The following is a 288,358-nucleotide window of genomic DNA, read 5'->3' as shown; positions in this document are numbered from 1 at the left end:
CAAACCCTGCCCCCACACTATCCCAAACAGCAATTATTTTTAAGGTTATGTTGCCAACATACCTTATTGTAGCCTACAATAGAGGGCTCCATGCACAACACGCCACAGCCCAAAAGCCAAAGCACTTACGGGGCAATTCCGGGTGCACAAGCGTGATGCGCGTGGGTCTCATAGTTATAGAGCGGCTGGGAAGGGTTGGGCGGAGCCAAAAAGTTGTGACTGTAGCTACGTAAAAAAAAAGAATGAGGCCAGTGAGTTGAATTCCCCGCAACTAACGTGACACAAGTAACACGAGAATAGGCGTAAGAAATTACTTAGTATGAAGCAGAAGGGAATGAATGAAGCAGGAGGGAGTCCAATGCCAACTTCAGCCAGTAGCGTTTCCACGGGCAGGGTGCTTCCTCTTGCCGACGCCGCTCTGACAGATGATTGCAATGCTGGATTTTGCTGGTGAAAGAGTCCAGGACAGCCCAACAGCCAAAGCACTTCCAGGGCACTTCCGGGTGCGCCTTTTCAATGGGAATATTTAGCAAGCAGCAGGGCAGCGCTGCTTTGCAATTTGCTTCTTTTGGTGCACACAAGAATACACACTGGCACCTTTCTTGGTGTGCTCCCTGTTCCAACTCACCCAATAGGTGTTTGTCAAGATGGTGCATTATTTTATTTTGCAGCTGCAAAACGCAGTTTTGATGCAGAGGTGCTCCAAGGAGCCAGCACAGCCATCTTGTTGTTAACTGCTGCAGCTTGATCATGGATGGGGATTCTGCTGATTAGGTCAATGTAGCCCACATTACTGAGCACCCCATAAAAATCGTGGCATATTTTCAATGGCAAAAGCTGCCACCGCCAAAGCCTGCTCACATGGGAGCTGACCTTGCATCACTGAGTCCAACATCCCACTATAATAGACTAATAGACTAAGGGCTGGTGACACATAGTACTTTTCTGTGCCAACACTGATGTCATCATTTGTACATTTGAGTGGGAAAACAAATAAAACTCCTGGGTGTAGTAGGGGGTTGCCAAAATGGGGGGCATTACTGATAACGTCTTAGAGCTCTTGGAAGACTGTGACCATCACCTTTGTCCATGTAATATGGCTTTTCACCTTTTGGGGCTCCTTTAGTCCTTGTAATAATGTCATTGTGTATGTGGTATAGTCAAAGATCCATGCTCTGCAGTAATTGCACAACCCCAGGAACCTTTGCATGTTTTTAACTGTAACTGGCTGTCAGGTGCTGCACACTGCAGCTGTACACTCAGGTGTCACTCTTTTACCTTTACCATCAACAGAAATAAGTTGTCCTAAAAATAGAACTTCCTGTTACCAGTACTGCATTTTTGGTCCTGTCCACCTTATACCCTTGGTCTGCTAACATTTTCAACAGTGTGAGGAGTCCTCTCTGCACTGCTGTTCTCTTGCACTGTCTACCAATAGATTGTCAACATATTGAATTGTGATACGGGGCGTAGAGGTATTGGGAATCAGGATGCAAGGGGATGGAGAAAAATGCATTCTTTAAATCAATGGGCCTCATTCCGAGGTTTGCCGAAACCCCCTAACACTGAATCCGGCGCCTGACTTCCCAGCACCACCGGGACATTACAAGTCTCGGCATCGCGGGAAGTCAGGCGCCGTATTTCATAGGTACCCATTCCCATAGAGTCCCAGAGTATGGGAGTGGGGAGATGGAAGCACCGGCACTGTTGCTTCCGTGAAGACTGCCTACCGGGGCGGATGTGCCCAGCAGGATCAGACCTGTTGGGTGAAAGCAGACTAGTAGTGTGGCAGTCCGGAAACAAGGGTGCTGGTAAGCCTTTTGGCACCTTTGTTTCCGGACCTCCACACTTGTAATGAGGCCCAATGACAGTGAAGTGAGTTGCTGTGGTAGGTATGTTACAAAGGATAGTTGATGGGTTCAGTACAACTAGGAATTCATCTTGAACCACGCTGTTTCAGGGGCGTAAGTCCTGAATCATCCTCTAACTAGACCCTTTGACTTCTCAACAGGGTATATAGCTGTTTTACAGGGGCACTCTGAGGGAACTATAATGCCCTTGTGCAGTAACCATATGTGTATTCTTACATTTCACAAATAAACCTTGCACTTTCTGTAACTAGTGCCCAGATGACACAGCGCTGTGTGCACTGAAATAAATGCATAAATAAATATGTAATGCTGTGATGGGGTCATATATTCCCTCAGCCTCTGCCTCCTTGGACAACAGGTACTGCTTTACTCGGGGTAATATTGCTCCTGGTTTGGCAGTAATGTGCACTGCTGCCACACTCTTTAACAGTCCTACATCATGAGGATTAGTCATCCATAGACTGTTTGGTACTTTGGCTAAGTGATCCTGGGCAAATGATGGCATGCTTCCAGCTTCCATAATGGGACATGGGACATTGCGATATTGGATCATTATTTCACATGGGACACATATTTCCAATATTACTTCCCCATCATTGTCAGTGTCCTCAAATAGTTGCCTGCCTGACACCCCCCTCAATGGTTTGGTTGGGTCAATGCACAGGACAGTACGCCACTCTCCTCCCTCTGAATCGGTCCTTACCAACACAATTGTGCCTACTATGACCACCACCCCTTCCAGATCTACTGTAAGGATCATCCCTGCTTCATGGTTTTGGGGCATAGCTGGTTAAAAGACAAATTCAGATGGTATCTTCCACAGTCTACTGGCCATGCCTGGCACTGCATTGAGCAAAACTGTAACCCTGTATGTGAACAGATCTGGATGTACAGGTATTCCCTGGTTTGCTCCCTGACTTCCTAATGTGTGCACAATGGCCATGGCCCTCAGACAACATATTCCCGGGCATGAACACACTACACCTTCCTCTGTGAATGATATTGTCATATTAAGTTTGCTTAGCACATACCTCCTCAACAAATTCACGGGGGACGAGGTTGAAAACAACAATGGGGCTCGTACTTCTCTGTTAACGACCTATAGGGGTAATTCATCTGAATGGAACTGATTTTATTGTCCCAGAGAACACTTGCATGTCCATTACTTCACCTGATTAGGAGAAATGCCTATTTTCTTCCAATTGCCATGCCCACCAATGATTCCTCTTCTGGGTTGGCAGTGACTGATAGGACTGGGCATGCTAAAGCTCTCTGTGGGCTCTCCTAATCTGCGTAGGTATTCATTCTGGGAAATGTAAATGGGTTCGCACCCACCACACTGGCCACCTGGTAATTAGTGACTATACCGTGGAGTAACGCACAGTTATTAGGCATGTGAGGGACCTGCAGTGGTGAGTGATGTATGGCATATAACTGACTGATGTATGGCATAAACGGCATAAACTGGCATACTGATGAGTGCTGGCATATCCATCTGCACGTACCAGGGCAGAGCATTAGGCGGGGGCGTGGGCGGTACACCATATGTAACATTTGTGGGCACTGTGGCATATGGCTTAGGATAAGGGGCTGGTCCTCCTTGTGTGTATGAGGGTATGTGTGGATCGTATGCAGCTGCTTGTCTGCTCCTAGATTCCAGAGCAAAGTGACCCATCCTTCTGCATGTCCAACACTGCCCTGCGCTCCCAAACCTTGGGCCCAATCCTCCAAATCCTCTTCTGAATCCCACAACTCCCTTTCCCCTGGGGTGCTCCCCCTTGGTTCCCTCCTTTGTATTGACCCAGATAAACAACATTCCAGTTGTACCGTCCTCCCCAAGTGGGGGCTGCTCATACCTCTCCCAATATAGCCCTCTGCTCTATCTGCCCACCTTGTGGCACAGTTACTGCTGCTCCATCCACCGTTAACTTCACTAACTACTTCTGTACAAGTTTTGCTTCTGCTTTCTGTGCTTTCTCTGCCACTTTCCTTTCCTTCTCCCTCACCCTTTTACAATGGTGTACAATGAATGACTGTATCTCCCCCCACCATTTTGCTTCCATCCCTTTCACCTTTTCTAAAGCTTTCTGTACCTCTTTGGGGAGTCCTTGCTTCACCATATAGTAAAAGAATGCTATGGACCGTTCCCATGGCTCACCCGTTTCTGCCCTCCACATCTCCTGGCCCTGCAATACATACTGCGGTGGGTCTTCATCATCCCGCGTAGTTAGTTTGCACCATTAAGGAATGGCGATCTGGAGTGTTGGGATATGCATGCCGTAGTACAGTCATTAAAATGGCCCCATCATGGCTGTCATCCCCTATCTGTACTCCAGGATACCCTGCCTTGTCCCAAATGTCATCTGCCTGGTGTCCTAATACTGCGGCAAACAAACGTTTCATATCACCCACATCTAGTGTAATGCCTGCAGTCTGTTTTTCAAAGGCATATATCCATTTACCCACACATGCAGTGAGGGATGGTAGAGTCTTAATCAAATTATTCCTGTCCATGTGTGGCCAGGGCACCTGTTGTGCTCTCCTGGGACCTCTGTGCTGTGCAATAACAAGAACTAGGCCCCTACCGGCCTCCCCCTCATCTTCTTCCCCCCTCTTTCCCTTTCACTACCACCCTCTGTCTGAACAGGGGCTCCCTTCGCATCTCATCTGTCCAACGTCAACCTAGCTAACTATTCTCCCGTCTTCCTTAAAGCCGCCTCTAAATCCTTCTGTGGTCTCTGCTCTGGTTTCCTGTGTGCTTCAGCTTGAGTGGCTGCAAATGCATTGGGGTTTGGGATATTCTCGTACTGTATGGGTGCTAGAGGAGCTGGGGCAGTGGCACATATAAAGGATATGTGTACCCTTCGGCTGCATGCGTGGAATAACACCCTACTGGAGGAAGCTCTGCTGTGTCCTGTGTCCTGTAATCAAAGGGACCGGACACCGCTGGATGCTTGATGTGACTGGAGTAGACAGGAGCATCTCTACTTTCACAGGGCTTTCGGGTGCATCTTACACATCTCACACCATCCTGCATAGTTCTAGAACTCCCTTTCTGTTCTTCAATTTCTTCCCTTTATACTTGGCTACCAAAAATGTCTACAGGTGCCCAAAACCTTTTTATTGTGTGCTCCCTGGTCTAGCCATGGCTTATACATGCCTCCTCTCATTCCGTCCACTCCTTATGGTACTTCATAATTTTCTCCCAATACAAAAGGAGAGCCGTGCACATATGCTCCAATGGAGTTGACAGCTCCATTTTGGTGGTCCCTACTGGATCGTAAATTCTTCAATCAACTCAGGCTCTGATCCAGTGGTGCCTTAACACCCTTCCCCACTTCTTTCCCGGTTCTTCCTCCCTTCCCCACTCATCACTCTTCATACCCACACCTCATTTTACCACACTACTATAGTCCACACACTCTCACACCAGCTATGCACTTGTTACAGTGCTTCCACAAAATTAAATATACAACAATGCTGCACCCCTCCCCACTACAATAAAACCACAAAAAAGCATGAGAAATGACTATTTGTCATCACACCCCCCTCTTACATTGGGAAGAGGGATCCCAGGCCCTCTCTTTATACTGGCCTCTAACTTATTCCTCTTTTCTTCTATATTTCTGCCTTTATTATATACCATAACGCTTATCCAACACCACACACACCCCTCAACACACACACATACCCCTTCCCCTTATTGTTTTCACCCACAAAGGAGCACTTACATCTACTGCTCTCCCAAGTTCTTCCATCATGGGGTAACATCAACAGCCCACACATTCCAGGAGCAGTGTCCGCTCCAAACAGCAGACAGGTATTCACGCAACACGGCTCCTGTAAATCACTCCAGTTTGTGCACAGGGGACTGGTCACAGCAGGTGGAGGCGGTCCCTCCGGATGTGTCACCAGGAATCCCTGGTCACCACGGAGGGCCTGGGATTACTTTGGGGTCACCAAATTTGTAAAACGAGACCTCCAGACAACCAGACAATAAAAACACCCCTCTAGGGAAAAAGGCTTGGTGCAACCCTTTGCAAGGAAAACAAGATTTATTTTGTATACAAAAAGAAAAGAAGGTGTCATAAAGTCCTGTAGAACCAAACTGACACGGCGCTCTCTGTTAGTTCAAAGCAAGTACAAGGTTTTTAAGGAAACAAATCATTACTCATGTAGTAAAGGATATAGTGTTATTCCCCCACCCTCATTGGCTACACCTTTATACATAATACAAATCCACTATAGTCCCTTGAACAATTGGCCACAACCTAATTTACCCTTGCCCTCTAACACATGGTTCCCCTATTCTGTCACCATGGTTCTAAGCTGCTGTATTTGTGAGTTATCTGGGATGTTACCTGCCCCATCTGCCTTGTCACATAGTGTGCACCTGGACGTTAGATTGTGCTCAGTGGACAACTCTGTTGTCAAATTGGCCTTTTGAAATAACAGTGCCCTTCTCTTGAAACTAGACACACAGGCACCCCAGCCATGCCTCTGGAAAAGATTTATTGGCATCACCTCTTGCTCCTCGTTTAACAAATCCCAGGAAGTTTGTCACCTCGCTCCCCTTATCAGCTGCCCACCCACGGTACACCACTTTGCTCTCTAGAGGACCACATTAATCGGGCCAATTTGAATGGATTCATGTGCTTTGTTTTCCAGCCGCCTGGCAGTTCAAATAGGACAGCCATTGACCCGGGGGCACTAGCGCCCTAAATCTAAACCGAGCATGTTGGCAGCTAGAGACCTCTAATCTGGTTCCCATAGATTTATCCTTCGGGAAAGGCACAGCCTTATCTTTGCGCTGCCGTTCACATCCACTCTTGTTTTGTTCCCCAGGCCTACAGCTAGATATCATTAAACAATGCCACTATTCTCAGCTTCACTCCTGGGGCTTGAGAAAGGGAAAATAATTCAAATTCTTCATTATGCCACGCTGCTCCACCTTCAACAGGGAATACAAAATGCTAGGCCTCACTTCCAATATGGCGATGCTTTAGTATTTCCCGCAACCCGGCCCTGTATCTACATCATCATCTTTACACATTATATTTCACTACTGCTACAGAATATCACCCATGTCCTCCTATACCTGGGCCTACCTAAGCTTCTATATCTACTTTAAAAATACATGTGTTGCTCCCAGCTGCGCTCCCCACCCCTCTGCATTCGTACACCTTCTCTTTCTCGTGTGCTAATAGATTTTTCTTAGCCTGAATAGTTTGGACGTGTATGGGAGCTGCACGTGCAGCTCAACACCAGCTCCTGACACAGTCTCTTGGCTGCACTCAAATGCAAAAGGATAATATCATGTGGACTGACTGTGCATGATTGCAGGGCCGCCTTGCTTCCCCCAAAGACGGGTGATGTGCACACCTTGTCAGATGCCAGCACATCAAAAGGTTGTCAACTCTTTGAATTGGAGGCTGGCGCCCAAGTGGAGTGAGAAATCAGATGGGTCACTTGGGACATGCAGGCCCGGTTGACGTGTGTTTGTCTATTTGGACCATCCTCTAAGGGCTGGCTCCAGACACCATGTGCCCTATTTAGAGAGTGTTTAATGTGGTTTTCCCATCGAAAAACTTTTGCAATTCAGGCAATGTGTCTTTGTTGTACATTGTATCAATGACATATGAAACGTGCTTCGTGTTGTCGGCTGGCTTTTGATTTCAAGCGCACGTGCGCTTGATGACCATGTCTGTAGAGGTATCTTGTAAGCATACCAAGTTTAACAACTCTGTATGTGAATCATTTCTTAACACATTTTTTATTCTGCAATGTTCATGCATGCACATCCTAATTGCTTCCATGCTCATTTTCGAAGTAATACATGAATAAATAACTAAACTGCCTATAACAAAAGAAGTGTTTAAATATTTTCAAAAATAAATACACTGGTTTAAAAAAGAAACGTTTAAATTGGCAAATTACATAGGAGGGAAAAGATTGGAAAAATGCTCTAGAAAAAAAGAAATTGTCAGCAACAGAAAGGGTGAACACTGACAGAAATGACATCTGTACAGGTACATTGGAGCCAACAACAAATTCACAAGTTTAAGTTCGGAGGTGAGAAGTCGCTACAGCAGAAACAACAACATTATACTACTGGTTCTAGAGAATTAAATGTTGGAGTAGTCGGAGATTACTAAAAATCATGACTGTGAAATAAATCAAAGAAACAATGAGAGACGCACGATAATAATACTGACATCAGAGAATGACTTGCTGATACATCTATAGCGCCTAGCACATTTCTAGCATGAACAGTATGTTTACAGACGTCATGTGCTAACGCCCCGACCCATGTCATTGCTTCGCAGATGAGGCAGATGAGGTCAGCAGCATAGTTGTGTTACATAATGTATTGCCTCCAGGGCTCTGGGCCCAAGCTTGATCACAATGGGCCTCATTACGACCCAGGCGGTAAGTTACCGCCTGGGCCGTGACTTTACCACCATGGCGTAAACTACGTTTACGCCATGGTGGTTGGCGGACTTACCGCCCCATTCCGACCTAGGCGGGGCGGTAAATCCCCAATCCCCATTTACCCTTCCCCATTCCCATTTTTGCCCCATAGGGCATAATGGGAGTGGGGAAGGCGTTAATTACGCCACCGTAAATTACGGTGGCGTAATTAACTCCATGGTCCCTTAGCGCCATGGATTTTAACACCTGCTAAAAGCAGGTGTTAAAAGCACCATGGCGCTACGGGACCTCGTAATTGGCGGTAAGGGGTCGGCGCAGCTAACGCTGGCGTTAACCCCTTACCGCCAGGGTCGTAATGAGGCCCAATGTATATTATATTATCACAAGATGATGGGTGCGAACTGGTGAGGTTCACTGATATACATGTTTAAAGAGTAAGTGATGTGTCGCAAAAAGAAAAGTTGAATACACTGGTGCGTGCTCTGCTAACTATGTCATCATGAATGGCAGGAATACACACTCGCGTAAACCATCCCTTGTGCATTGTAGTGCTGTTTACAAGAATCCTTGAAAGTCATTTCTATGCGTTGAGTTTCTCTTCCCTGATTTTCAGTAATTTTCTGATAATGAAATGCAGATAGTCCGGTTTCTTTTACTGCCATAAATGAAATGTTAGGCACACTCTTAGATTACCCCTTCTGGGGTATTTCTCTTCCTCACCCCCCACTCTGGGATCTTTCTCTTTCTCATTCCCAACTCTAGAATGTTTCTTCTTTCTCTTTAACCCCCTCCGTCTGCGGTTTAGCTGCCACATACCTGGTTGTCTTGAGCGGTACTCATCAGGTGGGCTTTGGGATCGGGTCTGCTCTCTTCTCGTCACGGATCCACTTAAGCGACGCTCCAACTGGCCTCTGTGGTGGGCGGTCACGGCTCGGCTTGCTTGTTCTCCTGGTCTTTCGACAGAGGTGCTTACACTTCTGTCTCACAGTCTTCCGTGGCTGCTTTGGTTGGCCATTGACTGTGCCCTGCTGCACCGTCCTGGTGCACATCCAGGGCTCCCACACTGACACTGGCATTCTCTCTTCCTTTCTGGCCACTCCTCCCCTGATCTCCCTCATGCAATTAAACTCTGCACAGACCTTTAAAAGGCTCTTTTGATTGGTTGCTCCAGAAGGCTCCTCCAGGGGGCTTTCCACATTTCCCTTTTGTCTTCTGAGGAGATTGGGCACAGGTAAGTTCAGAAGCCAGGTCAGCCATTAGGAAAGGGTGTATGAGATCATGATAAACACCAGTCACTTGATATCTGACAAAGTTGTTAGATATGGGTGGGGGGTAGTGACCTTTATCCCTATTGGGCTCTCTTTACTCTAAGGGGGAGTCAACTCCAGAGGATTAAACAAATAAATGAGGGGTAAAGTTGCTTAACAATAATTCTGCAAGGTTGCGCCCTAGCAATATTTTGTAACACAAAAGAGAAAGGGGAAATAAACCCTAATATTTAGTTGTTCAGCTGAGCATATATGATGCTCCTGAAAGTGTTCAGATGTCTCTGAAGTAAAGGAGGGCGCAAACAAAGCTGGATTTGTTCTGACTTTTCTCTTCGAGAAACAACTTAATTTATGTAGAGTTAACCCGGGGTACTGAAATGATTTTTTATGTAAATCTAGCAAACTATTTAGGACAGAAAGCAAAGAGGAAAGAAAAGGTTCTGTCTCTCCCTGCCTGTCTATAACATTATCCGTAGTCAGCGCTGGTGTGCCGCTTACCTAAAAGTGGATAGAGTAAGAAAAGAGAAGTATATACGTGATTATGTTCCAGACAGGAGAACCAGTATGAAACCTTACTTGTGTGCAATGTTAAAAAATGATTGTCAAAAGTATTATGGCAATGGTTACTTTATTGGCCAGTACTGTAAGATAAAATAAATCCCTATTAAAAAGAAAGTAATGTTTACTCTTAGTGACAATATAAAAGAAATGTTATTCTTTATGAACACTTATGCTAGGGGCATAAACAATCTGATTACTAGATGTTGCCCTGGTTTGTGCCGGGGAATGTGGCAGGAAATTTTCCGTTATCTTCCCGTGTCTGTTGACCGGTTTCAGTGGACTATCTAGTTCTTGCCACCTTCTTCAGGGCAGTCTTAGTATAGTGGCTGTAAGGATTATCTGCAGTTAGGTATGACTGTCTATCAATTGGTCAACCTAATTACGTTTCCAAAACCAACTGTCAATTTGGAACAATCTCACCTCTTTATGTTTGAAGAAACATTCAAACTGCCCCTGTGGAAATTGGAAGGGAACAGTATCACTACTAGTGTAGCTAGTAAGCATAATGTTGTAATTTCATTTATCAACGATTTTTAGAGCAAAAACAGATTTAGGGTAAAGATACTCACGGGTCACACTTGTGACTGTGGTCTGAAAAGCTTGTAGAGGTGCGTATGACTTGTAACATCTAGAGTTCACTCCATGAACTTCCTATAAAATATATATATTATGGGACATTGTAAGTCCCATAGGTTAGCAATGCATACTATCTTATTTTTGTGTCTCCAGAGGGATTCCACTTTCCCTGTACCCTAGTGGGTGTTAAGCATAGCAGGCTTACATCCATAGGGCCTCATTACACGGTAGGCGGTAAGGGTTTACCGGTACCGGTATTTTACCGGTACCGGTAAATCCTTACCACCTGACTACGAGGTCCCTTTGTGGGTTGGGGATTTTAACGCCTGCTTTTTGCAGGCGTTAAAAACCAACCCGCAAAGGGACCCAGGGAGCTAATTACGGTACCGCAGTTTGCGGTGACGTAATTAGCGCCTTCCCCATTCCCATTATGCCCTATGGTGGAAAAATGGGAATGGGGAAGGGCAATGCTGGAAGGGGGAATTACCGCCCCTCCAACCTTGGAATGGGGCGGTAATTCCCCTTTCCGCCAAGGCGGTGCCAGTATTTTACCGGCATGAACCATGGCGCTAATTGCACCATGGTTCACCGCCTACCGTGTAATGAGGCCCATAGTCTCAAAGTGGGTGGCTCCTCCTTGGGGAAAGGTGATGATCTTCCTGGATTCTTCAGTGTCCAGCGCTTTCTTGCAGAGAAAGATGAAGTCTGCATACTGCATAAATTCCAGGTTGACACCACTCCATATATTCGACATCAGGTCTGTAGCAGTGGAATTCCTATTTCCTTCTAACTCTTTTTAGATTTTGGCTAATGTGTATTGCTTCAGTGGCATGTAGAGAAGCAAGAACTAGTGGCAGAGTAGCGATAAGACAAAAATGTGTATGAATGCACAGAAATGTGGCTTAGTGGTGTGTCATTAATCACTCCTTTTGTAGTTTCTGCCATTCTGATTTGCTGAAATGTGAACATTTATGTGTGCCTCATTTGCAATTGGTTGGTTGGTTGCCTCTACGGTTAATTTAATGGAGAGGATCAGAGATATCTGTGGCTGTGGCTTGGCAAAACAGTGCTTAATTGCACTCATATTTTAGTTAAAGCTGTATATCCATTAATCTTTTGCTTTTAAAGCGTGCTGTCAGGTGAGCTTGCTGGAGCACTAGTTCCTCACTGTTTCTCCTTGTTCGCGAACCTTAATGAAATGTACATTTCAGATCCAGCTCCATCGTGAACATTTCCCTTTCTAACCACTGGTCTCTCTCACACACTCTGCTTGAAGGAAATTGGTGCATTCAGTAGTTCTGATGAGGCACCACTGTGTATCAATCATCCCCACATTTACCCTGCAGAGCAAAGCCTCGTTGTTTGTGAAAATGGGATAGGTGGAATGGAGCTGGCCCTCAAAACTAAAATTAATATTTGGGAAGTCAGCTTAATTGAACCCCTTAAAAAGGAAATGAAATGGGTCTCAAATCTTGGCTGTGCCACTTGATGAAATGATGAGATCTTGGGAAAATCACTTGATCACACTGTGTTTTATTTTCTTTATTTGCAAATATTAGGTCACCTTAAGTTACTCAGATACTGTGTTGTGGCATAAGTGTTAAAAAAGCCTTGCCCATTGTGGTGTACCAGAAGAAAAACCTGGACCACCTTTACCACAGGACTTTTATTTTACTAAAAGAAAAAGGCCTCAGTGGTGCTATTGCTATTAGGGAAGTTCCCTAACTAACAAACTAAAACTACGGGTGCTCGTCAATATTAGGTAAAATAATGAATCATTTCTTCTGTCCAAATCCTAACTTCTAAACTGGCCCTATCACTCAGAAAAAAACTTAAACTTAAAATGGAAAAGGGCAATAAAGGTTGCCCTAAGTGTTCTTTAATCTGCTATCTCTAAGTTTCTCCAGGAGCAGCAACTCCTAGTTTCAATTCTTGGTTTATTCAATAGGATACAGGTCTCCTGACCTTATCAGTCCATTTCTATCTTGTTAAAGTTCGAAATGAAGAAAAGGTTTTCCTCAGGTCAATAAATATCAACTCTCAAGTTTTAAAAAAATAACATTTTCTTAAGGACCCTAGGTGCACAGATATTTCCTTAACCTTTCTCCACCAACTACATGGGTCTCTCTCCAAAAGATTCAAGTCTTGTTTGATTCTAGATTCTAGGTTCGCCGTGGGATGATTTCTTACTGTTTTATAGGGCCTTCCTGGCTCCCTTTATTCTCTTGTTCCCACTGTCTCACTTGATTCGTAGGGGGATATTTCAGTGTGACTTTTAACCGTTTAGCTGGATCCAAGGTTTGGGTTTTCAGGGCTCCTGTAACCACACTCATTATTTATGTCTGTCTCTCTTTCTGGGCCTGGTTGCCCCACATTGGGATCTATTCTCTTTGTTCTTTCTCCTGTTCTCATGGTCTGGTCTCTGTGCCCTCGCTTTACTGCGAGCAACTCGCATACCTTCTCCTTGGCAGGTCCCACTCCATTAAGGTGGATTTGACCTAGTGACAATGGCATTCTCCAGCTCCTGAGTGTCCTCTCCAGAATGCAAGCAGGAAGGTTTCTATGGTCACAACTACATTATTCACTCTATGGTTCCGTGTAGAATGAGCGGAGGACTCATTTCCCTCTCGCTCGCCGGGTTCGGAGTTGTTTCATGGACTCCAGGTCCACCACATCCTCTGTATGGTCATGCCAATCCTCTGGGCCGGCACTGCTCAGCCTCGCCGACTTTACACAGCCGTGTGCCTCATCAGCCACGTTTTTCATTCTTTTTGGCTGCTTCTGCTTCTCTGCACCGCAAATGGCTCCTCTCTGCAGATACCAAGGGGTGAGAGCCCATCATTGCTTTGTGCTAACTGTTAAAATTCACATTCTTTATTGCTTGGAGTTTCACAGTTGAAAGTTAGATATGCTTCTGGCATTCCCATATACACAGACAATGGCTCAGTTGTAGGAAGTTCCATACCGGAAAGGGAGTCTCTGTCCCGGGGTTGGGAGTCACTTCAAGTGAGGTCCCGCTTTCCCAAACCCATAGGGAAGGGTTTGCTTTGCTGACTCGCCTCCCTAGCCTCAACGCAGTTGACTCCACCCACAGAAAAAGGGACAAACCTCCAGATTCATCACACCATATATAGTTTATCAGACATAAAAATTGATGGGAGTTATTTAGCTCTTGCTGCTTTCAGTCACTCTAGAAGAACCTGGTTAGCTTGACAACAACAGCTACACGTACTAGTCACTTCTTTTGATTCCTCAGTTCAACCAATACCATAAAAACAAACCTACATTACTGTTACGCTCACCTTAGCTCTGCGGCAACACCTGGAAACATCTTCCCTTCTGTATTCTGTGTCGGGACCCTCCGGGAGGAACTGGAACCCCATGTGTGACTCTGAAAGGGAGGTACAAGACAGTGTTAGTGGAAAAGTGTTGACAGGGCTCCAACCTCTGCCTCCCTGGTTCACCGCCTTCTGTGGGCTGTGCTCACCTTGTTTATAGAGATGAGAAGCACTCCATCCTGCTGTCTCTTTTGGCAGGGGCGCAGAGGTGTAGAACCATTTACGTCACTGGTTGTAGGTTCGGTATCACGCCCAGACCTGCTGCAGCGTGGATTAGTGTCCTTTAACGTGGTTTATTGTTCTTAACGTCTATGTGCGCACTTCACTGTGCACTGTTTTAGTCCGTTCTGTGGTCCGTTGTCTCGCATGCACTGCCCTTCCTTGTGAGTTTGCTTCTTTAGGGCAATGTTTGTGCACACTGCCACTTTCATGTGTGCTGTTTTCCTTGGTCTATGGCAGCCTCTGGGAGCGCGGCGAGATGCCTGTGTGCGTTGCTTTCTGATGTGGTGTTTCCGTTAGCTAGTGCACTGGCTGCTGCTGCATGCGTTGCTCTCAACGTCCATAAAAATGCTGCCTCCTTGGATGCGTTACGTTTGTGCTTTCTGAGCTGCTTTTAGCGCTGTTGTTTTCCTGCGCACGCTAATGCTTTCACTTACTAACTGTTTATCGTTTCTTTTTCCCAACAGGATCAAGGCAGGTGCGATGGCGGAATAGTCCACGGAGGGCTGCAGAGCTGGATTCAAACAGGTGATCACAAGGTAAGTGTCACAGGGATCGTGGGGTGGGTCCTTTGTGCTGTATTCAGTCTAACAGCAGTTTTCTACCTTGCAGGCTGCTGGAGCGATGCCGGTGAGTGTCACGCTGCATGGGCAGATTGACGCGAAGCAGAGATTTCCTGCCTGGGTGTAGTTTATATAGTCAGCCACACCCAGCCACACCCAAAAATGTCAATGCTGCTTGGACTAGCCCTCCTCCATGTTGGAGGAATGGAAGTGGTTGGGGTGATCTCATCCACCTGATGGGTGATGAATGTGGTGGCAGGCGTGCCATGCTTAGACCCAATTCCTCTTCTTGCTCTTCCCTAATTTGGCACAGGGACCCCCGTGGTGTTTCAGGGACCCATGTGGTTGGGGTGGCCCTGAGATGGGTGCATATGTGCATGCTGCTGAACCGGGGCAGGTCCAATGGGTAAGGCCAGTAGTCGTGACAATTACATCAACTTACATTTTTTTGAATTGGGAATGTGTAAAATGGGCAAAACAACAAGATATTTGAAGCATAACAAACACAATTGAAAGTATGTGTCCATTATATTTGTGACAAATCATTTACAAGCTTCCTAGTCCTTGGGGTTGTTACTCTGCTTACTGATTAATGCCTAATATCTAGAAGCTAGTTTTAGCTCATGCTCACCAAATCTTCAGAGACCGTAGTGTGGCCATTTATATTATGCAGCCTGCGGTAGCAGCCGTGTAGTTATGGTTAAATTGCTCAACTCATTGAAAGAGCAATTTTAGGGCGGCTTTTAACTTTGGCACCATTCGACAAATCTGCACTAAACCTTGCACCTTCAGAATGGTGCAGTCTTGTCAAGGGGAGCAAGGAACAGCTCTGGACCAATCAGAGTCTGGCGCGGTGTTCGCACACATCAACCACGCACACTGATTGGTCAATTAAAAATGTGAGGTGCGTTAACACTTTTGAAACAGGCGCCATGTTGAATTTGCGAACTGCGCCTGTTGTCCACGAACGTCGCAGTAAAAACATTAAAAACACAATATTACACTTGTCAAATTAATGAAACAATCTCTGGGGATCTGAGGGGTGGTGAGGATGAGATGAGATATGACCATAAAAAGCCAAACATTTTGTGTTTTTTCTTATCAGAAGTCCGCAAACATCTCAGATGTTCAGGGACATTTCTGGGATGTTCGCAAATGTGACAAAAGTTTGAGGTCATCCATGCATATTTCTGCATTTTTGATGGCTTATAACTATGGTGTCATTCAATGAAACTGCGTGGAATTTACGATATAATTTCAGACCAAACTTCGATTGCTTCTACAAAGTCTGGTCCTCATTTGCCAAGATGGGGCAAAATTAGAGGGGGGGACCCAAAATGATTGAACACTTTGTACATTTGGTGCCATTTGACGAAACTGCGCATTAGTGTGTAAAAAGATTTAACACCCAACATTTCATGTGTTTGCAAAGTATGGTGGAATTTTGTCAAGAGGGGGAAAAATTAGAAGGGGCAGGTCTCAACATTTTTAGAAGGCTTATAACATTGATGCCATTTGCTGACTCTGTGAATAGGTTTGCAAAAAGATTATAGACCCAACCTTGAATGTTTGTGCAAAGTTTGAATGGATTTTGTCAAGAAGATATCAGAAGTCCGCAAACATCTTGGATATTCAGGGACATTGCTGGGATGTTTGCAAATGTGACAAAAGTTTGAGGACATCAAGCATATTTCTGCATTTCTGATGGCTTATAACTATGGTGTCATTCAATGAAACTGCATGGAATTTACAATATAATTTCAGAACAAACTTCAATTGCTTCTGCTAATTCTGGTCCTCATTTGCCAAGATGGGGCAAAATTAGAGGGGGGGTCCCAAAATGATTGAACACTTTGTACATTTGGTGCCATTTGACGAAACTGCGCATTGGTGTGCAAAAAGATTTAACACCCAACATTTCATGTGTTTGCAAAGTATGGTGGGATTTTGTCAAGAGGGGGAAAAATTAGAGGGGTCGGGGCTCAACATTTTTAGAAGGCTTATAACATTGGTGCCATTTGCCGAGTCTGCACATATGTTTCCAAAAAGATTATAGACCCAACGTTGAATGTTTGTGCAAAGTTTGAATGGATTTTGTAAAGTGGGGGCTCAGTTATATCACCATGTTTTGTACATAAATGTTTACTCTTAAAAAAAAAATACGGACGAAATTGCAGCAAACTTGTGCAAAGAGCATTGGCAAGGACCCGAAGCATGGTTTCTCAAATGTGTCTGTACTTTTTATTTTTGAAAAGTGTCATAATACAGCTTTGCAAAATAGTGATATACCTTTGGTGACTGTGGTATAAACAGTGGTCATGGCCAGTGGCCAGATTCTCTGGGTCATGGCCGATGGCCACAACTGGGACAATCTGGACACTGGCCATGGCCACGAGGGACAGGTAATGGGGTTAAAGTGGGCATTGCAGCAATCTTGCACGAGGAGCGTCAGCAAGCACCTAAAAGCATGTTTTTGCAAATATGTGCCGTGTTTTATTTTTTCCATAGTGTTAAAATGTAAGTACAAAAATAGTGATATAACTTTGGTGCCTGGACAGTGAGCCTGCTCCTCGCCAAGGCCAAATGCCTACTCTGATTTGCTTATTCGGGCATGCGGCTTGGCCCGAAGCCCATGCCCCATGGACTTTGGAGACTGGCCATTGGTCACATTATGAGGATATAGTGGACACTGAACTAGGATGCAGGGTAGGTGTGGTGGATAACGAGGGTGGTTTGCAGGGGCTGGGGCCATGGTTGAGCCTCATGCCCTAGGCAATTCAACCATAACTTGCATCCCCAGCATGCACTGCTGATAACGACACACATCAGTATGCGTTGCAAAAATATGTTCATTAATTGAGGTTTATAGTTCTTTCATATATGTTAAAAGAGGAATGATTAATAACTTATAAACAGTCATGTAACATCATGAAACATTTTCACTAATAAAAACCTAGCAAATTCACTGAAAAAAAGTGTTGGCGTTATGGTTAAGTTACACTAATAAAAGCCTATGAAATTCAGTGAAAGAAACTTAGTTAAAGTGTGCTTTGGTTAAGTGTTCAGCAAAACAGTTTGGTAATGGGCTGTTCCGGATAAGTTGCACTAATAAAAAACCTATCAAATTCAGATTTGTTAAAGGGACATTATGGTTACAAGTAAAATCGAAAATCCCAAGAAATTCACCAGTTATGGTAAGCTATGCAACCAGAACATGTGCCACTGCCATGCACTGCTAAAAGTAACACCCAGGACATCAAAGAGGACTTCACAAAGGACATTGTCGATGACATCACATTATGATATTACTACTGTGTAACAATTCATATGGAAGGTCTTTACGAGGGGTACCGTTTACAGTGTCATTTACAACATAGCCTTGTAATAAACTACTCCATGAGACATAAAAGGTACTTATTGAAAAATAAACGTTTTACTGAAGTTTTGTGTGAATACAGCAATCAAATAATACATAAAGAGAAATAATGAATGCAGTATGGATCAAAGAACTAAAGTATTCTTAAACTGGTATGTTTAGGTAGTACAATGAAAAGTTGAAGGGTTTCACATTCTTTAGAAATGTATTATCTGAGTGGGAACTGCTTCTTGTTCTATGTATGTGCATTATGACCTCAGGGCAAACCCTAGGGAAAAGAACGTCAGCATATAGCTCTACATGCTCAGTACCTTCATAGTATGAGTATCATGGTTTCAATGTATTATAACCACACATAGGGCCTCATTACGACCCAGGCGGTAAAGGGTTTACGGCGGCGTAAACAGCGCCGACCCTTACCGCCTGATTCCGAGGTCCCTTAGCGCCATGGAGGATTTAACACCTGCTTTTAGCAGGTGTTAAAATCCATGGCGCTAAGGGACCATGTTGTTAATTACGCCACCGTAATTTACGGTGGCGTAATTAACGCCTTCCCCACTCCCATTATGCCCTAGGGGGCAAAAATGGGAATGGGGAAGGGTAAATGGGGATTGGGGACTTACCGCCCCGCCAACCTCGGAATGGGGCGGTAAGTCCGCCAACCACCATGGCGTAAACGTGGTAAAGGTACGACCCAGGCGGTAACTTACCGCCTGGGTCGTAATGAGGCCCATAGTCCTGAGTTTAAAATTAATACTGTCACAGTAACAAAAACAACCACCCCAAATATGTGATCTTATCAGTGATGTAATTTTTTATTTTTTTATTTTATTATTTAAAAGTTATTTCGAGTTTCTACATACATTTAAATCTTTTACAACATACATATATTTAAACAGTCAATTAAAAAGAATATACTTTCCATTTTGTTTACATCTTAGATTTCCATAAATTCCCCTTGAATATACTCTAAAACGTTTCTTCATTCAATGACCAATATTAATGTAGCGTGGTCCTCATATAAACATCGCAGATGCAAACTACAAAATACCTCCCACAATTTCCAATAATGTAAAACATTAATTACGCCAACATTTTCTTTCCCCATAATCAACCTAGGTTTTTTTACAATCCCAATTGTTTATTTTCATTGAGATTTCGAGAGGATACGTACTAATGCCATGATCAAAAGCATAGTGTTGCCATACATGTATCTTTCCCAATAAGAGCATCTTGATATTTCCATTTCCTGCGGTACATAAATTACCAATAATTTTCTTCTGTCCTCCTCAAAATAAACACAGTAATCTACCAGATGTTTCAAGGTTTCAGGCTGTGATACACATAAGCAAAAATGACAGCTTAGATTATCTCTGTCTATTAAGCTTTGGTGCCAGCTATGGATACTTTGTAATGTGTAAAACTGGATCAGTTTGAAACGCAAGTATACGTTTCTAACTTTGCGGCGCCCCAAAACATGCTACGCAGATCTGACCAACATAGTTGCAAAAGATAAAAACCCCTTACGAGGGTCTATGTTTTCACATATGTTCCTGCTCAAACACATTTTGTTTGTTTGCACCACTGTGTAAATATATGCAAGAAATTACACAGATATAATTCAACTTTTAATTAATAAATATCTTTGCGCTATGAAAAGAGTGCTGCTCCATCTCGTGCCGCGTGTGGGAAGACACACTAGCTAGTGCCCAGCGTTCAGACCACGAGCATCTAATACAGCTCATGATTCTACTCCAAATATAATGAAATCGTAGATGTGAAAGTGTCACACTTCATACATGCCGTTAAGAAGTGGAATTGCGCTCTAAACCGTGATGGGGTAATGTAACACCCCTTGCGGTATCACTGATGTGAGATTGATCTAGGAGAAGTCATTTGCGACACACTAGATAAAGCAGCCAAAGGCACAGAGCTGCCAAAGCGCTTCCTAAGACCTGCTGCCTCAGTGCGCTGAACGGCATTCTGCCTGTTAGCAGTCCCCAGGTTGAATGGCGGACACATGAACACCTAGACGTGTGACATCATATCATGCACCCCGTGCAGTTGTAAACCACACACTAGAGTGCGTTGTAGCATTGAGGTTGTTAAGAACAGTACAACTGAAAAATAAACGTAAAACTGAAGCTTGGCAATAATTCATCTTGTGATTGATGACGTGTTACTGAACAATCATAACTTAAACTACACATTAAATGACAGAATGCCATGCGGTAAATAGATAATAACGTGATTGTAAGCAGCTGTACTAATGCGCGCCACAGAACGGGCTTGGGTCAGAGCACATAAGCATATATCAATATGAGTGCCAATGTTAAGAGGCGATTCTGTTCAAAATATGGAACGTACCAGTTGAGTGGCCTAAAGTGAAAACGCCCAGCCATAAAGCACGCACTATGAGGAAGCATGTGAGAATTTGAACTGGCGTGATATTTACAGATGAGTGGAAAATATGGGCCATAAAAGGTCATTTAAAGTCTAAACTCAATACCAATGATACGTCACATATGTATCTCAAGTGAAATGTCTCCCAGATACGCCAATGGATCTTTATAATGGACTTAAATACCAAAATGTGTGATTAATGGGATGCCAAAAACTCAAATAATGATGCTCTACAAACAAATTATGTATGTCACCCCCACTTTCAAATTATTTATGTCACCTCTACTCACCGAACAAACATTATCCCGATTCCCACTCCTCCACTGCTGCCGGTCCGAGTTGAGCTCGGAGCTCCTCCAGTGCAGCCAGCATCCCGCAAGCAATCTATTCAATTGATTTTGCACGCACCTGAACTTTGCTATGCTGTCCTGCTCGCAGGTTCGCCTCACCATTGCCAATCGTCATTGTCAGAAGGGAACAACACTCAGCAGAGCAGCAGGCCAGTGAACTGAGTTCACGTTGCACTTGCCTGTGTGTAGCCCTGTTCCTGCACAAATGTGATAGCACACAGTAGCCTACTGCAAGGCATGTGCGGTTCACCTGGCAGTGCCCATGCCCCTCATGCGCAGGCGTGAGGTGAGCCCAGCCCGGCCACTGTCGTCAGCCCTGTGGGAAGGCTGGCTGGGTGATTGTTTTCGTTTGTTCCATGTATCCTTACGCTACCGCTACCCAAAGAGGTCCTATGCCCCGAAACCTACCGGAGAAAGTCCTGGTTTCTCGGTGGGGCAGTCCAGCCCTGATCTGGGGACCAAATTAGGTAATTAAAGAAAAGACATAAGGTTTGGGCCAAACACCAATACACCTAAATGCTTTTAGTATGTAGTCCCATTCATCCCGGTTAAAGCTCTCCTTGGAATCAATGGAGATTGCCGTCATGGCTAGTTTTAGCTTGCTGGTCTCATGTGGGATGTCACAGCAAAGCCTGATTTGATTGATGGCCCACAAGGCCCACTGGGTAAAGAGCAATTGCATCAGCTGATATTTTGTTGATTCTATTGCCCTGGAAATTTGGCTTAAAATTGGAACTCACAGATTACTTTTGTTATTGACTTTATATGTTTAAAGTAGAAGACATTGCAAAAGAGTGTGGTTTTAGCGCTTTGCAAACACAATCAGAAATATGGATAGACAAAAACAAGCTTGATTGTACCTGAGTGAAAGTACATTCTACAATACATTTCATTCATGGCATGTTCACAGCACAATTATACTGGTGACGGTTGGGCTACCAATGGGGATGCTCTGCCGACACTGCCATTAGTTTGCCCATTTGCTTAACTGAGTTGAGTAGCAATGTGCAATATATTTTTTCCAACAACTAACCTCAATGTTATGGGAGGCATGGTGCTATGATCCTGTTATTCTATGCCGAGCTATCAATGATGCCAAGTTCTTTTAAGGGCCCTGATTAAGTCTTTTGTCTTAAAATAAGTCAATCAACCATATATTAGGTGTTGAGGACAAACAAATGTTGGTTATTGCCTAGTTGTGCTGATCACTTTTATCCAGAACTCTTAAATCCGGCTACAGTACAAGCCCATGTCTATGAAAACCTCACAGTTGACTAAGTATACTGGCCTGTCATTTGGGAGGAATGTTACTGCATACTTAAGAAAAACATACCATTGGCGCCTAAATAAATGTCCTGCTCCTCTTCTATTAATACAGGAATTGTAAAGTTGTAGTTTTGGTGGGATACTACATCCGTAGCTCTAAAATATTTGGCAGACAAACATTCTAGTCTAGGGGATTTCCCTTTGGAAGATTTCTTTCAGATGTTTTGAGGTTGAGCATATTGGTTTGAAGGAACTGAGGCTGTTTCAGTTGACATAACATTGCTTCACATGAAGGGTGTGTGGTGTTACTAATGTCTAAACCTCCCCTGCCCCTTTAATTAATCAAACAATAACTAATTCTCTTTCATTTGCTCTCATTTTTCTCATGATGACAGAAAATACAGAAATTGCAACAGAGTTTGACTATTAACCTTTGAATTCTACAGATGTTTGTTCATTGTTGCAAACATTTCAATCTTGTTCGATGGACTCACTTTCTTATGATCGTTGCTTGTTTTTTCACATCTTCCTTAAGCAAATAATACTATTTGGGCCTCTCAAGATTTGGCTTACTTTGTACACATCTATATACCTTTCTTAAATATAGCAATTTTGCATTTCAGATAAAAATGTGTAATGGTGATTCCTTGTAACATTATTTGTGAGAAAAAGTCATGTTTTCAAACAGCATAAAGTCAATGATGGGAATGACAAAGTAAGGTACAAATAGTCCAAATTAACTATTTCATTAATAAAAACAAAATCCATCACACATCAGTTTTAAACGTTGGTCACAATACACTGACACTACAAACAAAAACTCACGCTAACTGTAGCGTGGGTAAGAGGCGCCTGATATTTGTAATGAGATGATATTTATTTGTCAGGGGATATAGTTCGTTTGGACAGGGGCCTTATTTTGATGGTGTTAGGAAAGTGGAGTAATTTTGCAAATGTATTTATTTATTTATTTACAGGTATTTACAATATAAACAGAATACCAAACAAATTCAAACATCAATTACAAAGTATTCATGTATTGAGAAGAAAAATAAACAAGAAAAAAAGCCTGTAAAAAGTTCATTAAATTTCCCCCATATTTTATCATAAAAAGTCAATTTGCATTTCAATTTATAAATCAATTTTTCAATCATTGAAGGCTTGTGCATTTCCTCTATCCAATCATCAAATGAAGGGGAAATCCTGCTTTTCCAGCCCCGAAGTATCAAGCGTTTGGCCACAATGGCACCCCTAAAAAGACATTTTTTGTGGGCAGAGCTGAGATCACAAATCCCAGAGTCATCTCCTAATATCATTGTCTTGAAATCTAAATTGGGATCCCTACCGGAAATTTGAATACAAGCATCACAAATTTCAGACCAGAAGCCAGAAACCCTGACACAACTCCACAAGATATGTTCCAAGGAACCAACTGCATGTATACAACCCCAACAGTCATCACTATCTATCATCTCTCTCATTTTTAGCTTTTCTGGACACCAATAAACACGATTAATAATTTTGAGTTGTCGCGTCCTTTCGCCCAAGTTCAAAGAACATAAGGAAACATTTCTACAAATATTTTGCCAACAATCAGGTGTGATTTCGGAGCCGATCTTCGTACGCCAAACATTCCGCAGTGCATCATTACTATGATAATTTGACACAATCAATTTGTACACTCTACTCGCTAAGCCACCTCCTTTGTTCTCAGATGGTGCAAGAAAAATATTCAAGTCCACGGTATTAGACCAATCAACGTTGCCTATTGACCTCTTCATACATCTATAAGCTGAGTCCGTCAGATTCCTTCTCCCTTAACTCATTTTCAGTCATCCATCGACCATCCCTCCCAAGATCACCAATCTGTTTAATGCCAGCAAGAAACAAATCAGGCCAAAAAATAGTTTGGTGTTGTCCCTGATCTTAGGATTCAGCCAAATAGAAGCTCGTAAACATGTGAAAGCATACTTACCCAAAAGTGCCAACAACTCACTCGAAGCAGTGCGCAAAGATGTCGTTACAAATAAAGCCTCCAGTCCAAGCAGACCAAAGGCATTAGATTCCGCCAAAGCCCAAAAGTCTGGATTTGCACTCAAAAAGGGAATGAATGTATGTGAAGAATAGGCCAAATGATAAGCTTTAATATATGGAACCCCCTGTCCACCTTCGTGAACTGGAAGTTGCAGTTTACAAATGCTAAGTCTTCACTGTTTCTTATCCCACAAAAATTCCTGAATGAGACGGTCTAAATCCTTCCAGTATCGATTACTGATTTTCAAAGGCAGCATACTCGTTACAAAATTAACCTTGGGAGACAAATTCATCTTAAGGGCGTTAACCTTACCCCTTAATGATAGATTAAGAAGTGACCACCTATCAAGATCCATTATGCATTCCCGAGTGGTTGCACACATATTCTCATCAACAATATTCAAAACTGAGGGCGTCAACCAGATGCCTAAATACCGCAGTCACACATCACACCATTCAAATCCCAGTCCAGTCACCAAAGTTTTATCACAACGAAAAGAAAGAGTCAAAACCTCAGCCTTTAACCAGTTCACCTTGTAACCAGAGGACGTGTAAAACTCCAGCAAAATTTGCATCAAAGAGGGGAGAGATTCATCCAAATTTCAAAGAACCAACAAAAGATCGTCCGCATGAAACCATGTTTTCTGTGTAATACCCCAGCAGCCCACTCCGCCCTAATCACGGTCATTGTTTAGAGAAATGGCCAATGGTTCAATCGCCAAAACAAACAAAAGCGGTGATAATGGGCATCCCTGACGAGTGCCTCTTTCCAAAACAAAGCTTTCCCACTTGATTCCATTTGTATTAATATCAGCCGTCGGATTGGAGTATAAAAGCGCAATCCATGAGATGAACTCTATCCCAAGTTTAATTTCCTTCAAAACTGAAAACAAATAATCCCAATTAAGCCTGTCAAACGCTTTTTCAGCGTTGAGGGAGAAGACAGCGGCATCACAATCAATCTCATTCGCTCTGTCCATAGTGTGAAACAATTGTCGAATATTACTGGACGTGCGTCTATTCCTCATAAAACCTGATTGTTCCACACCAATCAATTTGGATAGAAATGTTTCTAATTGCAAAGCCAAAACCTTAGCCAAAGTTTTATTATCAGTATTGATGAGACTGATAGGGTGGTAGTTTGCCGGATAGTTGCTGTCTTTTCCCTTCTTTAAAAACACAGAGATAGAGGCATGACTGGTGCTGTCAGGTAGCGCCCTAGCCGATTTACTAGCAATGAACATATCCCATAAAAGTTAGAGAGCAGAATCTGGAAGAATTTTATAAAATTCACATGGAAGTCTGTCAGGACCAGGAGATTTACCAATATTCAATTTAGAAATTGCAGTTTTCACTTCATTGACCGTTAGGTCTGCAGACAAAAAGTTGATATTCAACGTCCAAAATGTTGGAAAGCTCAAGGTTACCAAAAAAATCTTTCCCTACACCAGTAATAGCTGGCTCATTGCGATATAAATCCACATAGAAGTCACGGAAAACCAAACCAAAACTAAAAATGCGAGCCTCCTATCGCATTTCTCACCTTTTGCAAAGTAAGTACAATGAGAATAGAATGAACTACGTGCCGCCCACAACAATAAAATATCATTCATTTCTCTTTTAAGCTTCTTCAAGAGTGTCAACTTAACTGAATTTGATGGGTCAATCATCAAATCTCTGGATATTTCACAAATTTTCAGATCAAGTGCCAATCTAGATCTCTCCTCTTTTTTCTTTTTACCACTCGATAACCCTAAGCAAATCCCATGCATACAACACTTGAAAGCCTTGCATGTATTTCGTATACTAACCTCATCAGATCAGTTCTCCACAATAAAGTTAGCCTCAGATATAATCCTCTCCAAAATATCATCGTCCATCAAGTATTCAGTTTCAAAGAAAAGGATCTGTGAAAACGGTATTTGAGTTTCAAGTGCATTGTCACAGGGCCGTGATCACTCACTCACAAATGTACCCTATATCACAGGAAACAGAACTTTCTGTCACCGCCCCAATGGTCAATAGCATGTCTAAACGAGAATACATATTATGAGCACTAGAGAAAAAAGTATATTCACGTCTATCCGGATGTACAAGGAGCCAATTATGTTTTAAATTGTGCTCATCCAGTAATGACAAAAGAGCTTGATGATGGAAATCACTCCGATTCACTTTTCTGACATGACTCCTATCCATCAAAGGGTCAATAATAGTATTAAAATCTCCTCCAAGAAGGATGTTAGGAGAGTTCAAATCAAAGAGAGTCTGGGCTCTACCATTCTAAAAAGAGCCATTGTCTACTGTGGGAGCGGATATATTACAAAGAGTCATCTGCTCCGCCGACTATCAACAAATAATGCAATCATTCTTCCCTCCTTGTCAGCACATTCTCTCAAGATTTTAATAGGGAGCTTTTTGCGTATTAGAATGGCCATGTACTGCACTTTCCCCCCCACCTCCTCCCCCTGCACTTCCTCCTTTTCCCCTTACCTCTGCACTTGCGCGATCTGAATGACACCTGGCCTAGTAGGATCGTTTGTCTGTCTTCCCCTTGTTTCCCTCCCTCCCTGCCTCGTCGCGCCTTGAAACACTTGTGTATAGGCGCGTTACAAATACCATATCATATCATATCATATCATTCCCCTAGATCTCAACGAGAAAGAAGAGCCAAAGGTCAAACCAACCCACTCCTTCTCTAATTTTGAGAGCTCATCAGACAGAATATGAGTTTCTTGCATAAAGCAAATATCAGCTTTCATATCATTTAGAATTGCAAACACTTTCTTTCTCTTAAGAGAATTATTAACCCCATTGACATTCCAAGATACGACACAAAAGTCCTCATTAGAGTTGGTTTGAAGGCCATCATGTCACAATCAATGTTAAAAACAAAAACATAAAATAAAAAACAAAAAAGCAAAGTTAAAAAACCAATGACAGAACGGACAAAACTATAAAGCCTATTCAGCCTAGTGAATTTGGGAAAAAACATCAAAAGGGAAGTCTCTAGGACCTCTCCCAAATCCTGAATAAACTCAGAAATTGAAAAAACATAATAAAAACCCCTAAGCATAAAAATGACTAATAAATCCATAACTATGGTGAAATAACAGGTCAAAAACAGTAAGAAGTAACGTATGAACCCCAAATTTCCATATACCCCCATAAGTGAGAGTAACTATCCCCTTAACACCGCCGCAAAGTGAAAACATTCAAAAATCAAGAGCAAGTCCCAGCCAAGTGAGTTAAAGACTCCCTCTAACTAAGCACTCTGAGCATTCTGAAATCAGCATTAGTTTCGTGTCCCACATAACAAAATAAATGGAATGCTCAAATTACCCTAAAGAATATATAAATAGACTGTTCCAACAAAAGTTTTAAAAAAAACATGCGTCATATGCATCCTATAAGCGAATCATAACTCACTTAAAGAAACAGAAAGGTATTGACAAAAAGCGATGAAAATAAGAAAAAAGCAGGAAGTAAAGATGACAGATCAGAAAAAGAAATAATAGCAGAGTACAGAAAATACAGATATACATACAATCCTACACCTTGCCGCCGACACCCAGTCCATGTTCACCATTCATTTTGAACCTCAAGTTCCACGCATTCGTACAATATCAGAACATAGCAATTCCTATTAGCTGGAAAAGGGAATGTGCATGTCCGTCTTTCAGAAAGTTGATCAATTCATCCCAAATGAAAAGCAAAAACACTTGTATACAATCCAGGTCATCTAATTATCCATATGTTTCGATCCCCGCATCAACCTCATCGTTGTTCCGGTGTAATACATAATACGGAGGGAGAAAAATATAGGGGACCTCAGATCTGTCTGAGGAAGGCTGCAGCCTGCAAGGAGGTATGCCTAGCATTCACCAGGACCATTTTGCCTTCAGCTATCAAGGAGGAGAGTAGCAAAGTTGGTGACCAATGGCATAGAGTGCAGGTTGGAGAACAGGAGTCTGGAAGCAAACATCTGTACACAGAGTAGATCGAGACAGTATAGGCCTGTGAGACAGCACATGGATTGTGGCCGGGCTACTAGCAGCTCGAGTGCAGACATAGCAGGTATAGAATGCAAGCTTTCCATCTGTGGTTTTATAGGCTTAGGTATGGATGCAGGGCTGATGTCAGTGGCAGTGCCGGGTGAGTGAATGCACAGTCCAGGAATAATCAGTTTGCATGAAAAAAAAGGATCAAGTTCCACACCATCAAAACAATGGCGTTCCGATATGATACCTTCGCCGCATTTACCTTAATCTCTGTTAGGGCTCTTTCACTTGTTAAAAGCGACCTCCTTGTCAATCGATGTCAGCTGTTCCCTGTTGTTATCATCCGTTTCATTTTATCGCTGGAGGCGTTCCTTTCACCGCCGCAGCGGGTCCACTGTGTCTCCGTTTGCCTCACGTATCAACATAGTTCCGAATCAGCTGATCCAAGCCCTGAAGGTTCTTTAATCGAATGGGACCTCATAGTTCGCAAGTAATCCAAATAAAGATGATGTATAAACGTTCCTGTTTCAGAAATGACGCATGAGATTAACCGAAGACTGCGGGGAAGAGGTTCCAATGTGTACATTTGAAAGTTAACTGAATGTTTTCATCGGCTCCATTTTAAAACACATGAAGTATAATTAAAATATAAAAACGTCTTAAAAGGTGTAAAAGAAACAATTAAAATGGGGCTAAGGAGGGAGGCAAGGAAATCATGGATTGGAGGCAACAAGAGGTGAATCTTTCCTGTGTTGCTCCAGCCAGTGCATGGCTTGTGCAGGATCAGGAGTGTTCTTTTTCCCATCTGGCAGCACAATAGTGAAAACATTATTTTTTTTCAAAAAGGCCTTCAAGAGAAGTTGCCTGGCCAAATATTTAACACCCTGAAATGATTTCCTCAATAATAAGATCTCCCTGGAATAGTCTGGGTAAACAAAAACTGGTTTACCTTTAAAATTGGCTTTTCCTTTCAGTCTGGCAGCAGTCATCAAACTCTCCTTTGATTTCTGATTCAGAAAGGTCACAAGGATGTGTCTTGCCCTTACCAATTCTGTAGGCATTATCAATGTCCACAGGAGAGATCAAATCACACTTGAAGCTGTCCTTGAATACTTGAATGACCAAAGATGTTAAATCTTCATTACCAGCAGAGTCCTCCACACCAACCAGTCTGATGTTTTTAGCCCTCAGCCTCATTTCCAGCCACAAGCGCATTTCTCTCTCTTTCTGTAAATCTGTCTTCAAGTTATTGTAAGCTTGAAAGCTGCCCACAATTTCAGTGCTCATAAATGAGGATGATTTTTCTAAAGCAGTCACTCTACCATCAACCTGACCTGTTTTTGAATTGAGATCAGTCAAAGTAAGCTTGACTTCACAGACATCCTGGGCCACCTGGAGAAGGATTTTCTAGATATCCTGGATGCTTGGGGTATCATCCATTTCCCCAACCTGCTTAGGTTTCTTTGAGGCAGGGTTTTCAACCTCAGCAATCTTTTTTCTGGAATTCATAATGTCTTGTAAATGTCTTCAGAGAGAGGTCCAGGAGCAGTTGAACTATTGATTGTTAACTCTTATTTTGCTAAATACTAAAATTGGAGTTACATCAGATTTACTCCATTTTAGTTTCTCAGGGATGCACTTTTTTTTCCGGTGCCCGCGAATGGGCAATTACCGGGTCCGACGGGGCCACAATGACACAGTAATTGGCCATTCGCGGGTGCGGAAAAAATCACAAGTTTGGCGGCAGCCTGCCGGATTTACCAGCAAGGTTACCGGCAAACTTGTAATGCAGCGCATTTTTCTGTAGTTGAAAAACTGGAATAAACATCCAGTATGTGCCCTTAACAGAGGCCATTTCGAAAGACCGAGCAGTGCGCGTGGTAATGGCCGTGATGCACTGCATAATTTTCGACATGCAGGTACCCTCCTTTTCTGAAGTCAACCCAGACGTCATTGTAATCTTCAGCAGTCGTCTTGCTATATTACATTTTTTTATTCAGCTGTGCCATTCATTGACGGGCACGGTAGTTGGTTGGCAAAGGTGTCAGTATTTTGATAAGTTACAGACATGTTATGTACACTACACTCAAAGCAGCAATGCCACTAGTAGGAGTCATATAATTGAATCTATATATGTTCTTTTGCTAATCATTTATTACTGCTGGTGTTAAGGATTTCAATCGGGCGACACACCTTGGTCTAAGCCTAGGATGTAGCGCACAATTGGAATGCTTTCTCTTTATATTCTACAAATTCAATTTGAGATAGCACACAAACTGTCTCACACCCCCTTTTTCAAATACCCTGAGTCACAATGGACCATGAACCAGGCCGGTTGGTGAAAATACAATATTTATTTATTTTTAAAATTCAAAGATTATCATACACATTTTAATATTGGTCAACAATCACAAATGGGGTGATAATTACAATGTAAATTGAAGACATACACTTGGTTAACCTGTTACAATAACATATCTAAAACACAAATAAATAGGAACCCATTTTTCACTTTGTGTACATAGCACCTGAGTTAAGATTTCCCCCTGCAAAGCCCTCCCAAACCCATATGAATCGACTTGGGAATGGTCAGAAAGAAGCAGCAGGGAGTCAGGAATATTGTGCAGCAAACAGAATCAAAATCCAACATTCCCTCACAAAAGGCCCTTAGCATTGGCATAAAATGACGCTCGGAAATTGTCAAATAAATAATGAATGTTCGGTTAAATCTATGAGGCAAATATGATTTCTCACAATAGCAGAAATATATAAACACTGGCAATCACAAGGCAAGTTCTCAATAAAAGGCATAGGGCCCCATCACGAGTCTGGTGGTAACCCTTAAATGCGGTGGTAGCGCTATTACCGCCACATTTAAGGGTCCGCCTGATCATGGCTTTGGCGGATTTCCGCCCAGTTCTGAGCTGGGGGGAAATCCGTGGCAAAATTGCTGATTTTCGGTGCGATTACCGCCGGCAGGAAATCCGCCGGTGGTAATAGCATGAATTTTCCCCATTGGGCTCAATGGGGAATGAGGAATTCCCGAATGGGCCCAATGGGGAATGGGCAATAACCCTTTTGCCAAATATGTGATCCGGCGTTAATAGCTCCGGAGGGTTTGGCGGTAGGGCTATGAGCCGGCGCCGATAGCGCCAGCGTTACCGCCCAACTCGTGATGAGGCCCATAGAGTTCACAAACAAGTTAAAAAGTACGAACACGATGCAGCCGAATCACACATTGGAAAGTTGCATTTTTTCTCAATTGCCGTTTTAAATTACACAAACGGTTTCTATGAAAAACGGGTGAAATACTCAGATTTGGAATTTGGTTTTTGGACTGGGGGATAGATGCACATCAAAAGGACAATATCGGAATGAAAGGAGGGTTGTAGCTGAAGATTTGGATGAGATTTCCAAGATAAAAAGAGGTTCGATTTTGGTAAAATGAAGCCGTTAAAGAGAGAAATCGGTTTGGAAAGGAAAACAAGTTTTACTTAAGCGAGATTATCAAGGCTAGATAGCGCTGCCCATGAAACAGGGTAAATCGGCCGCATTAACCTGCTCCATGCCGTGTTTCTCTTACGTGGAAATTAATTAAATTATTCGGAATATTGCTAATGAGTTACAGGATCGGGTGAATGAAAGAATGGCGGTAACACTAGGAAATCATTGACAAACTGCACAGCGAATTCTGACAGCAGGATAAATTACCAAGGCATGGATAGGATTGCTTAAAGAGTGGAATAAAGACAAAAGGGTCAAGATGAGGTAGGCTATGTGTTTCTATGAGATGGGCAATACTCACAGTCTACGCTTAAATTTGGGATTTTGGAACAGTCAACCAGGTTCTGGTCACTGCACAGCATGGGTCACCAATTAGCAAACAGCTGGCAATTCTGGTCACTGGATAACAAGTACCGTTGGATGCTAGAGGTACAGCGGGCATGCAGCTAGTGGGCAACAAGCCGGTCTGGTCTCAGGATGCCCCCCCAAAAAAGGGTACCACAGTTTTTCCCCTTGTTAATGGGACTTTAGTGGAATTTTCTGAATCTAGGCCTTGCTGGGATGGGTCAGCTATGCTTGGTCTTGCAGTGGAATCTGGAATCTGGCAAGATGAATGTAGAAGATCAGGAACGCAGGCACTGGAAATTCAGGAGAGAGCGTGTCTAGCGTTCTGTCAGCCACCCTTTATATAAAGCCTGGTGACATCATAGAATTATATGGTAGGGCAGCCTTAGGCTGAGTACGCCCCTAAGCAACTGGATTGGTTAGGGGTGATTGTTACTGCCTTCCTGTCAATTGATTGGACCTTTAGAAACCTGACATCAGCTTTATGATGTGGATTTACTATGCATAGGATCATCCCAGAGTTACTTTAGCTACAATCATTCTTCACATAAATCACACATTTATGTAATTTTGGCATCTTTACAAATTACCTAGGCAGATTACATATTTCACGCTGAGCATGGCAGTCCAACTCTACAGTTTATCAGACTTTGTTTTGCCCTTCTACCAGTTTTTCTGCACTTTTTAGATAGAAATATATTACTTAAAATTCTATAACTTTAGGTGTGTGTACATATTATCATAGGGCATACCTCTGTTAAATTTTAACGTTCCATCTGTCCTTTCCCCATGATTCACATTTTTCTGGCGTTTGTGTCCCATACATGCTATTGAGAGCCAAGATATCTTATTTGAAAGCCACGATAAATCACATTTAAACTGTACAACTTTTACATTTCTGAGCTATCCTGTTGCAGAGATAAAAGTCTTAAAAGTGTATTCATCAAGTAGCTTTTTGAGACAAATGGGGCTGCCTTTGTTCTTCAACTGGGACCATTTTCTTTCAAGCTACCACCAACTGTCATTCCAGCCCAGGGTGGTTATGGGGGTTTCCCAGTTTGATTGAATGTTTATTGCCACTTCCTCACTTCACAGATTGGTGTCCCAGATCTATTGTCTCAGCCTGGAGCACAGACAAAAGGCTACTGAGACCAGGGTGTTTAGTGCTTTTGGGTCCATTCAAGTTTTCAAAGGTGGCGATTAGCATGCACGTGTCCTAGAAGTTTATAGTGGCATGTTTGTGGGGGAAGGACTCAGTTTGGCCAGCAGAAACATGTTCTGGTGCTAGCAAAATCCAGAAAATACATTTTAATTCTTTATTTTCTTTATTTTGTTCTGAATCAAAAACAAGCCTGTTGAATAAAACATTCCATATATGTTTCAGAACGCAAACCCCTTTACATTGCTAGATAAGGGCAGGGCTTTATCCAACATACACCTTTAAAGAGGTATTTTTCGTATTTACAAAAGTACATTTAATCATGTAGTGACTGCTAGCATTTTCCTTTCAAATTCGGTTTTTCTCTTCCATCTGATTTCCCACATTGTTCTGTAGCCATAGTTAGTTTCTTGTATGCAGCAATTTGTTTGAAACACAGATGCACTGAAATTGACATAGGCCCAGAGAGCTGAGGTTTCTTTGAAGCAGTAATCTTTTTTGACATTTTGTGACTCAAATGTCAAGGGTTTTCTGCGTTTTCTTTTGATTTTTTTCCAGATTTGGCTGGCACAGACTGTCCTTCCGGGATCATGCTTTCTTCTGCTGAAGCACAATGTTGCTATGGATGCGTGTGGCAGTGCTTTATGGATAAAAGCAATGTGATGTGGAATAGATGAAAATAGCGTCAGGTCAGCATCCTTTTCAGTTTAAAATATTCCCTTTTCGATGCTTTGATTAGCTTCTTTTGGGTGCACCCAAGAACACACTGGCACCTTTCTCGGTGTGCCCACTGTTCCAACTCGCCCAATGGTGTTTGGCAAGATGGGCAGCCATCCTTTTGTTACTGCAAAACGCAGTTTGGATGCAATGGTGCTCTCCAAGGAGCCTGCACAGCCATTTTGCTGTTGACTGCAGAAGCGCAGCTTGGTTATGAATGGGGATTCTGCTGAGTGGGTCAAAGTATTCCATACTGGTCATTGATAGGGCGCAATGTTGTTTTTGAAGGGTATGTCAGCGTATAAAATGAGAGCAAATAGAAACAGGTAACTCTACACAGAGAGAAGAACATGCAGTACTCATGCAGAAAAGCAAAATAGATACCTGGCTGTTAGTTGGAACATTTTGTAGATATACAGCATAGACAGCAATGAAGCGTACCAGTATTATCACAGTAATAGCACACTGATGATGGCTTTGGCCAAATGTGGCCAGCACTTGCCCCGGTTAGAACACACCTGTTTTGTGATGGCTTTGCTCACACATTGGCAGCATTTGCACGTGTAAGGAAATTCCTGTGATGGCTTTTCCCAAATATTACCAGCATTTGCCGCCAAAATGACAAACGTGTTGGTTTTGCTGAAAGATTGCTAGAATGTGCCCATATAAGGACACGCCTATGATTGCTTTGCGCAAACAAAAGCAGCATTTCCTTTGTAAGGACATGCCTATGCTGACTTTGCCCAAATATTACCAGCATTTGCCCCAGTAGGACTACACCTATAATGATGTTGCCCCAAATGAGTATCATGTTCCCCTTTAAGGACACACCGTTGTTGGCATTGTCTCAAGTATTACCCGAAAAATGAATAGGTGATGGCAAGAAGCTTTAGAATTAATCTTACCCTCTGGTAATTGCTCTGGGCAACCCTCCAGACCATCGTTCTTCACCTGCCAAGCCAGTACAGAAATGACAAAGACAAGGTAAATGGGCAGTCTAGCCTGGACTGCTTGGCCTAATCCCTTCTGCATGAGACCACAAGCATCCCCAAACATGTTTTGCGTCATCAATGAGTAATAGCTTGTGTCTCTAGGCCCAGCCGGCTCGGAACCCATGTCTAATGTAATGGCATGAAAACCCTTGCTTGCACAAATGTTTCAGCATTACACAGTGTTTACTGTGTACATGGGCTTTGTTTATGTATTTTTTTTATAAATTACAGCATGTTCCTGGGTGGTGATATTATGCAGTATTCAAAGGTATTTACTAGATATATGGCCTTTATTTACTCGCTTTATTTTGTCAAATTATGGCAGGTTCGTAGATGGTGATATCACTATCCCAAAACATGCTGTAATCAGTCAAAACATACTTGTATAGTACTCACATACCTACTAAATACATGTAAATGCTTAACGACGTGTGCAAGTTAAGATTTGAAGAATTACATTAAACATAGACATAATAAAACAACTCTGCTTTCTGCGATGATCGCAAGTCTTTTTACTATGTCTACTCAAGACAATAGTTTTTAAACACTAAAATGTACATGCCTTTCCTTACCCTCCCACCCCCCATAGACATTTACCTACCTCTAGATGCATGTCCAGTACACACAGAAGTTCCTACATCGGTCTAGCCAGCTGGGAACGTGTGCCCTCACAAATGGGATTCCTCTACCAATAGGATACAATGGGAAGTATGATTTTCACAGTGAATCCAATGCCTGGGAGCACTCCCAATCCACCAGAAGAATAGAGTGCGAACCAGAACATAAGGCTCAACAGCTTTGATGTTGGTGCATAATACTGGAGGGGACACTCATGATAGAGTAATACACTTTGAAAAATGAATACATTTGCCATTAAAAGCAGGCTCATACCGCCCTCTAGTGCCTGGAGCAGTACTGGGATCCTCACATCAAGCTACCTTAGGCAATGCCCAGTGCACATGCATGTTTCTGAAGCTCAGGACCTCCTCAGTATATAAGTGGCATTACAAAACTATAATTATGTGTGTTGCCATGTAGTAATGCAAGTCTTAGGCCAGTTGAATTAAACATCCAAATCAGCCAGAAATAACAACAGTAGTTTCTGACAATTTTGGTAAATGGCAACTACATCAGTATCAGACCCAGAGAGGATGTTTAGCACTAGGTGCTGCATGTGTTGTGTTTCTTGAGCGCATTGAAATGGTAAAACTTGCAGCTGACTTTATCCACCAACACTGCCAAGATGTGATCTCTCACTTTAACTTTTCATTTAATCGAGAAAGCATTGTGACTTCCCCCGAGTTAACCTATCTGTTCTTGTGATTCTGGAACTTGTCACTGCTGCGCACATATGTTGTAAATCAGGCAATGAAACGGATTAAACATGGACAGCATGTTTGGTAAAAATAGCCAGTTTTGAAATGTGTAACTGGTATATGTGGTACAATGTGATTTTTTATCCATTTCCTTATCAGGGACTCTGCACTTTAACTGTTGTGGTACAAGGGTTTTGTCATAACAGAATATGGCCTTAACATGGATCTATTTTAGAGTGATTTTAAAAGGGATATTTAGATATTTCTCCTGTAATAATGTGACACGTCTTTCAGTTTTTTATTCTGTTGTATGTATGCTTAATGTTCATACATTGGGTTTGATATATGATATGATGGGTTATTTATAACGGGCTTAATACCTGTGTCATCTTGCTTTCAAGGCGAGCACGTTGCCGACGAGCTATCCTCCCGGGACTATCGTATCGTATCGTGTTGATTGTTATAAATGCGTTTTCAAATTTTGTGTAAGGTTGACGGGCTTCAACCAGAACTACAAATAAGTAGATAAATAAATAAAATAGTCACATTCACCACACTTTTTTACCAAACATATTGCCAAGACTGAACCCATTTCATGCATTCATTAGTTAGAAACAGGCCTTTAGTTACTAAAACATAACAGTGATCCTAGGACTTCAATGCCATTATTAAAATAAGTTACACTCTGACTTTGTTGAAATGGTACAACTGTTTGGCAGATTCCAAACAAGCAGTTCACCTTTTTTTCTGACATCCAAATCAGGTCCTTAATGTGTGTACCTTGATAATTGGCATTGCAGTCTCAGAAGAGGCTGACGGTAGTTCCTCAGTGCGGCTTGAGACATTATGCTAATTGGGTATTGACAGCAGCTTCCTAGCATATTGGCGAGACAGCGTTCGAGATCCTCTATACAGAGGCGTAGCCAGGATGGTCTAACAAGTGGGGCCTAAAGCTAATGTAGTTGGGTCCACCGCAGTGACATTAACATCTGTACATTTCAACAGAGCACTGCTGAGTGGGCATTTACAGATTTTGGGTGGGCCTGGCCCGCTCGGGCACTACCCTGTCTACGTCTAAGCCTCTATAGTGATCACTTCATTGCCCTTGCCAGAGGCATCATTATCGCCATCGCTGACGCCCTCTGCGGACGTTGCCAGGATCATCCAGGCGGGGGCGGTCCAGCCTGGAATCTCGGTGCCGGGTCACAATGGAGGTGAAACAGTGAAAGCCGGTCCCTGGTACAGTGTCCCAGAGGCATGGAATTGACTCCCGTAAATCTGGCAGAAACATTTTTCTGCAGTAAGAGAGAGGAGCATGAATACTTCTTGTAGCTGCTGTGTCACCCAGAAACCACACTTTTCCATCGGTGCTCCGGAACTAGAAACATTCCTTGCAGAATGAGATCTGTCTGTTCTTAAAGTTTGTTTTATAGCAAAGTTTTAATTTAGTACATGCATTCTTAACATTGGGAATGTGATGTAGGTGAGGAAAATCATGATAGGACTTCACAGTTCAACATGGCTCTAATGGATGATAAGGGCTTGGAAAGGTCTATAGAATTGGAATCCACTCTGACACAAAGAAGATGTAGCACTCCTAATAGAACTTTTATGGTGTCTGATATTATCCAGTCTGCTTTGGGGGCATCTTCCATTTCAGCTCTCCATCTTGTCCTTAAATCATTGGTACAATTCTATGACAACATACATCTAGGAGTACAAGCAAACACAAAACTCTTGATGGCCATCATATCCAAGATGAATATCAAGAATAGAGACTGGTCAGTGCTTCATCAGAGTTATAACTCTGCTTCACTTGGGGTCCCAAATGGAGTCTTTGAGAAAAAACAAGTAGTACCATTCAGCAGGAATTTGATGAACACAGAGACCACTGATACGGTGGTGCTGAGCCAGGAACGATTGAGCATTTTGCCTCTACTGTTCACCAACATAAATGAAATGCCGGAAAAAAGAAACAAAACAAATGTCAAAGGACTCTGTTTCTGCCAAAAAGCAGCAAACCTAAGAATTGTAAGAATACAAATCTAAATGTGAATTGAACATCAAGAACGTTTCTTAGATCTCAATTGTTTTCTGACACCTCAGCAAAAGAAAACCTTATGGCCAGTGGCAAAAAAGCGCTAATGAAAGTCAGACATATGAAAAACATGAACAAAGAGGTGATGCTAAATGATATTTCAATGTTCTTCCAACCTGTAAAGCCTATTAGTGACCCTCCATCTAGCCCCATTTTAATTAAACAAGTCATGAGGTATGTTTGTTTGTTTGTTTATTAATTTGTATGGCCCGCCAAATCTGGAGGTAACAGGGCGCAACAGAGAGCAGAAAACATGCGTACTTAAAAGCTTAGTTACAAAGTAGGTCACAATATACATATGATACATTGAAGGTAATTGGCATGAGAAATCAGTTAAAGAATATACATATATACAAATTTGCGCGAGATCTAAAGGTGAGGTTAGGTCACAATTAGGCTTGGTAGGCATTGGAGTGTAGCTATGTGAGAATATTTCATCTGAAGCTATAGTAGGATTGGTCTGTTCTAATGTTCAGTGGGAGGGCGTTCCAGTACTGGGCTGCCTTAACTTGGAAGCTACTGCCGCCTGTTTTTTTCAGTCGGAATTTGGGTATCGGTAGGCAGTAGGATTTGGCACTTCTGGTGGGTCGGGTCGAGGTTTTTCAATTAGGAGGGGGCTGCGTTGTTCAGACATTTGGAGGTGAGTGATGCTGTTTTAAGTGAGATTCTGTTGCAGATTTGGAACCATTTGTGTTCTCTTCTTTTGTTCGAGATGTGTTCTCTAGAGGGTAGGTTGAGGGCAGTTCTAAGTGCATTATTTTGCAATGTTTGAATTTTGTCAATGATGTACTTGTTGGCTCCCAAATACAAGGCATTGCAATAGTCGAGTTTGGAGAATATTAGGGCGTTGGCAAGGATGATGCAGCTGGATTGGGTGAGGAAAGCTCTGCTCGCCCTAATGAGTTTGCACGTGTAGGCAGTAGAGGATGCTTAGGAATTCACTTGTTTATTCATAGTTAAGGCAGAGTCAAGGTGAAAACCTAATGTTTTCACAGCTTTGGCAACTGTGATTATATTGCTGTCCATGTTAAATTCTGAGTAGTTAGGGCTATGTTTTTTTAGGTTGGCGGTGGATCCGAGCAGTAGGATTTCGGTTTTATCATCATTCAGGCATAGGCCATGCGTGGCCATCCATGCCTGAATGATGAGATATATTTTGTTTACCAAGGCCATAGAGCCAAAATTGTCCAAAAGGGGAATGAGGATCTGGGTGTCATTTGCATAATTTGTGTAGGTGACACCCATTCTATCCAGTTTGTCAAATAGGGGATTGGTAAAGATATTGTACAGAGTTGGCGAGACGCAAGAGCCTTGGGGTACACCGCAAGCTATTTTAATAGCGTCTGCTGATGCCAATGTGGAAAAGACTCTCATAGTGCAGTTATCCAAAAATGATTGGATACAGGCTATGGCCTCGCTTGAGAAGTGGGCATCCGATGCCAGATGTTCGCACAGGACTGTGTGATCCACCATATCAAAGGCCACCGACAGATGAAGGAGGAGTAGCATGACGTTGTTTCCATTGTCATTAAGCTCATCAATCTGTACTTTGAGATCAATTAAGGCTGTCTCGGTGCCATGCTGCACCTAGGAGCTGATTAGATTCAAGATGGTGCAGGATTTGTAGGTATGCTGCCCTATCTATTATCTTAAGAAGGAAGGGTACCGTGGTGATGGGCCTGTAGTTGGTGGGAATGGCGGGGTCTAGGGTTTGCTTCTTGAGGAGAGGTAGAACCCAAGACTCTTTTAGGTTGCTTGGGATAGTGTTTGAGGTTAAGGATGCATTAATCAGTTTGGTTATGAAGGGGGCTAGGTCCCTTGCAGCATTCTTAATGAGCTGGGCTGGGCAGCTGTCACCCTTGCAGTTGGATGGTTTGAGGGATGCAATAATCCTTTCAGTTTCCAGAATGGAAATTTTGGCAAATTTAAATGGGTCAGTGCCTGGTGAGTTAGTTGTTGTTTGGCTGGTGATGAGTGGGGTCTCGTTAGGAGTTAAAGAGTCCTTTTTTAAGGAGATTTTAGTTTGAAGTGTTTTGATTTTATTTGTTAGCGCATTTTGTATGCTGGTGCACCATTGTTTGTCTTTAGTTATGTTGTCAGGTAGGGGTACAGGGGATTACAGCTCCCTTAGGATGCTGGAATCCTGATATGTGATATGGCATTTCAATAGTGCCTATTGGCATGGCCTCAAAATGCTGTGGGGATGAACATCAGAGATGTGAGAGGGGAAGAAAGGAATTCTAAAATGTGCGTGTACATTTTCATAGCCAGCAAGAGGTGGATAGGGAGTGGCTTGGTCCTGAGTGGCAACCATAGTTATCAGGAGAGAGAATGGGTGCTGTGATAAATTGTCAAAGGAGTGTGAGATTATGTGAACGTCTGGTCTGAATTGTGCATGGGTCTGAGCTGTATTCTGTTGGAGGTGGTGATGCATTTTTTGGATGCAAGTAATCAAGTAGTTTTTGTTGAGAGGTATGAAGGTAGGTGGGTGGTGCCCGTGCAGGATACGGTTTTGTTTTGTAGTGATGGCCTGCTTGACATTTAATTGACAAGAGACTGACACCTACACCTGGTAGGAAAAGATCTTGCAGAGCTTATCAAAAATGCTTGACTGAGATGCATTCAATGGTTGTGGAGATATGTCGCCCTGTGTCGACTCCTGAGGTGCCCACGCATTCTAGTCACAGGGTGAGTAATAATTCAACCAGGAGATGGGCTGAAACTGTCAGGCTGTCGAAGGGAAGAGACACTTTTTGAGAGCTTTCATGAAGGTGAGGTGATCTTCTATGATGGATGTTTAAAGGGATTGAGATCCAGATGGTGGATGCTTGGACTAAGAAAGAGGAGCCCCCTATTCTTGGTGATTTTGCCATGGAATAACGAGGAGGAATGCTGCACCTGATCTTAGGTTTCTGACATTCCTGTATCATGTACATTTATGCTGCAGGTATTTCGGTCCTCTGTTGTGTAGTGTTCGGTCGGTGATGCACATTGCCTTGAAGGAGGATTGTCACCCAATTGGAATCCAGTGAAACACACAGAGGGTGGGTGAGAGGTGTTCTCTATGGCCTAAATCTAGGAGGAGACTTACATCTGTGTTTTGTACCTGTTGGAGTTTTCTTAGCTGTGATGCGGTGGCTCCCATATATAGCGTCATAGCCATGATTGCGGATACTCTGTGTGGGAAGGTCAGGTGGGAAAAATGTTGTCAGAGAATGAGAATGTGTAGATAGCAGTTTTTTGTCCCAGCATTGATGTGATGTGATAGGGTCAGGTCCCCATCCATAATGCATTTGAGTTTTATTTTACTGTGTTGGAGGTGGTGGGCAGTGGGCCTAGAGAGAGTGGCCATGAGGTGGGTTGGAGGAAGAGGGAGGTCTTTCTGCAGAGCATGATATGAATTTCGCCTGGCTTGATTATGAGGGTGTTGACCCTTATCCAGTCCTCAATATCTGAGAGGCATGTTGCGAGATCGGGGGAGGTGGCGGAAGGGTCCTTTGGGATTTTGAAGGCAATTTGGGTCTTGTCTGCATAATTATAGCTGGATAAACTCTAGAGGAAGAGCCAAGTGCCTCTACCAGAAGTCCCGCCCCCATTTTGACTATATTTTGGAAACCAGAAAAGGCAAAATGCACAACGCCAATAATGGTGCCTATACCACGAAGAGTCCTTGAAACAAGGTATCCATTGAGAAAGCTCTATATGATGTACCCGCAGAGAAATTACAGTCTTTTAAAGGAGGTTCGGAAGAAGTGTGAAGATGAATGAAGGTGAAGACTGGTGTCGTCACATGAAGCAGAAATGATGCACCCAGAAGAGATGCCAATGAAGAGAGTATATAGACCTTATAGAATCTGATGGCAAAGTAAGGAATTGAGCAACATTTCATGAGCGGAATGAAGACTGAATGTGCGGAAAGCACTGAAGAAAATACTAAGTGGTTTTATAATTGTACAGATGCTGAAATGCAAGTAGACTAAGTAATAATAAGGCTGGCTATACATAGTGAATAGACTGCAGGCGGTGCTGCCATTCTATATATGTGTAAAGAATCTGGATGCTCCATGGCGCATTTTAGCAAACTAGGACCCCAAGAACAGAAGGGCTCAAAGTGTGGTGCAGTAGAAGAAAACAGCTGATGATGATGGAAGTTTCGAGAAAGGTTGTCTGGCCCAGTGTCAAGGGTTGGGGCAGCCAAGAAACTGGTTATCAATTCAGGAAGATACAATGAATGTGAGAAGCGAGGCGAGCTGCAATTGAGGTGTAATGGAAAAACACTAGAAGTATTCATTTAATAGTGTTAAATGCAAAGAAGGAGCTAAAAACACAGTCTCCTGTCACATGGTCAAGATGAAAATAGACTTTGAGCAAGCTACACCGAGACTGGAAGATAAGACTATGCTCACTCTTCCTTCTTTTCTCAGGCACAGTGATACTTTGCAAGGCTGAGTTCAAAGACTAATTGGATGGCAGACAGCAGTAGTGATGATGGATGTTGGGCTAATTGGGTGGGGAGGCATGGTCAGGTCCAACCCTCCAGCACCTGGGGTACCAGCTTGCGCGCTGCTAGCGAGTGGAATATTCCAGAAGGGTACAAGTATGCCAACTAATCATATATGGCCACGTAGTAAACAACCCTATAGTTTGAAAGCCAATGGAACTTTGTGTATTTCATGACAGCGAAGATGACTTGCAGTAGGGGTGGGCATAGCTGTCCACCTGACCTTAGAGATACAATCATAATCCTACCCCCCCATAAAAAGTATACTTAGATGTTCCCCATAGACAAGCCTTAATCTTACATAGGTTTTCTTATTTTGCCATGTAGTATGACGTTATGCATGACGAGTTTAGGCTATGAAAGTAATGTTTTTTATGAAATGCATTGAGACTTTTGCTGTGGGACGTCCATTGATGTTCGTTGTACTCCCGGATTTAGACAATTGAAATTAAAGTTTTGCCAACTTCCTGAGTCGGTCTTATTATTGGTGAAAGAGTAAAATCTGCATCCCCATCCATCCCATAGAGCGCTACCTCGCTTAAAGGGCCTACGGGTTCTAAGCCATGGGATTGATTGAGTGTGGGAAGGGGGCTCCGGTAGAGGTTAAAGAGCAGCGGGGAGTGAGACACGCCCTGCAGCACTCCATGGGCGACTGGGCTAGGGGGTCACAGAGAATGAAGTATAGAAACAAACATGACAAATCAAGTTCAAACAAATGTAGAAGATGGGGTAAATAATAGCCTGGGATATTCTTCAAATCATATACTGAACGAACGGTTTAATACTGGTATGGTGGCTATAACTTACACTCAGCAACACCATTTTAACACTGATGATACATTGATAGGTTTTGAGATGTTACTGAGAGATAACAATAACATACCACTTAATAAGTCTAAAATAGGAGCTCAGTTTGGAATTTCCCGTTGCATAAATGGAGGTGGTAAAGACAGGCCTAACACATAACACCTGTCTTAAGGCCTCCATTCACAATATTGGGAATTTTCATTGTTTTTGAAGGCGAAGGGTCAGGGCGTACAGGAGTTACTTTTCCGCCTCCTTTTTGCCCACTGATTTCACAAACTTGGTTTCACGCCAGCTTTAGATCTTCATGCTGGAGTGAAACCAAAGATTTCTTTAAAAACTGCCTGCTTTTTGCACCAGCAAAAGCAGATAATTTCCTTAGGAAATCATTGTAAACACCGCCTACGATGCTTGCATGTCAGGTGGTGTATCATTTACAAATAAACGCTATAATTTATTTGTAATTGTAAAAAATGTATTTGAAAATTGTATTTTTCATTGTAAACACTGCTTACCATACGGACATGGTAAGCAGTGTTCACAATTAACCTAGAATGCTGTCTGACATGCTAGCATGTCGGACAGAGTTTAACTATAAAGGCTTCCTGGCATTTAAGCATGCCAGTCAGAGTTTACTTCATTTGCACTGCGGAATGCAAATGTGAAGGGCAAAAGGCAGCATACATGCTTGTACTCCACCTTTTGCCCTTTACATTTGCACCCCGCAGTGCAAATGACTAAAGTTTGGTTACAGTGTCCTGGATACACCACATTCCAAACATACCATGTTCCCACCTCCAAATTACAACTAGGAGAAAAATAAGCTCCTTAGAATGTAATCAAATTGTCAAGCTTGAAGGTTAATAAACTCCAGAGACATAGATGTGGTCGAATTCCTTGAAGATAGGCTGGGCATGGTGATCTTGCACTTTCATTCAATAATAGTCTCTAAGCGACTCTGTGACCACATAGACATATTCTGCAAAATGGGTATCAATGTGTTTTCTTGCCCCCCAAAACTCAGCTTAGACCCTGAAATAAGTGGGAATAAAAAACAAGCTTTTCCCAGAGCTCTCCATCAAATTTCCTTACTTGAGTTAAGTAATGTTCAAAATGCGGGCTCCCCTGTGATAGAACTGTGAGAGGGGCAGGAGGAGAACCTGAAGGTTAGAACAAATTAATGGAAGACTGGTGATTGTTGCCAGTCATCCTCACTACTGGGAAGGAAAACTGCTCATCTTTAGCCCATATTTTGCAAAATGTAGGATTATTTCCACAAGTGGCTTCCTTTAATTTGATATTCCTGCAAGAAACTCAGCTTGTTATCCCAAAAATGATTTGATGTTTTTTCTACCTATGTAAGATTTGCCAATCAAGGTCCAAATACAGACACATCTCAGCTTAGCAATAATGATACATAATTGGCCGCTTTATATCAGATTTGGATATTTGGATACTGCAGGCTATTGGTCAGTAGAATCGGGTGGGAAGTGCCAGGGATACCTGAAGACATGTTGCTGATAAGCGTTTACGGGAATCTAGCAGTGCATTCCGAGCTCTTACTATTTAAAATACTTAATCATATTTTGACTTGCTGGCAGGCAGAGGGACATTGTGATAAAATAATCATTTCCAGTGAATTAAACAGCTACCGTTCATTGGCCAGCAAGATGCTGGATGGTCTCTTTTGCACTCTCGGCAAACAATAAATATAGTAAACTATTGATTTGGGGGCTTTGCTGGGAGTCCATGATGCAATCCAGATGATTAGTCGGACTGGAATCTGTGAACAATTCTCTGGGAAGCATTCAGCCTACATGGCGTTGAGTTGACAACTCTACATCTATAGACAGTGCCTACACTACCAAGGATTTTAGCACGCAATGCTCCCCATTGAACATAACTTTCACACAGACGACAACCATGAATGCCTTACCTGTACATTCCTTTCAAATGGGGGAAATTGGATCTCTTTGAGTCCTGTCCTATTGGATAAATTTACCAAACTGATGATTAGATTTTGTGACAATTTTACTGACTTTAACATGGATAATTGTTTCAAGAATGCAAATATTAGTAATAGAATGAAAGAGCTTTTAGACCTGATACCTAGGAAATGATCAGTTTACAAAGGGCATGTTCATGCAGATACTTATGATAAGTCAGTTGCTATGAGAAAGAGCGAGATGAGAACATCAATTAGAGGTCTCCAATCCTGTTATAGAAATGAGCTGAATTGCTTCCTTATGAAGCAGAGTAGGATAAAACAGAAATGAAAGAACTGTCTTTGCTTGTATAAGTATCAACTACATATTTCTGAAAATCTGTATGATCCAGTTTTCATATCTTCTTAGTTCCAAACCATATGTTAATGTAGGAAGAATTTTCAGATTGTAATATTTAATTAATGGGAGGAATGTGTATTTGGAATACTTGTCTCCAATTCTCTTCATTGGGGCAATAAAGGGCTTAACCTTGTCTCTGATTATAACCCCTAAGGTAATCTTAGAGTTGGCATTTGTAAAAGTAAACCCCAAATGACCTATAAACCAATTACATTTGTCAGCTACATTTCGTTTGGAAAAGGAAAGAATCTTAGATTGAGTTGGTTTTGTTGATAAATCACTATTATTGTCATACTCCACGCTGGAGGCCAATCATGTTGTCATTGTAGAAAATGAGATTGTTGCCATATGCAAGCCAATTCGAGTTCATGGGACGGGATCAAATAGGTTACCACACATTATGAAGAAGGCTTTATCATAGTCAGAGCATATGTTGGGAAATGTATCATCACATTATGAAGTAGTAGTTGGTTTTTACAAAAGATGTGTCCAAAGAAGTGTTCCCAAATTGGGTATAAAGTGCTGTTTTTTTACTTGTAGTATTCAACAAACTGGAACCTGGATTGACCAGGATTGTTTGAATGCCAAACATGAATAGAGTAGGTCAGGGGACTTAGATTTAATTGCTGCAACTAGTGCTGCATATATAGCACTATTAGGACCATGATACTGATCTCACAATATCCCATGGATTTATAGTTATATTGTGGGTCAATGAAGGCAAACATGTAGCAATCAACAGGTTAGCATGCAAAGCATAGTGATCACGTGTGACCCTAATAGATGCTTTCATATTTGCCGCTATGTCCCAATTAATTTAGTCAATCATAATATAATCAATAGTGGGTGGTTCATTACGCAAGCAGAAATGTAAAGTGAACTGGTGCTTCAGAAGCTGTTCTAACAATTAAGAAACGTAATCCATGCTGATTTATCAAATTCATTAAAATAGTATCCCATTACTTGACCTCGTTGATACAAAAGATGGTATCATAATACCCCAAAAATCAAGGTCATATGTCTCTACATATAAACTGCTTAAAATGTGGTTAAGTGAAATGTTAAAATCACCCACAATTAGTCTAATTGCTAGCACTTCAAAGAGTTAATCAAATAAACAACTTTTAAATGAAATTAAAAAAGTGCCTCTATAAGATCCCATAATTGTGTTATAAATATTCACTAAAATTGGAAATTTAAATCAGGTATTTCATACTCATGAATAGAGCTGTGTAACCTTGTTATAGATCCATATTTAGAGCCCCCCCCCTGAATCTACTGTTTATTGAATGATTTCTGTATTATAAAAGGTAGACTATCCAAATGTATAGGCTGTTAAACAGGTCGATGTTTGCTGGAAACAAATTCAGTTACAACACTCCACAAATATCTGCCAGCACACATGTTTCAAGGTACAATTGAGACCAGCAACAAATTAAAATTACATGATTTAGAATTATAATGTGTCCCAGGCAGAAAACATGTTGGAGTAATGTATCAATCTAATTAATCCAGTTACTGAACCAGATTATCTTCGTTTAAAATGAATTAACAATGTGTCTTCTTCTGTCCCTTCTATTAAGTGTGGAAGATATCCTTTATTATACTTGTGAACAGTAACCAGAACTATCAAGGTACCAGGCTTTGGTGTCAAAACTGGTATAATTAAATTTGCAACTAACGAATGGCTGACTTTCATAAATCTGAATTCTCTACACATGTTGTACGAGGTCATCAGAGCTCGTAAGGGGTTTCCTTACTTGCAAATACCGTTCTGTCAACAATTTGTTTTAGGTCTAATTTGAGCCAATATCAAGTCTACATTAGAATGTCTGCAGGGAAACAGTATTTGGAAGAAACTGACCAACCTTGCTTCCCAGTTGTAAAACTGCTTTCTACTAGAACAATAAATCACTATTTTTGTCCTTTTCTCTACTTTTAGCACAATTAATGCATCATGTTGTACATGCTTCCTTACAGTTTAGGCTTTTTTTCTGGCCCAATAACTGTACAATCCTTTTTTCAAAACCAACATTTATTTTAAGTGTATCTTTTCTCAAAATAATCAACAAGTCATACCACAGTTCAGTTGAAATAAACCTGTAACCCACAGCCAGTAGACTATACATTAAAGATTGGGAAAAAGGTAAATAACAAGGCAGTTTGATATCACATCATTTTTAACAGTGCATCAGTTAACAATACTTTAAACATGTTTTTGATACCATTGAATAACAATGATGGATATACCTAAAGTTGTATTACTTTTTAGGATGTTTAGTCTTTGAACACATTTTTAGGCAACAGACCAAGCTCAGTAAAAATAATGATCCTAGAAGAATTGAGTGGTACATCAGTGAGCTAACCATCTGTCAAATCTGAACCTATTTTAAATTTGGAAGTAGATGTAGACATGGGTTTATTCAAAACATTTGCATTGATATTGCCCATATAATGATGTGTCCTATTTATCACAGTGGGGTTGATTCTTATATTGCGGTGCACTTGTGAGGCCTTACTCCCATACTGTATTATATGTGTTACTCTTTCATTCAACATACACATGTCTTTAGAAAAATAGGTTAATAATGGCACCAACCTCCCACTTTTAACCAGATGGATCTAGTCAGTGGGATTCAAAACAACTATTTGCCTGTCTGCCCCCTCTTAGTTCACTTGCTCTGCGTTGCAATCCACTGAGGACCCAGATGCTGAAGAATCAAATTTATTTGCAACAGGGATGTTTTCATGCACAATGACCTCAGTATTGATTCAAGATGCAGAGAAGGTTAGAAATGTTTCAATTGTGTAAACACAAAATACATAATTTTGTTTGCTTTGTGTGTCTAGTTAAGAACTCAGAATCATAATTTGTTTGCTACTAATTTCGTGTTATTTGCATAGTTTTAGATGCACCAATTTGTAGTGATCTAGTTGCAGTGTGTCAAAGGGCATCTGCTTCTTCCTGCGACCATTAATTAGTTTTAATCAGTTTTCTTTGAGGCCATGGATTTTATGAGCAATAACTGGATCTTAAATATTATTCATTGTATAAAGATATTAGCTAAAAACACAGACAAAATCCAAACACAACCAAACAAGGTAAAACAGCTAAAAATGTCCATCTTCCCCCGAACTGAAGTAAAACTCCTTTGTGATCCGCCTCAACAATCAAATAAAGTAACTTCAGAGCCATTAATAAGGTCTGAAATATGTTCTGAGAACAGCGGTTAACAATAAAGACAATTTCTAGGCCGAAGGGACTCTCGAATAACAAAGGTATCTGCCTTCACCTGCACCGTCAATGAGTAGTTAGTCAGGCAATGTACAATCAGTACGCACAAAAAATTGAAGGATAATAGTCTCATATTGATGCATACGAGACATTAAGAAAAAACACATTAAATATCTACAACAAATCTTGGTAGCCTTTGATAGAAATAGGAATATGTAGCAATATAAAAAACATACAGTGACTTTATCCCAAACTCCTTGCATGAACTCATCATTTGCTGCAGAATTGAAACAGTAAAATGGAAACCCACAGCAGAGGCCAACATAAAAGTGATCCCAAACAGCCAGAAACAGCAGTGCCTTTCACAGTGGCAGGCTTTGCTGAAAGGGCTCGCTCAACGGTGGGGTGGTCTTTGAAGTGTTGCAAGGGTTAGATAGAAATACCTACTTTTTTTGGTGCCCCAGCTCCAGTGTCCCCAGCACCTTGGGAAATCCACATGTGGACCCCTTACTCACTGCACTTAGATAGGCCTTGCTTCACCTCACTGATGAGGCCCAACAAGGGCAAAACGCATGTCTGGGGCTGCTGTTGGTACTCTTGTTCAGAGGAGACTTGCCTAGCATTTCCTTGCAGGACTACCCAGGTGGGTGGGATCGGACTGATGTGAAAATTGATATTTCAACTCTGTGCAAGGTACAGTAAGCTAAAAACTAGTTGTAGACTCTCCTGACTATGAAACTACCCGCGGAAGAGGTTATTTGGCCATGCTTGTTATCGGTAGATGAACAACCATACCTTTTGCATATATGCTTCCAAGACTACCTTTGTATCCACCCATTTAGAGTAAAGGTCCATTAGCACATTTCATTTGTCCCCTTTCTCCACCTAAGTGTGACTTAACATTCTTTGCTACATATTTCCAATGTTTCCTTGGCAGTTTTAGTGGCCTTAAAGCAGTTGAACCTACCATGGTCACCTTGTCACTGTCTTTACTTTGTGGATAACTCCTCATCAGGGACTCAATGTCATTATCAACATGTACCACCAATAATCGTCCCTCAGTCTCTCCTTAATTTCCATCATACATAAATTGCACTTGTGGCACAACAACACAATCCTGTTTCTGACCCTAAGTGGGGGAATTAGATTTATGCCCATGAACAGAAACCTATTTATCACACTCTCTTCACATCTCAACCCTTTAGACAAACTACTATTCCCCATCCGTCCTGTACTTGTTCCATCACCTCCTTCAAGAGAGGCCCATTCTCTGTTTCCATAGTTCATTCTCTGCTGTCTCCAAAGGTCTCAGGCACAATAAATACTGCTTCATCCTCCAGTAACCAACCCTCATCCATACATTCCAAATTCTCTTATGCCACCTCACTGCCATATGCAAAAGCACATCAGTAATCCCATTCTCCTTAACACAAATGTGTTTCACCTCAATGCGTAGCTCCCCCATGTCCATCACCCACTGTGTCATCCTTCTTGAGGAGCCATATAACCTTTTGTCAGAAAAGTCACCACCCACAAGCTTCTGAGCAATTATAATAGTAAATCTCCAGCCCCACAGAAACATGTGTAATGTAGTAATTGCCAACATTCAGCTTTGTGCCTCCTTGTCCATAACATAATACCAATATTCAGCACACCTTAAGGTTTCTGAAGCAAAAACCACTAGTCTCTCAATCCCGTTCTGCACTTGATCCATCATAACGATGGTGAACCAACCTGTGTAAAACTAGTGCAGGGGCCTTCACTCTTGCTGCTTTGACATCCGAAAACCCAGCATCGCAATCCCTTCACCAATTGAACTCAAAACATTTTTGTACACAATGATGATAGTGTTGTTCCTAGAAGCGAAGTGTGGTACACATTTTGAATACAACTGCATACACACTTCATGGTGATTCTGTGGTTTCTCAATTTCCTTGACCACGCTCACCACGCTAGGGATTCTTTAGGTTTCATATCATCAGCACTCAGCTTGCGCCCTGAATACTCGACGGTGCTTTCCCTGAAGTGGCACTTCTTCAGGGTGAGACTGCCTGTCTGAAACTTTCCAAAACAACCTCTAAGCAACAATCAAGCTCCTACAGTGTCTCATCAAAACCAATATATATATGATCCTGAAAATATTGCACTCCTTTTGTGCCCCCAAAAATCTTTGCATTACTCTTTGAAACCAGGATCTGCTGAGACTTTGCCAAATGGCATCCTTTTGAAAAGATAAGTCCCATCCAGTATTTTAAAGGTGGTGATGTTGAAGGCAACAACCTCTAATACACGTGTCCCAATAATAAAATAATAATAATACACACCGTCAGGAAATACAACCAAGACAATAGTTTGCAAGGATAACAAAGTTTATATAGTAAAGAAAATGCCAGCAAGGAACTCTGCTGCCCGAGAGCGCTCTGCCAAAAATTACACACGCAGCATATTATAACAGACAAACACATCATCAATGACGATTTTAGTCTAAGGCAGAGGTCATCTTCCCGGTTGGTGGGGAACATATGGATGTGCCTGTTCCATAGGGAATGCCAGGAGTCTATTGGCCGTTCCATCCCAGTCGATCTTCGCATTGAAGGTCAGTACATGCAGGCATTAATTTATTTTAACTAATCTAAGCTAAACAACAGGAACTGAAAATGTATGAATAATGGCAAATACCTGAACATCACATGCAAAGGGGTGCTTTGAGAAGAGAAGATAATATATTGACATGCAAACTCCACGTTCAGGGCTCCATTGATACTGCAGTTCCCTCATCCAAGTGTCTCTCCCGGGGCATGATCTACTGCTTACCTTCCCTGGTGCCTCATGATACAGACAGACATGTGTTTTTATTGGAAGAATATATTGCTGCCCAGGATTAAGTCTGTGGTGGGTGTTCTGTAATGGTCAAGGCAAGGGCGTTAGATGTTTATCGGCATGAAAGGAATTGGAGGGTCGGGACTGGTCAGGACTGGTGGGCTCTGGCCTGGCGGGGTGAAGGGTGAGGGGGCATGAGCAGTTTAGTGGATATGGATGGGCTTTTGTGCTGTGGCCTGTTTCTGTCCCATGCACTCCGCAGAGCTCATTCTTTGAAAAACGATACTAGGTATTTGCAACATTGAGAGGACAGAGAATAGATGAGCTTCCATGGGAACAAGGCTCTTGCGGAGCTGGCCTGATGTGTTGATGGCCTGGCCCCTCTGTGTGAGAGGCCGGGGATGCGAGTGCTGTGGCCTCGCAGAATGGTGGTGTTTTGGGCCTAGTGTAGAAATGGCATCTGGCCTAATCCAAAATGGTGGCTTAGGGCTGAAACATAGGTGGTGTTATTCATCTAGTTCTCTACGTTATATGGTGCTATGGCTCACCGTGGAGGAGGGGGTTCCTCCCCCCTTAGCCTCACTGGGATCTATATACCTTGATCGTGTCCAAGAGTGTGTGGGCGGAAGACCACTTACTTACCAACATTCCCCACTTTCGTTACTCCTACAGTAACAAATACCCTCCCCCAGTATGTCTACATTCATTGGCCCTTCTTTCTGCCACCTCCCATGCAGGGCTACCCTTTATGGGCATTGATGCTCTGCACACACTTCTCAAGCTCTCCTCACATTGTGCATATTCTTCAGGGGTGCAATTCATATATACACCGCCATCCCCTGCCAGGTCCACCCACACTTCTTTGTAATTTTCAAGATCTTGTGGTTGTGCAATAGTTGTGCGATAGTAAGTGTCTACCTCATCCCCAGTGTGGTATATGGCTACCATGCGGTATTTGGGCTCATTGCTTTCTCCTGTTTGTATTTGTTCTTCCTGTGTATCTTGGGGCACCTTATTACTAGTTCTAGTCCCAATAGTCACCATCATCATTGCGCTACTAGGTACTGCCTTTGCACAGCATCAAAGACCCAAATGGCACACACAAATAATCAGCGAGATGAACACGATGATAAGAATCAGCATCTTCACAGTTGTCCCAAGCTATGAGGGTACCCAATCCGAAAGCTATGTTGAGCCAGTCATTTTCTTGGACTCCAGCTTCCTTCTTCATTTTGGCGCCAAGTTCGTGTACCACTCCTATCAGGTGTGATAATGTCCCGTTTTCAGCATCTTCAGAAGATACGAATGTGCAACATGAACTCCGATCTTTTTGTAAACCCCACCGTCCATGGCTGTGAGGAGGTCGAGGACATAGCGGTTTTGCATTGTCATTTGCCGGAGTGCTCTTAGTTCCACCTTGATAACGTTCAACTCCTCCTCAGTGTCATTCGCCAACTGGATCAGCTTGCTCTTGCTTGTATGCTGGGCACGAGGGACGCAAAGAATGTCTCTGCCGAATTGAAAAGTTTGTATTCATCTGCAATTCATCTGCAATCTGTTTAAGGAGGTCAGATGACTCTTGAGACAGGTAGTTCGAGGAGTGCTTTCTTCGGAAGAGGTGATCATGCCGTTCATTTTCCGATAGTATGCGAAAGATGGGGGCAGTGCTGTGGGTGGCGTCTTGGTTGGTCTGGGTGCCATTTGTCCATCTGCAGGCACAGCTCCCCCCTTTAGGTGCTCCACAGGTACCACCAACAGTGCTGGATGTAGTGTTGTGACTGCGCAATAGCCCCCTCCAGGATGATCGGAGATGCAAGTATGCCTTTATGCTGCAAACCCAGTAACAGTCCATTAGGGCTGCAGTACCTTTTCGAAGGTCTAGGATGATGTTGGTTCTGTTGTATTGTTTGTTAGAACCCATGGATACTTTTCCTTCGCTATAGAAACAAAGTTCATAATTTTCGTCTTGCTGTACCTTGATTGGTTTCTCAAGGGCTGTGACCCATGTTAGCTTTGTGATGTGGTCTGTCCATATGTGGGCACATGCCTTTTCCACAAAGTCCACATTTTCATCAGAGAGGCCACCAAGCCCTTAAGCCTTGCACATAAATGTTGACTCTTGCCACTTGTTCTCCGCAAAGTGTGTTCCATCTATAGCCAGAATGGTTCTTTGAAACAGTTAGTGTCTTTTGATACCTTTTGTATTTCCTCTTGTGGGAGAAGTCTCATTTTCTCTGTGTGTGCTTGAAAGGTGCCCTTTATCCTACATAGCGCAAGGTGGATGAGAAATTGTGACTCTACTAGGGGTACCACTTGAGGCACTAAAACCTTGGGCGCACCGGATTCATGCTGTATTAAGGAACACACGTAGCAACTCCCATTGGTAGTTCACCTTCCATTGGCACGCATATCAGAGTACAAACTATTAGATTGTCCAGGATGGCGAAGGTCCTCCACTTTATCTAACCCTAAGCCATGGTAGGCATCATATTTGTACTGGCCTGTTTGCCTTCTCTTTCTACTGTTCTGCAAGAGAGATTGTCATTTCCCTGCCAAGCTTCCACATAATCTGTCATTACTGCACAGTGACCTTTGCACCTTCGATGGTAGTAACTGCCCCTTTCTTTTATATGGGTCCCCCATAAAAAAATTCTCCCCCATACATTCCTAAACTAAACATTAATAACGTTAAAAGTATGGCAGAAAAATGCAATCCACATCGGTAGCTATATGCTCGAGGGACACTCATCCCTTCTCTATTGTTATCTATCTTTGTGGTGTCATTCAGTGGGATAATTCCAGCATTGTTGTACCTACAGAAAACGGTAGAACGGGGTGGGTATTAATCGGAGTTTAGATGGGACGAGAGTGAGAGAGAGAAAGAGAGAGAGAGTTGTATCATTTGCGTGAATTATCCGCTTTATAATCTACAGGCATTTTTAACATATTCACCCATGCTCAAATTCTAAGATACTTAGTATTTGTTTGGAGGTTAGTTTGAGTCTCTGGTGCTACACTATCGTGTGCTTTTCAGACATCTCAGAGATTAATCCAATTTGCAACCCTTTCAATTTAACAGCGAGCAGGGTTCAGTAAATCACTTTGTATTGACCATGGAACCTTGGAGAATTCCATTTCCGGACGAAGCTTCGCACGTAAACTGGCTCTCCTGTCATTAGAGTTTGTGCTGGGTTATCTTGTGTCTGTCTCACTTTCCGCAGAGAACAGGGGAGCAATTTGTTTTGCGATGCATCTTATTGCTCATGTGAGCTGTGTGAAATATTCCTTGAATTCGTCCCCCAGCACGCTGGCCGTTCTGTGTGCGTCAGATTCAGGGTCCCCAGCGCTTTTTGGTGATTTTGTGGAGTGGATTAACAAACAAAGTTGGTATTTGAAGTTTACCTCAACACAGTGTGACACAGAAATTAACTTTCTAGATGTCACAATCTGGGTGGATGCTGGGTCCAATACCCTGAAAGTGAAACCATTCCATAAATCCACCAATCGTAACTCTCTTCTTGTTTTTGGCAGTTTCCACCCACGCCATACAAGGGAAAACTTACCATTTGGCCAATTTCTGCGCCTAAAAAGGAATAGCTCTACCCGTGAGATCTTCCGCTCTGAGGCCCAAGTACTAGGCTCTAAATTAGAAGCCAGACAGTACCCTAAGAAAACAATTAAGTTTGCATATAAAAGATCCACGAACAACCGTGCTGCTCTCCTTGAATATTGTGACAGGACCATAGAGAAGAAAAATCTAGTGTTCGTCAGTACTTTTAACCCTTTAGCCAATCAAGTGGTTAGAATTATCAGGAAGAACTGGCACATCCTCTTAGGGGGTGAATGCCCTGTGGAGCAGCCAATGTGCGTGTTTAAAAGAGGACCCAACTTGAAAGATCTCCTCACTAAGAATGATATAACAAAAAGTTACTTCCAACAGAGGAGTATCACAGAGCTATGGGGCTTACCGAAATTAGTAGGTCATGCACCCTGCGGTCAATGTACAAATTGCCACTTAACTAGCAGATCGGTACAAGTGGATATAGGTCTGAATGTATTATGGTCCCAAAATAAATTTACCAATTGCAATACTGATAATGTAATCTATGCAATTTGGTGCCCTTGTAAGAAAATGTACATAGGTGTGACTAGCCGTAAGGTGAAGGTGAGAATTTCTGAGCACAAAAGCTGCATAAAGAACAAAGTGATAACAGCTCCTTGTAAATCATCACTAACTGGGGCTATTTAAGCCATCTAGTTTGAAAGCTGTGTTGCTTCAGTGACGAGCCTCGTGGTGCGAACAGATGCGATCGAGATGGCTTCCCCATTCTTAAGAAGTAAGTGGCAGCTCGAGTCCTTGTTAAGCTTCCCGGCGGCGAGTGGGGAATGCGCTTGTTGGGGGCAGTTTTTGAACCTAACGCAGTATTGTAGGAATACATTCTGTAAGCTTTTTTAAGGCATTTAAGGGCACACCTAGTAATCCGTGTTTGTGTTGTATAACGCAGGCTTTGATCTCCATGCAAAGCGCGGACATCGCTGTTGCTTTCCCCATTTAACTACAGCCGACTGTATGATTGTACAAGAAAGAGACACTGGAATTTACAGCGTGTCTGTGATTAACATCAGTGACTGCAGTTCACGACTCCACGAAGGGTAAGCCGGCTCTCTTTTTATGCTATAAGGGATACGGTTTATTATTTTGACTGGAACTTGAAGAAATAGCGAGCCGCCACATTTAGTTAGGCTCGAGAAAGTACGGGTAAAGGGGCGTTGTTGGTGTTGTTGCTGACTGTTAAGTCAGGGCAGTTACCAGCTTTGCATACATGCTTAAGTAGTGCGAAGCAGCACTTACGAATTCGGGTATGGAGTGGTGCATTACTATTCCGTTTGAAGAGAAAGTGACTGTCACACAAAAGAGAGAGTATTACATCAGCCATAAACCTTGGTACCTCATGTATAGTTTTCGAAGTAGTTTTGTTTAAATAAAATTTATTTTGGTATACTTAGCACAGGCTGGGTTGCTTGGCACATGTTTCCTCATCTGGTGTATTTTTCGTTTTGTTTTCAGAGCTGTTAGTGTCTACTATGAAGACCAGTTTATCCATCTGTCCATTAACATTAATTGAGAATGTGAATACGGTGAGCCAACAGCAGGACAGTTCTATTCCTGTTGATTTTGTGCTTTAAGTTAAAAATGTTCAGCTCATACTCATAGCTGTCTTTCCATGTTGTCCCTCCTTAGGTTGCATGAAGTTCACCACGAAGATAACACAATCTTGTTGACATATAGGCCCTCATTACGACCCTGGCGGAAATCGAAAAACGATGGCGGAAATGTAATACCGCCATCGAATACCGCTCGGTGCGATTATGACCCGTCAGCGTAAAGTACGATGCCATAAGCGACACCGTAGTGAACGCCAACGCTAACTGCACCAAGTACGCGCACGCGCGCCATGCAAAACCGTAATTACCACCATGGCGCAACGGTACGCGAATTCTGACCCTAGCGGACATTTACTTAACGCCATCAAGCATGGCGGAAAGTACCATTCCGTCATGGTGAGAATTACGGCATCGTGAACCAACCGTAAATGGCCCTACTGAGTGCCTGTACACCACTCCCTGCCCACATTGCACAACTCCTCGTAGGTGCAATGAAGTTACACAATGCAACCAGTGAAATGTACAAGTCACCCATGCATGCCAACGAACAAATGAATGTAGGGGCTCCAAGTGCCTTGTGAGTGGCCATCCATATTTGGCATGTCACCATTGCCGTACTGATGCAGCACAGGCATGTGAAGGTTCAAGTACAGCAATATGAACTGAAATAGGAGACAAAACAACAACAGGCCCCCATCTCTTGACACCAGTGTAAGGCAACATTCAAAGCAGTATCCTGAGGGAGACTGCACCAGCCCTGTACTCTTGCCAGTAAACAAACCAACCATCAGCATAAGCATGTACCACACAAGTTGGCAGAGTGACTGAGCAGCCAGGCTCATCTCAAGAGGGGCCAATGGGAGCTGCAGGGCACAGATGGCACGAATACAGAAGCTATTCCAATGGACATGACCTCAGTCTTCCTCCAAGAAATGCACGCAAACACAGGCACCTGTGACCAGCCATTTTCTGATAATCACATCATTCCACCAATCCACCTGGCTGACCGGCATCTGTTACACAAAAGCTAATCCCCCGCCCCTGAGCATGACATCATTAAAACAGTCATAATGGCAGCCCCTATCCCTGACCTTACTGGGCTTCGTAGGCAAACGCGGCCAGTACAGTACCACGCAACTATACTCAGAAGCCGGAACCCAATGCAGATCTTCTCACAATACAGCGCTCCACAAATAGGAATATGCTACATTACTTGCAAAGAATAACGCTACACGGTTAATATCAGAATAAAATTTTAATGCACATCAAATTCACCAAGCCCATACAGCTATTAGGTCATAAACTCCAAAATATTTTTCATTACTGTGGGCTGCATCCGCAATAAATGACCAGCTTCTTCTTGTGTGACGCCCTGTTCCTTCATGGTACACAGGGGCTACATTCACGTTCAAAAAGGCAACATGGAAGCGCCTAGAACCGCAGGGCCGTCCCATTAGGTAGGCACTAGTCCAGCTGAAAGGTTGATATGTTGCTCCTAGCCACTAGTACTGCGTAAGGGCATGTGGCCCATTGGCGATCGTCCCATAAGATCGTAATGGTGCTCCACTGATTAACTCGAAGCAGCAGGTGTCGGGAGTAAAAGCCATCTGCAGGAGTGGCATACAGATGGCAGCGACAAAAGGGGAGGAGATACCTGTCACCCAAATGAAATGAAAAAGAATAGTATGGGCATCAGAACTTCATTTGTATTACTCACTTCAATGATCACACTAAATCTACAGCCATATGCATGCTAGCCCACTCAAAAGGATTATTTCCACCCAAAAATCACTTGCGAATCATAACTATATAAATCGAGGTGAAAACACTATTACAAACGAGTGTTTGTGTGCATGCGTCTGTTAAAACAGAATCCATTAGATGGGATTAGTAACGTGCATAGACACAAGTGTTTGAAGGCGCGTCGAGACAGGGAGGGTTCAACAAGGGCAGATAGACGATGGTCCCACTATGGCAGCTCTGCATCACATAGCGCAGGGGAAGGAGATAGATTCCAAAAAGCCATGTACATGGCAAACTCTCAATTAAATCATCTGTCCATGCATCCATACATCATTCCCTCATCCCGGTATAAAAACGCCTGATTATTTACTCACATAACATTTGAAATTTCCATTGAGTCTGTGCGTAATGCAGTCTGCAAAATCCACTGTGCTCCAGCCCGGAATTCTAGTGTTGTGAAGTAACATGTATCTGGGAACGTCCTGCCTTATCGTCCACTACGCTATTGCGCATCCCATACTATTCATATCAATCATTGCATTCTCGCCATGGCCCCTGTCCCAAGGACATTAAACAATAGAACGTTATATTTGCAGTCAGACCTGTGGGCGTCTCCTCGCCGCTAGCTGAAAACCGAAAGCGCTGTCCTTCGAATTCCTCATTTGCAACATCACGTCGAAAAGGCATCTGTGACCGCTTGAAATCACAAATTCATCCATGTAGTGCGGCAGTGTGTGAAAATGGCAACTGGCTTCACTCACAAATGGGACGCCCCGCCCGTCGGTGAACCTCGGTACAGTGCTGCATGAGGGTCCACCGTTAATCGAGTACTACATTCCACTGACCCTTCACAAGTTTGTTCGCGACTGCAAAGATAGTATGTGAAACAATGGGACCATAGCAGAATGAACATATAAACCAATATTTCACTGCCATCGGGATTAAATACATGATTGTAATAGCAAGATGCCATGCGTCACATTGCAGCGTTGTGTGCGGGACGTGCTCGCCCAAAGGGGATTGCAGCTGGCACAGGTGGAATGAATCACCACAGGTGGAGGCTATACAGCCTGAAAACACATAAATTGCACACCCAACCCCCTCCCACAACCACACCCACTCCAAAATGCTACCGGCAGGACTAGCGATGTTGGCCCTGGGGGACCTGATAGCACTGCAAGTACTCCAACTTCAAGAAGAAGACGAACACCAACTACTACAACAACCGGCCGCACAGAGGAGACGCAGGAGGAGGAGGAGGGCAAGGCAGGGCCAGCAAGGCCCACCAGCACAGCCACTACCACCACGCAGGCAGCCCGCAATCCCACGCCTCCGAGCTCATCCGTTCAACCTCACTGCTGAGCAGATCCACACCCTCTACCGTTTGGACCGGGACACCATAACCGCCATTGTGAACATGACACACGCTGACTTTGTCAGCATGATAGATAGCCCAACCGCCATCCCACCCCTACTGAAGGTGGTGTCTGTACTCCACTTCCTGGCCACAGGCACCTACCAGCACACAGTCGGACAGTTGCATGGCATTTCACAGCCACTGTTGTCACGGACACTATTGCAAGTGCTCGATGCCCTCCTGAAGCACGCAGACGACTACATCTCTTTACCACGCTCGGAGCAGGAGATTACAAACACAAAAGTGGGATTCCATGCACTTGCCGGCATACCGGGTTGCATTGGTGCCATCGACTGCACCCATGTGGAATTGGTTGTCCCACATGCCATGGAGGTCCAGTACCGCAACCGGAAACAATATCAATCTCTTAATGTACAAATGGTGTGTGACTCCAACAGGATCTTTACACATTGTTGTGCCCGATTTCCTGGATCAACCCATGATTCTATGGTCTTGAGGAACTCTACAATACCACGCTACATGGAGCGACACGCAGGGAACAGATCCTGGCTACTCGGTGAGTCTCATTTCATGCATGATAATGTGGGGTATGTGATGCGGCAATGACCTGGCAGGAAGGGGGGGGGATGCGTACGTAGCAATGTCATTCCACAAACATCCTTTATTGTCCACATACAGGTGATGCCGGGTATCCACTGAAGAGATGGCTCCTTACACCACTCCGGAACCCACAGAACCAGCATGAGGAGGACTACAACCATGCCCACTCACGTACCCGTGTAGTCATAGAACAGGCATTCGGCCTACTGAAGGCTCGTTTCCGCTGCCTCAGCAGGTCTGGCGGGGCACTCCTGTACCGCCGTGAGAAGGTTGCAAAGATGGTCATGGCATGTGTCATGCTACACAACATGTGCGTACGTAGAAATGTGCCCATGCCCCCTGACGCAGAACTGCAAGCACCTGAAGATAGTCATGATGAGGGTGGGGATGTGGCAGCACCTCAAGGAGTCCGCGAGGCACAGGAGGCCCGTGAAATTCGTCAGAATATCATAGATTCATGCTTCTAGCACTCACGCCTGGTGGCTGATACATGGACACGGGACTTGTGGCACTGTGTGTGTCTGGAACATGCACAATGTGGACTGTACGCCTATAAAGGCCTCGTACACAAAGATCAATGTCCACACATCTCATTGGATGATTATGAAATGTTTATAGCATAATAATAATAATAATTTGGCATTTGTATAGCGCTACAAACCCTCAGGTATCTGAGCGCTGCTTATTATTACCCACGGTGTGTGGTGCTCATTTATCGACCTCGGAAGGATGAAAGGCTGAGTTTGGCCCCGCCGGGATTCGAACCTGCGTTAGCAGGCTCTGCACGGATGTCAAAGCGAGCGCTCTACTCGCTGTGCCACTTGACCGGCTATGTGAAATTATATTACACACCCCATTGACCCGCCACCCAAGAAAGCCCAACACCCCCCTCCACCCTCCTACCCCCCCCCCGAACACCAGTGTCCAAAGATGCTCATTGTCAGTGGGCAGACGCTATTGCAAGCCCCCTCTCCGGGTATCAGGGGCACCCCTGCCTGTGGAGCGCAGGTTCCTCCCAGATCTACGTTGGGGGCTGCCCTGGACGGAACTTGCAACGGATGATGTCTCTGCCTGCTCACGTCCATGCATGTCCCTAAGGGTTTGTGAGAGCTCAGTGAGCACACGGCGCACAGCGGCAAGTTCACCACATACGTCTTTGGACGTCGCATGCAGTTCCCCCCTCAGGCTCTCGGTGCTTCTCTCCATTTGTACCCTTAGTGTCTCTGTACTTCTCTCCATTTGTACCCTTAGTGTCTCTGTACTTCTCTCCATTTGTACCCTTAGTGTCTCTGTACTTCTCTCCATTTGTACCCTTAGTGTCTCTGTACTTCTCTCCATTTGTACCCTTAGTGTCTCTGTACTTCGCTCCATTTGTGCCCTAAGTGTCTCAGTAGATGTTTCTATGGCTGCCTTAGAACCCCCACATTCATCAGCATGCTCCTTGAGGAGCGTGGCCAGTTGCTGCTGTTGCACGATCACCTGGTCGAGGGACTGTTGCCTCTGCTGGGCCATGCCCATTTGCAGTGGAGTCACAGAGGGGCTGATCACCTCATGTTGCCTTGCCACAGGGCTTGTGGGGGATGGCCAGTCGTCGTCTTGTGGGTGCCCCTGCGTGGTATCCTCATGGTGTACGGGATGAAACAAACAGGGGGATTGAGACAGGTCATGGATGGGTCCTACATCGACAGCACCGTTTTCTGTGTCGGAGCATGCTGGCATTAATGCAGTGTCACCTATGGTGCTGCTGCCACCAGAAGCAGTGCCTTCTGTGGCATCCATTGGGGGGACCTGTGGTGCTGCTGTTGTGGGCATGCTGGCTGCTGGGGTGCCTGTTGAAGTCCCCTCCTGTGTGCTGCCGTGTCTTGATCCGTGCAGCTGAGGTGGAGGGTCTTTGGCCGTTGGTCTTGGCCCTCTTTGCAGGTGTGCTGGTAGGGGTGTCCTGAAGCTCGTCGTTTGAATCGGACCCTGTGGTGGAGTAAAGGAGGGCGAGCGTTATTTATGGGTCTGTGGAAATTGGAATGGCAATGTATCACATGCATTGGGGTGGTACCTGAGGGTGATTTGGGTCAGGCCCTTGGAGGTGGTTTCATTTTTGTGTGGATTGAGGATGCAGTTGTTTTGCACCCTGCAGTTAGGGTGTGCATGCTGCACGTGTAGAGGGTGTTTTTAGGATTTTTAATTATTTATGTATTTAATGTGACTTTTAAAGTGCGCTATCAGGCCAATGTATGTGGACGTTCTCCTAGACATGTGTTTCTGTTGCACTATGTGGACACATGGTACTTCACATGATTGGACATTGTGGATTTAGCATTGTTTTATTTGGCCCACCTACCTGATTCTTCGGATGTCTGCACTCCTTTCTCCATCCCTCCGACTCCCTCTATACTCTCCATTCCAATGGTGGAGGCACAGATTTCTTCCCAGGGGGTCAACTTGATGGGTGATTCCGATCCTCCCCCGGTAGCTGTGGCAATGTTACGGTTGGCTGATAGTATGCTCCGTACGCGTATCCGCAAGTCGTCCCATCGCTTTCTGCATTGCTGTGGGTTGCGGGGTGCGGTCCCCACCGCACTTACCCGCTGTGCCACCAGGGCCCATATGGCCTTCTTGTTCGCAAGTGCCGTCCTGGTCATTTGCGTCGAGAAGACGACGGCAGCATTCTCCTGGAGGGTCTCTGTGAGCACGGTGAGTTCCTCATGGGAGAAGTGGACCTGCCGCTTGCGGTCGCACGCTTTTTTAGCAACTTTTCCCATTTTGATTGTTTTAACTAGGGTGGCTAACGGGTTGGGATGTGTCTCAGGGTCGGATTTTTAATGGTTGTGTTGGGATTCTGATTTTATAGGTGTACGGCGTGCTGTTTCCCGTTCCGGCCCCATGTTTTTACTTCCGTTTCCGTATATTTACGGTCACCGTATTTTGCGATTACCGCTCATTACGGTGACCGCTATGATGGGTGGCGGAATTGCACCTAGGGCGCCGTACGACGGCGGTGAGGGGCGTTTTAGGGACATTTCCGCCATCGCGGACTTTGCACTTCCGCCATGGCGTAATGCTCGTGCCCGATGGGTCAGAATTAGCCGCACTTTACTCCATCGTGCAATGGCGGAAACGCTATTTACGCTATGGCGGTCAGGTCAGTTACTTTCCGCCAGGGTCGTAATGAGGGCCATAGTGTTTTAAGGAGCTAAAACCTATGTTTGTTTGATAAATCGCCATTTTCCACCCCTGAAGAAGTTCTCACATTGTACCAACTAGTGTTAGAGAACGAAACATGTCAGTTTATTTGTATGTTGTACTTTAACCATCACTTAATAATGAAGAATTGAAAAATTGAGAACCGCATACCAGTATAGATGAGGATTCACAGAATAAGGACATAAAGGGGCCTCATTACACGTTTTGCGGTAACCATGGCGCTATTAGCGCCATGGTTGCCGCCGGTATTTTAACGTGTCCGCCTTGGTGGATGGCGGAATTACCGGCCTACTCCAAGGTGAGCGGGGCCGGTAATTCCCCATTCACCAAGGCCCTTCCCCATTCCCATTTTTGCCCCCATACGGCATAATGGGAATGGGGAAGGTGGTATTTACGGTACCGCAAATTGCGGTACCGTAATTAGCACCGAGGTCCCTTTGCGGCACCCTACTTTAACGGCTGGTAAAACCAGCCGTTAAGGTCGGGTCCCGCAAAGGGAACTCGTAGTAAGGCGGTAAGGGTTTACCGGTACCGGTGCCCTTACTGGTACCGGTAAATTCTTACCGCCTACCGTGTAATGAGGCCCAAGGTGTTGAAAGAAAGTACCCCCTAATATAGGGACTATCTTTGGTATTTATTGGGAGTGTTTATCACTTCACAGGGTCTTCTTATTTTGTACAAACAACCAGTCATTTATGATAAATGTTTGTGATATAGGGTTTTTAGAGTGTTTTGATTTATGGTTTAATTGCACTTTGTAATTTATATAATTGAAATGAAATATGTGTTTTTAATAGTTCAGTGCTTTTCACTGCATTTTATAATCATATGAATATGTTCATACAAATGTCAATTTAATAAACTATTAAAATATATGTATTACCCAATGGCATAATTGGTTTGTTTGCTAAGGTGGTCATCAATTTGGTGAACTTCATGGTTAAGGAGGGCCCACATGGGAGCCACGAGATTCTCTTGTTCGGAAACAGTCGTAAGCCTCACTAAGGGGACGAATCTCGGGGCCATCTGAATTCCCTAGAGTCTTTCATTTGTTATATGTAGCTTTTTCTTGTTTACCTTGTACCCTTTTTGTGCACGGAGTTGGAGAATGGCGTCTCTCCGGCAGCTTTCTTCACTGTCGCTACACACTGATAAGATATCTACATATTGAGTGATGGTGCTCGGAACTTTAATGTTGCCAAGATCTTCGTGCGATATTCTATTGAATATGCTTGGCCTTTTGGAATACCCCTGGGGCAAACCACGGTGTTCATAACTCCTTCCAACCAGGGTAAAAGCTGTGAGATATTGTGAGTCAGATTCAAGGGGCACTGAGAAGAAGGCGTTCTTCAAATCCACCACAATGAAGTGGGTGGCCTGGTTTGGGATGCTGCACAAAATGGAGGCAGGATTTGGGACGAGAGGGAACTCTTTTCGGACCATTTTGTTGAGGGGACCAAGGTCCTGATCATACACTTCTCCCCCTGTCGGTTTCTTAATGGGGTACACAGACGTTTTGCATGTGGAATTTGAGGGGACAATTACTCCTTGCTCTAGGAACGCATGCAGTGTCTCTTGGATCCCTTCTTCAGCCTCTCGACATAGGGGGTATTGTTTCACTCTGGGTAATATGGCTACTGGCTTGAGTGTTATCCTTACAGGGGTCACTTCTCGTAACAATCCCACACCATGGGGGTTAGTGGTCCACAGGTTGGACGGGACTTGCTGCATGTCTATGTCACAAAAGGGCAGTGGTCCACTGACAACAGCCATGAGGGGGCGTGATACCTTTCTGTATTGCACCATAATGTCACAAGGAATATTCATTTCTAATGCAATTTCCCCATAGTTGTTGTCGTCAGTGAACAAATCTTCATCAGTCAATTCACACAATGGTATATTGGGGTCAATGCACAGCACTGTGCGCCACTCGCATCCATGAATGTCAGTTCCAATTACAATTCTTTTAGCAGACAGGTGCACCCTTTGCAAATCTAAGGACAGGTTTGTACCAGCAACCATCTCTGGGGTAGCTACGGGGCAGAAGACAAAATCTGATGGCACTCTCCATTCCTTTCTAATAAGATCAGGTACTACTTTTGCTAGCACTCGAATCCCATAAATAAACATGTCGGTATTCACTGGTATCCCTCTCACCTTAATTTTATTGGCCACGGCATGTATTATAAACATTGCTCTAAGGGAACACATGCCTGGGGTGGAGCAGACAATCCCTCTTTCAGTAAATGATATGGTCAATTTAACTTGCTGAGCAAATCTCTTCCCAGTAAATCAACAGGTGAACCTTTACTTTTCGTAATACAGTAAGGGGGTTCGTACTACCTTCCCTCCTATATTAACATTCAAATCTTCTGTGTAAGGAAAAGTGACCACCACCCCAGAGAATCCTTGTGTATCAAGAGTTTGGCCAGATAACAGAAAATGACCATCACAAATGCATGACTTCTTCCGCCCCTGAGTCCACCATGAAGATGAACTGTTTGTTTCCTATCTCTGCCCCACCACTAGCTCCTCTTATGGATGCAAGGTAGTGGATAGTAATGGACACCCAAGTGCTCTCTGTGGACTGTCCTAGTTCAGATAGATGTCTGTCCCCGGGCAGGAGAAGGGGTCTCCTCCGAGCATGCATGCTCCTTGATAGGTTGCTTGTGCGTCATTTGGGGTGGTGGCGAAAGGGTTATTATTGCATGTTTCCTGTTGATTGGGGTGATTTTGGGGTGCCTGCATCGTCACTTGAGGGGGGGTGATGGTTGGTGCTGGGACCAGGCATCTTAGGTGGTAATTGGAGGTATGGTAGGAGTATCTCATACACTCCATGTGCTGGCCCCTGTGGGCTTCCAGGGAGGGGGTTCCCATAGTTTTGTTGGCTATAATAGGGCTGGTAGTATTTGTAGTTCTCTTCCTGTCTGCTGCGGCATTCCCGCAAGAAATGCCCCCACCTCCTGCACGACGAGCACTGCCCTTGGTTCCGTTCTCTGGGGCCCTGTCCTCCAAATCCTTCTCCCCTCTATCCCTGGGATCCACCTCGTCCTCTCACTGGTCTTCCTTGCCACTGGGGTCCCATTTATTGTTGCTCTCCTCCCCACTGTTCTTGCCCGTTGTCTGCCCACACCACTGCCATTCTCGCCTGTTTGGCCACTCAGACACCCCCCTCCTCTCCCATCTGCTCTGTGGGTGGCGCTGCTGTTAACACTGCGACCTTCACAAATTTAGTCTGTACAAGTTTCGCTTCCTCAGCTAACCTCCTCTGAATAGTTTCCTTTTCTCTTTCTTTGATCATCCTACAATGGTGCACTATGATGCTTTGAATCTCAGGTCATCCTTTTGCTTCTTCTATCCCTACTATCTTGTCAAGTGCCTGCTGTACTTTCTTTGGTAACCCTCGCTTTATTGTGAAGAACGCATCTCCGCGGGCCACATCTCTTGGATCCAAGAATGAACTGTGCAGCATCTTCCTCATCCCCTATGGTGCATTGTATTATGGAGTGCAAGTTAGGGGTATCAGGGAAATCCTCTGCAGTGCATCCCACACTTGTGCTTCAACATTATTGAATGATGCCCCGTTATGGGTATCGTTACCTATAGTTACACCCGGATAACCTGCTCTCATCCACACTGATTCTGCTTGATCACCTACTGCGGATACCAAAAGGCTTTTAATATCTCCTATGGCGAGGGGCACCCCTGCAGTGTTTTTCTCAAAGGAATAGATACATTTTTCCGCGCCCACCGTGAGTGTGGGGAGGGACTTGAGGAGGTTGTTTTTATCCATCTGTGCCAAGGGGACATAATGGGGCTGCCCAGCTCCCTTGTGGATTAGGGGCATTTGTAGTTTCGATTTCACCTTTTCTCCTTTTATTCCTGTTCCTCTCTTTTTTGCTCAGGCCATCCTCGCAAGCCTGTTTCTCAATCTCCCTTCCCATGTATCTTCCACTCTACGAGTGGCCCATTGTACTTGAGGTATCCTTCTTACCGCACCCTCCTCCACCTCATCAAAATCACTCCAGTACTTTTCGTCCCTTACCGACCCTACGTTCTCATATCCCAAGCTATCTGTTTCCCCTTCTCGTTCTACACGCACGGCCCGTATAGGCGTGCTGTCAATCCTGAATAAGAAATCTCCTGACTTCCATTCATCATCTGGCAGGGGTGGGGTTTTACTTGGGGGTCGGGAGCCACCTCCGTCCCTCTCGTTGCCTCACATACTGTTTCGTAATCGAGCCAATTCTTTGCAGGTGGAGATTAATGACACCTCAAGGTCTCGGGTGCTTACTCCAGTGTGGGCAGGGGTGGTGGTCGATGGGTTGTAAGGTAGTGGTGGGGCTGTGATCGGCATGGTAGGCGCACTTCCCCCTGACACAAATTGGATTTGAGTAACCTTCTGCTAGCCTTGTGCGCAATGTATATATTTTCTTGGGCTTCTCATCCCCTTTCTCTTTTTCTCCCGCATTGCCTCCCGCCACTGTTAATGTTTTCAACCCCTTCTCTCTTTTACCTGTGGTGGGAGTATCTTCGAAAATCTGCCACAGATCTAATATCTCTCTTCAGTTTTGTAACAGTTTCCCCTTATATTTGGATGTCAGGTACATGGACAGGTGATCTAACGTTCCTTTATCAAAAGACCCATCTTCCAGCTAGGCTTGTGATAGTCCTTCCCCCTTTGTTTCTGTCACCCACTGGATGTGGTATTTTTTAATTCTCTCACTATACAGGGGGAGGTGCTTGCAAATGTGGAATAGTGGGGTGTCTATCCCCATGTCTAGTTACTTTTGTCCCAGGTGGAAGTTCCCCCCACAAATCGTATGGACCCTTTCTCCTTTTCTTTCCCTCTATACCTTGGGGCTTTGTTGCTAAGAAGTCAATAAATGACTGTCACATGTGTCTCGATCATGTGTGTCAAATGGTCAAAGATACATGAACATGAGAAAAGTTTTTAACCAAAAAAACAAAAACATGTAAAACAAAACATACATATAATACGCCCTCCCTTTTCCCCTTAGAGAAATACCTTTTTTCTCGTCCACTCACTCATCATTCACATCACACCTGCCCCTCCTGGGCCTTCCTCCACACATATAAAAAAAGGCTGAAAATGAAAAGTTAAAATAACAAGTTAAAATAATAATCACTACTTATTCCCGAGCCCTCTAACTATTTGGGGCTCCTAATTATATCTCTGTATTAATTCTCCGCACTGGTCGAGACAGTTCAATGTGGCTGCAACCTTCTAGCCCCTTTTGGGGTAGGATCCCGTATCTCCTCTTTATAGTCTCCTCATTTCTCTAAAATAAGAATAATAGATGGCCACATGAAACAAAAAAGTGCATTACTCCAAATAACCACCCAATTCACTCACATTCAACCACTGCATATTCTCTTCAATCACACTGCTCTATATCTTTAAAACGCCACTGTTTGTTTCTCCTTGCCATTTAGCAATTTATACTCACATGCCCATGTTCTTGCAAATGCCTCCTTTCTTGGTTAATCCACATCTCCTCGGCCTCTCCCTGGGGCCGCACCCGGCTCCAACGAGCAGGGGGGTATTTGCAAAGCCGGAACCCACAAGAACCACTTCTTCTGCATACATGTTTTTTGGAGGACTGGTCAGATGTAGGTGGGCACAGCCTTTTCCGGAGAGGCCCTGGATCTCACCGCAGGTACAGGGGGCTAAGGAAATCATGCTAAGGGGTCACCAAATGAAGTCAACGACCTCTAATACACGTGCCCCAATAATAACATAATAATAGTAATACACCCTGTAAGGGAATAAGACCAAGAGGATAGTTTGCAAGGAGAACAAAGTTTATATAGTATAGCAAAGAACTCTGCTGGCCGAGAGCGCTCTCCCTCAAATTACACCGGCAGCTTATTATAATAGACAAATGCATCATCAATGACAATTTTAGTCTAAGGCAGAGGTTGTGTTCCTGGTTGGTCGGGAACATATGGATGCACCTGCTACATAGGGGATGCCAGGCACCTATTGGCCGTTGCTTCCCAGTTGTTCTTGGTGCACATGGGTCAGCAGGGATCATCTTCATGGTGAAGGTCAGTTCATGCAGGCGTTACATTTCTAACTAATCTAAGCTAAACAACAGGAACTGAAAATGTGTGAATAATGGCAAATACCTGAACATCATGACATGCCGACCTCCACATTCAGGGCTTCATTGATACCGCAGTTCCCTCACCCAAGTGTCTCTCCCGGGGGAATGATCTACCGCTTACCTTCCCTGGTGCCTCATGATAGAGACAGACGTGTGCTGTTATGGGAAGAATATATTGCTGCCCAGGATTAAGTCTGCGGTGGGTGTTCTGGAATGGTCAAGGCGAGAGGTTTATACGTTTATCGGCATGAAAGGAATTGGGGGTCGGGACCGGTGGGCTCTGGCCTGATTGGGTGAGGGTGAGGGGGCACTGGCAGTTTAGTGTAGATGGATGGGAATTTGTACAGTGGCCTGTCTCTGTCCCACACTCTACGCAGAGCGCATTTTTTGAAAAATGGTAGTAGGTATTTGCAACATTAAGAGGACAGAGAATGGATGAGCTTCGGTGGGAACAAGGCTCGTGCAGAGCTGGTCTCCTGTGTTGATGGCTTGACCGTTTTGTGTGAGAGGCCGGGATGCACGCGCTGAGACCTCACAGAGTGGTGGTGTTTGGGCCTAGTGAAAAAATTGTGTCTGGCCTAATCCAAAATGGTGGCATAGGGCTAAGACATAGGTGATGTTATTTATCTATTTCTCTAGGTTATATGGTACTATCGCTCACCATGGAGGAGGGGGTTCCTCCCCCCTTAGCCTCCGTGGGATCTATATACCTTGATTGTGTCTTGGGGGCGTGGGGGAAGACCACTTCTTTTCCAACAATGTCGCTACAATGGGGATGAAATGTTATCTGGCGTTAAGCTAACAATATATTAACGAACTGAAGAATCTAACTTGGTTAGTGAGAGTCGCTATTGAGCCAATGTTCAGTAGGGGAAATCAGTTGTTAATTGCTGACTGGGGTTCCATGTATTGTTGCTCCCAGAGATCAACACACAGCCCAATCTTTCCTGTTGGCAGACTCACTATCAGAACTGGTGAGACATACTCTGATGACTCCACAGGCTTGATGATATCCTAGGCTAATACACTCCTCATGTCCTCTGTTAGATCTGCCCTTAAACTAATGGGAATGCTACAAACCTTTCCCACTACTGGATGGCACTCTATTGTAGTCTGATGCAATGTTGCAACCCCTTCAGACGCCTTAGTTTTTATTCAAAGATATCAGCAAAACGGGCCTCACACTCTTATTTTGCCACCAAGGTCACTCCCCAGGTACTCCTGGGTTCAGCACAATCCACAATCACTCTGCTGGGACTATCCCAACAAAATCCTTCCTTACTTGGACGCATTTACTTAAACTTGGATACATTTTCATTAATACTCTAGCTCCCTGTTGACTACAACTATTATGTCCATGGAAGAGCTCCCATAGGCGTTGAGGTGTGTATCTGCATTCCAGTGTAAGGTCTGAGACGGAAAAGGTGGTTTCCCAAACATTCTTACACAAGATTTTATAATCTGACCCTGAGTCAATCAACATGTTCATTGGCCTTTCATTCTCACTAATTATTGCACCAGACTTGGACTGCTTTGATCATATCACCACTACTTTGCATCTAAATGCATGAACTTCTAGCCCTCCTTTTCATACTCATCAGGCTTCTGCAAGGCATGACATGTGCTATACATTTTCCTGATGTTCCCTCTAGAATACTTTCTGAAACACTGGGTGATGTGCCCCTTCTTTCCACAATTCCTGCATTCCACATTCCATCCTGCACAGTCTCTGGAGTTGTCGAAGTCGGCCCTACTCCTGCACTAAAGCACTTGCATGTACAGTGCTCTTCTGCAAGTTGCTGTCCCGTGCCCAGTCTCAGGGCCTCATTATGACTTTTGCGGAAAGGGTTAACGGGTTCCGCTAATGGAGGCGGACCTGTTAAACCCATTCCGCAAAATTACGAGGTCCCCTCGCGGGACCCGGTAAGGACGCCTGGTCCTTACCGGGTCCAGGGAGGGGACCAGGGAGCTAACAACGGCCCGTTGTTAACTCCCTGCACCCATTCCCATTGAGCCCTATGGGGGCTCCAATGTGAATGGGGAAGGTCCGGGCCCGGGTTCCGTGAGGGAGGAATTACCGGGCCCTCCAAACTCGAAATGGCCCGGTAATTCCCCATTCAGGGAACCCGGACCCGGTTTTGGAGGCAGCTACCGCCAAAGCCGTAATGAGGCCCTCAGTCTCATCTCATCTCTCACACAAGCCTGGATTCTCACACAACTGCATATCTCATACATTCTCTCATCACCACAGAATGTTCTTCACCCTTTACTACCAACACCATTCTCTTTTCCTTACTGTCACACGTGTCAAGCTCCTTCAAACACACAAACATCTGTTCCATTGTTTTGGAAAGTGCTAAGACCTCTTCTAATGAGCTGCAATTATTAATAAACTGATCGCTGACATTTTCTTCTTAGCAGTGTGAAAGGTAACATGTACTAGCGTGTTATCTTACTCCTATTATAAATTATTTACTAATAACAGATTTACCTAACTTTGCTCCCGAATACCAAAGTAATATTGTTCCAGAATGACATTTCCTCTTTTCTCATGATGTAAAACATTTTTTTTTTATTATGATCTATATGTACCAAAAATAGTGGCGTACATATGGCCATTTGTCTAACCATTTGTCTAACCATAGGCGATATTTTTGGGGGGGATAATTTGTGGGAGCGGGGGTTGTGGGGGTGTCCCCCGCACATTTTTTTAAATAATGCAGAGGGGTTGGTGGGGTGTCCCCAGCAGGGTCCATGGGTCAATATCATCGCAAAAACATGGCGATATTTTTGTATCGCAATATTTTTGCGGGGATATTAACACATGGAACCGCGCGGCATTTACCTGTTCCTGGTGCTCTCACCACATTCCTTACTTATGTTGTGAGTGTTCCTGAGTAAAAGAGAGATGTGTGGATCAGATGTGGAAGTGACTAGGACCTGTGGCAAAAAATAACTTGCACAACTTCAAAGTATAAGCAAAGAAAGACCCGGCCAGGTATTGTCAGACATGAAGATGAATATGTTGACAATGAAAAAGAGGAACTACAAAAATGAGCACCCATGCAGTAGCTATTAAAAAACTTTAATGAGCAAAGTGTATTATTCTGAAGTAAGAAAGTAACACCGTAAGAGAGTAAAGTAATGAATGGCACAAAAAGATGACAAATATATTGCTTAGATTAACATGTAGAGGCAGGATAGGAAAATAGAGGTCCAGAAGACTTCCGGGCTCGTAACTGACTGTACGCATGTAACATAATAGGGCACAGACTAACATCACAGCCACACAGCTGTACAGGCGTGCTAGTTTCTGTGCACCTGTCACGTTATCGCGTGGATCCTGCCAAACCATATTCCTAGTTATGGCTGTGGTGCTGCCCTGTCCATAACATGGGCATGGTCATCGCTTTTGGGAAAATATAAAACACTATCAAGTTCAACAGTTCCCATATTTTGTGCTTTCTGGCACAACCTCATTCATATTTTATTTGCCTTTAAATCCCATTTTTCTTTTTTATTATAGTGTTTTATTTGATTAAATATAACCTTAAAACACTTTATACAGTTTTTCCATTTTGGATTTATTGTGATTTGTTATAGATGACAAGACAAGACACAGCTTACCAAACAAGCCAGCTTTTCTGACCATTGCCAAAAGGGAGACTGTTTCAGTAACATACAGTGACTGGAAATGTGTCATTGACAGGCTAGGTAACAGAGGTTATTTGTTGTGAAGTGATGGTCTGGAATGCATACCTCTGAATATTTGACAATTAAATCCCTTGTATAATTGGTATTATTTTGCTAGTAAAAAAGGATGGTAGATCTTCACAACTAGTCAGCGATGGTGTGATGTTCATTTGGACTAGGGATTAGTTGCATAGCTCTTTAAAGTTTGAATAGTTTGAAGGTCCATTGTGACAACAATGCTCAGTTGGCGAATAGATGTTGACTGTGCAGGCCCTAAACTGTTGCTGCTCTGTCTATTGAGGGGGAATCATGTGCCATCCATTTCCTGTGGTTCTCTTTATTTTTCAGAATTCTAATGAGAGCTGATGGGGGTAGGGGAGGTCCTCAATTGCCTAAGGAGGGTGGCGTATTTGTCTTATATTTTGGAACATAGAATTTGAAACTATTAGTGCAGGGAGAACCCTCAACTGGCAAACAAACCTGAAACTGCACGCCATGACTAAGCAGTGTTTTCAAAATGGCTTGAAAGTTATGCCAGAGCATTTCAAGTCATATAAACACATATAAAAGGCGTACAACCTGGCGTCCCCACCATACCCCTTCCATTAGCCTCCTGCTGACAGGTCCCGTTTCACATTCTCACAATGCCACTGACAGACCTCGCCTCTTTTCTTGCTCTGTCTCGTCCTCTCTCTTTCTCTGTCATATAGACACACTTTACCTTATGTGCCATCAGGTTTTAGCACAATTGAGAGATGCAGGAGGGGGCCAGTCTGGAGTCTACATCCATTATTATGGGCTAGGTTCTTAGCGTTATGGAAGGCAATAATTTACGTTTGGGAGAAACAGCGTCATGAAATATTAAGACCCCAGGAAGACCCTTTCTACTACCTTAGTGTGTAGGTTGGAGGCTGAGAACCATCAACATGTTCATTCTAAGTTGCTCAGGTACTTTGCTCAGTGGCCATTGTGAACCTTTTCCCATCAATTGGGTTGTGTGGTAGTGTCTTATTGTGGAGTGGTGGCAGAGTGGCAGCAGAATGGTATGTTGTGTAGTGGTGGTGTGGGGTGATGATGTGGAAGAAGAGCTGGCGTGCCAGTGTGAAAAGGTGGTGTATAGAGATGGAGTGGTCATGTGGTGTGGTTTCATGGAGTGGTGGTGGTATGGAGGGATGGTGTGTTGGTGTTTGAGTGGTGGTGTGTGGTAAGGTGGTGGAGTGAGGGTGTGGAGCAGAGGTGGGTGGAGAGGTGGAGTGATGGTCGAGTGATGTGGAGTTTGATGGAGAGGTTATGTTATGTTATTTTGCATTTATATAGCACCTTATATACCATTGGTATGGTCTGAAGGCGCTGGTGGGTTGAACGCCCTTGGGAACCGAAGTTCTGGTCAGTAGAGAGAGTAGAGAGTCAAAAGGTGCATGTGCGCACCAGGTATGTGTGCAGCTGGTGCAGAATTCGTGTAATAGCTGCTTCTTAGCGGTAGGTGTGGTGGTTGAGAGATCAGGAGTATGTGTTCGTTATGGCAGGGTTTATCCAGACCGAGTGTGGCTGCGTTAGGCCTGAGGAGAACGCCTGGCTGGGGGGTGTGTAACCAGCAGTGTTTACTTAGAGTGATGTGGAGTGAGCGGGAGATGTTGATATGAGAACAGTTATACCGAATGGTGTCATAGTATCTCTGTGCTCCAGTTGAGTGGTGGTGTAAAGAAGAGTAAGCGTGGGGCGGGTAATTATGGGATATATGCTTTTTCAAATGTTCCTTGCAATTCAAAACATACTATGTACGTCACGCAATTCTATGGGATCAAGTCCGTTCTATGCATTTTTATTCATTTCATGCGTCCCAGATTGTCCTACACACTCCGGTCTGCTCGACACACTCACTCCAGTCCGCCTTGCGTGCTCTAGTCCATCCCTCGCTCCAGTGTGCTTCACGCATGCACTCCTGTATTCCCGCGCATGCGCTCTTGTCTTCCCCACGCATGCACTCCTGTCTGCCCCGCGCATGTACTCCTGTTTGCCCTGCGCATGCACTCCTTTCCGCCATACACGCTCCATTCCGTCATACGCACTCCTGTCCCCACTGCCCACTTGTCCCCACCGCGCACTCGTTCCCACTCGGCGCTAGTCTCCTCTACACGCTTGTCTCTTCCAGGCGCCTGTCCCTTCTAGGCGCTTGTCCCCTCTACGCACTTTTCTTTTCGTATGCACTTGTTCGGTCATATGCACTCGTCAGTTCTATATATTTGTCGGCTCTGCCAGTAGTCTGTTCTATGCAGTCCTCCACTCTACATTTTTCTGCCCAGCTCATCATTCTCGCTCTGCTTATCCATCCGTTCCCGCACTCGTCCGTTCTATGCATTCATTAGGTCTGAATGCATTCCGTACTCATCCGTTCTTCCTACTTATCCACTCTACACACTCACCCGGTATATGTAACTCATCCGCCTTATGTTTTGTCTGCCTTATGTCCTCGGAGTGGAGAGTGCTGGTGGTGGTGTGGGGGGAGAGGCGGTGTGGGGGAGAGGTGGTGTGGGGAGAGGTGGTGTGGAGTGGTGGTGGGTGGTGAGATAGCCAACAGGGACTCAATTGAAAAAAGCAAGGTGGAACATGTGCCTCTGCTGGCCCAGACCGCACTTCAGCATGCCTAGAATGTGGGGTGGGGAAGGAGCGGGCTTGAGGTTTTGTCTGGGCTTTGTGCTTTGCAAAAAAATAATCACATAACATTTTGGGACCATAAGAATTGCCACATAACTGTATTTTATTGAAATATGTCTGTGATTGTGATTCAAGCATCAAACCCTAATGAGCAAGTAATGCACACTGTTAAATCACATGGCATATATACTCATTTGGACATCTGGGGCTGTTCTGGATACCTAATGTCCTTGCATGTTTTACAGAGCTCGTGCAATCACTCAGTCCCCTCGATTACAGCACATCTCCTGAAAGGAAATGTGAGTCTCCAGAAGTCCCCCTGCATATGAGACAATTACTAGAAAAGTCAACAGTGTTGGCTTTTGTACAGGAATTTTCCAAGCAGTGACATCTTATGCCTAGGCATATACACCATGTCCCACCTGTTGTCAACTCCTGATCAAGTTAATCATGTATGGCGCACTGTATAAACTTAATGTAATACAAGCATTAGGAAATCTGGAATGGTATTTTAATCCCACAGTCAACCTTTTCAGCGCAGTCACAACTGACAATATAGGGCCTGATTCAGAGAGCGTTTTCCTATGGGGTTGTGGCATTATAAAACGGTTCTGTGAATCAGGCCCATAGTATCCGAGACATCCTGGTGGGTGCAACGTTGTCTTCCAAAAGAATCTGTTTGAATTTAAGATTCCTTCCCTTATCTGCCTGTAGTTTATTTTAAAGTCTGACTACACATCCGACAACTGAATGAAATGCTGTCAATGTTGTTATTCCCTGGAAACATTTCTGGGGATTACTCGATTGGCCTTTTAGATGTGAAAAAACGTGTGTGTGTGTGCATTGTGTGTGGGTGTTCTACAATATTGTATGCATGCATGCAAGGTGGCAGACCAATTCTGTATCTTGTTTTGTTAAATTGTAACGGTGTTAAAGATGCAAATGTGTAATTTCTGCAGACAGGTCAGGTGCAGTTTCTTACAAGTGGGTATACATTAAATGCAACAGTTTCATGATGCAGGCATATGTCTGTCAGCGCCTTTTTCACATTTTCTTGGTGATGTCATGTGGTGATTGAGGCTTCTATGGTGCATTCCTAAATTCCACCGTTTTCACTATAGATGCTGCTATTAAATGCCAGTAATAGAATATTTTATAAACGTACAACAATGTCCTAAGAATGGAATGGAGAGGGTGTGAGTGGCGGACGAGGCGGCACAATGAAGTCTTTATTTCTCATTCTTTTTATGTTGTCGGTTGTTTTGATCAATTTGCATTTGTTTACTCAATGCCTTGCTACCAAATAAGCTAACTATATTACAAATCCCATTCGGACATTCAATAATGCTGCATTTCTGTCAGTTCTGTATAGTGCTACTATGCCGTTTCCAAGGATTCGAAACACTGCAGCATATTACATAGTTTAAACAAGCCAACAGTTATGTTTTTTGTGTAGGCATGGGATAGTCATTCATCAGGCACGGACAGAATGTTACTGCCTAATCAGAACATTGCAGCGTGGTTATCTGAGGATATAGAAAGCCCGGCCTGGCAAATACCTATTTAATACAGGCACACACTTTGTGGAGACATTCTGATTACACAGCAGTACCTTTAAAGCTAATTAAACAGCTAAATCTTAGCACATTGCTTAGAAAAAGCACAGGCAGGCCAACGTTTAATGTTACTGATTGATGGGGCTAGCTCAATTAGATATCCGGGGATGATGTGTTTTGGGTGGGTAGGGGTATTTTGTGTGTGATGTTGCCAAAAGAATTACCATGACCATTGGCAGTCAATGATTGAGTAAATAACCAAACAATACACATAATGTGTCCCTCCTAACATGCCATCTCCCTCCTAACTGTACTAAAATTAAATACTTTTGGCCTATGTTTGGCTCTTTAACACCATCTAATATCCAAAACTAAGAATACACTGGCAGATCATGGTTGGCAGAGGTTGCCCGGGCCCAGAACATTGTTTAGTGGCAGTTGCATGAATGAACAGAGTCCAAGCCTACAGACACTGCGTGAGGCAGTAGATGAACTCATTAGGGGAGGAAGATCTTTGACTGAGACACCAGCTGCAGGTAACAAACCCCGGCGCGGGTGGAGTTTAGACCATTTCATGCCACAAACAAGTTGACATGACAACAACATACTCTGCTTCCTAACACCCTTTCTATGTTTTACTTTTGCAAGGTTGTGGCAATTAGGCAGTGCTAGGGTCACCAAATTACTCAAAACCAAAACATTCAGCTGTGTGTTAAGCGTAAAATTCCCTTATCAGGAAACATAATAAGCAGAAAATAATAACGCTTGAGTATGGTATGATCAATCATTTAAGCTTTTTTGTTTTTTATTAAGATATTGATTTAGTTGAGTTATCAACTCTTTCAAGTTACATTTCTTTTTTCCTTTGTGGGCAGATTGAGATCATTGCACATTTGAGTACATTGAATGTTCGCACAATTAATATAGCTAATATAGAGAACATCTCTGGTCGATTGATTATTGATGCGAGCATTCAGATCATTCCATACAGTTGTTGTCACTTTGAGTGAGTTGATGAGCTAGGCTGGTTACAGTGGCGGGTATCCTAATCAGGCCACTTGTAATGCACAGAGAGAGCATAGTATAAACATATCGTTTGATACAGAGAGAGAGACTGTGAGCATTGGTTATTAATATTTCAAGAAAACCCTAAGCTTTATTTCAATAGGGAGTAGTCAATGAGCCAAGAAGAAAGACATTTCATGAACAGCTTTAATCAAGAATTGCAGGGGTGCACATGTTACATTAGTACACATCTAGTGATTTTTCCCAACATGTACGTGGGTGTACGGTTTTGTGAAACATGTGTGACTACTCATGCAGGGTCTGCGCAAGATGCCTTGCACTCACTTGGCTGAACACACTCGCGACCCTTCCTAAGGATGAACCCTGGCTTGCAGGCACAGCCCACGACGCACTTCTTTGTACATATTTTGGGTGGGTTTTTGTAATTTTCACAGGTGAGGGGACAGGCTGTTCCACACGACTTGTAGATTGTGTTGCCCGTGCAGACCCCGCACTTTTCCTTGGGTATGCAGGAGCCGCTGTCTGGGTCCTGCAGGATGTAGCCATCGTCACAGACACATCTCGGACAACATGCCTTATTGCACCCGCCCGGTGTGCCAAGCTGAGCGCAGTTCTCTGGGCAGGCAGAGGCGCAGGCTTCAAAGTGCATGTTTGGCGGGCATTGCGGTGGCTCTGGCGAGAAAATAGCAAGAGACGAATGAAACAAGTGGTGCTTCACAGGTGAACACGTCACGGCGTACGGCGCAATGACGACCGAACCCTTCCAGGGTCAAAATGAAAGGCCTCTTTAAGCTCACACCAATCAAGCGAATGCCCCATGGAAGGATTTACTAAACCCCACCCGTGCGTACATGTATACAAGGACGGGGCATGGAAAATGCGTACATGCGATAATGCGTCCATGCTGATTTGAAAATGTCGATCAAATGCTTAAACGAGCTTATAAATGCTATTTTTTATAGCAACCCCATGCAAGTAAACATTTAATATTGCCGTATGTTTTTTTTTTTAAAATACAATAACAATTTAGTAACTGTGTAACCGACTAAACAGTGACTGAATATTTTACTAACAGCTTATCACTGCTTGGGAAAAGTTATTTAAATGTTACATCTCCGTGTTAAGGGCTTGAGGAAGCATTTATTTTTCAATGGCGTCCTCTCTCTCTCTCTCTCTTTCTCTCTCTTGCAATCTCTCTCACACATCTTGCTCTGTAACTGTTTTCCTCTCCATCGTTATTTCCCTGAACTGCTTTTCCTTCCGACCACACCCTCTTTATTGTATGATAAACCCTAACCAGGTATATTAATGTTCTTCTGATTTTCGACAGCTGTTGTAAAGCAATGACCGCACATGTGGTAAATATCAAATATTTTGTTATTTGTTTTGTTATTTGCTCAAAAAGGGTGATCTTATGATGATTTCCTCACCAAAAACACTTTCCATCTATCTTATGTTTAACATTCGTCTACATTGTTGTCTACTTAGGCATCCTCCTTCTTATGAACAGTCTTTAATCCCTAAAACAGGAAGTGACATCAGAATAGCAGCAGCAGTGGAGTGTGCATACTTACTGTAGCAGCAAGGATGCAAAGTAACAGCTTGAATGTTCTTACATCTTCCACCAAATGCACAGCTCTAGTAATTCTGCCCCATTAGTACCAGTCATGCCAATAGTGGTTGGAACTACTAGAATTCATAAACTAAAAGTGATCCTGATACTGCAGGTATTAGCAGTACTGTTGATCCTACCCATAATAATAGCAATACTGCTTCCATGAGAAGCAGAATTGGTAGTGCTGCTACTGTGGGGCGGCTCATTAGCACTAGTAACACAGCTATGTCTAATACTGCTACTAGTAGTAGAGAATGTAGTGGTAGCACACACACTGCTAGTATTGCAGGTAAAATTAGTATACTGGTTGCAGCAGTTCTACTAATATTAGTGATATCATTAATGTCAGGGACCTCGAATGATTACACCCAGAGGATGATTCCACTTCCTCGGTTGCACATGGTAGACACAAATTTGCGCTCAGCGCGATGCACGGATATACCTAGTGCTCATAATGGGATCAGACAGGAGGGCAGTCACAGGCATAATATTATCTCAGAAAATAGATTTAAGGTCTTATCCACCATGGAAGAAATTGATTGACAATCCCAGAACACCCCATTGACCAGTCCAACATCTTCAAAAGGGAATTCAGGAATATAAAAGAGTTCAGGGGAGGGGTTAAAAGGCATTTCTATATTGACATGGAAGTTATCGGGGCAATCTTAAAGTCATCCAGAAACGGATAATATTGCTAGAGTAGAATCGTATGATGTGATCCTGTTACAAGAAACCTGGACTGACCCACATTGGATCGGATGGCTTTACTACCTTCCAGATTAAGGCGACTAAAAAAACGAGCGGCCTCCCATATGGAGGCCTAGCAATATTGGGTGACCTTTATGGGAAACCACCCTATTCCCCCTACAATACCCATCACTGACGCTTCACCTGTTCTCAATCAAATCATTGAGGGAGCGATTTCCAATTACATCGGAAATTTCTATAATCGGGAGGGTAAAGGCGGGGGAATATACATTAGCTATAATCTAACACAATCACAAACCCTTCTCACATGTTGGGTGTGGAATTTAATCTAAAAGTAAGAATTTGACCTTCAGAATATCTTCTAGACGATATGAGGAGTGCAATTTTTTTAATTTCCTCCATGTGTATGTTCTAAACCCACACATTTTCAAGTGGCCTTAAATTGCATGCCTGGCTAAATGAGTGGGTTGTAAGATCAATCAACGTTCTAGGGAAGTACACATTCATGAATACCCTATGTAAATCAAACATATATTATTTATGTATTCCACTAAGGTTCTTGAACTCATGAATGAGTTTAGTGTTAGAAAACCACTGTGCTGTATATTTAAGATTGGTGGGGGTTATGGATTCATTTGCGGGAGTCCGAAAACAAAAGAAGAAACAAATGGGATGCTACTGTGAGTGAATCAATGCCAGAAGTGATTATAGGTAACAATAGTGGGGTTTTGTCCACATTATTGGCTGATGGGATTGAAGCATAAATGGGTCTGCTGTACTACACCCAGCTAATGCTGAGCATTATGTTTAGCTTTGAAGGAGAGGGCAAGGAACACAAGGGTCGGAGGAAGGACAGAGTGTTTAATGAAGAATGCAAGGAAACAAAAGATGCCCTGATGAAATCCCTAAAAACATCTCCTTTAAAAGAGTAACCTTAACTAGGAAACTATAGCTTAACAACAAAGCTTGGGAAGAGCTAACATTAGCTGCTTCGCTCCCTAATTCAAGATCCTTTGGGGGAAAAGGTGAATCGTGGACTGAATCACATTTCCCAAGGTAACCCATTAATGGTCAATTTTCAAGACAGTGCACGGGTAAAGCACTTTACTACATCATTTGTGAAAGAATGGGATACAGTGAATTGGGGAAATACAGCGTTGGATTGTGGAGACCGGCAAACGGGGGAGCCCAGCACGGCACATTTTGAATATGAGCAAGTCTGAAATGCAAAATGTTCACATGCATGAGGGAAGTTTCCAGGGCCGGATTATATCCCACCACACTCATATCATTACTATGACACATTCTGGGCCACAGTACTTATGATTGTTTATAATAGTATATTGGAACAGTAGGCTTACCCGGACACCTGAAAGCAAGCCATCATAGAGCCTAGTTACAAGAAGGGGCCCAGAGATGTCTGACAGCATACCAATTAATCTCTTGCTAAACTCCCACCCAAAAGTATTTTTGAGAGTGGTTTTGTACCGCCTTTTGAAGTGGATGTAAGACCACCAAATTCTTGGAGACAATCAGTTGGGGTTTCGTGATGCTCTTGGGACCAACGAACAAAGCCAGAATCTACTTAATTGTAGCAAAGTCCACATGCTTATAAAGAGAACCAATATACATGGCATTCATGGATCTGAGAAATGCATTTGATAGGTTACTGGGATAAAGTTATGGCAGTGCCTCAGATTATCGATATGCCTGTTGGAATTGGTGAATAGTCTCGTAAATTTGCATAGATCTAATATGGTGTGTTTCCGCTCGGGCTCCAATGGGCATTGCACACCCTGGTTTCTCATGGAGTCTGGAGTAGGACGGGGATGTGTCTTTGCTCCTTTATTGTTTTCCTTATGCACAAACAGCCTCACAAAAGCTTCATTAAGTACCAATGCTGATGATCCACACTTTGGTACATGTCACACTCCAGTTTTTACATATGCAGACGACACAGTGCTATTGGCAAGAACTCCCAGAACTTTGCAACAACTTCTGGATGCATATACCAAGTTCCTGAATGGTTTAGACATACAGATCAATGTTTCAAAGTCTGCAGTCTCAATAGGTAACCCGAAGGGGTAGAGACTGAAGATAAAGAGTCAACACTTCCTAATCAATGGCCAACAGGTTCCCTCAGCTGGATCCTATGATTACATAGGGATCACCTTTTCTATCAACTTAAATGGGGAAGCACATAGGATCAAATACGTTTTGAAGATGAATCAGGCAATTGGGGCTATGAAAAGATTTGCTAACAGGCCCCACCAATCCCTATTATTTTAAAAGTCTATAATGCAAAACCAAAAGCCATAGCTCTATATGGAGCCAATGTATGGGGCTTTGGACTAACTATCTCGCTATTAGTGATGGAAAACTCATTCTTTAAGTATATTCTTGTCCTGCCGACATAAGCACCAAATTATGCAGTTTAAAATGAACTAAACGTAACGCCAATCGACGATATGATACTGATATTGGAACCAGTAAAGCTATGGATAACGGTTTGGTCTAAAGACCAAGCAGTACTGACCAGAGACATTATCTCATCCTTGCTGAGCAGTGAGCAGTGAAAAAAACCCTTCTGAAGTGACTCTGCCCATTACTAAAACCATGGTGGATTCCGGCATCTCTGCCCATCAATTAAGGTATAAATTAGACCAATGCAAATTAGAAAATCAGTCTGTCAGCAGTTATGCACTTCTTGCAGAATGTCACCTTCCAAGCTATCTCGCATGGCTAGGGGAAAAAAGGATAAAGTCTTAATTACTTGTACTAGAATCAACTGTATTTGTTCAAATGGAATCACTGTGATGTGGGCGGGGAATACTGCAAATAATCCGATATGCCCAATTTGTATGACAGACATTGAGGATCTACTTCACCTGATCTTCTTCTGACCTGTATATACTATACCCGGTCAACACTTCTTGCTTCCACTTCATAGACATTTGTATTTGTATTTGTTTATATTGCGCACCGAACTCTGGGGTAACTGGGCTGGAAAAACATAGGAGTTACATGCAGCAAATCATGAGACAAAGGCTAATGTGGAGACCCAAGGTTACAGGTGGGTCGGGCAGTTTAAAACATGTCAAAACATACATGAAACAATGGCAAGTGTGGTGATCAAACATGAACGCTGCTAAGTGCTCGTAAGGCGGTGGTGAAGAGGTAGATGAGTGTCTTATTGGGGTGGTTTGTTGAGCAGCCAGTTTTTGAGACCATATTTGAACGGCAAGAGGGCTGGTTCTTGTCTGAAGTTCAGGGTTAAGGAGTTCCATTGTTTGGCCGCTTGGACTGGGAAGCTAGCTCCTCCCGCTGTTTTTAGGTTGAACCTGGGTACTTCCAGGCAATGGGATAAAGCAGATCTGGTGGGGCGACAGGACTGGTGCTTACATATTTTGTCAGATAAGTATTTGGGGGCTGTATTTGTGAGGCATTTGTGCGTGATTACCATGGTGTGAAGCGTGATTCTGTCCGCACTGGATGCCAATTGGCACTTCGTCTGAGGGTAGAGATATGGCAGGATCTTGGGAGGTGAAGTGATGCTCTTAGTGAGTTGTTCTGAAGGACCTGAAGCTTGTTCAGGTTGAGTTCGGAGGAGCCTAGAAAGAGTGTGTGACCGTATCAATTTTTGATAATGCAAGGGCTCTGGATAGTGTTAGGCAGCTGCTGGAGGATAGGTAGGGTTTGTAGATTAATTTATTTGTGTATGCTGTGGAAGCAGCTATGGAGCTGACTTGTTTTGTGAGGGACAGTGTTGAGTCGAGATCGACCCCTGGAGTTTTTATTACTTTGGAGACCTTGATCGTATTACCATCTATAGTGAAGGATGTATGGCTGTGATAAAGTTTCTTCAGGCGTGCTTGGGTGCCGACAATCAGAAGCTCTGTCTTGTCGTCATTCAGGCATAAACTGTTTGTGGCCATCCAAGCCTGGATTTCAAGGTATATGTCATTCAGGAGTTTAGAGTCTTGGTCGTAGCAGCCTGAGGGGAATGAGGATTTGTGTGTCATCTGCGTAGTTGGTGTAGATGACACAGAGGTTGTCCAGGTGATCGAAAAGGAGCTTCATAAATATGTTGTAGAGAGTGGGCGACACGCAAGAGCCTTGAGGGACTCCACAGAGTGTGGGGCTCGGGTCTTCAGATGCTGATGGAGAGAAGACTCTGGTGGTGCGATTAGAGAGAAAGGAATTGACCCAGTCCGAAGCATTGGTGGAGAAGGCTGCTGCTGTAGAGAGGTGGCCAGTTAAGATTTGATGGTCAACAAGGACGAAGGCCGCAGACAAGTCTAGGAGTAAGAGGATTGCTAACTTGCCTTTGTCCTTCGCCTAGTCCATTTGGATCTTCAAGTCTAGAAGCGCTGTCTCTGTCCTATGCCTTGGTCTGAAGTCAGATTGTCTGCCTTTGGCTTTTAAACAATGCAGACCAGCTTTACTATATTTATTAAAAACAAGTACAACTGTTAATAGCTTGGTCAATTGTAAGATATCTTAAAGCATCATTGAAAGGAGAGCTAAAATATTAAAATCAACAGGCCCATAACGTTTTCTTTTTTAAACTTACCTGTGATTTATTTTGGTATTTTTAAAGCATCTTAATTAACATGCAGTGTGCATAATGGTTAGGTTGGACACTTGTTTTACATCTAACTAGCTTATATACCTGGCGTTGGCCGGGATTTCATTTTCTCATAGGTACTATTTGTTAGAAATAGCTCAAGGTAGCTTTACACTTTTCAGAAAGGCTCCATAAGAAAGGTGAAAAGACAAATTCACTACATTTGTCGATTATTTAACATTTTTAGAATACTTTCTTGTAAAGACTACACAACAAAATGTTTTGTTCTTCTTAAAAACTCATTCTGAAATGTATAACTGTATGTGTGAACAAAATGGATATTCCTGAGCAGCATGATGGGTGATATGATGCTGACGGTGCCAACAACTATGGATCTAAAGTTTCAAATTACCAAAGTACATGTTCATTGTAAGGCTTGCTTATAAACAAAATGTTTTGTTTTTGTTGGAGCAAAGATATACAACTTATTTGGGGAACCCACTCTAGAACACTTGACATAACTGCCCTTGGGAAAAACGTGGAGATTCCAAGTTGGTACCAGTGCACTTGATTGACTGGCCCTGTGCCTTGCTGATCGTGATACCAAATGCCAGCCTGACCGGGAACTGTAGGTGTTTGAAACTGAACTGCATTTCTGTCGGAATGAGTGGACTGCAGCGGATGTATACATCTCCTCCTTTTCCCTTCCTGGTCAACACTGTTGCTTCAATCACGTTGGCCAGCAATTTATTCACCCACACATATCGTACCTCTTATGTAGCAACGATTTCATAACTTCTGTAATAGTACCTGCCTTCACCTTTGACTCTCAGGTCAATTCGCCTCTTGTATGCCTCGGCTTTGCTCATACGCCTTTGCCACCCATACGCCAACGAACCTCTCATGTGCCTGCCTTGCCTTCACCTCCCATACGCCTTCGCCTTTCGCCTCCAATACGCCTTCACCTCCGATACGCCAACGCTTCACCAAGCCACAAACCCACAAACACATTTTGACTTTTGCTGAAATCTGGGGAAAGGGGTGGGGTGTCCAAATGTCATGTAGCCACTAATGTCCGGAGGGTCCTGACAGGTGACTGTGCAAAATTTGGTGCAGATAGGTGAAACCGTGTGGAATTGTATAGCGAACATACGCAAAGCCACAAACCCACCAACCCACACCCACATTTTCACTTTTGCTGAAATCTGGGGAAACGGGTGGGGTGTCCAGATGTCATGTAGCCAGTAATGTTTGTAGGGTTCTAACAGGTGAATGTGCAAAATGTGGTGGAGATTGGTGAAACAGGGTGAAATTGTATAGGGAACATATGCAAAGTCACAAACCCACACTCACATTTTCACTTCTGCTGAAATACGTGGGAAGGGGTGGGGTGTCCAGATGTCATGTAGCCAGTAATGTCTGAAGGGTCCTAACGGGTGTGACTGTGCAGAATTTGGTGCATATTGGTGAAATGATGTGGAATTGTATAGGGAACATACGCAAAGTCACAATCGCACATAGGTATACAATTTTACTGTTTTATATAGTAAGAAGAATTTGTGAGCATTTGTACTGCATTTGTGATGATTTCATGTACTGTAATATGTGTTGGAATTTTATATTCTGAATAAACTCGATGTAACTGACTAATGTCACTTTATGTATATTTGTTTATTTATTTGCTTCTTTATTCATTGATTTGTTTTTGTTGTTTTAACACAACCATATGCAGCTTGGGAACGATTTTGGAGTGCCATTGGTAGGAGTGGAGAGAGGAAAGGGAAGACACTCAGCAACCTTGGTGAAAGTGCTAAACGTGTGGGGCCCTACAAGACTGTTGGTAAGTTTTCCAAAGAAATAGACGTATAAATACTGGGGGCCATCAGTGCTTGAAAAAAGGATACCAGCCATTTCAGGGCTGCCGAAGAGACACTGATGGCATTTTTGCTGCAGTGAAGGGTGATGTAGTGGATGACTGCACCACATGCCTTGGATTTCTAAAATAATGTATCGAGCTGGATCATCACAAGCCATGGCTTTGAATCTGTCCTCACTTATGTTGAGTAGGCAAGCTTTAGTGCCTTGAAAGTCTGAACCTTGATTGTTGGTAATGAAAGAGGTAGTTCCTATAACAGTACACATGAAATTGTTCACTTCTATGAGTCGATTGCCCATCAGGTGAAAATGAGCAAAGCATTAGTAGTTTTTTCAGCAGGAGATTATGCACACAGAGACGTTACAGAAGGCTTTATCGTGGGGGAAACTGTACTAATATGTTTTTTTCACATTTGCCGTGGGTTAAGATTCAATTTCCAGAGAACATACTTCCATGTTTGGTACCAGTTTTGTCAGACATTACACCGACATAGTGATGCAGGTCATGAAGGTGTCTGTGCGGTCATAGTATGAGGATTCGCATTCTGAATAGGCTGATAAGAGACTATCTTGGCTTTTATGCAGTCAGCTTTGTGGACGAAGGTACCGGTTATGTCTTCCACCAGTTTGGGTGCCAAGGGGACAGCGTTTTGTGCCTAGGAAATATTTCACCCGCTCATTGAAGCTCTTGACGATTTCCACCACTGTGCTTTTGGATTCTGCAATTCGAGTGTGGAGATGTGCCCTTTTTTGTCAGAACATCGTCTGGTAATTTTACGGGTGGTTTTATCTACATCAGTGTCATGTTTGCACCATTTCCGCTCCAGGTTTCTGCTTTTTTTAAAGGTCAGCCAGCCTTATTTTGAAGAATGTGTTCGAACCCTAGGCACCAGCTGGATTGCGGTTTCAGGGCTTTGCATATTGGGAAATCCGGTACTGTTTCAATGTCTTGGGAAAAGTGTATAGTATTGCTTCTGGGACCTTAGGTATGAATGGCAGAGTAAAGAGGTCAACAATCGCTCAACGAGATACCTTGGATAAAGGTGTACAAGAAAGAGAGATCCAGTTGTTTAAAGTGCATTAATGTTCACCTATGATTCTGTTTATTAAGCTTGCACTGTTTGGTCACCTACATGCCCCATCGCTAGCATGTATCTGACAATGCTGAGGATCCTCTTTAATGTTCTTTCCCTCTTTCTCTTGATGCCCTTCTCCCGTCCCTCCATCCCTATCCTTCATTCTCCATCCAAATGCAACCCAGGCTGCTATTCTCTCTCCCATCCTCCGACTCCAACCTCTTCTACCCTAGCCTTAAACCTTCATTTCCCTCATCAACTTCCTCCTCTTCCTCTGCCTTGTCTTCTAAACTCCACCTGGGTCTGTGGAATGCCCAAAACCTCTGTGAAAAGATCCTTACTCACTAATAAGTTTGATTCCCATCCCCCTAAACTCTCAGTGCTGACTACCACTGAAACCCCCACGACACAAACACCCTAGTAGCTATTCACACTAACTTTGTCTCTTTCTCTAACTTACCTCTTCTCTCCAGTACATGGCAGTAATATTGGTCTCGTGGTCAGCAAGGACACATCATCAGTGGCCCTTCCCCACTCTGATTTTGCTCCATCCTCCATTGAGCCTATCTCCATCCAAGTAGTTGATCTCATACCTCTTACAATCCCCATTATATACTGCCAACTGGGTACACCAATGGCTTCTTCTCTGACCGTGCATTCTTAATATTCCCTGATGATATTTCTTCCGTTGTAATAGGGTATATGGACCTCTCCAATATGACTAAATCCCAACACCCTCACTGAAACTCCATTCTTTTTTCAACTCACTCGTCACACTATAAAACCTTGAACCCACACCTAAGATAACACTCTTGATCACATAGTCCTATGTTCCATCCAAGCATCCCCTGCTTCTACAATTGACCCTTCCCTTTGGCTACTTCCTCATTCACTTTAATATCCATATAATACCACCATTTTCCTATCCCTCTCCCTCGTCTATCACCAAATGTGATGGATATCCACAACAATCAAGTTGTTGAGTACAACAATGTGTTGAAGCTTAGACCACTGGCACACATACTGATCACACTAAACACATACATCCCCCAGGATTATAAGCCTCTAAGCAATACATGAGTAGGAATTCAATTTGTCAATTGAAATGTATTGCATGAGTCAATCAATGCAAGACTAGTCTGTTGTCCATGCCACTTATGTATAATGTCTTTTTATTCTAAAACATCATGCACCCCTCATACTCAATAACAGGTATACCATCTGAGGAACATTTCCCTCAAAGTCAATCATGGCTATTTAAAATAATTTCCAAAATCCTTCACCATACCCTTGTGACAAAGTGTATACACACGCAAAACTTTATCACAAAAATAATTAAAATCCATTAAAAACATCTTTGGGTGAATGCCTTCATTTCTTTTGCAAGCCCCCCTAGCCCCAACATGTTTCTATTCCTTTTGGTATGGAACTTTCTTCAGGGGAAATCAGCACTTCAATATTTCCACCAATGGATCTTGTTAAATCTCATTGAACATATTTGTGGTATTGTGGAAGCAAAGATGAATCACCCTCTCTCCCCTCTGCTTATGAGGACACCTTACCAGTGGAAGCCCACCAATATGAGGTATTTGGGGAGAAGAGCATGTCTGTTTAGGTGGTAAAGTTTAACATCAGAGAGTGCAAAGCCATCCAATATTTAATGACAGAGACAGTTTAAAATTTTGATAGAGAGATCATATGAGAGTTCAGGATAGGAGAAGAAGATTTGGGCATTGTCCACAAAGAGTTGGTACGAGAATTCAAAGGAGGAGATTAGTGACCCAAGAGCAGAGCTGTAGAGTGTAAAGAGGAGAGGACCCAAGACAGAGCCCAACAGTTAGAGGAGTGAGTTGAGAGGTGTTGTTGCTCTAGGAGACAGAGAATTGGCGGGTGCCAGGTAGTATTCAATCCAGGCAAGGGCTTGATTGCGAATCCCAAGAAGAAAGAGTGTTAAGGAGAGCAGTGTGATCGATAGTTTCAAAGGCAGCGCACAGGTCAAGGAGAATTAGGAATTGGGATAGGTTGGAGTGTTTAGCAAAGGAGATGAAGTTGGAGGTATTCATGAGAGCAGTTTCTGTGGAGTGACAGGAAACCTGCTTGTAGGGGGTCTCAAAGGTTGTGAATGTCTGAGAAATTGGTAGGAGGGTTGAACGCAACCCTTTTGAGCACTTTAGAGTAGTGCGGCAGGAAACACACATTATAAAATATAGCCGGTAGATCTGGGTCAGTCCCTTGTTTTTTTAGGAGAGGCATCATCGTGGCTGTTTTGTAAATGGAGGGAAAGCAAGCAGAGTCTAAGGACAGGTTGAAGAGTTCAGCGAGGTGAGAGGCCATTAAAGGGGCAATGGGCTTGACTAGCTGGCTTTGATGGGCAGCCAATGGGATTCACGTTTTATAGCTGTGATGTAATCAGAGCGTTTTAGCCAAGGGTGGCATGCATTCCTTTATTTTAGAGTAGCTGGAGTTTGGGCATGTTGGCGGAGGCTGTGCCCATGAGTACAAAATTACAATAATCAAGTTTAGAGAGAATCATAGCATGCGCCAGTGTAAGGCAATTGTTTGGTGAGAGCAATTGCCTGCTTATTTATTTCATTTATTCATTTATTTATTGGAAATTTGTAATGTGCCTATACAACAAATGGTGTTTCAAGGCACCACAAGACAAAAAAAGGGGAACAAGGGTGAAAGATAACAATAACGGTCCTTCTAGGCCTTGTGACATTCAGATCATGCAAGTGCAGTGACAAGAAATGTGAGGGGGGTGCCAGTCTGTGCAAAATGTGACGTGCTAGGGTGGGAAGGGAATTCCAGGGTAAAGAGGAGAGAGTGCAAGTGAAAAGGGAGGGAACATGAGGGAGGGAGAGGGCTACAGGGGCTAGGCGAGTGCAAAGGGGAGGCCAGTAGGGCAAGTGCCAGGGATTGCATGGGGTGCAGGGGGTGAGGGTCCACATGCTAAGTGCGAGGAGGGGTGGACTAGGCAGGTGGGGCATGGTACCCTGTAGAGGGAACCAGGAAACCAGTCACTGTGCCAGACAGGGGTGTTAGCAGGGGAGATAGAAGGAAGAAGAGAAAAGGAGGGCCTTGAGGAGCTTCTGGAACTTAAGGAGATCTGGCTCATGCCTGAGAAGGGCAGGGAGACCATTCCAGAGGGAGGCTCCTATGGATGAGGGAGATCTACCCCCCCACTCTCTGGTTAGAGAAGGCTCTGATCTGCACAGAATTGGAGCTAGAAGACTGAAGGGCTCTAGAAGTGAGGTATTTAGGGAGATGGAGTTGGATGTAGCAGGGTACCCGGCCCCAGAAAGCCTTGTGGGTGATGCAGACGGTCTTGAACTTGATCCTTGCAGCAACCAGGAGCCAGCAGAGTGATTTTAGGGCTGGAGAGATGCAGTCCATGGGCTTGAGGCCAAGGATAAGTGTTGCAGTCCTATTCTGGATTAGTTGAATGGGGCGAAGGGAGAATAAAGAAATATTGAGGAAGAGGCTGTTGCAGTAGTCCAGCATAGAGAGGACCAGAGCTCTGGAGATATTGATTTTCAGGGGGAAGGTGAGGGAAAGAGATAATGCCTCTGAGGAAGTGCACAAGATAGTGGACCTTCTTGGCAAGGTCCGCAATGTGAGGAGAGAAGCAGAGAGAGGAGTTAAAGATGACACCAAGGTTTTTTGCTCACAAGATGCTGAGGAGAGGGGACCCATAGAGGGAGGCCACAGAGTAGAAGGGAAGCAGAGAGCTGGTGTCCCAATGAGAAGGATCTCAGTCTTACTGGCATTAAGGCAAAGCTCATTGGCAGCACACCATGCGTGAATAGCAGTCAGAGTCAGGGATGAGCAGGAGGAAGAGGAGACAGTAGAGTGAAGTTTTAAGGAGAGCTGAGTGTCATCTGCATAACACTGGAAGTGACTAGAGAAGTAGGTCAGGTGGGCCAGAGGGGCGCGGTAGATTTTGAAGAGCCTCTGCGAGAGAATAGAGCCTTGAAGGACGCCGCAGTAGGAGAGTGTGATACGGGAGAGAAAAGAGCCCAGTTGGACCTGGGAAGGTCGGTCGGAGATGAATGAGGTCAACCAGTTCAGTGCCAGGCCTAGGTGTCATAGCGCCGATTTGTCGGGGTACCACGATTAACCATGTCAAAGACAGAGGAAAGATCCAGAAGCATAAGAATGGATGGTGAGTTGGAATCTAGATTTGAGAGCAAGTCCTCACGCGTGTTCATTAAAGCAGTTTCTGTGTCTCTGGCGGCTCTGAAGCCAGGCTGGTGTTCATGGAGACAACCAACAGATTAAATGTGTTGGATCAGTTAGGAGATGACCACCTCCTCCAGGATTTTGCCTATGAAGGTGGCAAAGGAGATAGGGCGGTAGTTAGACAGGCAGGAGGGGTCAGCAGAGGGCTTTTTGAGGAGAGATGCACAAGGGAGTGCTTGAAGAGTAGCGGGAAGGAGCCAATGCCAAAGGAGTGATTACAGAAATCAGTCAAGGCTGGCGCAAGGGAACAATGTTATCCTTTATATTTCTGGTGGTGCAGGGGAGCACCTGTTCGGAGGAGACTCTCATAGAGAGGACTTGTCTAGAGACCTCCTCCGGTTCTATGGGTGAGAAAGTGGAGAGTAGGAGGAGAGGGGAGAGGAGGGCCAAGAGTGAACTGAGAGCAGGCAAGGGAGGAGGGAGTGGAGTGGAGGAGAGTGAGGACAGGATGCCCTGAGATTTGGTTAAGAAGTGATAGGCAAGTGAAGTACCGAGGGTCAGGGATGACAGAGGAGAAGAGAAGGCTGCAGCAGCATTGGTGAGTTCCTTGCAGATTTTAAACAGCTTGCCCGTGTTAGTGGCTCCAGAGATGCAGCCTTGTATATGGGCCCTCTTCTTCAAGTGGATGGAGAGACTGTATTGCCTTTGGATCAGGCAGCAGGCCAGTCTCTCAGAGGATGCGCCTGATGGCCGCCACATCCGCTCAGCAACTCTGCATTTGCGTTTCAGAGAGGCTAGGTCAGAGTCATACCAGGTGTTGTGCTTGGAAGCGGGCTTCATGCAGATCCTCATGACAGGGGCAAGGAGGTCCAGGGTGTTGGTGATAGAGAGGTGAAGATAAGCAAGGGCAGAGTCAGTGTAGGAGTCCATGGCAGGGGACGGAGGGGGAATGAAAGTGGTGGCAAAGTCAGCAACTCACACTCGCTTCATTGGTCGAATGACGGAGAATAAGACTGGCAGTGCAGGCAGAGGGTTAGCCGGGGCAGCTAAGAGATCCAGGTGAGAGGACAGGAGAGCATAGTGAGACCAGGAGAGTGGTGTAGTGAGAGGGTTGGGGATGGAGATATCTGCTGAGATGAAAGCATCCAAGGTATGTCTCTCTGTGCGTCGGACCAGAGGGATTAATGGTAAGGGAAAGAAAGTTACAGAGGCTGTGGAAGAGTCTAGTGGCCGAGTCAGGAGAGTCAAGGTGAATATTGAAGTCTCTGAGGAGGAGAAGCTTGGCGGTGGAAACAAAAAGTTAAGAGGAGATACCAGACCATTCCAAGAGGAAGGAGGAGACTGAACCAGGAGTCCTGTAGATAGTGGCGAGAGTGAACGACAGGGTTGGAGAGCCACCAAGCCTGCAGATGAGGCATTCAAAGGAAGAGTAGGCCTTAGTGATGATAGTAGCAGGGACCCATTCAGGGAAGATCAAGGCCACTCCGCGTCCAGACCGATTAGGCCTGGGTTTAGAGAGGATCGTGTAGCCCTCAGGGAGATGAGTGTCAAAAGCAGTGACAGAGCTGGCAGTGAACCATATCTCAGTGAGAGCAAGAACATCAAGGTCCAAATCTTCAAGGAATGAGACAGATATCAGAGGAGTCTTCAACAGCAGAGCGAGAGTTGAGGGTAGCCAGGTGAAGCTGGCTGCCACCTTTGAAGGTCTTCCGAGGAGGGGTACAGAAATGTGGTACACCCGTCGGTGGCAGAGAAGTGGCAAGAAGGGTGGCAGACAGAGGAGTGGCAAGAGAAGGGAGGAGGCTGAAGAGAGACGGAAGTCACCTTTAAAAAAGGAGGAGGTTGGGCTGAGGGCCATGACAGTGCCATTCTGATAGACATTAATGATGCACCTAGAGGATGAGAAACATTCCAAGAATACTTCCCATCTGGTGCCACCATTAATGGATGATGAAGAGAAAGGGTAGAGGACTGAAACCATGTGGAGGATCTATAATTCCAGAGGGGGAACAACAAAGAGAATGTCTGTGACAGTTTGCTTGGAAGAAGCAATGGCTTAGGTGTCAATGATGGGCAGGCCTGGATTGGAGACCGGGAGATCTTTTTTGATCTTTTTCCTCGAGAGGTGAATGAGTAGCAGTTAGAATAGATAGGAGAGATGGAGAGCACCATGGAGGGAGAGGGCAGAGAGATGTAAGTGGGAGAGAGAATAGACAGAGGAACTACACCTTGCACGATTAACTCACCAGGCGGCCTAGCAGCAAGACAGGAGCAGATGAATCAGGTGCACAACGTGACACAGCTTGCCAACGGGAATTTCATTGCTCCAGCAGCAAAGGAGGAAAGAAGGAAGGCGACTCACGTGGGATGAATCCTTTTCCAGAATACGAGGAGAAGTGCCAGGCGGCCTAGAAGCACGACAGGTTCAGACGAATAAAGTGCAAAAAGAGGTCCACTGGAGTAGTAGCAAGGCAACAACCTTTCAAGGAGCAGACCTCGCCACACGGGAACACCTTGCTCACAATTTGGTTGCATGGCTGAACATTCAGGCTACATCCTCATAGTTCCAGCATGTGGTGACAGTGCAACTATTGCAACCTAAGTGAGTGCACTATCCAAATCAGCACCAGGTTACCTCCATAGCACAATAACCAACTCAATAGTGAAACCACAGCCCATCCAGGATAATGGCTTGTACAGCTAGTCCGCCTGCCAGGCCGCACATGTAGATGTCTCACCATCTGCCGTTGGCCCGCAAGGGAAGATAGTATTCCTCTTCACCAATATGCCACCACTGCCCTTCAGCTTCTCCTGGCAAACCTTCACTAGTGCTAAATCGCCATAACCATAGTCCAGCACCACAACCCAGCTAGTGCTACAAAACTCAGGAACCCACAGTTAATCCAGAGATATCTGCCCCCCATACCTAAGTCCACATATCCTCTGAAGCCCACCAGCTCACCTGTTGCTCTGCCCCATCGGTCCAGGCACAGTGCCGTCTGCTGCACTTCCCAAAGTTGTGTCAAGCTTGCCCACCACAATATTCACGTTACCACCCTTTTCCCAATTGGGAGGCACTCACCACAATTCAGTGTCCACAGATTGCCAACACATCAGTGGCATCACATGCCCAACTAGCAGACCGCCGAATACACTCCCTTCCATAAGTTGGAGTCTTCCCTCAGGAATCAAAGGATTTTAAATGCCACTTGTATTTTCTGCATGCCACACAGGGCGCACAGTCTGCGGGTCTCTCCACCTCTGGGGGCCAACTACTGCAGGTCACATCAGTGCAGCATTAAGCCAGCTGTTGCTCCATGTGCAACACAGGGCAGCAGCACACCAGCGACCGTATAGCACAGCCTCCACCTCGCTCGCAATCCTTAAAAGCTTACTGTTCACAAGCTGAGCATGGTCCGCGCAGCCTGCGGAAGGTGAATCTGTTCGCCTCCCGGCAGGCTCAGTATCCCTGACAGTGGGGCACAGCTACTAGTGGGTGCATTCACTGCAACACCCCACAGCCCATCACCCCAATGGCATCAGCGCTGGGCCCACCTCCTCTCCACACCACCTCCCAGCTACAGGCCTTGCACATTAAGACAGCTGCGTTTTATGTACAAGTTTGTTGGAGTGTGCTGGGAGGTTGGGGCGGTTTCATGGCTAATCTGCTTTTGTTTTCTTTGGTGAAGCTGTGTCCTGCTCCTCTCAGTATCTGATCAGACCAGGAATTTGGTGTATTCACTTTCTCCCGTGCCATTGTGTAGCATACGGGAGGTCTCAACCTACTCATAGGCTTGAGATGAGTCTTGCAGTAGATGAAGCTAGGGCATTAACCTGCCTTGTCATGGCTAAGTCGGCTTCGAGGTGGACTCCCAGGGTTTTTATTTGTTTTGAGGACGGGAATGGTGGACCCATCAATACAGATGGAGGAGAAGGAGTGTAACAATTCAACACTAACCTGTCTTGTGCAGCAATTAACGAGGCAAATGGGGAGTCCCCTGAAGCCCCTAAAACCACCCCTCCCCTTCAAAAGGAAAGAAGGGGTTGTGCGAGGGATCCCAGGGAAAGCCTCCTGTGGAATAAAACCCTGCTGGAATGGATGTGGAGCCGGATGGATCAAGTCGTCCTCTGGATGCAGCTCCTCAAGATGAAAGGACTCACAGGTTCTTGCCACGGAATCCAGACGAAGTCTGGATTCTGAATAAACAAACAGGGAATGAGCAAAGGAACAGAAATACTAAGGGAATCAAATGTAGATGGTTCGGAATTTACCTAGCGTGTCGTGAAGGGGAGCCTAACAAAGCTTCTTGAAGGATCGTGGACAACGGATGTAGATGGCTGGACAGAAACGCAAGGCTGCGGGGAAGAAGAGGAAGAAAAGGGTAAGTACAGGAAAGGATTTGGGTAAACATACACCCTAGCTGCAAACTCACGTAGCGTCTGGAGAGAGAAGCGACGCACAGAGCTTAGGATCTGCTGTGCCATACCCGGAATCCCTGGAAAAACGTGATGACGTCAGAGGACGTCTGACATTCAAACTGCACCGCGTCTCAGGGGATGAGGAGCCATGTTGGAAGAAGGGAAAATAGAAAGCGCTCGCAACCTCTAGCGTTGCCAAAGTGAACGGCCGCACCAGCGAGCCGTGACAAGGAGGCATCCAGGCTTTTGAGCCGGAGTGGTGAGCCAATGATGAGGAGCTCTGTTTTTAATTATTTAGTCATAAGTTTCTGGGTGGCCATTCAGTTTTGGATTGTGCTGTATACTGCATTGATTGTGGATGTGTCACTGGCATCTTCACCTGTGATGGGAATTACTATCTGAGTGTCTTCCGTGAAGTTGGTGTAAGTGTAAAATTAACCAAGCAGATTAAAAATGGGTTTTGTGTATGTGTTATAGAGTGTTGGAGAGGGGCACGAGCCTTGCCGGACACCCAGAGGTGCAGGGATGGGATCGGCTGAAGATTCCCTGATGAATACTCACGTGGTGCGATCACTCCGAAAGGATCTGATCCAAGCATAGGCTCCAAGCATAGGCTTCGGGAGAGAAATGGAAGTGCTGACTGAGGTGGTGACATAGGGCCTCATCACCACCTCGGCGGTAACGCCGGCGGTATTAGCGCAGGGGCTATTCGCACGACCGCCATAGCCCCCGGCGCTAAGAGCGCGGGATCACGAGTTGGGCGGACTTGGAAGTCCCTATTCCCCATTGAGCCCATTCGGGAATGCCCCATTCCCCATTGGGCTCAATGGGGAAATTTCGCGCTCATACCGCCGGCGGATTTCTCGCCGGCGGTATGAGCGCGAATTCTCGGCGGATTTCACACCAGCTCAGAGCTGGGGCAAAATCCGCCGAGGCCCTGATTCGCCGGACCCTTAAATCCGGCGGTAATAGCGCTACCGCCGGATTTAAGGGTCACCGCCGAGGTCGTGATGAGGCCCATAGTATGTTGTGATCTACTAGGTCGAATGCAGCAGAGAGGTTTAACAGGAGGAAGATTCTAGATTGCCAGAGTCTGAGATGGAATCCATTTGGAATTTTAGGTCCAGCAGGGCTGTTTCACTGCTGTCCTTAGGACAAAAACCATATTGCCTTTTGACAAGAAGGTGGTTTTGCTCCTGGAATTGTTGGACCTGGCTATTTACGGTCCAGGATTATTTAAGGAGGAAGGGGACTGTTGTGATGGGTCGGTAGTTAGTGGGTGTGACAGGATCTAGGGATTTTTTTGTGCAGAGGTTTGATCCGGGCAGATTTTATGTTAGCAGGCACCGAACTAGTCAAGAAAGCTGCATTTGCAAATTACGTGATGATTGGGGCTAGCGAGGAGGTGCAACGTTTTACTCTGTGGGCTTGGCAAGGATCACTTTTGCAGTTAGAAGGTTTTAGTGTTTTAATGGTGTTGATTACTTGCTCTTGTTTGTCGTGAGTGAATACTAATGGGGAGTTTAGGGACATGGGTCCTGCTGGATTGGCCAGCGGGCTGCGGTATGGGTACTTTGCTGGCGAGGAGGGATTTTTTGGGATTGATATTGGTAAGAAGTGTCTCAATTTTGCCAGATAGGGCATCTTGAATCATGGTACACCAGGCTTTGTCAATGCGTGTGGCAGTGATGGGGGGGGGACTGGAGTCTCAAGCTCTCTGAGGATAATAAATAGTTCTATTCTGCTAGAGCTAGTATTGGTGATTCTGCATGTTAGCTTTGCATGTGATAGCCAGTTCTTATAGGTGTAGGCCAGTGTAGTCAGTGCAGGGCAATTATTTGGCGAAGTATTTTCTCTTGCATACGTGTTCTATAGATCTTTTCTACCTGTGAAGGCTGACTAGTTCATCCGTGAACCAGGTATTAGGTTTGTGTGGTTTGGGAATTTTGGATTTGATCAGTGGATGCTGATCAAGGGTCTGGAGTAGGCATGCATGATATTGGTTGGCAAGGTTGTGTGCCGTGTAGACCTGATCAAGGGGAGAGCTGCGAAGCCCTCATGTTTCAAATTGTGAGTATGGTGGACTTGTATGTGGCAAAGTGATGCAGCTGGGATTTTGCAAGGTTCAGTCAAGGAGAGATTGAAGTGGATAAGCAAGTGGTCTGACCAGGGTACTGGGTTTATGTCCAGGATGTTAATGGTAGCATTGGTCTTAAGGATCCAGTAACGGATACAAGCTTTTGAGTGTGTGGGGGTGGTTATTAGTTGAGCAAAGCTTATATCACAGAGGGCAGTAGAGAGTGCAGGGGCTTTGGGATCAGTGCCATTATTATAGCTCAAGTTGAAGTCTCCCAGGATTTTGCACTTGGGGGAGTGATGAGTAGAAGGATATCAAGGTGAGGACAGGTAGGTCCATTGGGTTGCCTATAGATGAGTAGCAGGTTAAATGTTATTTGTGGGTCAGTGGTGAGCTTCAAGAGCAACATTTCATAACCTGGGGTTGTGGATAAGGGACACGGCCTGATCTGTGGAGAGGATTTAGCTATGAGGGCTACTCAACCTCCTATTTAATTAAGACATCAGATCTTAGGATGGTATAGTCGGAGGGGGTGGCTAGGGAGAGTAGAGGGCCAGAAGTGACATGTAGCCATGATTCTGTGGTGGCTTTGATATCTAGGTGAAGATCAAGGATGAGATTGTGGATTCCGATTATGTGCGCACCCAGAGATCTTACATTGATTAGCGCGCATTTGAGGAAGTCTGTTTGCTTGCCAGTCATAGGGCTGGTGTAGTGGGGAATCTGTTGTGTGAAGTCAGAGGTTGGTGGTGGGGGAGGGCAAGTTTGTGAAACAAGTCTTGCCAGTCTGGTTGCTCTTAGGATAGGGCGGCAGGAGCTGGTGAGCATTCTGTAGCAGAGTCTATGTTGGCGGGATACACCTAGGACAGTGAGGTGCTGCCCAGAAGCAGGGTGCAATGAGAGCGTTTCAGGCTCTGGATGTGCATGTCTAGTGCAAAGAGCTGGTTGGGGGTGGCTGTGCCCAATGATGCAATAATACTGGACACTCGGGCCTGTAACTCTGGGCCCTTGGTGCATTACCTTAGGCGTCTCGGGGCTTATTGCCTCAGTAGGAGGAACTGATTGCAATCTGATTATGATCTCCTTTATCCACTGGCGTCATTCTACATCCTAGAATATTCATATACCATCAAACATGCACCGGGTAAATTCAATCACCCTTTAAATATGTAACTAAATGTATTTGTGTGTGTTTGTGAGTGAACATGCACATTGTTGAACTAGTCTCACTGTTGTCTTTTCCCATGAGTGAATCCTGATGAGTGAATCCTGAGGCAAGCTCTACTCCAGGGGAAGGAGTGATGTTTTGTTAAGGTTTTCTTTTTTTACAGCACTTACATGTGACCTGTTCCTGCAGATTTGATCTGCAGCACTGACCTGTAATAAGAGAGAGTTTGTGTAAGGACATATGTATAGGCTGTGCGTCCTGGGAGAAACATCTTGTGGCAGTCAGCAAGTTCTCCACAGTAAGCACCGATTACATTATGAACAACTCGTGTTCCCATCTATTATATTAGGGCTCAAGTGTAAAGTTATATGTGTTGAAAGGAGACATCTGTTTTATGGGGCATAGAAGCTCAGTGATCCTTGAGTGATTGTATTAAAGTGTCCTTATGGTAACCCATATCTGATTTCTTTAATGGTTCATGCTGTAATTTGTGTAACAGATAAGTTCCAGGTTTCGTTGTGAGTATGTTTACAAATTGCTAAATAAAACGGAACCTTGTTCTGAGATGGAATGTAGACAGCCATGTAAGTCTACGGAGTTCCTTGACAATGTTCTTTGCCGATGTGAAGGGTTCAAAGAAGGATTGGGATATCAATTCTAACCTTCGTGCATTGTGCACTGTGCCTTCTACAAGACCAGGGCCGAGTGTCTTCGACTTAAGTTTTGTCCTTATGTACCACGACGGCTCATGCTTTCTCAAACTTCTTACACTATTCAAGTGCCTCAGGTTAGATGGTCCAGTTCAGGTGGCTGCGCCTTTTCTGTGGTGGCTGCCAAGGTACGGAATTCTCTCCCTGTGGCTCTCCACGCTACCGAAATTCATCTTTTGTTCTGCTGCTCCTTCAAGGTTCTCCTTTTTTAGTTTCTTTTAGCATCCCACATGTGGGTTAGCGCCAAGATGACTTTTTGGAGGCTGTTGCACTTAATACTCATTAACATGTTAGCCTGCTGCTAGATTGTAAACTGTGTATAGCTTCAACTACCAAGATGTAAATTACTCCGCCTCTCCGTGTAACTTAAGTCCTGTTTTATTGTATTATATTGTATTATTTCATGTGTAGGTTAACATTTCGTATATTGCCTGTATATTTGTAACACATGTAAGCTTTGCATATCCGTCTGCGCCCTGCTACTCTTGGGTCTGGTGCGCCTTATAAGTGCAACAAACAAACAAACATACCATAACATAACATTAAGAGAAAATAGGCAGGAGAGGAACGCTGCTATTGGGTCACTGGTGTGTGCTCCCGGTGTGCACTCCCTTTATATTATTTCAATTATGCACTCACCATAACGCTGGTAAACTGCATTATAACAATGGCATCAAAGATGGGATTTAAACTCATGCTTGCAAGGAGACAAGCCGGCTAAAAGCCTGCCATGTGACAGACCCTAGCTGAGGATGAATGCACTCGGCTCACAGGTAATGAAAGCTACTGTACTGCATTCCAGGGGCGTTGGAAGTCAATTGATTCCCCACCCAGGCTAAGGGGTGCTAGCGCAGCCCCCAAAGTTGTAGGAGTGAACAGGTCTGTGACAAGAGGAAAAGAGGCAGTGGCCCTCATTAGGACCCAGATGCTAAGTGTTTAACAGCGCCGTAAAAGGCTGCGGCGCCATTAAACACTTAGCGCCTTACTACGAGGTCCCTTTGCGGGACCCAAACTGATTGGCTGGTCCAGACCAGCCATTAAAGTAGGGACCCGCAAAGGGACCTTGGTGCTAAGTACGGTAGCGCAAATTGCAATTGCGGTACCGTACTTAGCGCCTTCCCCAGTCCCATTGAGCCCTATGGGGCAAAAATGGGAATGGGGAAGGGCCAATGTTCAATGGGGAATTACCGCCCCGCCAACCTTGGAATGGGGTGGTAATTCCCCATTGAACATTAGCAGACTCGTTACGATACCTGCACCAACCATGGTGCTAATAGCGCCATGGTTTAGCGCCAGTATCGTAACGAGGGCCAGTGTCTTGACAACTTACAAGCGTGTATATTAAAAACTCATCGAGCAGCGCAGTTACAAGCATGTATATTTAAATCATCAATAATTCCCTAGAGGGGGTGAGGATGTTGGTCCTGTTGATAAGTCGATACTCCAGTCCAATCCAGAGCATCCAGTCCTCCAGAGAGCCACATAACATTTGCTGTGTCAGTAGTCCAGGGGAGTACTATGATGGATACAGCCAACTACCAGCGAACCCCAGGAGGATTGGAGCAGTATAAGGAGTATAGCACCTACTATATGTACAAGTGGTAAATTTACACCATCCAAGATTATATAAATGGGTCTGGACACGATGTGCAATCATATCTTTGCGATTAACCATGGAAAACCTAAGCATGGTTCTTCGTGTAAAATTCCTGGAATGTCCAGGCAAGCCGACCACAGGATGGAAAGAGTGGAAGGACTTATTCAAGCTCTACCTGATGACCATCGCGGGCAACACATTTTCAAATGAACATAAGCATTCCACACTATTGCATTCCCTTGGCAAGGTGGCTGTTCGTATCATCAAGCACCATCCAGAAACCATATCAGCAGAATGTGGGGGAAGGTTGAGGACTACCAAGGGGGACTATGTATGGCATGGCTATAAGGCAGATGGATGAATAGTATGGCCACAGCACCAGTATAGTTCCAGAGTGCTTCATGTTTTTCATATAAGCAGGTCCCCATCGATAGCACAGATAGTTTGGTGGTGAGCCTAAGAACTTTGCTTACAACTTGCAGTTTCACAGGAGTAGAATATGAGTATATAAGAGGCCAATTAGTGGTGCATATTTCTAACACAACAATCTGGAAACGTTGTGACAATTGAAGAATCCCACACTGCCAAAACTATGGAAATTGCATAAAGTATGGAACCAAGCAGCAAATGTGGGAAGTATGTGAACACCAATGGTGCACCTGCCTTAGAAAACAACAAGGATGTCAGGGTAATGGCTTTAATAGAGTAGAAAAGTGTACTCGTCATTTGGAGCATGCAGAGGAAGTGGAATGAACCGGCAGATGTCAGGGGTCCTGGACAACCAAAAGTCACTCATGACTTCAGCTATCCACCTTTCCACTGAAGAATGACTGGACATATTGCTTCCAATAAGGAGTGTCCCACAGCAAGAGCATTGTGTCCCAAATGTAATCACAAGGGGCATGCTGCATGTGTGCAAAGCCGGTGCCAGTAGCTCTGAGACACTGAGGGCCAAAGTGAACATAGTTTTGAGTGAAGAAGAAGGGGCTTCTCCCAGACAGTACTTCATATACAAGCTGCCTGTAAAGAGAGAAATGAAGAAGAAGGACTGTATAGATCACCTGTGATGAAAGTGGAGGCTAGCATCAAGCAGGCTCAGATGCTTATGGACTCTGATTCTCTGTACACACTGGTGGTTATGGCACAAGTCAACCCTCTGCAAGGCAAGAGTGGTGAGTTGTGGAGACTAATACCAACCTGCCTGCTAATGGGGGTGCCTGATACAGATAGTAGGGTACACATGTTTTAAGATAGGTCTGACTGATCAAGAAATCAAAGGAAAGTTGAATGTGACGGAGAAAAGTGATAATTTGTAGGATTTGTGGCAACAAAATTGTCTCAAGCAAGGTCAGGATGAGCAAATGCATGTTGTATCTCAGGTACGCAGTGTAGCACAATAAATGCATAAAGGCCTTTCCCAATGTATTTAGCGATTGCTTAGGTAAGTTGAAAGAATTTAGCCACGAGATCAAGGTAAGGAATGGTGCGAAATAGATAGTTCACAATGCAAGGTAGTCAGCAATTTGAAATCCAAATTAGAAAAGCTGTGTTCAGAGGGTTTTATCAAGCCCAGCACATCTAGTGAGTGACTGTCTCCACTTGTGATTACTCAGAAGCCAGATAGGGGACTCATGGTGTGTGTGGATCACCAAGATGTGAAAAGAGTGATATGGATAGACAGATATGCCCTCACTAAAATCCACTATGGTGACATATTTAGATGGTTCTCCACTATTGGTTTATCATCAGCCTACCAGCAGATAGGCTTGCATCCTGACTCACAGCACATTATCCCTTTTATAACCCCTACTGAAACATGCAGAAAAGCAAGTGCCTTTCAGATTAGCATCCACCAGTGCAGTTTCAAAAAAGGTGATGGAGAACCTCTTTCTGGAGGGCAAAGGGATACAAATGCTTGCAGGATGGCATCCTAGTGAGTGTGTGTGTGGGGGATAAGGATGAACCTATATGGTTATTGACCCAGGTTTTGAGAACTTTCAATGTGGTCGGCCCATCTGTGAGAACGGAAAGGTGCAGGTTTAAGATACTACAAATTATATATCTGGGCCACATCTTAATAGGATAGGGTATTCAGCCCAAACAATAATCGATATGGGGCATTCCATATTTGACGGGGCATGAGGACAACGATCAGATACGAGATTTCCTTGGATTGGTTATTTGTATGCCAGCATGTTTGAGGGATGCACTTAAGAAAAGGGCAGCGTTCAGGTCTCAAGCAAGCTGTTGCAAATGGTTAAACCATACACATTAACAATAGACACTAAGGCATGGATAAGTGTTCAGTGGAGTGAAAAAAAGTAGAGGTGCCTTGTTGAGTCTGTATCAGGAAGGACTCAAGACCCATGAGCAAGTGTGAAGTAAACTTCTCAGTCATTGAGCAAGAGGCTTGGGCATCCTCTTGGATGGCATGCTATTGCACAATGTGGTATGGGGCATTCTGTTCATGATAAAGAGTGACAATATGCTTCTGATAGACCTATTCACTGCACAGGGGTCAGGACTGGCAGCATTCAAAAGTATGAGAGGGCTGGCAAATGTTCAAGAGCTCAATACATTGTAGAACATATATCTGGTGAAGCCAATCCAGTGGCAGATTGCTTGTTTAAGGTCCCTCCTTAGCTGGAGGAAAATGAGAAACCAGTCAAATGGATACTTGAATGGCAAGTAAAATGAAGTCGATAAGCATGGCGATGATGAAGGGAAAATTGATGTTATCAGCTACACTTGGAAGGGTTGGCCAGCGAATCCTGAGTGAGACCAGCCATATACGATGGTCCAAGATGAGTTAGCACTGTGTGAGCAGGGTTTATCAAGGGGGAGATAATGTGCACCCTGGAAATTTAGACTAGAGTCGGACAAAATGGAAACCTTGTGAGAGGTAGTGACACCACAGTGGTATCTGTGGTGAAGATGTGTTGCACCTATACTGAAAGTGACAAGTCCAGAAGAGTAGAGACTATATGCCTTTACAACCAGGAGGAGTGCCGATGAAAGGCAAGCAAATAAAATTGCTATCAGTATGATTGGACCAATGGATATGCTAGTTTGTGATTCACAGTATGCTGTGTTGTAAGCTTGTTTCTGCTGTGACAATGCATGTGGTCATTGATTTTATCATGGAGGTGCACATGTGAGAGGCCTTTCCCAGGTACTTTTCTGCAATAGTGGGGTGCTGTTTTTGACTGCAGATATGGCAAATGTCTTTACCTCCCATGCAATAACACATCTGAAGCTAACCCTCCAAACATCCGCAATGCAATGGATTGACGGACAGAGTGAATCAGTTAATTAAACAATATGTATAGTTAGCTCTGGTAAGTGGCCTGCTCTGGAACCAAGTTGATGGAATTGGTACTGGATGTATGTGGCACGTTACTACATGTTCACTTTTGAATCTATTCTTACCTTAGTAATCCTGAAAAATACAGGGTGTTGGCCAAGAAAAACAAGTGAACATACTTCTCCTATCTTATATGTTTTATGTGGATTTTGTAGTTTTGATATCAAATGTACTACTATATCTGCCCCAGCGTTCGTTTTACCAAGTGTCTTATGTTATTTGGCTGAGTCTAGAGTTGGGCTGTTAAGTCTGCAGAGAAAGGTAGTTGGATGACAGTCATGGCTACAGCTCAACATAAGTGCTGACGAATGGAAAAGAGTGGGTGAGGTGTCACCCAGGGGGACACCTAATGCGATAACCTTCCCTACGAGCATAAGCTGACAGCAGTTAGTTGTCTTAATGACGTACTGCCAGTTGGCACATCTTGTTGTCCTCACGTAATAATTTTCTTCAGATTCAGTTAAAAATAAATTTAAATGAAGTCAGACATCTTCTTAGGCAAAGGCAATGCCTTTTTTTACAATCAAAATCTATACCGGACATCTCTCATCCCAAAAAAGCCTCATAAAGAGTGAGGGTCGCGAGAGAGATTTGTTTCATATGATTATCCTTTTCCGGACACTGGATTATTGACCTTGTAGGACCAAGTGTCACTTCTTCCAATGGTAGAAACCGCTGCTTAAATCGACAGGTATGAAACTTATACCATGTTTTGAATGAGGTCACTTTCCTCGTTTGTACATTAATCATGCATTTTTCACCGTATACGTTTTGGTACAATCATTTTTTCAAATGTATATTACACGGCCCGCGGTAGCAGCCGTGTAGTTATGGTTAAATTGGAATGGCACTTTTTTGGCGGCTTATAACTTTGTTACCCCTTTAGGAATCTTCATCAAACTTTGCAAAAAAGTACATGGCTGGCTCTGAATTTTTTCGTCAAGTTGGGTGAGGTTTCGTGTAGGGGGCAAAGTTATAATAATAATAATAATAATAATAATAATTTGGCATTTATATAGCGCTACGAACCCTCAGGTATCTGAGCGCTGCTTATTATTACCCACGGTGTGTGGTGCTCATTTATCGACCTCGGAAGGATGAAAGGTTGAGTTTGGCTCTGCCGGGATTCGAACCTGCGTAAGCAAGCTCTGCACCGATGTCAAAGCGAGCGCTCTACTCGCTGTGCCCCTTGACCGACTTATCCCCATTTTTTTTCCCATAGACTGAATGGGCAAAAACTTTGCGCACGGCTATAGCCCGAACGGCTAGAAGGATTTTCACCGAATTTGTGGCAGTAGCAGGGGCTTGGGTCAGAAAGTGTGCTTTTGTGTTTTTGGTGGAAATCGGACAAGTACTTTTCTTACAAAGAACTGAAATGTACGTCCCAAAAAATTAGTGATATCTGGGTCTGCTCCGCTGACCCATTTCCCTGTTCGCTCCATGGACCGAAGTCTCATTGGCCTGCAGTACGCCGTGCTGTTGACGAACATTGGACGTGGCCGGTGGTCGGCTGGAGCGAAGCATGCTGTGCGTCAAAGGTTTTGGGAAATGCTGCCGTGGTGTATCGGAGGAAAGTGTTGTGGTGTGTGTTCCAAGCCCCTGATGTATTGTGTTCATGGCATGGCCTCTGGTATGTAACTGTGTGGCTATTAAAAGTAGTCATATCTGCCTCCGCTCCAGCGTCCCTTTTCCCTGTTCACTGTGCGGTCAAAAATGGGTTTGCACTTCAGTGTACGGTGACGTGTTGTGTGTGAATAGGTTTCGATAACGCTGGCATGTTTTTTCTGAGGGCAGTGTGGTGGCGAAAAGGCCTTGAAAACATAGCTCATGGCATCTGGTGGTGGAAAGAAGGGATGGAGAGGGTGGGGAAGTGAGAAGTTCTGCAAGTGATACATCGCATTAGAAGAAAATGGTGGTGTGCCCGCATATCCGTGCATACTACACTAATTCACCGTTACCTTAACAATCTTGTGTGGTCATTGCAGGCAGTCTTCGTTATTGCATGCCAGCTGCATCGGCAACGTCTTTCTGTGATGTGTGGTGGCAGGCACATTTGCAAAAGGGCAGTGCATTGCACAAGACACGTGAACTATAAGCTTCCAGACCTTTAAGATGAGTAGCAATACCCTGGAGATGGGTGGGCATGCAGATTCTACTTATACATCAATATTTATTTTTATTTATTTATTACATTTATTACTCACCCAGACCCGAAGGTATCACGGCGAATTGCAAGTATATTAACACATTTTTTTTTTCAAATTTAGTTTTTATTGACAATAGGCAGAAATAAGGTCGGGCCGAACATCCGACCCGATCAGCAAATAACACCAGAAAGAAAAAAAAACACATTGTCGGTAACATTTTCAATTACATTTTTCTTAACTTCTTTTCCCGAATCCCCCCCTCCCACCCCACCCCCCAAACAATTAACAAGCAAAGTTTAGTGGTGTTACAAGTATATGAAATTTCGGGAAGTACAAGTGTGAGCCATTCAGTTATTAAGAGTAGCACTGGGAACAGTGGGGTTCATATGAAAGGTAGGTGAGCGGAAGCTAGGCCAGGTCTAAGAGGGGCGAGTGAGGGCCCGCCACTTATATACAATTACACAGGTCTGCGTGACCAACAGTAGAGCGGAGACACAACACTCCTCCCAGGTTCTCCAGTTGTTGGTGGGCACAGAGTGGGTCCAGTTCGTGCAACTCAACCATTCAACCCTCAAACATGTATACAGCTTGGAAGTGAAAAACAGGCGGTATTAGCCACAATGGTTAACTCAGCAGAGTGCGGTGGGATGAGTGTTACTAAGAGTCAACGGATCAGGCGCACTCTGTTATGAGCCTGTACAATGCCCCTTCTATAAGCGCATGGAGACACAATCATCGTGCAGAAGGACTGCCATCCATTCTTGTACAAAATCTGTCATGGTATCATTCGCTATTGCTGTAAGCTTTTCGTACGAGAATATCATCCTAAGCTTATGAAGCCATTCTTCCTTGGAGGGGGCCTGGCCGCTCTTCCATTTTTGGGCAAGCGCCAGCCTTCCAGCTCGCAGCATGGCACCAATGACTTTGGGGTAAAGATATGTTTCCGTCTCCGGCAAGGGGATACCCAGCAAGACTTCTAGTGGGTGCAAGGATGGACCGAACCCCTCAATATCTTTGATCCAGCTAAGTAGTTCCGACCAGTAAACCTGTATAATAGGACATCCCCACCACATGTGAAACCAGGTTCCCCTTTGGTGGCAACCCCTGGGGCAGAAAGGAGATACGTCTCGGAACATTTTGGACAGCAGGGATGCAGGGCGATGCCAGGAATGAAGAATTTTGAAGCTGTGTTCCATGGCAGCCGTGTATAGAGAGCCCGCGAAAATACCTTTAAAAACGGCCCTCCAGGTATGGTCATCCAAGGGCATCCCCAGTCTCTCCTCCCATATGCGTTTAAAGGGTTGTCTGCCCTCTAGGTCGGACGTTATCAAGACCATATAAAATTTGGACAGCGCACCCTTACGTGATGTACTCTTGGCCAGGATGGATTCAAATGGGGTGAGGGGGCGGCTCAGCTGTTCGGACCACCGGGGTTGGGACAAAATCCCCTTCAATCGTAAGTATTCAAAAATCGTGGGGGGCTTATCTACCAGGGCCTCAAGCAAGCTGCCATATTCTATGAAGCCCTCCTCTCGTGTCAGCTGGGAGACTCTTTCCAAGCCCAAGTCGGACCAGGCCTGTGTGTCGCGGAAGCCTCTTGTGTCTAGGTCGATAGGGGGCCCCCAGAGTGAGGATAGCGGGGAAGGCCAGGTGGTTAGGGGCTTGTTGGCACTGCTAGGTTTCCATAGTGCCCACAGGGCTGCCAAGGTGGGGTGCATTTTTAGCTGGAGTGGGAGAACCTTAGGAGAGGCCCAAAAATAATCTCTAACCTTTTTCGGGTGGGCATGGATGTCTTCTATGTACGTCCAGTATGTGCCCATGTCATCTCGCATGTGTTCCAACATCACCCTGAGCTGGGCTGCCTTATAATAGAGTCGGAAGTCGGGGAGGCCAAATCCACCATGTGTCTTTGGGAGGGTTAAGGTGGAGGATTTGATTCTAGGTCTCTTACCATTCCAAATAAAATGAAGGACACGGGACTGCAGTGTTTCAAAGAAAGTCTCGGGTATCACAACAGGAAGTGCTGCGAAGAGGTAGAGGAGACGGGGCAGGACATTCATCCTGATTGTGACCATGCGACCCAGCCAGGAAAGCGTGAGGGGAGCCCATCTAGTAAGGTCGCTGCTGATACGGGTAAGGATCCCTGGGAAGTTGCACTGGAATAGCTGTGACAGGTCTCTGGGGATGGTAGTGCCCAGATACCTCGTGGATTCTCTTTCGATTCTGACCCCTAGAATATCGGAGTTGCTTCCGACATCCAGGTCGCTCTGGCCGATGGGCATGATGCTTGATTTGGAAGTGTTTATCCTCAACCCAGAGAAAGAGCCAAAGGTGTGTATAAGGTCGAACAATCGGGGTATGGATATCTGGATATTGGTTAGGTAGCCCAGGATGTCGTCTGCAAATAGAGAGAGTTTGAAGTCGCACTCCCCACACCGTATACCCGTGATTTCTGGGTCGTTCCTGACCGCTATAGCTAGAGGTTCCATTGCCAAGGCATACAATAAGGGTGACAAGGGGCATCCCTGCCGGGTGCCCCTGGTGAGGGAAAAGGGCTCCGAGGTGCCTCCGTTAACTAACACTCTCGCTGTGGGGCTGTTGTAGAGTGCTGCTACCCACCCACAAAAATTGTCCCCCAAGCCCATCTTCCGGAGGACCTTGCCCATGTAGGGCCACTCGACCCGGTCGAATGCCTTTTCTGAGTCGAGTGAAAGGAGGTACCCTTCCACTCCCTGCCTGGATGTCTCGTGCATGAGGTTGAGGGTTTTCCTTATGTTATCGGACCCCTGGCGCCCCGGGATGAAGCCCACCTGGTCTCCGTGCACTAGGGTGGGGAGGAGTTTTGCCAGCCTATTCGCTAGGAGATTGGCCAGTATCTTAACATCCGTGTTAAGAAGAGATATGGGGCGGTAGGATTGACATTGTGCGGGATCCTTACCCTCCTTAGGCAGAACTACAATCATAGCTGACATCATTGTGGAGGGGAGGGTGCCTTGGTCTAGCGCGGCATTGAACATCTTGGCCATGAATGGAGCGAGTGCTGATCTATAGGTCTTATAAAACTTGACTGTGAAGCCATCATCTCCCGGGGCGGTGCCGCTCTTTAAAGAGGATATAGTGTCGATTATCTCCTCTGGGGAGATGGGGTGTTCTAGTGCCTCGGCTTTCTCAGGGAGAAGGCCCGGTATGGGGAGAGAGTCCAGGAATTGGTCGATGTCTTTCCCATTCCCAGTATATTCTGAACTGTACAATTTTTCATAGTATAACCTAAATTGCTCTGCGATCTTGGCGTCCCTCGCGGTAAGGTTCCCTTCTGTGGTGCGAACCAAATTGACCCTCCTACTATTCCTGAGTTCCCGAAGTCTCCAGGCCAATATCTTGTCCGCCTTTTCCCCCTTTTCCATATATTTTTGTTTCAAAAAAGAAAGCTTCCTTTCCGTTTGTCCCACTTGAAGGTCGGCTAGCTTAGCTCGCAACCCCTGCAATTCCTCCCATTGCCCAGGGAACATCTGCGTTTTCAGTTTTCCCCCTGGTTGGATGGCCGCTATCTTGCCTTTCAGCTGTTTCTCCTCGTGCTCCCTCACCCTCTTCCTTCTGGACCCAATACTTATGAGTGTGCCTCTAATGGTTGCTTTAAATGCCTCCCATACTCCCATGGTGCCTACCTCTCCATTGTCGTTCAGGGCGAAGTAATCTTCTATGGCTACCAGGATGGTTTGGCGTATCTCCCTATCTTGTAAGAGGAGGTCATTGCACTTCCATCGGGTTTCAGCTACCGGGGCGGGGGGGAGGCCAATCTTTATCGTCACCATATCGTGGTCTGTCCAAGGGACAGTCTCTACCCCTGAGCTTGTGACCTCTCCCTGCAACGATGAGTCCACCACGATGTAATCTATGTGTGAAAAAGCATCGTGAGGCTTGGAGTAGAAAGTGTAGTCGGGGTTCCGGCCCTGTACAGTGACATGTGTATCGCACAACCCCAGCACCCCATTCACCTCCTGAAAGGCCTTCGCCAACTTCCTATGGTGACGGATGTTGGGGCAGGGATTTGCAGACTTCCTGTCCCGCTCGGGGCAAAGCACCATATTAAAGTCCCCCCCCACCATTAGGGTGCCCTCGGAGAATGCCAATATTGTTCCTCTCATACCCTCCCAGAAGGTGTCTTGTGCTTCATTCGGGGCGTATATGCAGACCAGGGTGAACAAGCGGCCCCGCACCTCCCCTTTCACCATGAGATACCGACCCTCTGGGTCTGCTTTCGAGGCTTTAAACCTAAAGTGGGCCCCAGGGGCTACCAACAGGGCAACTCCCCGCTTCTTCGTTTGTGAAGAGGCCGTGAACAAATGCTCTATGGTTTTGGCCTTGAGCTTAGGCTCTTTACCTCGAACCCAATGAGTCTCTTGTACAAAAAGGAAATGAAGACGTAACTTCGCAAACTCCCTTAGGATCAACGACCTCTTTGTAGGCGAGTTGAGCCCACGGACATTTAGTGACCCCACTGTTAAGGATAGGAGTGGATCATCCATGAAAAAAGATGTTAAGGCTCATAACTCCCTTCCCTGAATCGCAAGCGTCGCAGTTCCCACAATGTCTTTGCCGCCCACAACAGGCTCGGTTACAATACAATTCACAGACTACTACATCCCCTTCTGTTCACCTAGTCAAGTGTCACTTGCTTCGTGAGGCACCAGCGGCTCGTTTCCACCGTTCAAGGAAGCTGGAGACGTTGGGGCCACTCTCCTGTACTTTCTTTGGCCTCGGACTCTGCGCCTTTCCTTCGGTGCTTTGTTCCCTTTCGGACCTGTCGGGGGTCGCACACAGTTCTGGTCCTCCGTTTCCATACTTGGATTGTCTAATAGTTCGCCCGACACTCTCTGGATATCGTCTTCCGTGATCAATGCGTACTTGTAGCCCTCGAATTCAAAGGAGAGTGAAAAAGGGTACCCCCACCTATACCTGACTCCCCTGGACTGGAGCATCTTCGTCAGGGGAGCACAGAGTCGGCGTCTCGCGAGGGTAAAGGCCGACAAATCCTGATATATCGAGATCCGGGCTCCTTCCCACTCCACCGGCCCTTTCTTGCGAGCTAATTCGATGATCCTGTCTTTTTCCGAGAAGTAGTGAAAGCGGACTAACACCGATCTGGGGCCTCTGGATGGTGCCCCTGCTCTGTGGGCTCTGTCGATGGTGGGTTCGCTGGTGTTAGCCCCTTCAAATAAGATTCCTATTACCACATTAACGGCTTTGATAATGTCTGCCTGCGTTTCGCCGTCGCGTTCTGGGAAGCGCAGGAAACGTAGGTTGCAACGACGTTCTCTATTCTCCAAATCGTCCATTTTTAGGGCGCATTTTTCTTCCCTTCTCTCGAGCTCCGACAAGCGCATGTCAAATTGGGTTTCAACGACGTCGGCTGAGGCTGTGTTGGATTCCAGTGCCTGGACCCTATCGTCCAAGTTATCCACCTTTTTGTCTAGGGTGTCTAATCGTAATGTGATGTCCGCTCTGAAGCCCTTAATTTCTTCCAATAGGGCCGCCATACCTCTGGTGACTGAGTTTGCGTCTATCGGTTCCTGTTGCACCTGGGCCGCCATTACGGGGGGCGTGCGATGAAACTTCTGCAAGGATTCCCTCCAGTTCATAGGCCTTAGCCCCAGTAGGCCCGGGATGCGAATCGCGGTGCTAGAGGCAGCCTCGGAGGTTAAAGCGGCGACTCCGTTCCGCGAGGGACTGGGGGCCAAAGAGCTTCCCTCTGTAGATGGTGGGGGAACTATTCAGGCCAGGCCTTATTACGTAGGTGATAGCCTCCCGTGTCTCGTGCTCTCCGGGTCAAGGGTTTAGCGGAGGTCTGCCCGTTTCCACCCGCGTTGATCCTTTCCGTTGTTACATTCGGGGGTGTGGGGGGCTCACCTCTTGTGCCCCGAAGGGGCACAAGCCTGCTCCTGCGGGTGAATCCCTGCTCCTCTCGGTGCGGGCCCTGTCTTGGCCGCCCGTCGTGCTATGCGCCTGTCCTCTTCTCCAAGGAGCGAGCCGCGGGTCACCTTCACCAGAAAGACCCGGGTGGGGGGAGGAATCCACTGGCAAGGGGTGCCTAGGCCTAGTTCAGGCCGCGCTCAGGCCCGGGCTCGTCGTAGATTTCCGCGGAGCCGCGGCGCCGCGGGGAGGAGGGGCTTCCGTCCCGCAGGGAAGTAAGTGCTCAGAAGTTCGGACTGGTTCCACCTACGAAGCTCAAATTTAGGCTGGGGGTGCCCGACACCTTCCTACAGGCTTGGGTGGTGTCGGTTTCTCACTCCTGGGGCGTCGGGGGGGGGGCTCAGGTCCCGCGATCTGTGCCCTGTCGAGGAGACGAGCAGAGATGCGTCAGTCCATCTCTGCGCCCCCTGGTCATATTAACACATTTTATATACAATGTTGCAGTTAGTCATATAAAAACATTTCTTATACGCAAGTTACAAGCAGGCAGGCAATGTGATCACAGATAGAATCTATCAATAAATGCTGGCCTAGTAGTGCCCACTGGACCAACATATGGTCAATACATATGGACATACAAATGGGTTAGTATTTATTGAATAGCCAAGTTTTCAGCGCTTTTTCGAATCCTGGAAGGGTGTCCTCGTTTTTAATACTGATCGGTAATGTATTCCAGTGCGACGGGGCTAGGAATTTGAAACCACTTCCTCCTGCTGTACTGTATTTATAGTGTGGTACTTCCAGGAGGGCCAGTTTGTTGGATCTAAGTGTTCTGCAGGAGATTTTTTTCTTGATGGTGTTATTGAGGTAACTAGGCGCTTTGTTTGTGATGCATTTATGAATGACACTAAGGGCCTCATTACATGGAATGCGCTAAGGGTTTACCGGTACCAGTAAGGGCACCGGTACCGGTAAACCCTTACCGCCTTACTACGAGGTCCATTTGCGGGACCCGACCTCAATAGCTGGTTATACCAGCCGTTAAGGAACGGGCTCGCAAAGGGACATTGGTGCTAATTACAGTACCGCAATTTGCGGTACCGTAATTAGCTCCTTCCCCATTCCCATTGAGCCCTATGGGGCAAAAATGGGAATGAGGAAGTGCCTTGGTGAATGGGAAATTACCGCCCCCGCTCACCTTGGAGTAGGGCGGTAATTCCGCCATCCACCAAGGCGGACACGGTAAAATACCGGGGGCAACCATGTCGCTAATAGCGCCATGGTTACCACATACCGTGTAATGAGGCCCTAAGTGTTTTGAATATGATTCTAGCTTCAATTGGCAGCCGGTGGTTTTCTCACCTGATGTTGGATATATGTTCGGATTTCTTTATGCCTAGTGCCGCTCTAAGGGCTTTGTTCTGTAGTAATTGGATCTTATTAATGTTAGTTTTGGAAGTTCCTAGAAAAAGGATGTTGCAATAGTCCAGTTTCGTTAAGATAAGCGCTCTAGCCAAAGTAATACTATTTGAGGGAGTAAGAAATTTATGGCTGAGAGCAATACATTTGGCTGCGTATGCTGTAGAGGAGGAAAGGGCTGATATTTGGTTATGCATAGTGAGGTTGGTATCAATATATATCCCCAGAGTTTTGACCTGTTTGAGTACTGGGATCTGTGTGCCGTCAATGTTGATGTGAGCATAGTCTGAGTGGAGGTTGCTTATTCTTTTTTGAGAGCCCACGATGAGAACCTCTGTTTTCTCATCGTTAAGGCAAAGGCTGTTAAGGCCCATCCAGTTTTGAATTATGGCATATACTTTATTAATGGTATAGGTGTCTTGGGTGTAATCACCTGTAATGGGGATAAGGATCTGGGTGTCATCTGCAAAATTTGTGTAGATGACACCCATGTCATCGAGGGCTGAGAATAGGAGTTTGGTTTATGCATAGTGAGGTTGGCATCAATATATATCCCCAGAGTTTTTACCTGTTTAAGTACTGGGATCTGTGTGCCGTCAATGTTGATGTGAGCATAGTCTGAGTGGAGGGTGCTTATTCTTTTTTGAGAGCCCACGATGAGAACCTCCGTTTTCTTGTCGTTAAGGCAAAGGCTCTTAAGGGCCATCCAGTTTTGAATTATGGCGCACACTTTATTGATGGTATAGGTGTCTTGGGTGTAATCACCTGTAATGGGGATAAGGATCCGGGTGTCATCTGCAAAATCTGTGTAGATGACACGCATGTCACGAAGGGCTGAGAATAGGAGTTTGGTATATGCATTGTAGAGGGTAGGGGAGAACTCCTATGGGAACTGCTATGGGGTCCGCTGCATAGTTTCCTATGGCAACTCTGGATGTTCGGTCTGTTAAAAAGGATTTGATCCAGAGTGTGGCATTGTTTGAGAAATTGAAATCTTTTTTTAGTGTGTCACATAATTTGTCATGGTCAACCAGGTCGAATGCTGCTGATAGGTCCAGCAACAGTAGGATAGCTAGTTTGCCTGAGTCTCTGATAGTGTCCAATTGGATTTTTAGGTCTAAGAGGGCCGTCTCAGGACTGTGTTTGGGCCTAAAGCCAGATTGTCTAGCTCCTAGTAGATTGTTTTGTTCAAGGTGGGTTTGTATTTGGTTGTAGGCTATTTTGTCAATGATTTTGAGTAGGAAGGGGACAGTCGTTATGGCCCGGTAATTCGTGGGGGCTAGTGGATCTAGTGTAGGCTTTTTTAATAGTGGGGTCACCCACGCTGCTTTAATGCTGACTGGGACCAAATTGGAATTGAAAGAGGCATTTACAAAGTTTGTGATTATGGGTGTGAGGGTGGGGGCGCATAACTTGACTAGGTGTGCGGGGAAGTTGTCTCCTTTACAATTAGATGCTTTGAATTTGGATATAGTACTAAGTACTACATCATGGGAGACAGAGATGAAATTGAAGGGAGGAGTAATATCTCCTGTGTGCTTGGTGTTTTGGTTGGACATGGGAGATTTATCAGATAGAAGATTTCTTTTGAAGATAATTTTGTTTTGTAGTAGTTTAATTTTGTTGGCAAGGGCATCTTGAATCGTGGTGCACCATACTTTACTTGGTTGTAACGGGTTAATGATAGGAATAGGATTCTCCAGCTCCTTGAGTATGGAGAATAACTCTTTAGAATCAGAGGAGGCATTTCTGATTCTAGTATTAAAGGCATCTGCTTTATGGGCAATGATGGCTGCTTTATAAGTTTTATTTGCAGTATTGAATGTTTCAATAGCTTCTAGGATGTGGGTTTTATTTATCCTGTGTTCAAGCGATCATTTAATCCGTCTGAGAGAGACTAATTCCTCGTTGAACCAGAAGGTAGATTTTTTCGTCCTTACGTTTGGTTTTGTTGACACAGGGTGCTAGGGTGTCTATTTTATTGGTGAGGCATTTATGGTAGGTATCCGCCATGACACAGGGGTTCTCAGTATTGATCATTTTGTCACTGAGAGTGCTAGCTAACAGTGGGTTAAAGCGTTCTGCTGAGAGTTTACAGATATTTCTAGCTTCATAAGTTTTAGCTATGGTAGCTTTGGGTGGGTCTGGTTCATTGCACAGGATAGAGAAGTTTATACTGTGATGGTATGACGAGGGAACTGTTTTGATGGAATCTATGGATACTATGGTATTGAGTGGTAGTATCCAGTATAATATTCTCCCTTTTGTCTGGGTAGAAGCCTTCACGAGTTGAATGAATGCCATGTCTTTGAGTGCACTTTGTAGTGCTTCTGCTTTATGATCTTGGGTATCATTGAATCCAAGATTGAGGTTCCCAAGGACTATACATTTTGTATTAGGTTTGATGAGTTAGTAATAAGGGTATGTCTAATTCGGGCTGAGATTGAATTTTAGGTGCTCTGTAGATAGCTACTATATTTATAGTAGTCTTATGGTTTGTAGCTAGTTTAGCTAGTAGGACTTCGTAACCATCTGGGTTCTCTATGGGACAAGTTCTTATTTTGAGATGAGTTTTAGCGATGATAACTACTCCCCCACCTGTTGACTTAGTTCTGTCTATCCTGTGGATGGTAAAGTCCTGTGGAATGGCAATGGAGAGTGAAGGTCCGGAGCCTTGGTGGAGCCAGGTTTCAGTCACTATAAGTAGGTCTAGTTGTTGCTCAATGATGTAGTCATGTATTTCTATGGCATGAGCCGGTATGGAGGGTGCATTAATGAGGGCTGCTTTGAGGAGTATAGGAAGATGTGGCGCTTAGACAGAGGGGGAAGGGTTTGTGTTGGTATTCCCTGTGGCAGTAATTTGTTGTTTGGTTGTGGTGATCCTTTTAGGGGATTTAGTTTGAGTCACTAGTGGTGGTGCGCTTCCTATGGTGGCAAAGGGGGTAGGGGCAAATATGCTAACATGGTTTGAGAAACGGGATATTAGTCTTTGGGGTCTTGTAAATCCTTGTATTGGGATTTGCTTGACTTTAGTGGAGTCCCTGAACGGACACCCGTGAATGGTGTAGGTCCGTGAGCTAAATCTAGTACGTCTGAGTACACTGAGGACCGGGAGGGTCGTATTTGGCAGTTTATTAGCCATGGATAGGTGCAGTTTTCTGACAGTTTGTGGCTTTTTGGTCGCTGTGTACTCTGTTAGGGTGTTGATCTGGTGGTGAGACTGGGGAAAAGGGTTTGTACAAGGCAGAAAGGGCGTGGGGCAGGGGATGGGGTGGTGATGGGGGCATGCTTCTCTGGAGAGGCCATTACCATGGGTAAGGAAGTGGGAACCTATACAAGGCCATCATACGGTATAATACAGAAAGGAAACATCATGAATAGTAACCAATCTAGCATGATTTAACTACTTTTAGTGGGCTGGGTACCTAGTATTCGCAGGGTGTCTAGGAAAGCGACACCTATGGAAAGGGTCTGGGCAAGTGAAAATGCTAGTAACTAATGAGTCCTATGGAGGGCTAGAGGAACACATAATCAATAATCAAGATGACACAAATAGTTTGCCAAAGTTTGTCTGTTTTAATGCAAGACTTAAAACAGGGAGTACAACGAACTACAGCAATCGCTCGATACTCTGACTCTAACTACTGCCTAAAAAGTTGGGTTCTTATACCCATGATTGGTCATAGCTGACGTGTTGACCTGCGTTATTACCAACGTCATTCTACGTGGCAAACTACAGAAACTTATCGGGAAGCAGGATTGGGTCTAAGTGAATAACTAAGCATAAGTACTATATCTAGTATGGAGTAACTATGAATGTCACTAAATGTACAACGTCCCCTAGGCTACACAAACTATAGGACCCCTAACTGCGTGGTCCCCTACAATTGGTTTGGTTTCTAATCCCCATCAGTAATTTTCCACCTGCGTGAGCAGCTCACAGATTGAACAAACAGGTGTGGATAAGCTTGTCTTGATACCAGCTTCCCTTCAATTAAAATGGGATCCATCATCACCTCAATGGTCTAGTGTCAATTAGTACCGTTGAAGTTGGCCTTGAGTCTGTACTGTTCTCTGAGAATTTTTAAGGAGTATGGGTACTATCTGGCTTCTGTGCGTAGGTGTGACCATCTCGTCCGTCCAACTTTCTTGCATCACGTGACTGGACACCATGAATTGAGCCTTTTTGTCTATTTAATTTTATTCTTCAATAGTCCTCTGACGTCTTTTGTTTTTGCTTGACCTTCTTGAACAGGATCTTCTATTCTTTCACGTTAATTGTATCCAATGTCAGCCAACTCCTAGTTTGATAAGACCTTGGCTTTCTTGGCTCAGTGAACTCCTTAGCTGAAATGTATTCTGTTTAATTCAATTGCTTTTTGTAACTGCGACACTGAAATGAGGCCTTCTCGCATTGTTCAGTACTGCTTTACACGTAGTGGAAACATTAATTCTTCACTTAATCCATATGTATCTATGAGGTATATAGGTATATGTTGGCGCTTGCCACGGTCTAATCTATTTAAGCATGTGGCTAGCTTCATGATTGCTTTGCTGCTTGCATTTCCTTGCATCTGTACACGTTTAAACTTACTATCTTCATCACGTTTGTGGCATAAGCTTCTTCATCTTGATCCCAAGATGTCACTTATCCATGGTACCTTTTAGTTCTTTATAATCGATAATCGTCTGCCTCTCTGGTCTGGTTATCTTTCAATCTGGGTGTCGATTCAACTTTGTATGATGTCACCATTCATCCTGATCATTCAGTTTCTTTGTTTCATCAGGAATCTCATTCAAATGGCCATCAGATTGTCTTGAATGCAAGTATGGTTTCCTCAATGGGTACTTTACTTCCGATATTCTCTTAGGTATAGGTATTCTTATGAGTACTGCACAGAGCTCTCTCTCTTCTCTTTGTTGGTTTAACTGTTCAGTATACGTAACATATTTTGGTTCATACGTTTCAGGTAATGTAGACGGCGCAGTTGGAGTGGGGGTCCTTGACTCCTCTTCTACACTCCCCCCTCTGGGCAATTTATCGACCACTCTTACATCTTTTTCTGTATCTAGACATCCTGGTCTGAAGAAATGCTTCTTAGGGATCCATATTTTTATGACCCCCTTCAACAACCTGGACAACCATCCGAGGGGGACATGAAGTAGAAGATCCCGCACAGGGAAGCTGGATCCATATCCCCGACTCCGACCTCTGAAATAACCGGGGAAGCCCCCTGGCCCGTGGCTTGCAGGAGGGCGACGCAGATGACAACGGGGCTCCGGCCCTGCTGCACGGAGAACTACAACCAGCCGAAGGGACAAGAAGTAGCCGGCCCACGGCCTACAGGAGAGCAGCACAGCCAGAACGCAAGGGAGCAACAGCGCATGGAGACGCGCAGACCCCATCCCTGACACAACCCCGGCGCTCGCCTGCCTCCACGGCAGAGATCCCAAAGAACTCGAGGTGAGGAGAACCGCGGGAGGGGGCTCGTAATTAACAAGGCCGCAGAACACTTCCACTATAGTGGACCGTAGATACGCACCACTGGCACAATTACGAATGCTCCTCTAAGAATAGACCCGGAAACTAATTTCACCAGGCCAGAGCGGCCTTTCCAGGAGTGTCTTCATGCTACTCTTTGTCACCTAGCCGAACCCTGGAAACAACCCACGAAAAGCACAGTGTATAGTCCCCGCACACTGAGGACCAAGCCAAGTCCACCCACCCAACTATACGGCTGCCCCTCCAGGTCGTTACAGTGTGCGGGTGCTCCCACCCCTGGAACAGAAGGCACAGAGTACTTGCACACCCCTCATCATGTCCGCCAGAAACAAGGGGAAAATAGCCACCATGGACACATACATATCCACCAAAATGAAGTCCCCCTCACAACCACGTCCCTCCACCCCCAAACAGGCACAAGCAAAAGTAGCTGAGTCCTCTGAAAACCAAACCCAGGTGTTGGAAGCCATTGCATCCCTACGGACATTCATAGACTCCAGAATTGGCGAGTTCAAATCCGAAATACAACTTATGCGCCAGGATGCCCGCAAACTAACCGAGAGAGTGACGAGCGCTGAGACAACCATAAAAGAAACGTCTGATGACGCAGCGGAATTGAAAGCTAAGGTTGTCGACCTGGAAAGGAAGGTGGCCGTGCTTGAGGCCAAAGCTGAGGAGGCCGAGGGCTGGGCTAGACGTAGTAACGTCAGAATACTTTGGTCTCCAGAAGGAAGCGAAGGCTTGAGTCCGACGGCCTACATAGAGTCCCTGATACAACAAGAGATAGGCGCTGAAAGACTAACACAAGGTTTCTCGGTCGAAAGGGCGCCTAGATCCCTACAAAAAAGATCTCCACCGGGCTCACATCCTCGCCCCATAATCGCCAAAATACTAAATTTTCAAGACAGAGGAATCATCCTACGACACTCCAGAGAGGAGGGACCCTTCGAACGAGGAGACTCTAAAATATCCATCTACCCCGACTACACCCAGAAAGTCCAGAGGGAGAGAAACTCATTCGTCCCGATCAAAGCGCGGCTCAGACATCTGAATTTGAAATACATGCTGTTATACCCCTCAAGACTGAAGATGATTCACAAGGGCTGTGCAATTGTTCTAGAGACCCCCGCAGCCGCCAACAGGTGGCTGGAAGACAACAACATGGCAGAGGGTAAAGACACACAGCCCTCGGAAGATTAACAAGCCCCCGTCGCAATCAACCAAAGCTAGGAATGGCTCATGGCTCACAAGGCCAAAAAATGAACAAGGCAAACAAAAACCAAGCAGGTAAAACCACACAACAGTCAGCTATATAGATGTGGCCCTCGCTCGGCCCCACGCAAGGCACAGGGCCCCACCCCCACGAACAGTTCAGGACAGGCCAGTTGCCTGACCGACCCTACTCGTGCCCGACACCGCGGATGGGTCCAGACGGCACGGGGGCGCCTGAGCACCGAAAGGAACTTGTAGTTGCTGGGCACACCAGTTCAAGTTATGTTAATTGTTTTGTTAGTTATGCAGTCTTCAAAACACCAAGGAGGGGAAAGCATGTGGCCAGTCGACCTCGGAGACCAGAGACAAGGGATCACCGAAACCTGGGCAGGGAACCTCACAGCCAGGGGCAACAACTACCCCAGGAAATCTGGGGTGACCGGATTGTAGAGACCAAATTATCATCGCAATGGCATCTCAACTCAGGGTGATGACGTGGAATGTGAGGGGAATGGGCACATACTTGAGAAGGAACCAGATTCATTCCTACCTGCGAAGAAAAAAGATCTCGATTGTAATGCTTCAAGAGACCCATTTTACGGATGAATCCACATCCACACTGTCCGAACGATGGGGAGGGACCAATAGAGGGGCACCTTATTCCAAGTTTGCCAGAGGAGTATTCACGTGGATAAACCCAACAGTGCCATTCCAACTACTGGACTACGAAGCCGATAAAGAGGGCAGATACCTAATAATGTGGGGAACTATCGAATGCACGACCGTATGCCTGGTAAACTCATACCTACCACAACATGGAATACCCTCACACCTCAAAATGTTAAGCGCTAAAATGATACTCCGCAGAGAGGGAGCTTTCATATGGGGAGGTGATTTCAATTGCATCAGGAACGGAACTATGGACAGATCGGACCGCCCCACTACCTAAACAACACCCCAGTCAACGCACTAAACAGCACAATAGAACACCTCGACCCAGTGGACATCTGGAGAGAACAACACCGCACTGAGAGGAGCTACTCCTACTACTCGGCCCCACACAAGATCCACACGAGAATAGATTATCTGCTAATAGACCGAGAGCTGGCACAACAGGTGGAATCCACAATTTACCTAGGCAGATCCATCTCGGATCACTCCCCGCTGGTTATGCAATGGACACTTAGAGGACCCAGAACACCAATCCCACTATGGAGAATGCCAGCGGCAGCACTCACAGACCAGTCATTCAAGGAGGAACTTGGAACCAAACTGGAAGACCACCTAGACATTAATAAAGGCTCAGTGACAAGTTGGGGCACACTATGGGAAGCTATGAAAGTAGTAACAAGGGGAGAGGTGATATCTGGAGTGGGAGGCATCTGCAAACACTTGAAAACAGAACTAGAAGACCTGGAAACTAAGATCACGCACCTGGAATCCGAAATCGATGCCTCACCGGACACGGAGACAAAACTAAGAGAAGCTCGGGAGGAATGCTTTTCCGCCTGGAACAGATTGTCTAAATTTGACTACACGACTTACATAGCTAAGGCACACAAAGAAGCGGACAAGTCTGGCAGAATGTTGGCCTGGCTTTGCAAACGCGAGTTCTCAAGACACCTCCCAACCGAGATTACAGATGAAAAGGGGGTAACCCATAGGACCCAGCAAGATATCAATCGTGCATTTGCAGATTTCTACTCTAAACTGTACGCACATGACACAATCACACCAGTGGAGGACATAAGAGCCACCCTAGAGGAAATAGAGCTCCCAAGATTGTCGGAAGACCAAAGAGAACTATTAGACGCGGAGATCACTGTGGAAGACGTGACGGAGGCGATTAGATCGCTAGCTACATGCAAGGTCCCAGGGAGTGACGGACTGCCGTCAGAATTCTACAAAGCGTATGAAGCTACCCTCACCCTGGTCCTGCACGAGGTGTATATGGAGACATACGAAAATGGAATCTTACCCAACTCCATGAAAGAAACAATAATCATTTCCATACTTAAGCCTAACAAACCTACCAACAAGTGTGATTCATACTGCCCAATTGCAATGCTAAACTACGATAGCAAGATCCTGACTACAATCCTGGCCAAGAGGCTGGCGAGGGTGGTGGGAACCCTGATCCATGAAGACCAGAATGGCTTTGTTCCAGGACGCAACACCACAGCAAACCTGAGGAGACTTCAGCACATTATGGCAGAGACCTACAACAGAGACGAAGACCTAGCGGTGCTATCGCTCGATGCCATAAAAGCCTTCGATTCCATCTACTGGGAATGGCTGATCGAGGTGTTAAGAGAGTTTGGCTTTGGCGAAGGCTTTGTGCGATGGGTTGAGTTGCTATACAACTCACCGGTAGCAAGAGTAAAGACTGGAGGAACGGTCTCTGAATCCTGGGCGATACAACGGGGCTCCAGACAGGGATGCCTACTATCTCCGATGTTATACATCCTAGGCCTGGAACCAGTGGCCATTTACTTCAGAAAACAGCACTTTGATGCCGGTATCAGGCTGAGCAATGATCACTCCATAATATCCTTGTACGCGGATGACGTTCTCCTATACCTGAGGGACCCACAGCTCAATGCACAAGTCGCGCTAGACATCCTAGACAATTATGCCCGACACTCTGGGATCGAATTTAGCAGGCCAAAATCCTGTGCGTTCCCACTAGCAAGACTCAGGAGCTTGGACAATTCCGATTTACCAGACGTCGATCATTTGATGCTAAGGAAGTAATTTTTTTAATGGCTCTGAATATTTAGATTGTTTCTGAAAGCGGTTTTCTTCATTCAGCATTCGTCCTTCATCAATTGTCTGTTTTCTCAATGCCTTTAAGAAGTGACCTTATCTTTCTCTCTTGAACCAGTTTTTCCACAATCAGGATGCAAATGTTCCGTTATCGTGAAGAAAAATGTCCTTGTTGACCCTCTATGAAATCTGCTTTTTTTATTAGTTCCCAATCAATGCCTCGAATCTGCTTCAGTCCAGATGACATGTTGCTTCCCTGTCAGCATGAACAAAGAGTTTTGTCCTTCATTCAATTCCTCGATCTGTCCCTCGGAGAAAGGTTTCTACACAGCTCTGTGATTTCTTTCAGAATATATTGCCACCTGGATGATAATTACTTCCAGGATCACATTCAAGTTTGCAGTATTTCTTGGATCTCTTAAGAAAGTCACTACGTCTGTGTGTCTGCCAATGAGATGCAGGTATTGTTCAATTAGACGAAAGAACACCACACTGACCAGTCTATGTGCTGCATCGGTTGATAGGGCCATTTGTGGTTTCCTTGCTGAACTCAGGCAACTTCAAAAACTCTTCAGTGATGATTATGAGCAATCTTCTAATAAGTTTCTCATTGTCAGGATCCTGGAAATATGCTGGAATACGGCAAGTTCTCCCCACCAGCATAGGATAAGAATGTGACACCCACTCAAGATATGTGAGTATGAACCTAGAAAGGTCATCACTGGGTAACACCATGAGTAGAGCCAAACAAGAACTCTGTGCAAAATGAATCAAGGTATTGTACCCCCTTCCAATCTTTGTGTCCATGATCAAAATTTGGCATGTCCTTATTCTTATCAAGGCTTAAGTCTGCCTTAGTCCAAAGTCAATAAACTACTGCAGCTTTCAAGAATGTAGATCTTCCCTTAACCCTGCAACTTTGATGCACAGGGCGTTTGAATGGGTTGTATACGAATTGTTCGTTTTACAACTGCTCGAATGACAATTGACCTTTTCACAATTGACCGAATTGTGAAGGTCTATTGTACCATATATGTGGGGGGAAACCCCCCACAACCCCCCACCCAATGCCAAACCCTCCCACAACCCAATATATATATATATATATTCGGTCAATTGTGAAAAGGTCAATTGTGACCCTTTAAATTTGGTCAATTGTTCATTTGAAAAATTGTAAACGAACAATTTGGGTAATACCGTTTGAATGTGTCCTTTTACCCTTTTATTTGTAGCTGAAAAGGGAGTACCCAAAGTAAGCCACAGTCCAATAGTAGGTTTCTTTCTTTCCACTTGTCGGGTTATGTGTCCTTCTTCTTCATCATAGATCTTGTATGCACATGCTGTGGTTCTTCCCCAATGTTTGTAGTTTCTTCACGTTGGGGTGCAGGCAGAGGGGTCTCTCTGGAGTAGATATTTGTATCTCCCAGAAAAATCCAAGTTCGCCTAGCCTTAAATTTGATAGAAGATAGTGTCCCGTCCTCAATGACAAAAGGTCTGTTGAAAAAGGGCTTGTTCCACTTTTTCCTTGCGTGGTTATGAATTAGGATTTAATCTCCTGGGTAGATTCTTGGACGTAGAAATTCGGGAGTTTGGGTTGTTGAAGCATTTCCTTCTGTGTTCTGTACTGCCTTACACCCTTGTCTCCTCAACTGTCCTGAAATCACAGAAAAACTAGATGTTAAACAGTCCAAGTAGTTTTGCAATTCAAATCGTAGATTTTCTGACATTGGCTGAGCATTACTTCTAACTCGGGATGGACGTATTAAAGGTAACCTCATACGCCTACCTGTCACAATCTCATGCAGCATAAGATGGTGGTCAGAACCTGGTTGGTTCCTCAATGCATACAATGCCATTCGTAGGCAGTGCAACCACCCTTTTTTAAAGTAAGCTTCAACTTAGCTATTCTTTCTTTTAACAGGCCGTTGAGCTTTTCACAGATACCATTTCCTTGCAGATGATAAGCCTAAGAAAACTTGTGTTATACCAAACAGCGAAGTGATCTACTAGAAAACTATATTAACAAAGTGAGGTCCATTATCTGATCTCATTACTTTGCACACTCCCCATCTGGGAAATACTTTGCGCACTAAGAACTTGACTGCACAGTTAGAGTCTGGGTGCGTGCATGGACCTGCCTCTCTCCATCTAGAGAAAGGACATATTACAACTAATGGGTATCTATATCCATTACAAACTTGTATCCTGTCGACATAGTCGATATGCAAGTGCTGAAAAGGGCCATTAGGTCTTTGGATGACTCCCCTCTCTATGTGCAGTGTATGCCCAGCCCAGCCATGAATTGTGGGCAAACAATATAATTTACCATAAAAATGCAACATGCTCCATTAGGTTTGGTACAAACCAATCCTCAGCAAAGGTTACAGCAAGATTCTCCCTAGTTGTATGTGCTGGGTAGTATAGCTTTTCTAGTGCCACCCTTAATAAGGCTATAGGCATCACTGATTTACCAGTGCTGTCTTGTCACCAAAATGCTTCTCAGGGGTTTAAAGAACACCCTCTTCACTTCCACAAGTTCTTTTCCTCTTGCGGTGCCTCTCCTTGAAGCTACACTACCTGTGTTTTAGACTTATGATTATATCCTTCATCCATACTCATCATCACAGTCATCCTTTCATTCACATTAATGGTTTCAATATTCATTCTAATTAAAAAGGGGGTCCTGGAAGTCCTTCTGCCAGACATTAGTCCTGGTTACAAGAGACTTACCCAGAGTCTTTAGCTCACTATCTTTCACAGAGAAGAAATATCCCAAACATATCAGTCTTTGTCCTGCCCAGGGGCAGTCCAGCACCGAAATGCTAGGCAATTCTCCTCTGAACAAGAGTACCAACAGAAACCCCAGACACGTGTTTCAGTCTGGTTGGACCTCATCAGTAGGGTGGATCTGTGCCTCTCTAAGAATAGTGAGCAAGGGGTCCACGTTTGGATTCCCCTAGTAACTTAGGGTGAGACCCAAAGTTACTTAAATATGCTAATTAAAAAGGGGGTCCTGGGAGTCCCTCTGCCAGACATTAGCCCTGGTTACAAGAGACTTACCCAGAGTCTTTAGCTCACTATCTTTCAAAGAGAAGAAATATCCCAAACATATCAGTCTTTGTCCTGCCCAGGGGCAGTCCAGCACCAAAATGCTAGGCAATTCTCCTCTGAACAAGAGTACCAACAGAAACCCCAGACACGTGTTTCGGTCTGGTTGGACCTCATCAGTAGGGTGGATCTGTGCCTCTCTAAGAATAGTGAGCAAGGGGTCCACATCTGGATTCCCCTAGTAATTTAGGGTGAGACCCAAAGTTACTTAAATATGCTAATTAAAAAGGGGGGTCCTGGGAGTCCCTCTGCCAGACATTAGTCCTGGTTACAAGAGACTTACCCAGAGTCTTTAGCTCACTATCTTTCACAGAGAAGAAATATCCCAAACATATCAGTCTTTGTCCTGCCCAGGGGCAGTCCAGCACCGAAATGCTAGGCAATTCTCCTCTGAACAAGAGTACCAACAGAAACCCCAGACACGTGTTTCGGTCTGGTTGGACCTCATCAGTAGGGTGGATCTGTGCCTCTCTAAGAATAGTGAGCAAGGGGTCCACGTCTGGATTCCCCTAGTAACTTAGGGTGAGACCCAAAGTTACTTAAATATGCTAATTAAAAAGGGGGGTCCTGGGAGTCCCTCTGCCAGACATTAGTCCTGGTTACAAGAGACTTACCCAGAGTCTTTAGCTCACTATCTTTCACAGAGAAGAAATATCCCAAACATATCAGTCTTTGTCCTGCCCAGGGGCAGTCCAGCACTGAAATGCTAGGCAATTCTCCTCTGAACAAGAGTACCAACAGAAACCCCAGACACGTGTTTCGGTCTGGTTGGACCTCATCAGTAGGGTGGATCTGTGCCTCTCTAAGAATAGTGAGCAAGGGGTCCACGTCTGGATTCCCCTAGTAACTTAGGGTGAGACCCAAAGTTACTTAAATATGCTAATTAAAAAGGGGGGTCCTGGGAGTCCCTCTGCCAGACATTAGTCCTGGTTTCAAGAGACTTACCCAGAGTCTTTAGCTCACTATCTTTCACAGAGAAGAAATATCCCAAACATATCAGTCTTTGTCCTGCCCAGGGGCAGTCCAGCACCGAAATGCTAGGCAATTCTCCTCTGAACAAGAGTACCAACAGAAACCCCAGACACGTGTTTCGGTCTGGTTGGACCTCATCAGTAGGGTAGGGTGGATCTGTGCCTCTCTAAGAATAGTGAGCAAGGGGTCCACGTCTGGATTTCCCTAGTAACTTAGGGTGAGTCCCAAAGTTACTTAAATATGCTAATTAAAAAGCGGGGTCCTGGGAGTCCCTCTGCCAGACATTAGTCCTGGTTACAAGAGACTTACCCAGAGTCTTTAGCTCACTATCTTTCACAGAGAAGAAATATCCCAAACATATCAGTCTTTGTCCAAGCTACTCCTCACTGATGAGCCCCAACAAGGGTGAAACATGTTTGGGGATGCTTGTGGTCTCGTGCAGAAGGGATGTGACCTAGCAGTTCGGGCTGGACTTCCCCTTTTGGGGTGGGGCCAAGCCTGATTTGCATATGGTCTTTCCCCTTCTGTAATGGCTTGGCAGGCGAAGAACGATGGTCTGGAGGGTTGCCCCGAGCAATGCCAGTGGTTAAGATTCAGTCTAAACCTTCCAGCCATCACCTCTTTGTTTTTGCTTTGTCACCCCGAGTGGGACGGGTATGCTCAGACGTGGGTCCCATGCCTGCTGGGCCTAGAGACCCAAGCTACTCCTCACTGATGAGCCCCAACAAGGGTGAAACATGTTTGGGGATGCTTGTGGTCTCGTGCAGAAGGGATGTGACCTAGCAGTTCGGGCTGGACTTCACCTTTTGGGGTAGGGCCAAGCCTGATTTGCATATGGTCTTTCCCCTTCTGTAATGGCTTGGCAGGCGAAGAACGATAGTCCGGAGGGTTGCTCCGAGCAATGCCAGTGGTTAAGATTCAGTCTAAACCTTCCAGCCATCACCTCTTTGTTTTTGCTTCAATATTCATTCTCCATGTATCTATATTTGCTATGCGCTTGGCTTCAGTGACTGCTGCCTGATTTTCGCGCGAGATAAAATCTGTCCCTTTCATGTGAGCTGCGCATTTAACGACTGCTATGCCCACCGGGAGTTGTAGTGCCTTAATGAGCCTATCCAATAAGGCTGCATGCTGCACTGGCATGCCGTCCACTCGGAGGTAGCCCCTCCTTTTCCAGCACGCTAATCCTGCATGTACCGTTGACGTCACATAGTCACAAGTCGTTGTACACTGTCACTTCTTGGTCTGCGTGATTCTCAATTGCGAGTATCAACAGCAATAATTCTGCAGCTTTCGCTGAATAATGAGATGGCAATCGAGTACTCACAAGAACTCGAAATTCTCCATTTGCCAAATATTTCACTAACGCGGCACCTTTATACCTTTGCCCATCATTTTGAACGATTCTCAAAGACCTGTCAATGAAGACAATCATTCCCCCTGCGAGTGCATTCTCTTTTTCTCTAGGGAGATCATCACAGAATTCTTCATAGTTTGCACAATCGTGTGTAGGCTCTCCTTCGGTAATTGGCTGAGCTATAAACATGGCTGGATTCACTATTTTACATTGAAATATTTTAATCGCTGGAGTTGATATGATAACCTCATAGGCAGAAGCCCTTTGAGTAGTCAACGTGCATTTTGGTTTTTCTAAAATGGCAAATAAAGTGTGTTCAACAAATAACATCATGGAGCATCCAATCACTATGCTTGCAGCCTTTTCTATGGCGAACGCAGGAGCTGCCAAACTTTGTTTGCATGGAAAGTGACCTCTCATTACTGGGTCCGAAATTCCATTGTAATATGCAAGGGGCTTGTACCCCAATGTGGTTCTCTGTGTGAGTACTCCTGTCATAAAAGTACCATTTGTATGTGAGAATAAAAATAATTCCTGCTAATTGGGGATCCCTAGAACCGGAGCTGTGCAGATTGCTTTTTTCAATTAATCAAACCCTTCTTCCATTGCTTCAGTCCACACGATTTTTTCATTCGTTGCCTGTGCTTTTTCAAGGCCTGTAAAAGGGGCCTCGTATATGAACGGCAGTCAAAGACCCATGCTCTGGCATAATTGCATAGTCCTAGAAAACTCTGCATTTGTTTTATCATGTGTGGCTTTGCTGTTTTTCAAATGGCCTCAGCTCTTCCAGGGGTGTCCTTCTTTCCCTCATGTGAAATCAATTGGCCTTTGTACAACACTTCTTGTTGACAATATTGTAACTTTTCCTTGTCAACCTTATATCCTTTGTCAGCAAGGATAATCAGCTGAACTGAATCGCGTCTGCACTCTTCCTCTGCGGTGCTGCACATTAGAATTTCATCTGCGTATCAACGCTCTCTAAAGCAACATTGCTCAAGTCCATCTGGAGGACTCAAAGTACCCCTGATGCAGCTGTGTGCTTTTTAATCACACTTGTCTAAAAGTAAACAATGTCAATTCTTGTGAGTCTTTGTGCAATGGGATTGAGAAAAACACATTTTTCAAATCAACCACTGTGTAATATCATGCATCAACAGGTATATTACATAAAATACAATTTGGTTTATTAGGCAGGCTAAGGTCTTGTATTAAATGCCACAACCCCCCCCTTAGATTTCTTGATAGGATAAACTGACGTATTACATGGTGACTCTGACGTCACTAAGGTACCTTGGTCCATCATGGCAGAAATTGTTTTGAAAATATCTTCATCTGCCTATCAAGACATGGGATATTGTCATGCTCGAGGTAAAATCGCTCTGGGTTTCAATTTAATCTTTACTTCCCAACTCCTTTCAATAAGCCTACGTCATAGGGGCCAGTGGTCCATAATGAAATTGCTTTTTTGCTACCATTATTCTCTGCAGAACTTCTCTCTTAATCACCTTTACCCAATAAGTAAAGCATATTTCAAATATCACAAAATCGTCAGATATGTCATCTCCAAAAAAATCCTCATCACTGATGTCAGTCACTCTGCAACCTTCCTCAATGGCAATTATTGTGCTCCATCGTCTACCTTTATCATCAGTTGCTTCAAGCAAAGCCATATTTCCTTGAACTATAGCTGCTTCTATGCCTGAGGGGTAAATGTGCACCTCCTCTTCGTCCATGGGTATCTGAGGTCTAAATAGAAACTCATCTGGTATTCTCATGGTTCTGCCCACTAGACGTAGCAGCCATGTTAACAAAACATGTATCCCATAAGGGAACACTTCGGGTTCCAACGGTATCACTTTAGGAGCTACTTGCCCTGCGTATGCCTTCATCATTTTGCATACGTTTAAATAATGCATTCCCGGTGTTGAGCATACTATGCCATCATCTGTAAACAAAATGGTGATATTCATTTTCGTCATTAAATCTTGTCCTAATATGTTGACAGGTGTTTGCTTCGAACAAAGCAGTGGCACTGTCATATCACATTCTCCTATGGAGACTGGTAATTTTTTTGTAAAAGGAATATGACTCGTTGCTCCTGTAAAGCCCTGAGTATTCATCGCATTGCCAGACATTGTCCACTAAGAAGGAAAAAGCTTTGCCGCCTATAATTACATCTACCCTTGGCTCCTCATGAGGATTCAGCATAATAGATAGGACCGTGAATGGATTTCCTCCATCAACAGTAACACCTCCTATTCTACGTGTCATAGACGGTTCTGTGTTTGTGTTTTTCTGAAGTTGCATAGGAGATTGCTGCGATTGTCCTTGCGGTCGATTACCTGTTACTTGCTGTGATTGCAAGCCTTGCTGCACTCTCGGCGCTTGCTTCTGTACTGTATGATTTTGCACAAATCCAAATCCGCCCTGCTGCAAATATGCAGGTGGATTTGGCATTCTCTGTCTTGAAAAAGTATCATTCTGTATCATCCCTTGGCTTCTACACATACAAGCTATGTGCCCTGTCATTCCACATGTCCAGAATACAAGCGGCTGTCTCCCCATCTGCCCACATTGCATGTTCTGATTACCATTTTGCATATTCTGGAACCCTCCCTGATTATTCTGCCAGTACACTTTATTTCCTTGCCAACCTCTCCCTCGATATATCCCCTTCCTCGTGGAGCATATCCATTATTTGTCTGATCAAACTGTCTTTGGTAATTTACTTGTGGCATGTGCACTGCCTGCTGCAAATTTGATCCTCATACGTTAGTTAACATTGCACCTTCAATAGTATAGTTAGATAGCTTTTTCTGAACTAATTTTGCTTCTTCACCTTTTCGTGCATCTTCCATTTTTGCGATTCTTTTCCTGCAGAAGTCTGCAGTAATTAACTGGATTTCCGACCATGTTTTAGCTTCAATCCCCACTAATTTCTTGAGCTGTTTCTGTACCTGCTCTGGCAACCCATGCCATAATATATGATAAAATACAGGTATGGACTTCCCCCAAGCGTCCCGTGTTTCAAGCGCCCATGTGTCTTGAACACTTTGAATGTAAAGCAACAGATCCTACCCGTCCTACATTTTTCTCGTCATTATAGCTCCCATATCGGACGTGTCCAGTTATAGCACTCAAAGCCCTTTCCAAATCGCTGCTCTACAGTTATTAAATGGCGCTCCATTGTGCACAGTGTTGACTGTAGTTACACCAGGGTAACCTGCCCGTGTCCACACGTCATCAACTCTCTCACCAAGTATGGCAATTAGAAGACCTTTAATATCCCCTATAGCTAATGTGTTCCTTCCTGTCATTTATTTTAACTCTGAAAGGAAGTTAAATTTGTCAGTTTACATTTTAAATTTTCTCTGTCCATCTAGGGCCATGGTATATATTGCAGCCTGGCCCCTCCCTTTTCTACCGCCGGGGTATTATTCCCACATTTCCGTCTACCTGGCAGTGAGCTTAGCCTACTTACATAAGGCGGGTACTCCCCCATCTGACCATGGTGTTGCCTCTTACGTCGAGCTGACTGTGTCAGTGGCTCTGGTGTCTTAGGCATAAGTATTTCTGAATCTGACCATCTTACTCCCTTATCCATAGGTGAGCATCCCTCTGGACCACATATGTCACTTCTATTTTCCCTTGGGAAGATTTCCCTTTCTTGGTCTAATACTTCTTGTGCCCAACTCGTGCAACTTCTTTCATTATCTCTATTTAACGTTAGTCTGTCTAAAGGCAGCTCCTTATGTCTCGCACTACAGGAGACTTCCTCCATTTCATACAACTGCGCGCTTTTGAGACGATCATTTTTTCCCTTCCCTTGTGATTCTTTCTGGACTTGCATTTCATGGTATACCTTATCAATCGTGTCCCCAATGCTTCATGAGTCAAACTTGTCTACTAGATTTGCTCTATACGTGCCTGGTAATGACTCGGATTCGGGGAAGAATTCCTCTATGTCTTCCCATGCTACTCGTGGATTGGGATTTCTTACTTCTGTTTCCAAATACTCGAGATCTCGTTCTGTCTGTCTTCTTTTACGTTTCATGTTGTCATCGACTTCTCTGCGCTTTCTTGCTTCTTCTCTTAGTCTATCTTCCTCTTTCTTTTTCATATCCTTTGGTTCATATGCCCTTCGTATTTCCTCATTTTGTATTATTTTCTCCCTTATCCTTTTCTGTTCATCATCTTCTATTCTTTTTCCTTCTAGCCTGTCCTATTCATCAGCTGTTCCCCTTTTATTATTGCATTTTCTTTGCTCTTCTGCTCTCTCTTGTTTTTTAGCTTGCTCATCTTGATATAACTGTTTTTGTCTTCGTCTTCCTTTTCTTTTTGCTCCTTCATATTTCAATCGTTTCTCCCTCTCTTTGTCTTTTCTGTCTTGTTTGTCTTGATCTCCCCTTTGTCTTACCTCTTCAGTACTCTTGCCATCAAGTTTAAGTAGAATCTGACCTCCTACTGACCTCCTAACCATTCGTTCTTTAAGAGCGTTATCTCATCAGTTTTATCCTCATCTCTTTTCAATCTATTTATTTCTCTTCTTATGTCTAGAGATGTGCTTGCTCGATCATGTCTCTCCTTATCGCATCTCTCCTTGTCCGTTAGGACTTTGGAAGTTATATCTTTCTCAGTGTCTTTTTCTGGGCCCTCGTCACTACTTTGCATAGGTGACTCACATGACGGATTGCTATATCCCGTCACTGCTTTAAGTTTTCTTAATGGGTATAATCCTTCATCTTTCTTAATTCCGTCTTTCATTTCAGACGGGATAGGCGAAGCAGAAGGCTCTTCACCCCCCTCTTTGCATATATTGAGTATCTAAAGGAGGCTCCTCCTCCTTGTCATGTTCATACATTTTCCAAAGCTCTAGACTTGTTAAACGCTTTTCTAACTTTTTTCCTGTGTACGCAGCATGCAAATATGTCGTCATATGCTGCAGAACTGCTCTTGATAATGACCTGCCTTGTGGCCATGGCATAAACATTTTATCTGCGGCTCCTATAACCCATTCTAACTGTACTGTTTAAGTTTAAGCGCATGCTTTGGTAGCTCTTGCAAAGATGCACTAATGGCGTAACTTCTTCCATTTCTTAACCGTTACTTTTCTCTTTGCTACCACTTGCTTATGCTTTAGTTACAGTTTTAAAATTTTTACATCTTAATCAACATACACTTATGAGCAAGAACCAACCATTGCAAGCTCCAGTGCCGTCACAATACAATTTTTTTACTTTAAATTTGCTAAAAAACAACCATCAAAGTTTAATCTTAAAACAATCACTTTTCACGTCTCAACTTCAAATTTTTTAATCACTTAAAATAATTATTTTTTCAACTCTGATGTCATCACACAGAAAAAAACTAGGAACAGGGCGTATCCTCATAGCATGGCTACACTCACGACTATTTTTCCTCATATATTACTTGATCATACACAAGTCAATAAATATCTTGTCTCTCATATAGATATATATTACAGTCTTACTCTTGCATTATATTGTATCCCGCTTCTCTCTAATACTCTGTTATTTACTACGCATGCATCCCTGTGCCATACCTTTTAGTCCATTCAGTCACCATTTGCATGTTTTTCATCTTTGGACCCTCAAGATCACTGCCTTCATTACCGCCTCTTGGAGCAGCTTTCCGATATGCTTCTCGTAGATATGGGAGGGGTTTCTATGTCAAAATAGGGTTCCCGTCAAACGTTTTCCTGCAGGGATTCTTCCTATATTAACCACTATCTTCGGGGAGCTTCACGTCCTGTCAGCCGAATGGCAAAGGCCGCGCAATATTGCATAGACTCTAAAATTACTTATGTCGACTGCCGATGGTATCTTATCTAACCATCAATCTCTGCTACCAAGTTAACTGGAGGCTTCCAGCCTTTTAAGATGAGTAGCAATACCCTGGAGATGGGTGAGGATGCAGATTCTACTCATACATCAATAATGAAGATGACACAAACAGTTTGACTAAGTTTGTCTGTTTTAATGCAAGTCTTAAAACAGGGAGTTCAACGAACATCAGCAATCGCTCGATACTCTGGCTCTAACTACTTCATAAAAAAGTTGGGTTCTTATAACCATAATTGGTCATAGCTGATGTGTTGACCTGCGTCATTGCCAATGTCATTCTACATGGCAGACTACAGAAAGTTATCGGGAAGCAGGATTGTGTCAAAGTGGATAACTAAGCATACATACTATATCTGAATGGAGTAACGGAGAAAGGTAATAGAATAGCTAACATCAGGTGGGGAAACTAAGCCCTCCCTCCAAAATGGCCACTATGAACATCACTAAATGTACAATGTCCCATTGGCTACAAAAACTATATGACCCCTAACTGCGTGGTACCCTACAATTGGTTAGCTTCTAACCCCCGTCAGTAATTTTCCACCTGTGTGAGCAGCACGCAGACTGAAAAACCAGGTGCAGATAAGCTTGTCTTGATACCAGCGTCCCTCCAATTAAAATGGGATCCATCATCACCTCAATGGTCTAGTTTCAATTAGTACTTTTAAAGTTGGCCTTGAGTCTCTACTGTTCTCTGAGAATGTTTAAGGAGTATGGGTACTATCCGGCATTCGTGCATAGGTGTGACCATCTCGTCCATCCAACTTTCTTCCATCACGTGATTTTTGTGTATTTGATTTTATTCCTCAATAGTCCTCTGACGTCTTTTGCTTTTGCTTGACCTTCTTGAACAGGAGCTTCTGTTCTTTCACGTTAATTGTATCCAATTTCTGCCAACTCCTAGTTTGAGAAGACCTTGGCTTTCTTGGCTCAGTGAACAACTTAGCTGAAATGGATTCTGTTTAATTCAATTGCTTTTTATAACTGCAACACTGAAATGAGGCCTTCTCGCGTTGTTCAGTACTGCTTTATATGTAGTGGAAACATTAATTCTTCACTTAATCCATATGTATCTATGAGGTATATAGGTATATGTTGGGGCTTGCCGTGGTCTAATCTATTTAAGCATGTGGCTAGCTTCATGATTGCTTTGCTGCTTGTGTTTCATTGCATCTGTACACCTTAGAACTAACTAAATAGCTTCATCACGTTTGTGGCATAAGCTTCTTCATCTTGATCCCAAGATGTCACTTATCCTTGGTACTTCTTTGTTCTTTATAATCGTCTGCCTCTCTGGTCTGGTTATCTTTCTATCTGGGTGTCGATTCAACTTTGAATGATATCACCATTAACCTGGTCATTCGGGTACATTGTTCGATCAGGAATCTCGTTCAAATGGCCACCATATTATCTTGGATGCAAGTATGGTTTCCTCATTGGGGACTTTACTTCCCATATTCTCTTAGGTATAGGTATTCCGATGGATACTGCACAGAGCCCTCTCTCTTCTCTTTGTTGGTTTAACTGTCCAGTATACAGCACTTATTTTGGTTCATACGTTTCAGGTAATGCAGGCGGGGCAGTTGGAGTGATGGTACTTGGCTCCTCCTCTACACATTCACATTTACACATAGGGTGTACTATGGTGTGCTGTGTGTGGTAAGTCTGTAGCCACTTTAATGCATGGCTGCAGCCCTTGCACAGAAAAGTATGTCAACTGGTTGAAAAGGTATGTCCACTGTTTGAAATTCAGTGCCACATTGTCGCTTTGTGTGTGTGGTTTGGCTGTATTGCACACATTGTTAGTTGCATGGGTGTGGTGATTGGTAGAACATTGTACAGTTGTATGGGTGGAGATGCTGCAGTGACCAGTCGTTTACTGTGTCCACTGGGTGCACTAATGGAATTGTGTAAATATGGAAGAGGTTACGGTGCAACTGGTTCTTACATGTGCTTGCATAGTGTGATTGTGCAGATTAGTAAGTGTTGCAGTGGACTGTGCAGTAATGCTTGTGTGCACATAGTACAGTGTGGAGAGGAGGACCAATGTTGCCACAATTGTGTTGTTTGGTTTGCATTATTACATTGGTTTCTGAATGGAAGTGGGTAGTGTTGCCAAACCCTGTGGTATGTTTGTGCATTACGGTAAGTGGAACATGTATGCATGCATTCCCGCTTTAGGGTGGAGAGGTTAGGTAGAAGTGCTGGTGCCTATGTTGCCTTTCTGAATTGTGGCACATGCCTACATGTTTGCCTGCATGGCTTTGTTATGTTGTGGTGGGTGTGGACAAGGCCTAGACTGTTGGGTGCATCGCCGAAGGCCATAGGTTGTAGGCCATGCACCCAGCAGGCTAGGCCTTCATCACAGCCACCACAATGAAATGCAGTCATGCACTTGTCAGTCTGTATGGATGTCAGGTTGGTGACTTGTACGCAATGGTTGTGGAGGACTTTGTACACTTGGTAGAGCATCAGAAGTGAGCTGCTAGGCGTACATTATTGCCCCTATTGCACAATAGGGAGCCACATGTCACCATTTGCGTTTGCTATGGTTAGGCCCTTAGAAGACCCTTCCTTTAGGAAGTGCTGTAAAACAAGGCAGCACGAAAGGTCGTGCTCAGCAGCACACGTGTAAAACATGGCCAATGTACACAGCCTCCTACATACCGTTCACCACACCTGCACCCAACAGCCTAGGCCTTTATAACAGCCACCACAACATATTGCAGCCATGCAGTTGTCACTCTGCATGCATTTGAGGTTGGTGAGTATTACACAATGGTTGTGGAGGACATTTTACACTTGGTAGACCAGCGGAAGAGAGCTGCTATGCGTACATTAGCATATGGTGTACATCACTGCCCCTGTTGCACAATAGGGCGCCACATGCCACCATGTGCATTTCATATGGTTTGCCCCTTATAAGCCCTTTGCTTTACGGAGCGCTTTAAGATATTGCAGCATGAAAGGACATGTTCAGCAGCGCACATGCAACCTATGGCTAATATACATGGCCTCTTACATACCGTTCAGCACATTCAACGGACCGTTATGCAGCCATGGATGCAAATATGTACCCAGGGTGAAAGCTGGCAGGCCCAATTGAAGATGGGGAATGCAGTGCACATGGCATGAGCATTTAAACATAGCGTGTACGATGGTGTCTGCATGCATTTGAAGTTGGTGACTTTTACACAATGGTTGTGGAGGACATTGTAGACTTGGTACAACAGCAGAAGTGAGCTGGTATGCATACATTAGCATACAGTGTACATCATTGCCCCTGTAGAACAATAGGGCCACACATTTCCTATGGTTTGGCCGTTATAATGCCCTTGCTTTTGGGAGTGCTGTGAGAATATTGCAGCATGAAAGGCCGTGCACAGCAGCATGCATGCAAACTATGGCTAACGTACATAGGCTCCTACATACCGTTCAGCACACCCAACGCAACGTTATGCAGCATTGGGGGCAAATATGTGCCCAGGGTGAAAGCTGGCAGGCTGAATTGCAGATGGGGAGTGCAGTGCACATGACATGGGCAGTTAACCATAGCCTGTACTATGGTGTGTTTTCTCTAGGGAGGGCCTAGTGCCTTGAATGCATGGCTGGAGTGGAAAGGGAAAAAGGAGTCCTCCTGCTTTACTGGGGTGCGGCCCTTCCTCCCGGTACTTGGGGAAGCGTATGACGATGAAAGCAGTTCAGTGCATTTTTCCCACTGCCAATGTGCTTTTCTCATGTATACCCCCGAGAATAGTGTGGAACTATAACAATGATTCCTGTCGCAGCCAGAGGTTGGAAGGGGTCTCATCAACAGAAGCATGTGTGACTTTTTGAGTGCTGCTGGGATGTTCTCCTGTGAGAATGAGAACATTGGTACTCGATGTATAAACCTTTTCAAAGGAAATTGCATGTCTTTGTTGATCAGTGCCAATGAAATTTTGTTTCACAATCTACAGGTTCCACTGAAGACCCTATTGTAAGAATGTGAGCTGATGTTGAAAACACAAAATTACTTATAAAAACAGCAAAAAGAGGTGTTTCTACAGAAGCACCTTTAAAAAAAAAAGTATTTTTTAAGAGCCGCCACAACTAACGATGTCCCCTACCCTGGTTGAGAGTTATTCCCCCACTCCTGCGCTTGCGCAGCAGGAAAGGTCAGCGAATGTCACGACAGTTGCAGGGTACCACGTGTTAGATACGCCCATTTCGCAGATGACGGCCATAGAAATGGGCCTGTAGAGGCTACGGAATTGGTCAATAAGGTTTCTGGGTGTGGTGTGTATGCACAGACTGTGGTACACAGTGTATTTGTCAACAGAAATGCAGAGGGTGTGGTTATGGCTGTGTGTTTCACGAGCCACAGTGTGTGGGTTTTAGGGGAGGATACATTGATTGAAAGTGAATGGGAAAAACTTTGCAGTGGCTGCTCAGTTTGGAATCTATCATGTACATGTGTAGTGCTATGGAGTACCTACAATGAAGTGACTTATATTGGTTTGTCTGTGTGAAACTTTGGTGACACACAATCATGCTCACATTGTTGTTGTTCATTGAGGAGGGAAAATTGCACAGCATGTTACATGAGTTTCAGTGCCGTTGTGATGAAGGATGCATTTGCCCAGGTCATGCGTTTGTTTCTGTTCTCTTGCATAACTTTCTATTGCATTATGCAAACACGATGTGGCTGCGTCATTTTTTATTTGGTCCGCAAATGAAGAAAGCACTGTACATTGTGAAGAAGTGTATTTGTGCCTTTTTACGACATGTGCCAATGGCTTACTTCACACATGGGAATATGCCTGCCATCCCGATTTCTGCACACCCCATCCAAATTGCCTTGGTGCCCTTCTTAAAAGTAGTGGAAACATTTTGTAGTAAGTGTTGTGCACTGACACTCTTGAAAACACTGTGCAACACGTAAAGAACCCTCTTTCTACAGCGACCCCCTTTCTAACCGATTCAACTACAGTGTTTTGCAATGCCATTGTTCATCTCTGAAAGGTGCTTTCTTTATTTCCCTTTTTTCCTTTCCCAGTTCATTTCCATTTATTATGGTCTTCTGACACACGCCACAGAAGAAACAGCAGGAAAGGCCTGGTACAGAAGAAGCAGCACCTGCATGGATACCATAGGAGACGTGCTGAAAGACGGAATTATTGGCTGGCCCTCACCTATATAGGCGCCAGTCATTGTTATGCTCCCGGACGGACCCTTCCCACGCACTTCCAAGTACCTTCCCTCTGTAGAGTAGCGTGTTGCAGTACATGCTCAATACAATGCCCGTTGCCGGGTAAAGGTCTGTAGCATGGCATATGGTCTGCAAGAATGTTTTATGTTTATTGAATTTATATAGCACTTTAAGCAAAGCGCTTTACAGATGAACAAAAGGTACAAAAGTGAGAGAAGCACTTTCCACCTTCCAACCTCCCCATATCTATCCATGCCCACAATCTCGGCCTCCATCTCGACTCCTCTCTCTCCTTCTCCAACCACATCTCTCTAACCTCTCGAGCCTGCCATGCTTCCAAACTCCTAATCTCCTCCCTTATTTTCGCCCGCCTCTTCTACTGCTCCTCTCTCCTCTTTGGTCTTCCTGTCTCTCACCTTACTCCCCTAAAATACATCTACCACGCCTCTATTCGTACTCTGTCTTCTCGGCCCTCAATACTCTATTTCTTCCTCTCTCACTCAACCTGGCAGGCTTCCCTTTCTCTCACAACTAAAATTTAAATTCCTCTGTCTCTCCATGACCTGCCCCCCCTACCTTTCTTCCCTCCTCTCATTCTGCTCCCCTCCCGTTCTCTCCCCTCAGCAGACCTCTATCTTCTCATGGTATCCTCTGCCCCATGCGCCTCCTCACACTTCCGCTGCTTCCATCTCTTGGCCCCCCTACACTGGAACTCCCTACGGCTCTCCATCTACTCCACCCCTACCTACCCATCCTTCCGCTCCTCCCGAAATCCCTTCTTCTTCACCCCCCCTGACTCCTCTTCTCCACCTCTTTCACTTTCCTTGCCCCCCTTCCCCTGCCCCTTGCCCCTTCCCCAATGACCTCAAACCTGTAACTGATACCACTTACTACAGGAATGCCCCTCTTGTTGCCCGCAGCAGATGTGGCAAATGCTGTACATGAAATTCCTGTAAGTCATTGTTGGAAGGGCAGTAGACTGCCCACTGGTCCCTTGTGCTTTCGTTTCAGTTATCGTCACATACAGTATAAACACTTCATGCTACACCATTAGTCTTAGGAGTAGCATTCATGGTGATGCATACATTCTGGATTACAAGAATGTTTACAACAACGTGAAACACAGCTTCATTACGTAGACCAGGAAGGCATTTATTCTGTGCGACCCATGCAGCTACAGTACTTTTCTAACCACCACTAACATTGTTTGCGCTCTGAACATTCTGCTGTTTGCTTACTTGCCTTTACATGCACTAGTATGTGCGTGACCAAGCCGCACCAGCTTTGCCATTTTGCAGACTCACTAAAACTGTCCCACCTGCAGTTCATGTTTTCTTCAACTGTACGACCCGCAGGCGACCTCTTGATATTTTCCGTCACACTGCTCAGTGCAGGCACGATCTGTCTGTTCATGGGTCATGGAAAGGCAAGCAGCACATCAATCAAATTAATGCAACATTTAACACACCCACGTTACACTGCAGGTTGCTGTTCCTTGTTTACCAGTGGGCGTCATACGGCCAGGTGTGCTTCAGCCACACGTTGGTAGGTTTGTAGAGCCACCCACTTAGTCGGCTTGAAATGCGGTAGCCTACAGTATGATTCTGTAGGGCTGGCAACAGGGGAGGTGTTACCAGCACACAACGGGTGACCTATGCATGGGTATAGGTGTGGAACGGATACACGTGCACTTCCACAACTATTGCACAACTATTTAAAAGTGCATTCGAAGATGCAGAAATGCAGCCACTAATGGAGTCCTATGGATACTTTCAGTGTGATTGCACATATGCCGACTAGGTGCAGTCTCCCTAGGAAACTTCCATATTGCTCATCTGTAGTCATCTCGGCCAGTACTGTGCGGCACAGATTCACCATGCAATGTTAACACAAAAAGAGAAATTACTCAAACACTCACCAACACTTACCATGTACATCTGTAATTGCTAAGATACACCAACACTGTTCGGAAAAGGAAGGGGTAGCACAAATGGATACATACACAAGACAATTTGACAGAAAACACTATGCGAAAGCAACGTTCTGGTTACAGTGCCCTACTAAAAACCTATGAAATTCACTGACAAAAAACGTTGTTAAAGAGACATTATGGTTAAGCTCCACTAGTAAAAACCTATGCAATTCAATTGACAAACGTTGTTACATGGACGTATGGTTACAGGTAAGAACTGAAAAAACCCAGAAATTCGCCACCCGCTACCACTGTGCAATGCAAGGACAAACACCCATGACATCAAAGATGACATCACAAAAGTCATTGATGACATGACTAATGACATCACATGTGCACTTAGTTTTCATGAAAAGCCTCCACAAAGGATTGGCATTGTAATGTGGGCAGAAAACTATCATAGATCATTGGAAGACCTATTATGAGATAAACAGTTCATTAACCAATGAATTTCTATAAATACCATTGCATTACAGAGTTCTTTCCAGTACCTGACCCAACTCATGTAGAAACGTAGCCACTGCCCGCAGCTTGCATCATACAGGTGCACTATTAAAAATCTTCCCTTTGGATAGTGAAATGATGAATGTTTTCGTTTCAAAGTTTTGTCTACTGTGCAACATGTAATAAGTAGCTAAGAATGCCTCACTTACAACATAATGGTACTACTGTATACAAAACATAAAGAGACAACAACACACACAAATATGAGCATCTACAAGGACAGTACAGTTAGCAACACAGTAGCAGTACTACCAGAAAGTGTTCATACCCTAACTAATTATCTTCAGGCACAGAAATGCTTGCAGTTTTTCAGGCTTACTTCTTCCCCTATGTATATGTATCATATCATGTGCGTGAACCCTAAGAACAGTAGTGTACCACCATATGAGAAGGGTAAGGTCAACAAACACAGTACCTTTTCAATGTTTAGTTCCTGATTCCCAGTGAAGAAAAGCACTCGGTGTACATATGTCACTGAACAAAAAAAGAGGGAGCCACACATGTGATATCATCAGTCAGGTCACCAATGACATTTTGTGATGACATCTTTGTTGTCATGGGTGGTAGTCCTTGCAGTGCACAGTGGTAGTGTAAGTTATGGCTGCTTAGCTTCCCATAGCTGGCAATTTCTGGGTTTTTTCAGTTTTACCTCTAACCATAACGTCCCTGTAACAACGATTGTCAATTGAATTGCGTAGGTTTTTACTAGTGCAACATAACCATAACACTATTTCTAATATATATATATATATATTACATGGCCACGTTAGTGGCCATGTAGTTATGGTTAAGTTGCTGTTTCCATAGGAAGAGCATTTTTTGGGTGGCTCATAACTCGGCTCCCACTGGACGAATCCTTATCAAAGTTTACAAAAGAGGTACATGGGGCACTCTGAATTTTTTCCCAAAGTTTGGTAAGGATTCGTCAAGGGAGCCCAAAGTTATATGGGGGGTCCCAAAACGTCTTTTTTTCCCATAGACTGAATGGGGCAAAAACTTTGCGCACGGCTACAGGCCAAAGCACTGGACGGATTGTGATCAATTTTGCGGCAGGGGAAGGGGCTTGTTCCCCAAAGCATGCTTTTGTAAATTTTGTGATAAATCTCGTCATTTCCTTTAAAATGATCAAGAAATAGCACTCGAAAAATTAGTCATATCTATGTCCGCTCCGCGGACCCACTTCCCTGTTCGCTCAGTGGAGAATATTTCTATTGGCTAATCCATGGCATGCTGTACGTCAAGATGTTACCCTTTCACCGCAGCATCAAGTGCGTAGCATTTCTTTTGATACGGCCGTCATGGTCACTTAGTTTATGAGTTGTATGCCGAAATCACCACAAACAAAACCTTATGGAACCTTGTGTCGAAAGGTAAGCATTACTTACAAGTGGCAGTACAAAATGAAACGGTACTTTATTCTTGTTACCACTATCGTACCGTGCACTGGAATTTGGTAGACATTTTACTACAATTGTTTACTGAGTCTATGTATGAAGCCAACTCCTACATTACTGTGGTTAGCGTGGTGTCCTATATTTTGGAATGTGCGGCAGCCACCTGCACAGTTTCATAAACGGAGCGCGTCTGCACGTGGTCTGGAGAAACGGTTCTCATGAGTGACGGCAGATATGCAGTAGCAAAAAGAGAATTTATTTGCGTTCGCAGTGAAGGTCAGTTCATCGCATTGCATTGTTTCAGTAGGCGCTCAGTATGGTCGCGCGTGCACCAAAACTCTTAACGGTCAATTGATTTTCGACCTTGAGGTACAGGGAATAGAGACAGAAAGAATGTAGGCAGTCACAGTTTTGCAACATTCCCTTTCATAACTTATGCGTCAAAAAGGTTTGTGAGGCACATGAAATATCAGTTCCTGTGGAAGTCTTCTAGCAAAGAACTACTGTGTGACTGGGGAGGTCGAAATGGAGCCAGTGCATATCATGTAAACTTATTTTAGAGGCCTGCACAGCAACCTGCCATTATTAACTTAGTCTTAAAAAAAAAAACAATTTATTACTATTAATGCTTTTGGAACTTTGTGTGCTGTTCACATTTCATATTGCACATTAGCGCACTTTTTAAAGTTCGTCTGCCGTTCAATTTTCATATCGCACATTACCGCCGTCTGTACAATGTCACTACAATTGCATTATTACCTACGACATTTATGTGATAATTAAATTGTTTTGCCTACTATGCAGATTGTACATTGTCGCCTTTTTTAAGAAGTCCATACATTTCTCTATATAAAAATAATTGTTTATAGAAATATACTGTCTTACCCTTTAAATTTCCGCAAACGCTTTGTATTGATAGATTTTTTTTTTCATTTTTACCCTCAGCTAATTCCTTCCCTACTGCAAATGTCACGGCCTTCAGCGTCCGACTGATGGTTTCTTTAACCGTCAAGTTCAGATTTTCGTCACCGGTGGTATGTGCGTCATCATTGAATGGGATGACCGCATTGGGCCTCTATGTCCTTACGCGGTTGTAGCAGTAAGAAGCAACATACCATCCTTTCTGGTGTCATAGTTAGCACCCATTCACGTCGCCTTGTAAATCACTGTGAAAGGAATATGCCTTCTGTGTGAACAAAGCATAATTTCAGTGTGCTTAAACAACGTCACCAGTGCCAGTAACGTCATAAGTACCATACCTTACTTTCTGATGGACTACATCACAGCGATTGACGCCGTCTTCACAATGAATGTGAGAGGAAACCGACTACTCTGTCTCCATTGGTTACTGTGTGTGTGTTAAGAACTGTGGCGCCTACGCATGGTCACTGTGTGGGAAACCATCTACGTGACCGTCAAAAGTAACATTGTAATTGTCCATCAGAGACACAACTTTCCACTTAAGAAGTCCATACATTTCCCCATATAAAAATAATTGTTTATAGAAATGTACTGTTTTACCCTTTACATTTCTGCAAACGCTTTGTATTGATACATTTTTTTTTTCATTTTTACCCTCAGCTACTTCCTTCCCTACTGCGAATGTCACGGCCTTTAGCATCCGACTGACAGTTTCTTTAACCGTCAAGTTCAGATTTTCGTCACCGGTTGTATGTGTGTCATCATTGAATGGGATGACTGCATTGGGCCTCTATGTCCTTACGCGGTTGTGGAAGTAAGAAGCAACATACCATCCTTTCTGGTGTCATGGTTAGCACCCATTCACGTCGCCTTGTAAATCACTTTGAAAGGAATACGCCTTCTGTGTGAACAAAGCATAATTTCAGTGTGCTTAAACAACAATGTCAACAGTGCCAGTAACGTCATAAGTACCATACCTTACTTTCTGATGGACTACATCACAGCGATGGACGCCGTCTTCACAATGAATGTGAGAGGAAACCGACTACTCTGTCTCCACTGGTTACTGTATGTGTGTTAAGAACTGTGGAGCCTACGCATGGTCACTGTGTGGGAAACCATCTACGTGACAGTCAAAAGTAACATTGTACTTGTCCATCAGAGACACAACTTTCCACTTTCTTTGCAAATCTAATAGGGCGATGATTTAACACTGTGCATTGTGAAATAAAAGTCCCTCACTACAGCTCACATGTTAGTTTGTTTTTTAACCATTTCATGTTCCCCTTCATAATCTGCCATGGTACGTTGCAGGTTGTAGTGTGTCCTTTAATAGGTGGCGTGTCACACTACGTGAGCCTTTATGTAATCATTTCTTTATGCTGCCAAGGTACGTTATGCAGAGCGCTATTGGACACCACTTTCGTTAAGAACGTTAGGTACAGGGCCATCTATTATGCTTTCGTGCCATTAGGGTACTTTCTGCAACCCAAATGCCCCAATTACTGAGATCAGTTCTGCATGAAGACGCTATGTTGTCAGATTTGGTCTATTTGTAAAAGTGGAAAAATTAGATCAAGTGCAGTGAAAGTGTTTGCTGCACGTAAACATTTCAAAAGCCATTCTTCCTTATACCTTCTTCGTACACCTTTCTTCATCAATTTCACCTTGTACTACTTACACAGAAATGTGTGCACAGGTCAGTGGTAATGGTGTTTCTTACAATATTTCTGCTATTAGTGCATTTTTGTAAAACATAATCCCTGTATATTGCACACATTTATGTAAAGGTCATTGCGCACGAAAAACCACCTTTTAAGTTTTGCATGTAGTACTGTTTTCATATTTCCTAAGTGTCGTCATGTACATAATACATCAACGGTATGCATTTTGTCTTTGGCCACAATGTCGGGGAGGTAAATACTGCCATTTATTAGTTGCGATAAAACATTGCGTTGCAGTCGCCATGTCCACCAGGCATTGGCTTGTTGATACAGGTGTTGCTCATAACCACACATTTTAGAACGAATACAAACCTTCTTTGCGCACTACAGTCATACGTTTCCCTCTCTTACTTTCTGACATCTGTAATGGAAAGCGAAAAACGACTTTGTATGCAATGGCCGCTTTCCCTTTAAATGGTGGCCATCTTGGAAAAGGATTTGTTTTCTTCAATCGGGAACGTCAGAGGCGTTCCAGTTGAAGATAAAAAATCCTTTTTTTTGGTGCAATGGGTTAGTGTCGCAAAATCTACAGGCAATGGCAATCAGCCCCCATATTTTTAGGGTGCAATGGGGTTTACTGAATAAAATACCTCAATATGCACTCTTGCTTCTATTGTCGTGTAAACTTGCCCTGTTCAATTGTGCATTGGAACTTTTTTCAGTTCCAATTTCATCCAACACTATGCAATGTCCTTCTGCACTGTGAACGACTCACCAGTACCATTGTGAAGTGTGTATGAGTTCTGCACCATGTGGCGAGGCTGTGCAACTGCATATGCTACAATGTAATTCGTAGACAGATAAGCAGTAAAGGCAAATGTAGCTTTACAGTCTGCTTTTGTGTTACTATTGAAACCCTTCTAAATGCTCAATAAAAATTTATTTGGGTGACCTTATGTTATTGATCACTTTCAATATTGTCACCCTATGCAAATCATTCAAAAAACATTTCTCTAAGGGACATTACGGTTACGTTGCCCTACTAAAAGCATCCAAATTCACTACAAAATATTTTGTTAAAGGGAAGTTATGGTTAAATTGTCCAATTAAAAACCTATGCCATTCTGCACAAAAACTTTGTACAAAAGGACGTTATGAATACAAGTAAAATCTAAAAACCCCTGAAATTCAGGAGTTATGGTAGGCTAATCACCCATTGTTGCCATCAACACTCTCCACAGCTACCACTACCACCCAAACAAAAAAGATGCCACAACACATGTCATTGATGCCATCACTGACGCCATCACATCTTTAGCCCCTTTCTTTTATGTCAGCTAAGCAACCATACCTCGCACCACCATCAAACTGGCGCCCTAGAATTTGAAATCTGAGGCAGCCACCTGCAGTGTTTGATGGAAACAGCGGGTCTGCAAGTGTATGGGAGTACCAGTTCTCATGAATGCATTGAGACATGTTGTTGATGAGAACGTATTTGGATTCTGCGTGAAGGTCACTAGCTTTGCTTTTTTGGTTGCGAGCTCAGGAGGCCCATGCATGGGACTGAACCCATAACGGTCAATTGTTTTTTTACCTTGAGCCAAAGGGAATATTCATTAAGAATGCAGGGAGTAAAATTTTGCAATAAGGACATTTTGATAAGGTTATGCATAACAAACATTTGTAAAACACATTTAATATCAGTTCATGAAGATTCTTTGGTGCAAGCGCCATTGCTGTCTGAGTTTCACCAACAGAATGGAGACGGTCAATATCGTGTAAGTTTGCTTTTGACGACTCTACACCGAAACGAGATTTTATTTTTTATTACCTGAACATTATTTTTGGCAATGTAACTGAAGTACTATTACTTTGTGTAGTTGTCATTTGTTTGTAGTTATGGGGATTGCACAATCTCGCCGTTTGCAGACTATCACTAGATTCACCCATGTTCAACGCAAATATGTCTTTCAAAAGTCATGTATGACCACAGCATTGTGTGTATCTGTTTCCACGTTCTTTTTGTCTTTTTTGAAATGATTTCCTGTTTGTAGTAATCGTTAGTTTAAACTGTATGCCAAATCAAGAAACAAATAGATGTAGTGTAATAAAGGGTGGGTATTGACACGTATTTTCTCTTATGTTTTTTAAACAGTAACATGCTGCCTTATTGCGATTGCCATGGATTCCAGATGCCAAGTGATGGCTTCTTTGGACGACAGGTGCACGTTCTCGTGAAAGCCTGCTTCACCGTGACTATTTTGTGGGACGACCGCACAGGGCCCATGTGTCCATATGTTGCACTGGCGCTTAGGAGTAACATGACATCTTTTATGGTGGTCTAGGCCCAAGTTCATGTTGATGCCCTGGAATTCACTGTGCGCCTGAAGCAGTTCCTTTCTCGAAAACGAATACTTTGTGTATGGGAAAAGAACAACATGTGCCTCATGATTAACATTTTGCTCACAAGCGCAGAAACAATTTTGAAATTTACTTGCATATGGGAATAGTCTGATGTTCTCGGACACTTCATTGTGAAATAAAAGTACTTTACCAATTGTAAAGTGTTACTGTTTTCTTTAAAAAAACAGTTTATTATTTCAAATTGTGATGTGCTATGTTGTACGTCAATGTGTGTTCATTTTCGGGTTCTGAGTCACAGCACGTAGGTGCTTATGGGCGCATTTGGCTGCAGAGGAGCGTCATCGACAAAGGTTGAATATCACTAGGGTTGGTTATGTGAGGGTCAGGGGTGGGCCATATGATTTAGTGACATCAGGGTGATTTATCTTAGCCAGATGCAGCAATGGGCAAGATTAGCAGAAGATGGATGCGCTCTGCTGTCAGATTTCGTATGTTTGTAAAAGAGGAAAAATGAGGTAAGGTACACTGAAAATGTTTGCGATAGATCAAAGTTTGTAAAAAAAATACATGGTCGAACCCTCGGGATAAGAATATCTTCTGACCGTTCCACTTGTGAAACTTATGAAATAATGTGTGGGAAGGTGACTGTTAATGCTGATGGTTGGAATACTTCTGACGTGATTGCGAATGACTTCACAAAGTTTGTTGGTATTTTGTGCACACGTAATATGACAAATCATTTGTGTATTATTTTGACAGTTTTGAAAAAAAAAACTGGGTAGATTTACAGTAAATTTGCGTAAGGCTGATTGGCAACGACCGAAAAGCATGGTGTTGGAGATGTGGCAGTGTTTTCGTATTTGACAAGTGCCTTAATGTAGTTAAAAAAAATAGCGGTACAGCTTCTGTGACTGAGAAGTAGGCTGTAGCCATGGGCAGTGGGCAGAATGTCGGGGATATGGTATAAGGTCATGAGCCGGACAATGTGGCTATTGCCCATTACCAGAAGGGACAAAACATAGGATTACAGTGTCCACCTGGGACTGGCTTTGTGGTACAGTTGTTGCGCATTAGGATACATTTGCAAAGGTAAGAAAAATGTGCTCATGGCAATATTGTCAGAGTTTCATTTTTTGGCTTTTTGCAGGCTGCAATGGAAAGCGAAGAAGGGCCCTGTATGGAACACCCGCCTTCCCTTTCTATGGTGGCCATCTTGGGGCGTCCCGGTTTAGGACAAAAAATCATCTTTTTAAGTAGCAAGGGTTGCTGCTTTGGAAATCTAGATTGTTAATGGCATTCATCCCCCATTTTAGGGGTTGAAGGGGTGGTAATCGTCCAGAGACCTCGTTATGCACTCTTGCTTCGATTGGGCTGATAACTTGGCCGGCTGGCCCTTTATCCACCATTCCAGTCCCTGGAACAGAGGATTAACTCAACAATATTCCCATTAGCATGACACAAACTGCAAATGGAAATGTTGGAAAATCTTATTGCGTCTATGTACTTTGCTGCGAAATATAAAGTAGCATTTTTTTTTGTTCCATTTTTTAACTGTGAAAGGTAGATCATAAAGGAACATTTATATTGGTTATGGATGGCTTTTGTTTGGGAGGATAGCTAAGAACGAAAGTTGCGGACGGAACTGAGGAAAGTGGCACCAAAAAGTAATATGGAGGGGTAGGTGGACGGGCGAAAATGTTGTGCATGTGTTATTTGTAAGGTAGGGGGCAGTGGTTCTCATGCTCCTTGATTACAGTAGTGGTGGTGGCTCTTGGGGAGGAGGGATGGCATTAGCTGATGCCATTTGAAGATAAACAGCAGTTTTGCTAAAAGGATGTACTGTGTACTAGATTGTTAATGGCTGTGTACGAATAGGTGTTGGATTTGTGCAAGGAAAATGTTGACGTTGCAACTTCCAACAGCAATACAAAATGTACTTCCACACCACACTGTCCACGAGGCACAGATCTTATTGTGAATTGTGTATGGGTTTTCGGACACGTCACCATGCTGTGTGCCAGCATATGGTCATGTGGCATTCTTCGGAAGGTGTGCAATGAAGTCAAATGTTCATTTATATTATGGTTACGTGGCACTATTGGAAACCTATGAAATTCAGTAACAACATTTTTTTAAGGGATCTTATGGTTAAGTTGCGCTACTAAAAACCTACGAAATTCACTAAAAAAACCTTGTTAACGGGACGTTATGGTTCGAAGTAAAACCGAAAAACCCTTGAAATTCACCAGTTATGGTAAGCTAAGCAACCATAACTTGCGCCACCACCGTGCACGGCTAACACTAACACCCAGGACATCAAAGATGACATCACAAATGTCATTGATGACCTGGCCACAACCCCCGCAGCATACTCACAAACCACAGTCAAAATGTTTTGATCATAGGTGTGTTATGCTGCAGTGGTTGTGGCCAGGGCCTAGAGCCTTGGGTGCATGGCTGAAGGCCGTAGGCTGTAGGCCAAGCACCCAAGTCTCTAGGCCCTGGCCACAGCCACTGCAGCATAACACCCAAAGAATCAAACACCCATCAAATATCCACAATACAAATGTTTGTGTACTGTTTCATTTGTAGAGTTTGTATGTGAAGTTTTGGCTAGGTTATGCAGTTGAGATTGTAGAGTTTGTAACAAGGAGTGCAGTGTTTCTGAGTTTATTTTTTGGATACTTACTGGTTGATTTTTTTTGTGGTTGCATGCAGTTTTTTCATGAAATGGGTAACTAGACCAGACATATTTTTTCGATCTCTGTGATAAAAGAAAAGATCATATGTTAGAGCAGGAAGTTCATAATGAGGTCCTGTATTGTATAATACACATTTCTGTATATTTTTTACCCTCATATTTAGTACTTTCCGAGTACTATAGTTCAAAGCAGTGTACTGCACAATTTGCTCAGTTTCTGTGTTTGTTTTCTAAGTCATTGGGTCTGTGGAAAAAAAATCCATGCTGGATTAAAAAAAAACTATGGTGTGGTACAATACATTTCTTTCATTTTTTTACTGTTTATTTCTTGTTTCTTGCTAATCTTCTATCTTTGGCCTGTTGTAGATTTGTGGGGCATTATATACCTGTTGGCATATTCTAACTCTATATTTATTGTTTGTTTTTTTGTAGTATTTGTTTATCTGTTTGTTTGTTGCAGATTTTTGGGTCAGTTAGATACCTGTTGGTGTATTCTAACTGTATTTTTCTCATTTGATTTTAGTGGTATTTATTTATGTGTTTGCTTGTTTCCGAATCTTCAGGCAGTTAGATACCTGTTGGCATATTCTAACTCTATATTTATTGTTTGTTTTTTTGTAGTATTTGTTTATCTGTTTGTTTGTTGCAGATTTTTGGGTCAGTTAGATACCTGTTGGTGTATTCTAACTGTATTTTTCTCATTTGATTTTAGTGGTATTTATTTATGTGTTTGCTTGTTTCAGAATCTTGGGGCAGTTAGATACATGTTGCCGTACTCTAACTGTGCACAGTTTTGAAGTTGAAGTTATTATTATGTTCATACACAGATTACGTATTACATTTTGGTTTTAAGAATATTAAGTAAGCATTTACAAGATTTGCTGGCAATCTCTGCTTTAGAGTAATGGTACTATCATTACATTCAAACCATCCATAATTCTTTTTTGTAAATGCAGTGTAGTGACCTGCATTGGTTGTGGCTCCTGCGTGGTAGATTATACCTATTGTTGTGAAGGTTTTCTTACCAAGTGATACTTGACCATGTGTGAATCCAGTCAGCTTAAAGTTGTTTTTTGAACCATCTGCATTGTAACGTAAAAGCATTACTATTATGTATTTACTATATGTCTGTATTTGTAAGGTGGAACCATTATCTGAATTGCAGTTAGTACATAATCAGCCATGGTTTGCATTTTTAACAAGTTGCTAAAATGGAATTGATTCACAGTTAGGTATGGATACATACACAAAGCGTTCATTAGTGACTTCTTCCTGTGCCACATGGTTGCAGAGAGTGCATGTATGTTTTCCAGATGTATGAAATCTGTAGTGAATTTGTCAATTCCAGCACAGTAGTCCAATTCTTGTCTTATTCCATGAACACTGTAAGTGTTGTCAGGATTGTTGGTTGCATTTCTATGAAGGAATAACATTTGCAAACATAATTGGTCTGTACTGTGTAAGTAAATGTTCTCAATATTTGGTGGCAATTAGAATAGAATAGAATATTTATTGCTACATTTGCGTAGCAATTTACAGCAGTTACATTTGAAAATCTGAATGGACGAGATAGTTCTATGTGGAAGTCATTTGTTTGGAGTTTGTGTTTTTTGAAGAAGTAGTTGAGTTACCTTGACCACTAGATTCTTGTTTGATTGTGGCACTTGATGAAGTATTAGTTTCTTTTTTTTTTTTTCTTTGGAGGAGTTGTAGTGATATCCTGTATCGTTTCAGTTTGAAGTAGTTTTCTTTTACAACGTTTTGCTTATTGTGGAACAGGAAAGTTTTTTAGATGGGGCGTATGGAGTGTATGTAGTCTATTGTATTCTAGAATGCAAGGAATATCAGAATTTACTTTACTTGTATCAAAGTTAATTAGAAATAGCCCGTTAAGTGTACGTAAGTGTGATAGTGCTACGTAGCTCATGCCTTCTTTAAAGACTGTGCTACCAATATCTATTAATGCTTTATCTAGGGTAAAACCTTGTGATTTGTGAATGGTCACTGTGTATGCTAGAGTTAGTGAAAATTGTTCTCTGCGTACATACATGTCTTTGAAAAGAAGGAAGCGGGCTGTTGAGTGTCCTATCCTTTGAACTTCTGATAGTTTGTCAAAGAGAATATTGACAAATTTAATGTTGTTGTTCGGTATGTTTGAAAGCCAACAACTGTAGCAAGTGCTCCATTAACTAGTCCTTGCTCCACGTCAAGGTTACGTTGAAGCATTACTCTACAGTTTAAAGATAATTTTAATATTTTCCCCAAACCAGCTTTGTTGGAAATAGAGTTTTATAGGGTATTTAGTCTTGTTGTGGCTTCTTGACACATGGGTAGTGTCATACCATGAACATACTGTTTATCTGTGGAGCAAATTTCAATTATTGGTTGCATTTCTTTTTTCAACATTGTTTCACTTAATTTGGGAACAACGTGCAAGAGTTGACATCAAGGACATACAATTGAAATTTGTGTGTGCTAATTGATGCATCACATCAGTAGCACATGCGTTATGGCCATAGAGTGTATGTATGTGCCTGGTTTTTAATATTGATTGTGCTTCTTGAGATAGTACACCAACTCTAATACTTTTTAAAATGTTGGCTTGTGTGAGGTCTGCAGACTGGCGCATGTTTTCAGTTAAATATGTGTATTGGAAATGTTGCCAAAGGTTTACATTTCCAATGCTGCCAAGAGCTTTACAGCACAGGTTGTGCCCTAAGGTTTTAAAAATAGGTTCAGCTTTCACTGGTGTCAATTGAAGAATATTTCTGAAAACAATAATGTGTTTTCCTCCAAAGAGCTGGTCATAGTCTGTTTTGAGGACCTCTTGTAATTTGAGTTGAAGTAAAGCCAACATTAGTTTGGAGATCATGCTCACCTCATCTATTAGCAGCATTTTCATTTGTTTGAAAACTCTGCGTAGTTCCATTGCAGCTTCTGTGAAAAGTATGTAATAGTCTAATTAGTTTTGGTGTTCTACTGGAAGGAGTAGTAATTGGCGTAAAGTGACACTGCCTATGTTGTAGGCAGCTAAACCTGTGGGGGCAGTTACAACAGCTGACAGTTTGTTGTTTGTCAATTGTTGAAGGAACTTGCTGAGGTGTGGAGCACTGTGCCTGATTTGAATTTGCAGGCAATTCTAGTAGTTTGTCAGGATGTGGCTAGGTTTCATAGTCCACATCTAGTTGTGCTACACTGTGGTGCTGTGCATTTGGGCTATGTCAGTGGTCCTACTTTGTTGCACGATTTGCAAAATTTGGTTCAGGCAATCATGAAAGTTCTTCTGAATGCCAAGGTTATTTTTTCTGGGTTGACACTTAGGGCAAAATGGGACAATAAGTCTGTTTTTTTGTCCACAGCAAAATGTTGCTAGGTGCTTAGTCAACTGAGGCATGTTTGGTTTTATGACTAGCTCGGGCATGTTGTTTTGCGACAATGACAACATTGATTCTGGTAATGTCGATTACTTTAAGGAAGATGGCATTTCTTTGTCTATTATGGGAAATGCCATGCTGTTTTGGAATGTAAGGGTTGCTTTGGAGAAGCTAATGTGAAGATTTTTGGAGGAAAATAAGTAAAAAAAAAAAGAAAAGGTTTTTCTGAAGCATCTGCAAAAAAACAATAAAAACATCTCTTTTCAGAGCCAACCTCAAAGGGAAAAAGGGGCCCACTATTTAATTTGTCATCCCCTATGCTCAGATTTTTCGATTTGTCCACGGAAAGCGCCGTTGTCCGAGGACAGCGTGTATTACATACGGGGATTTCGGGGTTGAGTGACATGCAAATGAAAATGAGCAGAGTAAGGGATTGGTCAATAAGTTTTACTGGGTGTGTTGTGTAAGGAGAGAGTTTGTCAGTAGGTCTTTTTGGGAGATTCGTGGATAAATTGGTTGTAGCTGCATGCAGATCGCTGTGGATGGAGTGGCTGCAGATCTTAGATTCTCTCATGTGGAAGAGCACTGGCATGGGGTGCGTGGAATGGAGTGGGAGGATTTGGTACCTCTCTGTGCTTCTTTGGTGACACAGCGTCATCCAGACATTATTATTATTCATTGTGAAGGGAACAGTTTAGGACATGTGTTTGGAATCTCTTTGCAATTTGCAATGAAAGAAGGACATGGGAAAGTCATGGACATGTATCCAAACTCCAGAGTAATTTTTTCTCGTATTGTGCAGAGACAAATGTGGCTGCATTCTTTTTCATTTGGTCCACAAATGGAGAAAGCAAGGTGCAATGTTAACAAGGCTGTTTGTGCCTTTTTGAGAGATGTTGGTATGTCCTCTTTTCAGAATGAAAACTTTGTTTTGTGGCACCCACTTTTTTTGCAGAGATGGAGTACATCTTACTTATGCCAGCAATCAGATTTTACTACAAAATATACAAAATGCATTGCAACCTTTTTTGGAATTAGAGCAATCCATTTTGCAGTAGGTGTTGACCATTTGAAGGTTTCAAAACACAAAAAAACACCACAAAAAGGTTATTTTCAGAGCCACCACTTCCTCCTAGAGAAAAGTGCAATGGTTGTCACAGGGTAGCACTGCACAGATTTTAGGTGTTCGCGGACTGTCCGCGGACACCTAAAAAACACAGGGCCCTGCACTATTTATTTGTGACTTCTATTTTTAAACTCTGAAAAGAGCCTTCATTTTTATTTTATTTTTTTGGGGGATTTTTTAAACACGACACAGAAGGAAAGGAGGGGAAAGGAGGGTAAGGAAGGGCACCAACCACGGGGTTAAGAAAGGGCAGGTTGAGAGAGGAAGATGTAGGGTGGGCCTTATTTAGGTAGCGGGCAGTCCTTCTCATGCTCCTTGACCGCAGTCTCAAAAGCAGTTTGAAGGTTCTCCCCCTGCAGAGTACTGCGTCGCAGTCCATGCACAATATTGTGACCCTCGAAAGGTAAGGGTCAACAGCATCATGAATGGCCTGTGAGGCAGCTAGAGGGATGTGCTGTCCCACAGGAGTGTCTTTTGTGGTGACAGGAGTGGAAATGGAGTATGCTGTAGAGGAACTAACATACAGCGTTTATTGCAAGGTACAACCTTACGAATAGCCCCATCGTGGAATTACTTTAGGTGTCGCTTCATTGATGTAGTTCCAAAGCTGTACGAACCAGGCCTGCCACAACTCAGCACCATGCGGCACTGAGTGCACATTACCTTGTTCGCATGAGCTTTTGACTTTCCATCAACGGTGGTAAATAACCGCCACACCCAAGACTCACAATGAGTGCTAGTAGTAGAGACTTAACTCAGCCTCTTCATCCTCTTCATCTGTCTCCTCTGCATCCTCACGCCTGTTTCCCTCTGCAGGCCCTTGGGGACATGGTGGTGGGGGAGGGGATGGGGGTGCTGATGCGGAGGCAGTAGCAGCAGAAGCAATTTGGGATGCCATCTGGAAGGTTAATAACCAGGACCTAGGAAGCAGGAACCAAGAACAGCAACTTGCACAACTGTCCTGTTGTAAATCTTGGAAATCCAAAATCAGAATGCGGATCAGCTCTGGGGTGTGGCCTTTTATAGGGGTGCTGGGGCGCGCTTTGCGGACACCCGCGCCGTCCCCTAACACTTGGAAGACTAAGAAGGGGCTCAAAAAGTATGTAGATCGGTTGGGACATTGCCTGGGACACGTGCAATGGTGAACTTTTACTGTAAAATACCTTGGATTGCTCAAAAAGTGTCCGGAAATAAGGACAGACGCTCAGCGTGGGTGCGCTCACATGATGACATTGCGGACACGGTCGCAAACGGGACGGTTGTGTGCACGACACCAAATGCGCCGTGGCAGTTATGTGCATGCGTGCGGGTGCTCTACAGACAATGTTAGAGTTCCCAAACTAATTAAAAGTGTGACACACATGCGGCGGACAGTTGCGGAGAGGCGCGATGTTCGTAGGACCCAAGTGTGTGATGCGCATATGCGCAGGTGTTCTACGAACAATGTTGAACTCCCTGAATAAAATAAATGTGCATCAAAACTTTGCGGACAGGTGGACGGAATATGTGTTCTATGATATATTCATTCTGGTTGCGGACATTACGCACAGCGGGGGTGTGATTAGGATACACCTATTTTGGGTGATTGCAGACAGCAGGGCATCTTGTGTGCTCTAAGGACACCTCGATTTTCATTACGAACAGTACGAACAGTTATATTGTCCTTAGGACACCCCATTTGGTTTAATTGCGGACAAGCAGATATCTTGTGTGCTCTAAGGACACCTCCATTTTATTTACGAACAGTATGAACAGGTATACTGTCCTTAGGACACCCCCATTTTGGTTAATTACGGTACGGACATAACGGACACCTGCGCTGTCCGCGGACACACTAACTGCCTTTTAGAAAACAAAAATAAGACACAGGTATATACTAAGAACACATTTAAAATGTTTATTATTGTTTAACAGTAGAAAAATTAGGAAAGGGGGGAAGCAGAAACTGAAAGAAATATAGGGGAACTTTGGGTTTGAGCATGATGTTTGGGAGGGGAAGAAGGGAAGGAGGTTTTATCGTACCTTTTTTCTTGGTGGGTAGGGTTTGGGGATAGATGGCTGGGACATGGAGAGCGGGAACAGGTACATGTGGGACAGCGGTATTTAATGTTTTCTTTAATGTGGTCCACAATACACTCTTTTAGTTGATTGAAGTTTCTTAGTAATAAATCCATTTTCAGTTCCATTTGTTTGAGAGGATCTTCTGTTATCTCTTGTGGTATATTATTTTTATTGGTTCTCTGGTCTGTTAAAAAAAATGTGTTAAGTACATGTAAAGCAATGGTTATTAATTGGCGTATATAGAGAAATGTTGTGTCTACCATTATTATCACTCTCTTCACTTATCTCGTCTCGTGGGAAATTCTCTTCCAGCCATACCAAAGTACTGGACATTTCTATGTTAAAAAAAAAAATAATATATATATATATATATATATATATATATATATATATATATATATATATATATATATATATATATTTTCTTCTACAATATACTGTCCCCTCTTTAGTTACATAAAGAAGATAGAAATTCCATTCAATTTACAAGACACTTCTCTCTGTGGCCAAGGTAACCTTGTCAGAGAGCGATGGATGTGCAGCATATGATCAAATAAATGACTGCCACCATACAGTCATCCTTGTGCTTCATTGGCTCATGCCTCAAGGCCCTCTTCAATCTCGTCCAGAAACAAGGTTAGCGCAATTGTCACTTTTGTGTTCGCACCCGTGAACATCAAATGCCACCATTCTTCAGCGTTCCTCGTTAGCTGATCTTTCAACAAGTGACCAAAGCTTTTCGTTCTTTGAGTTCCAAAAAAAGGCAGAATAGTACAAGATGCTTTGTCGTTTCGTCGCAGGCATCACAGAATCTGCAGACTGTGCTTGTCTTGTCCCTTCCAGCCTGTTCTTTTTTCGGTCTTTGGTTCTAATCAAGTTTAGACGAAATCGCATGTGTGTAGACCTTTTCCGGTTGTCTGGGAATAATACTACATAGTTTTGTATTTTGTTAAATGCTCTGGCTTCGCTCAGAGCGTCCTTCATTATTTTGGCTGACCTTCGGTCTTCGCTAGTCAGGATCCAGTCTGTTTCCCAGATCTTTTTCTTCACCAGGTCTGGATTCTCCTGAAGCATTTTGATGTTGGTTTCATACATGATCAACAGCTCTTCACATCTTTTGGACCCTAGAGATAGTAGCAGTCGGGATTGCCGCTGCCAGGTTTGCTTAGAATTCTAAATTGCAGGTCAACCTCTTTCAGGATGGTTATCCTGAATGGAGCAAGAGTGTTCCAGGTGATCCGGGCTTCGATAGAGATCAGGCCTAGCTCATATCGTAGGCAAGCTGTTGAGATGTTATTCAGTAGATGGAGAATTTTCACCCAAAATATGTGTTCTAAAGTTGACCAAAATTCTACTGGGCATCCAAAGGCATTTTCTGCTCTGTATATGAGGGCTGGAACCACCTTCTGCTGATAGAAGGTTATCACTGGCTTAAGTGAAAACTTCCCATATTTTTTGTTTAGAATCGAGGCTTGGCAGGCAAATTGTCTGCATTTTATTTTAGTCGTCTCCATCCAGGGGCCATCATTTATGTTTGTGCTGATCTGAATGCCAAGATATCTGGTGCTCTCCACCGTGCTTAATTTCTCTCTTCCCAAGTGCGATTTGAATTGTTTCTTCTTCCGATGGTGACCTGATTGCAGATTTTGTAGCGTCAGGATTTCGCTCTTAGTGTTGTTGATGAGCAGGCCAATTCCACGTAGCATTCTACTGCGTACATTTTGCGCTGAAGACCGATTGGCGTGGTCTCTAACAAAATCAAATAATCAGCTTACAGCATCCAGCTTAGCGCAGAGCTTAGTATTTTTGGAGAGAAGGAACGAGGCTCCTCGATTGCACTGCCAATGTCTGATAGGAACAGATTGAATATGATCACAGCCAGAGGGCTCCCTTGTTTTACACCGCAGAAGGTGTTAATTTCCTCCATTAGGGATACGCCCTGATCAAGGCAGACTCTGATGTTAGTGGCAGAGTGGATTTCTTTAATGGCAGCTAATAGACTCTCAGGGCAGCCCCAGTTGGTCATCTTGGTCCAGAGTAATTCTCGGTCGCTGGAGTCGAAGACATGAGAAAAGTCTATCAAGGCTAGGTAGACCTTTCTCCCAGATCTTATGGCTTCCATTTTTTAGAAGGTTTATCAGCAGGAGATGTAGGCCACATCCAACCCCCTTTATGAAGCCTGTCTGTCTTGCATCTATATGATCACTGTCTACGATCCATTGTGATCATTTCTGTTGCAGCATGGTTGCATATATACTTTACCCAGCACGTCCAGAAGCGCTATCGGACAGTAATTATTTGGCTCCAGGTAATTACTTTTTTTAAAAATGGGGACAATAATTGCTTTCTTCCATGAGTTTGCTGTAGCACAGCTGCTGCAAATTCTGGTGAAAAGCTCTTCACATAACTCTGCCCATATTTCAGGATTTTCATTTCGGGTAAAGTTAGTCAGACCATCGGGTCCAGGGGCCCTTGAGACACTGGTGTTCTTAATTACCTGAAGGATGTCTTCCTTAGAGAATGTAAGGTCCCATTTTGCTAGAGTCGATGTTGTGGAATACGACCACTTCCCTTTTTTGCTATAAAGATTTGTGAAGTGGGAAGTCCACCCTGCTTCTGATACCATGTTTGCCATCAGCGCAAATTGAGGAGCACCTTCATCATTTAGTAGTCTCCAAAACTCTGACCGAGTTTTTGTTTCTCATCTTTTGTATCATTAGTTCTGCATCTTTTTGGAACATTGAAGCTTTGTGAGATCTTAGCCAGTTTTTGTATTTTTGTTTTGCAGAGCGTTTTGCTTGCAAATAACTTATAGTGTCCTTAGATCTTACATGTTTTATTGTGGCACCTAAATCCCTCTTTCTTCTCATGAAGTCAACATCGAATTTATGTTTATTAGCAAAGCCAGGATTTCTAGACCCCTGTTTTTTTTCCACAAAATGTTTGTAATAGGTGAGCATATTCCACTCCGAGTTCTTCTTTGATATAAGCGTCTTTAATTTTAGAGACTTCTTCGGACTGGAGTGACAGCCTCACTCTGGCTCTACCAGAATCCGATGGTTCCAGGCTTTGTGAGCTGCCTGCTTTGTGACTGTCAGGGTTAGAGTCACCATCTCATGATCACTATGAGACATCGGCATTACCAGAAGCGACAATGTGGACTGTTGAACTTTCTCTGATACGAAAAAATAATCCAGGATGGAATTCTGTTCATGTCTCCTCCACGTTGGTTTGGCTGGGATGTCGCCACCGGTATTTCCGTTTAGCATTGCCAGGTTTCTGGCTTCCATTTCCAGCATCCATTTGGAGGCCACATTATTAGACACATAAGTGACTTTGTTGTTTTTCAACTTTATAGCCATACAATTGATATTCAAGTCTCCACATATTATTATATTTGTTGACTCGTTTGCAAGTAATAGTCGTCGATTGTGGACGATACTTGGTCTATAAAGGGAATTGTCCCTGCTTGGATATGGTTCTAGTATATATTGAGAATATGAAAGTGGGTCACATTGGCGGTTAGGATCCTGGTTATGGCGATCATTGTCACCTGTATAAAAGCTGACGGGTTCGTTGAGTTAATGATGCTGCATCCTGAGCTTTTTTTCACAAGTCTTAACAGGCCTGCCATTGGTCTTCCTCTGGTTTTTTTAAAAGCCAGATTAAATGCCACTTCACAGGCATCAGAGGTTGGGCAAGTGCCCATCCAGGTTTCCTGGAGGCAAACCATGTCAAGCTCAGCCAGCCAGGGTTCTTGAAGTAAATGTGAGAAACCTCTAGGGTTCCAGGATCGAATCTTAAGAACGGAGGGCTCCTCTACCACCTGGTGTTACTTTCTTGTGGGTCTACAAAGAGTATCAGCCAGCCAGGACCAGTCCTTTGGGTCTCCACTTTAGTTCTTTGGAGTTGTAGAATCAGCGCACCTTGTTTCGAGGGCACGGTCTCCTTTGATTGTGACTTTGATGTGTTCATCTTTAGGGAGTTTCACCAAAACATCTCTGCCGTGACGTTGGTAAAGGTCACATTCTCTGAAAGTTCCGGAGCTTTGTTTTCCATAACTCTTTTAGTCGGAGGCGATTTCCGAGGAAGGTTGTCATGTTTAGTTTTTTGGATTTCAGTCCCGAGGTCTGTCAGGTATCTCAAATGCTTCTGAAATGTCAAAGCCCATAGACATAAGTGCAGCGGCTGCATCTAGAACAATATTCAGAACGATTCCAGATCTGAAATGTAGGATAATTTTGTGATTTTGATCCTCGTGTGTAAATTCAACTGTCTTGATATCATTAGATCGTATCATTCTGAGAATGGGCGCATGTTGTAATAGGCATAGAACATTTGTGTGATTAAGGATTAATTTATCATAATTTTCTATGCGTTCTAGATGGGCTCTGTAAGGTGTTAGGGATTTGTCTCTAAGGCTTCTTTCATTCCTGTTCGCAGGACGCCATCCCTTTTGATCAGTGCTAGGAAACGAGCTGGACATCTGATTACGGGCCAGACCTGGTCTGTTTTTATGCACCTTGTTGTAATCAGGGCCATCTGGAGTTTTTTCATTTAGTTTGCGATGAGTCTGCAGGGCGTCCATCAAGTCTGAGTTCTTTTCAATCAATGATTTAGGTTGTGTCCAAGTTTTGGCAAGGACGTTGCACCCCTCTTCCAACGTTTTGAAGATAGGACTTGAGGGAACGACCAGGGGGCCATCTTGCTTTGCAGTTTTTTCAATTAAAGTACATATTATAGAGGCACCAGCTGGTATTTGGATGGGCACCACGTTGTTTTCTTCATTTGTTGTCTTTGGTGAATGGGGGGCAGCAGCCCTGTCCTCTACTCCCGTCTCAGAGTCCTTGTCTTCTGTCTCCAGCTCTTCATACACAGAGAGGTCCATAAAATCAGTGGAATGCTCGTCCGCTAATTCCGTTGAAGCGGCCAGTCCTCATGTCTTTTCAGTCTGTTTGACAGTGGAGAGATCTTTTATCTTTACTGAGCATCTTTCCGCTATGTGAGTGTTGTTGACGGTAACATTAACAGTTTTAAGATTTCGAAGAAATTTCCTTGAGTTGTTACCACCTCTTTGATGTTTTGTTCTTTAATTTTTCATTTTTTTCATTTGTCCTGATTTTGAGCCATTTGGTACTGGTTTCTGAGCAGTGTTTCCCTTGAATATGTCGAATATTTGATTTTTCGGCTCAGCTGCCTGTGGGTTTGGAGTCTCCCAGGGCGCTCGAGGGACACCCACGTCTATTATCGCAGCCGATGTGGAAGGTTTTTGCGGCTCCAACGCTGCAAGGTTACTAGGACCTTTACTGCTTTCCAGGGCACTGGCAAAGTTCATATTTTTAGGTAATTCTTCTGTCGTCTTTTACGGACAGGCACCTATTTGTCCTGCGGGGTTGTTGGTTTGTCAGGGTTTGTTCCTTAATCGCATGGTTTGGCTGGCCCTGGGGCAGCTAACTTGCTCTTGGATCTGTTCGTAGTGCTGTACTCCGGACAGTCAGAGCTTACAGATAAGGTTTTTTGCTCTTCCGTTGTTTCTCTGGGCTTCTTAGACGTCTCAGGAGCCCCCATGATGAAATGAGGCACCGCAACGCAGTTAACCTTTTGGTAGTTGCTGACAGGCGTAAAGTCAGGAGACTCAATGGGCGATCGCACATTAACAGTCTTTTGCACGCCCTGAGGCTGTATCCCAGCTTGGTGGTAGATATCCTGGGGGGTCACAGGTCGATGTTTTAGCAGGCTTTGAGCTTCTCTGGCAATCTCTGCCAGTAGTTTTCTGTCTAGTCTGTTGTTCTCTTTTTGGTCTGTTAGTGTTTGCAATGATAAGATCATTTTTGTTTTTATTTCCCCATTTTCCTTTTTCTCAGTGTTAGTCTTTTTCCATATTGACTAACTTCGAGTTCATGAGCGCCACTAAAGTTGACAAATCCTTCACGTTGTCATTCATTTGCTCGTAGAGCTTCAAAAAGGGGGTGATCGAGATTGCCATGGATGACATCAGGACCGATTGTAGGTCTTTAGAAAGTTTCTCATTCAGCCTAGTGTCTGATCAACGGTCTTTTTTGTGCAATATTACTTTTGATCTCTGTCTTTTGGAAAGTCCCGCTCTATAATTGAGGAGGCAGTTGAGCATGTCTCGGATGAAGGGAGGCTAGAATAATAAGCGTCACTGTCCACTCTGTTGTATGATAATGCTTGTTTTACTCCTCTGTGTTTTTTTGGGCTAGATTGAAAGCTGTCCAGCCGGTGGATGCCCCGGGCTTGGGAGCAGGCTAAGTGAGGGGAAGCCGGACAGACAGCTTGGCCTTCATTGAGCGGTACATTTTTCCAGGTATGGGATGGTTTGCCGTGTGGAGTATTAAAACAGGCACCAGCTTGGCCCTCAGTGTTGCACACAAAAGAGCATGCAATTTTTTGCCAAGCCAGATGCTGAGCTAACTCTACTAGGATACAAGTTGCATGTTTTGTTTATTAGTGAGATGCCTTGCAGAATTTTGTTCACAACTTCTAATGAGTCTCTTCTGTTATTGTTGTGTGGAGGTAAGGCACGCACCCTGTGTAGCGTGTGGTGATGCGTGTCAGGGGGGCAAAAAAACTAACAATGTTTTTTTTCACTGAATTTCATATATATATATATCCCCTATGTACATCTTCCTTTACTGTTCGAGTAAGTATCTCCTTGCTTATTATTATCACTCTGTCTCATTATGCACACTTCTTGTTGGCTCTGTGCCTCAGGAATCATTAACACTCCTATATGGATGGAGTTATCGCACATACCCTCTCCGACCCTCGTTGGCCCGTGAAAACGAGGTATCCTTTCTCTTCTTCATAATCCCCAAAAATCTAGTCAATTCTGTTTTGTGTCCAGATCAAAGCATCGGGAGGTGTATCATCAATCGCGGTATGCGTGCATTCATGCTACGAGCTTGTATGTTTTTTTGCTGCCACGATAACATTGCTCCAAGAAATGCGGGTTACTTTGAAGGAGATGGTGTTGCGCTATCTTCTTTGGGAAATGCGATGTTCTTTTGGGACGTAAGGCTTGCTTTAGAGAAGGTTCTTTAATGTTTGCAAGAGTAAAGCAAAGACAAAAAATACAAAAAAAAATACATAAAATACCAGATGTCTGTACGGTATCTGGCCAAATTTTTTAAAAAAACGTCCTTTTTCAGAGCCTACCTTAAAGGGGAAAAAGAGGAATAGTACTTTAATGTACCATTGTCACGCTCTGATCCTCTACATGTCCGCGAACATGGCGGTAGTTTGCAGCCAGCACATATCACCAACAGGGATTCAGGGGTGGAGACATATGTAAATGAGCGGAGCTAGGGATTGGTCCATAAAGTTCAGTAGGTGTGTTCTGACCGACGTACTTTAGTAAGACCGTCTTCTCCCTGAGACCACACAGCCATTGCTTTCCATGCTCGAAAACAGATTATCTGGATTTCGGCAGACTCATGGATACATTGGTTGAAGGTGCATGCAGAAAGCTGCAGTTTATCTACAAATCTCGGATTTCCTCATGTGGAAGTGCACTGGCATGGCGTGCGTGGCATGAGATGGCTTGATTGGTACCTCTCTGTGTTACTTCACTGACAGAGCGTCCTCCAGATATACTGATAATTCATTGCGGAGGAAACAGTTTAGGCCATGTATCTGGAATTTCTTGCAATTTGCAATGAAGGAAGGACTCGCGAAGCTCATTGACATGTTTCCAAAGTGTCAAATACTTTTTTCCTGTATTCTCCAAAGACAAATATGGCTGTGTTCTTCTGCGTTTGGTCCAAAATGGAGAAAGTGAGACGCAATGTGAATAAGGCTGTGTGTGCATTTTTAAGAGATGTTGGCATGTCCTCTTTCCACAATAAAAACATTTTGTTTCGCAGAACTTTCATTTTCCGCAGAGATGGAGTCCACCTCATATATGCTGGCAATCAGATTTTTCTTCGCAATGTACAAAATGCATTGCAACATCTTTTGCAATCACACTAACCTATCTGACATTCCATTTTCACCAATCCACAGTTTTTGACCCACACAACACCACCAAAAGGCTCTTTTCAGAGCCGCCACTTACTCCCAGCGTACACTTCATTGTGTTTGCTCCACTTGCAACCTCCCTTTTTCCCCTACGACTGTCCGCAAACTTTTTCAGAACTCTGCGGGGGTATACGAGCATTACTTCATAGTTCTATTGTTATACTGAGAAAGGCGGCTGTGAAAAGAGCCTTTTCTGTAATTTTTGTTGTTTGCACCTTTATTGCTTGACAGCCTCACGCCACACTAGGAGAAGAGGCCAAAAGAGGGTAAGGAAGGGACACCAGCCACGGGGATAAGAAAGGGCAAATGAACAGTGAAAGATTTAGGCTGAACTTTATTTAGGTAAGGAGCAGATCTTCTGGTGCTTCCTTCGTCCTACTGCGTCCGTCCACTGTCGTTCCAGGCTGCTGAGTTTCTGTGAAGTGATTACACTGGAGGCATCCTTCATTTTTGTGGTACCATCCTCTTCATTCTACATGGTTATTAAATGTATCATTTTCTTTTCCCAGCTTCAGGTTTCCATATTTAATTATTATTACTTATAATATCTTTATGTCCTTCTTCTACGTTGCACACTTTTTGTGTAAGACAATAGTACATTTTCAGCTACCCCCACCTCTTTGGGTAATGTTGATCCTGTTAAATGTATGTCAAGTATGTGCATTACACTACATATCTCTCAAAATCATATGATTACAGTGTATATTCTGCACAACAACTTCACTGCCACAATGTCATCCTTAAGTTCCACCTTCCAAAAACCTGTACAATTTCCTACAAAAAAAAAAATTGTTAAGGAGGCGTTATGGCTAAGTTGCCCTCCCAAAAACCTGTACACTTCACTACAAAAATACTTTCTACCTGCCCTTTATGCTTCAAATTAAAACCAAAAAAAACCTGAAATTCGACAGTTATGGTAAACTAAGCCCCCAACCCTGCCACCGCCCCTGTGCACTGCTAACACTAACACCCAGACCATGAAAGATGTCATCTCAAATGTCAGTGATGACATCAATGACGACATCACTTGTTTAGCCCCTTTCTTTTCCTTCCCTGCCCTACATATATATGTACATTCCGTAAAACAATTTCACTAAAGGAATGTTATACTTCACAATGCAACCAAACACCACTGCACATTCCCCCATTATAGTAAGCTAAGCAACCATAACTCGCGCAATCTATGTGCATTGCTAAGACTAACACGCAGGACATCAAAGATGAGATCACAAATATCATTGATGACATCACTGATGACATCACATGTGTGCCTCACTTATTTTGGTGCATTGAAAAATGTAGGCTAGGTGGTTTTATTCACTGACCAGCACAATATGAAAATTGAAAAGGTGCTGTATAGCAAAACGTTACCCTTGTCGTGTGTTCTTAAAGTACTTTCCTTAGGGTCTGGTGTCAGCTCATGATGCACATGCATGGGGCAATGGCAGGCCTCAAACACACAATTAATTTGTATACAGGAAGATAAACTGTCGGATGCTGCTAGTTCTTTCTACCTTACTTCAGTTTCCCTGTATGTGCCTCTAATTTATATACATTGGGTCGTAATATTTATTGTTTGTTGTAGCACAAGTGTGTATTAAGTCTAGATTTGTGAGCTAGTTATTACATGTGTAACATTACACAATCACCCCTGACATCTTGCTAACAACATAATGGAAAGAACCCCTTGTAGGTAGGGACTTTTTAGGACTAACATTTGCAAACACAATTGGTCTGTACTGTGTAAGTAAATGTTGTCAACAATTGGTGGAAATTGAAATCGAATATTAATTCCTACATTTGTGTAGCAATTTACACCAGTTATATTTGAAAATTTGAATGGACCAGATAGGTCTGTGTCCAAGTCATTTTTTCAGAGTGTGTGTTGCTTCTTTGGTTGTGGTAATTGATGAAGTATTAGCTTCTTTTCCTCTGTTTGGAGGATTTGCAGTCAGATCCTGTTGCATTTCTGTTTGAATTAGTTTTCTTTTACAATGTTTTCCTTTTTGTGGAACAGGATATGTTTTTAGATGGGGGGGTGTATAGTGAATGTAGTCTATTGTATTCTAAAATGCAAGGAATATCAGCGTTTACTTTTCTTGCATCAAAGTTGATTAGAAATATACCGTTGAGTGTACGTAACTGTGATAGTGCTACGTAGCTCATGCCTTCATTAAAGACTGTGTTACCAATATCTATCAATGCTTTGTCTAGGGTAAGACCTTGTGATTTATGAATGGTGACTGCGTATGCTAGAGTTGGAGAAAATTGTTCTCTGCGTAATTAGATGTCTTTGAAGAGAAGGATTCGCTGTTGAGCGCCCTATCCTTTTTACTTCTGAAAGTTTGTCAAAAAGAATATTGACAAACTGAATGTTGTTGTCACATGGGTATGTTTGAAAGCCAACAGCTGTACCCAGTGCTCCATTAACTAGTCCTTGCTCCACGTCAAGGTTACGTTTAAGCATTACTCTACAGTTTAAGGATAATTTTAATATTTTCTCCAAACCAGCTGTGGTGTTGGAGATAGAATTTTCTAAGGTATTTAGTCTTGTTGTGGCTTGTTGACAATGGGTAGTGTCATACCATGTACGTCCATTTTGTCTGTGGAGCAAATTTCAATTATTGGTTGCATTTCTTTTTTCAACATTTTCATTGAATTTGGAACAGCTTGCAAGAGTTGGCATTAAGGACATACAATTGGCATTTTCGTGCGCTAATTGTTCCATAACATCAGTAGCACATGAGTTATGGCTATAAAATGCATGGATGTGCCGGGTTTTTAATATTGCTTGTGCTGCTTGAGATAGTACACCAACTCTAATACTTTTTAATATGTTGGCGTAGGTGAGGTATGCAAACTGTCGCATGTTTTCTGTTAACTCTCTGTATTGTGAATACCTTTGCAACTCTCTCTCACTCACTATTCTCCCCTCTGGCCCAACTCATTCTGCAGGACACACTTTGGATTTCCTGATCTCCTCAGACATTCCCCTCTCTGTCCCTCTCTCCACTCCTCTCTCCTGGAGCGATCACTTTCTCCTCTCCTCTCACCTCACGCTCCCTACCCTCCAGGCCAAGCCACCTCCAGCAATGCCACCCAACTTCTCGGTCATCCGACCCATGAAGCGCGTGTCAGTTGAGGCTTTCGCCGCCACCTTCTCACCTCCTCCTCCCTCTTTGGCTGACTCTCACCCTGACACAGCCCTCTCCATGCTCCACTCTGCTATATCTGATACTCTTGATATCCATGCCCCTGTCATGAGAATCCACATGAAGTCCAAAGCCAAGTGCAACTCATGGTATGACTCAGACCTTGTCACCCTAAAACGCAAGTGCAGGGTGGCTGAGAGGAAATGGGGTGCTTCGTGTACATCCTCTGACAAACTGGCCTGCCGCCTTCTCCAAAGACAATATCGGCTCTCTGTCCTTACCAAGAAGAGAGCCCATATCCAAGCCCACGTCTCTGCGGTATCAAACAACTCAGCCGAACTCTTTAAAATCTGCAAGGAACTGGCCAATCCTGCCGCAGTCTCTACCTCCCCTGTCCCCTCCAAGGCACTCTGTACGGCACTGGCTTCTCACTTCATCTCTAAAACTCAGGACATCCTGTCCTCTCTCTCCTCCTATCCCCCCTCATCCCTACTCTCTGCTCCTCCCCTGGCCTCTCTGCAGCCACCTCACCTCCCTCCTTCTCTTCCTTTCTCCTGTTCTCCGTAGACAAGGTTTCTAGAAGAGTCCGGTTCGCCCCTGTTCCTCCAAAATTATCAAGGACCACATCGACTCCATGGCTCCTGCCCTGGCTGATTTCTGCAATCACACCTTCACCACTGGAGTCTTCCCATCCGCCCTGAAGCACTCCCTTGTGCACCCTCCTGCCCGGCTAAGTATCGCACAATCTCCATCACCCCCTTCCTGGGCAAGCTCCTGGAGAAACTGGGCATTTCCCAGCTCAATCTCCACACTGAATCTGTTGGTTGTCTTAATGACCATCGGTCTGGCTTCAGAGCTGCCAGAAGCATGGAAACTGCTCTCCTGAACATCCGTGAAGACCTGCTCTCCAACCTTGACTCTAACTCCCCTTGTGTTCTCATATTACTTGATCTCTCCTCTGCCTTTGACACTGTCAACCAGGCCATCCTGCTCAACCTTCTACGTGATAACCGGGGTATTACTGGTCAGGCTCTGGTGTGGCTGACTTCCTTCCACTCGGACCGACCCTCCCAGGTCCAACTTGGGTCTTTCCTCTCCGATATCTTTGTCTCTACCTCCAGGGATCTAACCTCTCTCCCTGGTTGTTCAACCAGTACCTGGCGCTCATTGCCCACCGCATTGCTGCTCTCTGACCAAATTTTCAGTGCTATGCGGGCGATACTCAGCTCATTTTCAGGCTACCCTCGGCCTCCGCCTCTCCTTCCCTCATCTCTGACTGTCTGTCTGACATCCAGGAGTGGTGTGCCGCCAATGACCTCTGCCTTAATGCCAGTAAGACTGAGATTCTGCTCATCGGCACACCCACTCCTTCCTTCCCTGCTGCTCTCTGGCCGGCCTATCTTGGCCCTCTTCCTGCTCCCACCTGCATGCCTAAAAACCTTGAGGTCAGCTTCGATTCCACACTCTCCTTCTCTCTCAGCTACACCTCCTCAGAGGTATTCTTCCTTTCCTCTCCTTCCCCCAGAAGCTCCAGAGCCCGGGTTCTCTCTAAGCTGGACTATTGTAACAGCCTCTATCTAAATCTGCCTGCCTCTACTCTCCGCCCTCTGCAACTTATCCAGAACAGGACTGCAAGACTTGTCCTTGGCCTGAGGCCCAGGGATCGTATCTCTCCAGGACTGAAATCTCTACACTGGATCCCAGTGGCTGCGAGGATTAAGTTCAAAACCCTCTGCATTGTCCACAGGGCCTTCTAGGGCCGAAATACCTTCAACTCTCTCTTTCTAAATATCTTCCTTCTCGACCTCTCGCTCCTCCTGCTCCAAAATCGCTCAGGGTCAGTCGCTTCTCCAAGCAACAAGTTGGTGGTAGATATCTCACTTCGGCAGGTGCCTCCCTCTGGAACAGCCTTCCTGCCTCCCTGAAACTTGAGGAGAACCATCTCTGGTTCCAGGAGCACCTCAAAACCTTCCTCTTTGCTTCTGCTTTCACTCCCCTTCTCCCCTGTTGATTTTCCTGACAGATACTGCACTGGGGACCTGGCCTCCCTTGTGATCTTGGGCCCAGGCCCGCCAGTTGCCCACCTGCACTGCCTCCCTGGCAACCCCTGCACTTGGGGACTGTTTTTCTGTATCCTTACAGCCCCCCTACCAGCACGTATGTTCTGCATTTACCATACACTGCCACCTGCTGGCCGTTTTATGTATCTTATTTTATTGTACTAACCCTTGTACTGCACTTCCCTCCTCTGCCTTCCCCCCGCACTTTTCCCTTTCCCCTTCCCATGCACTTGCGTGATCTGAATGTCACCTGGCCTAGTAGGATCGTTGTCTGTCTTCCCTTTGTTCCCCCTCCTTTGCCTCGTCACGCCTTGAAACACTTGTGTATAGGCATGTTATAAATACCATATATCATATATCATATCATATTGGAAATGTTGCCAAAGGTTGACATTTCCTATGTTGCCAACAGTTTTATGACAGAGTTTGTATCCTAGGGTTTTAAAAATAGGTTCACCTTTCACTGGTGTCAATTTAAGATCTCCGAAAACAATAATGTGTTTTCCTCCAAAGAGCTCTTCGTAGTTTGTTTTAAGTACTTCTTGTAATCTGAGGTGAATCAAAGCCAACATTAGGTTGGAGACCATGCTCACTTCATCTATTAGTAGCATTTTCATTTGTTTTAACACTCTGCGTAGTTCCATTGCAGCTTCTGTAGAAAGTTTGTAATATTCTGATTTGTTTTGGTGTTCTACTGGCAGGAGTAGTAATTGGTGTAAAGTGACACCGCCTATGTTGTGGGCAGCTAAACCTGTGGGGGCAGTTACAACAGCTGACGGTTTGTTGTTTGTCAATTGTTGAAGGAACTTGCTGATGATTTTGATTAAGAATGTTTTGCCTGAACCAGCTTCACCACTGAGGTATAGTGGTATAGGTTTGTAATTTTGGCAGGTACATTCTTTATTTTCATGATGTACACCATGTGCAATTTCTTTTGTTACTTCTTGAAAAATGCTACACTGCTCATTGTTTAGTTTTGATTGTAGTATAGTTAAGACTTCTGTATCTTCATACTGACACATAGTGTTTTCTACTTCTGTCATAGCTAATTCTGCCTCATTTGCTATTAGTGGCTGTCCCAGTGGTTCTTGGCTTCCTGTTACAGAAGGTTGACTACTGTCAGGAGTGTCCTTATCTAGTTGGGCCTCGAGCTCTTCTTCATGTTGCTGTTCATTTTGCAACATTGTTTTGTACTATGTAAAGTTTACATCGGTGATAGTGCTTTCATTTGCTTTGAAAGCGTCTTCATAGGAGTCATAGTTAACTAGTATTTCTTCTTCTTTTCTCCATGGTTTAAAGAGTTGTAGCAGGGACATGGAATATAGTTCTTTATGTTGAGGAGTTTTTAATGACAATTTGATATGATTAATTAAACTTGGTTTGGTAAGTTTTATTAAGCTGCCTTCACAATCTGTCACTCTATATCTACCTTTTTTATCATCGAGTTTTATATTATTTTTGTATGTGAAGTTTTGGGCTATGTGGTATAGACACATGGTTTCCAAAGTGGTACTTCTGTTTGGGTAGTATGTGTCTAGTGAATTGTTTTTCAAAATGTCTTGGCTGTTTTGATCATTTTTGGCTAGTGTTTCTATGTCGTTGTATGATTTGAGAACTCTTTTTCTACATTTAGCAGGACCAAGACTTAGCCATACTATATTTTCATATTTTCCATACAAAGCAGTACCGGTTAAACGATCTGAGTTTTATAGCAGCCACATTCTCTATGGGAGAGCATTTTTATGCCCAAGTTGTACAATTTCTGAGACAGGTCATTCCAGAGGTCTTGAAGCTCTGTTTTTCCTGCTTTGTTTAAGTAGGCTGTAACATATTGTGCAACTGCAGCGGAATTGTCTGCAATGTATTGCACATCTATGTTTGCATTCCACAATAGGGAAATGATTGCATTGTAATCATTGATAAATTTTGCTTCTCCTGTTCTTTTTAAGTAATATGTATTTTTAGGTGATTTACCTTTAACACTAGGGGCCTCATTACGATCCTGGCGGAATGGGTTAACGGGTGCTGCAAATGGATGCGGACCCGTTAAACCCATTCTGCCTGATTACGAGATCCCCTTGCGGGACCCGGTAAGGACGCCTGGTAAAACCAGGCGTCGTTACCAGGTCCGGTGAGGAGACCAGGGAGCTAACAGGTCGGTAGTAATCGGCCCGTTGTTAGCTCCCTCCATCCATTCCCATTGAGCCCTATGGGGGCTCGAATGGGAATGGGGAAGGTCCGGGCCCAGGTTTCCTGAGGGAGGAATTACCGGGCCCTCCAAACTCGGAATGGGCCAGTAATTCCCCATTCAGGGAACCCAGGCCCGGAAACAGTTTTGGAGGCAGCCATGCCGCCAATAGCGGCATGGCTACTGCCAAAGCCGTAATGAGGCCCTATGTCTAACTGAAGACATGAAGTTGTTCCCTTCACCTGTTTCTGTAACCAGTCTAAGGAAACCAAAACGACATTTGGTGTAGTATTTCCCTTTATTTTTGTATTTGCGACGACAATATTTGCCACATTTGTGTCTTTGAAATTGTACAATTTGTGCATGAAGATCACTATTTGTTGTTTCTTATGGAATTTCACAAGTGACATATTTTTCGATAAAATGTAACACAGTGGCATCACTGTCTTGACCAAATTTAGGAGCATCTTTAATCCATAAAAGCATGTGGTGCTCCTCTGGCTTGGTATTCTTTTCTCCAAAAGAAGTGTTGCACTTCTCCGAGGGGAGGAACAGTTTTATTACAAATAAAGTGTAGCATAGCAATGAAGAGATGATGGAAATATCTTGAAACATTAACAGGATCTAGAGAACAAAGTTCTCCAGGTGTTAGTATGTCTGTTTGTTTTGTTTTTGTTTGATATGTGTAGGAAATCATGTAAATCTTCTCATGCATATTCTGCACAACTTAATGTAACAAACCAAGTGGGTGGGCCAAGGTTTCTTGTCATACAACGTACATCTCTGTGATGTTGGAATCAGTACTCTTTCGTACCACACATGTTTGCAAACAGATTTGTAATGCTTGATTGTAAAACCTCATCTTTTTCTTGCACTTTTTGCAGTAAATGCGTAGCTGACATATTTTGAAAGTGGGTTCCTGATTTTAATGTGTATGTAACTCCATAACAGAGTTGCTAGTTCACTTTCAAAGAGTAGGTGGAATATGTATTCCACATTTTGTCTAAATCTGGGATCTTCAGAATACATCTGTAATGAGCGATATTCTGATGCTGTTATTTGAATAGGTCTATTATTGTACCTTCCTCCTTTGCCAGTAGGAAACAGTAGAGGAAAATCATGTGCTTCTATACTCTTTCCCATATGCTGATTGGTGATCCTTTTTTTGTCGCATTTGGTACATTTCTAGTGCATCTTCTATGGTGTCATTAGAGTGTAATGGATGAATTGTATAATGGTCTAAAATATTGGATACTGTAGCAGGATCTAGAAGTTCAAATTGACCAGTTTCTGGTGACTCTTGAATTATTTCAGTTGTTTCCCTTAAGTTTTGTTCAATATTTATTTCTTTGTTGTATTCATTGTTGTCTTTTAGATATTGCAAGGCTTGTCTAACTTTATGTAAGTCTACCAGTTGTTGCCATTTTTTTTTGTCTTTTGTAGGTACACCATTTACTTAGACAATTACAGATTGGTCTATTGGACATTGCACTCACAGAGTGTACACATTTTCTTTAAGATCAAATGGAAAATATACTACTTTGCCACAAATACCTTTCACCAATTCAGAGGCAGGTAATTTTGCTGTTTTGGTTGAAGGCGTATTATTGCTTGAAATGGGTGCACTGTTTGCATTATGATGCTTTCATATAAATTGAATTGTTGCAGGGGTTTTGGTAGTGGGAATAATTCCAAATTATTTGTGATAGCACGTGAAGGAGTTTGATTGTTGTCAAGTTTTGTAGTACAGTAACTGCAAAGTGTTAAGGGGTCAGTTATTTCGTATTTGTTTTCTGCTATAAGATAGAGAGCTAATTCAAACCATTTGGAATCTTCATTGTCTTCTATTTTGTATGTTATGTCTACATTTTTTGTGTTACTTTTATAAAAAGTTCTGCAGCAACACACACACACATGGTTTGGTTCTTCAGCGGATGTACTTTTAATATTTCTTTTTTGTATGTGTGTAATAGAAGGTTGCCATGTGCAGAATTGTTGCTAGTCTGCTGTAAAGCTATTGCATTTTGTAAGTGGTTTTCACTTTCTTCGAATAGGTCTTTAGCTGTACCATGAAGAGTGGTATTTAAATTGACTAGTGCTAAAGCAGGACTTTGTCATAGTACATTTTATAGATTAGATTTCTTATAGTTGAATGATATGTTGATATGATGGAAGCTTGCAAATAGGTCCTGAAATGCAGGCCAACGAATGTCCTTGCAGTCCTGTGTATTTGCGCACTGGACAGGTAGCCATATTTTGCAGCAGTTTTATTTTGTTTTTGTCTTTTCCTTTCACATATTGCTTGAGGAACTGGCGTAAAGATTTGAAAGATTTTTTGGCAATGTTACATATTGACGTGCATGGCCATTTGTATACTGGACGTTCTGGTTCAGTCGAATGGAGAATTGATACTGAGTTTTCTGGGGATATTTTTGTAAGCAGTATTTCTTGTTCCATTATTGCATTATTAGGTTTTTCATAACCTCGTCCACTGCTATGGATGGCAATTGTGTTTTTTGATTTTGTTTGCATGCTTCTTCATTGAAATATGGTTATGTGCTTGTGGTGTGACTCCATTCACTTCCACAGATATTTAAGAAGTTATTTTTGTTGACATTCCGTTTATTGAGATGCCTTTTTTGTAATTTGTTAGTGGTTTAATTCTGTTTAACACTAAAATAAATAATTTTCTTTTGAAAAGGATTGCACTGTCCATCAAAGCTTCTAAGATTTATTTTCTACGGTAGTTTTTAAGGGTTGTGTATGATTTCTCTCCTGTTTTTATAAGATTCTGAAGGACTCTGTGGCAGAACATTTTTGCTAATACACTTTTTTTGGTATGGTTACTTCCTACTATTTCAAGATTTATAGGAGCAGTTTTAGCAGTAGTGGTAGCTGCATTTCTGTTAATCGTTTTCTTTTACATTTTGATAGAGGAGGCAAAGTTTCTGTACTGGAAGATTGTTTAGTTTTGCTAACTGACTGTATTAGCTGTTTTGTTTGAACTTTTTGTACAAATTCTGCTAGAGATGGATGCTTATTTTGGACATTTTTATTTTTATTTGCTCTATTTCTGCGTTGCTTTCTACGGACTTGCTTTCTGGTAGGCATTCTTTGGGGTCTGTTGAAACAAAAAAATACAAGGTATGGGTTGGGCTGTTGTGCAATGATTGTGTTCTGTATGCATGAGTGTCTGAGTATGATGGTAAAGATGTATCTGGTGGTATGTGATTGTGCATTGGGCACCTGCAATTAGTTGGGAAGGCTATTCCTCTATTTGTGTGTTACTATACTGCGGTTCAGATGACAGTAGAAAGTGAGCTAGTGGTGAGGATAAGCAAATGGTATAAAATTAAAACAATTCTTTGTTTTGTATTACAAATATTCTAGGGGTTGAGTTATGTTATTTGTGCTCCGAAAAACAGGGATTTGTGTGCCATACTGTGTGCTAATCCCTGTTTAATAAATGGTGATTTGTGGGAAGAATGCTGCACAAATCTTCGTTTTTTTGGTGCACAAATTACATGAATCACCCGCACAGTGTGTTTGAGTAACACATTTTAACAACAAGAGAATACATATAACAATTAACATTATAACAGTAACAGTGGAAGCAATTTAAAATTGAGAATCAGACCAAGAAAACAGTAAGTAGAGCAATTAAACTGAAGAGGAGAAGGAGAGTAGTGCAGTATAAGTGAGAGAGAGGGAGGGGTGGGGAAGAGGAGGAGGAGGGAAACGGATGGGGTTAAGGGTGAGAATGGGGGGAGGAGGAAGGGGAGGGAGATGATTAAGGAGATAAGGCAAGGGGGAGGGGGCAAGAAGGTGGGAGGGGTTTCATGGTGGGGAATGGAGAAGGAGAGATTTGAGGAAAGTGCAGAATGAGGAAAAGGTAGACATAGAGCGGAGTGAGAGAGGTAAGGCGTTCCAGTGCAGGGGGGCGCTGAGAAGGAAGGAGCAGAAACGGGATGTGGCACAAGGGGAAGGAGGAACAGTGAGAAGAAAGTGGTCAGCAGAGTGAAGGGAGTGGGAGGGAGTGTAGAAAGAGAGGAGAGAGGAGAGATACATGGGAGCAAGATTGTGCAGAGATTTAAAGACTGGGCAGAGAAACTAAGGTAGTTTTGTGCTTACTCTTTTTTTGTGGAATGAGCAGGTTTCTTTGTAGTTGGTGTTTGTAGTTTAGGTCTTGCTGTTTTCCAGGAGAGTGGTCTTCACTACAATTGTAAAATAAAGTAATTTTGTGTGTTTATAGCAGTGATGTTAATTGAGAGGTTCATTTTTATGTCTTTGTAGTAGTATTCTTGTTTGATTTCTGATCATAGTGTATGCATGCAGTTTCATTTGACTATGTGCAGCCTTTATATTTTATTTATTTTATGTTATTTTATTTATTTATTTGCATTTATAAAGCGCACAGAAACTGCCCTGAGGCATTGTGGCGCTGTTACAGCGAGCTTGAACTTGATACAGGTAAGATTTAAACTTAGTCAGTTGCAGTGGTAAGGCTGAATACAAAACTCATAGTGTAGCATTGAGAATGACAAGTAGCAGAGGACAGTGCAGGTTAAATATTATGCTTTGCTATGGTTGCAGTGCAATAGCATAATTATACATGCAGGTAATAGAACATTATCGGAAAAAGGAATGTTTTTAGGTTTTTAGGTTGTTGCATGTTAGTTCAACATGCTTTGTAAATGAGTAGAATATTAAGTGCATGAAATTAACTTGGTTTTTTAAAGCTGTGTTATAGAATGTTAGGAGAAAGAAGAAATAATGTTATATTTATTTTGCAATTTTTATTAGGTATATGGCAGAAACTGCATAGAAAAGCATGGAATATATGTATTTGTGAAGCTGTGGGTAATAAAGTAGAAGAATGTGTTTTACAGGTAGTGGTGTTATTGCAGCTGGGAGCATTCCAATGAAAGTGTCTATGTGTGTGAGTGTATGAAGATGCATGACGTTTTACTGGCTGTGTATCATTTTATGATCCACTACTAAGTGTTTTTCCAAAATTGTATTGTTATTTATTCTATCTTCTAATATTCTAATGTTTTAGATAGGTGTGTGTGTAAAAGAAAAATTAGATAGCAGACAGGTTTGGAAGTGACAGTTGATTATAGCAGATGGAAAAATTGACAATGAGTTCATTTTATAGTTTATACAGGTTAAGTTGCAGTTACTCTGTTTATATGCATTTTTAAGAGTTGTACATGTACTGTGCAGATAATATGCATACCTGTAGATTGTATTCATGCATGTGGATATGCATGCAGCTGCAAGTAGAAATCTTGGAGACTTGTAGAGTATTTTTTGTAGTAGGTGCTTTCCAATGATATGAGACGTGTAATCAGAGTGATCAACAGTACATTTGAAGTGCTGAACTCTGATGATGGAGTTAGATGTAGAGGTCTTGGATGTGATTGGTGGATGGTTGTGTGACTCCTTAGCTGTATCCAATGAGGGAATGGCACAGAAAGTGATGTGGAAAGGCTAGAAGGGCTGCCTAAATGTTACGCGGTCCGTGGACACCGCGGCTGTCCGTGGACAGGGCGTGCCACATCCAGGGTTTTCCAGCAATTGCAGCATGGAAAGGGGACTGTAGGGATCAGCCAATCAGATGTTGAGGTTGTGGATTTGTGTTGAAAGAGACTGAGTGTAGTGAAGATGGCAGAGGTGGAGAAAGTCAGGGTGTTGGTGCTTGGAGATATGTTTGTGCATGGTTTACAGCAGTATGCTCTGTGCAGGCATGTGGCAAATAATTTGGATGTTAAAGGAGTGGAGGTGGTGTGAAGCACTGTGCCTGACTGCAATGTATAGGGAGTTGAACAAGTTTGTAAAGATATGAGCAGGATGAACAGTCCCCATGTGGTAGTTTTGCATTACAGAGTTTTCCATTTGGGCTATGTCAGTGCCCCTACTTTGTTGGAAGATTTGGAACACTTGGTTCATGCAGTAATGCACATCCTTCCAAATTGCAAAGTAATATTTTCTGGATAAGTACCTAGGGCAATATGGGACCATTGTTCTGTTTTTTGTCCTCAGCAAAACATTGCTAGGTGTGCAATCAACCAAGGTATGTGTGTTTTTATGTTTAGAGCTGGTATGTTCTTCTGTAATAATGAGAACATTGATTCCAGTAATGCTGTTAATTTTGAAGAAGATGGTATTTCCTTATCTTTTTTGGGAAATGCAATTCTGTTTTGGAATGTAAGGGTTGCTTTGGAGAAGGTTATGTGAATATTTTAGGAGTAAAGCAAGAAAAAAAATACAAAATAACAGGTGTTTGTCAAGCATCTGCAAAAAAACAAAAAAAACAGCTCTTTTCAGAGCCAACCTCAAAGGGGAAATGGGGAACACTATTTAAATTTACATTCAGCATGCTCAGATTTTTGATATGTCCATGGACATGGCAGGGATTTTGGGGTGGAAAGGCATGCAAATGAGAATGAGCAGAGCAACTGATTGGTCAGTAAAGTTTAGTGGGTGTGTTGTGTAAGGAGAGAGTTTGTCAGAAAGTCTTTTTCCTGAGAGAAGAACAGTTAGCTATGGATGTGTGTTTCAGAAAACAGATTGTCTGGATTTTGGGAGACTCATGGATACATTGGTTGGAGGTGCATGCAGAACGCTATGGAGTAGCTGCAGATCTTGGATTCCCTCATGCAAAGTGCACTGGCATGGATTGCGTGGAATGAAGTGGCTGGACTTGGTACCTCTCTGTGCTAGTTTGGAGACAGAGCTTCATCCAGACATAATTATAATTCATTGTGGAGGGAACAGTTTAGTACGTGTGTCAGGAAGATCTTTGCAATTTGCGATGAAAGAAGGACTTGGGAAGGTCATGGACATGTTTCCAAATTCCCAAGTAATATTTTCTCATATTGCGCAGAGACAAATGTGGCTGCGTTCTTCTTCATTTGGTCCACAAATGGAGAAAGCGAGGTGGGATGTTAATAAGGCTGTTTGTGCCTTTCTAAGAGATGTTGGCATGTCCTCTTTCCACAAGGAAAATGTTTCGTAGCACATACATTTTTCTCAGAGATGGAGTTCATTTTATTATGCTGGTAATCAGATTTTTCTGAGAAATGTACAAAATGCATTGCGACCTTTTGTGGAATTACAGCCATCCATTTTGCAGTAGGTGTTGACTATTTTGTTTTTGAAACACAAAAAAACACCACCAAAAGGCTCTTTTCAGAGCCAGCACTTCCTCCCAGAGAAAAGTGCATTGTTTTTGATAGGGCAGCACCCCAAAATTTTAGATGTCCGTGGACTGTCCACGGACTTCTACAAAATGCACAGGGCCCTGCTACATTTATTTACCACTTCTATTTTTAGACTGTGAAAGGCTGCTCTGAAAAGAGCCTTTTTTTGGATATTATTTTTGTTGTTTTATATTTTTTGGGTTTTTTACAACAAGACACACTAGGAGGGAAGGGGAAAGGAGGGTAAGGGGGGACACCAACCATGGGGATAAGAAAGGGCAGGTGGAGAGAAGATGTAGGGTGGGTCTTATTTAGGTAGTGGGAAGGTCTTCTCGTGCTCTGAGACCGTAGTCTCGAAAGCACTTCAAAGTCTCTCCCCCCTGCAAAGTAGTGCATCGCAATACATACACAAAGCTGTGACCCTCGAAAGGTAAGTGTCATCAGCATTGTGAATGGCCTGTGAGGCAGGTGGAGGGATGCACTCTCCCACAGGAGTGTCTCTTGTGGTGACAGGAGCGGAAACAGAGGATGTACTAGAGGAACTCAACCTACTACGTTCCTCACAAGGTACAACCTTGCGAACGGCCCTACCGTGGAACGACCTTAGGTGTCGCTGCATAGTTGTCGTACCAAAGCTGTACGAACCAGGCCTCCCACGACTCAGCACCATTTTGCACTGATTGCAGGTGACCTTGTTCGCATGCGCCTTGAGTACGTTACCATGAATGGTAAATAACCACCACACCCAAGACTCACGGCGAGTGCTGGTAGTAGGGACTTCCACTACCTCATCCTCGTCATTCTCTTCATCATCCTCCTCATTCTCATGCCTGTTCCCCCCTTCAGGCCCTTGGGGAGGTTGTGGTGGCGCAGGGGGTGGGGCTGGTGCTGAGACAGATGTAGCACCAGCTGGAGCAGCAAGCATTGATGCCATCAGGTCTGATGGAAAGCAGCAGCAAGAGCAGCAAAATTCCGGCCAAAGTAGACAATGCTTTGTCAAATAGCCAAAAACACAATGAGGATGGGTTATGGCCTTTTATAGGGGTGTGTGTGTGCACTTCGCGGACACCCGCACTGTCCGCGGACAGATTGAACACCCAAAAAAAGGCTCAAAAAGTATGTAGAAAGTCAGGGTCATTGTCTGGGACATGTGCTATGGTGAATTTTTACTATAAAATACTGTGGCTTGCCTGAAAAGGTACTTTTAAAATGTTTGGGGACCCAGACAGTGTCCGCAATTCAGGACACACCCTCAGCGTGGGTGCGGTTACATGATGGCGTCGCGAACATGTCCGCGAAGGGACCGGGTGTCAGCAGGACACAAAATGCACGGGAACGGTCGTGTGCATGCGCGCAGGTGTTCTACGGACAGTGTTCGGGTCCTGAAACTAATTAGTGCGACACAAGTGAGATGAACAGTTACAGACAGGAGTGATGTTCGTAGAACTTATGGGTGTGGTGCGCATGTGCTTAGATGTTCTTCAGACAGTTCGGACAGGTATAGTGTCCTCAGGACACCCCCAGTGTCTTTAATTACTGACATCCCCGTGCACCGCGTGTGTTCTTAGAACAGTTTCAACTTGACTGCGCAGAACACGGACAGGTATAGTGTCCTTAATACACCCTCATTTTGTTTATTTACGGAAATCTCGGACACTGCGTGTGTTCTTAGAACAGTTTCAACTTGACTGCAGACATTACGGACAGGTATAGTGTCCTTAGGACATCCCCATTTTGTTTATTTACGGACATCCCCGGACACTGCGTGTGTTCTTAGAACAGTTTCACCTTGCCTACGAACAGCACGGACAGGCATAGTGTCCTTAGGACACCCCATTTTGTTTATTTATGGAAATCCTGGACACCCGCGCTGTCCGCAGACACCCCAACTGCCTTTAAAAAAAAAAAAGAAAGGACTGAATTAAAACACACATAATATTTTTTTTATTATATATGGATGTACAATTTATGAAAGAGAAGGGGAAGCAGAAACTGACACAAACACGGGAATTGGGGGTTTCAAGAGGATGGATAGGAGGAGATGAAGGGATGGAAGTCTCATCAAAACGTTTTTCTTCGTGGAGAGGGTTTGAGGATAATTGACTGGGATATGGAGAGGGGGGGACAGGTACATGTGGGACAATGGTATTTATTTTTTCTTTTATGTGGTCTTCCACAAACATTTTCAAACGGTTGAAATTTGCCATGAGCATGTCCATCTTTTCTTCCATGCGCTGGAGAGTCTTTTCCAAAGTATCTTTTGATGTCCTATTTTCAATGTTTGTATGGTCTGTTAAAAAAAAATAATATATATATATATATATAGATATATATATTTTTTTTTATGTACATAAAGTAATGCTTATTAATTTGGTTATATAGAGAAGTGTCTACCATTAGTATCACTATCTTCAGACATTTCCTCATGTGGGAAATTCTCCTCAAGCCATTCTAAAGTACTGGACATTTCTGTGAAAGAAATATATATATATATTACTTTTATTTTATCTAATACAGAAATATTAGAAATATATAAGAAAAATGAAGTTTACTTACTAGCTTCTGGTAAATTGTATTCTTACTGGTCTGTAGATCTGCTGTTGTTCTTAGTTCTGCAGTTTTTGTGAGGTAATTATGTCAGAAGCATATCTTTCTTGTTTTGGTATATTCCATTTTAGTACATATGGTACTTAAATGGATGGTTGATGTGTTAGATATAAAGGTTCCACTTCTTATTTATTACTACATATAATGTGTTTGTGTGCTGGTTTTTGAACATGTGCAGTGTTCATATGGCATGATATAACAATTTAAGATACCCCCTGAGTTTTTGGGTAGTGTTGCTGTTGTCCGCATCCGTCCGTGGACATACGCACAGTCCGCGGACATCAAAATCACTAGCTGGGGGTTCAGTATGTTCTATGTTACATGTATATGAAGTCAGGGACTTTATGGTTAAGTTGCGCTACTAAAAACATATGAAATTCAGTAAAAAAACTTTGTTAAAGTTTGTGATGTCATCTTTGATGTCCTGGGTGTTAGTCTTAGCAGTGCACAGTGGTGGCGCGAGTTATGGTTGCTTAGATTACCATAACTAGCAAATTTCAAGGGGTTTTCGGTTTTACTTGTAACCATAACGTCCCTTTAACAAAGTTTATTTACTGAATTTCATAGGTTTTTAGTAGCGCAACTTAACCATAACGTCCCTTTAACAACGTTTTTTTACTGAATATTTATATATATATATATATATATATATATATATATATATATATATATATATATATATATATATATATATATATATATATATATATATATATATAGTGTTTGGGAGTAGGTGATTTGGGTCTGGGTGTCAGTATGAGGTGATGGGGTGGTTAGATGGGGTGTGGGTGGGGACGCCCATAACCACAAAACCAAGTGTCCAAAACGACCGGGGAAAATAAACTATTAATGTGCAAATGAGGAAAGATACCTCGTTAAAAACACATACAAGGTACAAATGTCTCTAAACACATAAGAAGAGGACAAGGCACCCCAATATTATAAGAGATGCTTGAAGAAGCAAACTCTGGTTCGGATGAAGTTCAGCGCAAGAAGATCCCTGAATTTGATTTTGACCACGATTGAACATGGCCTTTGTTCAATTGAGTGGCCAATTTGGAATCTGTCAGCTCTCTGATTGGCCCTTCAAGCCTATGCCATTATAAGCCTACAGATTTGTTTATCATCATTTCCCTTTGAAGCAGTGAGTTTATCATTGCTATTGAGAAATCAAAAGCCTGCAGACAGAACCAACAACCGCTGCTGCAGCAGATCCCTGAATTTTAACTACCTTTGTTATTGCCTTTTTTGGATTCAAATACCACCGTCTTTGGCCTTTCCAGCTATTACCTTCCATTAAATCCTTGTGGAGAGACACTACAGCAGTTGGCAGCCACAGCAAAAAGATACACAGACCAGGAGGCAAGGTTCTATTCAGCTTTGTTAAAGCCTGGAAGGTCCTAGAGCAATCCATTATAGCCAGTTACCCCTTCATGCATCTTACCATTCCTGCAGAACTACCAGGTGAGTTTCATTTCCTAAATCTGTGCATTCAATGTTTTAATGCCCACTAAAGAATATACCAGTTGCTCTTTGTAAATGTCACTGTTTGGTCAAATAGTATCTGTGATTTGTTTTACTTTGCACTGTTTGGTCACCAATGACTGTGTGATGTTTTTAAATTGCACTGTTTGACCATCTAGTACCCTGTAATTTGTTAAACTGTTCTATTTGCTCATAGAGTTTCCTGTGATTGTTCTAAATTGCACTGCTTGATCACCTAGACCCTGTTTCTTCCCTATAGCCTTCCCATCATTCCTTCTCTGCAGTGCTCCTGCCACGCCTACTCCTCCGCTGACTGCCATTTCCTTCTCTCTGTCGCTCTCTGTCTCTCTGTTAGGTAAGAATTGATGTAGTAACAGTGTGAGACTACACAACACTGATCTGCTTGGTATTAGGTAACCCAACCTTTGGTATAGGTCTGTACTAACTACACAAGTTGGGAGTGTGACTGAGCAGCCATCTCAAGAGGGGTAAATGTGAGCTGTAGAGCTGTAGCAATGAAATATGCAAATATAAGTAACCAAGTAACACTTGCACTCAAGGATTCAGTTATAAATAGATATTTATTTTTTTAACATCCTTTTTTAAATAAGTGTTCTTTAAAAAAGGCAAGATCTGTAACACTGTAAATATACTTTTAAATACTTGTCTGAATCAAACAGGTTAGTGGATATTCTTTGGATATGCTTCTTACACAATTCCTACAGCCTGAGGTGACTCCATTCACAAGGACAGTAATGGCATTCATGTATCACTAGTTATACTTTGCAGATTCTGAGATTGCAGAAGGGAAAGGTTTAAGGAAGGAAAGGGTTAAATCGGTTCTTAGTATATGTGAGGACAACTAAATCTTCCAATGAAATCTAGGCAAGCCTTTCCCAGCAGTAACAGTCTAAAACAAGTTACCACCTAGGAGGGACAAACAATATCGAAGTAAATTGGATAGAAGAGTCTGCAGGGAGCCTGGACAGCCAAAGTGATTTGGAACACAGTCTTTGGAGCTGAGGCACATCTTCGATAAAAAGTATTGCACAAAGTTAGAGAGTTTGTAGAAAATCACTTGTAGGGTCACAAGCTGTTAAGCCTGTGAAAAGTAGAGTCAGAATCAACTCTGAGGGTAAGCCACTGCAAGTTTCAACTGAGAAAAACACAGCTCAAAGACACTGGCGTAAGTACCCCAAGTTTAAACAGTCCCTCTGGTTTGAAGAAGAGTGGTCCAGCTGGATTCTGTCCTGTTGCAGTGAGGCAGACCCTGGGTTCCTAATCCTCAGCTGTGGGGACAAGAGAGAGGACGTCTGGAGGGCTCCTGCTGCAGCAATTTGGGGGTCGTCGGCAGCTACAGCTCATTTCGGTTCAGCTGCACTTCACTGTTTCAGCGCTTGGTAAATTGCACCGTCGCGGATCTCGGATACTGGGTGGGCTTCCTTCGTTCCTTGGATTCTCCTTGGATCCTGCACTCTGGTGACGGGACTCGAGTTCTGGTTGTCCTGCTTCTGGAGGGTCCTTAGGAGACTCCTGGATCTTGGGCCGGATTTCAGATGTTGCCCTCGACTACAGATTTCTCGACCCCTGGCACTTGGTTCCTGCAGTAGCAAAGAAATATAGCCAGTCAGGGAAGATGGTCCAGAGGAGTTCGTCTCAGGGTTAGTTGGCCCCACTAACCCAAGGGCAGAAGTCGTCCCTTCTGGAGCTTCTCTGTCTAATTTAAAAAGGAGTTTCAGCAAAGCAGCAGGGCTTCACTGTGTGATTGAAAGGCCCAGGAGGATGCAGCAAACTTCGTTCACGGTTTCTTCGTCAGGTGTTTCTCCCAGTGTTCGACTCTGACTCTAGCCCCAAAACCCTTGCCTTTTAAGCAGGATTCTCCCATTCATGCACAGCCTAGGCTGTCAATCACACAGCAGCGTGGGTGTCCTGAAAGGACAGTCAGCCAGCCAATCGGGACTGGTTGCATTCAGGCATTCCTAGAGACAAAGGACATGGGAGTTTCGGGATCCCAGACACACTGGAACCAGAGGCAGGCTTCAGGGCTGAAGCCTTCCAAAGGCAAAGCAAACAAAGGGCTAAAACCTGGTTCAACGCACAGAGTAAAACCCAAGAAAGTCCTCACAAACAGAAAATGGCGAAAAAAACATAAGACCAGGGCCATTTTGACAAAATGGTCACCTATGGGTGCTATTCTGAGGGTTCAGCCTGCGGTCAAAAAGCACAATGGTAGGAATATTAAACCACTGCCACCAGTGATTTAAAGTAGTGAGGGCAACACAGAAATGTTACATGAAAATGTAGCATAAGGGGCTACTAGGTAACCCCCCAGCACTCCACATAAAATGGGGTGTGCTGGACGTCATAAAGAGAAAAGGTAGGAAAAGTCAATTTCACTTTACTATTCTTGGGAGCAGTAGTTCACACAAGAAAAGGTATTTAAACCTTATGAGAAAGCTAAAGGATTTCTCTGTGACACTGCACTGAAGGTGCTGTGTGTCGCCATACAAATAGTAGATGCCTATGGAGTTTGTCAGACTCCAAAAACGGAGGAAACACATAATCCAAATCAGGTCAAAACACAATGGAGAGTGAGAAAAAAGGTCTCACTCACTCCAGGGTTAAAATTAAAAGTCCTAAAGTCCAGCAAAAGAGCTCAGCGTCTCTAAGGTTTAAGGGAATTGAAATAGAAATGAGAATTCTCCCTAATGCTTTCTCTTTCCATCTCTCTCATGACATTTGCCCAGCTCCACTGTCTTCTCTCAACTCAGACTTCTCATCTTCCCCAATCTCCCCATCTCGATTCTTCACTCTCCTCCAAAATTCCTCTCAGGATGCTCTTTTCTCTCCCATACCACCATCTCTGACCTCATCATCCCTCCCCAGTTGCTTTCATCTACTCCAACAGGTAACTCCTCTATCTCTGCTCCCCTGTTGACCGTACCCTGGGTCTGTCGAATGCAAAGCCCCTCTGCAAAAACACTTTCTCACAATTAATTTTGATTGTCATCACCACATTTCTCAGTGATGGCTAGCACCAAAACCTACATTTCTGCCTATGACACCATTACACTAGCAGCTTTTCACACAAATGTGTCTTTCGCTCACTCCCCTAATCTCTACAAAAAAGGTGGTGCTGTTGGCCTCATTATCAGCAAGGACACACCATTAGAAACCATCCACTTTCTGATTTCTGAATTCCCTACATCCTCCTAGGAGCATATTTATTTCTCACTCATCGCTGCAGCTCCAATTGTTATGCTCCTTATCTGCTGCCCACTGGGCTTCAACCTGTTCTTCTCTAAACCTTGAACTCTTACTCAAAACACTCCCAGCTGGGGCATGACTGGCAGCCACACAGAGTGGATGCAAAACCTGAGAGCACTTGCCCGTCAGCATATTCAGCATCTGACCCTGAGGCAATATGACCAACCTGGATCCTGAAAGCTTTTGGGGAGATCCTCCTGGCTTCTGGTGCTCTCACTTGGAGCCCAACTCTGTACCCGTTGGGTGCTGGAAAGCCTTTGGAGTGGCTCAAAGTGTGGATGCAAGTGGAGGCAAGATTGTGCCAGCTGTCTCACCGAAGTGCGGTCGGCCAGAAGAATACAGGGATGGCCTGATATGGCCCTGGGCTGTTGCCTGAGGACAGGGAATTTAAGGGATCTACTCAACTCTCCCTTCCCAGGGGCATCGCTGGGCAGCTGACAAGGAGGAGCATGGGCTGCCATAGCGCTTTGGTTGCAGAAGGAATCCCGGATTTCTAAACTCCAGATAGTTAGGGGTTTTCTTTATGATAAGTGGGAGATTATTCCTCAGAACTACTGCAGCAATAGAGCAATAGAGAAGGCCTGGCTGCCAACCCGGTCTCTGTTGTGCTTTTGAACAACAAGTTGTTCAGAAGTGGCTGAGCGAAGGTGACCAGTAGGGTGATAACGCATAAACTTGACTTGAAGGTATTCTGCTCCCTGACCATGAACAGCATTTAAGGTCTTAAATTCAACCCGTTGAGCCACAGGGAGCCAGTACAGGTTCCGTAACAAAGGGGAGCTGTAAGCTCCAAACGGAGAACCTGTGGCTACCCTTGCAGCAAAATTCTGCAGCTGCTGCAGCCATTTAATCAGGCCCTTGGGTTGGGCCAGATACAAGGAGTTACAATAGTCTATTCGTGATAGAACCATAGCAGCAACCATAGGAGGGTGCAATGGGGCCGGGATCAGGGGTAATACTCTTCTCAGTATTTTCAGCTGAAAATGACCAGACTGATAGACCGCAGAGACCTGTTGGTGCATAGGCAAGGATGCAGATAGGACCACACCCACGTTTTTCAATTTCTTACCGGAGTCGGTAGGGGTTCCAAGGAGGAGGGCCAAAAGGAGGACACACAGAGTGTAGGATCAGGGGGATAGCCCACCACCATCACCTCAGTCTTGTCCCCGTTCAGTTTTAGCCCGTTGTGGTTCATCCACTCTCCAACAGCAGTTAGGCACCCCCGCAAGCATGAGGACACCTCAGTCTGATCAAGGTCTAATCTGATCAGTATTTGGGTGTCATCGGCATAGGAGTAACACCTGATGCCCAAGGAGCGGATGAGACAAACAAGGGCCCAAATGTAGATGTTAAGCAATATAGGCAACAAAGAGGAGCTTTGGGGCACCCCACAACTGAGGTGACAAAGAGCAGAAAGAAAAGGTGGCAACGAGAGGGTCTGAATACGATCCGCAAGGAATAAACTGAACCAAGCTAGTACCTGTCCAGATATACCAAACTGGGCAAGCTGAGATAGCAGGATGGAGTGGTCGACAGTGTTGAAGGCCGCTGATAGGTCTAACAAAATCAGGGCACCCACTACACCTGCATCCACCACAATGCTCTTCTTATTTCAAGAACTGGGGTGGCTACTTGAGGGTTTATTGTCCAATAGGAAGTCTGTAAATACCCCTTCAGTAATGGGGCTAAAAAACAGGTTTTTACACCCTCATCCGAATTAGCAAGCCTTTTGAAATGTATAAAGAAGGCTCCCAGATCCTCGCCCTCTTAATATGGTTGCAATACCCCATGGGGTCTAAATGATGTTGGGGTCCTGTTCTTATTTGATCTAACCCCTCCTGGAAGCGTTGATCAACCTGTAGCTGATGGTCTATAAAACGAGCCAAAGGTGCTCATTTTTGAATCTACCTGTTCTTTCCACTTGCCTGACTACTCAATACTCTCTAACTCACCTTCAATTTCCCTTTCACTTTCCAAATCCTCTGGCAACTGAGAATTTAGGAGAGTGGGTTTGAACAATTGGTCCTTTTTTAAAACTTGGTTTTATACCCAACAAGCTTAGAGGGGGTAATCTGTTGATGGGTGTGGCCATATATTTCACAAGAAGTTGGAGAAGAAATAAAAAAAAATTTCTGTGGTGGGTATTTTCTTTTTCAGGAAACTACCATCCCATCACTGACATCGTATATGGTGGGTCAGAATATGGACACAGACTCTGATTTGCCGTCTCAGTATTGATTTATTAAATAGAAAGTGCAAAACGACAAACTTTCCCTCTACTAAGGGTGTTCCCTACCTAACCAAACTAACCAGGGTGCTTGTAAGTCTTCAGTGATAGTCCAAAACAAGATCAGTCCACTGTTCAAAACCTACCCTACTCTTACCCTACCACTATTAGAATAACACGAAGCACAGAAGAATAACTCCCTTGTCCTGTAAGCTGTTTCAGTATCGGATCTTTAATTAGTTCTTGTCGCTACTTTTATCAAGTTCCAGATTTCTGACATTTAATCTTTACAGGTTTCAATTATCCTTTCTTTTTTACTACTCCTTCTCTCCTTTTTAACTTCTTCTTGCATGTTTCCCTTAATTCTTTATGATTTCCTCTCCATTCAGTCTTAAAGGTGTATTAGTATTGAAGGTTGTGAGAAACCAAAGGGTGTCTCACCCACTAGCCCCTGGGGATCTCACCTTTGGATCCAGACCCTCGGGGTAGTTCAGTGTGGGAGGATCACCTGGGTGAGGGGTCTTCAGTTAGTGGGGGAGAGACAGCCCATGGTGAGACACTGTATCCCCCCTTTCGTTCATCTACCCCATCCTATTTTGTAGGATTTTCTGAAGTCCCAACTCACCGCCCCCACCCCTGTTTTTACACACACACTGGGTTGAGGAACAGGGTGCCTGAGAGTAACCAGACTAACTCTCTCACATCGTCCCGTTAATCAGGTCAGGCAAATTCAGGCACTTTTCATTAAGTGCATACACCTGATACCAGTTAGCTCTCCTCATACGAAAAAAGGCGACACCTAAAAACACCCTCTAAGCAAGGCAGAACACGAGTATGAGCAGAACTTTTGGGATGAAGGCACAGCTACGGGAGCAGAGCAATGGACCAAGGGACGAGAGCAGTCGGTAGAAAACCCCAAGGGTTCCGTACTGGAGGTGGTTGCCTCTGACAGACTGCGAAAGACACCGGTAGAAGACCAGATACTACAAGTGAAGATTGCAATGTGTTTCAAGGACACCACCGGCCCTCCCGGGTGAAAGGCTGAGTTGGGGACATGAGGCCAAGCAAAACAAGAAAGAAGCGCACACAACCGGCGAGTTGGCAAGCGACCTGAGAGGCTGCATGCATGTGGATGAAACATGAAGAAAGGCATACCTGGCAATGAACTTTGAAGTAAAAGGCAGCTATGAGATCAGCGATACTAAGTAATGCAGTGGTCCGGCGAAAGGAAGTAGCCCATTCGAAAGTCTCAGTAAAAGGTACATTGTTTGACGTTATAAAGCAAACAAACAGTAAAAGTGAATTAAGCGAGATTCAATGTTAACCTTGAGTCGAAGTGGTCCTACGGTGGTCTGTAAAGAGAGCCACACACATTCGAAAGTCTTTGACTTCTGAAAGGGGTCTGAGCCCGATTGAGGGAGACCCGAAGTACAATAATCTTGGGGAAGGGAGCCCCCCAGCAAGTTTGTGTTGAACTATGGCATGAGGGGTCTGAGCCCGGCAAAGGGAGACCTACGTGAACTGTGTAAGGTAAGGCCTGAGCCCGGCGGAGGAGGACCTACGTGAACTGTCTGCTTTTAAGTCTGAGCCAGGTAGAGGGGGACCTTTGTGATCTTTACGTTGGAATACAATTTTGAAAGTCAAGAAAAAGACTTTAATGTGGAAGTACATGTGGGCCTCAATCCATGGTTTGAAATGACTAAGAGTGTCAGAAACTGAGCCAGAGTGTGTCATCCTGCCTACAAGGACAGCCTTACTCAGTGAGGTTTCCTGAGGAGGAGAGCTGGTTCAACAACCTTTAGTCTTTTGAACACTGATTTTTCCTTTGCATATGTTTCTCCCTTTTACACTTTTTGTACAAGTGGAGGCATAAGGTTTTGTTAGTAGAGGCCATTTGGTTTTGACGGACTCCACTATGACTGTTTTGTTTGTTGTTTGATGGTCGAGACCCCTCCCATCTAAGTTATAGGGCAAAATAGGAGTTTCTCTGACCCCAACATTTTCAATAAAGGTTTTACAAATCATATCCACTGTATCAGTGTCATACTTGTGATACCATGCATTCCCTACATATGTATCAGGAGTGGGATGTGACTCAATTGAGACAAATTGGGGACCCTAACATTCAAGAAACATAGTCACAGAGCCTGCAACCCCTCTACTGCCACAAAAGAATCCAAGGGATTTGATATCTGTAGCAGCAGAGAAGCCACTATCCCCCCAGGGAATAGGGGGATGATTCCCACTGACTTATTTATTCTTGATACTCTGTCTTTACTGGGACGAGCATGAGTGTTCCAGTAATGATTCTCATACTCTTCATCTAACATTAATACTTTACCTTGACAGGGACGAGTATGAGTGTTCCAGTAATGATTCTTAATCTCCTGCTTTTCCATTTACCTTGAACTCTTCAGTGATAACGTTAAAGGGTGGTAGAACAGTCTGGGACCCTCTGGATCACTTGTCAAACTGTTTGGTCTCTCTGTAGTTTCCCATACGGGTCCTCTCTCGTTTCTTCCTTCGGTTTGCTCTGTTCTTTCTCAGTGAAGCTAGTGTCAGCGTAGTTTATGTACCGACTAGTCCACCATAGCTTGTTTGTGGTCACGCCACCACTTGTTCCTTGTTCAAGGTAGGGATGTCAAGTGTCCCTCTCAGTGGTTCTCTTCCCTTCTCTTCCCTTCTCTTCTCTTCTCTACTCTTCTCTTCTCTTCGATGCCAGGCATCCACAGCTGTATCTGGGCTTCCAACTCGCATTGGACACTGCACGTCCAACCTTCATTCTCCTTCGTACCGTCTCGAGCTAGTTTAAAACTCTTGGGAGATCTCTCTCTCTCTAGGTCTGTGCCTCCTCTCATTACTACACTACCGTGGGACTTCCCAAGTGCAGCGCTGAAATCCTTCCATTGTGTTTGATTTCTGATCATTATTCTTCCACTAGTTTTCTTCGTCCTAGTATGACTCAAGTTTTCCTTCGCAGGACCCATTACAGTATTTGGATGACAATAACAAATCCTGAATGGTTTTTGTTGTCTTTCTTCAGTGGATGTCTTTGAAGATAGGTTAGGGATATTTGGCTCAGAGAGTTCCCCATAAGAACGGGAGTCCGTGTCCCCAAGGGGGAGTCTCTCCCAGTGACACCCTGCTTGCGTCTACCCCTAGAGAGGGTATTGGCTAGCGGGCTCACCTCCCTAGCATCACAGGGAAAGACTCACCCTGGGGAGAAGTGACAGAATCCCGTGATTTGTCAAACGTCTCATGTACAAAGTCTATGCATTTAGTAGGATTGCTCAAGTGAGCACTGCCATAAGCACATGGAAGACTTTAATGAACATTTCTTTATCATGTGATGAATACAAGGATGTCATCACTTCTTTCTTCTTTGGGAGAACTCCCCCTACGTGGCTAGGGGATGGCGGCCACTACTTGACCCTTGCCATGGGGGCTGCTATATGAGGGAAGACCGCCTGTGGGGGGGGGGGTAGCTCTGAGGGAAACCCGATGACATTGAAGGAGGAAATTACATTTCCTCCTTTTTCCTTTAAAGGTACTTCCCCAGTTCCCCATGCCTTAATTCAGGCTGGTACCCTAATTTCTCTTCTCAGTGTAAGGATGGTGTGTCTGAATATGCGTGCCACTGGAACATGTGAGAGGCTGGGGGTGATGAGGATTACTCCCCAGGTAGTCTGATGTTCATCTCTATTGAGTTATCAAAAGCCTAACTTGCCATCTAAAACGATTGGAAATTCTTGTTCCCACTCTGTATATAAGTTGCCAAACCTCCTTTCTAAAATCACTAGAAACATTACTTCAACCCATGCACTTAAACCATCCAACTAATCCTTAAAAAACGTATTAAAGGTGTCTCCTCAAACATTGCCGGGAAAAGAACACATGTTGACTTTCATTTTTCTAATGTTGAAAACACTGCCACGAGAAAGATGAGTGGAGTAATGAAGAACAACAAAGGCAAGGAGCACACACTGCACTCTAGTTGTTGCGAGCACCTGACTACAGGTGGGACATTTAAACAGAGAGTTCAACTGAGTATGGAGTCCTGCAGGTGATGACTATCTACTCTGTGCTGACCGAGGGAGTGCCAGCCAGACACCAGGTCCATGGAGCCAACCGGCCCAGGAGATGTACATGGGGAGAATGACTGCCCAGCCAAGCAAGCTGCGGAAATGTAGGAGTGAAGAGGACGGCACCCTGAGGTGCAGCTGTACCGGAGAGCAGCCTCTACGCTGCTGGAGTCCAGGAAGCTGCACAGCAGGCCGGCAAGACACAGAACAAGACAGATGCTGAAAGGAAATTATAGTAAATGCAATGAATAAATGGAACAAAATGTGCCTCATAGTATAAAGAAACTGAGCCATATGATATCAAGAGACTGTCAAAGTTGCAAGTGTGTACATTTATTCAAACAATGGTGCCGAAGGGAAACCAAAGAAAATATGCTGAATGAGACAGAAAGAAAGTGCCAAATAACATAAATAAATCAAACAGTGTCATAAAGAGACTGTCAAGTTTGCAAGTGTGCACAGTGTGAGTATAGAAAGCCTTGGCAGGAGAGTATACCAGGTAGCCCTAAATTATAGAAATATGCATCTGAAAGAAAGTCCTGGCAGGAGAATACACCAGGCATTTCAAGACACAAGTATATAAGAATAAATGTAAAGCCCTGGAAGGAGAGTATTCCAGGCATTACAAATCACAAGTGTTTGAGAATATGAAAACAGGTGTATGAGAACAAATGGTTTGCATACAAATAAAGCCTTGGCAGGAAAATATACTGGGTATACGCAAGCAAGAGGTGTTTAAGTAAAAGGCAAACCCTGGCAAGAGGACTTTCCAGGCAAGGTCACGTTGGACAATGTTATAAGAGAGAATCTTAACAAAAATATAGCAAGAAACAACCAAGAAGTGTGAATAAAACATATCACAGAGTAAGGGGGACGCCTGGCAAAAGAGTGCACAAGGCAGTACTTTAGTGATGTAAAGGAACTCAAAGAACTGCTATTAAGTGAATAGAAATCCAGTGAAAGTGAATTACCCTCTTGAGCTGTGAGCTAAACTTATTTTGAACTTATCTGTTGGAGTTAAGCTTTTCTTCTTTTGAACATTGGGTCAGATACATTTCTCTTTTATTTTAGAGTAGATTTTAGAATGTGAGGGTCAGAACTTTTGACACAGGGCCTGTTTGGATATTCTGACAAAGGACCGACTGATTACTTTTGTTTTGGTAGGGAAAATAAATACCAGGGACAAAGAGGCATTTTCCAAACCCATTTTGTTTAAATAGTTTATAGCCAGACACATGAATCCACTGTGTCCAAGTTCCATTCCTGGCCCTTCACAATCATTAAACAAAGATAGTCACAGGAAAGTAATACATTTGTCAATCATGAAAACGCTTTAGGTTGTTCATTTCTTACCTGTACATAATGCGTTCTCAAACATCAACGTCAACACTGAAAAATATATAGAGATTATCATTGTAACACTGTTTCATAATCTCCAATAGCATATGCTAATTGACAACCAACACATTTGATTAGTTATAGCTTTTAATGATATAAATTGATTGCTATTGTTTTTTTGACATCATGTTTAAGATCTGAAGAAACATTAGGAGTATGGGTATGTTAGTCATTTTTGTCATGAAGGGGGATGTGAGTAACAGCATCTGGAAAGCCACATAAAATGACATCGTGCCTCATTACAAGACTACAGGTAACCTCGCTTTACTGTTACCGGCTCCTGATATCCCAGTGTTACCAGGATATTATGGGCACCGGCAACAGCAGTCAGCTCCCATTCCATGGAGTCCCAGAGGACTACATGGAATACGACCCACTGAAGTAATTTGTCTTCGAGCAGGGGCCTGAACTATCAGCAGGTCAGGCCTGCTGGTTGTGCACCACCCCTAACGGCAGACTCGGAGTAACCCAGCCCAGAAAGAATGACGGAGCTGGTACTACAGGCAATTTTACCAGCATTTTTTCTGGATTGGATTACTCGTAATGAGGTCCATTGTCTTACAAAGGCACCTGATAAACATAAAACATATGTTGTGTCAATTAATTATATTTGAAATTGTATTTATAATTAGTTCCATTTTTGCAAAATACTTTCTTGTGGCATAATTTATTTATTTTCATTTGTATTAATTAAAAAGCTACAAATCCGCAGTGTAGCCAGGGCAGTCCCAAAAGCGAGCTACTTACATTAGAATGATGTGCTATCCACAATGAAAGAGCTGATGCTAGGAGTACAACTAAACGTATACTGTGGGCACACACAGATGGGCAGAGAAACCGAGAGAAGTAGCAGCCACTGATGAGTGTGAGCACAATGACGGCAGGGCAGGAGGGTGCCAAGGGGGGGGCAAGACTATTCAGGTTCTGGTGGATAAGCCAAGCCTGTTTCCTAGCGGCGTGACGCCCAATTTCGATTCGCTTTCCCCAGTCCCTGCAGCTGCCAACAACACATGCTGGCTCTGTGTACACTCTTGTGCTGGCAAGGCATGCCTTGCATCCGCTGCCCCAGGGAAGTGAAAAGAGTTAAATTACATGGTAGGCGGTAAACCATGGCGCTATCAGCGCCATGGTTCATGCCGGTAATTTACCGGTACCGCCTTGGAGGAAAGGGGAATTACCGCCCTATTCCAAGGTTGGCTGGGCGGTAATTCCTCCTTCCTCCATTGCCCTTCCCCATTCCCATTTCTGCCCCATAGGGCATAATGGGAATGGGGAAGGCGCTAATTACGGTACCGCAAATTGCGGTACCGTAATTAGCACCCTGGTCCCTTTGCGGGTTGGATTTTTAACGCCTGCAAAAAGCAGGCGTTAAATTCCCCAACTCGCAAAGGGACCTCGTAGTAAGGCGGTAAGGATTTACCGGTAAAATACCGGTACCGGTAAACCCTTACCGCCTACCGTGTAATGAGGCCCTTAGTGTCTGGCATGCACTGGTGTCCATCGAGTTCACGTAGTGTCGGGAAAATTAATGTTACTATGATGTCAGTCTCAAACTGTTAATGACAAAGTAACCTGTCCAATAAAGAAAAGAGCAGGCGAGGAAGAGACTTATTCCCTTCAGAGCTCCAACCCATTTTCTCAGTCATTGATAGCAGGAGTGATGGACACCTTAAGGAAGATCATGGATGATGGTTGTGTCTTTGTACTTATTTTAGTATATGCAGTATTCCACACAGGTGATCATCCCACTCAACATGGGTGTCTATCTCACTTTGTTCTCTTTGGTCATGGACCAAGAACTGCGTTAGATCAATTCCTTTATACCTGGAAGGGCAGGGAAAGTTGTGATCTCATTGTTTGAATCAGAAGCCACATCTACATCGGCGTGGTGCCCCTGGGCTCAGTACTGAGACTGCTCTTATTAGATCAGTATGCAAGGGCCTTGGATAACCTCTTTTAAATGTATTTCGATGACACCCAAAAAAAGACATACCTTTGTTGTGGACATGAGGAACCCAGTTATTGGATGATAAGCAAACGTTGGAAGTTAAGTTCAGCAAACATGGAGGGGATGACCTTTGGTCCCGTTTCTGCGAGAACTTCACCCACCCTTCAGTCTACCAACACTATTTCTATGGCGCATTAGATAGTGAGTCTGGCCAGCAGTACTGGATGAGTGTCATACTTTAGACTTTCAGGTTCACCGCTTTGGAGTGAAATGTAGAAGCAGAACTCTCCAGGAAACCACCGCTGAGTGTGGCAATTCTATCATGCGTTTTTCTATTGATACCTTTAGCTCGTTGACTTTGCTTCTCGCATAGAGTCAATATTTTGGGCACTTTCAATGCTAATTGATGAAACTACTGTAATGCAACATATCTGGTTCTTCCCAAGATTACTATCAATCGGTTGTAGAATGTTCAAAATGCAGCTTCTGAAACTCTCCTGGAGTGTACAGTTCCTATACTGTTGGCCTTGTGCAATTTTACAGATACAGGGTCATTTTCAACGTAAGATGTAAAAGCAAGGTGTTAGCCATTTACGTCTTGTACACTCCAGGGCATTTTCATACCCTTCCAAAACATAGAAGGGGCACACAGCAGAGTTTGCATCTCTGATTTATTCCCCCCCTCCCCCCCTCTCTTGCAGGGGCACTCAGTTTTACGCCTACATGAGATTTGTATGCAGGTGTAAAACACATGGATAGCTGTGGAATGCACCTTCTATTTACATGTTTAAAATTGGATTCAGGGGACAAGTACATGCAAGCGGTAGTGGTCCCCTGCACACAATTAGAATATACCATAAAGTGATCTCCAAATAATCATATTCAAGGCCCTGCTCATTGTTCACTATGTGAGACACCTGCAGGGACTCCCTCTATTTGGAAACATGTTCAGCAGAACATACTTCCCAGAACTCAAAGATCACCCAATAGGGGCTGCTCTTCAACCCAAAAACAAGATTAGCTAGATGGAGTAGCAGAGATGTCTCTATCAGGTCTACAACCATTTGGAATATTACCCAGGATGACCTCAGAAAACCTTCTGTTAAAATGTACATTAACTAAATATCTGTTCCCTATACAGTCAAACATTGCATCATTTTACTTCCTGTGTTAGAGCAAGATATGAGTTGAAAACTGGCCTACATATAACATGGTACTGCAATTTGTGTGACAAGGCCCACTGTTTCTCCCTTGGAATGGGCAGGATGGTGGTCATAGGTGTTGCATGCCACCCCGAGCTGGTGGATGCTGACCCAGAGGAGGTAAACAAGGGATTGCCAGAACACAATTCATTCCATCTGAGGGTGAGCTAGGAACTTTTCACATGAGTTTACCAAGGAATCCCATGGCTTCTAAATGACGAGACATTTCAAAGATTCAGGTTTCACTCAGCATTCCGAAGGCAATTTTGATGCATTGGTTTCTCTGGGGGTGCAGCATGAGAAATCTGAAGACACAAATGCTGTTTTAATTTCTTTGGCAGTGGCATTGCAGAGAACACGACATTCATACCAGTGTACTCCGCAAGACCAACACTGATACTGTAACAACACAGACAATTAAAGAAATCATGCCCAGCCCCTTCCAAGGGCTCACAAAGATTAATTTTATCCCTCCAATTGTCTGTTACAACAAACACCACATTTCTCCAACAACAAAAGTTTGCAAGAGCTGGTTGGCTTTACTGGGAACTTGCTGCCTCATGTTGAACATACTGACAAACCAGAGGCTGCTGAAAAGAAAAGGGCAAATGCACCAACTCTTCCAATCTCAGAGAGGGGCTGCTCTCACATGGTCACCCACCGTCTGAAATACAAAATGGTGGCTTGCCTTGAAATACCCATATACCCGAACACTCACAGACCACTTAACCCCAAGCACATAAGCCAATCAAGAACAATGTACACCCACACCACAGCCCTAGAATCCACCTTAGGGGAGTGGTTATCGATATAAATGCAGTCCGTGGCAATCTCCAGGGGTGGGGTGTTCCGATAGGAGAGTTTGGAGGAGAGTGGCAAGCTATAGGAATGTTGAGAAGGCAGGAGTTTGGAAGAGGAGCCTGGAGCCTGGCAGAAGGAGGTTGTGCTTTTAGGAAGAGGGGAAGCACCTAAGGGAAAGTTGCTTGTTTGTTGGCCAGAGAGGCAAAAAGGCCTGCCAGGGGCCTCTGTCCTAGAAGCCCTTGGTGGGGGTCAGTCTTTGCTGCTAAAGAGATATTGCAGCAATCTGAACTGGTTGGAAGAAGCTCTACAGATATGCCCGATGCTGGAGCACCCACCAAAGGAGGATACAGGAGCAACTAGGCCCAATGAAGCAGGAAAGGAATACCTGGACACCTGTTATTTATAACACAAATAGCAAATGTCTTCAGTGGATGTAGTCCGAGATTTGGATGGAAGCCAAATAGAGGCATGTGTAAGAGACATGTCTTATCATTATTGGCTATTGATTTTATTACTCCACTTGCTTCACCTATTACTAAAAGGACATTTTAACCTTCTGCCATTCCCCCCTTTCTGTCTGACCTACAGTTCTCACTCTCCTCCTTCATAGCCAATGCCTTTTCCACCAAAACTGCCTTCTCTAGTTTCCAATCTCTACTATATGTCTCATTCTCCTCTCACTTCCCACTGCTTACCCCATTCCCATGCTCTCTCCGCACAGACATGCATCGGCTGCTGTGCAAATGGAGCGCACCCACTCGCATGAACACCTTCGACTCTACTTTTCTGCCCTGAACACACTCAAGTCCACTCCTGATAGAGCGAAAAGGGAATTCTACCTAACCTTCATTGACTCTCACTCCAACCATCCTCGCTGGCTACAGGGCAACCTAAACTCAGTCCTCACTCCTTCTAAGTCTATGACTATCAACTCCACTCTCAAAGCTAACAAACTAGCTGAATACTTCACTGCAAAAAGTTCCAACATTAGAGACTCTCTCCTGACCTTACTCATGCTCTCTCCTCCTATGTTGTACACTCTACCTATTCTACCATCATCCTCTGCCTCTATCTCCCACTTTAGTCACAATATTACTGGCAAAGTGCTATCTCTACTGATGGAGGCTAACCCCTCTTGTGCCCCATCAGAACCTCTTGCCCCTCAGCTAGTCAAACATATTGCCTCTTTAGTGGCCTCTCACCTAGCTGTACTCTTCAACCTGTCCTTGGAATCCATTTGCTTTCCATTCGGTTTCAAAACAGCCACGGTCATCCCTCTTCTAAAAAAGCAAGAAACTGACCCGAACCTACCAGCTAAATTTTGCCTTGTGTCTCTCTTTCGGCTCTACTCTAAAGTGCTCGAAAGGGTTGTGTTTACTAATTTCTTAGACATCCATAACCTTTGAGATCCCCTACAAGCTGGTCTCCACTCCTGTCACTCCAAAGAAACTGCACGCATTAATGTGTCCCACTTCATTGCCTCTGCTAAGCACTCACACGTATCCTCTATCCTAATTCTCCTTGACCTGCCTGCTGCCTTTGACACTGTTGATCACTCTGATCTCCTTAAAACTCTCTTTCTTCTTGGGATTTGTGATCAAGCCCTTGCCTGGATTGAATCCTACCTTGCACCTCACCAATTATCTGCTTCCTGGAGCAATAACACCTCTCAACTCACTACTGTAACTGTTGGTGTTCCACAAGGCTCCTCCTTACACCTATGCTCTGGGGCACTAATCTCCTCCTTTGGGTTCTCATGCCAGCTCTTCACGGATGAAACCCAAATCTTCTTCTCTTTTCCTCAACTCTCCTCTGATCTCTCTATCAAAATGTCCAACTGTCTCTCTGCCATTAAATATTTTATGGCTTTACACTCTCTGATGTTAAACTCTACCAAAACAGAGGTGCTCTTCTTTGCTGCCAAAAGCTCACTCTCCTCTCTTTCTCTGTCTATTGAATGCCCACCTGACACTCTCCCCTACTCTTCTTCAGCTATAAACCTTGGCATCATATCTGATCCTTCTCACAACTTCTCTACTTTTATCTCCAAAAATGGAACAGCAGCTCATCCTCCTAAATATTAGGAAAAGCAGGCAGCTCCTTCCTTTCGACACGGCCAATAATCACTTAATCACTCTTGTCTTCTCTAAACTGGACTACTGTACCAGAATCCTCTCAGGTCTCATTAACTATGCTTTCTGTCCTCTCTACAAGATAATTAACTTCACTACCAGGACTCTCTTTGAACTCCCTCACTTTACACCCATGTGGTGTGGGTCTCTAAGGGTAAAAATTAAATCTTAAAGTTATGCTACATCCTGTGCTAAAATGAGGAACATGTTGTCAGTCATTTCTCCCCAATGAAAAATTAATACATTTGGATGGGAGGCTCTTGTGTAGCAGTTTCCTGTGTCTTAATATAATAGGAAGAGATATGGAACATGGAACTAGGAGAGCTGGGTTAAATCCTGGAAATTGTGTGCTGAAGAGCAACCCATATTGTCTTAATGCACCACAGTCTGTTTAGCTGGCGAACATTGAGATTGCATAAAACAAGGACCATATTAAATGAATATGTCATACAAAAATCTGGGGTCATTTCATTCTGCATTTAAGTGTTTAGTGGTTGTTCAGCTTCCGCTAAATTAGCTATTCTCAAGTCTCCTCACTCACTTAGAGAATCCCACAGCAAGATGTAAGGATACTGAATGTACATTGGCAAGGATTCTAAGCTCAGAACAGACTGAGGACACCGGTGTATGAATCAACAAAGTTCTGAACAAATATGAATGGGCCACAATTAAAGGTCACGGGTACAAACTACATATCAAAATGTTTGGTAATGGCTACTATAGACAATAAGGCAACCACATTTGAAGAACTGATCGAGACGATGGGTCCTAGATCAGTAGCAAAAGCAGGTAGAAAACATAAACAGATGGCCCATTGGTTTGATTACAATTGCAAAGTAAAGCATGGCAGAGGAGTTTTGTGTACATAAAAAAGTATGCATGCGGAACAGGCCTACACAGAGTTTTTGGAGGCCGCTAAGCATGGGGATAACCCTAGGGTTATCCCCGCTAAGCATGGGGATAACCCTAAGGTCCAACTACAGTTGTAAAGTGGGCGAGAATAAAACAATGATATTATATTCAATGTACAATGGGGCCTAAGGGTCAACTTTTTCTCAGAATATTATGAACAACCGGATAAAACTGTCCCTTATCTGGAGCGTATTGATCCAAAATCCTCAAAAGGAAAGCATGATGGTTGTCTGATTTATGCATGGGAAGAAGTTGAGAAGGCTATTAAAAGCCAATGATAGGGAAACGCACCAGCAATTGATGCTATCCCATCTGATCTCTTTAAACATAAACCTGATTTTTGGCCCCTCATTTGAAAGGCGTTTTTAATGCTTGTTTAAGAACATTTCACGTTCTATGTGTATGGAAAACTGGGGTAATACTATTATACTATTGTGTTGCCCTTCTTATATAATACTATTGTATAAGAAGGGCAACACATGTTTGCCTGAGTCCCATAGAGCAATAAACATCCTTCTTGGATCTTCACAGCTTTTTTGCTAAAGTCATCCATGTAAGGCTGATGGAACGGTTGGAAGATAATGGCATTTTAAACGATTCACAATTGGGGTCTCATAGGAACTTAGACACCATACATCAGGGTTGAAATGTATCACTTATAACAAAATATGCTTTTTGTTGGGATGGTAAGATTTATGCTGCTTTAATCGATGTCACAGCAGCTTTTGACCATGTGAACCGTGCCCAGCTTTGGGATACTATGAAGAGGCTAGGTATTCCTAATGCTCTCTTCAATATTCTGACAGAATTACCTAGCACCAATGTTGCTAGGGTGAGGTATGGGGTAGAATGGGAGTTAACAGAGGAATTATGTATTAGGAAAGGTGTTATGTTAGTGGAACTTATAAAGCGCAAATTGGCCCATGGGCATCTGGGAGATGGAAATACACAGAAGGCTAGCTAAGAGATTGGCTTAGAAAAGAAGGTTTTTCAGCAGCCGTCTTAATTCCAAGTGATTCTGGGTGTTTCTCAATGAAGGTGGCAACCCATTCCACATCTTAGCAGCGGAGATTGAAAAAGCACAGCCTCCCACGATTGCGAGGCAAAACCCCAGAACTACAACTAGGCAAGCAACTCCGGGGAATGTAGGGTGCAAACCTGTCACACAGATAGTCTGCCCCTTGTGGATATTGGGCACAGTGAACCAGGTATAGCACCTTAAACTTCGCTTGTCTCTGCACCGGCAGCCAGTGAAGAGATTGCAACGGTAGAGAGATATGAATTGCACAGGGTGAGTTAGTCACCACCCAAGCAGCTAAATTCTGCAACACCTGTAAACGATGAGTAAGCCCAGCTAAAACTGGGCCAAAAACAGGGCATTGCAATAGTCCAATCTGCTAAGGACTAGTGAGGCCACAACCAGAGGATGTAGATTACTAGGCAAAAAAGGTAGAGTCTTATGCAATATTCTCACATGGAAGTCACCAGCCTAGTAGATTGCACCAACTTGGGTGGCCATGGACAGAGTAGGAGATAGAATTACCCCTAGGTGTCTTACCATCTTCACTGGAAAACCACAGAGGGCCAGAAAGTAGGGTTAGGGAGGAAACTCCCGCCATGATCTCTGTATGCTCCCCATTTAACTTCAGCCAGTTGCTGTTCATCCACCCATCATGGCATAAACACGAGGACACCCCAGTCCCGGCAAGATCAAGTCGAATCAGGATCTGGGTGTCATCGGCATACGAATAGAACTGGAGGCAGAAGGAGCAGACAAGACAAACAAGAAGCTGAATATAGATGTTAAAAAGCAAGGGGGACAGCGCAGAGCCCTGCGGAACACCGCAGGTCAATAAATGAGAAGGAGAGAGAAAAGGAGGACGAGAAAGGGATTTGCCGCTATCAGCCAGGAAAGAGGCAACCCAGGCCAGGTTGGTTCCAGAGAGGCCAGCCAAGGCCAGGTGGGACAGCACGATAGAGCTGTTGACAGTGTCAAAGGCTGCTGACAAATTTAGTAAAATCAGGGCACCCACTCCTCCACCATCCACCAGCCTGGCTATGTCGCCCACAACAGACACCAGGACACTCTCCGTACCATGCCCTGGTCAGAAACCTGACTGGAAGAATCTGAGAAGATTCCACAAAAGAAGAAAGAAGAGGAGACAACACAGCTTCCAACAGTTTCATAAAGAAGGGAGAGAAATTGGTTGATAGTTAGAAAAGACAGAGGGATCCAGTGACAGTGTCTTTAAGAGTGGGATAGAAATGACTTGCTTAAGTTCAATTGGAATAAGACAAAATTGACAAGAAAGGTTGATGGCATAGGCCCCATGTGATGTTGCCTTCATTATGCTTTGGCATCCAATGGTACCGGGTCAGAGGAGGCAGCTGATTAAGCTGCATAGCAGCTTTACTCAAAATTTCAGTGGTAAGGCAAGGATGCATACATGCCCCAATTGTATTTAGCCTTTTCAAAATCCCTGTTTGATGTTCTATGTGAATGCACACTGGACATGCCCAGAGTTGGTAATAATTGAATCCTAGTTCTGAGCTGTCCTGATGATGCAATGCTAATAGCTAGAACACATGGTGCCCTAAGGGTATTGGTAAGCACATATGTAGGCTATATGCCCACAGAAGGCAGAATTGTTAATTTTAAGAAATCAAATACTACAGTATTTGATAAGAGGAAATTCAGATTGAATGCAATAGTGATTAATTAATCAATCTTGGAAAGTTGCTTAAGTGTATACTATCTTACAATACAATTTAATTCAACATGTCAGTGGAATGATCACATATGTGGCCAGGTAAAGCAAACAGTGTGATTCCATTGTTCATGAATAATATAGGTATACAAGCTATTGGGATTATATTGGACAGAACAGTGCAGCGATTTGGGGTTATACACAGCCGCAAAATATACAATATGCCCAAAATAGCCTATGAACAATATTAGGCCTACCAAGATCTGTATCCATTTTTATAATGCATAAAGACGTAGGCATTAACTAATCATTTTTTTGGGAAGCTTTGGCACAATAAAGAAGCAACATTAACAAAACTATTAATACGCGATCCTATCAACAATTCCTATACTAAATATGCAATTATTATTTTGCAAATGTGATGGTGTGCAGGGAATTGGCAAAGGTGATTGGTTTAAGGATAAACATGATATTGTTGTGTGACCCGTTGTGAGAATTAAAAAATCATTGTTGATGAAAGGGAAGAACGAATGGTCAGAAGCTTAATGGTGAGAGGGTATCTGCCATTTACCCCTAAAATTGATCCAGCAAATTACTAGAGTAGGTTTTGCAGGGAATCACAGATTCATACCCACACGATTGAGGCTGAGATTATTACCAATTGATTCCAAGATAGAAAAATGGGGGAAAGGAATAAAGGTAACTACTCAGTCCTGGCAACACTTCCTTATTTGCTTTTAACCGGTGAAATGCTATTAGGAAGGAACCCCTAATCAGGCTGTGGAAATTGCATAACATAAGAACTGTTAAAGCTGCTATGGATTATGTGATGAACCTGTGGGACCCATGTACTTGTTGAATCATTGTCTACTTTTAACATAGATCATCTCAAGGAGCAAGGTTGTGATGGAACTTCTTTCTTAAGAACATTCTTAAATTTGAATCATATTATGAATGTTTTGTCTAAATCTGTAAATTAATGTTATGGATTGTTATATCCAAATAAAGTGTAGAGTACCAACTTTGGTTGGGATGGTTAATGTATGTACATATCTTCTATGTACAGCATTTAGGCATAAGCGCTTTATAAATAACAAATCATTATCATTATCAATATTATTATCAATAAAGTGTGTGTGAACAGGCCACAATCTTAAACTCTTAGGCAAACGCCTATATGTAGTGAGTGTGATGAATGCAGACTGCAACCTAAATCCCAGTAAAACAAAAGAGGTGATGGCTGGAAGGTTTGGAATTAATCTTAAACTCTGGCACCCCTCTGGGCAACCCTCCAGACCATCGTTTTTCCGCTAGCCAAGCCACTACAGAAAGGGAAAGACAGTAAGGAGTAGCGTGGGTCTCTAGGCCCAGCTGGCATGGGACCCTCATCTGGGCATATCCGTCCTACTGGGGGTGACTAAGAAAAACAAAAGAGGTGATGGCTGGAAGGTTTCGAATTAATCTTAACCTCTGGCATTGCTCTGGGCAACCCTTCAGACCATCATTGTTTTCCTGCCAAGCCACTGCAAAGGGGGAAAGACCATTTCCAAACCAGGCTTGGTCCCACCCGTGTGGCGCGGGTATGCCCAGACGTGGATCCTCAGCCTGCTGGGTCTAGAGACCCAAGCAACTCCTCACTGATAACAGCAATGAGGCTAAAACATGTCTAGGGATGCAAGTGGTCTAGTGCAGAGCAATGTGACCTAGCAGATTGGGCTGGAATGACCCTTTTGGGGTGGAACCAAGTCTGGTTTGCACATGGTCTTTTCCTTTCTGTAGTGGCTTGGCAGGCTGAATAATGATGGTCTTTACGTTTCCTGGAGCAGCGGCCTTGATCAAGATGAATTCTAAACCTTTCAGGCAAAACAGTCTGGTTTTACTTAAATCCAAGTGACAGAGAAGAGGAGAATCAAGATAAGGGAAATTACACTGAAACATAGCAGACGCGTCTCATTTGTGACCCCACTGACGCTTGCCCCATAAGTGAACTGTTGCTCTGCTTGATTATAAATTAGTGTGAGAAGTAAAAGCATTCGTCATGATCGGTATGTTACATCAAACTAAGGACCCTGAAAACTACTGACGAGAGATTATGTATCACTAACAGTGCATCTGTATTCATAGCAAGATGCCAACGTTCACTTTCCTTTGTTTGCAAACCTTTAAACCAATCCGAAACATTGCATATATTTACAATAGTGATATATTAGTGATATATATAGTGATATGTGGGTATATTTGGTTGCTTCCAAAATGGCAAACCGCACGGACCTGTGAGAAGCACCACCGGGGGAAAAGCCTCCATGTTGGGGTATGCTGGACCCGGCGACCCTGCCTCCAAAACCCAGTGAGTGGCGTGACACCATGCCATCTCCCAGGAAGGTCAGGAGCCCAGGGTTTCCAGGGATGCTGGAGAAAAAAGTCATAAACCAAATGTGGAGCATGCACAAACTGTAGGGCTCCCAGGTGCGATCACATGTTGGGTAGCCTTTCCAATCCACCAAAAATTGGAGAACGACTGATATGTTGTGGACAGTTCTCTTGTGTGAAAGTGATGGTGAGCTAAAGAATCTGGTTGAGACTCAATCCCGGGATATAGGCCAGTGAAAGATACTCCCAGGGCTCCCACTTGTTTTTGCATAGTTAAAGTAACTTTGGGTCTCACCCTAATCTACTAGGGTAATCCAGATGTGGACCCCTGGCTCACTGCTCCTCGAGATGCACAGATCCACCCTACTGATGAGGTCCAACCAGACCCAAAACACATGTCTGGGTTTGCTGTTAGCACTCTTGTTCAGAGGAGAATTGTGTCAGGGCGCAGGGGAGTTCAAGGGTGTGTGTGCAGGGTGTTCTATGGGGAGGACAGGGCTCCTTAGAAGGCTTCAAGCCCAGGACAACAAAGAGAAGAAAACAAGACAAAAGGAAAAGACTTCTGCCTTATTGAAGGCTTCTTTGCCCTTTTTGCAAGAAAAAGGACCTGCAAACTACAATCCCCAGTAGCCTCCGGGCCGGGAACTACTTTTCTACTCCCACGTCAGGTGGGGCATGTGCACGTGCATGCGCGCGAGCAAAGGCACAGGGTTTTTTGCTTAAGCACCCGACCAGAGCAGACGCATCATCCGGAGCTCCTGATGAGGGGATTCACGCGAGGGGCCACACCCCAAGGAAGAAGCTTTCCTGCCTCTCGCTAATACCAGATAAGTACCGCAGGAGATTGGGGGAAGAATCCATGCATAGATACTAACGCGCCGCAACAGGGAGGCAGCGCGAAGACAGGAGGGAGCACGGAATACTTGGGTGGCATACCCACAGAGGGGCACGTGTAGGGGGCACCGCCCAGCCATATCACTTCCCCTGCTTGTGGCAGAGCTAAGTGTTTTACAGACGTTTGCTGCATTTAGAGACAGCACATTTCTCCCGCATGCTGCATGTAAACTAGCCACGGGTGGCATTTTCAAACCCACCACTCCAGCCACGTTTGGCGAACTTTGGAAGCACGTTGTGCTTTCTAGTCATAAGCCACGTGCAGCAAACTTTGGCAACATATTGTGATTTCTCGTTTCTCAGCCACGTGCGGTGAACTTGGGCCACACCTTCTGACTTCTAGTGTTCAGCCACGTGTGGCGGTCAATAGCTGCAAGTTCCCTTTAGTGTTTGGCATTTAACAGGGCTGCATGTGCAGATTACCACTACAGTTGCATGTACCTACACTAACCAGCCCCTGGGGGTGTCATCAGTCTGCATGTCAGTTCCAGTGAATCTTAAGTAAGACATGTGTAAGCAACACACAGACCACTAATTCCAACTCTCGTTGCAGCATTTGAACTGCTCCTGGCACCGGACCTGAGAGTGCGCAGGCAGGAGGCCAGCACTCACCACCAGAGCTAAGTGCCTCTTTCTGTATCAAATATTGTGTGTGACAGAACTGAGGAGTGTATGCTTGGGGTAATAGAGTGTGTGTGCTGTTATTATGCTATTCCTATTCCTGTCCACCTCCCCTTTCCTAACCCTCATTCCGGTTACCCTCTGCTCAATACCTATCCAATCATCGTGATCCTAACCCTCTTTCACTGCTGGGGTCTCAGAGGCCTGCGTAAGCTCAGTCTTGCGGGTGCCAAGAACATAGAGGGGGTGGTTGGTTCATGCCATTCCTGTGCCTGGAAGCCGAAGCTGTGACAAATTGCCTGCCATTTTGGTGCTGGACTGCCCCAGGGCAGGATAAAGACTGATATGTTATGGATATTTCTCCTCTGTGAAAGAGATAGTGAGCTAAAGAATCTGGCTAAGACTCTTGTAACTGGAACTAATTGCCGGTGTAGGGACTCCCAGAACCCCCCTTGTTTTCGCAAGAGTTGTTATATGCCACCTCTGCAGTATCCAGATGGTTTAACCAGTTGTCCAGTGTGGCATTAGCGTAACATTGCAAGTACTGCTCCATTGTTTGGTTAGTCCGCTTTGTCTTTTTGTTGGTCCAAGGATGATAGCCTCCAGAGCTCTGTGCCCGCTGAATGTCTAAATGGTTACGAACTGGTTCCAGAACTAAGAGATGAACTGCGAACTACGATCAGACAGTATCTTCTCTGGGAGACCAGTGAGACAATACACCTCGTGAAGGAAACTGCGAGTCATATGGAGGGCAGTAGGGATCTTCCGGGATGGAACAAAGTGAGCCTTCTTGGTGAAACAGTCCACAACTACGATGATACAGGTGTACCCATTGGAAGGGGGCAAATTGATGATACAATCAGTAGCAATGGTATGCCACGGGTAGGGAGTTTCATCAGTAGGTTGCAGGAGGCCCAAAGGTCTTTTGCATGGAGTCTTGGCTTGAGCGCAAACAGATCCGGATTCCACGTTTTGTTTTTCTTGACTGACCCATCCTGGCCACCAGAACTGTTGTGCAATCAATTCATGAATGGCTTTTACTCCTCGATGACCACTGATGATGGAATCGTGAAAGCCTTGTAGTATTGGCACTGAAAGTGACAGTGGGAATGTATAAATGATCCCGAAAGACCACCAGTCCGTCACATTCACATACTTTAGGTCGATGTAATAGCCCCAGCCTTGCTGGATCCGATAGGGTGTCCTTTAAGAGGGACCACAGATGTGGTGCGAGGGTAAGCAGAACATGTTTCGGGTCTATCAGCAGGGTGCCAACATCATTTCTTTTGACATCGTTCTCCAACTAGCGTAACAATGCATCGGCCTTCTGGTTTTGAGCACCGGGAATATATGTCACCACAAATTCATAATGGGAAAAAAAAGGCCCAACAAGCCTGTCGAGAGGTTCAACACTGCAAAGAGCATAGGTACTGTAGATTTCTGTGATCAGTGCGCACCTCCACAGGGCTCCTTAGAAGGCTTCAAGCACAGGACAACAAAGAACAAAACAAGACAAAAGGAAAAGACTTCTGCCTTATCAAAGGCTTCTTTGCCCTTTTTGCAGAAGATGATGTCTCTGTTCTTTGAATGCAGCTTTTATATCCAAGAGCTCTTTTTCAATTACTACATAATTCAGTTCACTTGGGGACAGTTTGCGTGAGTAATAGGCTATGGGATGTTTGATTCCAGAGTCTGGGTCTTATTGTAACAAAACTGCTCCAATGGTGATACCGGATGAGTCGGCCTTGAATAAGAATGAGATCTCATTGTTGGGATACTGAAGGATGGTTGCCGACATAAAAGCATTCTTTATTTCCTTAAAAGATGCATCTGCCTGGGAATCCCAGAGGAAGGGTATCTTGTTGCTGATTAAGTGAGACAAAACTGCCTTCAGTTGCGAACAATGGGGTATAAACCAACAATAGAAATAGCAAAACCCAAAAACCGCTGCAAAGATTTCAGGTCATGAAGTTGTTTTGAGTCTTGAATAGCTCGCAATTTGTCCAAATCCATCCAAACTCCTGTACTACTGACCATATAGCTCAAAAATGCCATGCTTTCTTGATGGAAAAGAAATGTATCTGCCTTGGCAAACAGATGGTTATGTGATAGCCTTTGTAGTGCTTCTATAACATGACCAATGTGTTCATCCGGGCTGGTGGAAAATATAAGGATGTCGTAAAGGTAAACCCAAACAGTCACTTCAATCAGATCAGAGAAGATGTCATCCATGAAGCATTGGAAGACGGCCAGAGCATTACATAAGTAGAATGGCATGACACAGTATTTGTAATGCCCTGATGGTGCCTTGAAGGCCATCTTCCACTCATCCCCTTCTTTGATTCGATCCAGGTGATAGGCCCCCCCCCCCCCTAAGGTCCAACTTAGCGAAAATCTGAGCGGCACGAAGGGATTCCACGATGTTGCAGATTGATGTTAAGGGATACTTGTCCTTGCATGTAATATCATTTAACTGACGATAGTCAATACATGGACGGAGGGTTCCTTCCTTTTTCTGTACAAAGAACAAATGGAAGCCTGCTGGAGATTTGGATGGCACAATGTATCCCTCGATATAACATTGCAAGACCTCTTCCTCAGATGGAGCCAGCGAATATACCTTTGCATGGGGTATCATTGTGTTGGGCAACTGGTTGATTGAACAGTATTAATGCCTTTGAGGTGGTAGAGGGATATCCCCAGGTTCAGAAAATATTCTGAGAAAGTCTGAATACTCACTGAGAAATGTCTGTATGGAACAGAGACAAGTTGGTGAGCCCTGAGAGGAGGGAGCAAAAGCAACCGAGAATGGCTGAGAAGCACCAGAAGAACAGAATTCTTGGGTGCAGCACGTGGAAGCAAACACCAGAGTCTGTGTTTCCCAGTTAATGTGGGGATTGTGGTACAACAGCCAAGGCAGACCCAGTACTACCGGGTATGAAGGAGACTTAATTACATCCAAGGAAATAGTCTCTTAATGCTCATTGGACGACCCTGTGTCTTGGCGAATGGGAGCGGAAGATAACTGAGTTCCATCAATGACTTACAATACTGTGGCGCGTTCCTTGCAACTAAGAGGAATGCCAGTGTTCACCTCAAATGTAGAATCAATATAGTTGCCAGAAGCACCACAATCCAGTAAGGCCAATATGTTTATGCTCTTGTTCTACCATGTAATCCAGATGTCCAAAACCAACAAGGCTACAGACTGCATGGGTAGTAGGACTGGAACAGAAGAAGGGCGTGCTGTTGCCTTCCCCTTACACAACAGGCCTGTCAGTTTTCCGATTTCCTCAGAGGACGTAAAGGGCAAGATCCCTAATAGTGAGCAGCGGCCCACAGTATAAACATAAATGGTGGGCTTGTCACTTCTTTTCAGTCTCAAACAAAGGACCCCTTACAGCCCCCAGTTGCATATATTCTGGACCTGATTTCATAGGACCTGGTAGTCCGATATGAGCCACTGGAGGCCTGGGATATGGTATCTCATTTCTGCCTCATTCTCCTCTTCTATCTGTCAGCCTATGGTTGATGCGAAGTCCTTGGTACACAAGAGCTTGTCAAGAGTCTGTTACTGGAATGTGTAACACCTCATCTTTATATTTATCTCTGAGGCCTCGACGGAACAGGGTCTTCTGTGTGATTTCAGGCCATAGTGAATCAGTTGCCAACTGTCGGAACAGGCTGATGTAGGCTATAATATCGCTTGAACCCAGTCAGATGTCCATCAGCTGGTTCTGTGCTGCGGAAGCCAGGTTAGGTGATTTGAAAACATCCAGAAATGCCTTTTTGAAGGATACAAAGTCGTTCAAGATGGGACTTTTAGAAGAGACCAGAGGACTGGCCCAGACAAGCACATTTCCCATTAAATTCCATAAGATATAGCCAATCTTGGCTTTGTCCGGATTGAAATGTGCAGGCCGAAAGAGGAAATGTATCTTGCAATGGTTACAAAATTCAGCCACTCGTCGACAGTCACCATCGTACTTCAGGGAAGATGTGTGTGCCATGGCACTCTCAGCCTGAGGAGCTGCTCCCACCCCGTGACCCACCATTTGGCACAGAAAGATGTTTTCCTGGTGTAAAGCGGTAATTTCCAGGCGAAGAGCCCATAGTTCATCCTGGAGCACTTGGACCTCCTCCATGTCAGGGCAGGAAAGGAGGTGTCTCAATTTGTTAAACGAAGCATCGCGTGAGCACTGAGTACCTGATTTTCCTTGTGAGTGATGTGAAGAGGCAACCAGTCTGTTGACATATACTTGAGGTGATGAACTAGCAAAGCGAGGTACCAACCCAACACCCTCCTGGTTGACTGAAACAGATTGGTACTGGACTGGCTGCCAATGACACGGGACGGCACTTCTTTGATTTGCAAGCACTGGCAGAGAAGGCCTCAGATAGTCCAACTGTTTTACTCAAGTTTAGAACCAAGATCCGTGAGAATGCAGAGCACAAGTTCCAGGAGACAGAGTGACAAGGTTCCTCAATGGTGCAATTAACTGGTTCCAGAAGGCAGGGTACCAAGCAGAGACACAACGCAGGGCAATGCCAAGAGGCAGGGTACTGGTGTGAAGCCAGAGAGAGCCTGAAGAGGGAACCCAGGAGAACAGAGAGAGTAGCGGAGAACCCCTGAAGGAGACAGGAAACAGAAGATAAGGACCCAAACCTGAGACCCAGGGCAGGGTGTCCTAACCAAGGCCCAGGCGATGAACAGGGATCATCACGTTACAGGACCAAACAGAATGCAAGGAGCAAGAAACGAGGCAGGAATGAATAGCCAGGACTAAGGAACTAAGTCTGGAGCACGAAATGCGATCAGGGATCAAACCGCATTGAGTGTGTTCCTGCAGGCGGAACCCGGATAAAGGTCCAGTCCAAAACAAGGCTTGGACTGCAAGCCCTTGTTGCCAGGCGGACTGCACGTGCGCAGAGGGTTGGGCACAAATGCCCGTGCATGCGCAGACTGGCAACCATGGTGGCACCCAGGGAGCCGGGGAACAGGACCGACCAGACCTGTGAGAAGTGTCACCGGGGAAAAGCCTCCACGTCGGGGTCCCGTGGACCGGCGACCCTGCCTCCCAAAGCCGGTGATTGTTGTGAAAGTAGCAGAATAATGTACAGACAGTGCCTAGTTTGTAAGATCAATGGTATCATTATCGAACACCTATGCAAACATCAAGTCCCCCAATCACATTTAATCAGCTGGTGTGTTGAGATAGACAGCTATTGCAGACTAATAAAATATGAGCATGCACCCAAAAAGCATGCCTGAACAGATCATATCCCAAGGTCTTAAATAGGAATACAGATACGGCCATCTTATAAGTTATACACAAACACCTAAATGGCTAGTCTGTATGTTGAAACAGATGATAATACCAAGTCTTAGATTATAAAAATACACACATCCAATGGTCAGTGTTGAATCTGTGTTCGTTAGTCTGCAGTCTGCAGATGAGCTTGGCTTCAACTTGGTGTAATTTACGTTCACGGTCCGCTTCTCTCTTGTCCAGTGTTGCCTTTAATAGTCCAATGAATTTCAGACTTTTCTTATCATCCATTTGATGGGACACCTGCAACTGCATGGCCAGAGGGACTCCGGGGTCTTCACTACCGAAGGTGGCTATGTGTTCTCTTATTCTGATTTGGAACTCCCTTATTTTGCTGCCTACATAAATCTTGTTACAGAGAAAGATAAGAGCATAAATCGCATATTTAGTTGAGCAATTGATAACATCATTGATAGATATTTGAATACCAAGATCGGTAGCAAATTCTTAAGTGTTTCATAAAGCCTGATTGCAAAGGTGGTAACCAGGGTAATGAAATATTTGTCACAATCTTAGCTGGAGACAGAAATTATGGACTCAGTTTGTTTCTCAGGGTTGCTGCTTAGTAATTATAATCCCTGGTTTAGCATCTAAACTTTTTTTGAGATCACCATCTATCTGTAATAGATGCCAATGTCTGTTAACAATCTGAAAGATATACCTACTGTCTTTGCAATATACTGTGATACCTTTAATTGTCTATGTTCTTTCCTTCTTTTTGTTTGGGTAGTAGTGTTGCCTCTCTAAACATAGGAAGGGTCTTTCTCTGCTTTCGTTATACACCATTCCTTCACAAAACCTGCTGGTGAGCAGCTGACACTCTTGAACGCATTTCTCGTGATCATGGCATTTTCTCCTAGCTCTTACAAATTCACTGATTGGTATGTTATTGATAACACTTCTCTGTTGGCAGCTAGTGGCATAGAGCATAGAGTAAACCTCAGAAGGTTTCCTGTATGTTTGTGTTGCAAAATAGTCTAATCTACATAAATACGTAGATCCGAAATGTCAATTAGTCTTGTTACTGTGTTGGTGAATGTGATACCAAAGGTGTTAGTAGTTAACATATTCACAAAATTGTCAGGTTCACTCTGGTTCTCCTTTCATATCATAAACATGTAATTTATATATCTTCACCAAATGATGACATTAGTTTTAAAGTCTTGGTGCTGGTAAACAGGTGCGTCCTCAAATTGCCCAATGAACAGGTTAGCTAAGGTCAGGACAGCTTAGCCCCAATTGCAACCCCTTTCGTTTGCTGATAATATTGGTCATTAAATAGGAAGATGTTGTGCTCCAATGTAAATTGTAACATCTCCTTGAGCATAGTCACATGCTTGTAATAAGATGCTGAACTATTCCTAAAGGTGTACTCAACAGCATGACTAGCCAAATTATGCTGTATTGAAGTATATAGGGCCTTCACGTCCAATGTCACTGGAACAAAATGTGGATGCCACACAATATCCTTAATAGTCATAATCACTTGTGTCGAGTCTCTTAGATATGATATTAGCATTACAACATATGGTCTAATGACAATAGCTAAATATTCCGAAATGTTTTGCAATACCCAACATATGCCACTCATGATGGGTCTTACCTCTGGCAATCTGACATACTCTTTATGTATCTTTGGCAAAAAGTAGATCGTGGGCATGGTCTGTTCGGTCACTGTGATAAATACCTTTTCTTAATCTGTCAATAATCCTTGTCTATACCAATTCAAAATTAGTTCTGGCATTCACGATTTTACTAGATTGTTGACATTGGTTGGTAGTTTGTGGTAACACCGATGGTGTTGAGGTGTAGGTTCATCATCTCTAAGTAATGCTGAGTGTTTATGATAACAATGTTCCCTCCTTTGTATGTTTCTGTAATTACAATTGTAGGGTCAATAGCCAGATTCTGTAATGCGAGATGTTAATCTGGTTTGAGATTAATAAAAAAATGCATTTGTTTATGTCCTGAGTTGACTATCAATTTGTTAATGGTATGATTTGATGGGTTAGGTTATTTATAACGTGCTTAATACCCAGAGGTTTGTAAGTGCAGACCCGGGGATCGAACCTGTGTTGCTCCATGTCATCTTGCTTCCAAGACAAGCACGTTGCCCTGAGCTATATTCCAGAGAATCTCTAACACAACAGCCTTATGAAAGGTTTTCAATGACACTGGGCCTCATTACAAGTATGGCGGTAAGACAATAACAGTGCCGGTATTGCTACCGGCACCGTTGCTACCGTACCGCCATACTACGAGTTGTGCTTGCAGGTCTTGCACTGCCCGCCAGGACCGAACTGGGGGCAGTGCGGCACCCGCAAGCACAACTCGTGGATGCACCAGCACTGTTCTGAATGGTGCCGGTGCATCCAAGCTCCCCATTCTGCCTTATGGGGTCGAATGGGGATGGGGGTCACTTATCACTTATTGCCGGCACCCGCGAATGGGCAATTACCGGGTCCGCCAACCTCGGCATGACACGGTAATTGCCTATTCGCGGGTGCCGGTAAAATCACAGGTCCGGCAGCAGCCGTGCCTTTGTTACAGGCATGGCTACTGCCAGGCCCGTAATGGGGCCCACTTTCTGAATGTGTAGGTGGGGTACATTAGAACTAGGTTTAAGTTCCAGAATGTTCAGATTTGTGAGTGTGATATCTATGTCAAGAAAAACATCAGTCATGCTTGTGACACTTCTTCCTCAATAGGTAAGAACAAATGGGTATTTTCAATGTCTAAAATGGCCATATCACTGGGGGGAATAAATTCCACTGTTTTGTTAATGAAACATGTTTTCAGTTTATGTTTTCTTGTACATTTGAACAGGTCAATTTGGAGGTTAATAAGATTGCCTGCTGTTGATGGTTCAAAAGATAATCCCTTATTAAGTACTGACATTTCTGAGGATGTTAATAATCTATCTGAAAGATTGATGACCAAATATTTATCTCCTTTTCCTTGATTGCTCCTTGCAACTTGCTCTTGTTATTCTTCTGGTTTGTTCTTCTTCTATGTCTGTGTTGTCTCTGTCCTGTCTTCTTCCCTGTTCTGTTCCTCTATCTATTGGTATATTTGTTGTTATGGGATCCTGAAACCTGACCTGTTTTTAATTTGTTAGAGTGTCCGTCGTGTACCTCTTGATTTGCTCTAAAAAAAACTTCCTTTTGAGGGAAGTCCATGCTGTTTGAGTGCTAGTAGTAGCAATACTGGTCTCACCATCTGGCTCAGAGTCTACATCTAAACTTCCTGGACTCCCTGATGATTATACTGGTCTGCTTTCTCTAGAATGTCCTCTAGCATTGTCATTGTACTTGTCTTGAAATGTATAAACCAGATCCTCTCTATAATGCTTATCATTGTGAAAGAACTTTCTTGATTTAGTGAGTTTAACTACATCTTGGTAACCCTTAAGAATGTCATACATTGGTTGGTAATCTTTCTCCTTAGGAATCCATATCTGCAATTTCTTGTTTAAGGTTGTCGATCTGATCTACGATTCATGTATGTTCCAGTGAAGCATGTTCTCAGAATAAGAGAACACATAGCCACCTTAGGTATTCAAGATTCCAGAATCCCTCTGGCAATGCATTGGCAGAAACATGGATGATAAGAAGAGCATGAAATTCATTGGACTATTAAAGGCAACAATGAACAAGAGAGGAGGGGGGCGTGAACCCAAACTTCACTAACTAGAGGTCAAGCTCACCTGCAGACTGCGTACTACCGAACATGCACTCAGCACTAACCATGAGATGTGCGTATGTGTATAATCTAACACTTGGTGTTATCATCTGTTACAGCATAGAGGCTTGCTATTTGGGTGTTTGTGTATAACTTATAAAATGGCTGAATCTATATTCCTATTTAAGACCTTGTGATATGATCTGTTCAGGCGTGCTTTTTTGGTGCATGCTCTTATTATAACACTCTACAAAACCTGTCTATCCCAAAATAACATCTGATTAAATGTCATTGGGGGATTTGATGTTTGTGTATGTGTTTGGTAATGATATTACACTGAAACCTGTTGATACTTTATGTTGCACAATGTTTTATGAAAGTGCTGCATGTTCATAGTTTACATCGATTTGATGCAAGAGCCATTTATGCCACATGTTGTTTATTAATGTATAAGAATTCTGGCTCAACAGTTACTCACATGAGTTGCTTTGGACAACACTAGTGTGTCCTGATTTCATGCCTCACATTTTTTAGTACTAATCTAGAGTACAAGCATTACAGACAACAATATGATTTGTTATGGGAAGCAATAGCTTGTTAAGACATCTAGCAGTTTGCTAGACACACTGTGTATCAGGGAAAAGATATGAGCCTCATTACAAGATTGCCGGTATTCTGGTGGTAAATCTGTTGGAATACTAGCAAACAGAATTGCCATTACCAGCATTTGGTCTGCTGGAATTACTCCTTCAGAAATCTATCCTCCGAAAAAGTCTTAAATCTATTCCTGGTCTTATTGTACATGATATTCTGTAGCTGTTTAATAACTTTTGCTGTTGAACCTGTGGCTTTTAAATGTGCCATTCCTTCCCCTTTTCTGAAGAAACCCTCTGTAGAGCCATTCATTTGATCTAAATATAGACCAATTTTATTGCTACCGATGCCTACAAAAATTCTAGAATCACATGTAACAGCCTATCTTTGGCAGTTTATGGAAGACAATTTAATTCTCCATTCTTTGCAGCACAGGGTCCATCTGAAACATTGCAACAAATCTGTACTAGCGGTGGCAATTTATAATATCCATCTAATAGGGAATCTGGGTGATGTCACTTCTCTGGTAATGGTGACCTAAGAGCTACATTTAATTCTGTTGAGCACCACATGCTCAATAATTGTCTTTAACATTTTGGGATAACGGGTTCTGGACTTAGGTGCTAGGACTTTTCTTTCTCAGAGGACAGAGGTTGTTGCTATATTTTGAAATTGTAGCCCATTCTTTGTGGTATTCCGCAGGGTCTTTATCTAAGTTATTGTTTAATGTTTGTCTTCATTCTTTATTTGAACTGATCAATGAATTTGACATTATTTTCTCTAACCATGCAGATAATGGTGCAGATATAAAATAGAGCCTTTGATAAGGTAAAGTATTCCCTAAAACGGGTGCAAGTGTGCTACATGCGCCACTACCCAGCTAAACCTTTTCTGCATGACAGCAAATTCTAATTTTGTGACTCGCCGTAAGAAGTTTGCTGCGGGATGCAACAACAAGGGATGGAGTTCCATGTAGACGATGATCTGGAGGCAAAACAGAGAGGGATCTCGGAAGCGGGACAGAAGGCACTGCACCTATGATGCTGCACATGGAAGTGACACAGAGACAAGAAAGGCAGGAGAGGAGGCCCAATCGAGGGAAATGCATGAGAAGTCTGCTGAACTAGCAACAACATGATCAGGAGTAGCCTCCATAACAACATATGCATAGAAGCACTCTCCACTACATATTGGGGACGCTGATGAAAGCAACCGAGCAATTACAGTGGAGTGGGGTGTGACTGATAAGAAGTGGGTGGCGTTCATCATGAGATAAATTTGGCTTAAAGATGTCCCTCAGCTGTGGCAATTGACCCAAAAAAAAAATATATATATATCTTTTCCTTTCTTTCTCTTTCTTATTTCACAGGACTGTCTGTGGCCTGTGAGCAACTGATAACTGTTCCAACTTTCAAACTACTGTGCGCTGAACAACGGATCAGTGTTTTCATTACTAAGAACTCCCCAGCAGGTTCTGTTGTGCACTTGAGGGGTATATCTCAGGGCCCCTTAGACCAGTTTAGGTTGACCGCATACATGTGGTTTGGTTTATGGTTGCTATGTTATTTATAAGGGGTTTGGGTGAGATGATGTCATTACTGTGCTTCAGGATGGGGAGGGGATGGAATATGATTTGGTTTCTCTTTGATAATTACATATTGGAACATCAGCATTTAAAGTGGCCCCAACATGGACTTTTGATAACATGCATAAACGTTGGTGCCAATCAAATGCATACCTTGGAATGTGCGGTGTATGAATGATTTTCAAAATGAAGCCGAATTAGATTCTACCTGAAGAAATTGGGTATAGCAAAAGCATTCCTTCAAGAAACGCACCTCATCTTGGGTTAGATGAATGGCCCGATGAAGAAATGGAAGGGATGTACTCTGCATCTGCTAGAGTTGTATTGATTTGGGTGGCGGAAACTGTCCCGTTCGCGATGGAAACTGTGTTACGTGACTCTGAATGGAGAAATGTGATCACACAGGGCAAGCTGGAAAACATATGCCCCTAATGTAGACTCACCAGAAATGTCTCCCCAAGGTTCTATCCAGATGGAGCAAATTTAGACCAGCGATATGGCTGTGGGCAAGTATCCCCAATTGTACTCTGGATGCAACCATGGATAGATCAGCACCCTCAGGAGTGCAGTCAAAAGCCTCCTTAACTCTTTGGGTTTGGTGGATACATGGAGGGTGAGGAACCTATTTGGCCTTGTCTTCTAATTTTATTCACATCCACAAGACATGCATACCAGAATTGATAATTGTTTCGTGAGTGGGGAACACCTACACATATGAAATGGGATTACTTACCCAGGGAGGACACTGTCGGACCTCTCCCCAATCTCATTGGTGGTATAGTTATGCCCAGGTGGATCACAGATCCGATTGTGGCGATTTAGCTCTGAGGAGCTGAGTGATGGTGCATACAGGGACATGCAGGAGACGGAAATATCAAGCTATTTTGAGATTAATCAGGGCACAACAGGTGATGTCAGAATGGAATGGAATTATTTCAAGGTTGTAATGAGAGGGGTGTGCTTGTCTGCTAAATACAGGGTATGAGCATCCTTGAGAAGGGAGGTGGAAAAAACTGAAAAAGCAGTAGTGTTGATTGAAAATGCAGTGGAAGGCCCTGTGGAATGGGAAGTGGAACTGAAAACCCTGCGGGTGAAGTGTATGGAGGACTGGGAAAACATGGGGAAGCATGACCACAGTGTTTCAATGAGCAACTTGCACTGAGATAGGGATAAATCAGGAAATCTCTTGGCATGGCTCATTAGGAAAGAATGCCCACATAATGCAGTCATGACTATACGCAAATAGAAAGGACGTGAGGTGCACAACTAATTAGACATTAATAAAGCCTTTGCTAACTACTATGGTTCCCTGTATGCAGGCATACCTCGAGTGAGAGACTGGAGGTTGAATCCACAAGTGCACTAAGCCCGGAGGATAGCTCAGGAGCAACACATTTGTCTTGGAAGCAAGACAAAGCATAGCAACATAGGTTTGAATCCTGGTCTTGTGCTTAGAAACTGTCTACCATATTAAGCATGTTATAAAAGAACAATTATAGTGATCTCTCCATGCTCAATGAGGCATAAGCATTGGAGCTGAAAAAAACCCCTTACCTGGCTTGAAATTGAAGACGCTATCAAGTACCTCCCAGGGGAAAAGACACCAGGCCTGGACGGGCTCCCCTCAAATGTTTTTGAAACATATGAGGAAATGCTTGGGAGCAAACTATTGTCAGAGTTCCAACATGCATGTGATACTGGCCTCCTCCCTGGGTCAATGAAGGAGGCACTGAGGATGACCATCCCAAAACGGGCCAAAGATTTGCAGAACATGGGCTCCTACGGCCCTCTTTCTATGCTTAATATATCTATAGTGCTGTGATAGCTAAACAATTAAAAAGAGTTATTACCCGACTGGTAAATCCGAATCAGGCTGGGTTCATGACCGGTCAAAACACAGTTCACAATTTAGAGCGCCTACATCATGTTATTTCTGGTACACGCTCTATGCCTCTCCACTGTGCATAATGTTGCTAGATGCTCAGAAAGCATTTGTCTATGTGACATGGGAATTGATGTGGGAGGCCTTGCAGAGCTTTTTCTAAAACAAATTCTGCTAACATGAAGCATATATGTAAACATTGCATGAGTGGTATTAGCCAAATAAGTGCTTGGCATCTGGCTCTTTGTTATCTGGCTCTCAGATTATCTGGCTCTCAGAGTAATCTGGCTCTCAGAGTAAAAACATTGCCTCATCCTGCTCCTTGCATCTTTGTGTAATAACTCAGATCTTTTCTGATTATTAACCCTTCCTGCGGAACTACCTTGGTAAGAGAACTTGATTAGTAACAGGCAGTTTAATTTAGATTACCCGCTGATTTCATTATGCATCGGCTGATTAGGCAGAACGTGGCTGCTTGACACATTTTTTCATTTCCTCAATGTACACATGCATTTCCTCATTTGAGTCATTATCATTGGCTGCTGATTACACAGCATGTTTTGAGGCATTATGGCAGGTCCATCTTCGTCTATGTATTTAAGCTTAATCTATTTTAGCTTCAAGTTTGATAGCATGATGCATTTATTTGTAGTGTTCCTTAATCCTCATGAGCATGTTTCCGAGATATATCCTTTTCTTTCTTGGCACCTACCTACCTTTTGGGGCTCTTTTCATTCTTCCTCAAGTATTAATATTGCTTTTTATTCTTTTCATTGACAGGTAAAAACATTGCTCTTTTGTACCTTCAGATAAGCTACAGCTCTCCTCTAGCCTTGTGTTGCTCAAGCACATAGAAACCCATTTGTGGGTGTACATGCACTCTATGAGTGTAGCCCATACCAAAACACATAACACATAACTGGAAGTCTATATCGCCAGGGATCCATATGATCCTCAGGTGAAAATGTAGAAACCCATGTATACCAGCTAGGAACTCTTAAACTCATACTCATCACGAGTTGGGCGGCTACTACACAGATGCAAGAGTCAATTCAGTTGGCATAAACATGGAGCCAACCCCATGTTGCAGGTCGGCAGCACACACAGATGCGAGAGTCAATTCAGTGGGCATAAACATGGAGCCTACCCCATGTTGCAGGGTGTTAGGCAGAATTACATGCAGTATCCTTTGGGAACACTACACACAATTAAGACTACAGGTGTAAGCACAATCTCACCTTTGGTACAAGCCTGTATTACACAGTTATGCGGTAGCATTGGCTGAGCAGCCAGACTTATCTGTCGAGGGATGTGAGCAGTACAAGATGCTACACAAAGGACTTGCATTCACAGTAGTTCAAACAAACACTATTCAAGGTTTCTTGGTAAATGAATATACATTTATTTACACAGTCAGCTGGAAAACATTCCACTAGTAATAAACAGCTCAATATCACAATCTAATACACTACAGAACACAACCAATAAGTTTCTGAACAAGTTAGGCTCCCCTGAAGTGTGAGCTTAATGGCACTTCAGTAACTTTCAAAAGGGGTAGAAAGACAAAGGTTAAACAAATTAAAGCACAATTACTTTCATAGGCAGGGCAAATAGTCTCAGTTCACTACAACTGGCAATTCAATTCAATGGGCCTTGGCCAAAGTCAATGGTTCACAGTCTTGGATAGGATAGCACAGTTCTGGCAGTAAACGGTTAAGTCTTTGCCAATGTTCGAAGAAGTAGTTTACCAGAAAAAGAGTTATAGTTCAGATTAGGGGCGAACAAGACTCCAAAGTTGGGAAAGTTTCACAAACTTTCACTATGGCAGAAAGGATTTCCACACCGCGTTTGCACTTTACCTCAAGTATGAAGAAAAGCTGTAGCTGAGGCAGATCTCGCTGTTCCTGAGCTTCAGTCGTGGGGACAAGAAGGAGGATGTCGGGAGGTTCCTGCACTGCCCAGGGAAGAGGCCACAAGCTTGGCTAAGCATCGGTTTTAAGGTGTGAGTGCTTTAAAGTCCACAAACTGGTATCCTTCTCACTGGCTATCCAGTTTTCAACAGCACTCTGATGAAAATTCGACTAGTATGGAGACGGTGTCCAGGTGGCTAACAAGTTGGTTGTTCCCACCAGCTCAAGGGAAGAAGTTGTCCTTGAAGGAGCTTCTCTGTCGGTGGAGTTTCAGGCAATTTGGACCTGCAGCAGGGCTTTACCAGGCAAACCACCGGTTTAGGAGTTGCAGCAGTCGTCTTCCTTCAGCTCGTCTTGGGTTCTTTCGTTCCAGTGGTCGACTCTGCCTTCCAAGTCCTGGAGAGCTGCTTTTAAAGAGTTTTCTCCCATTAATTCCAGCCTAGCTGTCACTCACCCAGCAGGGTGGCTGTCCTTGCCGGACAGTCAGCCAGCCAATCACGCCTGAGTGCATTCAGGTCTCCTGGGAGACTAAGCCCAGGGAGTTTCAGGCACCTCCCTCACATCCTGTCCACCCCAGACACTCAGGCACTAGAGGTGGGCTTCAGCACTGAAGCCCGCCAAAGGGCATCGAACATAGGATCCAAACCTGGTTTGTCGTGCAGAGCTAAACACAAGAAGGACCTTTCCTAAAAGAAATGGCGAAAAAAGATGACCAGAGTCTGTTTTTACAGAGGGGCCATGGGCGCCATATTGAAAAACATGTCTGACCCGATTTTTAGCTACCGTTGTTTGCGGTCTGGAAAAATCATGGTAGTTTGTTCTAAAACCACTGCCACCAGCCATTTCAAGAGTAAAGGGCAACATTTGACTGTTACATGAGTGTTTAGACACAGGAGATGCTAGTCAACCCCTCCAGCACTCTATAGGAAGATAGTGTGTGCTGGGTCTATGAATTTAAAAAGACTAGCAAAGTCAATTTAACTTTACATGCTCTGGAAGATGGTAGTCAGTCCCAGAGAAGGTATTTAAACCTTGGGGAGTCTGAAAGACACCCCACAAGAAAAAGATGATGCCTATGGAGTTGTTTAAAACCCCATATCCAAACAATACAAAAGTAAAACACTCATCAAAATACATGGTAAAAATGAAAATCCTAGAAATCCAGAAAAGTTGCTGGGGGTCGCTGGGGGTCGCAAATGGTAAGGGACATTAGCACATTCTTGAGAATTCTCCCTAACACCTGTCCCCCCGAGACTAAGGGACAGGAGGATTTGATCCACTCCTGGATTAATCTCCTTACTCCAGTCAGTCAAACATCCCGGAGAGACCATCAGCATTTTGGTGGTGACACCCAGACCTGCATTCAATGGTAAGATCAACCCTTTGCAGGCTGATTGACCATCTCAGTAGTTTAGGGTTTTCCCCTTTCATTTGCATCAACCATCTCAAGGGTTGGTGGTCAGTCTGAATCACAAAAGTAGATCCATACAAGTATGGTCTAAACTTCTTCAGTGGCCACACAATAGCAAAAAAATCTCTTTCAATGGTTGCCCACCTTGTTTCAGGTTCCTTCAGCTTCCTGCTGATGAAGCAACTGGGGTGCTCCCTACCTTTCTCATCCAGTTGACTCAGAACTGCACCTATGCCTGTATTAGAAGCATCTGTTTGCACAGTGAAGGTTTGGCTGTAGTCAGGAGCTGTTACGCTCACCTGGTATCCACGGGGAAGCCATCCAGCCCTGGTTGGATGATTTGCACTCTCAAACCCTCTCCCGGTCCCTTGGTAAGGCCTCTGGTTAAAGATGGGTCTGCAATATAGGAGAGCTGGATTTAATACCAGATTGTCTATGTTTTCCCACCTCCCTTGGCCTCAACTCCTTCCTCCCCCTTGGGCCTTCTCCTCAACTTAATATTGTAAAAGGTGGATTCTCCGTCCTGCTCCTCGTGACAGGGGTGCGTAGATGTGGGGGGCTAGCAGTGACCAAGTTACTTCACTGGTGCAAGCCCCCCTGTGGGAATCCAGGCCTGCTGCGACTGCATAGGTTTGCTGCTTTACAGTCTTTATATGCAGTTCTTAAGTTCCTCTTAGTTCGAATAATAATGTCTTGCTTCTTTCCTTTTGGGTATGGAAAGGTATTTTGGTGTTGTCATGCAGTTTGAAGATGAGCATGGGCCGGTAGGCGAAAGCACGGTGTGCGCGATGCTGTCCGGTGAGTAATGCGCGATGCGCAGTGCTGTTTCGCCTTTTATATTGCTAACCTGTGTCTTTTCTCTCCTTGCATTTCGCAATGTTCCTCGCCGAGCGGCGTAATGTTCCAGCGATGATACTGACCAGGAGATGACTACCCAGGTAAGAATTGTGTGGCTTTCTACGATCTGGAGGAGACGTGAGTAAACGCTTACTAATGCTGTCTTTCTTTCTCCTCTTTCCAGGTTATGGTATTCCAGGATGCATGCGGTGCTGGGTGATGGAGTTCCTACCTTCAGGTGAGTGGAACTGAAGTCAGCGATGGATTAAAGACAGGATACTCTTCTAGGTAAGTTTCGTAGTGTTCTTTCTCTCTCTACAGGTCCTTCGTTTCAGGTAAGCTGGCATCAAAGAACTGGACACAGTGAGCGTTACGCTGCCCACAGCAGAATTATGCGAAGCATGTTGTGCTGTTTGTGTGCAGTTTAAATAGTCTCAGGTAAAGTAGTCCAGGTAAAATAGTCTCAGGCCTGCCACACCCAAAAGACTATACCGCATAGCTCAGTTCCTTGTAACTGAGCTATGTGTGTGCCTCCATGTTTGCTGAATCCCCCAAGTTAAATAGACCCAAGTAAATAGTCCCATTCTAATGTTGGTCTTCATGATGGTTATGAGCCTGGCGCCAAAGGCGCCAGGACTGACTCCAAGAGAGTCTTGGATGGGGTTTTAAGGCCTTTGACCCGGCCCTAACTGGAAGGCTGACTTGCCAGTGAGGGCCAGGGGTAAGGGTCATGACAGGAGCTCTTAAGACTGGAGCTTTAGAAAGGGCTTTCTTAAGTCCTTCAAATGCTTGAGTGCACTCCTCATTCCACCTGCCACTCCTCAAAAACAAACCCTAGACCCCGCTATCCCTACCAACTACAGGCCCATTACCACGGTGCCATTCCTGCTAAAGATAATAGACAGAGTAGCATACTTACAAATCCAGCAATATCTAGAAACCAACAAACTCTTAGGTGCCCGCCAATCCGGATTCAGACCGCAACACGGCACAGAAACCGCCTTAATCGACCTCAAAACCCAAATCAATGAGATTAACGACAAAGGAAACACTGCCATGCTTCTCCTCCTTGATCTGTCGGCAGCCTTCGACCTGGTAGATCACACCGTCCTGTGCGAACACCTGGCTTTGGCTGCCCACTTCTCAAAAGAGGCCATAGCCTGGATCCCATCATTTTTGGACAATCGTACCATGAGAGTCTTCTCCTCACTAGCCTCAGCAGACCCCATCAAAATAACCTGCGGTATCCCCCAAGGATCCTGCATCTCCCCCACCCTGTACAATATCTTTACCAAGCCCTTATTTGACAAGTTGGACAAACTGGGTGTCTCATACACTAACTATGCAGATGACACCCAGATTCTCATACCCCTTTCGGGCAACTTCGACTCAGATACGGCCTTGGTAAACAAAGTATACCTCATCATTCAGGCATGGATGGCCACACACGTCCTATGACTGAATGATGAGAAAACCGAAATACTGCTCCTCAGATCCAACATAAACCTAAAAAAACTCAGTCCTGACTACAAGGCCTTCAACATAGACAGCAACACTATCACAGTCGCCAAAACAGTGAAAACTCTAGGCTTTCACCTTGACTCAGCCATGTCACTAAAAAAACAAGTGAACTCTTTAGCATCCTCTACCGCTTACACGTGCAAGCTCATCAGGGCAAGTAGAGCATTCCTCTCCCAAGCTAGCTGCATTAACTTCGCCAATGCCTTAATACTAGCCAGACTCGACTACTACAATGCCATGTATCTAGGAGCCAACAAATACATAACAGACAAGCTCCAAACTCTGCAAAATAATGCACTCAGGACAGCCCTTAACCTACCACACAAGGAACACATATCCAACAAAAGAAGAGAACACAAATGGCTCAAAATCTGCAACCGCATCTCACTGAAAACAGCATCACTCACCTTCAAATGCTTAAACAACGCTGCCCCCCCCTACCTGGCAACCAGAATAGTATAAAGAACCTCCACCAGACCCACGAGGATGACCAATGCTTACTGCCTACAGGTACCCAAATTCAGACAGAAAAAAACAGGCGGTAGCAGCTTCCCTGTCATGGAAGCCCAACACTGGAATGCCCTCCCTCTCAACATCAGAATTGACCAATCCTATTACAGTTTTAGGCGAAACGTCCTCACCTGGTTACGCTCCAACGATCCCATGACTGAACAATGCCCCTGCACCTAGCCTACCTCACTGTATACATGCATATAAACTGACCTGCTAAATGTACAATACTGTATGTATATTTGTATATATGCCTACTTAACAGACCCTGTAAGTAATGTAATGCTCTGCTCACCATTCAACTGTTTCCTACCCTGTAACCAAGTCTTTATGTATACTTACTCCTCTGTTCTCTGTTGCGCCCTGTTACCTCTGGGTTTTGCGCGCTATATCAAATAAATAAACAAACAAACAAACAAACCTGCCCCTTTTAGGTAATTTGGGTGAGGTGATCACATTCAAGGGAGACGCTATGGTCCCATAGTTCTCTATGAAGTTCCTATAGTAACCAGTGATGCCTAGTAGGGGTGGCCCAGTTTTGTACAGCTTGTTCCTTGCTAGGCAATGGCCTGATTGCACCTCCTCCTACCTCATGTCCAAGGTAGACCACTTTACTCTGACCAATTTGACACTTACTCGCCTTTATGGTCAGATGGGCCTGCTCAAGAGCATGCACAACATATCCTAAGTGGCCAACATGTTCTTTCCAAGTAGGGCAGAACATTGCAATGTCATCCAAGTATGCAATACAGAAGTCCTCCATCCCTTTCAGAACTTGATTAACCATCCTTTGGAATGTTGTAGGTGCATTCTTTAGTCCAAAAATCATTACCTTAAACTGGTAGAGGCCTGCTGGGGTCGAGAATGCAGTTTTCTCCTTGGCATGGTCTGTCAGTGCTATTTGCCAATAGCCTGAAGTGAGATCAAATGTACTGAGGTACTTGGCTGAACCAAGTTTGTACACCAGTGTATCTGTCCTTGGTAAAGGATGGGCATCAGTCTTTGTGACTGCATGAGGAGCTCTACAGTCCACACAGAGTTTACACTCCTTGGATCCTGCCTTAGACACTAGTACAACTGGACTAGACCATGGACTGGTAGATGGCTCTATTAACCCGAGATCAAGCATCTTGTTGACCTCTTCCTTTATGTGGGTTCTGACATGATCTGACATCCTGTAACCTCTGCTTTTCACAGGTAAACAGTCACCAGTGAGAATATCATGCTGGCCCCAAGGGGTCAAGCCTGGTGATAGTGAAAACAGGGAGGCAAACTGATTTAACAGAAACTTGCAATCCTCCTGTTGTTCAGGTGTCAAATTAGAAGAGAGATTGACTCATTCTATATTCTCATGTAAAGGCTGTCCTCTGAGTAGGTCAGGTAGAGGTTAACTCACCTTCTCCTCTTGAGCTGTAGCTAGAAGCAAAACTCGTACTTCTGGTCCTAAGACATAAGCTTTTAGACGGTTGGTGTGAAAGATTCTGGGAGCCTCCTTAGGATTGCCTAAGTCCACCAGATAGTTGACCTCTCCAAATTTGCCCACAACCTTGAAGGGTCCTATCCACTTGTCATGTAAGGACCTCTGCCTTGTAGGTACCATAACTAGAACATGCTGGTCTTGAGTAAACTCAACCATGTTGGCCTTCTGGTCATGCCAATGCTTCACAAGAGCCTGACCTGCTTTCAAGTTATCTGATGCTTCTGCCATCATGTGTGACATTCTCCTCCGGAGATCTATCACATAGTCAGTGACTCTCACTGGCTTGGGGAAAGGAGCACCCTCCAACCCCTCCTTAATTAGAGCCAATGGGCCTCTAACTGGATGGCCATAGAGAAGCTCAAAGGGACTAAATCCAACTCCCTCCTGAGCGACTTCTCTATAAGCAAATAGAGGGCCTGGCAGTAGAAGGTCCCACTTTCTTCTAAGGGCACCTATCATGCTCTTCATTGTACGGTTAAACCTCTCTACAAGTCCATTTGTCTGTGGATGGTATGCAGTTGAGAACTTGTAAGTCACTCCACAGTTCTTCCACATGGCCTGCATGTAGTGGGACATAAAATTGGATCCCATGTCAGAGATGACTTCCTTAAGAAAACCTACCCTGGTAAAAATACCAAGTAGGGCCTTAGCAACAGCCTGAGCTGTAACATTCCTGTCAGGATCCGTCCCTGGAAGCTGTGGCATAAGTGGAAGGTATTGTCACGGAGAACCTTCAGGTAGCTGGGTAGTCCTCATCCAAGATGGCTGACATTGTTATTTAAGCAAGCCCCGCCCACTTTCCTGTGCGTTGTACCTGTGTTTGTCTATTTGATACTAGCGCTCCGGCTAAACCCCCGTTTGGCTTTTCCTGTGCATTCTGCAGTTAATTTCCTACCCGCCTGTCCTTGCTAGCCTCCAACCTTTGCTCATTCTCGGCTCTCTGCCGTTTCGTACTCTCCGCCTTTTCCTTTCACTTTCGGCTCTTTGCCACTCCATCTCGCGGCTCTAGTCCGCCTTCCTCGCGAGTCTTCGTGTTCCTCCCTGTGCCCTTCGTGGATCGGACATTCTCTGGTAAGTAGGGACTTTTACTAAACCTACCCTTTCATTCTTCATTCCTTACAGCTTTGTTTCGATACGGAACTTCTCTCTGTTCCGTGTCATCTTCCTCTTCTTCTTTTTACATCCTGTCTCCCTCTATACTTTCTCCTCGCCCCTGAACCTGGCAACTGCTACACGGATTGGATCAAGTTTTCCTCTTCCTCTGCTTCATTCCTTCATCGCTGTTGCTACACGGAACAGACTTTCCATAACCACTGCTTACCTGTACTTAACTTCGGATTACAATCGTCCAGTCCCAGCCACTGAAATAGCAACTTCCAAGATCTACCTCCTGAAGATTCCACATGGTTTTTTGCCGTCCATCGGCCTTTTCCCTGTCGCGGGGGCTTGGCTCCTCGGGCCCCCCCAAGATAGGTTCCACTTCCTGTCGAAGTGGCCTCCGAGGGAGCCAGGCCCTATTTACATGACAGGAAGTCCAGAGAAAGGCCTACCAAGGAGGATACAAAGACTCTCAGAAAGCATTCCAAGCACACTAAGGACAGACAAGAGGAAGCAACAGTTGAGGAGCAGGGTGGTGAAGGGGAACAGCGTGACAGGTATTGCTTCAGGATACCTAGTAGCATGGTCTACTACAACCAGGATAAAACTGTTGCCTGAAGAAGTTGGAGTGTCTAAGAGACCAACAATGTTGATTCCTGCCCTCTCAAAAGGGCCTCCCACCACTGGGAGAGGCAACAAGGGTGCCATATTCTTGGCTCTACTCTTGCAAGAGGTCTGACAAGTGTGACAGCTCCTACAGAATGCATCTACATCAGACCCCAATTTAGGCCAGTAGAAATACAGAGAAATCCTTTCCTTAGTCTTCTTGCAACTCAAGTGACTAGCCAAAGGAATCTCATGGGCGAACTGTAGGAACTGTTGTCTGCTTTCCAGAGGTACTACAAGTCTTCTGTAATCCCCTTCAAATAGACTCAGTAGGTTCACTGTAGAAGAGGCAGGCCATCCTCTCAGTATAACCCATGCTTCCCTGGCTCTTGACCTTCCAGCTGGGAAGCTCCCTGTTGGCGAAGACCTTCAAGAGTAGGACACTCTTTGACCGCTGCTGAAGTCTGCCCTGCAGGATCCACCGTGATATGATATGGCATTTATATTGCGCCTTTACACAAGTGTTTTAAGGCGCGATGAGGCAAGGGAGGGGAACAGAGGGAAGACAGACAACGATCCTACTAGGCCAGGTGTCATTCAGATCGCGCAAATGCATTGGAAGGGGAAGGAGGAGAAGTGTGGGGGAGAGGACAGTGCAATACATGGGATAAGAAAATAAATAAACAATAAGAAAAGTACGGCCAGCAGGTGGCATGTGCAAGGGTAAGTGCAGACATCAGGTGTCAAGTGCTGGTAGTGGGACTGTAGGGATACAGAAAACAGTCCCCAAGTGCAGGGTTGCCAGAAGGGCAGTGCGGGAGTGTGACTGGCAGGGGAGGGGACCTGGGCCCGAGATCAGACGGTGGCCGGGCAACCAGTAAAATGTCAGTTTCAGCCAGGAAGTCAGCAAGGGAGAGGAGGAGAAAAAGCAGAAGCAAAGAGAAAGGTTTTGAGGTGCTTCGGGAACCGAAGATGATTCTCCTCAAGTTTCAGGGGTGCAGGAAGGCTGTTCCAGATGGAGGCCCCAGGCAAAGAAAGAGATCTACCATCAACTCGTTGCTTGGAGAAGCGCCTGACCCTGAGGGAGTTTGAGCAGATGAGCGAAGAGCTCCAGAAGGAAGATATTTAGGAAAAGAGAGTTGAAGGTATTGAGGCCCCATGCCCCAGAAGGCCTTGTGGACGATGCAGAGGGTTTTTTACTTAATCCTCGCAGCCACAGGGAGCCAGTGCAGAGATTTCAGTCCTAGAGAGATACGATCCCTGGGCTTGAGGTCAAGGACAAGTCTTGCAGTCCTGTTCTGGATAAGTTGCAGAAGGTGGAGAGTAGAAGCAGGCAGATTTAGAAAGAGGCTGTTGCAATAGTCCAGCCTAGAGAGAGCCAGAGCTCTGGAGATGGGTGATCTTCTGGGGGAAGGAGAGGAAAGGAAGAATACCCCTGAGGAGGTGCAGTTGGTAGTGTGACTTCTTAGAAATGTCAGAGATGTGAGGAGAGAAGGAGAGTGTAGAACCGAAGATGACTCTGAGGTTTTTAGCCTCACAGGTGGGAGCAGAAAGAGGGCCAAGAGAGGCCGGCCAGAGAGCTACAGGAAAGGAGGGAGCGGGTGTGCCAATGAGGAGAATCTCAGTCTTACTGGCATTAAGGCAGAGGTCATTGTCGGCACACCACTGCTGGATAGTAGACAGACAGTCATTGATGAGGAAGTAGAGGAGGAGGCCGAGGGTAGCCTGAAGATGAGCTGGGTGTCATCCGCATAACACTGTAAATTGGGGCAGAGAGCAGCGTTGCGGTGGGCCAGGAGTGCCAGGTATTGGTTGAACAGCCAGCGAGAGAGGTTAGACTCCTGGGGGACACCACAGGTAGCAAAAAAGATAGCAGAGAGGAAAGACCCAAGTTGGACCTGAGCGGGTCAGTCGCAGAGGAAAGTAGTCAGCCGCTCCAGAGCCTGACCGGTGATACGAGGTTATCACGGAGATGGTTGAGCAGGATGGCATGAATTACAATGTCAAAGGCAGAAGAGAGATCAAGCAGGATGAGGACGCAAGGGGTGTTAAAGTCAAGATTGGAGAGCAGGTCTTCACAGATGTTCAAGAGAGCAGTTTCCATGCTTCTGGCAGCTGATGCCAGACTGATGGTCATGAAGACAACCAACATATTCAGTGTGGAAAGTAAGCTGGGATATGGCCAGTTTCTTCAGGAGCTTGCTCAGGAAGGGAGGGATGGAGATTGGGGGATAGTTGGCCGGGCAGGAGGGGTCGGCAGTGGGTTTCTTAAGAAGAGGGTGCACAAGGGAGTGCACAACCTTCTGCCAGTAAAGACTGCAGCTCAGAATGGTCTGCAGGATCCTGATCTCTAACATGAGCTAGGTCCTCTTCCAGCTCTGATTCCTCAGAAGCTGATTCAACCACACTAGGCTGTTCCTCACACTCAGCCTCTGCTGGTGGAGGAGTTACAGGTGTGACTTTGGACAGTCCTCTCGGGATGTCCTTGTTGGTAGCACAGGAGTGCTGGCTGACTTCCTCTTTGAGGCTTTAGGTTTCCCTTTTTCCTCTTTCTCTTTAGAAATTGCAGTCAGTAAGTCCTGTGGACTGTGGGTTATAGTTTCCTCTATAAGTTCCCCTGGAGAGCCTCTCAAGATTCTCTCTCTGGCCTTCCCTGTCTGCTCCTGTTTCCTTTTGCTGGGTTTCCTGAGGGTGCTTGATACAACTCCAAGAGTTGTTAAGTCATTCCGCAACAGGACTCTCCCAGGTACTTTACTCTGCACAGTAACAGGTATCTTGACAGTCATGTCATTGCACTGGATGAGAGCTGGTAACTGTGTAAGCATTTGGACAGGGCCTCCAGCAAACTTAGTGAGGTATTTGGGTCCCTTAGCAACAACCTCTACCTTGAAAAAAGATGAATCCGCTACAGTAATACTGGCCCCAGTGTCTCTGATGGCAGGGGTCTCCTGACCATTCACAAGAACACTGTCTTTGTAATACTCTTTAGTATTGGCAGGAATGAAATTGTAGACATCTATGTTCTGTTGTTCCCACAGAACCAGGGACACTAAAGAAACACTGGCTGAGACGTTCATGGGTTCCTCAGCCAGTAGGTGAAAGTTTCCACTTGCCATTTGAACTTCTTCATCTGGGGAGAAGGCTAAGGAGAGAGTGTGGACCCCTGAAGGTTTACCCTTACATGTGGGATCACCTTTCACATGGTCAGTTGCCTCACAAGCATAAGATTTTCCAAAGGTCTTTATGAATGGGGGTTTGGCCTGACCCACCTCTGGTTTAGCACCAGGGGTTACACAAGCCTGATTGGTTTCCCTTGTGGCTTTCCGTTGTTATGTTTGTGGCCCTCTTTAGGATTGGAGGAATTAGAATTCTCTTTGTTATCTTTCTTGTGCTGCTTTCCCTCATCCTTCTTCTGAGTTGCCCCAGAATCCTTGTGAGTAGCCTTGTTGGCAAACCACAAGTCAGCAGCCTTTACTAACTCTTTGGCTCAATTTCCTTAGAGTCAGCCAAGTGCTGCCTCAGCTCAGGAGAGCAGGCATCATAGTTAAATTCCAAAATAAACACGTTCCTCATACCTTCATGAGTGTTAACTCTGTAACCCTTAACCCAAACATGTAAGTTTTTCAAACATTCACACACCCAGGTAGCCCAAGGGGTACCATCATGCTTTTTGAGGGTTCTAAACCTCTTAAGATACTGGGAAGGAGTTTTCCCAAACCTAGTTATCAAAGCTAGTTTCACACTTTCATACTCCAATCTGTCTACTTCTCCTATCTCCATTACAACATCAGATGCAACTGGTGGTAGCCTAAAAAAAAGACAATGAATCCGCTGATTCCCTGTAATGTTCTGAATCCCATGGTCATATTCAAAAGTTGCCAACCAATCCAAAATATCAAGCTTAACTTCATACATACTTAAGCATCTTTGGGCATGCAAGGTCTCTTAGGGCTGGAAGACCTAGAAGACTCAGGGGGATAACTATTCTCAAGAGACAATTTCTTCATTTCAAGAGCATGTTGTAATTCCATTTCCCTTAGTTTAAGTTATTGATGGTTACTTGCAGTTTGTGCTTGGATTCTTTTGAATTCTAACTCGAGTCTTATCTTCTCAAGAGAGACAAACTCTGAACTCCTCATTGGACCTGGTAGGGCCCCTGTGGAAAAGTATTGAGGCCTAAGAGCATTTAGAGCTAAAGTGAGGCCTACATCTTGAGACTCATCTGCCTCATCTAACTCATCAATGACATGTGAGTTGGACTCTGAAGCATTATTATCCTCCTCATCATTTTCCACATGTTCATCAGAAGTAGGCACAGCAGACCTATTTCTTTGACTTTGACATTCCAACAACTTTTCTATGAATTCATTCTGTTTGCCTTTAACAGTGAGGTGCTTAGCTTTACATATTTCTCTCAGCTGATCAACTGTTAAAATGACTAGGGTCTCCTGTCTGTGGATATCCATATCAGGCATGATAAAACAATTCCTGTTCTAGTGGTGCTTAGCCTTGTGAGGGTTATTTGAACAGAGGTAAGAGCAGCCCTCTTAATGTAATAACTATACTTTATACTCACCGCTGTACACCAGTGTTAGGCAGAATTACATGCCGTATCCTTTGGGAACACTACACACAATTTAGACTACAGATGTAAGCACAATCTCACCTTTGGAACGAGCCTGTACTACACAGTTATGTGGTAGCAGTGGCTGAGCAGCCAGACGTAGCTCAAGAGGATGTGAACAGTACAAGATGTTACACAAAGGACTTGCAATCACAGTAGTTCAAACAAACACTATTCAAGGTTTCTTGGTAAAGGAATATACATGTATTTACACAGTCAGTTGGAAAACATTCCACTAGTAAGAAGAAGCTCAATATCACAATATAATACACTACAGTACACAACCAATAAGTTTCTGAACAAGTTGGGTTTCCTTGAAGTGGGAGCAAAATGGCACTTCAGTAACTTTCAAAAGGGGTAGAAAGACAAAGGTTAAAAGAATTCAAGCACAATTACTTTCATAGGCAGGGCAAATAGTTTCAGTTCACTACAACTGGAAATTCAATTCAATAGGTCTGGGCTAAAGACAATGGTTCAGAGTCTTGGATAGGATAGCACAGTTCTGGAAGTAAACGGTTAAGTCTTTGCCAATGTTCGAAGAAGTAGTTTGCCGGAAAAAAGAGTTATATGTGGGATTAGGAGCGAACAAGACTCCAAAGTTGGGAAAGTTTCACAAACTTTCACTGCGGCAGAAAGGATTTTCACACCGCATTCACAAAGTAGCTGAGGCAGTTGTTCCTGGCAGTTCCCACAGATCTCACTGTTCCTGAGCTTGAGTCGTGGGGGTAAGAAGAAGGACATTGGGAGGTTCCTGCACTGCCCAGGTAAGAGGCCACAGGCTTGGCTAAGCGTCAGTTTTAAGGTGTGAGTGCCTTAAAGTCCACAAACCGGTATCTGGTTTTCAACACCACTCTGATGAAAATTCGACCAGTATGGAGATGGTGTCCAGGTGGCTTACGAGTTGGTTGTTCCCACCAGCTCAAGGGAAGAAGTCGCCATTGAAGGAGCTTCTCTGCCGATGGAGATTCAGGCAATTCGGACCTGCAGCAGGGCTTCACCGGGCAAACCAATGGTCCACGAGTTGCAACAGTCGTCTTCCTTCAGCTCGTCTTGCGTTCTTTTGTTCCAGTGGTCGACTCTGCCTTCCAAGTCGCAGAGACCTGCTTTTAAACAGTTTTCTCCCATTCATTCCGCCTAGCTGTCACTCACTCAGCAGGGTGGCTGTTCATGCCGGAGAGTCAGCCAACCAATCACACCAGAGTGCATTCAGGTCACCTGGGAGACTAAGCACAGGGAGTTTTGGGCACCTCCCTCACATCCTGTCCACCCCAGACACTCAGGCGCCAGAGGAGGGCTTCAGCACTGAAGCCCGCCAAAGGGCATCGAACAAAGGGACCAAAGCTGGTTTGGCGCGCAGAGTTAAACACAAGAAGGACCTTTCCTAAAAGCAACTGCGAAAAAAGATGATTTTCATTTTACGCTGTGCTATCTCACATACACACACACACACAACACTAAATAATTCACATTAGCAACTTCCATTAATCAAAAGGGCCCCACCCTAACACCCAAAGCAGACTTGCAAAGGTAAGCTGGTAAGCAGACACTACAGGTCTTCTGAATTTAGGATTCACCTGCTGTCTTCTATTAGGACACAGTAAATGTAGGCCAGGTTGAGAAAGTTAGACTATCCTGGATTATGGTGATTTACTCTGAGAAGGCAAGTGGAATCCAACCCCCAATGCCATGATCACCATCCACATAACACGTGTACCAGGGCTCAAGAACGTTCAGGCATCACAGGCCTGTGCCTTGCTCCCAAAAGAGTCATCAACACCCACTGTCATTTATACGGGCTTGTAGTTTCTGCTAACTTTTCTCCCCATAGAACCTGGCCATTTGTGACCTAAGGAGGAAATACACAAGTGCATGCATTACTTTTCACTTGGGCATTGATCACACCAAGGCCCAGCATAAAGCCCTCAGTGCCTTTGCCTAATGGTTCCAGACTGTCTCTGAATGCAGGATTAATAATGACAGTTCCCCTCCCATTTTCACAGGCATTCCAGAAGTATATTGACCAATTCACCACATACAAGGGGGACAGTCTTTCCATCTTCCCAACCTGAGGTCATCCTGGTCTGGCTCACGGTTGGTGAGATTCGTTAGCTCTCTGTTTGTGTCCCCCCAGCACTCATTCTCGACACCACCATTTCCTGACTTTAACACCTCCGTGAGAAGGTATGGCCTTATCAGAACCCTCTCCAACTCTGAGCAGGAAGGAATCCAATATGATTATCTGGTTAGTTGACCCCAATACTCCTAGGCACTCTTTAGTACATCACAGAACCAACATGCATCCACAGCAGGATTTATCGTAAGAGGGATGATTTATAAGAACTGATGCCAACCTAAATCTGACATTAAATACTGGACTTTGGTTACAAGTGGGCTATCAGGCTAGAGTGGGCCAATGTAAGAGTGGAAAATCAGACACGAGGCTGCAGGGTGGGGTGTTTTTTTAAACATCAAGCAATTACCCTTCATTCATCAATGTATTCTTCTGTACCCCTCCACCCCGCCCCCTTTCAAATTAGGTACTCACCTGTTGCCAGCACAAGGGAGATTGGCTTCATAGTCATCATTTTCAGTATCAAGCAGTCCTCCAAACTGGAGAAAAAAAGAAAAACAATCATGCACCGTTAGGGAGCACTGCACATGCGTGATAGGCTACGCCATTAGTAAACAAAAGAGAGAAAAGAGTAGTGAGTGGTGCATCGGACTTTTGAGACTTTTCACCACCTATTCAGCAAAACTATACTATGGCCCTTATTCGCGCGCGTTTTCCAATGGCGTTGAGCCATTATAAAACGCTTCTGTGAACTAGGTCCTATATATTGTTTCACACTGATTTGTGTTAGCATGCAGTGCTTTGGCCAGCAGTTACTCCTTATAAATCAGTGTGCGGCAACATGGCGGATGTGTGGAGCAGCCGCATAGCAGAGACTCTGTTCTTTTCTATCTCTGGCAGCAGGCTGGAGAGTTGACTGCTCTCTCATTGTCAAGTCCGACTTTTGCAAATGGTGTAAGTGTCTGGGCATTCAATGACAACTATGCAGGACTACTTTAAGTAATTAGGCGCTACTATGCAAATGGTCTAATGCACCTACTGTTCTTGTCATCAACATTTGGAATCACGCCAAAACATTCTGTTGTGCCCTTTGCCGCAATATGATCGCTGTATATTGCTCACAACAGCCTCAATTTCGTTGTTAACTTCTGCCAAAAACAGTTTGCGCAGCTGCGGCCGTCCACTTTGAAACAGTGATTCCAATGTTGTGCATGCCAAATGATGTACTACCCAGTTAATGTATTCTCTGACTCTGTGTGTTTGTATTGATGTGTGGGTTTTTTGGGGGGTAAAATAAGCAGGCCCCTATTGTTTTCTTTGTATCTGCATTGTGTAAGACATGTTAAAAATAACTATTGTGTACCTCTTGTTTGTTTACATTTGATGGCAATTCTCATTCACAAACTACTGTTTCCCTGCAAAAGCTTTCTTGAAAATCACTGAATTCCACTAGCAAGAGTAAATGTCATGTTTTCTCACATTCTCAGCCTGCTGCCAATGGGAACAGCTGCCCTCGTGTTTTTTGGAGACACGCCAATGGATAGTGCAAGCTGGCCCCCATTTGAATGCATGTAGGATGTAAGTCTTTCCCTGGAATTTCACATGTGGTACATTTACCGTTTCTGGGCCTTCCGCGAAAGTGAAAGGCCCAAACTCTGGCCCTGCAGTTATCATTTCAGGCACACATTTTGTAACAGAAATTTGACATGTGGTGTGTCCTCAGGAAGCAGCTGCTGACGCATGAAGGGAGGCAGCCTGGGACAGCTTGGGGTGAACTTGGAGAAGATGGAAAAAGGAGAGGACTGCCTCAGGAATGCATAAAGGTGTGGGGAATGAGACAACTCACGAGATCTGCAGAAGTTAGCTTGCAAAGAAGTGCAGAAAAGACAGTTTGCAGAATGAAGATGGCGTGGCTGGGGGGGAGGCAATGTACAGTAGCTTCAGTAGATTAGCAGAGAAGGCATCCTGGGGAAAGAAGACGATAAGAGATTAAACATATAGCTTGACAGAGGGTTACATGCAATTATAACTAATGAAATAATAACTAATGAAAAAATAACGAATAAAAACACCCCCCCCCCCGTCGGATTGGCCCCTCGGCCTTTCGGGCCGTGGCCGGGCTGAAATCGTCCCTGGGGAGTGGGGGCCACTTTCTGCGCATGCCTGGGCTGGTTTTGAACCCAAAAAAAAAAATTCTAAAAGATTTTTTTTTTTTTGCTAAACCATATTTTTCTTAGTGTACTAAGGGACAATGCTATTTGATGCCACTTCCTGTTTTGTCAAGGGGTGAACGGTCATGTTTCATCACTTCCCGGGATGTCACTTTGGGGTGGGGTCAAATGACATCACTTCCGTTGATGTCAACAGAGGTCAAGGGTCGCGAGGCAAGGAGTAGGTCACTTGCTTTTGGGTGTCTGGGCCTATTTCTTGTCCCAGTCCGACCCCCCCCCCCTTTTTTTGATAATACTTTTCCCCGACCCCCAAAACTACTATTCGATCTCACAACCACATTTTTAGTTTTTTTCCAAAATAAGTTATTTTGGTATTATTTGTTTTTTCATTCATTATTCTTTCATTAGTTGTTTTGCATTCGATGTAAGCACTGCATACCTGGCAGAGTGCAGCGACCCTGGGAGAAAAGCAGCAAGAGAAACAGTGCAAAAAGGAGCCTTGAAGAAACAAAACGGAAGCTGAGAAAACATGGTGCATAATCTGCAGGAGTCCTGGTGGAGGTAGAAAATGGCAGTAGAAGCGGTGACGCCGATGGGAAGCTAGTGCAGAGAAGGCGGTCTGTAAAAATAGGCGGCAGGAAATTAGACAAGGACTTGCGCAGAGAAGCCAGATTAAAGGAGGAAAGTACTAAGGGGCTGTTGGAGAAGTGGAGCCAGGGACGTCATTTGGGGGTCGCCAGAGGTCGCAACTGGGACCTCTGAGGTCTTCCTTGCAACCTCTGTGGTCACCCTTGCGACCTCTAGAAAAAAAAGAAAAAAAAAAGATTGTTTTTTTTTTACTTTTTTTTTTTTTACTTTTTTTTTTGTAATGCAAGCTCATGGGCTGTGGCCAGCACCATGTGCCTCTTTAGTTTTGGAGTGGCTGGCTTTCTTGTTAAAGCCCCTTAAAAAAAGAAGAAAAAGAAGAAAAGGAGTGACACAAGTCTAACACTTTCAGCACTGACCCTAAATAAGAAAGATTAGGAATACCAAATAATGCGTCTTTCTGGAATTCTATACAATAATTGCTAGACTTATTAAAGGTTTATTTCAGGCACACTGCAGGGGGTGAGTCACTGATTTAGTCTTCTTAAACGCCTCAAATCAGCCTTTCATCCTTCTGAGGTCGATACATGAGTACCAACACAGGTTGGGTGATATTGGGAGTATATATTTTCTATATAAAGCGCTTAAGCGTAAGTGCTATATAACAACACATCATCATTTGGTCATGGTGCTTGCATTTACAGTAATTTGATAATATGGGCCTATACACACTGATCTTAATGATACATATGGTGATCCATTCTTGTATGAAATGTACATCACATTATAGTGATATCGTAACCATATTTTTTGTAGTGTACAATGCTATGAGATAGCACTTCCTGTTTTGTCAACGGGTGAAAGGTCGCGTTCCATCGCATCCCGCGATATCACTTTGGGGTCGGATCAAATGACATCACTTCCTGTGATGTCACCAGGGCTCAAGGGTCGTGTGATGTCACTTCCGCTACCCCTGGCATTTTGGTGAAATGACGTCCCTGAGTGGAGCAGGGGGCTATCTTGGAAGACGGAATTGGTAGTGGAGGAGAAGAGAAAATAGCATAAGCAGCACAGCGGGGACTACTACCAGGAATAAGGCGCTAGGAGAGGAAACCTAATAACTGCACCGTGTGTGAAAACGTCGTCGTGGATTGCCCATGGCGCACGCTTTCAGATCAAGAAAAGCTGCTTCATTGTGAATTCACCATTTAAAAAAGTATATGGAAACACGGCTGAGTTGACACTACAATCACACAGAATGTTACAATATAAAAACGTTTTCATAACATACCCGTCCTCACTTCAGCTGCAGAGGGCTTCTTCTGGGAAAGAGGTGCATGAAATGAGCAACTGCCACAGCACTCCAGTTTTTATAGTATCTGTTCTCCCCTGAGGCACAGAGTGTCGCTGTGCTAAATACAGGGCGCCCAGAAACCTGCTGAGAAACGTTGCCTTGTGATCGTATTAGAAAACATTTGCACTGTGACAAGTGCACTTTTGCATGCTATTAGCACAAGGGAACATTTGGTACCTTGGGCAAAATCCTGAAGCCTAATTTACAGAAGCTTTTTAAAAAAAGAAAAGCCCATTGAAAAACGCTTTGCAAATCAGTCTTTTAATGGATTTTTCACCCGGGAAAAGTTTGCCCTGGTGCTAATATGGAATGGAATTAGCACTAGGGCACATATTTCCCTGATGCAAAAATGCATTGAAAGTATATATTTTTTGCACTAGTGCATTTTCTGCCCTGGTGCAAAAACTAGGCAAAACAGTACTTGCCATGATGCATCGGTTTTCTATATGGCCCAATGTTTTTTGTACTAGGGCAGACTTTGTCCTAGTGCTTATACCGTGAAAATGTGCACTTGCACCTGTGCAAAGTTTTTGTAATTTGACCCCTGAAGTTCAGATATAGACCGAGAGAAAGAGAAGGGCGCATACATTCATTGTGGAGTGAGACATTGAGGGGCGGCTTGGGAAAAGAGGCTAGTCAGATTGCACAGCATTTGGGAATGACTCTAGACATTGGTTGCATCAGTGTGAGCTGGTGGAAACATGTCAGCTGATCCACAGCAACGCATCACTCCCTTTTGTTCTCTATCTACATTTACCTCTCACACAGGGTAGTCTTGCCTGGCCCACACTTGGCCTTCCAGCTTGCCATATCCCGAATAACTATTCTGGGGTTTAACATAGTAGCGGCAAAATGTAAAGACAATCCAAGCGTGAAAGCCAGCACAAATAAACTGGACCGTGTGAACTCTTCTCAAGTCCATCACACGTCAAGCATTAGGTTTCATTGTCAACCTTTTGACTTTAAAACTGCTTCACATAGTATGCATGATTCCAGTCATGCTTAGAATACACCCATTAAAAAACAGATACATCGTCCACTTTAACGGAATCACACTCATTAAAGCTATCACACATATATGTTTTTCGGCTGCTGCATCACCCCCTTCCACTGTCTATTTCACTTACATCTGATTTTCCACACGATTATTTTCTCCATAGTCCTTTTTCTTCCACAGACTAAGGTCTGGACACTCTGGGCGAGGACACAGCTTTCCAACTTCCAGACAAGCTAGGTACTCTGAGACCACCACGAAAGTGATTTGGTAGATTACATATACATTATACCATAACAGAGCATAACATTGCAGGACCAGACAGCTTGCGTTTAAGAACAGGAACCTGTCTTTACTTCTTTCTCACATGATCTTTTATATAGTGTGAATAGGTTTGCTGACTTCAATGAAACCTGCATGTCGTGGAGTGATGATTTTAGATTGCACACAGGGAATGAAGATTATGGCTTTCACCCCCTTAGCAGGGGTTGGACATGGCAGGTGATGGTCTGCCAGGCCGAACCAAGGTTGCAAGCCCTGGGCGAGGTTGGGTGGAAGGTTACAGGCCATGTCTGTCCACCCTCCAATTGAGTGAAAGCCATTCGCACCCCTGGGTTTATCCGGGGTGCACATGTTTGTTTCCCCCTCGGGATCCCGAGGGAAAAAATAAAATGAAAAAAAGATGGCCGCTGCTATCGGGAAAAGGGACTTAGTCCGTTTTCTATTTCTATGGTAGCAGCCGGGTTCGGAAGGAGCACAGGGACCAGAGCTCAAAGCTCCGGTGCTGCAGGTAAATTGGGAGGAAAGGAGGGCTTGGGGAATGGGTTTGGTTGGTTTTGGGGGTGGTGGAGGTGGGTAGACAACAGGGAGAGGCATCCCCATACAATATAAAAGAAAATGGCACCACGCTGGGAAGGGCCTCGGGTGGCTGGAACAGCGGGTGGAGACTACATAGTCTCACCCGCTGTTCCAGCCACCTGATTGGCTAATGGCCCTTCCCCGGCTGAGAATAGAATAGAACACTTCACTTCACTTTTGGCTTTGCAATGGATCAGACTCTCCACGGCATTCAGTAGTGGATACACCTCAGAGTGATCTGGACTGCTGACAGTGACTACTGGGTCACGCTTTGCCCCATTTTCTATGATGGTTTTAGAGGAACACAATTCTGAGATGGTGTTTGTTAGGCAGAATCCTGTGCAGTTCCCTTGGGGAACACTGCAAAAGATTAAGACTACAGGAGTAAGCAGTAAACCCAATTGGTAGCAGTCTATACCACCCAGATTTACCTGGTAGCTGTGGCTGAGCAGTCGGACTTCTCTCAAGATGAGTAGGGCAGTATACAGAGGATACACAATAGGGCCAAAAACACAGTGGAGCAAACAAACACTGACCAGAGCTTGGTATCAAAAGTATATATTTATTTATTTAAAACACACTTTAGGAAATACACTAAGCACTCTAAATCAAAGCAAGTCCAAACACAGTCAGATAAAGTATACACACTTCCCTTAATAATTATTAGACAAGTCTAGGTTAAAACGCCACTAGTTGTAAAAACAGATGCGAGCGCTTAACTTAGATGGCACTCCAATAATTAAGTTAGAGGGAGAGAAAAAGACAGGTCATGAAAATAAACAGTTCCCAACACTTTTCTAAGACCACAGCAAGTTAGTGAAGGCAGAGTCTACTGTAGAGGCAAAGTTCATAGGCCAGGGCCACTTTAAATGGAACAAGGCGAAATGTGCCCAAGATCACACAGTTTAAAAATGCACTCAAGTCGTTGCAAAAATGTTCAAAAGAGGTTGGTTCGATGCGAAAGATAAAGTTAGAAGGTCTGGGGGCCAACCCAGTTGGAAAGCCAAGGATTTAAGAGTCACCTTTAGCGATCCGAAGAAAGGGAGGCCAGGCAGGACACAGTATCTTTTCAAAAGTGAGCAAGCTCCAGCGGTGGCAGTTGTTCCTGGCAGTGGGTGCAGTTCATGGTTTCGACCAGGGGAAGAGAAGATCTCATCGAGGAGGAAACTTGGAGTCATTGCAATGCCCAGAGATGAAACCACCCACGGAGTTTGTTTGGTTAAAAGGTGCGCTCCTTTTATTCGCGGTCCCAGTGGACTGAAGCTTGGCTATCCGACCACCGGGGTGCTTGGCATTGGCAATTCGACCAAGGGGGTCCTGGAAGGCGAATGTCGAACTGGTTGTCCGCACCAGCTCAGAGGGAGAAGACTCTTACAGCAGAAGATCTTCTCTTGTCATCGGGGAAGTGGTGAGGTTGTTGCAGCAGGGCTCCACCGGGGGTGTCATCATTGCAGAGGGCTCAGCTTCTCCCCTCTTTGGATTTCTTAGGTCCTGTGGTGACTTCTGAAGATCCAGTCCCAAAAGACCTGCTTTTATGCAGAAAACCCCCCATTCAACAGCCTAGCTGTCACTCATACATGCTAAGTGGTGAGCCGGGCGGCTCACCACTGGGCCAAACAAGACAGAGTGCGACTTGGGTTGCTAAGGCAACACAGTCCAGGGTGCCAAGTCTCCCACCCACACATCCTGTGAATTCCAGACAGAGTGGCACCAGTTGGAGGGCTTCTGTGGAGAAGCCTGCCAAAAAATGGAACAAAGGGCCCGACCTTGGTTGGAGTTACAGAGACAGACACGTACGCCATTTTGTGAAAGAGTTCTGGCAAAAAGACCCAACCGGTGATTTTATAGTAATTAAATAAACCAGCGGTATCTTTACAATGCACCAAAAAAGTGGTGCGTTTAAAATGAATGGGAAAATCTCATAGGTGGTAACCACTGCCACCAGACAGAAACTCGACAAGGGGGGACTGGACAGTGCCCCCTTGGAAACAGGCCATGGGGTAATCTAATTAACCTCTTCCAGTACTTCCACAATATGATGGTTTGTACTGGTTCTGTTCACAATTTTGGACTAATAAAGCCAATGGTGACTTTACATGCCCTGGGAGACAGTAGTCAGTCCCAGGGTATGGAGTCTATGTTTGGGGGTCACTATGACACCCCTGTGTTACTGCACTGAGGGTGCTGTGTAACACATCTACCAAAACAGATGATACCCTATGGAGTAAAAGACCCCATAGGCCATAAGCACATACTAAGTCAAAGACATACCTCAAATCAGGCCTAAGCGTGGGAGAAAAAGAGTCTCACTCTTAGCAGGAGAAAAAACAAACCCCAAAAATCCAGCAAAGCTGCTGGGGGACTCACTAGGTTTGGGACATTAGCCTTATAAGAGAATTCACCCTAACAGTGTTCTCATGCAGGTTAATCTTATTTTAGGCTCCATTATACTCGTGTCATGATACTTGATTCTACCGGGTTTGGATACTCAATTGTTGGATCTACCATGGGCAAATAGAGATTTCTCTATTCCAGTGTTATTAATGTGTAAGAGGATACTTTAGGATCTCTGGGAAATATGGAGGCTTGCTAGGGAACATGTGTTTGCTTTTAGTATTTAAGAAGGCTAAGTTCAGAAGGTGAGGCTGCCAATATAAATGTGGGAGTATCTGGTGAGACTTTATAGATTGTTATGCTTCACAACCGATTGTAGGATTCTGCCACAGCTAAGATGTTTCTCCTGTTACCTTTCATACGTGATCCATCCGTCTCTCCCTGTTTTCTGTGTCTGCTCTTAATTCTTTGAGAAAAAAATGGCCCTGAGATACTTTCTTTACTCTTTCCTATCGCCTCCTTCATCTATGATTAGAAACAACAAATGTGTATTTAATCTGAAGACATCTTGTAATTCGTTGCAGTTGTGAATGTACTCTGTATTGGTAATTATACAAAGCAAATGAAAAAAGTAAAGTCCCACAGTCAGTTCCTTAACTGATGAGCTTAGAAATAAATGGTCTCCTAGCTGGTGTTCTTTGAACCATGAATGGCATTTCATTAGTTCTTAGCACAGCTGAAGATATGTATCTTCAGAAGCTTTATGAAGTGCATGTGGCCAAGCTCTACCCTCAGGTCTGTGCTCACTGAATTAAAGATCAAATCCCCAACAACTCCTAGCAACTGCTGGAGTTGAGTTGCCACACTTGCTTATAATTCTGTCAGACATCTTGATGCACCTAGTGAGACAGAAGATTCAAGTAGGCCCTTGAAATCCTGCTTACCCTGGGTAACCCCAGAGACATTTTAAGACATTGGAGAACTATTGCCGACATCAGGGTCTCAACATTTTAGGGTCTTGTAATGCCATAAATAACTACAGAATAGCAATTTCTATAGAGCAAAACAATAAGTGTAATGTGACAAATCTGAACAATTCAACCCTTCTCCCCTGAGTGGAGCCACCACCTTTGAGGCAAGGGAGGTGAGCCCGCTACGTACGACCATTCCTAGGGGTCTCGGCAAGTGGAACTTCACCGAAAGTGACTTCCACCTTGGGGACAAGAACGCCCATTCCACAACAGAACTCCCAGTCCAAACAACCCTTACTGCCTATCTGGATGTTGGAAAGACTGTGCCATCTCCTGTTATGACTATATTCAATATTCTTTGTCTCTATTGGCTTAAGGTAATGCTGAACATCACCATAATGCCTTGATCGAAGAAGACAGACACAATTCCTTTTGCATAGGGAGAAAGCTGAACGTGAATGGAGGAGAGGCTCCTACGGAGGGTGGAGAGCAAACACTACACAGAGAAGTGCCTCTGTAGCAATGACGTCTTGGAGGGAGGTTGAGCCAGTAATGGTGTGAAGAAAGCAAGACCCACGAGCTGCAGGCTGGAAAAAGAGAACATTATGAGAGGACAGGAGGAGGTTGTGAGATAATCAGAGGAGGTGGGGAAACATCTAGAAGGAGATACACCAACAGGAAGAATATAGATATCAAGAGTAGGAGGTGTGGATGATCAGAAGAAGAGAGTTGGGAGAACACTGTGGGAGGTGGCAAGAATCCAAACAAGGAGATAAGGAGGGAAGGGAGAGGAAAGAAACTTCAACCAGCGAAATAACTGAAAGAGTTGGTGGGAGAAGAGCCACTACGGGAAGGAGGAGGGAAGAAGAGCAGGCTGAGCCAGAAAGGGAAATTACACCAAATACACTACTCATCTTGTAAACCAGTATCGATGGGACAAGGTACAAGCCCCGTGTGATGTGACCTAGTAGAAACAGGAGTTCATTGTGAGAAGCAACTCTATTAGAGGAGAGAGAAGAATAGAAAAGGGCACTCAAAAAAGGGAGCTTGCAAGAGGTGCAATGATAATAGCCAGACTGTGAGTTAAGGGTCCATCAGAAAAGCCCTAGGCTAGAATTCCTCCCGATGAGCCAGCTTATCAGAGTAAGGCCAGTGGGATGCCTTGGGGCCTCTGTTTAGTGGCTTATGACCTCATTCCAGTGGTCATCAAAATTTGCTCATCAACATTATATTTCCCCTCGAATCAAATGCTGTTATTAAGGGTAACAGGATAAGACTACAACTGCCCAAAGTTGAAGAAGTTTAAGAGGGACTGCAAACTAACCCAGACTATGGGTGATTCAAATCCCTGTAGATTGCTGGAAGGTGGACCTGGACTGTGGAAGAATTAGATTGTCTATGGGTTATTTTGATTTCCTAATAATGAAAATAACTTTTCTTTGGTTTGTTTGAAAAAATAAAAACGAATCAGAAAGACCTAGAGACTAGTACTGTACAAGAGGATGAACTTCTCCGACTTTAAGTTTTCATTCTTCATCTCAAGTATAGTTTTGAGCCTTTTGATTGTCACAAGTAAACTTTGAGCTCTTGAGCAAAACATGTTTGGCTGACGATTGGCGCATGTACTCTCCATGACAACATATACACAAGAAGATAGAGGCTAGCATATGACTTCAGGATTCAGGACAGCATGTACAGGCCAGCATCTCAAAGCTCAGTGTTGAGCAGCCTGCGGGAGGGCCGTAGGGGTGGCAGAGGAGTGTGTGGGTAAAACGGTTAATAGGCAAACAGGCTTAGTCTTTTTTTATTAGTTCAATATAGTTACATAGCAGCATATTACATCATATAATTATTCAGAGCACAGAATGTCTTAGGTAAAATAACCCATAAATTCATATATGCACATACAGGTTCTGCATTCCCCACCATGCATGAACTTTGCCTACAGCATCACTAGTATTTCTACAATTAATGTTCAATAATTTGCATATTTTGCCCTTCATCAGCTGACTTAGGGGGCATATGAATGCAGAATGGATAATGTTGGAGAAGTGGGCAGTGATGTGAATGTGAGGAGTGATATGATCAGTGAAGTAGATCTGGGTGTTAGCAGTGATACCGGCATGGGTAAAGGAGAGATATGGACAGAGAGGAGCAGGGTGATGTGGATGCAATATGGTAATGTGGCTGCTGCTGCTAGTGATATGTTGGTGATATTGATGTAGACGGTGATTGGTTGGGAAATGTTGGTGAAGATGTAGCATGTGGGGGATGATGATGATGTAGAAAGGAATATTGATGTGCATGTTGTTAGTACTATGGAATCTGGCAGTTATAAGGAAGGTGATGTAGATCAGTTTGGTGGTGAGGATGGTGATGTGAGTGGTTGTTTTGAATTGAATAGTGATGTACATGATTGGGAGATGTGGATAGTTCTGATGGTGATTTGCACAGTGCTTCTGTGGTCAGTGTGTTGGCATTATTGTGAATGATTCTGTCTCGGGTGCAGTGGGTGGTATTGTTGGAAGTGAATCACAGCTGTCTGATCGCCAGATAACTCAGCAACAGATATCAGTTTACTTTTTAGGGTTTCTTCTTATATCAAACAAAACAACAGGGTCTGAGAATTTCACAGTGCCCATGGGCTCCGTTAGCCTAGTCTACAATACTTGTAGCTACCATTTTGGAATGATTCCTGTGCAGCTTAAGTATCAGCAGCTCTTTGGGTGGATATGTGTCTCAGCTCTTATACATCTGTGTATGATTTCATTGTTATGCCTTTTGTGGGACTCCACTAATGAGAACATGTGGGCCCACAGCTCACCCTGCAAGCATCACTTGCAAACCGCAGCCTCATAGTGAACTAGGCATGGATAGTTACATGTGGATATACATGGATGCCCATGGCAGTAAGTCCATAAGCAGCTTCATCCATCTCTAATTTCTCGTAGTTTCTTCAGTGAAGTTGATGCTTCCCAGGTCTCAAAACAGTTATAGTGAACAGGATTTGCTATTCACACAAGGCTACTGATGGATAAAGATCCAGAGTTGGGCTCCAAATATCTGGCCTGGTGCCTGCATCATGGAGTAGGTGGTGGTCCCAATCCACCATAATTACCCCAGACCCATCCCCTAGCCACCCACAAGGGAACTTGTCACAAAGTGCTACAAGAGCTGTGATCATTTGTACCTTTCCTAGCGAGTCATATCATAATATCATTATTTCAGTACATTGATACATTGTGTGAGAGAGACAGTCCTAAATGGTCACTCTGGTATGGTGTTCCTGGGTTTTCCATTCTTCCCGTCTGTTGTTTACTTACTTTTTCACTGGTGAGTTCTAATCAGTTCAAATCTAAAGACTGTGGCAAGGCCCCATGTGTTAGGATGGGATATGTGACTGTGTTGTGCTTGGGGGATGGGGATGTGACCAAGTGGCATCACATCATCATCACATGGAGCTGGAAATATCATGTCTAGGTTGCCAAGACAATCTGTAACCTCCATAGATAAGAACATTGAATCCCAGAATTCCCGCCTTTGGTCAACAACAAAACTTGGACCGGACCCACAAAAGTCAACTTTGTATACAAGAGTAAGAAGACCATAGGGAAGCCATACATCAGGTCCCAGAAACCAAGAGTGATGACAGGGACATGTCTCAAACCCAGGTTCCCCACTCTCTGACAATGGACCTAGGAAAGAAGTTGTCCATCTGCCATAATCCCCCTGTTCTCTTGACGAAAATGTGGCCTCAGTTGGGTAACCTATTTATGGATTTGGGGCCAGGAATACTATGGGGCAGATCTCATCACCTCACAAAAGTGCCCCCAAGGTGGACTGTCATGGGACACTTGCACCACCCACCCAGGGCAGCAGGGGAAAGTGCAGCCCTCACACTTGAAGCAGCTACATATCAAAGAGAAACTGGTTTCTATACTTGCACTAACCCAAAAGTAGTTCAGAACCCAATAACGTACTTCCTGAAAATAGCAGCAAAGCAAAAAGAACTTCAGGCTAAGAGAATATTCCAGCTACAGGCAAGGAGATAGATCATTTGCTTAGAACCTTCCAATACTGAGAACATTCTAGAATGAGCCCCGAGATATTGGCTGCCCCATATTAGGAATTCTCTCTATGGAACATAGCTACATTGGTCATGTTTGATTCTTTCTATATTGACATATTCCCGATTGTGCAACCCCCACACGAAAAACCCAAACCAGAATATGGGAAAGGCAGGTGCCATTTTTTTTATCGTGTTTTATTTCAAGTAAAATCGTGTTTTATTTCAAGTAATAAATCAAGAAATCAAAGGTGGTCCCTAACGTTCAATGCTGAAATAGTCACCCACATAATTCCACATTAATACATGATTATTGTCTTCAGAAGAGAAATACATCCTGCCTTCTAACACCTCAGTAATTTTCACATCCACAATACACACACAAATCTACATGCATAGAAGCAACTCTGAATAAGGATTCTAGACACAAAAAGCATCATCACTTGATGCTTTCAGAAAGACACGACCATTCTTAGAATACATGTACAACACAATTCATGTATTCGTCTCGGAAACAAATGACGGCATCACAGAAACAGTGGGTTAAAGTAGAACTGATTCACTTTAAAATGTTGTACACTATTAGTTGCTAGCTTGAGCATTGACACAAAGATTCTTGGTAGAGTTAATTTGGTTATATTTATTCTACAGGCTTGGGGTGCTGTTAGAAGCTTGCATTTCGAGGGTGAGATATCTTTGTACACAAAATGGTCAGAGATTATATAATTGAAATATAATGGGAATTAGCAAATTAATTGTAACTGTTGTAAGGAGTTTGCTTAAAGCAGCACCCTTCCTTCTCCGCACAATAAATATTATTTGGAGAAATAATGTTGGTTATTATTGGCACTATGTTCTTGGGAATGAAGGGGAGAATCTAACTTGCTTCCTATTACACTTTGAGGAGCAGAACACCCTATTCTGGATTATTCTTATATATAAACTTTGGTTTCCACATGGCAAGAAATTCATCAATCCCTGAATAGCTGTAATGTTGTAGAATATGCTCACAAACACAGACATCACTTGCACCTGTTAAAAGTCAAGGAATAATGAATAAATGGCTACTGACAGAGGCTAATTTGCCCTACTTAATTGTGGGTTCTATTTTAAAGATACTTACACAAAGTTTAATTTACAGGCCCAGTCCCTAGTTTGTAAGCAGAAATCCCTAAAATAATTTGAATAGCTATCTGGGATTGAATAACATTGGGACACAAGCCTTACCATCAAACATTTCACTAAAAGTTGTTCCTGCAGTGTTTTTTTCAAAGCAGTCTTCTGAGAATTGGAGCTGTAAATGTGCTGCAGGTGTTGTAAAAACAATCGTATCCAGGTCTGCCTTTAGCCACTCAATTTATAAGCATTATGTGTCTCTTTCACTGAAGTCCTGTTAAAAAGAAGCAATGGAAAAGTCAACAGTTTTGTCAACAGTTTTGGCCTGTGTATAAGTATTAGGCAAGTGCCAGGCACTGCTATTAGATGCCCAGGTACTTGCACCATTTTGCATCTGCTAACATCAATGACTAGTTAATACCACTGCAGTTGTCCCTTTCCAATGCCTACACAAAAGCCAAAACTGTGGCATTGACAATGCTTGTTTCATGTGTGTTTAGCTTTATATATCCAACAAACTTCACCCATGCACCATTATTTTTACATGACAATTTTGGATTGGACAGCACCTGCGATAGGTCCCCTTCGCTTACACCCACTAGAACCATCCTCTTTGTAATAATCGCCCCAATATATTTTGCCATGGCATAGGAGAATGTGTTTAACTGTGAAATATCCCTTTCCTCAGGAATTATGATCAAATTGGAGTGAAAAATAACTTTTGCGTATAATTTCTTGAATGTGTCTGTGCAGAAATATGATTATATATTCAGAATTGCAAGACAGCTCTGAATTCAAAGGCATCCTTATGTTTCTGCAGCTGCAAGCATGGGAGACATATTATATACATTTATTAATTAATGTATTATAATGTACCCATTTTATATGCATATGATTCGGTCTGCTTCTCTGAATTCAAAACTAGTCTTAAAGGGGAAGTTCTCTCAGGAATTGTATTGGCCTAATGTATAGGTCATGTCTTTTTGAGCATTTGAGCATATATCGATTGATCAGTAATTCTTTTCCAATGCAATTTACCTTCGATTTTCTAATATTTAGACATGTGAAACTCACAGGTCGGAATCTGCCATCTTGTTATAATCTTATCCATGGATCCAACACCCTAAATTGAAGTGCCCTTGAGATAGTAAATCAGATCACCCTCCCCTCAAGTTGACATCGACATGTCAAACCGATATGCTATGCCTCCTCTCATGATGTTGGTGCACAGTGTAGCCAAATGTACCCTGTCATCAAAAACGTCATCACGTTTCTTAACGCAAGACCTGGAAGATCAACACACATACACACACACACACACATACATACATTTAAAGTTTACTCTCTTTTAGGAAAAGCAAGAAAATAAGGTGTACTTTTCAATAAATAATCAGTCAGGAATTTACCATGTCATTATATTTCTTAATTCAAGGGAATAAAAGTTGAATACATCCAACGAACATTCAAACTTTTGGCAGACACAATCAGTGGAAGAACACAATGTTTATTACAAGCCATAGTTCGAATTTCTAGGCCGACTGTCACATTCCATGCAATCTTTCTGATTCTGTTCATCGATGGCCAGCATTTGAATTGTGAAAGTCATAGTTCCATGGAGTAAAATATAATTCTATTGTGTTCCATCATCTATTTTATATCGAAGCACATGGCGTTTCGTTTGGAAAAAAACGGTTTTGTAGCACATCAGTAACCAAAATGTTACCGTCTGCATGTCTTCATTGCATAAATGCTGGCATGTTGGTGCAGATGACGGACAATATAAATGGGCAAAATGGGACTGCACAATCATCCTAGAATATGGATATGACTGTTCTGTTTGTGATGAATATGCTCCAGTTCTGGTTGAAGAACCCATCGATGGGCAGATGGTTGACATGACATACACACATCCTTATGACGAAATATGTTAAATTTGAAAACAAAAAATATATGTTAGTGCCCATTGTGAGAAACCTGAAAGTGTCTCCCTAGGTAGACCCCGGGATCTGTCATCCAGGTGCCCAGGACCCAGCCATCACTATTGGATCCAGTTTCTAGGGGTGAACCAGTGAGGGAGGATCGCCTGGATGGAGGGTCCTTGGGGAGTGAAAGCGGGACACAGATGGGTGAGACACCAAATCCCCCTTCTTTCAATACCTTTTCCCCATCCGATCACGTAGGATATTCCAAAACACAGCCCCACCCATTTTCAACATGAACACTTGCACAGTACATTAAAGACAACGGACTAACACCAGAGCCGTTTACCTAACATGTCCCAATACAACAGTCAGGCAAAGTCAGGCAATTGAAAAGAATTACACCCACCTGACGGTCCTTTTCCTTCCCCACAGGGATAAAAGGTGGAGCAACGGAGCACAATACGAGCAAGGCAGACTGCACGACGTGAGGGCTAACTCAGCATGGCAGTTCAAGAGGAGGCGAAAGACGGTGAATACCGAGAGGGTGACAAGGAGAGAGGTGACATTGCCTTTTCTGATCCAGGCCTTTGAAACCTCCATAATCGGAAACATTAGACCGCGAAGGCCATCGTGTGTTGCAGCAGATGTCTAGGGTACGTGAGTCCCTCCTCCGCTGATAACCAAGCCGAGGAGAGATGCTTGTCGTACCAACCTTGACTCGAAGGGGAAGACACTCAAACAATTCATCACAGCCGATGAGTCAAGGAGAGTCGATAAGAAACTGAACTGTGTTAAATGAAAAGTAGCAAGCAGCTAGATTTGAACTTTGAAGGTTTAACGGAACTATTGAGAAAGGAGGGGAAATACCATAACAGATGTGAACGGCACCATGCGGGTACTCACGCAGGAAACTCTGGCCGATTAACCGATGATATGAGACTACCATAACTAGGAGGCTTTGGAGAGAGTAGAAGAGAAGTCAAAGTGGCCATACAGAGGTTTTGTAAAATCCCCTGTACCGTCAAAAGTCTTTGACCGACCGATGAGTGTGAAAGAAAGGGAAATTAATCGCGCATTCTGAAAACTACTACATGAACTGTTTGTTACAAGTTGACAAGAGTGAACCCGGAGGAGGGATGCTAACGAGATGGGACGAAGTCTGAAGTCCCATGGTGAAAACCGAGTATATTAACTGTTTGTTAAAAGTTGGCAAGAGAGAACCTGGCAGAGGGATGCTAACGAGACGGGGCAAAGTCTAAAGCCCCTTAGTCAACTGTCTGTAGAAATTGGCGAGAGTGAACCCGGCAGCGGAAAGCCAGCAACCAGATTTACGCGTTAAGGGAGAGTGAACCTGACCAAGGAGTGTCTACGGTGAACTGTGTGTAAAAGTTGGTGAGAGTGAACCTGGCAGAGGGACGCCGACAATCAGAGGCAAAGCCTGAAAAACTGTTTAAAAGGACATTAAGACTCGTGAAAATAAGAAGCATTGGAAGACCAGGGGAAATTAATGGTCCCCCTTGTGGGTCCGAGCCCGGTCGAGGGAGATCCAAGGTTGAAAAGTCCTCACCCAAAGTCCATTTGCAAAGGAACTTTTTGTTTGTTTGTTTGTTGTTGAATATATCAGGCCCTCGAAGGCAAGAGACTTTTTATTGAAAAGAGACTTATCCTTCGAAAAAAAACCTGATAGCTGGAACAGAAGTCTTGGCTCATGCTGAGAAAGCTTGAGCGTGTGCTGTGCTCCAAGGTCCCACCTTTCCTGTGCTGAAAATGTGGGGAAGGGAGACCCCTGGCAATCAGATCCTGACTTATTATTTATGAACACTTCTTTCTTTATTGAACACTTATCCCACACTCTTTTTTGTAATTATTTGTAAGGAATTGGCAATATGTGTTTCTTAGTATGGGCCCTTTTATTTGACAAAACACTACTAGGACTGCCTTATTTTTCATTTAATGGTCGACGCTTGCTCCCATCTTAGATTTAGGTTTAGGTTAGGCGTTTTTCCACCCTGCATTCATTGTTCAAAAAACACCCTTGAACTGTGATTACTTGTGTTGTCTTTACGTTTACCACCATGAGTTCCTTACACCATTGGCAAAATAAGTAACATCATTAAATACATTTCAACAAAAAATTACTTTTTCTGTATACATTATATTTCAATAAGAAAAAATGGGTTGTGTTTGTGCCAGCTTGAATATCAATGTGGCACATCGTTTCTCGTCAAGCACACATTTGCTTAAATATGATTGTAATACTGTCAATTGTGCTGACATGATTTGTAGACTTTCCCTTTTATCAATGTAAAATGAAGCTCCAAGACCGCATCCGACCTGGCGCTCCTCAAGGAACTCCAAGCAAGCCGCCGACAACTAATCAACACAGTAATGGCCTCCTACTATCAGAATACCATACCAGAAGCTGACAACAAAAACAGATCCCTCTTCAAAAGGGTCAAGCACTGCGTCAACCCACTACCTGACCCTGCCATACCACACTGCAATGAAAAATCCACTGTCATCAAAACCTTCTTCATCGACAAAATCAGAAAGATACGCCAGCACATAGGCACTGGCTCTACATCAACAGATCCACCTCATGTCCTTCCTCGTGAAATCTCCACTCCCTGGACAACATTCAAGACACTCTCTTCAGAGGACTTGGTAGAAACCCTGGATGCCCTCAAAGCCACATTGTAAAGAGCCAGCATCCTCCCAGCATCCATCCTCAAGACCCTCCCCGAAGAAGCTCTGGAGATCATCAAAAGCTCCATAACTCAAGGCACCTTCCCATCGACCATGAAGACACAACCTAGGTTACTATCACCCCATCACCCATCTTCCCTTCCTAGGTAAGATCATTGAGAAAATGATTTTATTGCAGGTTACCCATTTTGAATGTTCATGTTTTTTAATTATCTTGAAGTTTTGATGAAACTGTAATTTTATATGTGCATAACAGTGTTTATGTCGTTTAATGGATTGTTTATTAATCCGAATAAACTTGTTTCACTGACTGAACTGCAGCAACACATTGGGCCTCATTACAAATTTGCCGGTCCGGAAACAGCGGTACCGGTAAGCTTGCCGATACCGTTGTTTCTGGACCAGCAAATTACGAGTTCTGCGAGCGGGAGCCTTTTCACCCACCAGGTCTGACCTGGCGGGCGGAACTGCACCCACTTGCAGAACTTAATGGATGCACCAGTACCATTCATGAATGGTCCAATAGGACTGAAATGAGATTGGGGAGTCATATTTTCCGGCGCCCGGGAATGGGCAATTACCGGGTCTGCCGGGGCTGTAATGCAGACAGCTTTAGATCCACCATTCAAGCATTTGTCCTATCCCACCTGCATGCGGGCAATGCCCTCCTTGAATGCCTTACATCATCCTCCCTTGTGCTCCTGAGAAGTGTCCTACACAATGCTGCATGCCTCATCAAGGGTCTACACAGAAACAACCACATCAGCCCAGCCCTCATCGACCTTCACAGGCTCGCACTGGCTCGCACTGCATGCACGAATCACTTTCAAGTCTTGCTATAAGGCAGTCACTCCCAGGTCACCCAGCTACCTCGCGCATAAAACACAGTATATCCGATGCACAGTGCACCACCAGAAGCCAGGACTCGAGCAGACTTGAAATCCGTTGCTGCAAAAAGGAAAGGACCAGAAACCAAACCTTCTCTGCCTATGCCCCAAGACTATGGAACCTCATCCCTGTCAGTATCAGACTCGCTCCCATGTTCCTACAATTCAGTAAAGGACTTAAGACCCACCTCTTCAAGCAGTCTCTCCTCAACTCCTCGGCCATCACATCACCCCCAGCGCCACCTGACTCGCTAGATGCCGTCTGCCTCTCTCTTCCCTGCCACCCTGTACAGCTGTATCCCTCGTCTGTGCCCCACTGTTTCCTACCCCGAGCTGAATATCTGTTCTGTTGTTACCTTGTAAAAGCACTCCGTTATGCATCTGTACAGGTGTTTACCTATGTACAGTTCTCTCTTGTGTGTCTGTAATGTTGTACACCTCTGTAAAGCGCTCCATTGTTTCTCGAATCTAGGTCCACGCTCAATAAATGCCATATTAATAATAAAATAATAATAATCTTCATTATGTGGTGGGGCCTCTAAAATCAACTATCGCACTCTAAATTAAGCTTTGGCCATTGCAGAAGTCTCTAATCCTGTCCATGGAATGTTGCAAGCCAAGCCTTCAAATGATGTATTGTGGGGCCTATTGGTCACCTTGCTTGTCATTCATCACTCCAGATAAGGCCCCTGCTTCTTTTTTGCGTGGCATTGGTGGGATGTGGGGGGGGGATCACACAATCCCTTCAATCCACACGAAGTCTAACATAATTGTTACCATCTTTCACAACACTTTGGACTGATAGAAGATTGAAGTCTCGAGACAGTAGAAAACTAGGGTCGACTGATTACGACATACCAGCGGAGGGTTTTGCAATGATGAAGCAGAAATAAAGTCCCATGGTGCAGCAGGGAATATTTATTTTCCTACTGCAGGTGTTTGATTTTCAGACTATGAACACAATCTTATTGTTTCTGGTATGTTTGGAGAGGAAAATGTGTTAGTTAGGCTAAGGCTGTACAGGGCTTACAAGTCATGTGGTCGTGTCATTTCTCATGATGGGTCACCTGGGTTCGGAGTCAGTCACTCGTTTCTTGGATCTAATCAGGCTCACATGTCATGTGAGTTAATGTCAGTGGGTCAAAGGTCATGTGATACAATAGCCCTTTGATATCATCGTTGTACGTATCACTATTTATTTTTAACTTGAAAGATCCTGCCACCTTCTGGTCACAGAATGTTGACAGGCATGCAGCAGTGCCTGAAAAGGCCTTTCCAATGCACACTTTAAAAGTCAACATTGTTGGCTTTGCCAATGATTGTTACATATGGTAGGGAATATTGTATTCTTTATGATATAACAATACACTGTCATCTCATTTAATACATGGGGCCTCATTACAACTCTGGCGGTAGCCGTGCCGTTAAAAGTAACATTTTATCCGGCACCCAAGCCCATTTGCGGGTGCCGGTATCAAGGGCCTCCCGATCCCCATCGGCTGAATGGGGATGGGGATGTTGGATGCACCGGCACATTCAGAGTTGTGCCGGTGCATCCGATTTGCTCTGCTCGCGGGTGCCATTACACCCACCAGGAAAAAACCTGGCGGGTGAGACAGCACCTACGAGCAGAGCTCCTAGTATAGCGGTCCAGGAACTACGGTACCGGTATGCTTACCGGTACCGTAGTTCCCAGACCGCCATGCTTGTAATGAGGCCCATGGCCTTGCTAAGAAATCTCCCTGTTGCTGAAACGTATACTCAAAGGAGAATTTGTTGCAGAAAAATGATGTAAGCAGTTTAAGAAAATGCATTGATAAACGTGTTTGTTCTGTGATTTAAAATACGCAATACCATGTAGATTCTTGCTGCCATTCCAGCACTGCACAAAACATAGACATTTGTATACTAGCATAAACATTCCTTTTCAGTTAATGGGTGTACACAGTCCTAGAAATCTTTTTTTATAAGAAAGGAATTTAAAAAGCTTGTCACAACATTATTTAAGTGATGCAGTGACCCCTGGAATTCTGCCGTGCCCTGGCTCAACCAGCATGCATTGTGATGTCACTACTGAAGCATAATAACTGTTTACCGAGCAGCGGTGATGTAATTTCTTATTACAGGCCAGTAGTGATGTCACAACGAGCCTGTAATAAGAGAATAATGTACAGGTTTGTATACAGGTATTGCAGGAGGCCACCTATTTTAATAGGGCTCTGGCTGGAGAGGCCAGGAGTGCAGCAGAGCCCCGTTTTCTTGTTACATTATCATAGCATATGAAGTGCAAACACAGTTCATTTTATGTGATTATGACCTCCTGACGCAGTTTCGTTTGCTTGTGTAGCATTCTCAAATAGCATTAAAATGCACATGTGACTATATTATGGTCACATGAGCTGTTGTTATTATAAGGTAAAAACATAAGTCAACAGGATTATGATGATCAATGCAAAAGAGGATACTTCTTCATGCCAAGCAAAACTTATGACACCAAAGATCTTGTGGTGTTTATCTCTGTGCAACACACGTTCCCATGCAGCCTCTCCGGTTTATGTGCCACCTGATTTTTTTCGGTGCCTGCTCTGCAGCTCAGGGAATAGGTACACGAAATAGCTTGTGAAAGCAGGTCTTGTTGGCTCAGCGAGACTGCGTCCACTTGTTCTTGAAAGGTTTACTTCTATATACACTTACTGCATAGCTCAGATAACCCTCACCTACAGTAAATATACATATAAAATGCTAACATGTGCCAAACACTTGTTCAATGTCCCCCAATGAGGTGCAGAGATGTTAATGACAACAGAGTAGAGTGGCTTTAAAAGGTCAATTCTGAATGAAAGATGCTTCGGCACAGCTTATGCAAAATACAAGAAAACATGTTTGTGTTTACATCCATTACATAGTTCCGCATATTGAGGCCTCTTTCTAGGGGCGGCCAAACCATGCTCAATATTCCTGTGAATCCTCCCCATGGTAGAGCAGGGAGCCATCACATTTAACATAGTCCAGCAATACAGTGACAGATTCTGCAGACAATGGGCCTCATTATATGTTTGCCAGTTCGGATTTAATGTGCCTGGAATTCTGTTTATCGGCACGTTTCGGCACCGGCAAAATACAAGTTTGCCAGTGGGGTGGCCTGATATTCCGCCAGTCAAGAGCTGGAAGTAACTCTGTCACCCCACCAGTAGAAAACAGCTGGTATTACTGGCAAATCCCCCGCTGGAGTCTTCTGGGACCCTATGGAATGGGGATTTACTTACTCTCACTGGCACCTGTAATCTGCTGGTAATACCGGCAGACCAGGTGCCGGTAACAGTCATTTTGCCTAGTGGCATCCCACCGGATTTATCAGTGGGATACCACCAAACCTATAATGAGGCCCACTGGCTTAATACACTGCTGAGAGGTTTTATTTATTTATTCATTTATTTTAAGAAGACTCACATCTTCGAAATTAGCATCTCTTTGTGAAACAAATCATGCTTAAACAGTGTGATAAATTCTGCATAGCACCTGTATGTCAAACAGAGGGGTTGGTTTTTTATGGTGGACTGACAGGGCTGTTTGATTGCTTGCTTACTACAAAATTCCAGAGATAGCCTGCAGGAGTAAGGTGGGTGTGGGGGCCACATTGGGGGGGAGGGGAGGGGGAGAGCAACATAATTGAACAAAGAATGCATAGTACACTGAGGGTAGGAACTGGCATTCATTTATGGCATTTTAGCAGGTGAAATGGCCCATATTCGTGTTTGTGGGATGTTTTAGGGCAATGAAATGAGTGACTTCATGTCATCTGAACACCATTGGGTTTTCGTCTGAAAATCATTGTTTTCTGGTATGTTAATCCAGTTGACACAAAGGACTACAAATCCTAGAATACATTGATCTACACAAAAAATTGAAGGATTGTAGGTTGAGGGGATCACACTTAGGGGAATTACTTTCTGTGTTTGGTGGTGTGTGTGCTGTATTTACTATGAAACAAGGTATGTGAAAAGATAGAATACAATTAATGAAAAAGCAAACAGTTTTAACATGTCTAGTGAGGTTTTCTTTCTTCATAGTGTATGTATGTCTTGAGATCACATTCCCACGTACATTCACGATTTACCTAGCATTACAATTGCATGTTCAAGTTTCCATCATGTCATAGGTTTTGCTAAAATATGTTGATATAAGTATTGTCGTCATACAGTAAGGAACTCACATCCTCTCCAGGCATTAACACAAATGGGCAGCTTTTGCCATCAGACAACAGAAACTAGCTCACTGTGTACCTGTTCTCTTCCCATCTTTGGAAATTAGCCTGGTGGCCATTTTATCTTAGCGGATCTATGTGATCACTGTGACTTTTAAAGGCCGAATCCGAAAATGTTGATTTATTTTTCTCGTTTCGGACAATTATATTCAGGGGGAGACACCCCAAATCCTCCTCCATACTCCCCCTACATTATACATTACCCTCATCCACCCCTAAAATATAATTGCGGAAAACTCCTCAATAAAACCTCTTACATATTCAGATTCAGAATTTTCGTGGTTGCAGTGCTTGTATGATACTCTTCTTTTATAGCTCTGGTCTCTGTAAGTGTCTGAGATACAGCACCCAGTAGGCGCTTGGCTTTATCTGCCCTTTCGCTGGCTCTGGGTGAACTATCACAACTGATCAGGAAGGAGGGGGTATCAGATAATACAACGTGGTGGTACCTAGCTTGCACGGAAAGGATTCCAGTCAGGGTTTATGATATGCTGTATGGTAACTGCATATCAGCCTTGATTCACTGGTTCGTCCAGAACTCCATCTCAATGGAACATAGCTGTATCCTTCCTGGGGCACATCCACCCACCCGCATACATCTGCAACAATCACGTCTCAAACTTACAATGCACATAACCACTTCCAATAGAATGCAGCTGAGTCTCGTGACAGAATTCACTCCAGCTGTGCACAAAACCAGTCTCTTTTTTCCTGTGCTCTCTAGTTCTCCTTATAATCCATCACAGTACCCACTCACTACTCAGACTTCCATGGGTTGCTTTCAGGGACTTAACCATGTCTACCTACCTTCTTGCTCACAGAAATGCAAACACGCATTTCAGAATCCTCCTTCACATCTTACATCTTGGACCTCGGTCCTACAAGGGCGTTCATCCCACAGTGATTCAAGGCCATACCAAGGGCACTAGACGCTTTACAAATGCCATATAACATTAACAGTAAGACAACAATCTAACTGATTAGTGCAATAGGGATTTGAGTTTATTTACCAATTTGTACCATCACACAGTGTACTTATCATTTTTGTGTTAAACTGTATTAGCAAGCATTTCATGTACGTTTCTGTTATTTAACTAAGTATTAATGTTTATGAGAAGATTTGCCGAATTTGCTGTACTCCAGTACGATTTCAGGAATGTACTGCATGCTTCTACACATTTAATGACAGGTTATTTTTGACAATTCCGCTCTGCATTCTTTTACCCCCTTAATATCAGGTATTTTTATTTTAATACTGATAACGTATTTCAAAAGATATTATTGTATGTATCGTGCAGAATCATTTGTAGAATCCGGTTTGCAAAGTTATTAAGCACGATATTGAGCAAGAGGTGCAAAATGTGGCTTTAACATTTCAAGAAATTAGCCATATGGTGACCCGTATCCATATGAACAGAAATTACTTTTGAGTAATCTAGAGTATGTTTTTCTACTCTCACAATTGGTGTATTTTTTAAATGGTTGTATATTTTCAAATTTTTAAAATCCAAAAATGTAATTCAAACTCTCGCGCTCACAGTAGTTCATTTTGTGTGCTTGTGTATTTTAAAAAAATTATCCTTGTGCATTCTTTTTTTATTTTGTGAATGTAATGGATACCTGGTGTTTGCTATATATTTTTGTCCGAAATAGCAAGTTAGTACTCTCTTTGTGTTTGTCATTGTCCTTTGGGTGACCATGATGATGCTTTTTTAAATACATTTTTTATTATAGTTCATCCAAAATTGTATAATTATAGAAAAACACAATCCAAGTACAAATACATTCTAAAAATTCATAAAAGTTTGAAAAACAAAACAAAATCCATATGACGGAGTAACCTTCATTCAATGATCTCCAAATATAGGATTTATATTGAAGTTCTAATCCCCCTAAAATGATCAACAGTTGCCTCCAACTTTATCTATTAGTTAGCACCTATGCTCAAATCAACCACTTTACTTTTACAACATCACAGTGATTAGATTTATCCCATATCCTTACCTACTCTTGTTAAACTACAGTAGCATTTCCCTCAAACTCTCATTAATCTTATACCATAATTTCCTTAGGTGATTTATCAATGAAATTCAATGAAATTCGATCTTCCCTCATATATCCCCCCCATAGCGCACTTTTGCCTTCACTGTCCGCAGTATCAAGGAGCCCTGCAGCAATAAGGCACCTTTTATTTGTCCCTTTCTCTCTCTCCCAACCGGCAGCATCTGCATATTGGAACTGTCTTGGAATGGCCAGTTCTGAACACCAGGACCTCATGAGTGTCATTTAGATTCAACCTATACCGCATATATTCTGTTCATAGATAGGTGTTAGGGAATGCTTTTAAGTACAAGGGTCCACCTTTACCTTACCATGTTTGCTCAAGGTAATGCAAGTGCCCAATTCACCTCTAAGATATTCAATGGCAAGTTCAGTCGGCAGGAACAATATCAAGCTAAGTGCCGATGCTTCTATCCTCTCCAAGTCAGTTGCTTTCTAGTGGGTCCATATTTCAGCCCCATAAAGCAACTGAGTCACTTTAGCTTGAAATACCATCACCACCGATTCTGTAGAGTAACCAAAATGACGTTTAGAAAAGATTCTTATTCCGCCTGCTTGTTGTCTAGCTGCCAAACCTAACTGTTCGAGATGTATTTTCCATGTTAGTTGACAGTGAATGAGAACCCCCAGATACGTGTATGTATCCACACAATCCATTTTGATGCTGTCAAAGGTTAATTTGTGTTTTTTACTGGATTTCTTTTTTGGTTTGGATTTATTTGTATTAATTGTAAGCCTGTGTGTATTGGCAAATTCTGCTAATTTATCTAATGATGCCCGGTAACCCACTTGGCGTCTTAGCTAGAATCAAGAGGTCATCCATGTATACTAACCATAAGACCCTCATACCGCTGAACGATGGTGGAGAGGCATTTACTTTTTTAAAGGTCTGCGAGATGGAGGTTAGATAATAGCGATGCACCTGTTTGGTCTATTCTGACCTTCACTGAGGTGTTTTGATAAAGGGAAATAATCGGATTCAGCAGGCCAATAGGTATTCCCCAGTCGAAGAGTTTCTTACAGAGAATGTTCCTATCGGCTGTATCAGATGTATGTGCCATATACATTCTGATCAAAGTTATACCAAGATCTCTCCACTATTGTAGATAATGCAAACATTTTATCTAGAGTATAAATGTTTCACGAAACCCGGTTTGATTAAAGGCCGAGATCTGCCTCTTGGAAACCCATTCAGACAGTTCATGAAGTATTAACTTTGCATACAGTTTTGAAGGAGCGTTTAATATCTCTAGTATGCAGTCATTCTTTGGGTTGGAAATATCTTGTTTATGGACAGGAACAAGTATGCGTTCCTGCCAAGGAGAAGGAACCTTATTGCTTTTACCAATATGCTTAAATATAGGATTTAGCATACTTACCCATGTGTTGGGGTTCATTTTCATTGTCATTGCATACGGGCCTGGGGCTTGCAAACTCTTGCTGGACCGATTGAGAGCAGCCAAGTCCTCAGTTTGGAAATCAAATTGTTGTTTTGTGAAAAACTGGAGGTTCTGAGTTGGAGGTTTTTCCAATAGTCTCTTTGATGTGAGTAGCCCATGACTCTGCTGAGGCTCCCACTATCATTTTACTGTGAGCGCTCAGGCCGTTCCAAAATTCCTGAGTATCACCCATTTCGCAGGTAGTTATGAAAACCTGTTATTGCTCTATCCTTTGGGTGTGCCTATGTTTAGGGAGCCAGCTTTGATAGTTTGATTTCACCTTTTTAATGTACAAAGCCATCTCATGAGAGGGTAGATTACATTGCCATAACTGCCTTATCTCTTTTCTAAGAATCTGTTTTCTTTCTTTTGTCTTAACATCAACCTTGTTTTTATGATTCTTGAGCTTGCTGTCCAAATATTTATAGCATCCAGTCTTCAATATCACCTTCCGCGGTAAACAGTATTCTATAATTTGCTCAGCAATATTTTCTAATGTTCCAGTAGGATCCAGCTTGGGCCTGCATCCTCAAGTTGCCGCTCTTCCCCCTGGTACTCACTATTCATAAGCTCTACTGTTTTTTTCTATTATAAAATTATTGGCCTGGCTAAGGTTCCCAGGTCTCCACTTAATGTGGTTACCAGCCTCATTAACAGAGCTTTTCTGCTGCATATCCCCTATCCTTTTTATCAACCGTATAGTTACATGTTATAGACATAGGGAAATGATTACTCTCCATTCTATGTTCTATCATTAGTGTAGTCACGTCAAAGAAATAATGGATGAGCATAAAACGGTAGTCGAGTGTGGTGCGGCTTATGGGACCAGCTCTAGTGTAGTTGCCAGGTATATCACCTTCCTTTCTACCATTAACAATGGTGAACTGAAGGCTATGAATACAACTCAACCCTTTACATCCCTTACCATTGCTATTTACCTGTTTAATATTAGCAGGGCTGATCCCCAGGATTACCTCCAACTTTGTTACCTCAGTATCTGCTATTTTTGCATTGAAGTCTCCAACCACAAGGAAGGAGACTTCCCCTAAAATGGCATCTGAATTGCACACTGTAGCAATTATATTAATTTATTTATTTATTGTGCATTTGTTAGGCGTTTATACAATAAGTCAATTCTGTTTCAAAGTGCCCACAGAGCAACAGGGAGGGAACATGGGAATGAAAAACAATGAAAACAATGAACACAGTGGAAGGTAAAGACAACCATACTATGCCTTGTGAGTATTCAGAATGTGCAAGTGCAGTGAGAAGAGTGGAAGTAGGGGGTGAGGGTAAGTGCTGGAATGTCCTTGCTCGTGGGTCAGCAGCAGATGAAGTGCATAGTAAGGTAAATTCTAGGCGACCGCATTGGGTAGAAAGTGAATACATACACGATTGAAGCTGGTGGGGGCTGAATGCAAGTGCTGAGATGTACAGAAGCTGGGGTGATTGGGTATGGGAGGCCAGGTCTGCAAGGGGTACATAAAGGCCCTGATCACCAATCACAGCCACTATAAGGTTAGCAGAGGAGGGACAAAGGGAAGGAGGAGGGGAAGAAGAAAGTCTTGAGTAGATTCCGGAATTTGAGGAAGTCCTGCTCAGGACGGAGATGCAGAGGGAGGTTGTTCCATAAGCCAGCTAAAGAAAGTGATCGACCACCAGCCCTCTGTTTAGTGAAACACTTTACACACAGAGAGTTGGTGCCAGGGGACCGCAGATGTCTAGAGGGAGAGTATTTAGTAATAGAAAGTTGCAGATAGCGTAGTCCCAGGCCCCAGACAGCCTTGTGGATGATGCAGAGGGATTTGAATGTAATTCGTGCCGCAACCGGGAGCCAGTGAAGAGTTTTTCATGAGGTCCTTTGTATATCTGAGACCTAGTGGGTCATATATGTTGATTAAAACCAACTTCTTAATTCCTCCACTAACCCTCCCCTTTATGAGGCCCACAAGTATTTGGTCATTATCGACCTCTAATGTGGATATCTGCAGAGTGTTGGTAATGCTGATGGCCGGACCACCCTTTGGACACCCCTTCTGTTCCTGTTGGGCTGTGGTGGGGATAGATTTCCTGCTCCTTGGCCCATGTCTCCTGTAGGGCTGCTATTTTGATATATTATGATATGCATTAATAACACACCTATACACATGTGTTTCAAGGCATGATGAGGCAAGGAAGGGGGAACAGAGGGAAGACAGAGACAACAATCTTACTAGGCCAGGTGACATTGAGATTGCACAAGTGCAGGGGAGGGGGGAAAGGGAAAGTGTGGGGGCAAGGGGGCAGTGCAGTACATAGGATCAACAGTAATAAATAAAAGAAATACATAAAACAATAGGTTAAAAAAGGGCGGCCAGCTAGTGGCAAGAAGTGCAGGGGTAAGTGCAGACATCAAGTGTCAAGAGCTAGTGGGGGCTGTAGGGATACAGAAACAGCCCCCAAGTGCAGGGGTTGCCCAGGAGGCAGTGCTGGTGTGCAGCTGTTGGGGGAGGGGACCTGGGCCCGAGATGAGAGTGTAGCCAGGTGACCAGTGCAGTTACAGTCAGGGGTTCAGCAGGGGAGAGGAGGAGAGAAAGCAGAAGCAAAGAGGAAAGTCTCGAGGTGCTTCCGGAACCGTAGATGGTTTTCCTCAAGTTTCAGGGAGGAAGGGAGGCTGCTCCAGAGGGAGGCCCCAGCCGAAGAAAGAGATCTACCACCAACTTGTTTCTTGGCAAAGCAACTGACCCTGAGGGAGTTGGAGGCGGATGAGCAAAGTGCTCGAGAGGGAAGATATTTAGGAAGACAGAGTTGAAGATTTTGAGGCCCCAGAATGCCTTGTGGACCACGCAGAGGGTTTTGAACTTAATCCTTGCATCCACCGGGAGCAAGCACAGAGATTTGAGTCCTGGAGAGATACAATCCCTGGGCTTGAGGCCAAGGATAATTCTCACAGTCCTGTTCTGGATGAGCTGCAGAGGGTGGAGAGTAGAAGCAGGCAGATTTAGAAAGAGGCTGTTGCAGTAGTCCAGCCTAGAGAGAACTACAGCTCTGGAGACAGTGAGATTCTGGGGGAAGGAGAGGAAAGGAAGAATACCTCCGAGGACCACAAGGTTTTTAGCCACACAGGTGGGAGAAGGAAGAGGGCCAAGTGAGGCCAGCCAGAGAGCGATAGGAAAGGAGAGAGCAGGTGAGCTAACAAGGAGAATCTCAGTCTTATTGGCATTAGGGCAGAGATCATTGGCGGCACACCACTCCTGGATAATGGACAGACAGTCAGAGATGAGAGAAGAGGAAGAGGTGGTGGCAGAGAGCCTGAAAATGAGCTGAGTGTCATCCGCATAGCACTGAAAGTTGGGGCAGAGAGCGGCAATGCTGTGGACAAGAAGTGCCAGGTATGGGTTGAACAGCCAGGGAGAGAGGTTAGACCAGTGGGGAACACCACAAGTAGAGATAGAGATAGAGGAGAGGAAGGACCCAAGTTGGACCTGGGAGGGCCGATCAGAGAAGAAAGTGGTCAGCCAAGCCACAGCCTGATCGGTGATACCCAGGTTATCACAGAGACGGTTGAGCAGGATGGCATGGTTGACCGTGTCAAAGGCAGAAGAGAGATCAAGTAAGATGAAGACACAGTGGGTATTGGAGTCAGGGTTTAATAGCAGGTCTTCACGGATGTTCAGGAGAGCAGTTTCTGTGCTTCTAGTAGCTCTGAAGCCAGACTGATGGTCATGGAGACAACCAACCAATTCAGTGTGAAGATTAAGCTGGGAGATGGCCAACTTTTCCAGGAGTTTGTCCAGGAAAGGAGTGATGGATATTGGGCGGTAGTTAGCAGGGCAGGAGGGGTCGGCTGAGGGTTTCTTAAGAAGAGGGTGCACAAGGGAGTGCTTCAGGGGGAAGGGAAGACTCCAGTGGCAAAGGAGTGGTTGCAGAAGTCGGCCAATGCAGGAGCCAGGGTGTCAATGTTATCCTTGATGGTTTTAGAGGAACAGGGGAGAACCTGTTTTGACAAGACTTTCATAGATCAGACTTGTCTAGAAACCGCATCTGGGGAGAACAGGGTAAGGCAGAGAAGGAGGAAGGCGGGGTGGCCACAGAAGGGCCAGAGGAAGAGCGGGGAGTAGAGGGGGTGGAGGAGAGGAACAGAGAGGAAAGGATGACTGAGATTTAGAGGTGAAATGAGAAGCCAGGGCCGTGCAGAGGGCCTGGGATGGGACAGGAGAGGTAGAGACTACAGCAGGATTGGCCAGCTCCTTGAAGACTTTAAAAAGATTGGCCGAGTTGTTAGATGCCGCAGAGATTTAGGCTTGGAAGCGGACAGAGAGCCGGTGTAAATGAGCATCCCCAAAAATACAATTCGAAACTCCCCAATGAGAGTCAAAAATGGACACGCCACAGGAGGGAATGAGACCAGAACCAAGTGCCGGTGAAGATAAAAGTAAAGTTTATGCAAAACCAAATAGGGCAAGCAGAGAACTCTGCAAACTCAAAGAGCACTCTGCCAAATAATAGAAAAACATTCATATTTATTACAAAATCGCGTCATGAGTAATCTATAGGCGGCACATAAGTTATGGGGATTGGGTAGAGCTCACTGGACAGTATGTAGCTTGTTAGGATGATGCTCCAGGATTGGCGGAGATCCACGTGGTGCCATTGCGGGGTGCACGGGTCAGCCGGGCTGTTCTGGGTGGAGCACAGGGTCAGATGATGTACGTGCTTGTTCCAATTTATGCTACATAGCAATGCCCTTTTGGCCACACATACGCTGCCATTCATCTATTCACTTTGACATATGAGAAATATATTGCTAAACATCTGACCTGAACAATAAAAATGAGAATACATGGATCCAGGTGCCTAATCTATTCACGAGATCATGCTGTCCTATTCATCAATCCTTCCATAAGACATTTATTTATTTTGTGTTATCGTGAGGAGAATATATTGTCACTCATAGGGCTATGGGTGAGCTGGGGTGATATGTTGATAAGGGGCATGTACTCTTTACTTCAAAAGGTGTTGGGGTAGAGGATTTAGTGCTCATATTTCTTTAACCATAGTCTGGGGGTGCAAGGCGAGTTCATGGTGACATCATGAGTCAGGGGGCTGAGTGGAGGGTGGGTGCGCAATGCGAGCTCAGCGGAAAGGTGAGAGGTTACATTTGTAGCATCAGGGCATCAGTGTGAGAAGGGCCTTCAGCCATCAACCCAATGAGAGAGGGGGAGGAAGGTGGGGGCTGAGTCCGCAGAGCTGTGGGAGAGGGGAGAGATGGCTCTGAGGCCTGCTGAGCTTGGTCTCATTCACTTCGTACGATTATATGTAAATCATTAGAATAAGGTAAAACTCGATCATTGTGGCTGCAGATACATGAAATAATAAGCGAGTTCTGAGTGCACTGTAAGGTATACCTGTTTATGTTTACCATGAACATCATGCTGCAGAATGAGCCCATTTACATTAGCCTTGTGGCTTTGCCGTGATAGATCATACACATGAGAAACATAGGCTTGCTGAACGTGTTTGTAGTCATACATAATATTAGAACATCTGGATTTTATACCTTGCAACATATCGGATAAGTAACCTAATACATCATACATCAGTGTAAGCTTTTGACAAAGGACCATATTTGACCAACAATATGGGGCTTAGACATGCAAACCATAGCTTTATCGTGTAGTGAAAGTTGGTAAAGATTGTCTTGTTCCAGTACATAGAATCAGCCCCTCAGTACACAACTGAAAAAAGGGGATTTATAGCCTTTACAGAGGGATTAGCAGTGTGGTGAAACAGAGTGGCACACAGGCGTGGGGAACATGTCTGCTACTTCAAAAGAAGAACAAGGTTGGGGGGTTATCCACAGCATATGTCATAAATTTAGGGTCTGCAAGGGAGCGGGACATGTTTGTGTAGACTAATTGTTTCTCTCAAATCCACATGCATTTACTCAGTCAGTCTAGGGTCAGTGAGAGACAGCGGAAGGTGAAAGATACAATGTTTGGCTTGTAACTTGTTTGCGCCAAGTCTCCCATGAGAACAGGCTTACTGCAGGGACACAGAGAGGAGGAGGGTGAGGGGAGTAACTGGCTCAGTGTGTGCAATCTCGAGGCGAGAGCTGCAGCCCTGCAGGCTACTTTCGCTCCTGCGGCCTGTGTTATTATATACAAAATGGTGTTGAGTATGGTAGAACATGGGACTCTGTGACCAGCCTTCTGTTTGAGTTTTGCATCTATATAGGTCGCTCCTCGTCTATCCAGCATCGCTGGCCAAAGGTGCATGGGTAGCCGTGGGACGAGCATAATGTGCAAGTGGGTTGGAATGGAGGGGAGGGGGCCCGAAAGACCTGTCTTCCCATACATTCCCCAATTTTGTAACTTAAGAAACAAATATTGTAGTTCTCCCAATCTTTGGCTATCCTCCTACTCGTCCATAGCATCATCCCATACAGGTGTTCCCTTCCGTGGCATCCATGCTCTACATACTGATCGGAGACTCTTCCCCAGCCCTAGCATATTTATCAGGGGAACAAGTCATGTAGATACAACCCCCTTCCCCCTCCAGGTCCACCCACACCTCATCATACCAAGCTAGCTCACGGGGTTCTTTTATTGTGGTGTGATATAATCTATCTACAATGTACCCATCATAATATATTGCAGCCAGTCTATATTTAGGCCCTGAGTCATCCCTGTTTGTACTTGTGCCTCGTGTGTCATCTGCACTACTGCTTTTGCTTTGCTCATTGTCACCATCATCATTGCACTGTTAGTACTGCCTCTGCACAGCACCTAAGACCTAATTGGCACACACACAAAATTGAAAGCAGAAAAACGATGGTGGGTACTAATAGTTTGCCTGCCATACCGTGCCAGGAAGGTACCCACGAAAACATGTCATCGAACCAGGTGCTGGGCTGCACCCCTCCTTCCTCCATCATCCGCTTGCCAAGGTTGTGCACGGCCGCTATTACGTGCGACAAGGTTCCATTTTCCGCATCTGCAGAAGGTACGAAAGTGCAACATGCACTACAGATTTTTCGGCGACCACCTCCATCCATGACTGTTAGCAGGTCTAGGACGTACCTGATTTGCATCGTCATTAACCAGAGGGCCCTTAGCTCCACCTTGATCACATTGAATCTTTCTTCGGTGTTGTTGGCCAGTTGGATCAGCTCCCAGCGGGTTATTGGAGCCATTTTGCGTTGACCCGCGCCTGGATGCTTGGACTGAGGGAGGCAAAGAACGTTTCAGCGGAATTGAACAGTCGGAACATGTCTGGGATTTGTGCCAAAAGTTCTTTGTCTTGAGACTGTGCTTTGCATATTTTCCTCGGATAGGGCATATATATGGGTGCCCTCGGTTGGTTGCAGGGGCTCTGGATCCTTGAATGTCAATGGCCTTTCTCCCCTTGGATATAGTTTTCAGGTATCACCTTCAGGGCGGAATGCAGCGTTACCAGAGAGCATGTGTCCCTCCATGACTGTGGGAGGTGCAGGTACGCCTGTTTGCCGCAAACCCAGTAAGTGTCCATTAATGCAGCAGCAGCTCCTTTTTTCATATCTGGGATGATGAGCGTCTTGTTACAGTTCTTGTTTGTGCCCATATTTACTTTTCCATCTCCGTGGAAGCACATTTCATATGATATGTCTTTCTGCAGTTTGAACATCTTTTCAAGGGCTGTGACCCATGTGAGTTTTCTGATGTGCTTTGTCCAAATCGGGACGCACGTTCTTTGGATCCATTGTAATTTTTCGTCAGCCAATCCTCATAATGCCTCTGCTTTGCATGGTATCTGTTCGTCTTGCCACTTATTTTCCAGATATAATGTTCCTCTTATCACTAAAAAAGGTTCTTTCAGGCATATCACTTTGGGTTTGGAATAGCATGTCTTTTCATTTTGCAGCATTTCCAAAGAGACAGCGTGTGCTTGAAAAGTATTGTTTTTTCTGCTTAGTGCAAGATGAAGGAGATGTGTGCATCTGCAACAGGTGACTTGTGTTAACAGCACTTTAGGAGTACCCAAGGCATGGGGTATTGGAGAGCACACATAGCAGCTTTCATTAGATGTCTGTTTTGCAGTGGAGCTCATATCTGCGTACCATTTATTGGACTGTTTTGGATGCTGTGAATCTTCTATTGTGTCTAAACCCAGCCCATGGTATTCATCATATTTTCTCCGTCTCAATTCCCTTTTCCGTCTCATATTACTTTTGAGGGGTCCCATGGCTTTATTTTCTTCATGCTGGGTTAAGGGTGTTCCGCCTGCCCTCCCTCCCCTTTTCCCACTCGGTATACAGGGCCATAAATCGTTCAACAGTTTTTTCATTGTTTTGCTCCACACTCCTAGGAAATATTGCATATTGTGTCAGTTGTGTCAGGTGCAAGTTCTACAGTTGGATCAGTATTATCATATAACCAGGGTAGTTCAGAGGGGTCTGGATCATTCATATTATACACATTAAACTCAGAGTCGTTATATGGGGCAGTGGGGTGTACTGATACCGTTGTGCTTGTTGTGCTGTTTGCATACTGTGTGCCCGTTCTCTGTGTCCCGTGTTCCCAGATGAGTTTAAACCCGTCCCAGATGAGGTGTTTGCCCTTTTTTACTGAATTGGTTCCATTTCCTCCCTCATTTAAATCGATAGATAGAAATGCTATGGCCCAATACTCTGCCAAACGAAACATCATTGAAAAGAATATTACTGCACAAAAGAATAATCCACACTCATAGCTGTATTTTCGCAAATTAAAACCACTATTTCCCCTTCCTTTGCCATGGCTGCTCCTACAGAATGAGACATAAAGGCGTATTAAGCAAACACATATATGCATATTTCGTTAGTCATATATATATATATATATATTCAGTGAAAAAACTTTGTTAAAGGGACATTATGGTTAAATTGCGCTGCTAAAAGCCTTTCAAATTCAGTGAAAAAACTTTGTTAAAGGGATGTTATGGGTAAGTTGCGCCACTAAAAACCTATGAAATTCAGTGAAAAAAACTTTGTTAAAGGGACGTTATGGTTCCAAGAAAAACCGAAAAACCCTTGAAATTCGCCTGTTATGGTAAGCTAAGCAACCATAACTCGCGCCACCACCGTGCACTGCTAAGCCTAACACCCAGGACATCAAAGATGACATCACAAATGTCATTGATGACATCACTGATGACATCACATGTCTGACTCCCCCTTTTTTCCTTTCCTGACATATCTAGGCCACATGATTTTCTTCAGTAACAGTCAGGAACTAAAAATTGTAAATGTACTATATTCGTAGACTTATCCTTCAAGTATGTTCTTACAATAATTCCCTTATAGTCCAGTCATCTCATATGAAACATATACATAGGGGAAGACATAACCTTGAAAGACAGCAATCCTTTTTGTGAATTAAAATTATCAGTAGATTTATCAGCACTTTCTGTTAGTTTTGATGTTTTTTTTATTACTGTACTTTCCCTGTATATACTCATATTTTTATATGTTGTACTCACACTATTTTCCTTAGGGTCCAGACACATCATGTGATATATATAGATAGGGTAAGTAACAGCTTTGAAACAGAGCAATCATTTCTCTGCATAAAGGTAATCAGTTAGGTTATGAACACTCTCTGCTACTATTGCTGTTTTTTTTCTTACTTCAATTCCCTTGTATATATTCATATTTGTATGTGGTGTTGTCTCTTTGTGATTTGTCTATAATAATGCAATTATGTAGTAAGTGGGTTTTATTACTTACTTATCATAAGTTTCACTGTACGCAAAACTGTAATATGAAAACAGTTATCATTTCACTATTCAACATGGCAAGCTTATGAATATTACACCTCCATCGTGTATGCTGCACACAAAGCCTATGTTTCCACATGAGTACATTAGTATACTGGGTGGAACTTCATAATAGAATGCTATTTATATCAATGCATTGCTTAATACACTGATTAGCACTTGATATTTATTTCAATAATCTTTGACACTTTGTTTATTAACATTACACTAAGAATCCCTTTTCATGAAAGGTAAATGCACATGTGATGTCATCAGTGATGTCATCAATGACATTTGTGATGTCATCTTTGATGTCCTGGGTGTTAGGCTTAGCAGTGCACGGTGGTGGCGCGAGTTATGGTTGCTTAGCTTACCATAACTGGTGGATTTCAAGGGTTTTTCGGTTTTACTTATAGCCATAACGTCCCTTTAACAAAGTTTTTTCACTGAATTTCATTGGTTTTTGGCAGCGCAACTTAACCATAACGTCCCTTTAACAAAGTTTTTCACTGAATTTCATAGGTTTTTAGCAGCGCAACTTAACCATAACGTCCCTTTAGCAAAGTTTTTTCACTGAATTTCTTAGGTTTTTAGTAGTGCAACTTAACCATAACGTCCATTTAACAACGTTTTTTCACTGAATTTCATAGGTTTTTAGTATTTTAGTAGTGCAACTTAACAATAATGACTTTATATACATGTCATATGGAACTGACTGAATCTCTTCTACTGTACTTGATGTCAGCAAACTCATTTAATGTTTGCGGACATGTTCGAAGAACAGTACCACTACCTAAAAACTCTGGGGGGGGTAGGTTTGATTGTCATATCATAACATAAGAACATTTAACAAATTCAAAAAGGAGCACACAAACACATTATATGTACTAATACATAAGAAATGTAACCCATATATACAACACACTAATCATTCATTTAAATGCACTATGTTCTAAAATGGAATATACCACAAGAAGATAAATTGGCTTCCAACATAATTACCTCACAAACACGACAGAAATGAGAACAAGAGCAGACCCACTGAGTACATAGGACATATCTTAACTGAAATAGTAAGTGTACTTGATTTTATTCATATATTTATAAACTTTCTGTATTAGATAAAAAAACTTATCTTTTTTTTTTCTCTCACAGAAATGTCTAGTACTCTGGAATGGCTAGAGGAACATTTCCCACATGAAGAAATGTCACAAGATAGTGAAACTTATGGTAAACACTTTATAATATAAACAATTTAATTATTATTATTTTGTATACATTTAACATATATATATTTTTTTTGTACAGAGCATACCAAAATAGAAAATACTTCAGGAAAACCTGTTATGGATAACACTTTTCACAGTATAGAAGAAAAAATTGATTTATTGTTGACTAATTTTAATAATTTGAAAACCTTTGTGGAAGATAATTTTAAACCAAAAACCTTGTACCATTGCCCCACATGTACTTGTCCCTCCTCACCATATCCCAGTTAATTATCCCCAAACCCTCTCCATAACCCAAAACGTTTTGATGAGACTTCCATCCCTTCATCACTGAATAACAATCATGTTGAAACCCCTAATTCTCCTGTTTTTGTTTCTGTTTCTGCCTCACCTTCTCTGTCATAAATTTTAATATATGTTAAATAAAGTTTAATTTGTATATTGTGTTGTAAATAGTTTCATTTTTTTTTTTAAACAATGTAGGTGTCCGCGGACAGTGCAGGTGTTCTGAAAAGTTCGCAAATAAATGAAAATGGAGGTGTCCTGAAGAACACTATACCTGTTTGTACTGTTCGCTAGCAAGTTGAAACTGTTCTAAGAACACACGCAGTGTCCGGAAATGTTCGTTAAAAAAAAAATAATTAAAGTGTCCTAAAGAACACTATATCTGTCCGTAGTGTTCGCTATCAAGTTGAAACTGTTCTAAGAACACAATTGGTGTCCTGAAATGTTCGTATGTAAACGAAAATGGAGGTGTCCTGAAGAACACTATACCTGTTCGTAGTGTTCGCTAGCAAGATGAAACTATTCTAAGAACACACGCGGTGTCCTGAAATGTTCGTAAAAAAAAAAATCAAAGTGTCCTAAAGAACACTATATCTGTCCGTAGTGTTCCCTATCAAGTTTAAACTGTTCTAAGAGCACACGTAGTGTCCTGAAATGTTCGTTTCACATGTGACACATTTTTAATTACTTCAGGACCCGAACAGTGTCCGTAGAACATCAACGCACATGAGCTAACCAATCTCCGTTCATTTGGTGTCCTGCGGACATGCGCTTCCTTTGTGCACTTGTTCGCAAACGGATCATATGACCGCGCCCACGCTTATCGCGTGTTCTGAATGCGGACACTGGTCGTGCCCCCAAACAATTTAAAAGTACATTTTCAATTAATCCATAATATTTTTCAATAAAATCTCACCATGGCACAAGTCCCACATAGTAATCCTGAGTTTCTACATACCTTTTGAAACTTTTTGAACTTTTTTTGTGTTCGAGCTGTCCGTGGACAGCGCGCATGTCCGCGGACCGTGCACAAGCACCCCTATAAAGGACCACACCCTAGAGCTTATTCTCATTGTGTTTCTGGCTATTCTTCAGAACACAGCGATTTTTGCTGCCACCTGCAGATTACACCATCATCGAGATGGCATCCCTGGCTGCTGAACTGCCACCTGGTGCTGCACCTGCTTCAGCACCACCCCCACCCCCTCCACCACCACCACCTCCCCAAGGGCCTGAAGAGGGGAACAGGAGTGAGGATGCAGAGGAGGAAGAAGATGATGATGCGAATGAGGTAGAGGAAATCCCTACTACCCGCAGTAGGCATGAGTCTTGGGTGTGGCGGTTATTTCCCATTCATGGGAATGGTCCTAAGGCTCGTGCGAACCGTGTTACCTGCAATGAGTGCAAAATGATACTCAGTCGCGGGAAGCACGTTAAGTACAGCTTTGGTACCACTACTATGAAGCGACACCTGAGGTCATTTCACTCTGGGGCTATTCGCAGGGTTGTACCTTGCGAAGAACGTAGCAGGTTGATTTCCTCTACTTCATCCTCTGTTTCTGATCCTGTCACCACAAGGACCACCTCTGTGGGACAGTGTCTTCCTCAAGTTGCTTCACAGGCCATACAGAATGCTGATGACCCTTACCTTTTGAGGGTCACGGTTGTATGTATGTACTGTGACACAGTACTCTGCAGGGGGGAGCGACTTCGTAGTGCTTTTGAGACTATCGTCTCAGAGCACAAGAAGATCTGCTCACTACCCAAATAAAAACCACTCTACATCTTCCTCTCTCAGCTCGCCCTTTCTTATCCCTGTGGTTGGTGTCCCCCCTTTACCTTCCTTTCCCCTACTCTCCTAGTGTGTCGTGTATAAAAAACCAAACAAAATACAAAATATCAAAAATCAAAAAAAAAATAAGACTCTTTTCAGAGCCACCTTTCACAGTTAAAAAATAGAAGTGAAAATAAATGAAGCAGGGCCCTTTGTATTTTTTAGAAGTCTGCGGACAGTTCGCGAACATTTAAAAAATTGGGTTGCTACCCTATCACAAACATTGCAATTTTCTCTGGGAGGAAGCAGTGGCTCTGAAAAGAGCCTTTGGGAGGTGTTTGTAAGTCAAAAATTATAAATGCTTAACACCTACTTCAAAATGGATGTTGTAATTCCAAAAAAGGTTGCAATGCATTTTGTACATTTCTCAGAAAAATCTGATTGCCACCATAAGTAAGATGGACTCCATCTCTGCGAAAAAAATTTGTACTACGAAACAGAATATTTTCATTGTAAAAAGAAGACATGCCAAAATCTTTTAGAAAGGCACAAACAGCTTTATTAACATTGTGCCTTGCTTTTTCCATTTGTGGACCAAATGAAGAAGAACAAAGCCACATTTGTCTCTGCGCAATTCCTGAAAATATCACTTCAGAATTAGGAAACATGTCCATAACCTTCCCAAGTCCTTCTTTCATAGCAAATTGCAAAAAAATTCCAGTCACATGTCCTAAACTGTTCCCTCCACAATGAATTACAATTATGCCTGGATGTTGCTCTGTCTCCAAAGTAGCACAGAGAGGTAACAAGTCCAACCACTTCATTCCACGTACTCCTTGCCAGTGTACTTCCACATGTGGGAATCCAAGATCTATAGCTACTCCACAGCTTTCTGCATGCACCTTCAACCAATATATCCATGAATCTCCCAAAATCCATACAATATTTTTCCTAAAACACACAGACATAGCTATCTGTTGTTCTCTCAGCAAAAACAGTATATGAGAAACTCTCTTCGGCACAACACACCCACTAATCTTTCCTGACCAATCCCTTTCAATACTTATTCTCATTTGCATGACTTCTGAACCCAAAAATCCCTCGACGTAACTCCCGATGTCGCATGTCCGCAGACATATCGTAACATGAACAATCCTTCTACCATTTCCACTTCACTCTCTTTGCCATTCCCTCATTGGATGTAGCTACGAAGTCACATGACCATGCACCAATCACATTCAAGACCTCTACATCTAACTGCATCATCATAGATCAGCACTGCAAATGTACTGTGAATCTCTCTGAGTACAAGTGTCATATCATTGGCAAGCACCATCTACCAGAAATACTGTACAAGTCTCCAAGATTTCTACTTGCAGCTCCATGTATATCCATATGCAGGAACACAAACTTCAGGTATGCATATTTTCTGTACAGTTGATAAACACATTTTCAAACAGACTTTTAGCTTGTGTAATCTGTAAAATGAATTTACTGTATTTTTTTCAATTTCCTAAAATCAACTATCACTTATAAACATTTATACTATTTACTTTCTTTATACACACACACTCAAATCATGTTAAACTAACATTTTTTAAATGAAATATATAGACTACATATATTCAAACAAAATTGCATGCAAGCACAATCTATGTTTAAATCTTTAAAAAAAATACTTATACAATTTCATATTTTTTTGTTTTTATTTATTTATTTACTTAATTACTTTAATTTAGACATGACATTGAGGCGCTATTACCTAGAACAGCTTAGTTACAGAAATAGTGGTATTCACTGGTATATTATAAATTTCACAAGACATAGTAAAGATATTTTTTTTGCTACAGTTAGTCATTCAATACAATTTGTTCATTAAGAACATATCATATGTACTGAACTGATGCAATGTATCTTATGTAAATAAATTAGTTTAATGGTTTTGAAGAAGGCGCTGAGGATTTCAATTAAAAAAATCAATATCTAAATTAAAAACAGCACTATATACAAACAAAGTTACTAATTTGAATCTTATACAATTGCAGTGAAGACCAGTCTCCTGAAAAGAAGCAGCCGAATTCGAAGAACAAAGAAGAACTAAGAAGTTACCTGTTAATTTAAGAAAAAAAGTAAGTAGAATATCACCATAATATTTGTATTATTACTCAAACATGCTGTAAAGTTAATACAAGCTGTTTCTGTACCTAAAAATAGAGATTGTGTACCATTTTGTCCAAAAATCTCCATGTCTTAAAAAGCGATTTACAGCCAGGATGGCCCACAAATTCCTATTTTTGGACACACAATTTACCCAACTGAACCGCTACAATTTTCATATTATACAACAAACAACTGTTTTAATTGTATATATTAGATTTACTATTTGTACTTTTCCACACCACTGGCTTACTTTTTTTTTGTCATCCTAACCCCAGTTTAGTTACACACAAATTTAAGAATACCTATCCCTACTAGTTGTAGTTCCCAATGCACAATCACACACCATTACATACATCTTTATCATCTTACTCAAACACTCATGCAAACAGCACACATACATTGCAGAACGCCCAACCCATACCTTCTTTATTTTTTTCAACAGACCCTAAAGAATGCCTACCAAAAGTCAAGTCCATAGAAAGCAACGCAGAAGTAGAGCAAATGAAAATAAAAGTGTGCAACATAAGCATCCATCTCTAGCAGAATTTGTAACAAAAGTTGAAACAAAACAGCTAATACAGTCATTTAGTGAAATACAAGAAGTTTCAAGTACAAAAACGTTGCCTCCTCTATCAAAATGTAAAACAAACCAAAAAACAATTAACAGAAAATCAGCTATCACTACAGATAAAACTACTTCTTTAAATTTTAATATAGCGCAAAGTAAGCATACCAAGAAAAGTATTTTAGCCAAATTGTACCGTCACAAAGTCCTTCAAAATCTTATAAAAACAGGAGAGAAAGCAGGTTCAATGCTTAAAACCTATTGTAGGAAACTAATTTTAGAAGCGTTGATGGACAGTGCAATTCTTCTAAAAACAAAATGAAACCACTAACAAAACTAATAACTCAATTACAAAAAAGACTTCTCAATAAGCGAAATGTCAACAGACAGAACTTCTTAAGTATCTGCTGAGGTGAATGGAATCACACTGCGAGCACAGAACCATATTTTAATGAAGAAGCGTACAAACAAAAGCAAACCAATACAATTGCCATACATAGCAGTGGTCGAGGTTATGAAAAAGTGAATAATACCAAAATGGAACAAGAAGTAATCCGTACAAAAATATGCCCTGAAAACTTAGAATTACCCCTCCATTCAACTGAATCAGAACATCTAGTGTACAAATGGTCATGCACGTCAATGTGTAACATTCCCAAACAATGTTTCAAATCTTTACGCCAATTCCTCAATAAATATGTGAAAAGCAAAGACAAAATCAAAATTAAATTACTGTAAAATATGGGTACCTGTCCAGTGCGTAAGTACACAGGACTACAAGGACATTCATTGGCCTGCATTACAGGACCTACTTGTAAAACCACTTTCCATAATATCAAAAGGATATCAACACATCATTCAACTATAAGAAATCTAGTCTATAAACTGTACTATGCTAAAAGTCCTGCTTTAGCACTAGCAAATTTAAATAACATCCTTCTACATGGAACAGCAAAAGACCTACTTGAAGAAATTGACTATATCCAGAAAAATATTTTGGAAGTGAAAGCGATTTACAGAATGAAATAGCTTTAAACCAATTAAGCAACAATTCTACACATGGCAACCTTTTGCTAAACACATACAAAAAAGAAATACTAAAATTTAAAAGTATATCAGCTGAAGTACCAAACCATGTATGTGTATGTTGCCGTAGAACTTTTTATAAAAGTAACACAAAAACTGTAGACCTATCATACAAAATAGAAGACAATGAAGATTCTAAATGGTTTGAATTAGCTCTCTACCTTGTAGCAGAAAACAAATACGAAATACCTGAGCCCTTAATACTTTGCATTTACTGCACTACAAAACTTGACAACAACCAAACTCCTTCACGTGCTATCACAAATAATTTGGAATTATACCCAGTACCAAAACCCCTACAACAACTTAATTTATATGAGAGCATCATAATTCAAACAGTACACCCATTTCAAGCAATAATACGCCTTCAACCAAAAACAGCAAAATTACCTCCCTCTGAATTGGTAAAAGGCATTTGTGGAAAAGTAGTTTATTTACCATTAGATCTAAAAGAAAATGTGCATACTCTAGGAGTGCAACGTCCAATGCAGCAATCTTTAATTATCTTAGTAAATGGAGTACCTACAAAAGACAAAAAAATATGGCAACAGCTGGTAGAGTTACATAAAGTTAGAAAAGCCTTCCAATATCTTAAAGAGAATAATGAATTTTACAAAGAAATTAATATTGAAGAAAACTTGAAAGATACAACTGAAATAATTCAAGAAACACAAGAAGCTGGTCAATTTGAGCTACTAGATCCTGCTACAATATCAAATACTTTAGACCATTATACAATTCATTCTTTGCACTCTAATGACACCATAGAAGATGTACTAGAAAAGTACCAAAGGCGTGAAACATAAGGATCGCCAATCAGCATATGGGAAAAAAAGTATAGAAGCACATGCTTTTCCTCTACTCTTTCCTACTGGCAAATGAGGACGGTATGATGATAGACCTATTCAAATATCAGCTTAAGAATACTGCTCATTACGGATGTATTCTGAAGATCCCAGATTTAGGCAAATGTGGAATACATATTCCACCGACTCTTTGAAAGTGAACTAGCAACTTTATGTTACGGAGTTGCACACATATTAAAATCAGGATCACACTTTCAAAATATGATAGCTACACAATTATTAGAAAAAGTGCAACAAAAGGATGAGGTTTTACAATCAAATATTACAAATCTATTAGCAAATATGCATGGTACTAAAGAGTACTGGTTTTGACGTCATGGAGATGTACGTTGCATGATCAGAAACCTTGGCCCACCCACTTGGTTTGTTACATTAAGTTGTGCAGAATATGCATGGGAAGATGTACATGATTTCCTACGCATATCAAATAAAAACAAAACAAACATAGATATAATACCTGGAGAACTTTGTTCTTTGGATTCTGTTAATGTTTCAAGATATTTTCACCATCGCTTCATTGCTATGCTACATTTTATTTGGAATAAAACTGTTCCTCCCCTTGGAGAAGTGCAACACTTCTTTTGGAGAAAAGAATACCAAGCCAGAGGAGCACCACATATCCACATGCTTTTATGGATTAAAGATGCTCCTAAATTTGGTCAAGACAGTGATGCCACTGTTTTACAGTTTATTGAAAAATATGTCACTTGTGAAATTCCATCAGAAGCCACAAGTAGTGATCTTCATGCACAAATTTTACAATTTCAAAGACACAAATGTGGAAAATATTGTCGTTGCAAATACAAAAACAAAGGGAAATACTACACCAAATGCCGATTTGGTTTCCCTAGACCAGTTACAAATATAGGTCAAGTGAACAACCTCATGTCTTCAGTTAGACATAGTTTTAAAGGTAAGTCACCTAAAAATACATATTACATAAAATGAAAAGAAGAAGAAAAATATATCAATGATTATAATGCAATCATTGCCCACTTATGGAATGCAAACATAGATGTGCAGTACATTGCAGACAATTCTACTGCAGTTGCACGATATGTCACAGCATACTTAACTAAAGCAGAAAAGACAGAGCTCCAAGACCTCTGGAATGACCTGTCATCAGATAAAACAGTGTCTCAGAAATTATACAGCTTGAGCATAAAAATGCTCACCCATAGAGAATGTGGATCATATGAAGCAGCTGATCGTTTAACTCGTACTGCATTGTATGGTAAATCTGAAACTATAGTATGGCTAAGTCTTGGTCTAGCTAAATCTAGAAAAAGAGTTCTAAAATCATATGAAGATATAGAAACAATAGCCAAACGTGAGCCCAACAGCCAAGACATTTTAAAAAACAATTTATTGGACACATACTACCCAAACCGAAGTAATACTTTGGAAAACATGTGTCTATACCGCATAGCCCAAAACTACACATACAAAAATAATATGAAACCTCATAATAAAAAGGTAAATATAGAGTGATAAACTGTGAAGACAGCTTAGTTAAACTCACTAAACCAAATTTAATTAATCATATCAAATTGTCATTAAAGACTCCTCAACATAAAGAAGTATATAACATGTCCCTGCTACAACTCTTCAAACCATGGAGAAAAGAAGAACAAACACTAGATAACTATGACTCATATGAGGATGCTTTCAAAGCAAATGAAAGCACTATAACTGATGTAAACTTTACACAGTACAAAACAATGTTGCACAATGAACAGCAACACGAAGAAGAACTCCAAGCCCAACTAGATAGGACACTCCTGACAGTAGTCAACCTTCTGTAACAGGAAGCCAAGAACCACTGGGATAACCACTAATAATAAATGAGGCAGAATTAGCTATGATAGAAGTAGAAAACACCATGTGTCAGTATGAAGATAAAGAAGACTTAACTATACTACAATCAAAACTAAACAATGAGCAACGTAGCATTTTTCAAGAAGTAACAAAACAAATTGCACATGGTATAAAACATGAAAATAAAGAATGTTCCTGCCATAATTATAAACCTATACTACTGTATGTCAGTGGTGAAGCTGGTTCTGGCAAAACATTCCTAATCAAAACCATTAGTAAGTTCCTTCAACAATTGACAAACAACAAAGTGTCTGCTGTTGTCACTGCCCCCACAGGTTTAGCTGCCTACAACATAGGTGGTGTTACATTACACCGATTACTACTATTACCAGTAGAACACCAGAACAAATTAGACTATTACAAACTTTCTGCAGAAGCTGCAATGGAACTACGCAGAGTATTGAAACAAATGAAAATGCTACTAATAGATGAAGTGAGCATGGTCTCCAACCTGATGTTAGCTTTGATTC

General features: G+C 43.6%; 1 protein-coding gene across 2 annotated transcripts; it reads right to left on the bottom strand.

Moving 5' to 3' along the window:
* Positions 1-79,405: 79,405 nt before the first annotated feature.
* Positions 79,406-244,692, bottom strand: LOC138452014 (zonadhesin-like). Of its 2 annotated transcripts, XM_069604945.1 has the most exons (5): positions 244,612-244,664; positions 242,411-242,529; positions 241,039-241,103; positions 197,792-197,827; positions 79,406-79,909 (listed from the first exon to the last, which is right to left on the bottom strand). In XM_069604945.1, the coding sequence occupies exons 3-5, from the start codon at positions 241,076-241,078 to the stop codon at positions 79,527-79,529; spliced, it is 459 nt and encodes a 152-aa protein (XP_069461046.1). In that variant the 5' UTR covers positions 241,079-241,103; positions 242,411-242,529; positions 244,612-244,664; the 3' UTR covers positions 79,406-79,526. The 2 variants fall into 2 exon arrangements, with proteins under 2 accessions (XP_069461046.1, XP_069461047.1); XM_069604946.1 differs by lacking the exon at positions 242,411-242,529 and having other exon boundaries at positions 244,612-244,692.
* Between the last annotated feature and the right edge of the window lie 43,666 nt (positions 244,693-288,358).

The sequence above is a fragment of the Ambystoma mexicanum genome, chromosome 1p (assembly GCF_040938575.1).
Source record: "Ambystoma mexicanum isolate Mex_15411 chromosome 1p, UKY_AmexF1_1, whole genome shotgun sequence".
In the NCBI taxonomy this organism is placed as follows: Eukaryota; Metazoa; Chordata; class Amphibia; order Caudata; family Ambystomatidae; genus Ambystoma; species Ambystoma mexicanum.
Note: the sequence above shows the minus strand (reverse complement) of the source record. Positions and strands in the feature narration are given on the sequence as shown.

Coding starts and splice junctions, on each gene's coding strand:
- LOC138452014 (XM_069604946.1), bottom strand. CDS start 241,078: ATGATGACTATGAAGCCAATCTCCCTTGTGCTGGCAACAG. Junction 197,828..241,038: donor CTCCCTTGTGCTGGCAACAG/GTGAGTACCTAA, acceptor TATATTTTTCAG/TGTTGACGTTGATGTTTGAG. Junction 79,910..197,791: donor TGAGAACGCATTATGTACAG/GTAAGAAATGAA, acceptor TTTTCTCGCCAG/AGCCACCGCAATGCCCGCCA.